The sequence below is a fragment of the Danio rerio genome, chromosome 23, assembly GCF_049306965.1.
Source record: "Danio rerio strain Tuebingen ecotype United States chromosome 23, GRCz12tu, whole genome shotgun sequence".
Lineage (NCBI taxonomy): Eukaryota > Metazoa > Chordata > Actinopteri > Cypriniformes > Danionidae > Danio > Danio rerio.
The window spans coordinates 27,469,576-27,757,933 of NC_133198.1; the positions used below are offsets into that span (position 1 = coordinate 27,469,576).

The 288,358-nt window shown below is 34.9% G+C and overlaps 10 protein-coding genes, 2 long non-coding RNA genes and 2 other non-coding genes across 46 annotated transcripts in view; 7 read left to right on the plus strand and 7 right to left on the minus strand.

The window, feature by feature from the left end:
- The window catches only part of atp13a2 (ATPase cation transporting 13A2), a 31,689-nt gene extending 16,511 nt beyond the window's left edge, over positions 1–15,178 (minus strand). Inside the window, 17 exon segments of one of the 2 annotated variants that reach the window (NM_001080037.1) lie at positions 204–311; positions 568–774; positions 5,664–5,852; positions 6,067–6,113; positions 6,217–6,327; positions 8,350–8,508; positions 8,801–8,932; positions 9,024–9,090; positions 9,175–9,309; positions 10,440–10,509; positions 10,594–10,671; positions 10,761–10,840; positions 10,919–10,988; positions 12,720–12,778; positions 12,902–13,069; positions 13,151–13,251; positions 15,051–15,178. In NM_001080037.1, coding sequence (NP_001073506.1) covers positions 204–311; positions 568–774; positions 5,664–5,852; positions 6,067–6,113; positions 6,217–6,327; positions 8,350–8,508; positions 8,801–8,932; positions 9,024–9,090; positions 9,175–9,309; positions 10,440–10,509; positions 10,594–10,671; positions 10,761–10,840; positions 10,919–10,988; positions 12,720–12,778; positions 12,902–13,069; positions 13,151–13,251; positions 15,051–15,063 — 1,794 coding nt within the window. In that variant the 5' untranslated portion in view covers positions 15,064–15,178. 2 annotated transcript variants of the gene reach the window in all.
- Positions 15,179–28,682: 13,504 nt separating this feature from the next.
- On the plus strand, positions 28,683–33,347 carry si:dkey-31b16.11. 2 transcript variants are annotated; one of them, XR_001797455.4, is made up of 6 exons: positions 28,683–28,746; positions 29,595–29,691; positions 30,213–30,390; positions 30,778–30,917; positions 31,437–31,529; positions 32,798–33,347. It is a non-coding gene; the product is annotated as a si:dkey-31b16.11 (long non-coding RNA). The 2 variants fall into 2 exon arrangements; XR_012398533.1 differs by lacking the exon at positions 32,798–33,347 and having other exon boundaries at positions 31,440–32,074.
- Positions 33,348–40,183: 6,836 nt separating this feature from the next.
- tmem240a (transmembrane protein 240a) lies at positions 40,184–54,872 on the minus strand. 2 transcript variants are annotated; one of them, XM_021473689.3, is made up of 4 exons: positions 54,323–54,872; positions 53,948–54,054; positions 49,450–49,658; positions 40,184–44,213 (listed from the first exon to the last, which is right to left on the minus strand). In XM_021473689.3, the coding sequence occupies exons 1-4, from the start codon at positions 54,377–54,379 to the stop codon at positions 44,059–44,061; spliced, it is 528 nt and encodes a 175-aa protein (XP_021329364.1). In that variant the 5' UTR covers positions 54,380–54,872; the 3' UTR covers positions 40,184–44,058. The 2 variants fall into 2 exon arrangements, with proteins under 2 accessions (XP_021329364.1, XP_073795101.1); XM_073939000.1 differs by having other exon boundaries at positions 53,948–54,138.
- Positions 54,873–61,389: 6,517 nt separating this feature from the next.
- On the plus strand, positions 61,390–71,151 carry mlh3 (mutL homolog 3 (E. coli)). 8 transcript variants are annotated; one of them, XM_005162210.6, is made up of 13 exons: positions 61,390–61,704; positions 61,857–64,237; positions 64,319–64,420; positions 64,502–64,578; positions 65,220–65,324; positions 66,700–66,784; positions 66,858–66,926; positions 67,312–67,420; positions 67,555–67,714; positions 67,793–67,816; positions 67,942–68,020; positions 70,554–70,702; positions 70,887–71,151. In XM_005162210.6, exons 2-13 carry the CDS (start codon positions 61,858–61,860, stop codon positions 70,980–70,982), a joined length of 3,435 nt encoding a protein of 1,144 aa, XP_005162267.3. In that variant the 5' UTR covers positions 61,390–61,704; position 61,857; the 3' UTR covers positions 70,983–71,151. The 8 variants fall into 8 exon arrangements, with proteins under 8 accessions (XP_005162267.3, XP_073795104.1, XP_073795103.1 ...); XM_073939003.1 differs by having other exon boundaries at positions 70,640–70,702; XM_073939002.1 differs by having other exon boundaries at positions 67,555–67,693.
- Positions 71,152–71,254: 103 nt separating this feature from the next.
- kansl2 (KAT8 regulatory NSL complex subunit 2) lies at positions 71,255–81,842 on the plus strand. Of its 6 annotated transcripts, none has more exons than XM_073938320.1 (10): positions 71,255–71,684; positions 71,800–72,970; positions 73,060–73,238; positions 75,978–76,092; positions 76,172–76,335; positions 76,667–76,833; positions 77,565–77,655; positions 78,821–79,074; positions 81,133–81,336; positions 81,426–81,842. In XM_073938320.1, the coding sequence occupies exons 2-10, from the start codon at positions 72,678–72,680 to the stop codon at positions 81,519–81,521; spliced, it is 1,563 nt and encodes a 520-aa protein (XP_073794421.1). In that variant the 5' UTR covers positions 71,255–71,684; positions 71,800–72,677; the 3' UTR covers positions 81,522–81,842.
- Positions 78,585–78,722, plus strand: LOC137489195 (small nucleolar RNA SNORA2/SNORA34 family). Its single transcript, XR_011008548.1, has one exon. It is a non-coding gene; the product is annotated as a small nucleolar RNA SNORA2/SNORA34 family (small nucleolar RNA).
- A 2,210-nt stretch (positions 81,843–84,052) lies between the features above and the next one.
- nckap5l (NCK-associated protein 5-like) lies at positions 84,053–138,330 on the plus strand. 4 transcript variants are annotated; one of them, XM_005162212.6, is made up of 12 exons: positions 84,053–84,257; positions 124,017–124,145; positions 124,233–124,301; positions 124,450–124,488; positions 124,722–124,841; positions 125,190–125,279; positions 125,357–128,451; positions 128,896–129,031; positions 129,115–129,190; positions 132,014–132,313; positions 132,395–132,543; positions 134,173–138,330. In XM_005162212.6, the coding sequence occupies exons 2-12, from the start codon at positions 124,026–124,028 to the stop codon at positions 134,422–134,424; spliced, it is 4,446 nt and encodes a 1,481-aa protein (XP_005162269.1). In that variant the 5' UTR covers positions 84,053–84,257; positions 124,017–124,025; the 3' UTR covers positions 134,425–138,330. The 4 variants fall into 4 exon arrangements, with proteins under 4 accessions (XP_005162269.1, XP_021325639.1, XP_005162270.1 ...); XM_021469964.3 differs by having other exon boundaries at positions 125,193–125,279; XM_005162213.6 differs by lacking the exon at positions 84,053–84,257 and adding an exon at positions 110,299–110,540.
- A 3,178-nt stretch (positions 138,331–141,508) lies between these two features.
- ctdsp2 (CTD (carboxy-terminal domain, RNA polymerase II, polypeptide A) small phosphatase 2) lies at positions 141,509–154,776 on the minus strand. 4 transcript variants are annotated; one of them, XR_012398224.1, is made up of 7 exons: positions 154,378–154,776; positions 149,599–149,750; positions 148,687–148,788; positions 148,451–148,507; positions 144,934–145,026; positions 144,644–144,822; positions 141,509–142,651 (listed from the first exon to the last, which is right to left on the minus strand). XR_012398224.1 is itself a non-coding variant. In NM_199544.1 (7 exons), exons 1-7 carry the CDS (start codon positions 154,436–154,438, stop codon positions 142,526–142,528), a joined length of 777 nt encoding a protein of 258 aa, NP_955838.1. In that variant the 5' UTR covers positions 154,439–154,736; the 3' UTR covers positions 141,513–142,525. The 4 variants fall into 4 exon arrangements, 2 of the variants coding, with proteins under 2 accessions (XP_073794116.1, NP_955838.1); XR_012398226.1 differs by having other exon boundaries at positions 144,644–144,848; NM_199544.1 differs by having other exon boundaries at positions 141,513–142,651; positions 144,644–144,829; positions 154,378–154,736.
- Positions 147,765–147,861, minus strand: dre-mir-26b (microRNA 26b). The gene has a single exon (NR_030031.1). It is a non-coding gene; the product is annotated as a microRNA 26b (primary transcript).
- An 11,380-nt stretch (positions 154,777–166,156) lies between the features above and the next one.
- On the minus strand, positions 166,157–172,024 carry sdf4 (stromal cell derived factor 4). The gene is made up of 7 exons (NM_213087.2): positions 171,692–172,024; positions 170,985–171,329; positions 170,083–170,219; positions 169,805–169,918; positions 169,563–169,721; positions 167,378–167,553; positions 166,157–167,298 (listed from the first exon to the last, which is right to left on the minus strand). The coding sequence occupies exons 2-7, from the start codon at positions 171,290–171,292 to the stop codon at positions 167,122–167,124; spliced, it is 1,071 nt and encodes a 356-aa protein (NP_998252.1). The 5' UTR covers positions 171,293–171,329; positions 171,692–172,024; the 3' UTR covers positions 166,157–167,121.
- A 5,207-nt stretch (positions 172,025–177,231) lies between these two features.
- On the plus strand, positions 177,232–221,626 carry c1qtnf12 (C1q and TNF related 12). Of its 2 annotated transcripts, none has more exons than XM_005162187.6 (8): positions 177,232–178,279; positions 206,734–206,838; positions 207,791–207,902; positions 208,002–208,183; positions 211,842–211,950; positions 214,792–214,885; positions 218,384–218,462; positions 220,647–221,626. In XM_005162187.6, the coding sequence occupies exons 1-8, from the start codon at positions 178,106–178,108 to the stop codon at positions 220,743–220,745; spliced, it is 954 nt and encodes a 317-aa protein (XP_005162244.1). In that variant the 5' UTR covers positions 177,232–178,105; the 3' UTR covers positions 220,746–221,626.
- Positions 186,004–189,575, minus strand: LOC137489126 (uncharacterized). Of its 6 annotated transcripts, none has more exons than XR_012398536.1 (7): positions 189,531–189,575; positions 187,879–187,936; positions 187,696–187,789; positions 187,415–187,572; positions 187,224–187,319; positions 186,932–187,049; positions 186,004–186,157 (listed from the first exon to the last, which is right to left on the minus strand). It is a non-coding gene; the product is annotated as an uncharacterized lncRNA (long non-coding RNA). The 6 variants fall into 6 exon arrangements; XR_012398535.1 differs by having other exon boundaries at positions 186,920–187,049; XR_012398537.1 differs by lacking the exon at positions 189,531–189,575 and adding an exon at positions 188,893–188,978.
- A 40,403-nt stretch (positions 221,627–262,029) lies between the features above and the next one.
- Positions 262,030–270,409, plus strand: olfml3a (olfactomedin-like 3a). Its single transcript, NM_001045857.1, is given in 3 exon segments — positions 262,030–262,269; positions 264,364–264,646; positions 269,442–270,409. Coding segments are annotated over 3 exon segments (1,185 nt in total). The 5' UTR covers positions 262,030–262,158; the 3' UTR covers positions 270,233–270,409.
- A 2,288-nt stretch (positions 270,410–272,697) lies between these two features.
- The window catches only part of syt6a (synaptotagmin VIa), a 126,806-nt gene continuing 111,145 nt past the window's right edge, over positions 272,698–288,358 (minus strand). For all 6 annotated transcript variants that reach the window (XM_017353709.4, XM_073939010.1, XM_073939011.1 and 3 more), the window contains 4 exons: positions 284,359–284,479; positions 281,630–281,801; positions 278,439–278,589; positions 272,698–276,058 (listed from right to left, as the gene is read on the minus strand). In XM_017353709.4, the coding sequence (XP_017209198.1) occupies positions 275,987–276,058; positions 278,439–278,589; positions 281,630–281,801; positions 284,359–284,479 (516 nt within the window). In that variant the 3' untranslated portion in view covers positions 272,698–275,986. The remainder of the gene's footprint in view (positions 276,059–278,438; positions 278,590–281,629; positions 281,802–284,358; positions 284,480–288,358) is intronic.

Genomic DNA, 288,358 nt, shown 5'->3' on the forward strand with positions numbered 1-288,358 from the left:
ATGCTAATTATATGACATAAGTATCATTGGAATATAAGTGAGAGCCATTTTCAGATCATAAGAAACGTGATCTATATTCTGGAAAAATGCTGTGGTTGGATTTACTTTTTCTTTATTAGCCTTTCTCAATGCATCTTCCTCTTAAAGTCTAAGTCATTTCCTTCTGTTGTCACACCCAGTGTTCTGCAGATGCGTGAACTCACGTTTCCTTCTGTCAGGAGCTCAGATGCAGGAGGCCTCATCACTGCAAGCACTCTGTGTCCCCCAAATTCAGAATCATGTCCCATGTCATTCTCCGGCTCAGTCAGTTCCTGTGAATTGCATGCAAGATAACATCAAAACTCCCCTTAAACTGATTAAACACAACAAAGAAATGAGATGCAAATCCCTAAAATCAGCTCACAGCTTTCCATAATATCCAAACCTGTATGACTTGCTTTCTTCTGTCTTATACTTAAAAAAAACAATAACTGAAGAATTTCTCATAATATCCCCAATGTTTGACAGAAGAAAGTTATTCATTCATTTTTGACAACACATGAAGGAGAATACAAAAGCAGTCATTACCCATCCAGTAGATTCGATCATTTTGAGCTCCAGTGGGTCTCCAAGTGCTTGACCGCCTAGTAAAGCCACAGAATGGCAGGAGGCGAGAGCAGACAGCATCAGACCAGGAGGGAGAAACAAAGGGTCAGGGACCAGCTCTCCAAACACTCCGCCAGTCACTTCCATCACACCCCACACATCCAAACCCTCCTCTGTCAGAGTGCCAGTCTAAAAACAAGCATTCAGTAAGGTCTAAATAAGAGTTGCACCAATTTAAAGGCAGATACTATTTAATATTTACAACATTTACATGCATGGGTCTAAAATAAAATATCACAAGGAAATAAGCAATAAAAGGAAATAAAAAGTGAACAACATCTCTTTAAAATATGTATGCATTCTGAAAATGATGTTTGACTGCAACATGTATTGGTCATTTAGTCGTTACTTTCAACAGGATCTTTATATTTAGTAATAGAGCTGCAGAGATCTTATCTGTCATTGCTAACTCTCTTCTGCAAAATGCTGAGTACCACAAGCTAATTCATTTTTTATGTCTGAGAGATGAAAATGAAGGGATGAAACAAGTAAAGAGCTTTAATTTAATCATTTTAAATCTGTAAATTCTGACAATTTCAAGTACACAATATATATAGAAATTTATTTTCTAGGTAATATTTTTAAGAAATTCCTTATAACATGCAGATTATTTCAAATGATTATTTCAAAAACAMMACACACACACACACACACACACACACACACACACACACACACACACACACACACACACACACACACACACACACACACACACACACACACACACACACACACACACACACACACACATATTTTTAAACAATAGTTTTAATAACTCATTTCTAATAACTGATTTATTTTATCTTTGTCACAATGACAGTAAATAATATTTTACTAAATATTTTTCAGGACACTTCTATACAGCTTAAAGTGACATTTAAAGGCTTAACTACATTATTAGGCAAGTTATTGTATAATCATGGTTTGTAGACTATCCAAAAGAATATAGCTTAAAGAGGCTAATAATTTTGTCCTTAAAAATTAAAACTGTTTTTATTCTAGCCAAAATAAAACAAATAAGACTTTCTCCAGGAGAAAAAAATATTATCAGAAAAAAAAATTTGCTTGCTCTGTTAAACAATATTTGGGAAATATTTAAAAAAAAATAAAAAAATGAAGGGGTGCTAATAATTTTGACACAAGCTTAACTAGGTTAATTGGGCAGGTTAGGGTAATTAGGCAAGTTATTGAATAATGATGGTTTGTTCTGTTGACTATCAAAAAAATATATAGCTTAAAGGGTCTAATAATTCCGATTGTCCTAACTATACGAATACAGGAAAAGCAATCAAAATAAAAATTATAGACAAAAGACAAAAAAATTATAATAAAAAACCTACATCACCAATCATTCCCTACCAGACCCATTTACAATAAAATAAAACGTATGATAAAGACTTATTTTACAATGCACAAAAAATGATACATTATCCCATAGTGTTTCCATTAAGACACCAAGAAAGGGTGCCAGATTTTGTTAAATACTTCAATTTTGTGCATCAAACAGCATTTATCTTGTTCCAAGTGTAAAGTATAATTCAACTATCCAAGATATAACTTGACTGTAAAAGCTTACTTTCACTTCAATAAAAACGACTGCAATTAATATGCTAAATTTACATATACTATATTAAAATTCATTAATTCTATTTTCCTTCAGCTTAGTCACTTTATTCATTAGGGGTCACGATTGCAGAATGAACCGCAGACTTATCCAGCATATGTTTTACATAGCGGATGCCCTTTCAGCTGAAACCCAGTACTGGGAAACATCCATAAACAATCATTCACATTCATACACTACGGTCAATTTAGTTTATTCAATTCACCTGTACCGCATGTCTTTGAACTGTGGGGGAAACCAGAGCACCCGGAGGAAACCCACGCGATCACAGGGAGAACATGCAAACTCCACACAGAAATGCCAACTGACTCAGTTAAGACTCAAACCAGCGACCGTCGCGCTGTGAGGTGACAGTGTTAATCACTGAGCCACAGTGTTGCCCTATATTAAAATATATATTTAAAATATAATCTTGTCAATAAATGTATCCACACTAACTAATTTAAGCGTAAATGTCCTACAGCCAGCAGATCTGGCATGGGGAGTGGTCTCAAGCTGGCTATAAAAGAAATATGATCTTTACTGGTGTAACCTGAAGCACTGATGACGTAATCGCTACACAAACAGACACTATGGACTGAGTAATAAAACAAAGTTTATTTTAACATCCTGAAGCCAATTATAAGATTAGGGAAATGTTTAAAACGGCAGTAGCACTTGTTCGTTTTTTAATTTCACAATCTGTCTGTGTCTCTACTGTGTTTTTTAATACGTTTTTCGGGTGTATTAAGACAGGATTGTATTTATTATTTGACAGGAAGAAAAGTAAGAGAAAGAGAGGAGGGTAATGACATCGGAAAAGGTCTACAAGCCAGGACTTGAACTAGGGATTCCCAAAGCACAATGGCCCTGTATGTTGAACAGCTAACAGGCCCAACCAAATCCAGTAAATTCAGGGGTCACTGGCGTGAGAAAAAAAATGGCCTTGATCATTGGAATTAAAGACCTTTGTCATTCCGGAAATCTCAAATCTTCTTCATTATGAACATATATCATTTATTTAATCAAGCACTAAACCTGCTCATTTGAAGCATCACATGCTGTCAAAAGCATCACATACTGTTTGATGTGTATATGGATCATAGTCAGAATATGATTAATATGACTATTATTGCCGTTTTTACTAATGTACTAATGTGCATTTTTAAAAATATACATTTTAGGTTTTTTATTCACCTTATTCTCCATATACCAGAGGACATTCATTTTTAGATGTTAAAAACAGCTCGTTTTGCTGCTTGGTGTTGCAAACTGATATTTTCTTATTATATTATTCTACTTTGTCTGTATAGTCATGCAAACACTTGTTTGTAGAGCAAGTAATTTGACCATTTTCTGACGCTTATTATTCCTAGTCATTTCTCCCATAGGCAGCTGAATCGGAAGTTCTAAAACAATCGCAAAAACGAGCACACTTCCGCATTGAAGAATAAGGTCAATACCCTTAACTTTTGACAGGACAGTAGATAGTGTAGGCGGCAAACAGGGAACAGTATCGGCAAAAGACCTCAAGTCAGCAATTCGCCTCAAGCACCTTAGTCACCATGCTAACCGCAAGGCTCCTAATGGCCACTAATGTGGATTTTTAATATCTGAAACCTAAAATAGGTGTTATGTGAAAAAAAAACACTGATAAGTTTCTCTGGCTCACTACCAGCCTTCACGGGAAAGCAGATTTAAGTTTAGTAGCTGATTAACCACTGCACTGAACATTCAAATCATGCCAATATAATCGTACACTCCAGAGAACAACACTGATCATTTTGGTGTAGTGAACTCATCAAGGGGTAATGAGCAGTCACTGAAAAGGAGGAAATTTTGTAGTAAGTGCCAGTGTTGATCGAAAATGATGTAAGAGTCACATGAATGCTGACAGAACTGTTCACACTTCAGTGGCACTGCAAAACATCAAAAATGTATCAAATTTTATGCCACATATAATAGCGCCACAAATTGGGATTTGAAAAAAATCTGACTGCTTACACTGTCAAGGCAATAAAAAATCAGAGTCACATAAAAAAAGGGCAAAGAAATCTGATTTGGGCCACATGTGCATAAAGTGTGAATGTAGCCTTATGTTAAAAAGTCTGCTGACAAACACAACTATCTTGACTTGTCTGCTTTAAACAACTCCTTTATGTCTATGTTAAGTTTATTAGTAATCAAAAATTTAAACTATTGGTCTGAAAACATTTTCTTTAACTGAAATTGCACAAAAAAAGTAAACTAGGCATGTTTAACTACACATGGCCTACCAAATGGTTGACCATATTTTGACTGTTTTAATAATGGTTTACACACACAGCATTGTTGCTTTAGAAAAATAATAATAATAAATAAAATCAAACAAACATAATCCTTTTGCAATACTACACTTCATTTTGGTTTTATTGTAAAAAAAACAAAAAAAAAACAAGAGAAGGTGTTAAATGAGAATCTAAAATATGTTATAGCATACTTCAAAAAATAAAGATGATTTAGTATTCAAAAATGCTTTATTTTGATTTTGTTTTTAAATACATTTGTCTTGCACATCATTTTTTCAGATTTTTCATAGTATATGTAATAATTACGGTACTTTTACCATGAACCGACATATCTACCATTTGGTAGAGGTTGATATCTTAGAAATGATGGGATGTGTTGAAAAAAATGCATTGATTGTGTAAGTTAAGAAATGCAATCCAAACTTTTTTTTTTCTTTTTGGAGGGGCAGTTAAAGGGTTAACATGAAGTTTGCCTTAAATCTTCATATTATTTTGACTTTCTTACAAAGAGGTTTGCACAAGAGGTAATGTAAGCTGTATAAACATTAAGCTTTGCTTTGGTTGGCTCTAGATGTGTTCTGTTCTGCTCTGCTCAACCAGAATTGGCAAAACTAAAACCAAAACCAAATATATAAAAACAAATTAGAAACGTGTACAAAATAAAAACCTAAACTAACAAAACCATTTAATGAAACTAATTAAAAGTAAACAGAAATTTACACCGATTAAAAAAATAAAACCTAACTCAAAAAAAAAATGCTAAACTGTAGTAACTTTGGTCTCTGTACAGAGCCAGTGTCAAGAGAAGGTTTATTTGTAAGGGCATCCTGGATTGCATCAGAAGACTATGTTTATTTTATTTCCCTCTGAGCATTTGACTGTAGAATGTTTGTTGAAAGAGGAAGCAGTCAGCTGTACAATCCATGAGATCAGCTGAAATGAATAATACTTTTTTCTGTAAATAATGCTTTTATATGGATAATATTTGCTATGTCATGACGTTTGCTAATCAAAACACTGGCTGTTTTCTGGTAAGTCACAGGACCTGTATCTTAAAAACAACAGGAAGGACAGCATTTCTAATGAAGTGATATAGATCATCTTAGCAAATCGCATTGTCTCACCTTATCAAAGCAGAAAAGTGATATCTTGCCACAGATGTTAATGCGAGGCGGGCTAATGCAGAAAACCCCCTGACGCTTCAGCCGATTCTGGGCGTAGATGGTCGCTGTAGTTATAGCAGCAGGAAGAGCAGGTGGGACTATAATTGTCACAATATCCAGAGAGCGGATGATTAGTTCTTTCCAGGGTGTCTGAGAGCAGAAGAAGTGGACACATATAGATATTCAAGAAGATTTTAAGCAGAAATCATTGTAAAGACAGCTGTAGGATTTATTTGGGTAGAATATCATTTTAAACCAAATTAAAGTAGTGCAAGAAACCTTGAGTTGGACGTGGTGTTCCATTCAAGTCATAAACTTATTGGTTGTGTGTACATACCTGTATATATATATATATAAAACTTACATTGCTCTTTGAAAGAATCACAAGGCTGTAAATGGTGCCGATCAGAGCTGAAACACACATTGATATTGATTAAGGCTCACCAATATGAGGATAAAACATGAACTAATGTCCTCATATCACATGTAAAAGAGTACTACTTATACTACTTACCCAGAAGTCCTAGAAAAAGAAGGAACTTCATGGCATCTCGGTAAAAGCGGAAGTCTAAGGGCTGAGGGTAGAGAATAGAGCTAATAAGGTCTCCTTTGGCAGTTAAAAAACCTAAGGAACAGAAATGAAAGTAGTCTTGTGACAAAACAAAAGGACTTTTCTGAAAATTCTGTAGCTCTAACTGTAGAAAACTACAATCAATCAGACATGTTTAAAGTGCATTCAGTCAGTTGAATGTGTAATGCATCTACTATGATTAATAAATTTAGGCAAGTATGATTTATTTATTTTTTTATTAAAGGATCATCTTAGGCTTCAATTAATGATAAAAATACAGAGATAATGTTAAATATTATTACAATTTGTTGGCACCTCCACACTCCCTGGACCGGAAACACTGGCTGTATAAGTTTTTGGACATTGCAAACATGGAACTGTCTGTGGTGAGGATGCATGGCGCTTTGACAAAAACTATTACCTTATGAATATGTGCAATAACTAAGATAAAAGATAGGCCATTATGATTATTTTATTTTATTTAACCTTTGTGTAAAAATACAATGTATCTACTGTACCTTTGTTAAAAGTGTTTTTATAAGAAGTTAAATGCAGAGGTACATTTATTTATTTACATGTATTGTAATGTTTCTCCTTTTTTCTCTTTTATTTATTTCTTTATTATTGTTATTATTATTATTATTATTATTATTATTATTCTCTCTAACTTCTTGTTTTGGTTCTGATTTGTTTCCTTTTTTGTTTAATTATTTATCATTTTCGCCAGGGGTAGGTGGCTTGGCGTGTTAATAAAAAACGCATTTGGTTGCCATTCTTGTCTATAACAATCTATGTCAGTTTATTTCCAACTGTTTAATAAAAATTTGATCGAAAAAAATATTATCACAATTTATAATACCACTATTCAGTTTTCTATTTTTTAAAATGCGATTGCTCATAATGGTAAAAGTAAACTTTAAGCAGCCAAAACTCCAGTCTTCAGTGCCATATGATTATTTTGGTGCCCATGAAACATTTTGTGGAAACCATGACACATTTTGTGCAATTCTTTGACAAAAAAGCAACAACATTTATTTGTAACAGAAATTATATACATACATACAGTTGAAGTCAGAATTATTAGTCCCCCTTTGAATTTTTTTTCTTTGTTTAATTATTTCCCAAATGATGTTTAACAGAGCAAGGAAATTTTATACAATTTTTTAAAACCATTTTAAGGTGGGCGAGGCAGCGGCGCAGTAGGTAGTGCTGTCGCCTCACAGCAAGAAAGTCGCTGGTTCGAACCTCGGCTCAGTTGGCGTTTCTGTGTGGAGTTTGCATGTTCTCCCTGCCTTTGCGTGGGTTTCTTCCGGGTGCTCCGAAGTGTCCAAAGACATGTGGTACAGGTAAATTGGGTAGGCTAAATTGTCCGTAGTGTATGAGTGTGTGTGTGATTGTGTGTGTGGATGTTTCCCAGAGATAGGTTGCGGCTGGAAGGGCATCCACTGCGTAAAAAGTTGGCGGCTCATTCCGCTGTGGCGACCCCAGTTTAATAAAGGGACTAAGCCAACAAGAAAATGAATGAATGACCATTTTAAGGTCAAAATTATTAGCCCCTTTAAGCTATATTTTTTTTCCGATAGTCTACAGAACAAACCATCGTTATACAATATACATCGATATACTTGCCTAATTACCCTCTCCTGCCTAGTTACCCTAATTAACCTAGTTAAGCCTTTAAATGTCACTTTAAGCTGTATAAAAGTGTCTTAAAAAATATCTAGTGAAACATTATTTACTGTCATCATGGAAAAGATCAAATAAATCAGTTATTAGAAATGAGTTATTAACATTATTATGTTTAGAAATGTGTTGAAAAAATCTGCTCTCCGTTAAACAGAAATTGACAGAAAAAATAAATGGGGGCTAATAATTCAGGGGGGCTAATAATTCAGACTTCAACAAAACATCTTCATGAATCCTAACAATCTTCACAACAATAAAATCTTTATTGTCAGTATTAAGTAATGTAATTTGCCGTTGATGAATTGATGAAAGTATTATTACAAGTTCTTTTTTTTAAATCTTAAATGTATTGTTTATTAAAAACACATTGTACTAGCTTATAAAAATCACCTGTGCATGTTACGACAGCAATAGCCCCTTTTCCAGGACCACCTCCTTTAGCCTGGATAATCTGTGTGCCACAAAACAAAGTGTGTCTGCGCTGAGACTCCGGATTATATGTGGCCTCAGAATTAGACAATGGCGTCTTCATCACAGGTATGCTCTCACCTACAAGCAAAGAGCCAAAGAACAAACATATCAAGAAAAAGAACACTTGTTAATTAGTGACATGGACAGTGTTTCTCTGCACTTGTTGCATCCTGATTTACAAAAAACAAAAAAATGTCTGACCATTTGGGATTATGCACAGACGTAAACATTTTCAGTAGTATAACAGCACACCGTGAGTGTATATTAACAATATTTGTTGTTCAATTTTGCCATCTGATATAGCATTTGGACCAAGAAATTGTGACTCAACAAAGATGCACAATTTCACAGACGCTCAGTATTTTCTCACCAGTCAGCATGCTTTCGTTCACCATGCACTCCCCGGCCACCAGGGCAGCATCACAGGGCAAGAGCAAACCCTCAGCTGGAATTACAACACAGTCTCCTGGAACAAGCTCTTCAGAGCTCACACACTCCTCCTCTAGAAAACACACACACACATAAACAGGTTAGCACAAAGAAAAAGCCACTTTGATGGTTGCTTATTTTTGCTGTTTAGTAAGCAACATCACCTCCGGTGTCCCTGCGCACAGTAACGTTCACTATCAAACAGGCCATGCGGCGGAGAGTGGTGCTTTGCTGCAGAGACATAAATAAAACAACTTCTCATTATGTGTAATTAAATTAAGAAGGCTTAAAGGAGCAACCATAATGTTTGCATACCTTACGCGTTTCATAAAGGGACACTCCAATTGAAATTAAAGATATGATGAAGATGCAAGCTGCATAATAGACATATCCATCTGACATCCACAGGATGATACTAAACACTTGAAATATGTAGAACGGATTGAGCACCTAAACAATACAAGGAAAGAAAGAATTTCCAAATATTAAAAAAAAAGAAAAGAAAAAAGTTGCACAATGTTAATTTTTCAGTTGGCAAAAAACAAAACATGGATAAATCACACTTGTGTTCAAGTCGAATTTCATAATTTAACTTAAAAAAATATATAAAATAGGCTGTCAATAGTCCTAAATAAAACATTTATAAACATAACATGTATTTTCATTTGCCTCAATCCACAACAAATCCTTTGAATTAAGGATTCACAATATACTGGCAAAAATATTGGTAAGTGCTTATTTTTACCAATATTGTTTTAGGCTCAATAAGATAATATTCATCTGCTATATTAAAGCTCATAAATAATAGATTTCTGCCAGTTCAGATGCATGCTGCTGGCCATTAGGGCTTTGACTGGTGCCTTCCACATGTCATGACGTGTTGCATGCAGCAAACACATACTTTAGAAATGTTTTAACTAAAGAGAATACAAGATGTTTGCAAGATATGTGTTTGTTATCAGTTTCCAAGAAATAAAACAGTCACAGTGGGGCATTCCGAAATTCAATAGAATTGAGAACAGGACGAAGGAATAAAAATTCTGGTATACATTAAAATGAAATTACAGAGACTTAATATAGAGATTTAATGGCCAAATTTAACAAATTTGAAATAACACTGAAACCAAGTTGTGGAAAGCCTGTTATACAAATACTCTGTTCCTCTCTTATGTAGCACGAACGCAAATGTATGTCACTTTGACATGCATTGCATTATACAATTCACAGCATGTTTAACTGATATAAAAACTATGCTGATACAATAAAAAGTTAAATATTCTGGAAAATGTGGTACTAATATAGGCTCAATTACTATTTAAAGGAATAGTTTAGCCAATTTTGGAAACCTGTAAACATTGACTTAACATTTTTCCCTACTATGGCAGTAAATAGTTAAAGGTTTCTAACATTTTTCTAAATATCTGCTTTTGTGTTTAACAAAAAAAGAAAAATCATAAAGGTATTGAACCACTTGAAGAGTAAATGGTGAGTACATTTTCATTTTTGGGTGAACGATCACTTTTTTATTATATAAGGGCCATTAATGCAAAATAATTTTTTTACAGAAAATAAATATTTACCTCTTCGAAGAGAAGCTGCAGGTAAGACTTGACTGGTACGTCAATGATATTGGCCCCAAAAATCTGTTTCCTAAAAGAAAAAAAAGAGTGCATAAGATTGTGTGTTGCATGAATTATGTTAATATCTCATAAAGACATAGAAAACAGTACAGACCTTGTGCTCTGGTCTGCTCGACTCAGTCCTTGCTGTTGACCATGCAGGTCAGCGCAGGTCCAGCCTTCACTGAGAACACTGGAGACAGATGATCATTTGTCATCACATTATTTCAAACAGCTTTATAACTATGGAGAAAGGAAACTAATAAACACATTAGACAGTACCTTGCTTTGCAAAAGGCTCCTTTCTTGGAGATCCATATGTAGCGTATGCCCTCAAACACATAGTATCTGAGTAGTGTTTTCTAGAAAACAAGTTTGGGTCAAGCTGATGAAGATGTAATGTGTAATGTACAGTCTGTTTTTATTGCACTCTTTTTTACCTTTTCACTGTGTAGCTGCACAGTGTCTCTCCATTCATTCTCATCCGCATCTCCTACTGCAAAGTCCAGACTAAAAAGAGTTCAACATAAGTGTTATACAAGAATAGCTTACAAAATAGCTCCATAAATGTTAGAGTATTATTATTTACCTATTAAAATAATAATACTCTACAGTGTCCATCTGGATTTTCATTTGTTTAACTCAAATTCAATTCAGCTCAACAAATACACATAACATAACATAACAAACATAACACATAAGCGCTTCACCATTTCAATTATATTTTTTCTGAATAAAATCACTAACTAAAAAAATTATATATACATATATATATATATATATATATATATATATATATATATATATATATATATATATATATATATATATATATATATATATATATATATATATATATATATATATATATAATTTTTTTGTTAGGGATTTTATATTTATATATATATATATATATATATATATATATATATATATATATATATATATATATATATATATATATAAAATTTTATAACTTTCATTTTCATATTTTTTGTAATACAAATACAAAAAATGGGTTTTATGTTTTTCAATAAAACAACACCCAACTTTATACAACTTTCAATTTATTTTATTTGCATTTATTAAAATTTTCTTTGACCCATATAAATCTACAAATGTTTATACATCCATAACTTCTCATAAAATCTTGTTTTTAAAACCAAACAATGTATTACAGTTTTTCTCAGTCACTTTGGTCCATTTCACAGATCAGAATTAAAATTCTCAAAACTACCCGTGTAATCTTCAGATCATTGTGTCACTCTCAGCAGTGAATATTAAATCACACTGAACTAAACTGAACTTCGACACTGAAAACTGAACTGACACTGTTTCAATTTACTATAATCTTCTATGTGAAGCTGCTTTGACACAATCTACATTGTAGAAGCGCTATACAAATAAAGATTAATTGAATTGAACTTGTGCAAATCAAAAAAAGCAGTTTTTCAGTCCTTTGAACAAGTTGCAAATGCTTTTGTACATCCATGCAAATGATTATGTGAAATTCTCTGATGCTTCCTGCATTATCAATTGCGTATGTCATGTTGATCAAAATGTATTATTTTGGTCTCTGTTAAATATTCTCACCCCTTCAACATTCAATATCTTGTTCATGGCATAAGTCTTTACATGCAAAATGGCTGAACAGGTTGTCATAATATTTTATCATAATGACTTTTTCTTTACATTTTCATTCAATTGGTACATTTCTCCCAAGTGATTCTTGACTTTTTCTAATGAAGGTGCATCTCAAAGCAGATTTTTTTCATCTTCTTTTTCATTTCTGTATCACAATGACATGATCTGACAACAAATAACAGCACAAACAGCAAAAAAAGACATAGTTTACATCAGAACACCTCTCTAGAACACAGTTATATTGACAACATGACTAAGTGTTTTGACTGTCTTATCCGTACACACTGACAGCAGGACTTGTCATTCTGACAGCACTGACACGTGCATTTAACACAGAAAGGTAGTTTTGAGAGATGAACTAAGGATTTTGAGCAAAAGACTGGCTCTTGCAGGTCATCCATGGTGTCTTTCCATTTGTACACGTTGTTTTGAGAAATGCACTTGCTGTTTTGTAAATTTCAATTCTGATCCGAGAAATATACCAAAGAGACTGAGAAAAACTTTAACACAAGCAGCAGGTTCCTTTCTAAACGACAGGGATAAAACACATGATTACAAAAGGAGAAGCATGAGAACACAATGAACTGTGAGTCTCACCTGCCTTCCTCAACCTCCTCTGTAATCACATCCACCACAAACTGCTGTCCATATCTGTCCTGTTATAATAAAAAAAAAAAAAACATGCTTCCTCATTATGGACAAGCAGTGAGCTCGTTTAAAAAGTTACATCAATACAAATGGATACAAGAATACAAGAAAGTAGCATAAAGACAAAGTACCTTTAATAATAAAACATCTGCCATTGAAATGGGACAGGACTTGCATCGGGCCAGTATGCCAATACGAGGACGCCATTTGAAGAGCACGAGCAGCAGGCCGACAGAAAATACTGCCCCAATTCGGCACAACCACACCTTCCAGCACACCCATCTGTACCCCTGAACGTCCTGAGAAACAAACCACATCACATTATAAAATGAACAGTGCTAAACTAACAATTTATTGTTCACAACATTCCAACACAGTACCATATGTGAGACGAGACTGAGCTCTGGGGGTCTTGGATCCTTTATGAGGGGTTCAGTGTCAGGGGAGGAGGATGCCCCATCCAGCCCCGGGACACAGTTCCCTGAAAGAAAATATCCTGATCAGCTGCGGTCCTTAAAACATTAGTGCAAACACAGTAAATAAACTTTGTAGCGCACACATCACTCCCGTTTGGTAAATACAAGATCGCTCTTCAGTATGTCTTTATGACATCAGTAGGGATCAACATGAGGTTTAATGTTGACGTTTAATAAAATACGTCCACGTTGTGAATAACCAGCTGGCAGATTAAGTTGACGTCTTGTGCTGTATGAAGTTAACAGATGCCATCAGATTTGTTTTGAATGATATGGTTTTATTTGTCAATATTAGCTTAACACATGATACTTAATTAGAAATATTAACAACAACAATAATAATAATAATAATAGTAAAATGCAATTATTTAGTACATATAGCTGGGTACAAATGAAAAATGCTTGTAAATGCATCTTTATTTCAAGTCAAACTTGAGGAACTTGAGATCCTGGAGTTTTTCCAGGTCAAAAAAGACTGTAAAGGAGAAGATCAAAACTGAAAACATCGTATTTCTCTTTTTTTAGATCATGTGCTTACTTTGTGATGTTTAAACATCTAGAAAAACAAAAAACAAGCAAAGCAGAAGAAGAAATGCTGACTTTTACTTTACAGATGCTTTTTAAACCAAAGTGACACTCAGCAAAACAACTGATTTTTATCATTAAGTTAATTAATATTTAAATTACTGTCGAATAGTTGTAGGAAATATTTATATTGAGTAATATAACAGCTTAAACTGACCAATAGATAGGATGGACACAAAATAAAATACACTGCTTGTGCTGTTTAAAGAATCTTCTTACAGTTTTATTACAGTGCTTGAAATACAGGTTTTACCACATCAGAAGAGTGGAGAAGAAGACAACAGACAATGAAAGCCTGTAGCAAATGTGCTGGAAACATAACACCAAAGCCTTAATTCAGAAGTCCAACAAACTTTGATTCAACCTCGAGACAAGTATTTACACAACGTATTAAAGGAATTTTAGTCAATCCAACAATTAACATTGACATTAACACTAGAAACGATGCGTAAATTTCAAAGAAAGATAAAGAGGTAACTTACCGCCCTTCTCTGGTAGAAGTAACGTTACCGAGCTAAACTTCCAAGAGATTTGTCTACGACATTACAGTTTATACTAAGTAAAATACCAACAACATCAATAAACCCAAAAGTGAAACACGAAATGCCCCCGTAACCGCTCAGGTACACCTCCACACGCAAGAACCACCATCTCCGCCTACATTTCACTACAAACCTGTAATGAGAAGACTCTTTTCTGCGACTCGGCTCTTTCAAACCGCGCCTAACAAAGAATTGGCTTGAGTCGATTCATTTCAGGCCCAAACTGCCAAATCAAGCACCGAGAGAAAAAAAGATCCGACTCCAATGAACAATTTCCTCACGACACGAACAGAACAATTCAGTTTTTATTTTAAATCACAGTCTGCACATCACATGCCCTCATATTCGTTTCTGTGGTCTGTATAATTTTACTAGATTACTAAAACAACAAATACACAGTATAAACAGCACGACAGTCTACAATTACAAAGTCAAGAAACTTAAGAAATGTGACAGCCAAGATGTTCTCCTCACTGACTCTCAACAATTACAACAGCACCAAGACAGCATATAAGTTACAGTTTTATTCAAATGTCATGCGAATTACACTTACAGCCTGTAAATACATGAAATTATTATAACTGCAGTCAAAAAGACTTTATGGGCTGCGATTGTTTCCTACGTTCAGCTTTAGTGGCATTTTATTCATTACAGCATGCGCAGGAGAATGCACTTACCTTTAGCATCCATCTGTGAACTAAAGGGTGAATGCTAAAGCTCATAATTTCCCCTCTAGAGTCATTATTATACACACACAACAGCAGAAACTAACAGTTTCTGAATCAGCTGTCAGTTTTAGGAATGTGACGTCATAGCTCTTCTTCCTTTACGTTCTTTTGTCATCTCAGCAACTGAACACCGCCACCTGGAGGACATCATGACACATGACTGTGATCTTAAACATGCAGGTATCTTTATATGTGTTACAAGAAACTACAGCCCACAGAACAAAATAATATTGGTTAATTTTGTGTAAAATTCAATTTTTGTAGGTTTCTGCATTATGATGCTTCTGATTTACATGGACATTAAACACAGGTCTCCGTTCTCAAACAAGATAATCAATATTAGCACAACACTCTTACACATCAGTGTAAATAAACTCAATGTAAACCATTTTTGTATTTTTTAAACAAGAATTGGTACTGTACTTGAAAACCAGAGTTTCATAACAAGAAAGCGGTTAAAACGTCTAAAACATGTGCTTTTTTAATATTCTGCATTCTGCATTCTGCATATGCCCTCTCTTATTTATTTCTTTTGCATTATTATTTTTTATTATTTCTTCTTTTTCTTTCTTTTGCTTCACCATTGTTATATTTCTTTAAAACTGTCACATTTCTCTTGTTGCAAAAAAGTAATATCAGTACTGTTTGTACTATACTTCTGTCTGTTTGTATTTCTATATGTTGTAATTGCATGTTCTTATTGCAATAAAAATAGCACAACACTCCACACTGTTTTATACATTTTTGCACTAATTTAAAGCATTAAGTATGTGAGCTTTCCCCAATGAACATGTCAGATGGCAGCCGATTTCTTTTCTTTGTAAGTGCACCATCATTTTCTCAACTTCTGCTATGCCCCCTAAACAGGAGAAAAGACAATGCAAATTTAAAAACCATTCAAATAGGAGACAGTAAAGATTATTTTAATGAAAATAAAAGTTAAAGGTAGCAATGGAATTTGACACCAAAACGGCCGAGAGGGTCTCCGTATCCTGTATCCATAAACTGTAGTTGTCTGGGTGGATGTGGAAAATTTTCTTAGAAGGAAAACAAATATTGTGTTCAAGTTACAAAATTTGGATATTTGCTTTTATTCTGCCTATACATGCAAAAAAATATCTTTCTTGAACAATTTTTTTTATTATGGGAAAGTTTGATAAACATTAAAAAATGGACTGGATCAAAGCCAAATTTAGTTCATTTTCTTCAAGAGCCTAAGGACTACTGCACAAGTTTGGAGATCATTGTTGATGAAAAAAAAGCAAAGTAGACTTGTAATATTCTTAAGGAATATACGATTTTTTAATTACTGAATGTTTTTATGTACACTCTGGCATTTATTTTTGTATATTATTGTATAATTCTGTATTTGTTGTGAAAAAAAAACAAAAAACGGCTTGTGTAAATGTTGGCCTGTTCATTCCCCTTCCTCTCTCTCTGTTTAATTTACTGGATGTAATCACTTAACTTAATAAAGAACTATCAAAAAAAAAAAAAGAGAGACTGTAAAAGAGTGTATCATGTCTGACATTGCATTACTGAGATATGCAGTGTCAGCTGGCATCAAGTCTGCATTCAGATACTATTTAAATGGCCTACCTTTTGGGACATGTACTTGTACAATTCATAATTGTGTGACATAGAGAAAGAAAGGTTCCTGTAATTTGGACAGGTGCTCTTCCATGAATCAATCATTTACAGTTAAAGTCAGAATTATTAGCCGCCCTAAAAATATTTCTCAAATGATGTCAAACAGAGCAAGGAAATTTTCACAGTATTTCTGATAATATTTTTTCTTCTGGAGAAAGTCTTATTTGTTTTATTTCGGCTAGAACAACAGCTGCTTTTAATTTTTTAAACACCATTTTAGGGATAAAATTATTAGCCACTTTAAGAATTATATATTTTTCAATAGTCTACAGAACAAATCATTATTATACAATAACTTGCCTAATTACCCTAAACAGCCTAGTTAACCTAATTAACCTAGTTAAACCTTTGAATATTACTTTAAGCTGTATAGAAGCATCTTGAAAAATATCTGGTAAAATATTATTTACTGTCATCATGACAAAGATAAAATAAATCAGTTACTAGAGATAAGTTATTAAACTGTTATGTTAATCAATATGTTGAAAAAATCTTCTCACCATTAAACAGAAATTTGGGGGGGGAAATAAACAGGGTGGCTAATAATTCTGACTTCAACTGTAAATACCTGGAAGGAAAGAAAGAAAGAAAGAAAGAAATCCTCTTTTGCTGACCAAACTTGTTGCTTTTAAGGTGATATACAAATGAACTTGACCAAATGCTATTTTTTCTGGCTCACAATGGCAGGTCAATCTGGTTGAAATGGCCTCAAGGAAAGCTGTTAATAAATACCTGCATGAGCACAGCTGAATCAAGATACTTGCCTCCATTCCACCAACTAAGACATATTATTCTGCAGCACACACACAGTATGCATTCATACAGCCTGTCTTGTCAGCATGGGAAAGAGTTGGTTAAAAAAAATCTTTAGCAAAGATTACAATCACCCTTTAGATTGACAAAATCTGCAGAATATTCAAACCAGCTTTTGGCTTTTGGTCATCGACTGTCTGCAGGCTCTTCTTCATGCTTTGACTCATCCTTCTTCTTTAGATAGGGCTTAATAGACTTGTACAGTTTATAGAAGTTGCTTGTATCCTCATATAATGGCAAAAGATAATTCAGAACATTGATTTATTTAATCATATAGGAATACTTGAAAAAATATCAACATATACAGCATGCAAATAAACTAAATAACAGCAACAATGACCATTTAGATTCTATTTGACAAATATTTTTTTGTTGTTGTTTTAAACATGAATATAATGTTGTAGCCCTTTCCATAGCTTCTGTATACAAATGAAAAATAAACAAATACAATCATTTATTAATTGTATTTTTTAAAATTTGTTTCGGACAATCTCCTTTAAAGATAAAATTGTAATGGCACACCTTTTTGTGCACATCCTTGTGTACCACCTTTTGCAATTTCTTTTCCAACAACCAGTATTTGAAAAAAACGCGAGTAAGACCGAATCTTCTTTAAAAAATTGTTTACTAAAGAAATGCAAACAAAAATACAAAGTTACAATAGACTCGATATGGCTCTGTCAAAAAAAACTGTTGCTTCCAACATCCATAACTGCAATCTAACCTAAACGTATGAACTAATGACCTCATGACGTATTACTGTCGGACACTAAAATACCAAAGTAAAGTTTTTAAATTGTATCAATTATTAAACTATGCATTTTAGATAATACAATCACTATGAATTATTATTGTATTTAAATATTAATTTTCCTCATGTTTTAACCTTTTAAAACAAATTATTATCACAAATGAATTATGCATAACTGGCTCATACAAAGATGTATATACAGTTGAAGTCAAAATTATTAGCCCCCTTTTGATTTTTATTTTCTTTTTTAAATATTTCCCAAATGATGTTTAACAGAGCAAGGAAATTTTCACAGTATGTCTGATAATATTTTTTCTTCTGGAGAAAGTCTTATTTGTTTTATTTCAGCTAGAATAAAAACAGTTATTAATTTTTTAAAAACATTTTAAGGACAATATTATTAGCCCTTTTAAGCTTTTTTTTTTCTTGATAATCTACAGAACAAACCATCTGTATACAATAACTTGCCTAATTACCCTAACCTGCCTAGTTAACCTTATTAACCTAGTTAAGCATTTAAATATCACTTTAAACTGTATAGAAGAGTCTTAAAAAATATCAAGTAAAATATTATTTACTGTCATTTTGACAAAGAGAAAATAAATCTGTTATTAGAAATACATTTTTAAAACTATTATGATTAGAAATATGCTGAAACAATTTTCCCTCCATTAAACAGAAATTGAGGGAAAAAATAAACAGGGGCGCTAATAATTCAGGGGGCTAATAATTCTGACTTCAACTGTATATCTTTCACAACATACATGTGAGGCAGGGGGTAAATCTTTGTCACTTTGCTGGTATTTAAATCTATTCTGTTTAAACAGGCTAATGTGCAAATGTTCCAAAGTGGATGTGGAAGACATTTTTAAGAAAGCTGAAAACCTGTTACTATTGACATCCAAAGTGAGTACAAGAAATACTATCAATGGTTACAGGTTTTCAGATTACTTCAAAATGTCTTCCTTTGTGTTGAACAGAAGAAAAAAGTCAAATAGCTTTGGAACAAGTGAGGTCAGTAAATAAATGACAACAGAATTTTCAGGTTTGGTTGAACTACTTCTTAAAGCACTAGAATAAATATTGTTTTTATTCATTTTTGCATTACTTTATTTTCTCTACATGAGGTCCATTTAATTTTTTCATTTTGATGAGGGCATCGAGAACCATTAGACCACATCTGGGATGAGAAAATTATATTTAACTTTTGTGATATTTACATTTTCTTTTTCTAATAAACTTTTGGAAGGCATGAGGGACTTTAAATGATTATAGAATTCATTTATTTATTGACAAACTGCTCCTTTAAGCAAAACTGGCATTTTCTCACAACATTTGTGGTAATGTTGATGCAGTCACGTATTCAAATCAATCTCATATGTTTGCATACGGAGCTTGTCACCAGGTGTGCCAGGGTCCCATCTGTAAATCTGAAATTTCTTTATTTTTGGCTCTGGTGCAGGGGCAGCTGCTGTCTGGCCATATCTCACCAGCTGGGGTAGAGAGACAAAAATAAAAGATGGGTCAACATCAGACAGGTGATGCTAAGTGTTTTGAGTTTACTGACAAATTACATCAACACACTGCATCCCTTTGGCCTAAAATAGATTTGGTAAAAATAAAATGTGATGTCAATGATATTTTTTTTTGCTATGTCAACATATGACAGGTGATAAAGTCCTATGAGTTTACTGACATTATTACAGATATAAAACACTTTGCAGTCATTTAATTTCAATTTATATTTGTTAAAACAAAGATAATATGCAGAGCTTGACTCTGTATTATTATCTATTTTTTATTGTTCTTACATTATCTGATATTATTATTGAAGAGTTATGGTCAGAAAAAACCTTGAAGCCACAGATAGTTAACATGTCAAGTTTAAAAAATAATGAAAAAACTTTTGTCATTGTCTTCCTTTTTGAACTCAAAAAAATATGACCTTTAGAAAACAGCCACAGCGTGTCAGCCAACATTTTTCAGTGTATTCCTTTGTGTTCAACAGAAGAAAGAAACTATTTTGAAACAAGTGAAGAATGAGTAAATGACAGAATTATACCTTTGAGTCCAACTGCACAAAATGTGTTACATCATTAGTCAATATTACCAAACTGACATCAACATGCATTGTACAATGTTTTAAAATGATCAGTCACCTGCTATTAGGCAATTTAATAAGAAAAACAGTTTCATGTACATCCTTAAAAAGCAAACAGAATTGTCATGGAGCTTTAATTTGCAATGTAACATTGATTTAAGTAACAATACTAAACGGGTTAACAGTGCATCTGTTGGCTAACCAATTTACATTATATGTAACACTAATGAGTTACGTCTTATTTGTAAGTTGCTTTTAAATCACAATGGTCTCTCACATCACATCTCCAGTAGGCTACACGAGCGATTAAAATTATAAAAGGTGCAATATATAAGTTTGACACCCAGTGGTTGAACTAGGTATTGAAGACCTGGATCAAAACAAACAGAAGCGCAAGTTGCCAGATTGAGGACCAACACAGCGAGCAATAATGGAATATTTTCCTACTATCTTAAAAACGGCTTCTATTTCTTGCAGCTGAACAACAGAAAACTGACAATGATCACCTCAGGTACACCTCATGTGCATCACTCAGTGTTAAATGCTAACAATGTTAGTTTGAATGCCATTTTACATGACATTTTTTGCCATACTACTGAAAGCAGCAGCAGATAGTTCACCACAGATGTTGATAATTAAATATACTGTTTGAAATTGAACTTTAGACTTAAAACCAACACATAATAATTCAGTAAATTAAATAATGTTAAAAAGTTTTAATATGTATTGATTAGATTATAAACCTTACCATTTCGTCACCTTGGAACTATAAGGTTCTGTGTGCATTCTTAATGATTTTGTAATATTGAGCTTCAAGGTTTTTGCAGTCCATATAGCAAACAGTAACAGTGTAACATTTGTTTTTAAATAAAAAGTCTTCCCATAATATAAAAAAAACATCCCATAATATAAATAAGTTGTGATTTAATAACTTAATTTTGAGAAAAATGTCAGATAGAACCTTATAATTCTAAGGTGACGATTTCATATGTGAGTAAGTGCATATTCTGTGCTTCTGAATGGCTGTATTCAAATTTCTATCATCTGGTGCAAACAGCCAAATTGCTGATCACTGCAGATCTTGTCACATAGCATGTTGTTAGGACATGCGGTTACAATGTAACCTGCTCACCTAATGTTTACATTCATAATATTTATATTATTTGCTTAATAATAACCTCATGTGGAACTCTGAATCTGTGTCTCATTTCAGAGTCTGCTACTGTCCACCAGAGGTCGCATTTCAGTCACCGGTGCATGCTTTGAGAGCTTTTCTGAATAAATGAATGAATGAATTACGCTGTTTTCCAACAAGACAACCTGGGGTTCTGAAAGATAATGGCTAAAGTGGCATTGGCGGGTTAAAATAACTTAAACAAAGACAGCGTTCCGACACGTAGTGCACATTTTTAAAGCAGAATATCTGACTAAAGCATTGTTTTCAGATAAACAAGAAAGTTCACTTAGCATGTTTCCTAAATATCTACAAACATACTATGGAATTTTTATTCTTTTGCAAGAGTCAAAATCTTAAATACAGCATCTTTAAAACAATTAAGACTTTATATTTATCAAGGATGCCAATATTAGGTCATCTTTACTGTCCTAACAGCTAAAGCATGTTGTGGTTATAACAGCAGAAAATCAACCTACTTGGAGTTTCTGGGCTACGATGGACCTTGAGTGAGGATTTCCTGGCTTGTTTGAGAGACATCAAATATTCCGGATGAAGAAGCATTAAAACGTCCCTTCAAGGTAAAACCGGCATGGTGTTCATCGGCCTTGTCTCATTTCTGCCCAGAAATCTGCAGTGACTCCTGGATCAAAAGCAATCTTATTCAGGCCTCAAGTGGAGTAGACCGCGTTTATCTGTCAAGTGAGTCCCACTTCTGCCAGAAGAGCTTTTAACAAATCTCTTTGACCTTATGAGTCGGTGTAGGGTATATTGAAGCAAATTGGAATGGATTTTATTTAAATCTGTCATTTAAATATACGCCAGTATCCTCGATCAAATTGAACAATTCAGATATTTGAACCACATATTTTCTATTTTAATGGTTTGGAAAAGTTGCGATTATTTAAAATGAATATGTTAATCATTAGTCTTTTATTTTAACAAATAGGCTGCTACATTTAGTTAATACAGTGAAAACAGAATTATTTATTGTATTAATTATTTATTATATAATTTAGTTTTTTTTTTGTTTTTGTTTGGATCATTGCAATTTCTTCATGTGTAGCAAAGCTTATTAAACATCATTACTTTAGTCTACTACTTCACTCTCAGAAAACATAAAATCTTGATTTACTGCTTAATTAATACAAATGATTAATAATGCTGGCATATGAATATGGTTCAAATGTTTGAGCATTTTGCTGCTTAACATTTTTTTGACAATGATACATTATTTAATGCAAAAATAGCAATTTAAAAGAAATATTATAAATGCAGGCCTATAGTCATCCTTGTGAAAGAGGTGGTTCTTTTTTTCAAAAAGTGGACCTTTTTGCAGTCATTACTTTGTTTTCTATTTAATTATGATGTGTGAAGACAGCATTTAGTGACATTTTAAGCACAATCTTTAGCTGGATTAAACTGACAGATGGTCATCCTAACCACACTTTTTGATGTGCAAAAAATATTTATATAAGATTTAGAATAAAGAAATATGAAGAAAAAAAAGCTTATTTTTAAAATACAAATTTATTACATATATCATTAGGGGGAAAAATGTATTCTGTCAAGGTTTTAAATTAAAAACTGTAGCCCATGGTTTCATTTATTAGGCAAATAACAAACTGAGCAGCACATTCAATTTTCCTCAGTCACAATTTGGCCATTTGAATATTGAACAATTAAAACATAATAATAATAATAATAGTAATAATAATAATAATAATAATAATAATAATGTTAATAATAATAATAATAATATTAACGTAGAGCTTGATGATATTTCTAGCGTCTCTTGTAAAAAGTACATTTAAAAATTCATGGATAACAAGAATATTCGTATTCAAATTTGGTCATTTGTTGTTTCAAGAATAAGGTCCAAAATTTTAAATAATAGTTCCTTGTAAAATGTTTTCTCTATTTAACACAAATACAGTAGGCCAGTAGTGAAAGAGGACTTCACTTACATAAGATTTCACTTGGTTTTAAAGCCTTTTTTTCAGGTTATTTTCACAATTTATGATGGCTTACTAGTCAAAATAGGACAAATGAGCTCATGTAACGGAAATTTCTGGACCTTTGTCAGTCAGAGGTGGGTCAAACCACCCAAACCTCCTCTTGCTATGGGCCTGAAATGTAACATTATTTCACACGTCTTTATTGTCAATTTTCACAATTTTATCAATTGCTTGCTTGAAAAAAGTATTGATGTCACTCTTTTTTATTTTTAATACCTCAGAGTTGGTAGTTGGTAAAATGGTAGTGTATATTTTACTTGGCGTCACGGTGGCGCTGTGGGTATAGCACGATTGCCTTACAGCAAGAAGGTTGCTGGTTCGAGCCCCGGCTGGGTCAGCTGGCATTTCTGTGTGGAGGTTGCATGTTCTCCCCGTGTTGGCGTGGGTTTCCTCCAAGTGCTCTGGTTTCCCCCACAGTCCAAAGACATGCTGTATAGGTGCATTGAATAAACTAAATTGCTAAATTGGCCGTAGTGTATGTATTTAATAAGTTGTATATAGTTTAATATATTTAGTTATTTACCTGCTGTATTATAGTATATTTTAAGTCTGTTCATGTTTCACAATATTTCTGCTTAACTGTATTTTCATTAAATGCATTTGTGCCTTAAGCACAATGTGCTTAATGACCAATAATGAGCATAATGAACAATGATTGCAGCATTTTTCTAATTATTCCAAACTTTCACATACATTGTTCTTAATTAAAATTATCAACTGATTTTTTTCACCGTGTATTGCATTAGACCTCTAGTTTCATTTATGTTATTATGACTTTTATAATTAATCATTAAAAGCAGAGTTAAAAGGGCACCTATTTACCCCCTTTTCAAGATTTAAGATAAGTCTTGTGCCTGTAAAGTTTCAGCTTAAAATACTCATCAGATTATTTATTATACCTTTCAGAATATTGGATTTTTCGTATATGAACACAATGTAGCTGTTTGTCTATGCCTTTAATGCAAATGAGCTAGTTCTCCCCACCCATCATTCCCACATGCCTGTCAAGAGTGTTTCCATTTTCTGATGTGTCAGATAAACAGCACAGGGACAGACATGACGAAAGCAGATCTCACGTAATGTTTGTGAGATATACTAAGAACTCTCCTGATGATTATTCAATGTAGTTGTTGTGGAGTTTATTCAAGCCTTTCTGCAATGATGAGTCACACATAATGCCATGTACACACACGCAGCGGACACACACACACAGCACGTGAGTTTCATTTTGCACGGCAAATGTGACAGAAAATATGTTAATATCCACTGCTGTATGGATATCCGTTATGTTAATGTACAAAATAAACCTGATTTAACATCCATAAACAGGGATTAAAGCGTCTTCTTTTATAATTGTACTGACATGCGGCTTTGGTGATGAAGTAAATATGATTGTTACAAACCCCTGATGTTAGTCTAGGGTGTGGGGTTTGACATTTATTTAATTAAAATATATTTGTATAAACAGTGAATGAGTGGGAAGACAACCAAAGTAATGCCAAAAAATGTGTGCTTTTATTTACAATCCCAAAGTGAACAACAACAACGAATTAATCAAAAATAAAGAAAAAGTAAGTAAAGCAAAAATATATTATTTACAATATGTACAACACTGAAACAAATAAAGACGGGGAAAACAAGAGAGCTGGCAGAAGGGACGCGGGCGGCGCTAAAGAAATGAAAAGAACAAAACCCAAACTAAATCTAACTTCCCAGAAGCATCTAGCTAACTAACTATGTGAAAAACAGTATAATTAACACACGAAGATCTTCCGAGCCCTAACTATCTACTCTATCTATCTATTCAAAAAGTACAAGGAGTGGCGCTCGCCCCTAACCTAATGTACTAGACAGCAGAGTAGTCCTGAGTGTTGCGAAATGTATGTCACGTGACCTTCTTACCTGTCCGCTTCGTCCAAGCCTCGTAAACAACGATAAACTAAGAACAATGTACGAATAACGGACGGATAACGTGCACACAGAAACAAGCAACAACAAAACACAGTTAGACGGGGTTATTTCTAAACGCACGCGGTAAATACAAACAAGCGACAAACAGCAAAAGAGAAAATGCAAGCAAGAGAGCAAGAAAACAAGAAAGAGCGAGTGGTCTGGCGCGCGCTTTTAAGACGGGTGGTCTTTGCTCATTGGATGTGACGTAAGAGTGACGTAACCGGGGAGGAATGACTGACAGCTGAATGGACCAATGAACAGAACCTGAGAATACATGAGAGCAGATACGGGAGAACAGAGCGAGAGAGAGAGAGAGAGAGAGAGGGAAAAAACACAGAGAAAACAGAGCACAAAAAACACAAATACATAACACTCCCACCCATGAGAACAAACATATAATATTGTTTGTTAAAAAAAAAATTGTGAAATAGTAAGAAAAAAAACTCGCAAAACAAACCATGCGGTTTAATTACGACCAACTACACACACCTGGAAAGAGCATCGGCCACTATATTGTCGGTGCCTTTCTTGTGACGGATTTCCAGGTTGTAATTCTGTACAATCAAAGCCCACCCAGATAGCATACAGTTCTGGCCCACATCTGGGCCAACTAAGGCACATATGGCTCACTTCTGGCAATGGCAGGACACATATGGGCCAGATGTGGCCCGTATGTGTCACACCGGGTGTAGTGTGAGTTGTGGCCTGCTGTATGTGGGCCAGATGTGGCCCGTTTGTGTCACACCGGGTGTAGTGTGAGTTGTGGCCTGCAGTATGTGGGCCAGATGTGGCCCGTATGTGTCACACCGGGTGTAGTGTGAGTTGTGGCCTGCTGTATGTGGGCCAGATGTGGCCCGTATGTGTCACGCCGGGTGTAGTGTGAGTTGTGGCCTGCTGTATGTGGGCGAGATGTGGCCCGTATGTGTCACACCGGGTGTAGTGTGAGTTCTGGGCTGCCGTATGTGGGCCAGATGTGGCCCGTATGTGTCACGCCGGGTGTAGTGTGAGTTGTGGCCTGCCGTATGTGGGCCAGATGTGGCCCGTATGTGTCACGCCGGGTGTAGTGTGAGTTCTGGCCTGCCGTATGTGGGCCAGATGTGGCCCGTATGTGTCACGCCAGGTGTAGTGTGAGTTGTGGCCTGCCGTATGTGGGCCAGATGTGGCCCGTATGTGTCACACCGGGTGTAGTGTGAGTTGTGGCCTGCTGTATGTGGGCCAGATGTGGCCCGTGTGTGACACCCCGGGTGTAGTGTGAGTTGTGGCCTGCCGTATGTGGGCCAGATATGGCCCGTGTGTGACACACCGGTTGAAGTGTGAGTTCTGGCCTACCGTATGTGGGCCAGATATGGCCCGTGTGTGACACACCGGGTGTAGTGTGAGTTGTGGCCTGCTGTATGTGGGCCAGATGTGGCCCGTGTGTGACACATCGGGTGTAGTGCGTGTTGTGTATTTTTAGTTCCGGTTTAACTTTAAATTAACAGGAGCCTTTGAAGTGGTTACAAATGATTAGAAATTGAAAATCAAAGTTATTTGTCTTTCTAAGTCTGTACACTTTCGTTTTATGAAGTAGAAAATAGAAAATAAATATTGTAAATTAAAGTAATGTGATGCAAGGATTTACATTTTTCCGATTGGCTACTTCTGCCTGTGGACTGCATACCTAATGAGTGGGAGGGGCTGGTATGTCTATAAATGTCTATAAATGCAACGAGTTTCATCATTTATTATGCTTTGATCTATTAATGTTTTGTTCAGTTTCTCCATTTGAATGAATTAAGACAGTGTCCTACCGCCACCTACTGGGTGGATTTAATTTGCTATTAGTACTACTTTTTAATGAACAATTTTACAAATGAATTCATAATCTAATAATGCTGAATTAAAGTGCTGTTTTCTTGGTGTTATTTTTTGCAATTCTACATTTTTATAATGATTTTGTTTGATTAAATGCCACATACAACATCGTTCTTTTTTATTTAATTTTAATATTAAATAGACATAAATGTTTTGTTTATGAATAAAATAACTATATAGAAAAAAATGTCAGAGAACTGAGCAGTAGAATGTGAATAACATGAATGTGTTCGTGAATAAGCTGATCTTTGTAAACAACACAAAGTTTTATTTACTTATTCTACAGAACACAAAAAATAATAAAAATAAATCTGACCAATTTTAATGCGCACACCTAACCCCGCTCCTAACCCGACCCCTCACTTTGACGTCACTAGCTCTATTTGAGTGCATTGTTTCTGACATTGCATGTCAAACTGTGTGTCTCAGCTTTCATATGCAAGTCTGCAATCAGATACTAATGCTTCTGCAACACAGCCCTGAGGATACAATCATCAGTGTTGGGAAACACCACACATTATCTTAATCACAAACTACAGCCAATTTAGTTTATCCAAAATTCACTTAAACTGCAAATTTTTGCACTATGGAAGAAACTGGAAACCAACAGAAACAACATGCAAACTCAACATAGAAAGGCCCAAAAGTCTATCCTGGTTCTGTGTGTGTGCACCTGTAACAGTGTCAACAAATTTTATAGACAATATGCTATCAATAAGCATGTTAATTAGCAATTAGTTAATTGTAAATATATCTTAAAGTGTTATAGTTTTTATATAACAAGCTACTGAATATTAAAAATAACAGTAAATATTCTAGAATTACAGCATGTTACATAACAGAGCAAGGACATGTTCACAGTATGTCTGATAATATTTTTTCTTCTGGAGAAAGTCTTCGACTAGAATAAAAGCAGTTTTTTATTTTTTTAAAAGTGTTTTAAGGTCAAAATTATTAACCCCTTTAAGCTATATATTTTTTTCTACAGTTTCAGAACAAGTCATAACATAACTTAAGATAAGATAAAATAACTTGCCTAATTACCCTTACCCTAGTATATATAATATTATTTATATATATATATAGATATATATATATATATATATATATATATATATATATATATATATATATATATATATATATATATATATATATATTTATTTATTTATTTAAAAACATAATCATAAAACTGCCCCCTGGTGGCGAATATGTGTTTCGCTTCATCCTTGCATTACGGTGGAGTGGGCGGAGCCTCGTGAATGACGGTTATTTTTTTCAAACGAGGAAGTGAAGTCAAGTCCGCCATTTCATCTTCTTCTTTATATCGGGTAAGTTATTATTTTAAAATCATATTTGTGAGATATTTGTCGTCAGGCAATGTTTTTATTTGTTAGAAAAGCCCCTGTTTTGAATAGTGATAAAACTGTAACTTATATGTGGATAATATGGCTAAAAACGGCTAAGAATGATGGCAGCCGTCAGTTCAGTAACGTTAATCTGTTAAGTTGATTGTGCTCGGGGTTTTAACAAATTCATTTAAGTTACAATTGTCCTTTTACGCTCGTCATTCCCAATTAAATGATCAATAAGACGTGTTATATGAAGAACAGCGTCGAAACTGGAGCTTGAATGAATGAATCATATGCTGTCCGTTTTATACAGTTGTAATCGGTGCCGAGTTCTGCTTTTGTACTGGTTTTAGCTCAAACACTGAACGAACAGTCTCTTTTTGATAAGTTAACTTTAATCTTAATGATTTTAATTTGCTTGTTAATGTGTGTTTTATCAAGTTTCAGCAAAAGTTTGTAGAGTAACGTTATGTGGTTCATGCTGGCCACTGTTGAGACTGGTCTGCATAAAATTTTTTTTAAAGCCAAAACGTTTGAAAAAAAATCCACAGTTGAAACATGATGTGTTAAATGACTTATAAAGGAAATTAATTAGCTAAAAAAGAAGGCTAAGTGTGTTATGAAATATTAAACCTTGTTAAAAAATAAAATCAATTGTGTTAAATAAGCTTAAAATCCATATCTTATGTTTTATATTACTTTAAAACAGCCTGGAAACTGAACTGCACCATTAATCTTGTACATATGTATCAAGTCCAAACAAATGGCTTTGTGGCAAGAAAAATAATATTTTTATAAATTGATTGTATTTTATTAATTTGTTACAGAAGTGAAAGGAATCATGCAAGGATGCAAGCTGAAGGAAAGGACAACTCTCACATCAGTGCATTACTAATTGTTTGACTTCATCATCAAGCACACCAGGTACAATATTGTACATATTTTGTAACTTATATATGTCAGACTGGTTGTTGGGTACTGAAATAATATATTTTATGTTTCATCTATTATTAAAATATTACAAGGTTTTAGATTACAAGAAAAAAATCTATTATTAAAAAAAATCTAATTTGAAAGAAAGTCTAAATGTTTCCACAAGGTACCTTATTGAATTGTTTTCTGAAAATGTAAAATTTGAAAGTAGTGGTGAGCTGGAAAAACATTTTATTTTATGTCAAAAGTAGATTAATTTACCTTTTATCGCATGTTTAAGTTATAATTTCAGAGTGAAAAATGTAAAAGAAAACCATTAAAAAACAATGGCATAATGATTTTGCTTGTTCACAAGAGGTACTTGATTTATTTTTCCTTTAGTGATACATAAGTTTTTAAGACTAATGCTTGACACTTAAATTTTAAAGGGATAGTTCAACCAAAAATAATGACATCTTTTATCCTCCACTTGTTTCAAAATATTTTTTTTGTTCTGTTGAACATAAACTCAGACGGTGCGGTGGTACAGTGGATAGCTCTGTTGCCTCCCAGCAAAAATGTTTCTGGTTCGAGCCTCGGCTGGGTCAGTTGGCATTTCTGTGTGAAGTTTGTATGTTCTCCACGTGTTGGCGTGGGTCTCCTCCGGGTGCTCCGGTTTCCCCCACAAGACATGCGGTACAGGTGAATTGGGTAAGCTAAATTGTCCTTAGTGAATGTGTGTAAATAAGAGTGTATGGGTTTTTCCCAGTGATGTGTTGCAGCTGGAAGAGTATCTGCTGCATAAAACATATGCTGGATAAGTTGGCTGTTCATTCCACTGTGGTGACCCCAGATTGATAAAGGGATAAAGCTTAAAAGAAAATGAATGAACACAAACCCAGTTTTTCCTACTATGTATATCAATAGTTACAGGTTTCTAACATTCTTCAAGTTAGTGTTGAACAGATTCAAACTGCTTTGAAACAAGTAGAGGATGAATAAATGGTGGCAGAATAGTAAACTATATCTTTAAATGTTTTATTCTGTATGTTATGTGTATTCATATTTGTCTTGTCTTTTGTCATATTGTCCTTCTAGCTCAGATTGTGATGGACCGGGAATGTGACACCAGTTACTCTTAAGTCAAGAACCAAATGAAGCACCAGAGTACAGATTATGGAGGTATCTGAAGTTGAACTAACTGGAAGCAGGGAACCATACTAATAAAGTTCCTTAAGGTAAAAGCACCTGCTTTATTTTGATAGGAAGTATTTTTTTATATAGAGTTCTATTGTTTTATTCCTATTCTAATTTTATTTTATTCATATACTGAATGGAAGTCATTCAAATTTCACAACAAATGATTTGCAGATTGAATATAAAATATAATGACATTTTAATACATTATTTCTTTTGGTTATTCTTTACATCTATAAATGGGCAAGTATTTAATCAATGAAAATAATTTTAAACAACTTAACTAAACAAATTACTCTGTTGGACCCTAATATTTAAAATAGCAAAATCCTCAAACTAACACACACTCTTGTAAATGCATTCTCACATTCATACACTCAAAAACACACATTCATACAACAGTCTGTCTCAGTCTGACTCACACACAACATCCTCTCTCACAGGTTTTTCTAGCAAACCTCCACCACTAGCTTGTCCTGTTACGCTGCTTTTATTTCAAACATTTTAGAGCATGATATAGTCCAGGTTTTTATCACTAAGGATTTTTTTTCTCCATTCAGCAGGTTCCTTGTAAAGATTAACCCAGGGAAGGATCGAAAGTGGAGAAGACCAGATCAAGAAAGACCACATCAAGATCTGCGGTCAGTTCAAAGGTACTTTCACTAATTACCAAGATTTCAGACTATGAATTGATGGAGTAAACTTTGAGTGTCAGATCTTCCTAGCAAAAATTCTTCCCAGTGTCTTGTAGTAGAAGTGATGCAGTCAATCAAGTTTACATTATATCGTAAATTGCTTTCCGATTTAATAAAAATATAATAACCAAACTTGATTAATGTAACAATTTTGATGAAAAGGGCACGTTTTACTAAAGCTTTTAGCACAAAGGCACCCCCATCTTGTAATATTGCTGTGTCTGACATCACGGGGTTGGTATGCTGGAAACGTTTTTGAATGAGGTATTTGTATGATTTATACATAGTCTGTCTTAAAGCGTCACTAAATTGTATAGGCATTACAGGTCAAAGCAATCTGTTATTACATTTATCAAAATAAACAATAAGGCTCTTAAAACACAGCTTTGAAAAATGTAGAAAATGTTAAAAAATGTTTCAAATACCTCAAATGAAATAAAGTCATTTGTTTTGTTATTTTTAAATATATATATTTTTGTAAAGTCATTTGTTTATAATTATGTAAAAGAAATCCAAGTAATATAAAAGTTATTTAAGCAACAAATTTGCCAGATTGTAAAGGCAGACACAGAATGAGCAAACAAGAAAAACCGTGTAAAATGTGTAAATAAACATTTTAAATTTTTACATATTTTCATCATATACGTAAAACCTTCCTAAGCTTGAAAATATATTTCCTTAAATGAAACTTCCTTTGTTAGTGCAAATTCCTTTTTATGTAGTCTTGTAATTAAACAATTAAACCATTCAAACAAGTTTACACTTAAAAAAAGGTCCGTAATGAAAATCCGATTTTTTTTCCAAATGTAACTAACTAAAATAGTACCATGTACTTTTACTCTGTATTAGTATTATTTACTAAAATTTGTTTTATTTTAGCAATGTAATAGTATTTCTAGTCCTTTAATTTAATGTAATTTAATTTTCAGTTCTCTTTCCATCTACGAAAACATAAAAAACAATAATTTCACAAGCACATTTAAAATAGGTTTAATACTATGAAATATTATATTAATATTATTATTTTTTTTTTATAAATCATTAGGTAGTTCCTATGGAATGTTTTTATGTATTGCTGAGAATACATTTCAGGTGTTCAATACGTTGCTTGTCAGTCTTAAAAATAAAAATAGGTGCTTAAAAAAGTGCCTAAAAGTCTAATCGAGTTGTGATTGTATGTACTCTGCAAACAGCACCTTTTAATTGTTGTCTCCTCCGATTTTCAGGATGTTTTGCATTGGACTGTTTTTTTTTTTTTGGCTTTGACCCTTGCTCGACCCTGACCTCACTCTTGGGACTGCCCTGTTGGATTTTTAGTTTATTTAATTTAATTTATTTATTTTTTTGGTTCTGGGTAAATGCTAATAAATATTTAGTTGTAATTATTTAAGTAATATGTTTTTGTTAAATATGCGATTTCTGTGTTTGTTCTGTCTACTCATACTTGTTTATCTTGTTTCTGTAATTATCATTTGTTTATTTGATCTTGTTTTTGGATTGCCCTTTATATATATTTTTAATTATTGGTTCTGGCTATATGATTATAAAATATTTGTTAATTGAATTAATATGCATTTTATAAAAAAATATATATTTTTTTTCTGTGTTTATTCTGAATCTATTTATCTAATTTGTATATACATTTGTGTTTGTATGTTCTTCTTATTCTGTAAATCCACTAACCTAATTTTAACTTTTATATATATTTATTTGCATTTAATTTGTGATAATTCTGTATGCATTTATTTATCTAATTCATATATTTATTTGTATTGCATTGATCCATCTGTTGTTGTTGTTTTTTTTGTATGCATCTATTTATATAATTTATATAAATTATATATTTGTATTTATCAATTTATATGCTTCCTTTAAAGCATTTTTTTAATAAAGCAATTTAAACTAAGCATTCCTTTTAATGTGATTTATATAGCTTCCAAATGTAGATGTGAGCCACATCTAACCCAAAAGTCAGCCGCAACTGAACCAGATCTGGGCCAGATCTGTGAAATTGCATGGGCCGCGTCTGGGCCAGATCTGAGAAACTGCATGGGCTGCATGTGGGCCAGATCTGAGAAAGTGCATGGGCCGCAGCTGGGCCAGATTTGAGAATGTGCATGGGCCGCAGCTGGGCCAGATCTGAGAAAATGTATGGGCCACATCTGGCCCAGATATGGACCATGCTTTTTCTGAGATATGGCCCAGATCTGGTTCAGTTGTGGCTGACTTTTGGATCCTTATGTCAGCCACAATCAGGTTGAGTCATCGCCGTCATTCCGCGCGGTATGTGGGCCAGAAGAAAATGGGGGATGTGGGCCATATCTGGGCCAGATGTAATTTGCTATCTGGGCAGCGCATGAGGCGCTGATTTTGATTGTACATACGGGAGAGAAAAACTAACGGATTGTGATCGGTGTAAACAATGATTGGTAACGAACTGGAACCAAGGTAAACTTCAAAGTATTGTAATGCCAATAGTAATGCAAGTGCTTCTTTTTCGATAGTGGAGTAATTAATTTGGTGTTTGTTGAATTTTCTGGAAAAATAACAGACTGGGTGCTCGATACTATCACGGTCCTCCTGGATAAGTACCGCGCCAGCACCAAAAGCACTCGCGTCTACTTCCAGTTTAAAAGGAGTGGTGAAATCTGGGGCCGCGAGTACAGGAGCGCAGCAGAGCAAAGCTTTTATGCTCTCAAAAGCATGCTGACACTCAGCTGACCAAACAAATTGCTGAGAAGGACTAAGTAAATTCGTTAGGGGTGAAACCACACTGGAAAAGTTTCGGCAGAAACCCCGATAGTACCCCGACATGCCCAAAAACCGGCGCAACTCTCGCCTGGTTTTAGGTACGGGAAATTCGGCTATGGCGGAGACTTTCGCAGCGACTGGCCGAACTTGACCTTGACCAACTTCCTTACCAAGGTATGTGACGGTCGCCCTAGCAAATTCACATTTTGCCAAATTTAATGTTAATGTGGCGTTGGACAGTTTTTCAAAAACAGTGTGCAGCAAAGAAATGTGTTCAGACCATTCAGATGCATAAACCACTAAATCATCCAAATATGCGTTACAATTTGGAACGCCGAATAAAACCGTATTAATTAATCTTTGAAATGTGGCAGGTGCGTTTCGCAATCCGAAGGCCATAACTGAATATTGCATGAAGTGATCTGGTGTAACGAAGGCTGAGATAGCAGAAGCTTGCGGAGTTAATTTAATTTGCCAGTAGCCCTTTAACAAATCAAGTTTAGTGACAAAACTAGCTGAACCAAGGTTGTCAATACAATCTTCCATACGGGGTAAAGGGTAGCAATCTGGCATAGTGACAGCATTAACCTTACGGTAATCTGTGCAGAATCTAAATGTTCCGTCTGGTTTGGGTACCAGAACGCACGGTGAACTCCATGGACTGCAACTAGGAACTGCAAGACCATTTTCCATCAAATATTCAACCTCCTTCCTCATAATAGCACGCTTGTGTGCGTTCACACGGTAAGGATGTTGCTTTATTGGGGAAGAATTTTGAATATTGATGTCATGTTTAATTACGGATGTTTGCGTTGGAGTGTCACTGAAAAGATTGGGGAATTTCTGAATTAAATGAATGATATCTTGCCTTTGAGAATCTGATAAATACGTGAGATGTGAATTCAGATTTTTCAGCATCTCTGAATTAGTTAAACGAGCGCACTGCTGAGGAGCATTGCGTAACACCAGGCCATCATCATCAACTTCAGAATGCGTAACATCGCTCACAACTGCAACAGCAGGAAGAACAGGTGTGGTGATCTGAGTTTTCTCTTTAACATGGTACGTTTTTAACATGTTAACATGACATACGCGCGATTTGCGTTTTCTGTCAGGTGTTTCAATTACGTAATCTGTCTCGCTTAACTTTTTCTGCACCACATAGGGTCCAGAAAAGCGGGCAGAGAGAGCAGAACCAGGCATTGGCAACAGTACGAGCACCTGATCGCCGGGCTGAAAAGAGCGCGCGACTGCTCGGGTGTCATACTGACGCTTCATGACATTTTGCGCAGCTTTAAGTGATTCTTTTGCCAATTTACAAGCATCATGTAAACGTTCTCTGAAACGGCTTACATAACTAAGAACATTCATTTTTGGACTTTCCTTAATTTCCAAAATGTTCTCTTTCAGAAGTTTAAGAGGAGTTCGCAAATCGTGACCGAATACAAGCTGAGCGGGGCTAAACCCGAGAGACTCTTGGATAGTTTCTCTCACCGCTAATAGTACCAATGGAACGCCCTCATCCCAGTCTTTGCAGGTATCCGCACAGTATTTCTTTAACATAGACTTGAGCGTCTGGTGAAATCGCTCGAGAGCACCTTGACTTTGTGGGTGATAAGCACTTGATACTCGGTGGGTGATAGACAATGATTTTAGAACTTGAGCAAACATTTTTGACATAAAATTTGATCCTTGGTCAGTTTGTATGATTTTTGGTAAGCCGAATGTGGAGAAAAATTTAATCAATGATTTGATTATAAGAGGAGCTGTAATTCTGCGGAGCGGTATTGCCTCGGGAAATCGAGTAGCAGTACACATTATTGTTAGTAGAAACTGATTACCTGTTTTGGTTTTAGGTAATGGACCCACACAATCAATAATTACATGTTCAAATGGCTCTCCTATGACTGGGATGGGAAAGAGAGGAGCAGGTGGAATTACCTGGTTTGGCTTCCCCATGCATTGGCACGTATGGCAGGTGCGACAAAACTGCACGACGTCCTTCTTTAAACAAGGCCAAAAGAAATGTTTAAGTATCCGATTGTATGTTTTCGTGATACCTAAATGACCTGACATCACATGATCGTGTGCTAGACATAATACATGTTGGCGGTAAGCGGAGGGAACGACAATTTGATAGACATTATTCCAATCAGCATCAGTCTCAATATTAGAGCACCACTTGCGCATCAACAAGCCATTTTCGACGAAATACGCAATTTGCTTTTTATCAATCTGATCTGAATCAACAACGGAGTCGAAGCACTTTACCAAAGAATCATCATCTTTCTGCGCAGCAATAATCTGCTGACGAGTAACGGGCAAACTCAGAGCATCACCATCAAAATTAAAATATTCTGATTTTTCCTGTTGTTTCTGTGTAGCTGTTTTGTCTGGAGGAGAAACTACATTCTCAGAAAATACTGGCGCAATAAAAGAGTCTGATAAATCAACTGAATCATCTTTCCGTGACATGGCGCGCGTCATTACGCATGCTGGGAAAGTATCTGGGTGATTTACTGATAACTCGTCTGGACAACAGGTAAGATTGGGGTGATCAGTAACTTCTAAAATAGGCATTACTTTACCACCGGCCAAATCATTACCTAGAATAAATGAAACTCCTTTAACAGGAAGAGAAGGACGAATGCCGACTGACACAAACCCAGTGAACAAATCGCACTGTAAATGAACGCGATATAGTGGCACATTTACAAAACCCATCTCAATGCCTTGGACTAAAATATTAGATCCACAAGATGAGTGTTCTGGCAGAGATAATGCATTTTCTACCATGAACGAGTGAGAAGCGCCTGTATCACGCAGCAGTACAATCTCACACTGATCTTCAGGGTTGCCAGATAATGAAATTAGACCCCTGAGCAAGAACGGTGTGTAGCTCGGATCAGTGCTCTCATCATTGCCGTTGGTTAAAATAGATTTTGCAAAACCAACACTTTTAGATGGCTGTTGCGGATTTTTTCGCTTCAGCGTGGAACATTCAGATAATTTGTGCCCTTTCTTGTGGCAGTAGTAACACTCTATTGCCTCTTTAGGTCGGGAAGTAGCAGTCGGAATACGTGGAAAATTCACAGACTGAACAGTAGGATTTTTATCCGATCGGACTGGATAGAACACATTTTTGTGCGTAAGAACAAACTCATCTGCCAACACAGCTGCCTGTGACAACGACACGACTTTTTGTTCGTTAAGGTATACCACCACACGTTCAGGCAATCTATCTTTAAATTCTTCAAGCAAAATTAATTCTCTTAACGAATTAAAGTCAGTTGCCTTACTTGCATTACACCATTTATCAAAAAGAACACCTTTTTCTCGCGCGTACTCAACAAAAGTCTGGCTAGAAAGCTTTTTGTGATTTCTAAATTTCTGTCTGTATGCTTCAGGTACGAGTTCATAAGCACGGAGGATTGCTGATTTAGCAGTATCATAATTAAGGCTGTCCTCTAAGGACAGTGTAGCAAAAACCTCCTGTGCCTTTCCAACCAATTTGCACTGGAGAAGAAGGGACCATGAATCTTTAGGCCAGCGAAAAGAAGCCGCTATGCGCTCGAAAGCGCTAAAATATGTATCGACTTCGGATTCCCTAAATATTGGTACGAGAGATACATATTTGCTTATATCGAAGGTGGTTGAGGTTGGATCGCCCACCGGAGCAACAGAGGTCTCAGCACGGGTGGACTGCGCAGCCACTTTAGGAGGAGTTTTTAAAGCCTCCAACTCCAGCTGACGCAGCTTCACCTCTTTTTCGGCCGTAACTTCAAGCCTGCGGATTTCGAGTCTCAGTTCCATCTCAGCCTGACGCGCTTGTGCCCTTTCCTGTGCCTCAAACTGTAAACGGGCCAGGCGGACTTTTAAACGTCCATCCTCTTTAGACCCAGAATAAACGGGGGAAAACGGATCGAAAGGTGACAGTGTTGGCTTGCCTTCAGTGAGCGCAGCCGCAGCACCGCTTTCATTTCGCCCTTCATCCGGCTCATCTGCACTTGAGCTTTGCGCGCCAGCACCAAGAAACTCGGTTTCTTCCTCTTCCACAACAGGCATTTTGAGAACCTTTAATTCAACCAACCTTTCGTATAAGGCACTCTTAATATTTTTCTTAAGAGCTTGTTTTATCACTGAAATTTTGAAATGGTCCGCTATCTGTAATAATTCATCTTTTCTACAGCGGTCGAATTGTTCTACGGTTGGATTATTAATAAATGTCTGTAAATCAAACAATGCCATCCTGTTTATTTACTTATACCAGAAACAACACAGAGAGAAATGTGTGTGTGTGTGTGCGTTTACCTGAGCAGCGCGTTCCGCGGGTCGGGCCTACAGTGGGCCTTTGTAAATTAGCAGGTTGCTTTCACACTCAAACTATAAATACAAACAATTTTAATTGTTTAAAAATGGGTTAAATGATCCCGGACGAGCCCCCAAAAATGTTACAAACCCCTGATGTTAGTCTAGGGTGTGGGGTTTGACATTTATTTAATTAAAATATATTTGTATAAACAGTGAATGAGTGGGAAGACAACCAAAGTAATGCCAAAAAATGTGTGCTTTTATTTACAATCCCAAAGTGAACAACAACAACGAATTAATCAAAAATAAAGAAAAAGTAAGTAAAGCAAAAATATATTATTTACAATATGTACAACACTGAAACAAATAAAGACGGGGAAAACAAGAGAGCTGGCAGAAGGGACGCGGGCGGCGCTAAAGAAATGAAAAGAACAAAACCCAAACTAAATCTAACTTCCCAGAAGCATCTAGCTAACTAACTATGTGAAAAACAGTATAATTAACACACGAAGATCTTCCGAGCCCTAACTATCTACTCTATCTATCTATTCAAAAAGTACAAGGAGTGGCGCTCGCCCCTAACCTAATGTACTAGACAGCAGAGTAGTCCTGAGTGTTGCGAAATGTATGTCACGTGACCTTCTTACCTGTCCGCTTCGTCCAAGCCTCGTAAACAACGATAAACTAAGAACAATGTACGAATAACGGACGGATAACGTGCACACAGAAACAAGCAACAACAAAACACAGTTAGACGGGGTTATTTCTAAACGCACGCGGTAAATACAAACAAGCGACAAACAGCAAAAGAGAAAATGCAAGCAAGAGAGCAAGAAAACAAGAAAGAGCGAGTGGTCTGGCGCGCGCTTTTAAGACGGGTGGTCTTTGCTCATTGGATGTGACGTAAGAGTGACGTAACCGGGGAGGAATGACTGACAGCTGAATGGACCAATGAACAGAACCTGAGAATACATGAGAGCAGATACGGGAGAACAGAGCGAGAGAGAGAGAGAGAGAGAGAGGGAAAAAACACAGAGAAAACAGAGCACAAAAAACACAAATACATAACAATGATAAAATGCTGTAATTTATTACAAATATGCACTGTTTTAAAAACGTTTTCAATTTGTAAAACTCATTCCTGATCACATTTGATGATGACTGATGATCACAGCGAGCTGAGCAGATCTTTTAAACCCATTGCTTTGCGCACGTCCTGTCTTGTTGATATGATTATACGCATTACTATGGAGACATGTTAATACATGGCTGTCAATCAATTCGGTGGGTGGGAAACCACACTCCCACATCATGTTGGGGTCGGTCTCAAAAGGGGAGGGTTTTGGATCCTAATTTAATGTCAGGAAATTAAAAAAAGAGACTTACTGTGTTTATCCCAGTATGACTGTGGACACATTATACCTACACACAGTCCAAACAGCTTACAAAAGATGATTTTCATCATAGGTGCCCTTTAAAGTAAAGTGTAGAGTGTGAATTGCTCCATCCGTACCTTCAGTAGCAGAAATGACACATTCCGAAACTAGGGGTCACTGTTGTGCTTCAATGGCACTTTTAATAAAACAGACATTTTATCTTCACAACAGCAATGTCTGGACATAAAGAGGAAGAGAAAATTGGGTCAGGGCTCTCTGTGCTGGCAGGCTGGTTGTTCTTGTTTGAGAATGGAGTATAGTTTTAAAAGCACACCTGGAAGGATTATCAGACACAGTGTAGGGAAGACAAGGCAAGTGCTAGTGATTCTCTCACAAATGAAGGATGACGTTCAAAACAACAAAAAGAGCCCTGACTCATTTCAACCTTCCCGCACTCTCCTTTATTTACAGATAAAATTAATACATTCAATTATTTCACGTAGTAACAAAGCTAGTCGATCTCTTTATCATCCATCCAAAAAGTTCACATATCTCATCTGCATTCAATACTCTTTCCTCTTTATGTTTTTTCTCTGTCTTTTTATACTCGTCTTCTCTAAGAACCTCCGCCCCTGTGTTTGCTTAAAAGATTAGTTCAATTCACATTAGAAATCCTGTCACCATTTGTTCACCTTCATGTTCATCTTTAAACACAAATGAAGATACTTTTTTAGGAAAGTCTGTTCGCCCAAACATTTGCAAAGAGATCCAAGAATAAATCCATATGAATCAAGTGGCTTAATTCAAGAGACACGATTGCTTAATATGATGAACAGATTAAACTCGAGCTGGGATTCACAAATAAACATTGATCAATGAACATAAACAGAAGCTCAACCAAGCAACATTTGAAGGAAAGTCTGTTCACTTGGCAGCCATATTTGCAATACTTCTGTGCAGCTGTTTTATACCAAGTCCTATCTTGAATGGGGAAATCTTAAAACACTCTTTGATAAACTGCCATATATTTGAATCTGTGCACACTAAGGGCTAGTATTCTCCACAATACAGTGTGTTGGATGAAGATTCTATTGCAATAACAAGCATGAATAAAAAATAAATAAATAAATAAATATAAAAAGACAGACATGGTGAATAAACGAGACAGAGAAAAGGATTATAATTAATAATTAATTTCTATTCTGATGAGAAATATTGAGTTAATGTCATTGTCAACAACGCTGTGAACTTTTAAAAATAGGTTTTTTGGAACACACCATAAAAGAGAGAGAGAGTTTTGCCCAAACATGAAAATGTCTCACCCTCAAGAAGGTTCCAAACCATTAAGAATTCCTGAAAGCCATTGGCAGCCAAAGTAAACAAATACAATGGAAGTCAATAGCTCTCAGTTTCCAGTATTCTTAAAAATATCTTCTTTTGGTGTTCAAAATCAGGTTTGGAACGAGAGGAGGATCAGTACAATAAATGATGACAGAATTTTAATTTTGGGGCGAACTAAGCAGATTTATCCACATGAAAGACCTTCAAACGTCAGAATAACATTGCACTGCATCTCCAATATGGCAGGAAAATTAAATAAACTAAAATGTGGAAGACGTTAAATGTGACAAGATGATTGTCAGTTTAAAAAGTGACTAAGAAAGAAAGATGAAACAACAAATGCCTGCCCACTTAAAATATGTAATTGATAATTTAAAGTTGGTGAAAAACACAATTGGAAGCTAAATACTTTACTTAATTTTACTTACTTATTTTACTTTAAGAGCAGAACTTATTCCACAATACTCTTCTTTTCAAAGTGGACCATCTGTAGCTGTGTTTTAAAATAATGCACTTTACAATATGAGCTTATACACTCAACCATCCAGCGTATGAATTTTATAAGGTTATTTTGTCATTTAAACCTCAATTATGTAACTAAATCTTTGACAATCGAGTGCATGAAGTGCTCAACATTTCAAACAAAATACTTTTTTTTTTTTTTAATTTTCAATGCAAAATAGTACATAATTATGCGAACTAGTACACAACTATTGTATTATTGTAATCTTTGTCTTAACTATATTTGCTTGATGTGTGTGAACAAACCTCATTGGTTCTTAGAAGTTCAAGCATGCCATGTGACACATGAGAATCATTGGTTCTCACATGTCAAGCAGGCATGTTTATGGTTCTATGACTAAGGGCCCTATCATACACCCGGTACAATAAGGCGTAACACGTGTTTGGCACAATTTGCTGCTATTCAGATCGCCGCAACCCTAATTTTCACGTTTTGCACCACATTGTTTAAATATCACATCCATTTGCACCACTTTGTGGACTCATGAGCATGCTGGTCTAAAATAGAGGTGTGTTAAGGCGCATTGTTGACGTGTTGCTATTTTGAAGAACTGAAATAGACTGCCCCATTGACCATCTAAAAGCAGGTCTAAAGTCCAGCGCAGAGCACTTTGGTTATGCGGGTTAAAATCTTTACACACTGCTTAATACACACAGGATGTACAGCAACAAACAAATATCTTTACATATGAAAAAAAATTAAAGGATTCAAATGTTACAAAAATTATTTTCTACATAATTATAAAAAACACTGCCTTCATGCCACATTTCGAGGGGCTTTTTACATTTATTCATGACAATTTGCATTTGTATAATGTTATTATTATAAGTAGTATTATTTATTATTTGAAAAAAAGTTTGTCCGTTTGTCAAGTTTTGGACATGCATGCATCACCATATGGGGCATAAGAATAGGACAAGTGTTTAGATTAAACTTTTTTGACCACACGTCGTTATTATTGTTCATTTATTCGTTTGCTGGAAATTAGAGCTGAATTTAGAAACAGTTTTGACACAAATCTTTGCGCTTAACAAACAAAATTAAATATGTAGGTTAATGGATGTCTTCAGTGGAGTGAGTTTACACCGATTCCTTATCCACGAAAGTAAAGGAGTAAAGAGTAAAAGTAAAGAGAAAGCGAAAGTAAAGAGGCTGAATGCAGGAGGCTGATTCTTTATCCTTACGCAGATGGTCTATTAATCTCACAGCATAGTTTTCTCACTAATGTTTTTCTACTTACAAACTCCAGTTATAGATAGCAAATGCGCCATGGTGTGAAGCAACTGACTCTTAAAGGGAATGAGAGATGAGACTCTGATTGGTTTAATGTAGATTATACTCAAAAGACCCCAATAACTCATTAAGAGAATAAACACAACCCTGTTAGACCATGCGCCGGGTTTAAAGAGTATTTTGTTCCTCCTCAAAATAGCAAAAGTGGATTCAGACACAGCCTTAATGCTTTTGCGCCATGAGCTTTAGACTTTGCACCCAGATCGTTAAAATAGAGCCCTAAATCTGAATGCTGTAAATGTTGTCCACGTATTAGAAGACTTGGATTCAATGCTAAATTCATATGGATTTCTTTTGATTCTTCACAGTTGTTTTGCATGAACAGTGCAGAAGTCTCTCTTTCTTATGTCGTGTGTTTGGAATGACATCAGAGTGAGTAAACTGACCGAATTTTCATTTTTGAGTTGAACTAACCTTTTAAATCCCGTAAACAATATGTATAACTATTTACATGAGCATTAATCTCTAACTATACCATCACAAAACCATGACCACCCACCTCCCACCCCACCCGCTAATCACCCCCCTCCCAAAAAGTCCTGATGGAAAAGCTAAAAAAGGTGGGTGGGGGGGAAACAAGGGAAAAAAACATGGATTGGCTCAAAATGTCTCACAAAATCATTTCTTGCATCCTCCCCCATTCTAAAAGTGCATGCCTAGATTCAGCAATTGAAAATAAAATGCCTGTACAGAGAAAAACCTTTCTAAATCGCCCGCCAAACATGGCGAACATTGACACGGATCAGCATAATGGCAACAAGAATCTTCTTTCTTCTTTTGGCAAATACTCAAGTGGTTTTCGAAGGTCTAAAAGATGTAGTGGAACAATTAAAGTGGGTCTCTGAGGCAGCAGCTGGTAATGGGAGCAGTTTTGTGGAAACTGCCGGTAAAGTCAGAGGTGACGGGGACTTGGGTGACCATTGTGATAAAGCTTTTGCTTGATGTGCACCATGTTTCCGCTGGAGTCCTCCAGTTGCCGAAGCTGTGCACGTCTACGCAGGTCCCGAAGGTTGCAAAACTGTGGCAACCACGACCAGGAAGGGGTGTCTGTGAGAGAAAAACCCATTAGCAGTGGTCGAACGACGGAGATCCATACATTTCTTAATGACTACGCTAATGAGATGGTTAAGAAAATGTATATCTTACAATGAAGCAGCATGTCTGCTCAATGTGTTAATGGAAACAGCATGTGGGTGCAGACGTGGAGGTATAGCGAAACCACAGAGAGTCCCTCAGACAACTAGCCCTGCTGGAAGTGTGTCAGTGTGTGTGTGTTAAAGGGAGCGGGGGTTATTTATAGCCTTTCATGGGTCTGCCATCCACTAGGACTGTGGTGAAGGGTACACAGAGGAAGACGGTGAATAAGGGTTTTTAAAGCCATATATATGGGCCAAAGGAATAGAAGGAAGAGTACAAAAAAGAGCTGAATATTAAGGTTATTTTTATATATATATATTTTACTTTATTTTTAACTATTCTTACATCATTTTCAGGTTTTTATTGACTGTAAGCGTAATAATAAATAAAACATCTCTAGACAAATTATTATAATAGATATATAGATTATAAAATGTAAAAATATTATATTTAATACAAAATATAATCATATTTTTACTCCAACAAATTAAATAAATGATCAAATGTCACAGCTGAACACATTAATAAACACTGTACAAAAATGTCATGCTAAAATAAGGAACGAGAGCTAAAATTCATGATTGTCTCAATTCACAGTGCGTGTATTGTATGTGTGTGCATGTATGAGTATGACTGCATGCTTACGTCTGGCCAACTTGCCTTCTCTATCCAGCTGCTCTTTGTCTATTTATAGCACTTGCACAGTACAAGGGTGCAAGTCTGTGTGTGTGCGGGTGGGGGCGGGGCATGACAGCATCTCCCTTCCTCCTTCCTTTCCATCAGCCTCACCTTCACTCCCTGTCTTTGTGAGGCTAAATGAGGCTGACCTGCCATCAACGTCACAATTTCACAGCTGTGGTGTGGTTTACAAGAGGGGCATCCCCAGTATTTTTTCAGCAAGTCATATCATATGGAGAAACCATTTTGTGCTGGAACTAGATTCATATAAGGATGTTGTTTTCCTTAATGCTATAATCACAGTTAGAATATATATATTCCCCTTTGGATGCTGAAGGATAGTTCAACCAAAAGATAAAAAATTTCTCTTTATTTTTTCTCTCACTCTTACGTAGTTCCAAAAATGTTGCTTAATCTTAATTTTGAATTAAAAAAAAAAAATTCATTCATTTTCTTGTCAGCTTAGACCCTTTATTAATCCGGCGTCACCACAGTGGAATGAACCGCCAACTTATCCAGCAAGTTTTTACGCAGCGGATGCCCTTCCAGCCGCAACCCATCTCTGGGAAATTGGTTTATATATATATATATATATATATATATATATATATATATATATATATATATATATATATATATATATATATATATATATATATATATATATATATTCACATATAATATGTAATTTACTGGTTCTTGTACATCGAGCTTATGTTATGTGCTGAATGTATGGTCGTGTTTAGTCATATTTGAAGTTATACTAAGAGGTGCAAAAGAGCACATATTTTCAGTCACTTTTTTAGATACATGAAGCACAGTATTTTCCAGATGTCGGCAAAAGGGACGATTCTTTCAGCAATTACAAAAAAGCTGGCCTTTATTATTGATTTCTAGAATATTGCATCTTTACAATGTTGCTATATCATTCAAGTGAACCCCAAAAAGCTGGTCGTCCACAAAAGATGGAAAGACTCATGTGGAGAATCAATGATCTATCGGTTCAACGATGAAGCTGGAATTGTTCACCAATTCAGCAATGAACATGATAAGGCTCTGTATCCCAGCATGCATTTAAAAGGATTTGGTTTGAAAGCACAGTGTTGTAGCAGGGATCAAACCTCTCATTAACAGAAAAAAACAAAAGACAAGACTAACCTTTGCTGAGCATGTTGTGTGGATAGAGAACTGCTAAATCATTTTAATTTAAAAGTTTTAATTTTCTTGGGTTCAATGGGAAACTGTGGAAAACTGAATTCATGTGTATGTAGAGAAGTGTTTGCAGAAACACTTCTGCAGCAAGGGTTTGGCCTCTTAATCACTCAAAAGCCAGGGATTTTATGCAGGTTAATGAGATTCTGACATAAAGCAAACTGGGGAAATCAGTTCCTTGAAATTGAAAACATTGTGACCATAATGAAATGGCCACCCCAGAGCCCTCATCTAAACTTGATTGAAAACTCTAGAAAATTCTTGGTGACCAAATAATGTCTAAAAAACACTAAAGTCAGTGAAATGTAGAAGAGGCTGTAAGAAGAAGGGATTAAGATCAACCAGAACAGTGGAAGAGACAAATGATGTAGTGTATTTTTTCTTTGTGTTCAAAGTGTTTTGGTTATTTTGGAAAACCCTATTCTACACTCATGGCATAGCCTCAACAAAAATTCCTTCAAAGTTTGAACAATGAATCATATATTAATTCTGAAAAAAGTTTTATAAATCCATATTTACTGTATTAACCTTTATTATCCATATAAAAGTTATAAAAACCCCTTGATTCTTATGGATTAATTTTACTACAACTACACAGACCTTTTTGGATCTTCTAATTATTGATTAACAGATTCTTTGTTAGAGGGCCAGAAAAAAAAATAGTTATTTAAAAACTAAATTTATGTTTTGAAGATTACCCAAAGTCTTGAAATGAAATGACATGACATGAAGTTGAGTGAATGATGACAGAGTTTGGCAAAATATACCTTTAAAATGTATATTAATACATGGTATTCTGGAATATGAGATACTGATTGGTCAATCAATAAATTTTTTCATTCAGTGAACTCCTTTGCAACTGAAAACTGCTGTCATGTCTCTCACACCACTACAATAAAAAAAATTATTTCATACAAAGTCAAAGCAACACCGTCTTTCTCTTGGTTTTCGATTGTTGTAACCTTTTTAGTTTCAATATTATTGTATTATAAATGCAACTTATTGTTTCTGCACACTGTAACAGAGCTTTTCTTTTCTTAGTGCAAGCTTCAAGATAGGACAGTCAAGATATAACAATAATTGTAAAATCAAATATCCTACGGATTCATGTGTTTATGTGGTAAGAAGCAGGATAATTTACAGTCATTGACTATCACAGAATAAGCTCTAACAAGCTAATCAGCAGCTGATGAGGAGAGCTTAATTACTAAATTACATGTTGGTGGCACTTTATAATCTATTTTGTTTAATGTATTTTTGTTCTTCCAAGTTTCGTTTTTTTTTCTTTTTTAAAAATATTTTAGTCTCCTTGACCAGTCCATTTGATGAACACAATAATCACAAGCATCCCCTTTTAAAGTGCTATTTACATATTCCGCCACAGCTCATGTACCTCTTTGCCCTTAAAAGACCACAAACTGTTATGAACAACTGCTGCATTGCCTGTGATTCCGTTACATTGACTGAAAACCTGCTGTTAATTCCTGCAGCCACAGTCTCCATCTTAATGCATTCATTACCAGGGTGATAATAACAGGGCAGAAGGGGAGCGCCGACAGCTGATGAAAATGAAAAATGTTGATGTGTAAATGTTTGGGGAAAGAAAATTGAATTTTGGAAAAAAAGTTTGGGAAAAAATATGTTTATTAACATAAAAGCCAATACAGTGGGACACATTTTTAAAGACGTTTTTAGAAACGTATAAGAATTTAATCCTATACAAATGCAGGTAAATGATCACTTTACGACACCAACTGTTTACTTAATGAAATGATCTGCTCTAGCATGGCATACTTTTAAACACCACTTTCATGATTACTAAAATATTCAAATTTAGTTTTAGTTTTTAATATTTAGTTTTAATATTGAGACAAAGCTAACTAACATATTTTAAACTAGGTTCAAAATGTCACTAAGGCACTTGCTCATCACAGTAAAATATTTAACGTAAATTCTTTTAAGATACAGTAACCAGGTTTAGTACCCATTTAAATCTTGCACATAAAACATGCCTTTTTTTAGCAATAACACTTAATCATGTTCAATATCAAAATTGTCACGTAAAAAAAAAAAATTATATATATATATATATATATGTGTGGTGTGTGACCCTGGAGGACCACAAAACCTATCATTGCCTTATATAACCTTAAACTTAATGCAACATTTTGTATTGCATGGGTATATTTTTGACAATAGTCAAAAACACACTGAATGGGTCAACATTATACATTTTTATGCTAAAAATCATTTGAATATTAAGTAAAAATCAAGTTCCACAAAGGTATTTTGTAACCTACAGTAAATGTATCAAACCCTAATTTCTGATAATGCGCATTACTAAGCACTTCATTTAGAAAACTTTAAAGGTGATTTCCATTTCCATTTCATTTACAATTTAAACCCTTCAGATTCAAGATTTATTCAAGAGTATATACAGGAATCAGAGAGTGAAATTCAATAGCATTTAAGACCTTTTTTAAAACTCTTTTCATACATTTTAAGACCTTATAACCACTTTTCAACCAGAAACACTGGCAAGATTTTAACTTACAGTATATTTACTAAATAAATATAATAATGTAAACTAATCCAAAACTAAAAAAAAATATTTATATACTGAATACAAATCTATTAAATCTATTTAATTCAGCAGGTTAGCACCTACAGAAATGCAGAAAAAATGGTTTTGCCTTGATTACTGCAGTAAACAAAACAGCATGATGCCAAATCTAGTATTGAATTCATGAACTACACAGCATCCTGATATTTGCAGGTTTAATTCAGGCAAACTTTAGTATACAAGCATACATTGCATAATCAAAAATGATATAAAATTTAATACCTTGCAAAATAGCATTTAAGACTTTTAAAATATTTTTTAGGGCCTTAAATTTCTCTAAATTGATTCATCATCTTATAATACTTTTTAAAACCCTGCGGACACCCTGTTACAAAGTATGAATCAATAGAAAACTTTCAGGTGATGTATAAAACTTCAAAAAAAAAAAAAAAAATTATGACTGGTTTTGTGGTCCTGGGTCAGATATATAATGGCAACAAATAAACAAAAAGCACTTTTGTCCATAACTTAAACTCACATGAAGGAAGAAAGCTTGATTCATGCATAAAAATCAATCCGTAAACACTAATAATTGTCAGTAGCCGCATAGCAGTTCCTACAAGCAAATGCGCTGTCCTCTATCCACATATATGCTCTCCATATACTCTTGGTTACAATGTTCTTCCCACTCACCATAATAGCGACTGGCTCTCCAGGCCCTCACAGCACAGTGCAAAGCTCCATCCAGCCACAACAACAGCCAGCTGATACAGAAGCCCAGCAACAGCCCCAGCATGAGGTCCATCTCCTGTTTGGTCACACTGTCACTCACAAAGTAATTCTCGGATGAGTCCACGAGCGAATGGTCTCCATCGTATGGAATTACGTAGTGAACATGATGCCTAAGGCAAAAAGAGGAAAACAGTTTAGAGGTTTGCAATTAGCTGAGACATGAACATTTCACATGGAAGTGTAGGAAAGTTTACAATAAATGTGGAGAGAGAGACAATGAGGATCTATTATGTCAATTACACCAACATTTGCTTTAATAACACTCTCAGCAGGACATTTCTATACTGATACTTGGTTCCAACTGAGCTAAGTCAAGCTGGGGTTGTTGTCTTGGAGCATGTAAACGCAGTGAACATATGGTTTGGAACAAGGCTGTTGCAGATTATGCCCTATTAACTTTTTCTTTGCACTGTGGATGTTTAATGGGCAAATACTTAATATTGAACTGAATTATGTACAGATGCACACCTTTCTTTGGTTTTTATGTAAAAAAATATGATGTATATAATTGTTAATTGATTGTTTACTAACTCACCTAACACAATCTCAATCCTCAGATTTGAAGGTTTGAAGGTTAGGACTGCACAATATATCGTTTTAGCATTGATGTCGCAACGTGTGCATCTGAAATAATCACATTGCAGGATCGGCAATGTTAAATTGGGATAATATTTGACCAGGTAATGCAGTTCAGAACATGAAGTCATAGGAGCTTTTACTATAATAGAGCAAAAATGTATTATTTGCATATGTTTTAATGGCCTGTGACGTTAATAAAAAATATTTAATTGAATTATTTATACAACGAAGACATATGCAGTGCAAGTTTACCTTTGAATATTCGATTTCTGTACCTGAATTCTTACCAAACAGAGCTAATTAAGTCAACTGGTGAAATTGTATTCATACGGCAATACATATTGCAGAAAAGCAAAACATCGCAATGTCAGATTTTTCCAATATCGTGCAGCCCTAATACAGATACATAATCCAAATACACCTATTTGAAAATCTGGATTCGGAGTTTACAAAGAAAAATCTAGATACTGACAAAATCACCATTAAAGTTTTCTAAATTAAGTGTTTACTAATAACTAGGCCCACATGGAATCTGGGCCATTGAGTCTGTTTATGTGTGTACATTTATATTTATTCAGTTTTAAAATTAATTTCAGTAATAATATTGACTAATATAAAAGTGTTCAGGGGGTTCAATCCACTGTGGTGACCCCTGATTAATAAAGGGACTAAACCGGAAAAAAAAATGAATGAATGAACGAATGAATGAATGAAAGTGTTCATTTGATTTATTTATAATAGTTTTTTAGAAGTTATATTATATGAGTGACTTTCTTTGTTTACCAAATAAGTGGATCTAGATGGATTTGCATTGAAAACATTGAATAAAAGTTAAAAAGCTATTACTTTTTAAATACATATAGTTTATAGTTATGATACTCCCAAAATAATTTTGCTCGAATCTACAAAATTCTCTACAGAAATAGCAAAATATGTCTGCAGATTCTGTCTGGCCCTACTAATTACTAATCAAAAATTAAGTTTTGATATATTTACAGTAGGAAATGTACAAATTTTTTACGTAATATTCTAATGATTTTTTGCCAAAAAAAATAAAAAATCTACCATCTTGACCCGTTCAGAGTATGTTTTAGCTATTGTCAAAAATACACCTGTCTTGTGGTCCAGGGTCACGTTATAAACGTAATGAACAACTGCTACTTTTTTTTTTTTTAAAGCAGGAAGTAAAGGTCAATTCACACCAAGAATGATGACTATGTATAAAATTTTTTTTACTTTATTAGTGTGCACACCAGTGGATGATATAGGTCTGGAGTGCTGAAGTTTTGTCTTCTGGCACTTTTATTGCTCAAGCTAGTCGAAGCAGGATGGATTCTGATTGGCTGGTAATGTTTTGTCATTTATTAGCTCAGAAAAAAAAATCTAAAAGTGAATTAACAATAACATTGTTGTCCCTCTGTGTTGCTTATCATTATAGTTGTGTTGATACAGTTATAGTATCTTCTTTTCTATTTTACTTTTAGTATAACATTGTTATTGTCAGTTTAAAATCTGTTGTGCTAATGGACTTTACATCAGCATAAGTATTTGTATTCAATCAAAGTTTGTTATTTAAAATACACATGTAGATGTTAAGCGAACACATTAACACTTTGATCATACATTTATATACCACAAACACACTTGAAGAATTCAAATAAAATGATGGTTAATAGAAATCATAATAGTGTTTCATGGATGAAAGAAATGATTTACATTAGAGTTTTGTTCCTTGTTTTATCAAATATCAGGCCACTGAGAAACTTTTTACTGACCATGACCCATTTATAATGCTCTTGGTCCTGATTTATGACACAGAATATACTCTATGTTTGGAAACAAAAGATCGAGTTACACTGTAACAGATTACCCTAAATAATAATTTAATAAATGAAATCTTACTTTAATGTGAACTAATGATGAGTATTAACGCAAACACTAATCAAGAACTTAGATTTAAATATTAATTCATTAGTGGAAACTTACCCCCAAAGTGCTAATTAATACATTAACTGACACAAGCATATGGTCAAGGTGGTCCTTATTCACACACGAGTCATGACTCATGTGTTAGTAAAATTAGATTTTATGCCTTAACTTAATTTGCATAACATGTAGTGTTATTAGTTATATATTTTGATCAGTTCTCCAGCAACCATACAGTCTCAAATCACATCAGCTTTCACTGACCAAAAGGCTGTCTGACTGACATGTAAAGCAACCAGGGATAATCTTCTGTTGCATTGTGTTTAGGGGCATGAAAAAGTATATGCCAGAAAGCCAATGCCAGAAAGTACAAATACTTGTGTAACCCATCATTTAGTTGATCATGATAAAGGCTGTTGTGTCGTAATGGTTAGTTTAGGTGGACCATTAGAAAAGATTACACATGGCCAATCAGCCAATCAAATGATGACTTAAAAAATGTCCTATTATCAGTTACAAATTATAATCAGTTCTCCAGCAACAGTATAGTCTCCTGTAGCCAAATCACATTAGATTTCACTGACCAATAGGCTGTCTGACTGACATGTAAAGCAAGCAAATACAGTTAATTGTCTGAAGCGTTGTGTTTAGGGGCATGAAAAAAGTATATGCCATAAAGACAATGCCAGAATGTACAAATTCTTCTTTAACCCAGCATTTAGCTGATGATAAAAGCTGTTGTGTCGTAATGGTTAGTTTCTAGGTGAACCATTAGAAAAGGTGACACATGGCCAATCAGCCAATCAAATGATGACTTATAAAAATGTCCTAATATCAGTTACAAATTATGATCAGTTCTCTAGCAACAATAGTCTCCTGTAGCCAAATCACATCAGATTTCACTGACCAAATGGCTGTCTGACTGACATGTAAAACAACCTAAAGAAGCAACCTGGCTCTTCTAAAGAAGAGTTCATCTTCTGTAGCGTCGTGTTTGAAAAAAGTCAATGCCAGAAAGTACTAATACTTTTTTAACCCAGCAGTTGGTTGATCATGATAAAGGCTTTTGTTCATTTCTAGGTGGACCATTAAAAAAAGACAATCAGCCAATCAAATGATGATTTTAAAACTCCTGAAGCGTTTCCATTTTTGTCTGCCATGTGAAGCAGACCTTCAGTTTATGTGGCGGAGACTATCAAGAGTAGGGTGTTAAAACATGCACTTCTAACTGAGAGCAATTAAGATCTGACCCAATTCACCACCCTCAGCAACTTGTTATCAACAGTTTAATCTTAAACTGCTCAAAAGTCAGGCTCCAATAGGCCTACTATTCAATATAAAAGGAAAAACTGTCAATGTTAACATTTGTATAATATACAAAATAAGCTATCTGTATTAAATAAAGAGAAAGTGTTTATATTTTGTCCAACCAATTTTTGGTTCCAGGTTAAACATGACAGAACTGTTCTTATGGATTAACTTTACTGTATTGAAATCACATTTTATTTCACTAATATCAAGGATCACTAAAAAGAGCTACATCTTCAGTTGTGTTTTGAGAAAAATCACACCTTGATACGCAGAAAGAAAAAACACGCCGAAAAATCAAGAAGAATTCTTCTACTCAAACACCGACGCAAAGCAACAGTAGCTGCTCAGTAGCTGTGATCAACCACACGAATTACGCCCAAATTATGACATAAACCCCACGAAAACACAAATAAGGCCTGTAATGTGACAATCTCCGATTGAAAAAAATGAGATGAGAAGAAAAACAGTGTTTCGCAAGGGCTGGAGAATGGCTCAGGCCTAAGAAGCTGTTAGTAAGAGCTGTCAATTTCTGGCTCTCGAGCTAGAATTCAATTCATTATTAACGTTTGGCTTGTTGTTTTACCTTCCACAGTTGCAATGACAGACGCGGTCCTCTCCTCGTAAATGCGGTAAGATGTAGTTGTGAAAGCGGTCCAGGAGTGCGTTCATGTCCATTAAACACGCTATCGCCTGCAAAGAACCATTCGAGTCAACCGGGACATGACAAGCAGTATTGGAACACAGCAACCGCTACATGACCTGGTACTGTGACCACTGCAGGGGAAAATACACATTACATTTCCACATCAGCCACTAATACACACAAAGTACGGTTGTGCTGGTCTTAATGAGATTTTTAAATGGACTTTCAGCGGTCCGCACACTCGTTAAGCCCCGATTTCACTTTGAAAAAAAAAATGACTGAAATGCTCAATTGTGAAGTGCTTGGAGGACTTACCATGACGACTGAAGCACCGAGGATCATAAAAATCATGGTGGTTGTGATCATATGCATCAAAACTTCCGAACTCGCCTTTCCTCTTCCCCGATCCGGTTAAACTAAAAACATGCCGTCCCGGGAGAAGACGCTCATGGATGCGCCCTCACCGCTGCACCTGCCTCAGCCCTGAACCCGCCAGATTGGGAAGTGTTTATAAGGCGCATAGGGTTAGAATGAGCAGCTCTCTCTTATCCCAGCACTCGGTCTTCAGCCACATCCAGCGATATACGTCCCCCCAGTGCTGCAGTTGAATCCGCCTCAGCCGTGCGGTTGGGAGGGAGCGCGTCCTAGTCTGATTACTGATGCTGATGCTTCTCTCCTCCTTCGCGCTCCGACGCCGTTAGAAATATCTTGCGGAAGCGAGCAGTGCCCGGGTCAGCTACTTATCTGATATATCTGTCTTGAAGTTGACGTCTAGTAGACCTTCTATTCGTCGTCGAGGATTTATTTGAAGAAATGTGTAGTCGGCTTTACATATCTGCCGTAGTCGTCACAGTGTAGCCTATGTGGCAAGCCGGTTTAACATTTAGGCTACATACTTACATTTTTTAACTCACAGGTTTGAGTTGGTAGGCAAATATAAAAAAACGTTTTAAGGACTTATATGTTTAAAATGTTGTTTATACATTTGTTTAAAAACATTGCTGAGCTAATAAGGGAAAGGGGGGCACAAAGTAACACTTTTTGGTTTTGGCCAAAAAATGAGTAATGAGGAGTAAAATATTACTATTTACACACCAAGTTTTTTCAAAATGGTTCCATCTTTTAGCACAGAAGACGGTAGTCACAACAAAATAAGATTTCATTAACGCACTTTCACAGATTTATTTAAAATAAAAAAACTGTAATAAAAATACTTTTATGCTGCAAAAATGGTTTCTCCTGTGTTTCTCATCCAAATTTCACCAAACTTTTTCAATAATTGTCAAGAAGACATCTACTGACACTGGTAAAAACCTTGGAGACATGCCATGGTTAACACTGAGCAAATACCTTAAAACTCAGTGTTACATTTTACCACGCATTACTTTGTGCCCTGCGCTCCCTTATATTTTTATTAAAATAAAAAAATAGCCTAATGTTTTTTATTAAACAATTAGTGTTATTTTATTTGATTATATTTTAAGATGTAATTTATACTTTTGATGAAGTAGGTTGAATGAATTTGTGTCATATTATCATTCTGGAGCTGGTGATTTGGTCTGTTCTGCTTCTTTCATTTATATAATCACTTATTAATTATGCTAATATTGGTCAATTTATATTACTGCCTGTTCTATTCACATTTAGCTTTCAATATTAACCTACTCACTCATTATCCTTCAGCTTATTGCCTGCATTATCAGGGGTCTACGTAGTGGAATGAAATGCCAATTATGCTGGCATATGGTTCACACAGCAGATGCCTTAGATTACAAGCACTCAGTGCTGGGGAAACACCCACATACTTTCCCGTTCAGACATTATGGCCAATTTAAGTTGATCCAATTAACCTATACTGGACTTTGGACTGTGAGGGAAACAGAAGCAACTGAAAATCTGAGCAGACATAGGGAGAACATGCAAACTCCTCAAAAATAGGTTTTTCCAAGACTTCAACCAGTGACCTTCTTGTTGTGAGGCAACCATGCTAAACTGCTTATAGGGGTAAAGTGTTTAGTGGCAGTGGAAGCTGTCACTCAGCCACCAAATATTCTTTTATCAGTTTGATTAATAATGTCTCATTTACATCATACAAAATCTTAGCTTTTTGGTCTTATTTTTCTTGTTAGAACTCATGAGAATTTCATTTAAGGAGCAAATGTAAATATGGCTTCATTCCAGCCACCCTTCGCCCAGCCTTCCTTCTACTGCCGGTCCTGAATTTGTTGGTACAGTTGTCAACATTTCTTGTTTATATAATTCAAAGCAACATTTGATAAATGTATAGGTCATAGACATTTATTGACCATGTCAAATTAAACTGAGAACAGTGATTATATATTGCCACAGGACATAAAAGTCCCATTAAATGCAAATAAAGAGTCTTTAACTATAGGGCACAATAAAATACAAATTTGATATTAGTCATTGTCGATGAAGCTACTATTCTTCACCCAAAATAGGTTAATGTTTCAAAAATGTTTTGTGGAAATAAAATATCAAAATATGGTTTACATAATGGCTATAATAATTATTATCAATTAAATTAATGGGGCGGCACAGTGGGTAGCGCTGTCACTGCAAAGTAAGAGGGTGGCTAATTCGAGGCTCAGCTTGGTCAATTAGCATTTCTGTGTGGAGTTTGCATGTTCTTACCGTGTTGGCATGGGTTTGCAGGTGCTCTGGTTTCCCCAACATTCCAAAGACATGCGGTACAGGTAAATTGGTGAAGTTAAATTTTCTGTAGTGTATGTGTGAAAATGAGTGTATGTGGATGTTTCCCAGTGATGGGTTGCAGCTGGAAGGACATCCACTGCGTAAAACATATGCTGGATAAGTTGGCGGTTCATTCTGCTGTGGCGACCCCAGATTAATAAAGGGACTAAGTCGAAAAGAAAATGAATGAATGAATGAATGAACAAATCAATGAATTAGAATGAGCTGTGCCCTAATCCTTAAAATGTTACTTTTAATATTTCATCTGGAAATATTTATTTTTTGCTGTAAACACTAAATGATATTATGTGGATGTCTTATGACATCCGTATGTATGTAAGATTTGCATTTGGTAAAAGTTGGTAAAAATGTGCAAACTAATTAAAGACCCATCACTTCTCTTCTTTTCTCTGTATTTAAAACAACATGTTTCGGCTATTTTACAACTCAACCTAACCATATTACCTAAAACTGTTTGCAAATGTTATTTTATTAACAAGATATTGTTAAATAGTGATGCCTAAATTGGTACAAGTGTCAAATATTCAGCTATAAGCAGCAAAGCAATAAATAAAAAGTACTAAATATCTAAAGTTGCAAATTTTATGACAATAAAATATCAGTTTTACTTTTGTTTGATAAAACGATTCTAAGCATTTTCGAAAGTAAAAAAGATTCTACACATCTCTTTTCTTGTGTTGCCTGCTCAGACTGGAAATATCAGAATAGTGAAGCAAAATCGAAATCACAGATAGTTTTAATGAATAAAAGTAAAATTGGCTTGCCACACACTGTAGGTTTTTGTTGATAAAGTAGGCTTCTTTAAGCCACCATACGAGCAGTTCCTTCTTTCTTAAAATCCATTTAGGTTTATGCAGAATCTTCCATCAGTTTTATTCCTCGCTCTTTAATCCACAGCAGTTTCTTTCCTCCGTTTCTCGTGACCGTGCGCGCGCGTGTATGTGAGAGGGGTGGAGGGAGTCACGGAGAGGGGGTTTGGGTGGGGAGAGGTAGAAGACTCTTGACTAATTCACTTTTCCCGTAAAAGCACGGGTTGATCTTCTTCAATTAATGAAATGCACTACATTATATAGGACAGCCATCCCCCAAGGAGCGTGTAGTTTATCCCAGCCTATCCTCGCGCCCCCTCGCGCGCTCTGCAGTTCATGTTGCGCCATTTCTTTCAGCCCGTATACGATTCTCCAGCTTCTGTATCTCACCTCCTGTTCCCGGTGTACGTAACTAACACATGTGAAAGGACCTTGACTGAAGAAGATACAAAGCACTGACAGACTTGGCAGGAATTCAGGCTTTAAGTCTTAACTCAATTTCCTACTTGATGCACTTCAGTTTCTTTCCAGCGCGCGCAGTAACGCAGAGTGATGAACACCAAAACGCAAACAAATCCATTCTGTTCTAGTGCTAAACAATGTGCGGCTGTGACAAGTGAAAATGCATCGCTGAGGATTTTTTTCTCTCTCTCCATGCAATAACTGCAATTTTCATTTTCACTGTGAAACACTAGTTCATTATAGGTAGTAATATATTGATGACACGCATCTTTGTCTGTGAAGGTCACTGTGAACATGCCATGATGTCCCTCACATTCAGCAGCAGCATTTCAGCACCCTGGAGAGCAGCACAGTGAAGATTTACTGCTGACCACCATCAAACTCTCTCTCTCTCTCTCTCTCTCTCTCTCTCTCTTTCTCTCTCTCTCTCTCTGTTGGATTGTCTGCCTACCTCAATAAGCTGACACAATGTAGAATGAAATGGAGAAAGAGCAAGACTGTTAAATAATGTTGTGACTGCTTTTCCTTTGCAAACCTCATAACAAATATAAAATTCAACTTGACATTCAGATCAAACAGAATATTGACTTCATATATAGGCCTGTGTTTTTTAGCAGAATTTTTAATTGCATTGTTTTTCTTTGCACATTTATAAAAAATATTTCAATATAACAAAATCTGTAAGAGTATTGCTATTACAGATTTTGTTATATCGCAATATTTTGTTGAATTAAAACTTTTTCTTCAGATAAAAAAAATCTCTTTTATATCTTGCGTATTAATATTTCATATTGTTTTATTGATATTGTTTTGAGAGCTTTTTAAAATGTTTTATTTATACATTGTAAAACATGTCGGTTCATTCCGCTTTGGCGACCCCAGACTAATAAAGGGACTAAGCCGAAAAGAAAATGAATGAATGAATGAAAAACACATTATAAAAAGGTAAAAAACAAAGGACAACAAAAACATGTAACAATAATCAAATACACTGAAGAGTATGTAAAAAACACTACTGCAATCTTATATACAGAAAATACAGGTCTGGCGTGCTAACCAAAACAAGTATCCAGTACCTAGCTGGAAGTTGGGGTCAAGCTAAAAAGTTTGGACATGTTCATGAAGAGGTTTCCACAGTTTATTGAAAACAGTGTTAGATCGGTGAAGAGAGTTTTTCTCTAATTTCTTAAAATTAAGAACATTTCTTATCCAGCAAGTGTGGGAAGGAGGGTAAGGGCTCTTCCAGTTCAGAACAATTAAATGCCTAGCCAGAAGGGTTAAGAAGGCTACAAAGTCTGCAAAGTAAGAGGGTAAAGAGTGGCCAGGTGCAGAACCCCATATAAACTAATAAATGGACAAGGTGGAATTTCAACAGTTGTAATAACAGAAAACGAGATAAATGTTCTCCTCCAAAAAGAAAGCAGGGAAGGACAGGACCAAAACATATGAATTAGAGTTGCTGAACCTGTTGCACTCGAGGTCATTAGATGGGTTGATGCGAGCTATTTTAGAGCTTTTTAAAAATAAAATGACATAGTGTTTTCAATTGTTGTGACTGAGAATTAAGCTTGTTCCACCAAATATTTTTTTAATTCTTCTGGATTGAAACTACTTGTATTGTTTTGTGTAAAGAGGAATATAAATATGCCTGAAAATATGGCATGTTTTTATTATTTTATGTAACAACAACAACAACAAGAGAAAAATGCTCTAAACAACATTAAAGTCATGTGTTTGAGTAAAACTTATGTTTTGTTAATGAAAACCGCTGCAAACTACATTTATTCATAATTTTAAACATAAGTTTATGTAATTTTTTTGTATAAAATGTAATGTTGCAATCCTTTTAGACTTTTCAATCTTTAATTAAATAAAAAACTTGAAAACCTTTTTAATTATTAGTTTTGGGTAAAAATAATCAAATTCATATTAGAATTTTTGTAATAAAAAGGGATTTGTTTAATTTATAAATTAAAATAAAACGTTAACATTTGACATATATATAGAGATTGTTTTGATTAATCTAATGTAATCAAATTGCTAAAATAAAATGAAAATAACAATACTGTTATTATATTTTAACTGATGGAAGCTTATATTTATGATTTGGTAGGCGTTAGTATAGCATTAGTTTACGTACAACTAATATCATCAAAGCTATCCCACAATCTTTATTGCAGATGTCTTGTAATCTCAAAATAATATAACACCTTGTCTTCCTCAGCCTTTGGTGAATGGAGTGTATGGATATGAATATCCACTTATCCAATACCATAATCCGGAATATTTTTTAATAAAGAACTATATCCCTTTCATTCAAATACAAATGTTTTATTTTATTATTTCTTTAAGGAAAAACTAAATGCTTAGAAGTAAATATTTAAAGTTCCCAGTGGCACTAAAAGTAAAGGAAGTCCATTTTTAAATTCCAAATGGAATCTATCCTTCTAAAGATTTTTGCGATTTGGTTTTGATGAAAGCAATTGTTCCTTTTGTGATGATCAAATTGAGACTACAGAGCATCTTTTCTATGACTGTTAATTTGCTTGTGCCTTTTGGGAAGATTTACATTATTGGTTATTTTCTAAGTTTGAAGATTTTCATGCTTCAACAAAAGAAAATGTACTGTTTGGTAATTTAGCAATTAACACAATTATTATTTTTGGGAAATTCTTTTTTACATTTTTTTTTACATTAGAATAGGTTCTTAAGAGTTTCTCCCAAATCTTATGTATTTCACAAGGTATTATGTCTTTATTTTCTATAGCTTAAGCAAATTGAAGAAAAAGAATGCTGCAATTCTATGTGATTTAATAGAACAACTTGAACTTGCTGAAAAACCCTATATTTTTTCATTCATTCATTTTCTTTTCGGCTTAGTCCGTTTAATAATCTGGGGTCGCCACAGCGGAATATACATATATATATATATATATATATATATATATATATATATATATATATATATATATATATATATATATATATATATATTTTTTTTTTTTTTTTTCTCTATTACATTTTGTTTATTAAGCTTGTCTGTTGTCTGATTAAGGAGGTTTGTATTTTGCACCAGGCCATTTAAAGTAGTATTGTTTACTTTATTCAGTAAAGTTCAAAAAAAAAAAAAAGAAAAAAGAAAAAAGAAAAAAATGTTTACGTGCAACTTGCTTTTAATATCTTTATAGGTTTATTTAATATTTTTCCATTTCTATTGAAATGGCCATTGCTTTGCAAGAAAAACATAAAAACATAGGTTTATATATTTTTTATAAATTACATTTAAAATATTAACAAAAGATTAAAATTTATCGGCGTTATAAAGTCTTTTATTTGTGACGTTCTCCAGTCGCTTGCTTCACGCCGCTTCTCCTCATTCGACGTCACTTCCGGTGCAATTCACGTTGTTTTGGGTGAAAGTAGTTTGTAAACGCAACACAAATAATGGTTGTACTGCTTAAATGAATTACCGAATCAAATGTAGGACGGACGTTGTTTATATCACATTACAGAAGTGCCCTGTTACACTGAGCTGTAGAGGAAACCGGCGTTTTAAAAGGACCGAGTTGTAGTAACGTTACGACAATAACAGCAAATTCGCCGGTGTTGTTACATGGCAACTGTCAAAGCTCACAGGCGACTATTTTCTGCTTTTTTGTCACAAATTACATCATAAAACCGACCAAAAAGGTATTGACGCTTCTTAAGTTAAATTAATAATGCAAATAATGCCAATTCTTTACTTAACGAGCGTCGTTCTTTTCATTTAATAGTTTATTATTATTATTATTTACTTTTTTTCTCACTGTGCATTAAATTGTTTTAACACTTTTGTCTTTCAGAATGATCAAGAGTTTACCCATAAATGTTCAAGCACAGCTGCGCTCTGGTGTTGCTATTTTCTCATTGCAGCAGTGTGTGGAGGAGCTCATATTAAACAGCATTGATGCTGGAGCAACATGTGTGGCTGTCAAAATAGACATAGAGGCCTGCAAGCTTCAGGTCATTGACAATGGCTCAGGAATGTGCCTGGAGGACATGGAGAAAGTTGGACTGCGCTACAACACAAGCAAATGCAGCTCCCTGGAGGATTTGGATAATCTTCATTTTTATGGTTTCAGAGGAGAAGCCATTTCCAGTATAGTTTCCCTTGCAGAAATGGTGGAAATATCATCTAGGACTAAGCAGTCTGTGAAAACGTATGTTAAATCCTTTAATGAAACAAATGCATTGGAGGTTTTCGAAGCTCAAACTGTTCGCCCTTCTGCAGGGACGACCGTCTCAGTCTACAATCTCTTCCACAACATGCCAGTCCGTAGAAAGCGAATGGATCCTGTTTTAGAAACCGAACGAATCCGTCAGAGAGTGGAGGCCATATCTTTAATGCATCCATCTGTGTCATTCACAGTGAAAAAAGAAAATTCAGCACACATGATGGTGCAGCTCTCTAAAACAAGCAGTACCTATTATAGGTTTGTCCAAATTCATGGCTTAAATCGAGCCCAAAAGCTTGGAGAAGTCAATTATGAGCACGAGCAGTTCCAAATAACCGGTCATATAGGCCGTGAGGGCCATTACAACAACAGTTTGCAATTTTTATTTGTAAATGAGAGGCTTCTTTTAAAGACACGCATTCATAAAACACTAAACTGCCTTTTAAAGAGAGTAAGCGGTGCTGCAAGGCAAAACAACAGCCCAACCTCATATCCGGTAACATCCAGCCCCAAACAGAAGGGAGGATATGATCTCCATGGCATTTATGTGATAAATATCAAATGTCATTACTCAGAGTATGACATATGCCTCGAACCAGCCAAGTCTCTGATAGAGTTCAAAGACTGGGATAATGTGCTCATCTGCATTGAAGAAGGGGTAAAGGCATTCCTTACTAAAGAAAACCTGGTGTCGGAGTTAAACACGATCAGTAATGATGGTCTACCATGTAGTCCAGTAAGAAATGCAGAAAGCTCAGAAAAACAAAAGCGCAGTTCTGAGGAAACAAATGAAGCATGTGAAACGATGATTGAGAAAAATGATTCAAGTGTTGTGGACGTCGCTGATGGTGTGCAAATGTTAGAGCAGGAATCAATATACACTGAATCTGATGAAGGAAAAGCACTTCAGAGTGAAGATTTGCCTTTTCAGACCACACTTGTTGGTGCTGCTGAAATTAATAACAACCACGAAGAAGATGAAAATGCAGTTTGTTCAAATATAAGCCATACTGATTCACCGCTTGCTGTAAACAAAAATGTGATGGGAAGCAAATCGCACAAGATTTCACTTCCAGAAGCACAAGATAGTTTGCAGAAATTCTACACCCCAAATAAAACCTCTCCAAAAAAGAGAAGGATGCCGTTAAATGACACCGAAGAAGAAAAACATGTTTTTTATGGTGGTCCCTCAAAGACATTTAAAGCTACACCACCTCGTAAATTAACCCTGTCTTTTGAAACGGGATCTCTTGACAAGTTCAAAAGGTTGTTTGGGAAAGAGGCTGAGAAAAAACAACCAAGCACAGAAAAAACAAGCCTTCTAAATCCAAATCCCAATGACCGCTTTGTAGGATCTACATCGTGTTTGGATGATCTACACCATCCAGTATTGAGGAACAGTTCAGGTCATCCTACTACACACAGATCTACTGAATCTTCATCGCTGAACAAGAAAAACAAAATATCATTAGCTGCCAAATGTTCCTATTTAAAACAGGACAAAGAGCTCTGCAGAGATTCAAACTTCCTTAAACGGGACCTTTCATCTTTCCCACCCTCACAAGACTCATGCTTTAAAGAATTAGAAAAAACCCTCTTAGATGAAGATGTTTTATTTGGATCATCTGGAATTGTTGATTCTGTTGACTTTCCTCTTATTGAACAGGACACAGCATTACCATCTGTTGCAGAAGAATCGCACCTCTTCAACAACAATGTGACTTTCTTTATTGGAAATGAGAGCAGTGTTGATGAAGCCAGCGTTGCCTCTCAGCGTGATCCTCAACACAGCATTGCAGGAAATGAAGGTCAGACTACAAACGAAAGTGTTGAATCAATCCCAGTGTCCAACAGCTGGTTGGCTCATTACGATAGCTGGTTAGGAAAGCTGGTTTATATCAATCAAGTAACAGGGCTCAGCAAGTACAACTCTCCCCCTATGGAGGAGACTCAAGTGCCATGTACCACAGATGTCACTAACATGGCGGTCAGTGTTATTTCAAAAGCAGGTGCGGGAAATGCAGTGAGACGTTTTTGGATCAGTAATGTGCAGATGTCTTTTATTATAAACAGCTTCTCTTTGCTCTTAGGCTTTGAGTACAGGTGTTATCCATTTCAATCAGACATTGTACTTCCCTTTCTGCCCAAGCCCAGAGCAGAAAGAGCCTTTAACTCAGGGACAGACAGCAGAGGTACAGCTCTAGACTGACATAAGGCCTGAAATCAGCTTTTCGGTGCACTTTAACTAATTGTTTTTTTTGTTACTCTTTAAGAGGATGCCCAAGCTCCCGATTCACTGTCGACTTTATTCTCAGAATGGCACAACCCTGTGTTTATACGACCACCAGAGGTAAAAAGTACTGAGTAAAATAGTGTGTGTATTAGGGTTGTCATGATACCATCAATTCAGACCAAGACACTATACCAGCTAAAGTATGACAATATCAAGTAGTACTGTAGTATCGATACTGCAGTAATTCATTACTCAAATCAGTTAGAAATACTATATTTTACAGTATATGTCATAACGCTTAAATTCAATTCAGAATTCCCTTATTATTGAAAATGTATTATTTGTACACACTTTCTCTGTTTATTTTTGTATACACTGTCACTCTTTTGTTGATATTACAATAATAATAATAATTAAATATATAAATCATTGATCACGCCGTATGATCTGTCATGACAGCACCAAACTACGACTCGTATGCAGACAGTTCAAGTAAAAGTAAAATAAAGTGGTCTATTAATTATTTTTGGCACAAATGTAATTACCAAAGTATTGTTTACATACTTCAGCGGCACCGCCAGTATTTTGGAGCCATAGTATCGCGGTGCTACCAAAGTACCAGTAAACCGTACAACCCTAGTGTGTTTATAAATAGTTTCACTATTATTTATTTACTAACAAGACCTTTTGGTAAAGTGTTACCTTACAAATTATTCTAAGCAACCTTACTCATGTGTTCTGTTGTTTATTTTGATAAGGTTGCTGTTGATGTAACCAGCGGCCAAGCAGAGGGTCTTGCTGTAAAAATCCACAATATTCTTTTCCCCTACCGTTTTACCAAGAATATGATCCACACAATGAGAGTAAGTATTGCCTATTGAAAGATTACACATTTCTTTAAATATATAAACTATGTTTTCACATTTTAAGATGCATTTTGACAGTATAATTGATCCTAAGTAAAGCATACAGCATTATGTCTCCATAGTGATGCATATTGTCAGTTCCAGGCCCAGCTGTGTCTTTTGTCTAACAAATGGCTGGGTGATACTTTCAGGCAAGGCCCTGAAAGCAAGATTTCTTTACTAAACCTGTAATGGCAGTTTCTTTTTTTACTAATAAGCACTGCCCACTAAATTGTGTATTTAACTGCGCGTAAGCTGCAGTAGTTAAGAGTTTTTTTTTCGATTAACGCCAAAGGATTCTGCTTTGAAGAGACCCGAAAATCACAACACTATCTTCTCTTTTTAGAACTTGTGAATCTGACACTTACTGACCATAGCCAGGTATTCATCCTAATGTGGTAAAATTATTCAAACAATTGGTCGAATCAAATAATGTTTTCATTTAAAGCCTGACTCTTCTGTAGTTGCGTCGTGTATTAAGTCTGACTATTCAACTCTACGGTTTAACTTTAGGGGAGCTGTACACTAAGCATTTAGTTTTTAAAAAAAAATGTGAAGTATGCCTTTAAGTCGTTAGAGTGGCTGACTGTAGTATTGGTAACCTAGTAACCAACTGTAAACAAGGCATGCATGTTTAAAGACTATAGAATACACAAGACATGGCACTCGTATCTTTTTAAATGCGGAAAAGTGTAACGATCAATATTGCAAATAAAGCCCGCCCTTCTAGTACAGGAATCAATCATTGATCGCTATAGACTGATGATACTCCGGGGGAGGGGCTTAGACCAGACGCGAGTTTCTGCAGATTTTGTGTGATTTGAACGCTTAGAAGTGAAACTAAAGACACAGGTGTTGTTTAATTTCATTGGTGATTCCTATTATGAAATTCAACCGTAAGCTTGGCAAATAGCTTTTGGAGAAATAAATGTTTCCCTATTCAGACAGACTGCCCGAGCATGCTGCCTGAGAGGTGTTTCAAAGATGGCAGCTTAGTGAAATGACTTGCCTTAAAGGGACTTTAGCATAATGGAGACAGGTGATTGGTCATGTGAGTGTGATGTCTGCTATGCTAGAGATTATTCAGCAAATTAATTTCCATTTCGCATTATTCACATACTTTTTTTTGCACCACCTCTAATGAGCAGAAAAGCTTTTGTGAATTTACTGAGTTTAAAATTATTTATTTATTGTATTTTGAAAGGATCCATCACTTGTTTCTTCTGTAATTCTTTAAAATGGACATTAAATCAGGATGATTTAACCCAGCTACTGTCACAAATAGGACTTTCCTTTAAAATGAATGTAAAATTGCTTTCTGTTTTACCCTTAGGTCATCAATCAAGTAGACAAGAAGTTTCTTGCTTGTTTGATAAATACAGCAGGGCAGAACACCTCTGAAAGCAGTACGGATGAAGGTATTGTGGGCTGAAAATCACAATGTTAAATGATTATATAAATCTAAACTTTTGTCATTGCTTCTCCTGGCAGGGAATCTTCTAGTGCTGGTTGATCAACATGCTGCCCATGAAAGAGTTCGACTAGAGGGTTTAATAGCAGGTAAATGATAGTGATAGAAGTAGATAAAAAGTACTACATAAAAAGACATTTTATATATTAGATAATAGTTAATAGCACCAAATAATCATATTAAATTGTTTTCAGAAGGAGTTGAAACTTTTGCTTAACAGTCCTCGAATCAAATGACATTAAATGTATTAAATACAGTTATTTAAAAAAATACTGTTTTACTGTAGATGCTTTTATTAGCATAAGAGATTTTTTCAAAAACATTAATAACCTTTAGACCCCAAACTTAGCTTATAAGAATATAAAAACAAAATGAAGTTCATATAAAAGCATTAAAAAGTCTAATACACATCAGGTGAGATACATCAAAGTATTCAATATATTTTTACAAACACTGCTTGTTTTTTTTTAATAGACTCTTACGAGGATGACCCAGACACACCTGGAAAAAAGAGGCTGTGTTCCTCACGTGTAACCCCACCTTTGGAGATTAATGTAACCGAGGAGGAATTGAGACTTTTGAGGTCAGTGCAGCTGTTTGAGTCAGCATTCCTGAATCCACCGTCGTCTCCTTTTTGAAATGTACATGTGTGCTCAATTAGTTCTGCACCCTCGCCCAAACAAAATGGTGTCATAAATCTTTCTTTTGTTCTTCAAGGTCTTGTCAGGGTTTCTTGAGAGGTCTTGCGTTAGATGTGAGGTTTCCGAAAAGTGAGTCACTGAGTGTGTTTTTGGAGAGTCTGCCCGCATGTTTCATAGAGAAAGAAAGCACAGAGCTCCGCCGTGGAAGGCGCTCGGTAATTAAAACCATTGCAGAGGTCAGGCTCAGTTCTTATTAGTTTTTTAACTGATTTAAGTTCAGTTTAGAGTCATATACTGTGTGTTTTATCCCGCAGGACTATCTGCGAGAACACATTGAGGTGAGCTGCCATGTAGAGATGTGATTTTTATATCTTTCTTTGAACAAAATACTATAAATTGTATGGTTTTGGAGCTTGAAGTATATATTTATGACCAATTTTGTTCTTTTGACTTGTGTTTGCAGCTTCTTCGCTCAACAGGAAGAGTGAGAGGAATTCTGCCTCTGACAGTACATAATGTGCTTGCCTCTCAGGCTTGTCATGGTTGGTTGGTGACATCAACTTAAAAATGTTTTGTTTATAAACTTTCATAGGCAGTTTTACTAATTTTAAGTATGATAACATTTCAGTGTGCACTTTTTTATTAGACCTTAAGTACATATAGATAAGCTCTAATTAAGCTGTTTTTTGCAGTGTGGTGTATAACAGTTATGAACATAAAAAGTTGCAAGTAGCTACAATAGATTAAGTTGTCAACTCTCCAAAGAAAGAAGGGGTTGAGATGAGGCCGAGTTTTTGCACTGTAGGCTAATCCACTTTAGATATTAACAGTGCTTGTATTGGTATGGTAAAATCAACACTAGTTGCACTATTTATGCCTTCTGGGAGTTAAAATTCAGATAATGAATTTTTATGCTGTAAGTCAGGGGTGTCCAAACTCTGTCCTGGAAGGCATGCATAGTTTAGCTCCAACATTCTCCAAGACACCTGCCTGGAAGTTTTAAGTATACCTAGAAATAGCTTGATTAGCTGGTTCAGCTGTGTTTAATTGGGGTTGGAACTAAAATATTCAGGACACCGGCCTTCCAGGACCGAGTTTGGACACTCCTGCTGGAAGTGGTTGATCAATCCCAACAACCGGGGCAATCTGACCGATTAGAGGAGTGTGGTGTCTGAATTTAGGGGTTTAGCCAGACCAAATCTTTAAATGAACCATTTAAGACACTGAGAGATAAAAGTTGAGCCTGTATCAATGTAAATAATTAGAAACTGAATTGTTTTAAATGAAAGATGTTACAAACAACACTAGTGCTATTTATATAATCTGAGAGTTACAATTTAGATGTATTTTTTTTTTCTATGCTGTAAGCGATAGACCAATCCCAACAACCAAGGCAATGTAACCAATCACATGAGTGTGGGATCTGAATATAGGGGTTTAGCCAGACCAAATCTTTAAATCATGGGTCTCAAACTCAATTCCAGGAGGGCCACAGCTCTGCACAGTTTTGGCTCCAACTCTAATCAAACACAGCTGATGTGACTAATCAATATGTTCAAGACTCTTTAGAACACCTTGATTAGCTGGATCAGCTGTGTTTGATTAGGGTTGGAGCAAAACTGTGCAGAGCTGTGGCCCTCCAGGAACCGAGTTTGAGACCCATGCTTTAAATGAACTATTTCAGACACATAAAGGTTGAACCTGCATCAATGTATATAATTAGAAACTGAAGTGTTTTGAATGAACACTAGTTGAACTATTTATATCATCTAGGAGTTAAAATTCAGATATGAGATATTTCTATGGTGTTAGCGGCAGACTAATCCCAACAATCAAGACAATGTGATAGTAAAATCAACACTAATTGAACTATTTATATCATCTGGGAGTTAAAATTTAGATGTGAAATATTTCTATGCTGTAAGCGGTAGACCAATCCGAGCAACCAAGGCAATATGACCAATCAGGGGTTTAGCCAGACCAAATGTTTAAATGAGCCATTTCAGACACCGAGAGATAAAGGTTGAGCCTGTATCAATGTATATAATTAGAAACAAGTGTTTTAAATGAAAGATGGTAAAATCAACACTAGTTGCACTTTTTATATCATCTAGAAGTTAAAATTCAGATATGCAAATTTTCTATGCTATAACCGGTAGACCAATCCCAATAACCAAGGCAATGTGACCAATCAGATGAGTGTAGGACCTGAAAATCCGCTTGTTAAGTCGTGACACCGGTGACATTTAGAAATCTGTTTCCAGGTCCAAGCTGCTACTCATTTGAATTGAGAAAACATTTCTTTATGGACACTTTTTAGTCCTAACACATATTAAATTGAATTTTACATAAAATCATGGGTCTCTGGGCTTGCTGCATCACAAATACCAAATAATTTAATAATTTATTTTAAAAAATTATAATTTTTTGGCCATCGGATATTAGGCATGCATTTATTGCGATCGGGATTTTTCAAAAGTATCACACCGCTTTGTAAATGTTTATTATTTCTGTTTGATAAGTCTCTCCATGCAGTTTGATAGAGCGCTTGGACCTGGAAGCCGCTTTGCTTGACGTCACACTTAACAAGCAGATATGTGTTTAACTAGACCAAATGCTTAAATTAACCATTTCAGACACTGAGAGATGAAGGTTGAGTCTCTATCAAAGTATATATTGAGAAAGTGAAGCGTTGTAAATGAAAGATGATCTACAGGACATGCCTTCATCAAAATGTTAAATATTTAATAGCATAATAGGTGCACTTTAATAATTAATATATTGTTAAAGTATTTTAAATGCAATGAATGTAAGCTTGCGGTTAATTAATGAGAAGTGAGGCTTAAATTCACTAAATGATTGGAGAATTCCTGCAAACGGCATTTATTTTGAAGATCTGATTATACATTTTTATTAAACAGTGCAGTGTCAAAATGTAGGATAAGTTGCAACATGAACATAACATGAATTTATAAACTAGATAAGGTGAATTTTCAGAGTTTAACAGCATATAGGTCTAGTCATTTGGTATTATTAAGATTTTTTTTATTTTAATTTTATTCCCCCCCCCAACAGGAGCAATTAAATTCAATGACGTTTTGAATAAAGAGGAGTGCTGTAGTCTGGTGAGCTCGCTTTCCTCTTGTCGGCTTCCTTTTCAGTGTGCTCATGGAAGACCCTCCATCGTCCCTCTGGCAGATCTGCACCACTTGGAAGAACAGCAGGTGAGTTTCAAGCAAATCTGATCTTATGTCTGCCCACTTTTGTCTATTATGAACATAATGATGGTTATAATAAATATCATGACAAATTACTGACAAGCATATCACGATCACCCAACACTCATTAATCCAGATTTGTTTTGCTCATGTCATTTTTTTTTTTGGTTTAATTTTTATATCCCCACAGGATATTCCCAAACCAAATCTGAAGAAACTAAGAAGAATGTACAAGTCATGGCAGCTGTATGGACAAAATCAATATTTTGCACAGAACAAAGCATAAATCTATAAGCAGAAACCTCTTTTGTATTAAATAATTTATTTTAATAGAGATATTCTGGTGCTTTTATTGCTGGGTGGCTTTTATTTTGTTACACCCTTCGGCGCACATAGTTGTTGGCAAAAACAACTCTTGTGGGAGAGAAAAGCCAATAATAAAGGACTATACTCGAGCATCAAGTATTTTCCTCCAATCATATTGTGCCTTGGAACGTTGTGGTCCAATCAACGCAAACGTAGGAGGGCGCTAAAATGGATGACGTTCCTCTCCAGCTCATTGTTGGTGCATTTCGTTGGTCGGTGGAAGCTGCGGCAGGAAGAACTGAGGTATATCTAAACAACAAATATTACTTTAAAGGCGAGTTTGCGCGCAGAAGTGAAATGTAGTAACGCACAGAAACAGTCTTATAATGAATATACAACGTATATTGTTTAATCAAGGGTCTCGGTGTGTTAAAACAAGGGGTCTCTCATCCTCCCAATTCAAAGATGGCCGAACAGCAGCATTGACGTATGAATTTTGGCGCTTTCTCCACGAGATTAAAACGCCCTAAAATCGTATAACATCAGATAAAATGTGAGAACTCGCCGGTGTTGTTATGTTAACATAAGGTATTTGTTTATTTTGCGAATGCGGAAGTTAAAGTATTAACACGATTGTTTGAAACCTCTCGCAGATTACATGGCACATGCTTGAATCTGCAGTGTAAGTTACAGTAAAAACTAACATTGACGCACAAACGTTGTTAAATTTTAAAATGTAAGCGAATTCTTGTTCATCTTCAGTTAATGTGCATCATTTTGTTGTTCTTTTGCTGTAGTTTGGACATTTTGACCTTTTAATACAGACGTGGCATAGAAGAGCATCATTCATATGACATTTGGACTGAAGGGACTAAGTTAATGTAACCTTGTAATTGTAGAATCATATAAATTGTGATGCTTGCTGATACAATTATTTACAAATCAATAATGAAATGTTTTATGTCCTTTTGTGTTTTAATCCATGCATCTTATATTTAGATTAATTCTTTAATCTAAAATAATTTTATTAACTTTTATTCCGGCGTTTATATCTATTTTGCAGTTAGTCTTAATGAGGTCAGAAAGTCTAAAATGTAACAAGTCATGACACTAAATGTTGAAATGCATTAACTGAAGTTTTTCTAGAATACAGCAGTTTAAATGTACTTAAATTAAGATACATTTAGGTAATAAACAATGATGAAGTACAGACGACCAACTTTAGATCTCTTATCAATCAAGATTCTTTTAAATTCTTTGAAAATAAAACAGAAATACTAGCGAAAAAACATTGTTTATCTGTAAAAAAAAAAGTGAAGATTTTTTTTCTTGTTGTTGAAATTTTAACGAATATGAATTCTTTTTATTTACTAATTTAAAAAAAACATTTGTTATTTGTTATAGAAATCATAAACTCGATTTTCACATGACTAGACATATGAATTCTTTAAAATTTTGCACTGGAAAATAAAACAAATACTATGAAGAATCACTTTTTTTACAGTGTGTTCAGACGATGCAGTAGAAGTTATTTCCATATCATAATATTTAGGAGCGTGATCATGTTTTATTTACTTAAACCATCCTTCATAAAACCTGCAAACCTTGTTTATGAAGAATATTTTTGCAATAATACTCATTTCCTGGTATAAGCCTATGAGAAGGCATGATTTAGATGTTAGTATTTGATTATATTGATTTTCTCGTCACATTAGTGATGAACAGGATCCGGATCCATGTCCTGCCATCCAGCAGAGGTCGAGTGACTCAGGCTGCTCGTGCTCAAGAACCTCAGACCTGCTCGTACACCCAAAGACCGTGTTCACAGCCACGTCTGGAAGGCCTGGAGTTCTGCATCAAACACGTGCTTGAAGACAAAAACGCTCCATACAGGCAATGCAGCTACATGTCCAACAAGAATGGCAAGCGATGTCCCAATGCAGCCCCTAAACCTGAGAAAAAGGAGTCGTGGGTTTTTTTGGTTGCTCATGCTCACTTAAAATAATTATAATGTCCTCTTATGGATAATTGACCATTGTTTTTTTTTCCCCTTTTAGGGTTTCATTCTGTGCTGAGCATGCACGCAGAAATGCATTGGTTCAGCAGGCTCAAATGCGGAAAGCATCCGCTTCGGGACCGTCCCCTGAAGTCCTGCTCTCGCAGCTGAGTGGCTACAGTCGGCCTGAACCTGGAGCTCACAGTCAAGAAGGTCATAGTGAAGCTAGCCGAATACTAGGTGAGATTTAATTAGCTTTTTATGGCCCTTCTCCATTGAGTGGTACGGTATGGTACAGTACGGGTCACTTTTATCCACTGCTAAAAGGGTACCAATGGTACTCTTTTGGTATGTGTGGTGTACAACAGAAAGTTTCAGTTAACATCATTCTTACTTGAGAAAATATCAAAGTAAAGCAGTGCGGGTCATTCACATATCATATAAGAAGCACTTCTCACAAAACAGATGCTGTTACTTGTGTATAAATACTTGTGTATAAATTTCATTACTAACCTTTCTATGAACATGATTTGATTGTAACTGCAGATCAATGACAGTGCGAAATAGCCTACTGTAACATCTACAATTATATAAAATAAATAAATGCAACATGTATAAACATTTGCAGACCCTTACATTCTTCAATATGTTACCAATAATAAAAAAAACTACACGCAGCATACATTTAGTCCTTATTTGGGTTCAAAAACAACACGCAACATATAGCTCGCAGTCAGAGCAAACCTCTCATCTGTATCTTTAATATTCGGCAGCACATGGAAGCTCTGTTAGAGAGTAATTTTATCATTCAGAGTTCATAATAGTCCAAAAAGTGAGGATAATGGGTAAACATGGCAGTTTGTTCATCTTTTAGGTTGCTAAAAGAATCATTGACTTTTTTGTTTTTTTATGGCTTCTCCTTTGTTTTTTCTCGCGTTTGTGCGTTTCTGACAGGATCGGATGTCAGAAGCACTTCAATACACGCACTTTATTATCTTCAGCTCAAGAAGTTTGTTATTTCAAATATAGATGTGCGGCGAGTACAATCGAGAAAACGAAACCACTTGCACTTTAGACAGCCTTGTAAAAAGCATATGGGGCACAGGGTAAAATCTGCTCTTCTTGGCATTATGGCTGTTCAGCAAGAAGCTGACAAGGTTTGTTTGAGCTCGGGTCGACCATGGCTCATTATTATTTGTGTATATTCTTACTGTGAAATGTCTCGGCTGTGTATTTAAAACATGGCATTTCTTTTCGTTGTGGCTTGCTGCACGAGCAAGTGTCATATCTCTGTAAACAAATAGCATTCAGTTACGGATCTAGCTTCGTCTTTTGGTACCCTTGTTGTTTTGCGTATTAACCAAGCATTACGTTGGAATGTTAAGTTGGGTCACGTGGCTCATACAATAGAGATTGTGCCAAAGCAGCTTTAAGCAAATAATCATAGAAGTCGGGTTTGAATTTACAACTAGAGTCTGTTTGGTGATAATTCAGTATGTAATGCACATAAACTGTGTGTGTGTCACCTGATAATTTTAGCCAACTTAAATTTGTAAAGTGTCTTTAGGTTTGTTGCTGCTGCAGAAAAGATGATGTGATGTAAAAAAAAAAAAGAAAAAAAAACAGCCACTAAAACTGAAAATGCTGCCTTGAAAAATATAACATTTAAACTGTTAATTAAACGATAATATAATAAAATTCTAAAAGTATTAACATTATATACTACTAATATTGGTTTGTGTTATTTTTGTCATTTAATAATTTGATTATATTGTTTATTTTCTTAGGATAAGATAGAAGAAAAATATATTTACTACAATAAAATTAGAGGTGTGAACCTATACTGGTCTCACGGTTCGGTTACGATTATCATGCCTTCGGTTCAATTCGATATTTCGGTGCATCACGGTGTATTGACAATGCTTTCCATATACAGTGTTATATTTTAGAGGAGAGGCTATATCAAGCTGTCTGTAAACACACAGAGACACAGCACCACACTGTCTCTCATTCAAACACAAACATAGACAGCACCAAAGAAACTAACACACACGCACACACACTTAAGCCCTCGCAACAGGGAGAGCTCGCGAAGAGCGGAGCAGAAAAACGGAAAAAAAAAATGAATAAAATAAGCACTTTTCCGACGGTCCCTTGCTGTGAGCTCCTCTCAGTGCGAGCTATCCTGGCTAAACACATATTGCGAGGGCTTAAATGGAGCAGTGCCCATAGTGTGGAGCAAAAAAGAAAGAAAGACGGCTGTGAAACATAACCAGCTTTGTAGGAAACACACTTTAGATCTTTTTAGGGTAAAAGGTTTTTGAGTTATTGCCGTCTGTAACTGAATGTGTGTCAAGAATATCGAAAACAAAACCAACTGAACCGCGCTCCTTTCTGGCGCCCTCCTGGATATACAGCGCCCTTAGCATTTCCCTATGGTGCCTATGCCACGGACCGGCCCCGAGTTGGCTGAGTGTTGTAAATACTCGCGCTCACCTCCCTCGCGACAGAGTGCATAGGAGATAAATGACGTCAGTAAATAATAACCGGTTATGATAATTACTGAACCGATACTGAATTGTCCGCGTCTGCATCGCGGTGCACCAAAAAAACAATTAATTTTGACACCCCTAAATAAAATGTACATTTTTTTTTACTATTTGGAAAAAAGTTTGATTGATCGAAATCCATATTATTGTCATTCATGTATATATTTAGTTATTAGTATAAATGTATTATAATAAATTCATTCACAATTCATTAATATGGTAGTGATTCTCATGTTTTGATTTAAATGCAAATTATTATTATTAAAACCAATAATAACCAAAAAAAACTTTTTTTTTTGGCTGTTTTGCTTTACTATTATACAAGATGTCAAATAAAAACAGAGCATAACAATTTAATTTGTATATGACATTGTCTATCTCATTTTCTTTTTTGTGATACAATTCTGTCTTTCTGATTTTCCTTGTTTAGATGATGAGAGTTGGAGTGAAGAAGAGCAGGATCCAGTTGTTTTGGATCAGACCTGGAGAGGAGACCCTGACAGTGAAGCTGAAAGTCTCGACAGTGACCACGAAGACCCTTTGAAGTGAGGAACTTTACAGTTTTTCAGTTTCGATAAATGTCAACTGAATCATCAATTTATTTAGTGTGGTTTGATTCTATAGGCATGCAGGGGTTTACACAGCAGAGGAAGTGGCACTCATCACACGTGAAAAGCTTATCAGACTTCAGTCCCTCTACATAGACCAATTTAAACGTCTGCAACACTTACTAAAAGAAAAGAAACGCCGTTACCTGCACAGCCGCAAGATTGAACATGAGACTATCGGTGAGACTGCTGTTGTTTGTGTGTATATATATATATGTGTGTGTGTGTGTGTGTTTATATATATATATATATATATATATATATATATATATATATATATAAACATATACATATATATAAACATATACATATATACATATATACATAAATATATATTTATATATATATATATATATATATATATATATATATATATATATATATATATATATATATATATATATATATATATGTGTGTGTGTTTATATTTATTTATTTATGTTTTTAGCCTACTACATATACATGCATGTATAAACACACAAACACACTCAGGTCTGTTTTTGTGATTCAGGGAGCAGCCTGTTAACTGGTCCAGAAGGGCTATCTATGAAGGAAAGGGAGAACTTAAAGAAGTTAAAGGCTTTGCGGCGTTATCGGCGTCGTTATGGTGTGGAGGCTTTGCTGCACCGTCAGCTCAGAGAACGAAGACAAGCAATCACTGAAGGAGGACCGACACAGGTATGGATGGACTTTAAACCATAATGCATCAATCTGATGTCAAAAATTAGAAGGGACTAAAGCAAATGTTGTGTCTTTGTTTTGCCTCTATTTGGGCCAAAAAGCTTTTCTTGAACACAACAGTAGCACTGCAGGTGATGATCACAGGTGCATCCTGTGTGAAAGGAAAAAAAAAAAACTTTCTTTGTCTGTATCAACGGATATCAATGAATAAAAAAAAAAGTGAAAGCAAAACAATGACTGCATATATAAAAAAGTAAACAAAGCAGTGTTCGTTTACCATTTTGAACATAGTCATCAGTTTTTTTCATTTCATGTGCTCATGCTATGATACTGATATATTGGAATGCATGGGGGGATAATGTAACATTAAAAGGGCCTTTTATCATTGGCATCTTATGTTTTGCTTGCATTACGTTTTATTGTTTTGTTCTAAAAAGCCATTCAGAGCGATCTGTGTCACCAATGGCCTTGAGGCTTATTCAACACGCCCAATGTTCAGCAACCTGAGCCTAACTAAAGCAGATTTGTAGACCACAGTGCAAAAACTAACTCAACAGATGGTCACTGACAGCTTAATGTGTCATGGCCATTGTGAATTTGAATGTTTAAAATAACCAATTTAAAGCTCCGCAATCTCATTTGAAAGACAACTGAATTCAATTGAATCGTCCTCACTTTTTATTGTTATTTTTAATGTCTTTAATGTCGTCATTTTTTTTTCTTCACAGGCAATGCGTTTAGGCCAGAGGTGCATTTCCTTTGTGGAAGGGACACGCTGTTCAAATCAGTGTCTGCCAATGACAAGACATTGTGTCTCTCGTATCCTTTATGTCTTGTGTTTCTCTGACTCTTATGTTCAGTTTTTTTTTCTGTTAAGTAGTAAAGTCTTTTCTGTTTAATTTTTGGGGTTGGTAACATTTCTTTGATGTTTAAGAAAAATCAAATGATAGCAAGGCTGTATTTATTTGCTTGAGAATAACAGCAATATATTTATCATGTAAATATGTATGCATCATTTTATAATATATTATGAAATGATGCATGCAAGTTTACATAATATTTTTTTCTAATATAATACACTTTAAAATATAATTTATTTCATAGACTGCATTATATATATATATAAGTATATATATATTATATATATAAGTATATATATATATATAGGGCCGTGTGATCAGCTGATGCTTTTACATTAGGCTCAATTACCTAATTACAGCAAAGTTCATTTGATTCCCTCCCTACCTGCCTCTCAAATTTGTACTCAGAAAAGTAGTTTATCAGCATGCTAAGACTGAGCAGCACACGTGTCTGTTCATAACGAGTTCAAATGAACTGTAATTTTTTCCACTTTTTTAGTTGTGCAGTAATTAGATAAACAGCACATCAGTTATTTGTGTCAGTAAGCAATTAAACTCACAAATACTAACCAATTTGACCATTTTGTACGTAATTAATAGCTTCTCACTTCCATGGTTTGGTGCTATATTAACTGTCCCAGAGATCTGTGAACTTTTCACCAGACCACCCTTTTCAGGTGGTCCTGCGCACACCAAGACCAGCTTATTTTACATTTTCACCAAACCACAAGCATTGCAAATTTGCACGATCCTGTGTTCTACACTATTTGAATTGCATCCAAGTGAATTAAATCTTGCATGCAAAAGTGCTTTTCTAGTACCATATCAGATCTGCATTTTTTATTTTTATCGCCAATGTGCACCTGTGCACCAGTTAGGTAGTATTTTGTAGCCCTGAATCAAGGCCCGCAGCTTGCTGTAGCTGTTGGTTTCAAACAGCGGCTGACACAAAACACTTCTTAAGGTCTGTTGACTTTCCCAAAATGATCTGATGGGTTAAGTCGATTTCATTTTGAAGGAACATTTTAAGTTCTCCACCTCTTCCCACCTTCCATATCTTTGACATTAAGACACTTTTTTTCCCCAGTGCTAGTTCTCCAAATCTCCTTAACACCCCACCACAGACATTTACCAAGACAGCAGCCAAGTTTTATTCAAGCTGTGCCCTGGTCTTAAGGACGTCCCATGCGATCGTCCTGTCCACATGGGACAGTCGGAGGAGCCCCGCTGTCCTCTACACCTGTCCCTGCCTCCACCCATGTACCAGCCCGAGCAGGAGTCTCTCGCCCCGGAGCAGCTGGCGTCTGCGCCCACAGACATGTACCTCAGTGCCGCCGAGCTCCAGCCAACAGAAAATCTACCTCTGGAATTCAGTGATGTATGATTTGTGTTGCTTTTTCTCATTAAAACAAGTCAATGTGTGCAGTCACTCTCCTCATGTGTTTTTGGCACATCCCTTCATAAGTTGGGTATCATCAGAATAATTAAATCGGCATCTGCACTAAATTTGTTCTCCAGAACACCTTGCTTCGCTGAGGTATCCATCATGTATCTACATGCCTGCAAACAGTGCTGCTCAAACACGTCCCCCGCTGTGTAAATCATATCCCATACTCTTACATGAATGAACAACAAATTAATCTGAATGTTCAACTGTCATCTTCCTCTAATTTTGTGTCTGACATTTTGTGTGTGCCCACAGTAAAAACCTCATTTAATCTCATTTTTGGAAACGTTTAATTTGCCTGTTATGCTGCATTGCATAATTTATTTATGTATTTTCCCCGATGCCTGTTTGCAAAACCAATTTTGATGTTTTACTGATTAATTGGGCTGGTTGTTAGACCAGTGTACTCAGTCAGTGAGTACGTATACATGGACGCTAATAATCAGATTTTAATATGATTAAGACAATACTCTGATTAAAAGTCTAACATGGAAAAAAGCAATTTTTGATCAACCTGATTAAGGTCATAATTGAGCTAAAGAAAAATCAGATTAAGACATGTTAAGTATGCCAATTTTAGTCGCATTATTGAAGTACAGTACAGACATGTAAAGACCTTAAACTTATCATGTAGGACTTTTCGTTAATCAAATTATGTGCTATAACATGTAAAACCAGATCATGAAAGGAACATGCAAAAAGCAACATGTGTAAACGCCTTAATCATATTATTGTCTTATTCAGATTAGGGCACTGTTAGAATACAATTTAGTAGCCTTTTTGAAAATATAAGCTGTTGCAAAAACTATATATTATAGCTAATATAATAAATGAATAAAAAAGTGCACAATATATGGATATTAAGATCATTTTAGTCATCAATCTATATTGTTATTTTTAATCAGTTCATAGAAACATTTTACACATGGTTCACCTTTTTGGAGTCTTTATAATAAGAATTTATTAATACTGTAAATATAATATTTAGCAATTTCTTAATACCATACATTATACGTTAATCTTAGCATTAATGCTATTTGATTCTATTTTTTATTTATTAATAAAATATTTAATTTGAAGCATTTTTTTATAAAATTGTTATTATTAATTATAGATTGCTGCATTTGTGATGTCAAAATTTGCAAGTCTAATTCACTGCTGGTGCACTCTAACCCTTTAATACTTTTACAATTTCTTACAAGTAAAATCAAGTTTTGTTATGTAGCTTGAAAGATAAACACACCCCAAACCTTCTTATCTAATTTCTTATAAGAAGCATGTTTAATAAAACATGGTTTTCATACACTGTAAAACCCAAAATGTTAAGATAACTCAAACCATTTGAGGAAACCAATTGCAACAAACCATTTAACTTTAAAAACTATTCCTAATAAGTTCCGTGAACTTACTCCATTTGAGTAAACGAAGCAATTTGAGCACAGTAAACCTAGTAAATGAAGAGAACTCAAACCAACTGAGTACTGTAAAACCCAATAAACGAAGGCAACTTAAACCATTTGAGGAAACCGATTGCAACAAACCACAAGTTCAAAAACTAATCCTAATGAGTATTGTAAACTTACTCCATTTAAGTTAAAGCAATGAGGTATTTAACTCATTACCTTCAACACTGACTTCAAAACTCTTTTCAAATGAGTAGAAATAACATTCAGTCAATTTTGAGTTAACTACACTCATTTGATAAAGTTGACTGTTGGGTTTTACAGTGTTTTTGTATGTACGTTGTAGAACAAAACATTGAACAAAAACAAGTGGTGTGTACCACAAGTCATATTTTACATTAGAATTTTTTAATAATCAGAAATGTAAATCAAATTAGTCTTCCTGATGTTGACGTCACCATTGCAGCACTCTGTAACCAGTAGTAATGGCCAAACGTCGTTTAAAATCACAACATAAAACAATGAACAGAATCAAAATGTAGTATTAATCATGAGTGGATAATTATTCAAATTTCTTGGCGTGCAGGATCTTGATGTTGAAGATGAGGGTTTGCAGTGTCCGCCGTCCCCCTTGCTCTTTGACACAGCGCTCGCATTAGAAGACCAAACCATCAGAGAGATCGCCGAAGCCCCCATGGACATCCTGACCGGGGCTGAGCAGGGCGATCTGGACGCCTCTGCCCAAGACGCTGAACTCTCAGAGAGAGATGAGGTGTCTGTTGAAGACTCGGTAATCATTATTGTTGCTTGTTAAAATGAGAAATTCTGTTTTCTATTTCTTGGGCATTTAAGCCCTTTAACTCATGTCTTGTTTTACAGGTTGACACTGAAATACTTGAAGCAGTTGAACAAGCAATCCCCATGCAGAATTCATCAAAAGACTCTGACACCAAAACAACAGATGCCTTATCCTGAGCACCTTATGACCTGATTTTCTCAGCTGCTGTGCTGTTTATAATTCCAAACAGTTCATATATCTATTTAAAAGCCATAATTCTGGATTTCTTGTGAAATATTTTAGCCTAACATTCTCATTACTTAAAATAACACATAATCTGATTTAGATTATGCTTCGTGAAACTAAAAGGACAGCAGTTACAATATACAGTATGTGACGCATGTGTTTCACTACAGAAAGTCTACCGTTTTCACTTTTTATCCTGTACATTTCTGGTTCCATATCATATTCACGACTCATACTGGGATTTGTTCACTAAAATAAACCTTTACATCTCATCTCGCTCTTGTTAATTATAATTTTGCACTCATGAAAGCAGCTCCTCTGGGATAGTCTGGGTTCCCACGGTCTTGGAAAACCTAGAAACATCAGGGTAATTTTCAGCCTCGGAGATTTCTATAGTGCATAAACCTGATTCAGTAATGTGTGAGTTGCTTGCGAACGTGAGCTATTTGATTTGTGAGTGAAATGTTCTGGGTCAGATAATTTTCATAATTCATATTGAAATGTTTTATTATGAAGCGGTCTTACTGGATTTTTATAAATATTGATAAAGTAAAGAAATGACTGGAGAGGTCATGCAAACTAGTCAAGAAGAACAAGAACCCTATAGAGAAACAATAGTGTTTAGAATGTTTAGTTGTTGATAAAATATTTTAATCACCAAATATCTTTAGAAATGGAAAGATAATACATTTAAAATAACACAAAGTATTGCCAAAATAAATTGCAACGTACAAAAGTTCATCTAACATTTTTCTTTTTTTTTCTTAATTTTTGCTAATTTTGAAATTTTTATTTAATATTTTTCCTTAACATGAATTTGGGCTACTAATTTTTTTTTACCATTATTGTAAGTTATTTTGTTAGATGAGCTCCAGTTTAGCTTGATTGTTGACTAAACTAATGTATATGCACAAATATAATACTGTAAAGCATCTTATAGAAAATTAAATAATTTAATTGAGAGATTTGTGAGAGTGTACTCGTATATGCTGAGCACTGTATATGCTAGCTGGTAAATAAATACAAAAGATTAGTACAAAAACAGTGAACACTTTGAAGGTCAGAAACGACTGCATTTGGGAACATAAATACATCTAGCAGAAACTTTGTTTAATTTTTGATTGTATATTTGAAGCAGAACATGTTTCGGAAAGGTTTACAGGCAATAATCTGTCACGTGTCTTTAAACGTCCAATATTATTTCTGTTCTGTAAAGCAACTAGTTTTTAAGAAATTTAAGTGACTAGTTTATTAACTAATATACCAATAATTAAGTACAATTTAAGACTTAAAAAGTACACTGGTAATAAATTAATTGTAAATATTGCATTAATATAATTTATTATTAGGGCCAGCATGGTGGCTCAGTGGTTAGCACTGTTGCCTCACTGCAAGAAGGTCGCTGGTTCAAGCCCTGACTGAGTCAGTTGACAATTCTGTGTGGAGTTTGCATATTCTCCCTGTGTTGGCATGGGTTTTCTCTGGGTGCTCAAGTTTCCCCCACAAGTCCAAAGACATGCGCTAGATATATTGAAAGAACTGAATTGGCCTTAGTATATGTGTGTAAAGGTGAGGGTGTTTTACAGTACTATGTTGCAGATGGAAGGGCATCTGCTGTGTAAAACATGTGCTGGATAAGTTGGCAGTTCATTCCGCTGTGGCGACCCCTGATTAATAAAGGGACTAAGCCAAAAAGAAAATGAATGAATGATTAAGGAAATTGGCACCAGTATATGTGTGTGAATCTGAAGATGTGGGTGTTTTCCAGTATTGGGTTGCAGCTGGAAGGACACTCACTGCATAAAACATATGCTGGATAAGTTAGTGGTTCAGTTCGTTTTGGCGACCCCAGATTAATGAAGGTACTAAGCCAAAAATAAAATAAATGAAATTGGCCCTAGTGTATGTGTGTTTCCAGGGATGCAGCTGAAAGGGCGTCCGCTGTGTAAAACATAAGCTGGATAAATTGGCGATTCATTCCGCTGTGGTGACCCCTGATAAATAAAGGTTCTAAGCCAAAGGAAAATGAATGATTAATTATTAATGTAAAAATACAAAGTTAGACAAACATTTTAAAAATAAAACATAAATGAAAAATAAATAAATAAAATGAGACTGTGATTTTAACAGCGCAAGGGTTGAACTAATAAATGAAATATTATTAAACAATGAAACTTACAGTTGGTAGCAAGACATGCTAAATGTTGTCACAAGACCATTGATTTACTGCTTAATCCTGACAGACCTAAATAAAGCCGAGCCGCTGTTTGTTTAGTCACGAGTCATGATTAAATCACTGCAGATGCGTAGCAAAATCAAATAAAACGCGTTAATAAATTAAACAAAAACTCCATCTAAATAAAATAAACATACAAGTCAAAGATATAAATGAAAACATGCGTCTGAAAACGCTACGTGGAGCACAACACAGGCCCTTTTACTAAAAGTGGGGCGGGCATCACAATTTCAAGCCCATGACATCACTTTTCCTGCGAGTGCTTTAACCTAAACACGGGAAGAGAGCGACGGATGGGAAGAGACGACGATAAAACCTCTAATCAGCGGCTGGGAAGACAGATAAACATGTCCACAAGCTGTGAATTCAATAGTACAGTGCAAGGTATTTCTTAGCGATACTCATCGGGGATATTTTCACACCTTCTGAAGAAACGCAAGGATCGCGCGAGGTAAAGAGATGCAATTTTTCTAGCTTATCGCGCGCTCGGTTTGACGTTTACATGTCGGTGTTATGCTTATTTTGCAAAATGTAATGTACTATGGGGGTAATTTGTGTTTGTTATGGTGTTATATGTTGATGTAAGACTGGAATGGGGAATGTGGGGCATTAGCCATCCGGCTATCTGGGACACCGGTGGGCTTGAAGTCTGTGAGGATGCTTGCTGGCTTGTGATATCCTGCTTTGCTCGGAAATGCATTACGCTTGTTTTGTTAAATCATTCATTTTACCACAATCCGAGTTGGCTTTATATATGTGGACCTCGCATTTTTCCATGCCAGTGCATAAAAAAACAATAATCCGTTCTTATCCTAAGCCTGTGCATCAGTTTGGATCCCTGTGTTTTATGTGGTTCAATCTATAGCCCTTCCTCTTTCTACAGCACAGGCTGTTTATAGTTACACACTTTGGCAACCCACAACTTTTGTGTTTACTTGTGTGTGATGAGAACGCAGGCTGCATTGTAAAATTGCTAATTTTGGCAGTTCATTCCGCTTGAGACCCTAAAAACAGCAACTAATTCAAGAGTAATTGAGGGTAAAAGCATGCCCCCGGCCCCTCCCCTTTAATATTTTACAGATGTTTTTCACATTTGCAAGTCCCATGTTCAAAACCATGTCAAGAGTACTTTTACAACCTACAGCTCTCTTACATTGAATATTCGCTTTACAAGTAGATGTGTTTGGAAGATTTTTCAGTTTTTTAGTCTCTTAGGTGGAGTTTATAGATTTTTGTTAGACAATCAATACTGTTTTAAAGGGTCATCTTTTGTGGAATCTCTTTAATTGCGTTTTCCTAATTTGTAATGCGATTACATTTTCCTAACTGTTCCCTACCATATTAATTTTAACTTATTTGTTTTATAAATATGCACATATATCTGGTTTTCAGATCTATATTTGATAATGGTGTATTCATTTTATTGTTATTTTTATTGTGTTTTACAAATTGTCATTATTAAAGATGTCATTTTTAGGAATTTTATTTCCATAGCAGTTCATTTCTTTTTAAGTTATCTGTCTGCCAGCTAAATTATATTAAAGAGAATTAGTTTTAGAAAAATTAATTCTACCATCCACACTTGACCTAATCCGGACCAATTTCTTTCCTGTTGAATGCAAAAGAAGATATTTTAAAGAATGTTGTATACCTTTAACTACTGACATCAATAGTAGGAAAAAAGAACTGTAAAAAAAATTGTTGTTTTACCCCAGCTACCGGGAAAAAATCGTACAGTAAAGTAACAGATATTAAAATTACAGAAATTTCCTTACATTTCTGTAATTTAGGGAATGTTATTTTATAGTAAATTTCAGTAATTTAACGTCTGTTATTTTATGGTATATCAGTAATTTAATGTCTGTTATTTTATAGTAAATTTCAGTAATTTAGCGTCTGTTATTTTATGGTAAATCAGTAATTTAACGTCTGTTATTTTATGGTAAGTTTCAGTAATTAAACATCTGTTATTTTATAGTAAATTTCAGTAATTTAACATCTGTTATTTTATGGTTCTCAGTAATTTAGTGCCTGTTATTTTATAGTAAATTTCTGTAATTTAACGTCTGTATTTTATGGTATATCAGTAATTTAACGTCTGTTATTTTATAGTAAATTTCTGTAATTTAATAGCTCATATTTTATGGTAAATTTCTGTAATTTAACGTCTGTTATTTTACGGTAAATTTCAATAATTTAATCCCTGTTATTTTATAGTAAATTTCAGTAATTTAACATCTGTTATTTTATGGTTTATCAGTAATTTAGCGTCTGTTATTTTATAGTAAATTTCAGTAATTTAACATCTGTTATTTTATGGTTTATCAGTAATTTAGCGTCTGTTATTTTATAGTAAATTTCTGTAATTTAACGTCTGTTATTTTATGGTAAATTTCAATAATTTAATCCCTGTTATTTTATAGTAAATTTCAGTAATTTAACATCTGTTATTTTATGGTTTATCAGTAATTTAGCGTCTGTTATTTTATAGTAAATTTCTGTAATTTAACGTCTGTTATTTTATAGTAAATTTCTGTAATTTAATAGCTGATATTTTATGGTAAATTTCTGTAATTTAACGTCTGTTATTTTACGGTAAATTTCAATAATTTAATACTTGTTATTTTAAGATACATTTCTGTAATTTAACAGCTGATATTTTATGGTAAATTTCTGTAAATTAGCAGCTGTTATTGTTTTTATTCAACTGGGGTAAAATAACTGCATTTTTTACAGTGTACTATGAAAGTCAATAGTTACAGGTTTTCAACATTTTTCAGTATATCTTATTTTGTGTTCAACTGAACAAAACAAATAAATAATTATAAATTGATAAGTCTTTTATTCTTCTAATTGATTAGAATGGAACGGGTCAAAAAACACCAAAACACATTTTTTGAGATGTTGACAATCATTTATATTTCCCGCATTGCTAGAAACACTGTTAGGACTCATATTTTTAGCAAAAAAATGAAAATGGATTGTTTTTGCATTGTTTAGAGCAAATTCGTTCTTTCAGTTTGAAAAAAACATTTTGAAGCTATGTCACAGCGATGAGATCTTTGTGCAAGATCCAGCGTGAATATTGGCTGTTTATACCGGCCGTGACAAAGTGATATCATTGATTCAGCATTAATTCATGAGAAAGACTTGGTTCAAACCAATCAGCGAACTCTATTGTGAACGAGGTGCAACTTCATTAATTTGCATGATATAGCTTCAAAGACTCCTTTTACCAGTTACGATGTTCAGAGAGATGCCACGCTGTGTTGCCAACCAGAATTCGTAGAATAATAAGTAGTAGAATAATTATTTGGAGAAATGGGTCGTCAGTGTTACATTTAAGTGGAATGTTTCAAAGTGTCGATCAGCTGGTTTTGATTATAAGCTGACATACGAGTGATCCGCTGATGAATCACGGCTTTAAAACGCTCCGGTTTCCCTGTGTCTGTGGTTACACTGGGTATCTGGTTAAACAGTAGTGAGTTTGTTTAAGAATGTCAGCGGGAAATGGACGTTTTTAAAATTTTAGTATCGAATTCCAATATTGAGCAACCCTACTAACACGTGACAAAAATATGTTATATTCATTCATTTTCTTTTCGGCTTAGTCCCTTTATTAATCTGGGGTCACCACAGCGGAATGAACCGCTAACTTATCCAGCACATGTTTTTGCTCAGCAGATGCCCTTCCAGCTGCAACCCATCTCTGGGAAACATCCATAAACACTCATTCACACTATACACTATGGACAATTTAGCCTACCCAATTCACCTGTACCGCATGTCTTTGGACTGTGGGAGAAACTAGAGCACCTGGAGGAATTCCATGCGAACGCAGGGAGAACATGCAAACTCCACACAGAAGTGCAAACTGACCCAGCCGAGGCTCGAACTAGCGACCTTCTTGCTGTGAGGCGACAGCACTACCTACTGCGCCACTGCGTCGTCAAAAATATGTTTGTAAGGAACATTTTTTCTATACAAGAGTTTTTTCGAATCTGGAAATAGTCAAATTAGAATTTGCCACTCGGCTTCTTTTTGAAAAGACGCGGTTCCAGTTAATTTTGATAGTCCTGTCTCTATGGATTTGGTAAGTATGTGATCAATGTTCGTTGTTTATGTTTCTCCAGATGGCAAAGTTAGTTAGCAGCGTCAACAGTACTCTTTCAGTTAGTAAAATGACTGAAGTTACTAAGTAGTTTTCATTGTTATTACAATATTATGGACTGAAAATGCTTTGTTCTGTGTCTTTTTAAACGGTTTGATTGACCGTAGTCAGATCCTTATGTTATAAATGCTTAGCACACATCGGACAGCATTTTATGAGTTTCACATATAGCCCAAAGTGCCTCCAAGTGAAGAATCGCCCATGTATTCTTACGTAGTGCCCTTGGAATTTTGATGCCCAGACAGACCATTGCACAGCCGGTGAAGTAAATAATGTCCCCAAAATAGCTGACAGCAATCGAAGGCGAGATAAACTCCAAATTGCTCAGTAAACCAAATGGCCACAGAGGACATTAGAGGCAGCAGGGGGGCCTTGCTCCCAGTTTGCTGATAGTCACGGTTGTGTGGTAATTTTGCGAACTACTCCCAGTGATCACAACATTATCTTGTTGTGGCTTTTGATCTTTTCGCATGCCCGGCAGACATGCATTGTCTCTAATGGGAGTCAGATGACATAGGCAAGATCACATTATTAAAGATTCCAAGACACTTAGTGAGGAATTCAGAATGTGTTTTCCTGTGTGAATTCACTTAAATGATGTGCGAAAATATGGAAATGTTTCCATAGCTTCAGTTTATCTGGTTGTCTAACTGTTTACACAGTCTGTGTTGTGTTTCAGTGTTTTTTTGGTATGTTTTTAGGACATGCCAATGCGATTTATCCTTGCTTATAGAACACACATGCTAGCTTGCCCTAGGCATTTTGTGTGAAGCAGATTTTCTAGTTGGACGTCTTCACTCTGCAATGCAATTACAGGCCCATTTCTATCAGCAAAGCAATTTTGGGTGCAAATGATTTTTTTTTCCAAAAAACTCTGTTTGAATTTCAAGCATTATATAAAACCTAAGTAAATCCCAATTACACTACTTTTGCTAAAAATATATATATATATATATATATATATATATATATATATATATATATATATATGCCTCTATCAACACTTTTACAAAACTCCAGAAAAACATATCTTTAGCTAATAAAACAAACAAAAGAGGACTTCATGTTATAATTACGTTGCTTATTATCATTTCATTATTCAAAAATATTACATTTGGTTGCTAGCAGAATATGGTTAACATCTCAAAACACTTCCTATAGCACATGGCTTCTGAATTATTATTTAAGAAGGTTTCAGTCACTTGAGTTTTTTATATTGCATTTGTTTTTCACTGTTGTAAGCTTGCTTAGTAGCTCACCTGGTAAAGCTTTGCACTTTTTTATCACATACGTAAAGCTTAGGCCTGGCTGTCACAATAATTAATTTTTGTTGTGCAATATATTGTTATTAGCATTATCAGCACTTGTAGAATTAAAGCTGCAAAGCTTTAGCATTCTTTTTTATTGTTCATTTGATAAATGCATGAGTCAGTGTGCTGTGTTCACATCTTGTCATAATTACCATAATTTTATTTTCGTGTTTTGGACTAAATTAGTCTTAAATTAGTGACTTTCACATCAGGCAGGGAAAGCCCTGTACTGTAAAACCCATGAATTTAACTGTACCACGCAAATGCTGGTTTGTTGCTGTGTTGACTAAATTGCAAGTTCAACAGGCGGATAAAGTTCAAAATAGCTCAGTATCGTCCTTTATGGATATTTAGCTCGTGTTCTTGTATACTTTGCATTAACTGCGCTTGTTCACCAGACAAACAGATTCTTCTCGAATAATAGGCTGGCAGGACATTTCTTTGTAGAATGCTTGTAGTATCTTGCTGCTTGTAATAGTGCTACTGTGCTGTCATGGCAATGCTGCAACTTGTCACTGTCGATATGATGTAAGTATTTTATTGGCTTGTTTTTTTTTAAAACAGAGTTCAAAAGCAAAATGTTACAAAATTATATAACTTAATAAAGTAATAAATGATTTTTACAAAGCATTTTATTTTCAGTGTTTATTATATCCAAGGGTATCCAGAATTTTTATTTCGGTGCATCACTAATAATTTAATATTAAATGCTTTTACAGGTTGGAATATTTTATTATGACATGTGAATGCACCGTGAATGTTGCCACAAATACATTTACAATCAGAAATGCTTATTTGCACCTCTCGTTGGACATTTCACTTGAATTGAATTTTTGTAAAAATAAAAATGTCATTAGCCTCGGTTGCACGTTCACTTGCATGAAATTTTTTATCATACATTATTTTACGGGTGCACAATCAGTATCAGAATATAAATGCTTGTTTTTAATGGTAGAGACTTGATAAGCAAATTAATTATCGGCTGATAAGTAAGGAATTCTTTTTGATGGTTGATCCATTCCAGATCCGTGCTGCTGGCCGTGAGGGTTTTGATTGGTGCTTTTGACGTGATGTGACATGCTGCATTCATCAGACACATGTTTTAGAAGAGTTTTGCTAGAGGGAAGATGAGATGTTGGCAGTGTGGGAGTTTGCCACTAAGAAAAGAGGACATCAGAATTGTAATTTTTAAATGTTTAAAAAAAAAAAAAGATCTTTTTGTTTTCTCTGTTTTCTTGTTCTCTAGAGTTAAGGTTTTAAAATATGAATGCTCTAATTAGGATTTTTGCAGCCGATAACGAGTACCAATTCCTTATCTTGGTGATCGGCCAATCGAGTACCAATTCTGATGCTTCAAGCTTTACAATGCATAAAGCACATTTTCAGTCCAAGTATGATACTTAAGCTTAATATACTCAAGATACTTAATCATTTAGTGTGGACATGTCATCACCTTTACAGAAAAAATAGATAAAAACAGATTTTAAAAATTGGCAAGAAATATCACTAATAAAGCAATTTGGAAAAATTGCAAATCATGGAAGATTTCAACATGAAGTTTGAAGCGCTAAGGATGCATAAGGAGTTAAAATGCACACATTTGAATCCATTACTTCTTTACTGAAAGGAAATAGGTACATAAACTACTGCTTAGTACAATGCCTATATTACAGCAAGTTACATTATTAAATATTCAAGTTTTAAAAAATATTTAAGTTTTTTTATTTCCCTAATATTTCCAGCTGGAGTATAATGAACTTGAATGAAAACACAGAGCATTCAGTTTTGATATGTTAAAAGTTTTCAGTTCTTATGTGTCCTCTGCTTGTAAACTCATAAACAAACAGTGAACAGTTCATGAAATCAGCCAGATCAGCGAGTATACCGTTCGTTCAAGTCATGACATGGGATTATTGGCTGATGCCGATCGATCAGAGCATCCCTATTTTAAACAATATCTGTTGTCCACTATTTGTTTCCAATGGACCCTTTTGTAAGCCTGTTACGACGTGTTTAACGGTAATCAGCATCTTAAGTCCTTTAAAGTTATATATAAAGTTTATATATATATATATAAACATATAAACATATAAACATATGAACATTTATTTGGATTTAATTAAGATTGTAAAAAAATATTTGTTGTATTCTCCAAGTCACTGCACTTTAAGTTTTCCCAACTATTAGGGCTTCCACTACTGAGAAACCGGAAAGTGTGAAAAAGGTCTATTGTTATTGTTATCTGTCTTAATTATTGGTCCCATATTGGTGCATCTCTGCTTCTGCAAAAAAATCTTTTTGTTTTGTTTTTGTAATCAGGCACAGGACAATTATGTAATTATTTATATTTATGCATGTATATTGGTTATCAGCCACAGTTTTCATATGAGTGCATCCCTGCCTTATTTGCTTGTGCAATTACTGACTCAGTACTAATAAATATAATGATTTCTGTAGAATCCTTCTGACTCCCGTTAAACCAGTTAAGTTTGCATTCCTGTGTGAAATCTCTGTCACGCAGCTATTGTTCCCATAGCTACATATTTAAGTAAGATGCTATCAGTCACAGCACAGCAATGCATTTCAACACATTACAACTCCCACATGGCCTGAAGTTGTTACTCTGCTATGTTGTAGCTTGCGAACAGTGCGCTTCGTTGTTTTTCCAGGTTGTGGCTCATGATGTTATTCCATGGACTGAAGCCCAGAATGGTTTGGGGTGGGGGGGAGAGATTGTGCTTGGCCACCTGATCCTGGTGCACGGCAGAGACGCTGATCAGCTGCTATCACAAAGCAGAGCCACATGAGGCACGTACAAACAAAACCCCTGTGAAACATCTGATAAAGGAATGAAATCACACAGAGGACTGTGGGAAAATTTAGAAGTGATATCTTGCAGATTTGGCCCCCCAGCTTTAATGTGTGTCGTTGAAAGGTTTATGTCTCTTGATTTGCTATTCAGTGCAGCTTTAGGGCAAGACATCATAGGAGAATAGGCTAAAAAAAAAGCCAGCAAATAAATTTTCCCAGTTGATTGATTGCATTAGAATTTTTCGGATTGCAAGATTTCTGAAATGTTATGCGTTGATGCAAATGAGGGATTATATAATTAAATATGCACTAATTTGCATACATTTCAAAAACAGAAATCTGAGCTTTGAACAAAGAGGTTCAACATTTTTGTTTCGTTTCGTTGGAGAAATGATTACGTACATGGCATTTTTAATAAATAAATATTTATTTTCAGAATTAAATTAGCAAATAATAGAAATATGACAACAATAGAAATCAGTGCATAAAAAAAGTCCTTTCATGATTTGTATTTTATTTGAAATCTAAAAATGTCAACAGATTAAGTACAATAAAATAAATAATTACAATTGTATTGTGGATTTTTTCTTTCCCCACTACTCTGAGGGCATGTTTATACAGTAACAATGTAGATAAAAATGAAATGCTTTCAAATATTCCAAGTTCACACAGATCTAAGACCAGTACAAGAACAAAAAAATGCATGCCAGGCCAGTAGCTGGCAATATCAGTTTGTAAAGAACACTGCTGTAGTTAGCAGTTTTTTTTTTAATTTTCAATTAGCCAGTTTGCCTTTAAACTGAATATGTAATACGTGTGTGCATTACATTTTAATGAAATGGTTATTTGTAGCTTACAGAATGGCAATGACTGCTCTTTGAAACTCTTTTTTTTTTTTTTTTTTTTTTTTTTTAAGGGGATTATGCAAAAATCACTTTTATAAAGGGTTTAGACACAGTTGTGTGCCAACAGTGTGTAAATATACCCAGCCTCTAGTGGTAAAATAACAATTGATTAAAACATTCTGCACAAGTATTTTGATTGATATTCTACGTGTCATTGGGGGGTGGGGGATGGGGGTGGTAAAGTCTCGGGGGTGGGGGGAAGTCCCGCCTATTAGTGACGATCTCACTAGCTAAGTTTCCATTAAAAAATGCAAATTAAATTTATGTGCAGAACTGGAATATTGCATAAAAGATGTGCGAATAAAGCAGCGTTTCCATCCAATGAGTCAAAGAGAACAAAATCGACACTTCCTGATTATCTGGCACCAAATATTAACAGTACAAACAGAATTTACTGCGGTAGGAGAAGCTTCGTCAAATCTTTTCTTCATTCATAAATTACTTGCGCAACGCTGACACGCACTGAATGCGTAGTAGCGTTTGAAGGCGTGAGACATGGAGTACAGATGCTTTTGACAGTTCTGGAGGTCATTAATAATATAAAAACTAATTACAGACCAAAACAACATTTTAGATGTTTTACAAAGTGCTCAGCCTGTTTGCATGTCCATTCACACACATTATCATCACATGATCTCTTATAACAAAATTACCTAACTTTTTTTAATGCGCATACTGGAATTTGTTCATTAAAAGTGTTTCCATCATAGTTTATGCGCATCTTTTCTTAACGAATAAAAAGCTTATCCCACTTAGTTGTGCGCATAGGTTTTTTTGAGCATTTTTAAAATGTATGCGCATCTTGGCATTTACATCAACTAGAATGCGCATAAAATAAGGTGGATGAAAACATAGCTACTGAGACACAGGGATTTGGAGCTCCACCCTCTGGCTGGGAGCACGATCTTATTTGAATTTAAAGAGAACAGAATGGCAAAATTCTGATCAATGTCTATAACGGACAGTTCGAAAGAGATATAAAAAGACATCTGTTCAGTATTTTAAGCTGAAACTTCACACACAAACACACACACACTGTAGGGATCTCAGACCTATTTCACATCTTATGAAAAGAGGCATAATAGGGCACCTTTAAAGTTTTCATTTTCAGGAATTCAGTTGTTTTGAAAATGAACAACCAAAACATATAGACCAGGGGTCACCAATCTCGGTCCAGGAGGGCCAGTGTCCCTTGGTTTAGCTCCAACTTGCCTCAACACACCTGCCTATGTTTCAAGTATACCAAGTAAGACCATGATTAGCTTGTTCAGGTGTGTTTGATTAGGGTTGGAGCTAAAATCTGCAGGACACCGGCCATCCAGAAAAAAGTTTGGTGACCCCTAATATAGACACTTCGTCACCTTAGAATTATAACTTTCTATCTGACATTTTTTGTCAAAATTGAGTTATTGACATATTCATATTAAATGATTAGTGTTGGAGCTAAACTATGCAGGACACCGGCCCTCCAGGACAGTTTGCCCACCCCTGGTCTAAAGGGACTGTCTTGTGAAAATCACTGTGAAAATAAGAGGATTTCAGAAGTTTGCTTTTTGCAGTTAAGCTAAGATTTGATTTTGTAATATGGTATTATATTTATATATTATATTATATGGTATAATATTTAGAAATCCACTTCAAAATTTTTATTTAAGTGTCTGTTAATTTCCACAAAAAAGTCACATCAAGTTCTTTATTTATGGATCAATATATTAGTCAGATCCTTCCAAATAAAAAGAGTTATTGATTATCATTAGCATTAGCCACACTTTCAAAGCAGCAGATCTTTAATTATAGTTAAGCAGAAAGTGTTTATGCTTGTGTTTGTCCTTGTTGCATGAGGAACCACCTTAGAAATGTAGGGAAGCGATCTGTTCCTTAATTTAATTTTAAATGTGAAACCGGAGTCTCTAGCTTGCACAGTTCTTCTTCATGCTGTGTTCGGTCATCTAAACAAGCCTCTTTGGACAATTAAGGCTGAGGCATGAAATTGGACCTTTGGCAGTGGCTCTTTGGCAGTAAGAGCCTCTATAACCGGATGGCCTGATTGGGGCCCAATAGTCCTGCATTAGTGTGAGAAAATAAAGAGCGTCATTACAGCAGCATCTTTCTTGTCAACATAAAAGGCTAAAACGTGTACTGATGGGCCAGCTTTGGCACAAAGTATCTTTAAAGTCCCTCCAGACATGCAGGCTCTGGGTTTACCCATGCTGAGTCGGGACGGCCATGTCTGTTATCAGTTTCCCCTGCTGGCGCGTTTCCCCTCACCGGCTCCCCGGCGAAACAGTTACCATGGTTATGGATTGGGGGATCATATAAATGCAGAAAACTCATCAATTACTCTGGGATGCTGGAAAGATATGCCGTATACGCAGCAGGGGAGTGGGCTGACATCTCCTCAAGACATTACTACTGTTTTCACAAACACTGCAGAAATTTGGATGAGAGCAATTACTCTTGCAGTTTTCTCCTCCTCCAGTCTTTGTTGTGTTTTTGGAGGTGCACAGTAAGGATTTCCTGCACATCCATATCTGTATTTTACACATTGATGTATATGGAGAGAGACCACTTGTTTTTTTTCATTTTGTATTCGTTAAAGTATGAAATTCTTGTAAAAGTATCAAATAATTAGACTTTTTTTCATAACAAAATTTAGGTTGTGAAATGTGTGTTGGAAATCTAGAAAATATAGTGATTAGGGCTTCAAGATTTGGAGAAAAAAAAATCGAATTGCTATTTATTTATGCTATTCAACCGGTGGACTGCGGCGATCCTGCAGGTGGGCCGTGAGATAGCTTTAAATTAACTCTCAATATTATGCTATAATTTTTGGATCTCATCATTAATATGCTATATTAAAAGGATCAATGTACTGCATTGCTGTTCTCTGATTGCTTCAAACTCGGTGCAAAAAGCCTCATGATCACGTCTGCAACTAGTACACGTAAATCTGTTTGTTTACATACTATGCATCGTTTACATACTATGCTATGAAGTGAAAGTGAAAGTGTATTTTTGTGTGAACTATTTAATATATCATATAGTAGCATAGTAGTCCAAATTGATGTCTTGTGAGTGTTTTATAATGGACGTGTACTTTGTACTTTATTTTATATTGTTTGTTTATTCATAGTTTATCTATCTACACTCAAAAAATGACTTTTTTGAGACCATTTATTTGTTTTATCTTTAATCCACTTAAATTTGTAAAAACGATTACGTTAACTTTTGTCTTGGATTGTGTTGGATTTGTGTTGGGACAACATAAAGGAATAGTGTGGAACCAAGCATCTTTGTTTACATTTCTTATGTAGTATAATATTTTTTTATTTGGTTTTTATTTCACTGTCTTCATTTTTACTTTTAAGTTAGTCAATTTGTTATTTTTCTGTTTAGATCTTTAGTTTTCGTAACTTTAACTTATTTAGTTATTGAGGCAACTTCTATTTTGACATTAAAATTTGAGCATCTGAAAAAATCATGTAATATTTACATATTTAATTGAAGCTTTATTTCAATTAAGAACAAAGATATTCATTAAACACTATATGTATTGTACACTAACCCATATGTAGTAGACACCCTTACATGTCACTGACCCGTACACACTAGTGTATATATTATTATAGTGGGTTTGTCACGCTTGCATTCCTCTTTCTTTCCTGTGTACTTAGCCAGTAACAGAATCTTTTGGAGTAAACAGTGCTGCTTAGAGAACCTATCAGCGGTGACCTAGTGAAAGTAACGCACCATTGCAAAAATATATGGATTTATTTTGCTTCGCGTTCACACTGCAGAAAAAAAAGCGAAGCAAACATTTGCTTTGGTTTCTCACAGTATGCCAGTCTTCAGCTGCAACAAACATTCGATTCATAGCTTTACTCAGCGGAAATATGCTTTGGAATGTGGCCTTAATCAATTCAAGCAAACCAGGTCAATGGCACATCCTGTTTGGGGAGAGAGGGGATAAATGTCCACAACTTTGGTGGGGCAGCAGAGAGAGTCAAACAGACTTCGTGGTCAATGGCGTAGAGTGGGGCATTTGTACAGCGCCATACACTTGATATGGCAGAGCTCGCTTTTCTCTGGCACAAAGAGGCTACAGTCACCAACCTCCTTTGAAAAGCCACACCACCACCCTGTTTGAAAGCCGGGAAAAATGGCCTCACGTGCTTTCATTTCCCTTCTTTTTTTCTCTCGAAATGAAAGCGGTGGTGGTTTAGGGTCCTGTGACCTTTAGCCAGTTAATTACGCCAACTATTCCCTTGAGAGGCTTACCAAAGCTGATGTATGTTATGTTTATGTTAAATACGCATCCTGCCCTGAGATGGGGTCACTTTTTTTTTTTAAAACACCCACACACATTATCAATCTGTCCCATAAGAGTGGTCTTTTATCTTTGCAACCTTTTTTTGTCCTACAAAATTCACGAATTTGTGTAGCACAGAGGATTAATGGCAGGACAAAAGTACACAGTGAACACATTAATACGGATTAAATATGCGTTCTTGTGTTTCGAAAGTGGACTGTGGTCACTCAGGGGCCAAACAAATGAGGTTATCTGTGTTTCATAACAAATAATTTGATTTATACACATTTTTAAAAATCCTTCATTTAGGTTTGTGTCATTGTCAGATCAATCTGACTCCTAATTTTGGCCAATAAGTGTTAATTTAGGCATTACAGTATTATTGGTCGACAGAATGTATGTATTTATGTAGCATAGAGGATTAATGGCAGAGTAAAAGTATGTGCAGAACACTTTAAAATGGCCTAAACAATCATGACAAATGACGTTTGTCATGTCATAAGGTAAATGAAACAAGACATGACTTAAATCAACAAAATGAATTCTTTAATGAAATTATTTTCCCATCACAATGGTTCTTGGATGGCAGAATTGCTGTATGTATGTCGTGTACATTAATAGTAGTATGAAAATAGGCCCAGAACACATTGCTAAGCTTACATTTGTTTTCTTGCATTTCGGTGTAAACTATGGGAACAAGCAGAGGAATTAAAATTTGATCTAATTCTTATTAATGAAAATAAAAAAACCTTCACTGTTTATTTAAACATATAAATACAAATTTAGTAAAGTCATTAATAGCAGTTTCAAACCAATGTGATAGTTTAATTTAGACTCCATAACTAATTTTGTCTATTGACGATTAATGCCTGTATAAAACTACACACCAAACACATTATTAAGGCTTTTTTTTTGTGAGTTTCATAATGTAAACAAACAAAAAACATTGTTTATTATTAAAAATCTATGGAAAAAAACCTTAATAAGAGTAAGGATGATCTGATCAAGTGTTTTATGCCCCAATCCAGTCTGAATCACGTAATTGTGAAGGATCTAAATTCTTAGTGTCAGATTATTATTAAATCTATTTGATGTGTGTGCTGAAGAGTTCATAGATCAGTTGTGTAAAGAAAGAAAGTGCAAAATAAACAAACTAACATATTTTTTTCGTATTATACTGGCAACGTTGGATTATAGTTGACAGTTGCTGTGTTGAGATTTGTCAGTATTACATTTAAACATTACTTAAATCAAACATAGTTCTATCTAATTGATGTAATTAAGCTCATTATCATGTAAACTGCACTCGCATTAAAATATTTAGCATAGGCTAATTGTATTGGTAAACCAGGCATGTAAATGCATACCTTAATCGCATTATTACGGCTCTGACCAAAGTGCATGTGTGCTTCAACATACTGTGTGCTCACACAACTTCATGAATGAACTCCATGACATTATTCAAAGTTTTCCCAATACTTGGAAACTCTGTCAACATAGTTTAGTGCCTAGTTCATGTCAGAGAAAGCAATACAGCGAAGGCACAAGACGCTTGTGTTTCATCACCAATTTTGCGTAAGTTACCTCAATGAACTTGATGCATTCTGTTAAATATTTTAACGTTAGGTAGCCATGTATTAAGTAAAACTTGATATTGAATGAACATTGCTGTATTAAAATTGCAGTATAATAGTTGTAAATCATTTTTCTTCTTTTTTGTGTGATGCTTAACAGGACTTTTTACACAGATATTTTTTTTACATTTTTATGGACAGTTTTATTGTAATTGTTTTTAGTTTTACTGTAATAAAAGCAGTTTTAAAATAATAAAATAATAAAATATATTTTAAGGTCAATATTATTAGCCTTTTTAACAAATTGTATTTTTCCACCGATTGGCTACAGATAATATAATGTTACTGTCATTAGGCAAAAACAAAACAAATTCATTATTAAATCTATTATTTTTACATTTCTTTTTTTTAATCTTTTTTTTTTCTCTATTTAAACAGCTCTTGGCAATTAATTTTTTTATCAAAGCTAATAGCTTTGCCTTCAGCTGTATCTCTACATTTTTGTTTTATAATTGGATTTAAAATTTGATTTGATTGATTTATTTCGAACAGAAAAATCATACACAAAACAACTCTTTAAACAAAATACATTTCAACATGGTTGAAATGGAGCGGGATAAAGCACAAGCTTATTATTTTCGCCCCATTACCACACACATCATTCGTCTATTAATTCAACTTATTTTTTCTTTTACTTATCTCTTCTTTTTACATTAGACATATGAGCTTTACAAGAGGTATATTTTATCCTTTTGGCATCTTTGACATATTATTTGTTTGATTCCATTTGTACATTTACTTTTTATAACATAGTAGGCATGGGGCGATAACCGGTTTCAAGGTTTTTCGCAGTTTGGAAATTCAAGGTTTTAAAACAACTAAAATTTTAAGTTATACCATTCCTGAGGTATAGGTAATTTTTTTTTTCATGTGTTGAAGAGAAATCTGTGCTTTTGAAACTAATGAAACTAGCAGATAATAACTTATTTTAATTAATTAGCCTGACACGTTTACCGTTCCAAAATATTATAAATGTTTCCTAAAATGAAATCTATTGTGTTAAATGAGAGAAGTTTTTTTTTCCAGACATTTAAAAAGAACTTTTAAAGCATTGATCACAATACCGTGATATTTTTATCCAAGGTTATCATACAATCAAAAACTTATACCGGCCCATACCTACAACATAGACCCAAAAAATACATAGTATTTCAAACAGCCATTAATTGAAATTTCATCATACCTTTCTCATTTTATTCTTTTTCAATCACCTTTATTCATCATTATAATCTTATAATAATTTATATTTATACAGCTTTTTAAATTGATTAATATCCTGACATTGTTTGAGAATCTAATTTATTCCTAGCTTTAAACATAAATTGTGCTGGTTTAAATTAAACCAAATGATTGAACTTAAGTATCCTTCAATAAAAAATAAATAAATAAATGATTAGGAACAAATATCTGTATTTGAAACTAAAATCTGTATTTGTTTTACTATATTTTCTTTTCTTTTTTTAATTCTGCCCAATGTTGTCCAATGAAACAATGCTAATTGTAAAGGTTATGAAAGCAGCGTGACCATTATATAAAAAAAGGTTTAAATCACATATTGCAACAACCTAAATACACAAAATCTTGATTACAATAGTCCCTTTACAAAAAAAATAAAAAATCTACATATAACATATAATTATTTTAAGAAAATGTATTTTTCAGTCAGAATACAGTCAGTTTATCTGTGTTATTGCTCTCCCGCCTACTCAATTCACTTAAGTTGAAGTTGAGCTAAAACTCTCATGCAGAAGGCTCATGTACCCGACAGAAGAATGTAAATATTTTTCATGTGTTTCTAACATTTACAGATGGAGATCATACCTGTGAAAATGTAAGTTACAAGCTATGGAAAGCAAATCTAAAGTATTAAATTACACAAGTAACTCATCTGATCTGAAAACCGCCTAAAACAATACACGTTAGCTGTATCTCACATGTTAAGCCCTTAATATACAGCATGACTAATGTTTAGGACAAATCGGATTATGCACTTTCCCCACAGCAGCTCACTCTATGTCTTATCTTTCGATCTAACAAGCACTCATCAAATTGTTTTATATAGATGACATATTACCTGATATATAGGTGTTTATAAAATGAAATCAAAACGTTCTATAAAACCAGTATAACATCCAACATTATTGCCCTTATTCTTCACGGCAGCCAGTGGAATAATTTTGGCTCTAGACTTCCGGTCTCGTTCACTTCCATTTATTTTTAGATGTTAAAAACTGCTTGTTGTGCTGCTTGATATTGCAAACTGATATTTTCGTATTATATTATACTTTTTGACTAAAGTTATGAACAAACTTGATTGCAGCGCAAGTAGTTTGACCATTTTGTGCCGATTTGTAGCCATTTCTCCCATAGCCAACTGAATTGGGAGTTCTGAAACAATCGCAAAAATGAGCGCACTTCTAAATTACAGAATATAAGGTCAATACAGACTTTTAGTGTGTATATATATATATATATATATATATATATATATATATATATATATATATATATATATATATATATATATATATGTATGTATGTATGTATGTATGTATGTATATATATATGTGTGTGTGTATATATATATATATATATATATATATATATATATATATATATATATATATGTATATGTGTATATGTGTGTGTGTGGTGTGTGTGTGTGTGTGTGTGTGTGTGTGTATATATATATATATATATATATTTATATTTATATTTTATTTATATAGCACAGACGATTAATAACAGCGCAAGTGCACATGCAGAACACATTAATACAGCTTAAATATGCATTCTTGCGTTTCTAAGTGGACTTGTGGTCACATGCGGCTGAACAAAAGAGGTATAGGGAGCTGAAATGCTGGGTCGGCCCAGCTGGAAGGTGCCGAAGGGCATTCGCTCTAAGCCCCTACGCCTGGTGTCCAGATGTTTAGTGGCTGTGTCCATGTTCACTGGCTCTGCAGTCTGCTGAAAGCCAGGCTTCGCTGCACTTTACTGCAATGCCGGCACGGGGACACTGGCCCGGCTTGCACAACTCACATGCCAGCCTTTAAACTAAGCGTACAGCCCACTGTTTTATTATGCTGAGTTGTTTATTTTACAATGGAAGAGCGTTTCTCCAGGACTGATACATGTGTGTCTTTTTTTCTTTGTTTATCAATGGAACTCAATCCCTTTTCCCCCTCCCTCTTCTTTGTTTTGTGAGCGTAGCCAATACAGTAGCCGGCGTGACATTTAGTCAAGGTGGTTACCATGACTGCAAGATTATTCTGCTTTGGCTTTACCAGATGTCCTTGTCCAGTAGATGCAGCGTTTGCTCTTGCGTTTGTGACCTCCGAGTCAGATTTGCTTTGTCAGGAGGGTTATTTTGTCTCGGTGTGTTTTTTAGCTGCATGATTCTGGATAAACTGAAAATCACAATTTTTATTCATTTGGTTTCAAATAGACACCAAGAGTCTTCGGTGATACTGCATAGACAGCTAAAGAAAATAGCAAGTCATTTACTAGAGGCTCAGCATTTCAACGACAAAAATTAGTTAAAAGTGTATTAAAATGTATATAATTGTAATTTTTTAACAGCACTGTTCATGTAAGACTGTAGCAAATTGAACTTTTGTTTTCATCTTTACATTTTGAAGCTTCTATTGAGAGTTAAGCTTAGTCTGTCATCATTAGTCTTTACTACTAGTTCATAGTTTTTTGTTCCGTTGTATTAGAGTTACGTATATTTGTTACTGTGAAATAATAATTCTAGTATTCATTCTAGTATTCATTTTAAAATTAATTACAAAGGAACAGTAAGCAAAGGTTTAAACAAACTTAAGTTTTGATGTAGTTGATATAGTTTGATGACGTTACGTTCACTAGTTTTAATAAATGTTATGGATCATACTATTAAATCAATTATATCATTAAAAAATTATGGAAAATGATGACTAAAAATACTCCAATTACTGCTGATCTATTATATAACATGAATCCATATCCGTACTCCCAATTTTTTTGTCTGTATCTGTGCAATCTAAAACGGTTATCAGGAAATTTCAGTGTCATTCCCCTCTCATCGACTCCAACACAGAATCCATGATTCCCTAATAAGCGCTATCGAATCACAATGTTGTTGTAGTCAAGCAACTTAAATGTCTGTCACCTTTTTTTGTAAAGTCTTTACCCTAAAATAGGATCTATTTTGTAATATATTTTATAATTTGTATGAGTTATAGAATTATGTATGAGTTTATAGAGGCTTCACCACAGTAAAAATGTTGTTTTGAAAGACATGAGGTAAAGTTATGTTTTTGCCGTAAAAAAAAAAGCAATTTTGCTTGCAGGAAGTTGCTAGGCAACAGAGGCACACTTATTCAGAGGCTAGGGAAACAGTACTGGACGGCGAAATGCAACTTGATCTTTATGGCCATTCACAGTATGAAAATTCAGCTTTAGGGTTAGGTGGATAGACGATCCACGTCCACACTAGCGTTTCATCTAGCATTTCTGAATTGATCTTCATCCACACTGCAGCTGAAAATGCACATCATGTTGGTTGTGCACCTTTTTTCACCTTTTTTTGTCGACGCTATTATAATGACAAAGATTCATATTCATGTCAGAGTCCTGTGGAAAAAGTGATTGACGTGGTAATTTGTGTGTGAATTATCTTTATTTATTTATGATTTGGTTATGAGTAAAACAAAGACCATGCGGGTCAGGTAGTGGAAACGGTAGGCTACAATTAATTAGTTTTGAATGAATTATTTTTTCATAAATAATTTATACATGCTGCCTACGACGATGATGCCATCGTCCATCACAAAGTCTTACAATAGACATTGTACGATGCCAAATTGGTCGACATCGCCCAACGCTAGCCAGAGTATATATAGATATATTTCCCTTAGTTTAGCAATGTTTAACATGGTCAGAATGTTTGCTTTGGTATTTCTAGTGTTAATGCAGATAAAAAAAACGTTATATTACTGTATAATTCAAATTGATAGTCATTTGAATAAGGATTCAGTAACTGACTCATACAGACCTCATGTTTCACAGATGAATCAGCATTTTTTTTTAAATCTCTTGAACTAATTATTTGGCAACAAACACATTTTTTGATTGGTGTAACTCTGTAAGTGATGCAACCTTCATATAAAGCATAAAGTTGCTTTCACACAGCGATTTTAATCTGAACCATAAACATCAGTGTTTATATGCACACTATAACCTGTCACCCCATACTTCTGTGACAGTTTAATTGTTGTAACAAGAAAGAATAACACTGAAAGAAGAATAAAACTGAAGATGTTTCATGGCGATGCAAATGTAAAAAAAAAAACTGATCATGAAAGGCATAAAAAACATGCAAATTGCAGCCATTTATAATTAAGTTTGCACTGGTGTTTGAATGTTGTTTGTACTTGAATGGTATATTTAGATTTAAGTGTTCACACAGATTCTCAAACTGATCTGCTTTCCATCTTTGAGAATAAATAATGTGTGCTAAAGTCAATGTTTAATAAATAAAGTCGGGTCAGTTTAGCATGGTGTCGTTCTGCCCCTCCTTCTCTCCCCCAGACCAGTGTCACATTTCAAAAAGGTGGATCAGCGCCTCCACCTCACATGGAGTTCAGCACATTACCGCCCATTAAGCTGTCTCACTCTCAATGGGGGCTTTTTTGCCATGAGCCTGATTTATTCCTTTAATCCTGAGCTGCCCAAATGCTTTGTCATTGACCAACTGCTGGCAAATGGAAGTGGACCAAACACTGGCAAAGGTCTATCATGAGGATTCTGTTATTAGGGATGTGGCGATTATTAAAATTCAGCGCAGTAACAATAAGCTGATTTGTTTTTGATAAATTAGGATGTGTTATGTTATAGTTTGTAGCAATTTTTATTATTATTAAGATAAAATAGACAACAATTTACAATAAGGTTCTTTTAGTTATATGGCTGCACGATATTAGAAAAATATTACATTGTGATATTTTGTCTAGCTCTGATATTGCGACATGAATTCAATTTTACCAGATGATTTGAATAGCTCTATTTGGAAAGATTTCATCAATTTAAATCAACTGGGATGATCAAGTCTTGTTCTATGCAGTGCATCTGCATAAATGATAATACATAACAATCAAAAGTTAATAAATAAACAGTTTTTTATAGTTTTCTGCAGAGTCCAACAGTATTTAAATACAGAAAGTCAACAATCAAATGTAAAATAGCATGGTCATCATCATTGTATACATAATTGAAAATAATATCTTTATCTTTTAATCTTTAATAAATGATCTAATCCTGCGATGTGACTATGGCAAGAACATGCATTGCGATATCGATGCTAAAATGATGTATTGTTCAACCCATACAGGAACAAACAATAAACGCTACGTTTATTAAGTATTAGTCTTTGTTATCATTCGTTAATGAAAATAAAGTTGTTCATAGTTAGTTCATGGTAACTCGCAGTGCATTAACAATGTTAACAAACACAACTTTAGAATTTAATCATGCAATAGTAAATATTGATGAACTATGATTATGTACAAGTATTGTTTATTTTTGTTCTTGTTAATAAATGAAACGTGTGACCATAAATTCTTAAATATATGATTTTGATAGTATTTGGTTTTATTTGCATAATGAAATATGAATAACTTTAATCTGAGATAAAAAAAATTAATAATAATAGTAATAACAGCAAGACTACTAAGACTACTTTTTACTACAGATATTGTGGTTTCAATTTGATTTGTGATTTAATTTTGTATTCAAACTTCAGCTCAATATTCTGTATCGTAGCTTTTTACTGCTAAAATGCAGTGAGTGTTAGTTAAAAAATAAACTGAAAAGACATTAACTGCAACTTTTATTCAAATTTGTTTATACATATTCAGAAATGAAACACTAATTTTTCTCTAGAGCAAACAGTCATGAGATGTGGCGTTAGTTGTCTCTGGGTGGCTTTGTGATGTTTTTTCATATGGTGCAGTAGCTGCAAACAACTCGGGAATTGTACTCTGCTGTTGCTAGCTACTGTATTGAGTGTCACTGGCAATACTTTCAGTTGATTTTTTTTTAGCAAGACACTCCTCTTATAGCTGCCTGTGGTGCTTTTTTAGGTGCTGGTTGTTGTATTTCCTCATACTGTGGCAACAATTCTGCGAAGGCTATGACACATTACCTGCTTTTGTTTGGTGACTGTGACTTTGGAAGCAAAATACTCCTATAATACTCCTATAATACTGATGTGCTGTTTATCTGAAGCAGCAGATGTCATCATCCCACTTGTCCGTGCTTTCCTGTTAGTTTGTTTGTTTTATTGTGGGCATTTTGCTTAGTTCAGTTGCACAATTTTGATTGGGCAGAATGAAAGTGTGCACACTCAATTGGCTAGTAAGACTATCACACACAGACGGCAGTCACACATTTGATTTGGATGGGGGAAATGATATACTCCATATATATTTCAGCCTCTTGTGATTAGCTATCGCAACGTTTCAAATCGCGATTGTGATTCGATTTTAATTAATCGCACAGCCCTAACTACTAACTTCTACTGCTAGTTCAGAATCTTTTGTTGTATTACCGTAACAAATATTTGTAACTATTTCTGAAATAATAATTCTAGTGTTCATCTCAAAATGAACTGCAAAGAAACAGCAAGCAAAAGTTTAAACAAACTTAAGTTTTAAAGTAGAAAGACAGAAGTTGCCTTTAATTAGTTATAATATCTTACAGTAAATATGATAGATTATACTATTAAATCAATTATAGTATTAAAAAATGCTAAAAAATGATGACTAAAAAACTCCAATTACTGCTGGTCTATAATATAACATGAATCCATATCTGCACTCCCAATATTTTTTCTGCATCTGTGCAATCTAATTCAGTTATCAGAAAATTTCAGTATCATCCCTCTCTCATCGACTCCCACACAGAATCCACGATTCCCTAATCAGCTCTATTGAATCACAATGTTGTTGTAGTTATGCAATACTCCAGATATATTGCTCAGTCAGGCTCAATCAACAGTCCTGAACTGTAATTGCCTGCATTACTTCCTTTGAGATTTTCTAATTGGGCCAAACGTCCAGCTGTGTTTAAGGAGATGTAGTTCGGCAGAACTGTTACAAGCATGTTAATGTCACTTGGCACCTGGGGCCTACAGACGCTTTCAAGTGTGCTCCACTTTGCATGTCACTGCTGACTAGTGAATTGGTAACACATTGGAAAGCAGAGACGACCTCCCAATAAGAGCAGATTCCTGACATTTAAGACCCATCGTGTCACAATGCACCTCATTATAGATCGGGACGGTTGTATGTAATGCCGTAAGTCTATCCCTCATGGGTGTTTCGAGACGTGAAAGTGGAGTTTAAAGGATCACAATGGGCCTTTGTCCAGGAAGATCTCACCCTTTTACTGTCGACTCCAAGACAACATGTGACCCCATTGCATGTGGGTCATTTCATCCAATTTGGTCATCTCGTGTGAAGATACTGACACCGGTCAGTTTCTTCACATGAGATTCCTCCTGCAGGCGTGCACATATGAGTTGGTGTTTGCCGAGGGCATGATCTGACGTTCATTCATGGTCAGGGACGAGCTTTTTCAGCACTTCGGCCTTGTAGATCAGCCCTGGAGCCATAATAACACTCCGATATGTAGATAAGGCTTTAGTGTCTGCGAGAGTTTAGTTATTCTGATTGCTTAGGGGTTTCTTTATTAGCTGAAGATTTATGAAAGTCTTCTTCTGTTTTGTGTTTACCGGTAAATATGTACCTGGAATGAAGGTAAAGTTAAGTCACAATATACATAATACAGTCATTTGTAATTGGGCTGTATTCATTTTCTTTTTATAAAATGCCTTGTTTGAATTCTAAAAACAAAAAACAAAGCAAAAAACAGACTAACCTATCCATAACCTTAACTCAGATCCAATTTCAGTTATTTGTGAAATTAATTCTTTAATCTGGATGTATTAAAACTTTAATTTTAATTTTTAAAGTCTTAATTTTTAGATATGTGTGATTTGATTTTATTATAATTTTTTATATACATATGTATATATGTGTCCATATTTGTATGTTATTTATGAATATAATATAATATTTTTTTCTAATTTTGTTTTTATTTATGTTTTTATATTTTATTGTAATAGTAATTTAATTTTGTTTAGGTTTTAGTAGTAGAGACACATGTCATTTGCTTTCCGTTTATACAAAAATATTACTGCAAAAACCATTGGTTTTAACAAACATAACTTAAAACCTGTAATAAAAATAAAAATCAATAAAGAACTAGCTGAAAAAAAGGAAAATATTCAATATGAATATTTTCCTTTTTTTCAGCTGCTTCTTTATTGAAACCAGCTGAAAAAAGGATTAACTTGTAGGTTAATCCAACATTTATAACTGCAGATAGATCGCCTCCTGCGTCATTTAAATCAAGCCAAAATGCTTTGATACACTTGACTTGAATGACGCAGGAGGCGATCTACCTTCAGTTGATATAAATATTGGATTAACCTACAAGTTCAAAAAAACTATTATTTCTCATTTCCCGTGTGTTACAAACTGAGGTTTGTGATCTGAACGGTTGATCCGTGATCCGTTACACCCCTAGTATGTATTTGTGTGTATACATGTATGGTTTGTTAATATTTTGTCTAATTTGTTTTGTTTACTATGTAACAGTAATTTAATTTTGTTTAAGTTTTAGTCATTTTGTCTTTAATGTGTTTTATGTGTATATATATGTATTTGCATGTATTTTATTAGAAATGTTTCTATGCACTTTTATTTAGAATACAGTTTCAGGAATCGCCTTTTAAATTTTAATTATAGTATTTGTATTTTATTTGATTTAAAAAAATAGATTTATTTGAATTTTATGTCGCAATAGTTGCACTGCAATAACAATGTGTATTCGAAATATGATATTTCACCAAAAAATGAGACAACTTTTTTTTTCATGTTATATTTATAAATGTTTTGGCCTGTCACAATAATCAGTATATTGAATTATCGCACAACACATGGACATGATCTCAATCATTTCTGGTGATGCAATATATATATACATATCGCCCATACAGAAAAACCAATGGGGTATATGCACACAGACTTTTAATTTCAGTCAGCCAGCCCCAGGGCTTCTAGTTAATTGGCCTCCAATACAGAATCTCCACATTTAAGATCTGATTTCTTTTAAAAAACAGCGATACGATATAAAGTGTGTATCCGACCAAACAAGAAACACTGTATTAAATTAGATTTTTCCACGGCATGTCTTTAAAATATGGAACTTAATTTTACCCCAGTATTTTCAATGGAATTTGCCTGCTACTAATGACTGCACCTTTTTAAGCGTTTTTTCATCTCTTCTTACGCTTTAACAACCAAATGAATGCTTAAGCGTATTTAACTGATTATATTTGAATTACATTACAACATCGACGCTGCAAAAGGAACCGTATGAAATCGAAAGTAGTCACAAAGCTTTCACCGGAAGTTCATCATTGCCTGAAAAACACTAGAAGCTGTGCCTATAACCCATTCTAGCAACATTTTAGCTGACTGCACAACCTCTGTCTCTATTGGAGGTGTCAGTATGGTTAAAAAACACCATAGTATTTACTATAAATTGCTTCAGTATATTTTCATGTGGGTGTCTGACAACTGAAAGCAGATCTGGTAACATATCGCAGCCTCTGTTATATTTTCACTTGCACTTTTTTTGTTCGTTTACTGCAATATATTTTAATGCAATATATTGTACAACAACAACAACAAAATATTGTTACAGGACTATACATTTTTTTTTTGCAGTATAAAAATATGAAAGCTAAAATAAAGTCAAACTCACTCCCCATGTATTGGACAACTTGTCAACTATCAAAATGTACACTAGAAAAATATTGTGTAATGTTTTAATTTTCCCTGACACTAGCATCTTTTTATTTCAGTTGTGCTATTTGTCCAGGTCAGTTTTTGGTCATGCAGCTCTACATTTGACAACACTATCTGCAGTTGCAATCCAATCAGTGCAAGTCTTATAAACCAGTCTCAATCCTCTTAGAAAAGAAGCTCAGGATGCCGAGTTGGCCCCGGAAACTCCATTTTTCGTCCCCGCGCTCATTCGGATATCCGTCCCCATCGTCATCTTTGTTCTTGGTGCCTTTTTGAAATATAACCCCTGTCTTTTTATGGCCTCTCCAGCAGTCGCAGGGTTAATGTTTAGCTGCAGCCGTTGGAGGAGGGAGAGAGAGACACTCAGAGGAGAGGTGGGGGTCTGGCCCACAGCTGTTGTAGTAGGCTGGGTCTATTGGGGTAGGATGCCTGCCTCACACTCCCTTGAACAATGGGAGGACATGGAGGCCACTGCAGACGGCAGAGACAGTTTCCTCGCACTTGCCTAAGGACAGGCACTGTACTTCCACAGTAATGCAAGGAGGATTTCCAAGGAGGGACGCTCAAAAATCACTAAGGCTTTCTTTGTGGCATTTGCGGATTCTGCTCCGCTGTGTCTCGCATTTGCCTTGCACGGGCTGCTCTGAAACGTCTGGGATGCTCTGACTGGAATTAAAGGTAATTTTGTGCATTGGGGTTTGCAGGATTGGCTTTTAGGCATGGTTGAATCCCTTCTCCATGGCTCTCTGTGTATTTCAGTTACTTGTGCTAGCAGCTGCTGTGTCGGCAGTGGGTTTTGTGAGCTGATTAGTATGCAATAACTATGCATTTATTCCTTTGGTAAACAGCAGATTTGACCAGATTACCCTGCTACGTTAATGTTTCCAAAAGCTATGGGAGGTTGTAGATGGATCACAGTCATTTACGTATGCTAATCAATCAAATCGGCTTGCTAAAGCTGGGTGAAACGGGATGAAACAACCCGTACAAGTTTTTCTTGTCATTAAAAACAGCTGATGCCATTTTTAAATGGACTATTAAAAGTCGACATTGTGGTCGGACATTGAGTTGTGTGCTAAAATGTTAATAAACAAAAGTCTGTTTGCCTTGGATCAGGGACAGCATGGCTTACATGATTTTTAAGTGTGATTTCTTAAGGACTCATTGTTTGGGTGTTAGCGATCACCTTGTTTAACTCAAAGCCAAGTGTAAGTAATTGAGAATTAGGTGGGAGTTCATTCACGGTTAGTCTACCACTCCAAACAGACTTTGAGCAAGCTGAAGCGTTTGCTTAGTCCTCTGTTTAGGAAGCTCATGCTGCAGTCAAGGCCATGCAGACAGAGGTGATGTACTTGGTTTAGCTTTAAAGGTGCACTGCCGCAAAGAAACAACAATAGTGCATGAGTCTGCAGAAGCCTGCATGGTAACTTTGCTGAAAGCTACCGAGTAACATGGCTCACCTTTCATGTTTGGAGCAAAATGGAGGACTAGAGAGTCCATAAACATTTTCGGGGGGTGGCTTTGCTGTCACTGATGCGACAGCCCGAGCGTGTAGATGAAATGAAAATCTTTAAAGGAGCACACACACACACAAACACAAAATTGCAGTGGAAATCTTAACCCCAGCTGCATAAACTTGCATTATTAAAGATTTTATATATTTAATGCCACATTCAGGAATAGAAGCAGCCTCGCAATACTTCAGAGACTCTTTATCCCCGGAATAATTTACATCAAAGAGAAAAAATAATGCCCTTAGGGACTTGACAGACTGCTTATATGTTTATTTGCCTTTCCACACAATGCTTTTATTAGTTGTGTCTCTATCTGATGCGTTTGCAGACCGTCTGTTGCATCTCCTGCCTTGATTGATCATTTTATCAGCTCGTAAATCATGCGAACTGATCAATAATTGGGTTATGAAGGTGTCTGAGGGCTCAGTGCCCATTGTGTGGGGTGTGAATAATCAAGAGATCGCCTCTGTGGATGCCGATTGGCTGCTTCTTAATAACTCCTGGAGTGTGGGGGATGGAGGCGGAGCTCCCTGCACATTTTGGGATCCCAGAGAGCCCTACTTCTGTTTGATTGCCTTCACACTGGCTTTATTCCACCCCTCCGAGCCTTCCAGGTCCTCCCCCAACATCCACTTTCCCTTTTTTATCGACTCTCTTTTAAATCCTAATTTGCATTATTCGAGATATAGTTCCTGATTCCCCTCCCGAATAATGCAAAATGACAAGCGGATCTGTTGGAGAAATTCATTGATTCATTCAGTCATTCATTCATTCATGGGTTATAAAAAAAGATTTTTTTTTTGCACACTGACACAAAGGATGAGGTTAAACAGGCTTGTAATAAATTTCTCTGAAGAATAAGAATTTGCTGAAACTGTAATTACCAGATTAAAATGTTTTAATCTTTCTGCCACCCATTTAGTTTTTATAATTGCTGAAATTACATTTATTAGAAGACATGCTGTTTTCATTTTCTCCAGACGCCCGGTTTCTAGTGCATTGCCTTTAAATAGGATGCCTGTGGTTCAATGCACCGTGGTAAAAATAAAATTGACATTGCACACAATCTAAAACTCCTTCGTCCTTCTCCCTGATTGAGTAGTCCTTCATTCTCCTTCATCTGATCTGCCAAGCTCTCCAGAAGCTGTGTCCTCTACATTGTCAGATAAGAGTGGCTCTCTGTATCCAGCAAAAGAGACAGTGGCCTCTGGTGTCTGTCTCCGCCATGTTTTGTTGGAGTCTCGTCTCAGCCGGAGCTTTGATTTCTTGTCCTAGTCACATTCACTAGACTTCTCCTCTGGGCATCATACCAAGCCGGTGACTCAGAAGTATGGGAGAATATAAGTCCTACCAACATTAACAGTAGTCTCTTAGAAGCTTAGCCTCAATAAATGTACTGCTGTACAGACAAATGAGTTTGGGGCCCTGTTTTGGGTATACCACAGTGCTTTATTGCTATGTTTGCTATACGGCATATCAGTGGATTAAGGGGCTTGCATTGTGCTTGAGCGTTGCCAAGAATCCTGTTGGCATGGGTGCTTGTTTGCCTCTGTTTTCGCTTGTCGCTAAAACCAAGTCCACTAAACTGTGGGATATTCTGTAGGGCTATAACAATTTTCGAGGTCGTATATATCCACCTTGGGTATTTAGAATAGGTGATAAGGCTGTACAATACATTGTTTCAGAATCAGTATTGGAAAGTGCTCACCTGCAATAGTTACATCGCAAGGTATACAATGTTGAGTAGACATGGGCCGGTATAAGATTCTGCTGGTATGATAACCTTGGGTAAAAATATCACGTTTTTACGGTATTACAGTATTGTAAATACTGCTCTAAAATATATTCCCCATTGAACATATTTCTTTTTACATTAAAAATATCTTGAAACAATAAACATGTCAGGCTAAATAATTAAAATAAGTCATTGACTTCTTCTGTCTTTATTAGTTTCAAATACACAGATTTCTCTGAAATGGCTTCTTTGGATATCCTTCTTTTCTTTGGATATAAAGTCACTGCACTGTTCAGGTCTATAGCATGCTGGATGTTGGTTTATAAGCCATTGTGTGCCATGTAGTTGTATTTAATAACTGTATTTATACAAATATATACAATTGCTGCAAAAAAAAAATTCTACTTACAATTTTCATCTTGTTTCTAGTCCAAATATCTTTATTTGAAAGCAAAAACAAGATTATTTTACTCACCCCACTGGCAGATCACTTGTTTTAAGGAAAAACTCTTAATTTTGACTTATTTCTTCTCAAGTTGAAAACAAAACAATATTTTTACTTGACCTAAGAATTTTTAGATATTTGGACTATAAATTAGACAAAGTAAGAAAAGCATTTATTGCGTTGTGATTATTTCATTTCAGAATACTGGCAGGCTCCCAAGAAAACCTTCAAACAGTGCTATTCAAACTATCATGTGAAATTGTATTCATACTACAATATTTATTGCAGAAAAATAAAATATTGTAATATCAGGTTTTCCAATATCGTGCAGTCCTAGTTGATCAATGTGGATGTTTCAATTCAGAGGAAATATCAATTAACCCCTAAAGAAATGTTATTATTTACTTACCAGGATTATTTAGGTGTACAATTATAAACGTGCATCTTCAAATGAAGTAGTATAATGTATTTAACAGAGCATGCTTTCTAGAAAGGTACATTTTTGCTATTTCTCTCCAGAATTTATGAGCGATAAAATGCCTTTAAACTCATTTACACTAGAGTTGTATATTAATATCTTCAAAATCTCTTCATTTTTCATCTCTTGTTTCTTTTTGTAGTAGCTAAAAACTATTAAGTCTGCATTTACACTAGTGTTTTTTCATTTTAAAATAACTTTTTATAATGAAAACGCTCCTCGTCTAGACTGCTGTTTTTATTGCATCTTCAGAAAAATGGTCTACATCTTTATACAGCTTACAATACATGATACAAGACCATTCTTTCCATTCAGTGTAAATGTGTCCTAAAAGTTCATGTGCAAGTTGAATGTACAGTATACATTTTAGGATTTTAGGACAAAAATTAGGATTAAAAAATAGCTTTACATACTAACATATACTTTTGCTTATGATTAAAATTGACGTATACTTTGGTGATCATGTTAATCAATATTTGTATTTTTTGTGGAGCTAAAAAGATAAGGCTTTTTAAAAATGATGCTTTATGAGGCACATCCTGGCCACATTTTTCATTATTTAGAGATGTGAGTGTTGCTAATCTGTCAGTCGTGTCATGCCCCAAAATAATGTTGTCTATTTTGACATGTAGATTTGACATATTATTTTAATGCTTTTACAAGATTCATATTAAGGTAATAAGCAGGAAAGACTATAATGATAAAAACATTAATGGCACACACAAATGATAGTCAGATAGTTATTGATTTTCTTTCCAGCTGATGAATGACAAAAACATTGGCAGCCATTCAGAATCCATTTATTCTTTAAAGAGGTTGAGTATGTGAAGCTGTTGCGCAAAACTTATAATGATCATAATAGTGTCATCCACTGGTGGTCCAGTGATATTATAGGTATTGTTATGATTTTTGTATAGTTAACTCTTGGTGTAAATAAACAAAATTCAGCAATTATGAAATGGCTTTATTGAAGATAATACGGACAATATTTAGCTGGATTTCATTTAAGCTCGTTGTTGTTTCAGTTTAGTTTTATATCTGAATATTGAAAAGAAAAACACCATAAAAGTCCATTTTGTGATTAAAAAAAAATAAAAATAATATTAATATTATTATTTTTATATGTTGATCTAAGTGCATAAGAATCTCAAAAAATCTCCTCATGGTTTGGACTAACCTGTTTAATTTACTGATTCAGAGATTTGTTTACCATGTTTAACGGTTCACTGTTGGGGATACTATTGGCCTGTTTGTGGTCCAGTGGTATTGGCACTGAGTGGTTACGGTACAGTACGGTACTTTTTGGGTACCCTTTGTAAAGGTTACCTAACATGACAAAAGGGTACCAAAAGGCGGAGCTAGACGCGCAGCTGAACGCTGCAGTTTTACATAGATACATCACTCGCTCGTGCACAAGCAGGAAAATGAAAACAAATCAAGCGCCATTTTTAAAAACAGAGCCGAGACATTACACCATAAAAATATATACATATAATAACAAGCCATGGTCGACCCGAGCTCAAACAAATCTTGTCGTTGTCTTGATAAACAAAGCCAAGAAGAACAAAATCTGCTGTGTCCTGTTGTTGATTTACAAAGCCGTGTAAAATGCGAATGGGGTCACTTTCTCGAGAGAGCTTGATTGCACTCACCGCGCATCTCTATTTGAATGAATGGACTTCTAGAGCTACTGATAATGACGTGCGTGCGATTATTGAAGTGTTTCTGACATCCGATCCTTTCAGAAAAAGACAAGCGCGAGAGTGAAGTGCAAAAAAACGAGGAGAAGGAGAAGCCCGAAAAACAAAGAAGAAAATTAATCTTTCAGTAACCTAAAAGCTGAACAAACTGCCACAGTTAACTATTATCATCACCCTTTGGACTATTATGAACTCGGGAATGACCGAATTACTCTCTAACAGAGCTTACATGTGCTGGTGAAAATTAAAGATACAGATGAGAGGTTTGCACTGACTCGGCTATATTTCGTGTTGTTTTTAAACCCAAATAATGACTAAATGTAGTTTTTTGGAGTAACATTTTGGAGACTGTTTAGGTCTGTATGTGTTCATATATGTTGCATTTATTTATTTCATATAATTGCAGACGTTACAGTAGACTATTTTGCACTATAATTAATCTGCAGTTATAATCAAATCATGTTCATAGAAAGGTAAATCATGAACATTTAAACACAAGTATTTATGTGTATAAAGTATCTGTTTTGTGAGAAGTGCTTCTCATATGATATGTGAACGACCCGTAGGCTTTACCTTGACATTTCTTTGAGCGAGAATGACGTCGTCTGAAACTTTCTGTCATACACCAAATGCAAGCCTGATAAAGGTGATCGTACCGACCCATACTGTACCACTCAGTAGAAATGGGCCATATGAAATAATGTTTGTTTGACATTCAGTGTAACAGATAGATTTAAATAAAAATAAAACCTCACATTTATTCAGACTTATATTGATTAAAATATTTAAAAGAATAAGTTATGCTAAATTTAGTATTATTTTATGTGATTAGAATCTTTTTTGCTGCCAGTTCATGTGGCATAAAGGATATTGGTGATGTATAATGATCTAAAATGACAATTAATTAATATTTTGGGTCCGCAAACCTTAAATATGTCATCAAATTATTGTTGTTTTTATTATGTCTGATATAAAACTGTTGTTACACTGAATAACATTCTAGTATATCTTCTGTAAATAATGGCAAAAATGTTTGATAAAGAAAATATAATTAAAATTTTTAAAAATATTTTAATATATACTTCACTCTAAAATCTGCCAGGTTATTTCAACCCAATTTAGAATGTAACATGGAATAAACCATTGGTTATTTTTTGTATTAATTCATAGACTAAATGCAACCTAATGTTTGGGTTAGTCCGTATCTTCCCAAAGGGGGTTTAAATAAGCCACCATTTGTATTGGAAAAACTCTGTCATCTTTGACCCATATATTAAAAGTGTGGACAAGACCTTAAAAATTCCCCTTGTTTATTCTTGAAGAAATAAAGTGAAGGGTTGGAACAGCATAAGGGCAAGTAAATAATGACACAATTTTCCTTTCCCCTATTTAATCAACAAAGGGTCACGTTACAGATCTGAGCTGGTTGTCACACTTGTCCAACAAAGATATTAGTCTGTATGCAGCAAACTTAAGTTTAGGGTCAAATGCAAACTGATGCTAATCTGCTTAGATCCTTACAAGAGCACAGAGGATTAGCCTTGTTCCACTGAACAGTGCTTCAGTTGTGTTTAAGAAGTGATTGTACTTTAGGTGAGACCTTTAGCTCTTAGTACATTAGCTCAGCACTGTTCAACAATAATGCAAAAGCATATCAGTCATTATTTGAATTCCTATATCTGTCATCTCAGAAGCAGGTCATGTTTCTGAAAACAATTTGACTAAACTATTTTTGAAACAGATAAGCTATAGATGATTCCACATAATGCATAATAATTTTAATTTTAATCCCAATTAGCCCCAGATAAGCGGCATACAATGAATGACAAATAATAGAATTAATTAAAAATCACCTTTTATTTTATATGTTCAATTAATTTTATTTTATATGTTTTTTGTTTAATTTAATTTAATTTAATTTGTTTAATTTATTTTATTATTTGTTTTATTTTATTTGTTCAATCCAATTAAAAACAGATTTTCATTTCTTTTCATTTAATTATATTATTTTAATTGTTTCATTGAATTAAATTATTTTATTTTAATATTTTTATTTTATTTTATTTGTTTAATTTAATTTATTTTTATTAGAATTTTCATTTGTTTAATTTAATTATTTAGCAAATAGTTTAATTATTTTAATTTTAATTTATTTGTTTAAATAAATTTATTTTAATTAGAATTTAATTTTGATTTGTTAATTTGTTTTATTTGTTTAATGTAATAAATTATTTTTATTTTATTTGTTTATTTTATTTTAATATTTTTATTTTATTTTATTTGTTTAATTAAATTAAAATATTTTAAGTAGAATTTTCATTATTTCATTTGATTTAATTATTTTAATTATTATATTTTTATTTTGTTTTATTTTTTTTTATTAAATTATTTTTGTTTTATTTTATTTGTTTATTTAGATTTTAGTTTATTTTGTTAATTTAGTTTATTTTAATTTTTACTTGTTTTATTTAATTTAGTTTGATGTATTTATGTTATTTTATTTTACTATATTTTATCCATCTTTAATAATGGCTTTATAGTCCAAACATCTCTTAAGGAAATGTTGGTTGAATATTGTTTCTCAAGATTTATTCTTTGGCAATTTTATCAATTCTTCTTTACTCCAAGTCAGAATCAGCTTACTCACTCATACATATTTCATTGCTTGTCGGTAATTCACGGTGAAAGGGAAAGATGATCGAGGTTGGTAGTGATCTCTTGAGATTCTGCCCAGCCCTGGCCTCCAGCAATCAGAAAACGGTCAAGCATTAACAACACAGGATGAAAATGGAGCAGAGATATGACACAGTTCCAGCTAATCCAGTATTGCAAATGTTGTGAAACCCACATGTCACCACTAAAGCAGAATATGCAGATTTGACTTCCCTGTTGCTCAAGATCAACATCACACATCTCTTTCAGACACTCATGAGGACCTGAGCGTGACACAGTGAAATCAGAAACAAGAGCACACACTTGGAATAGTAGTTTTACTCTAGCTATATTCTCTCTACAGAAGGCTATCATATAATCCTGCTTTATGGGATATAACATTTCATTTAGGATTTTTGCTTAAGGCTTTGGATTGTTACTTTATTCTATGGTGAGTTTTTTATTTATTATTATTATTTTTTTATTTGTTTTAGGTTATGTTTTATTTAATTTGGTCCCACTTTATATTAAGTGTCCTTAACTACTGTGTACTTACATCAAAAAAAAATAAATACAATGTACTTACTGTGTTTATCATGTATTTGAGAACAATTGTGATGCTTTTGAGTTGGGATAGAGGTTGGGTTATGGACAGGTTTGGTGGTATGGGAAGGTTTAAGGGTGGGTTGAGGTGTAAGGGATGGTCAACAGTGTATTTACAAATGTAATTACAAAAGTTAATTACAGATGTAATTACTTACATGTATTTAATCAAGCATAAGTACACAGTAAATACATGTATTTACACAATAAGTACATTGTAACAAACTATTAATTACTATGTAAGTACATATTAGTTAAGGCCACTTAATATAAAGTGGGACCTTTAATTTTATTTGATTATATTTTGTTTTCTTTAAATTTACTAAAATATATGTAGACTTTTTACCTGAATCTTTGTTTTGAGTGTATTGTTACACTCAAATAACACTCAAGTAACATTCTTGGTTGTATAAACTCAATCTTGAGTCATATGGACAAAAACCCCACCATCATATTATATTATGAATATAGAATGAATATTTTTATAGTATCCTTTACTGTTAAATAAAAATATACATTAAATAAAAAACCCACGTAAATATCACAGTTTAAAAATTAGTACACACCAATTAATATGTTGGAAAAAAAAAGCAGAGAGAGAGTGGAAGAATCAGCAACGGACCTAGAGCAAGGAATCTAACTTGCTTCGCTGTGAGCACCTGTATATAGCAGTGCTATATGTCGGCATACTTTACCACTAGGATATTGGCGCCAACAAAGGGTATAAATGTTAAACAATAAGTAATAAACAGGAAAAATGAAGAGAAACTAGGACTGGGCAATAAAATCAATACCAGTATTTATTGACGGAACACCATTGTCAATTTAGATTTAAAAAAGTTTTGGTATGAAGCGTTATAGTTATATTTAAATGTAAGCTTAAAATAAGCTTAGGGTGTTAGTTTGTCATTTCTTATGGAGGCGCTCGCCACATGGGTACGAAGTGCACATGGTATGCAAGTGATCATTTTCTAGGTACACCAAGTTGAAAAACATCTGAACTTTTCCAAATACCCCAAGCGCTACAACTAACCAATCTACTTCACACTTTGTATGGAATATACACATTTCAATAATAACGGCAGACTAATTACCTCAGACAAACACAAAGCACGAGCTCTCGCTTGTCACCTAGGGTCAGAATAACACCACACATGAAAATGACTGTCATAAAGCAGCAGTGAGGAGATTGTAAATAAAAAAAGGATGTCACCTGAGTGGGTTTTTGGTTTCTTTCCTTGTGCATCCCAGCCACTAGCACCCCATGTGAAATATTTTTTAGCACCGGGGTAATGTAGTCATTCATCTTCGCAATTTGTAATGTTGCAATATGTATTTGTTAAATTATGGTTAGTTCCTTGACTTGAAAGCTCAGATCTGATTATCATAATTTGTTTTGTTTACAGAGTTTGAGGTTTACTGTATCGTTATTATTCACACCTTACAGATGTGAATCTATGTTTACCATTGCACACACTTTGTAACATTTTATTAACCAAGAGTCTCTTAAACACTTAAGTTTATTTTATTAAAAAGAGACAAGCTTTTTTGTTTAAACATTTTGGTTTTGGACTATTATAACTATTTGCCTTAGTAATGTTGGTCACTTAAAATAAGGTGGTTAAATAAAAATCCTTATATTCCTTAATGGATTGTTAAAAAATTCAATAATTATCGATATCGAATGATATGAAACCTGATATCAAAATAATTGTTTTTGCAGTATCGGCCAGCCCTAGGAGTAACATAAAATAATATACAATTTTATTGAAAGTTTGTAGTTTGTCTTTTTTTTTTTGGCAATAACTCATTTAAATTCAAATGATCTTTTTATTCCTTAAGATGTTCAGTGAGAACTCCTATTTTAATGGATATAACTGGATATGGATATAACTGGATAAAATGGTAGAATACACCAAAATATATTAGCTCTATTTACTGAAAAATGGATCAAATATTCATTTTCAAAAGGGAGTGTACTCATTTATGTGGAGGACTGTATATATTATGTAAAACATCTGTTTTGTTAGCAATAAAATACTTTAGGCTATCAAACATTAGTTTGATTTGTAGATTCAAAAATGGATTCAGATGTACATATCTTGAGTATATGTCTTTTCATTTTATTCTGAAGTTTCTTCTAGATGAATAATATAAATGATTTCGTTTTGCAAGACTTAATGTGTCCCGTTATGCTACAAATACATCTTCCTCTATATGGGAAGTCTTGTGTGTTCGTGAATAGAGTCTGTCATGTGAAAGGATCCTCCTGGCACCACAGGAACTACCAGCTCTATAGTGTCGCCTAGAGCCAGTCATAGTGCCGTCCTTTTCTGTTCAAACAGAGCAATGTTTTCTGACCCACTGCGCCCTGCCAACCCTCTGACCCCTATAGCCTTTGTATTCATTTACTCCCAGATATGGAGTTTCCATTTAAGCAATTCACGTCGTCTATAGATAAGCTCGCCACATAAATGAGCTCACAAAATGCTTAGAGGATCAATTATGAATGAGTCCCATGGACATATTGATTTTCGGATTCAATTTTGTAATGATAGTCCATCCGCTGACATCCGGTGTTCGTATTGAAGGTCAAATTAATGGTATAGTGCAGTGGTGGGAATGGGTGGATGAAGGTGACTGGAGGCTACCGCTGTGGTGAAGTTAAAGTCAGTGTGTTTACGTCAACAAAACCCTGAATGCAGTGACGATCTGCCTGTTTGCATATGTAAAACACGTTTAAATGAGAATTTAATATAATTTTAAGTGGTAAATGTTTAATTGAGGCTTTGCGATAAATGGTCGATTTTGGCCACTAAGGTTCTACCTGCACCTGGTATTAAGATGCATTTTTTGAAAATCTCACTCAGTGTCCAATATATACATAAAAGGAGATAATGGAAAGCTATATTGAAAACAACAGCTTTCACTGCTTCTCTATAGATGCAAAACCACATTGAATGCTGTGCGTTTGTCTTACATTCAGAACTGAAGGGAAGATGGTGCTTTTATGTTTAGAGATACGTGAAAATTTGGAAATTTCACTGAATATACATGCTACATCTTTGTGAAACTGCAAAAAAAAAAAAAAAACACTTAAACATACATTTGACTGCAGTTTATTGGTAAAATATTGGCAGGGACTGTTATCGATTAATACAAGTTTATTCTAGTGCAGTTGTTCTGCTTTAAAAGCATCACAAAAGGTTTGGCTAAAGGCTAAAGGTTTGGTAAAGCATCGTTCCACGTTCCATGCGTAAGATATAAAAACAATGTAAAAAACAAGTTAAAAATACGTGGTCACATTGCACTTTTCTCTTACATTTGCTTTTTTTTAAATTAGTTTGGTTTAGTGAATGATTTAGATCAGTGTTCCACTAGTTGATCTGTATGACATGCCCTACCTTCTTGTGGAAGTGTACGAGAAAAATGTGCACCTAAATTGTACAAAACACACGCTTGAGGCTGATTTATATTTCTGCGTCGAGTGATCACCATGACCCACATCACTGTTGGGCGTTGTCGTGCATTTATACTTCTGTGTGCTATTTGTGGTGCACCTCCGAAATGCTAGTTGGCAGTAGGTTTTTATGTTCCTCTATGTCGAGTTTCTTTGTGAGTGTTAGATGTAGCTAAAACTTGCTCATTTAGCGGCAGAAACTGGCGGACGTGCAACAACTTTAATCATAAGTTAAACACAAAACAAACGTTTCCATCTAGAGCTCCTTCACTGGAGTCGACACTTGTAAACACTTGTAAACACTCCATCTGGTTTGCGCGCCCCTCGGTCCCGCCCACACTTGTCAGCGCTACCAAGCCAACCAATCACAGAGCTTGTGCTATGCGTCATTGCGATGTTTAGTTAAATTTTTTGAGATGTGCATATCAGCATTGGCATCAGCCACGGTGAAGGCTATGTGCTGGAGCATACGTGTGCGCTTGACGCAGAAGTATAAATCAGACTTGAGTTTTGTGGCCAATTATTTTTCTAATGAGCCAGGGCTGATTATTTGACACCCCATTGTACCTGTATTGTCCGCTATCACGTCTTCAGAAATACATGAACTTTACCAGCTCTAAATGTGACCTTTTAACGTAATTGGTATTAATCCAGAAAATGAAATTATAAATCAATAAATAAAAATGCTAAAAATAAGGGTATTGAATTGGGGTAGTAGACTAGGTTTTGTATAAAATATATATAATATTTCAGAATCCCTATGCAGACTAAAGAATTATACATTTTTATAGACACTGGAATAGGTGTCTTTCAACAACACTGTTTTTTGTAATCGAAGTTTAAAAGCGGGCCACGGGGATCCATTGCTTTGCCCCACTCAGTAAGTCAGTAGGTCAAGAAACGGCATGATGGCTGGAATCCTCTAGTGTTTTCATTCCTCTTGTGTCTAATCCCTTCTGATGACACTATTAAAGTGAAGATGCGTCTTGCCAGGGACTCAAGTCCTGCTTACTCACTCCCAGCTGTCTCAAAGACTTGATAATCACGCTAACTCTTTTACACCGAGATTTAAAGGCACACCGGTAGTTTGTTTGTTCTGTAACAACTCAGAAAGCATGCAATAATGTTTGGAAAGTAGGTTTACAAGCTGTTCGACCAGTTGCTTTCAGTATGCAAATAAAGGGTTTAAAAGAAAGAATGTCAAATATTTGAAGAAAAGCGTGTCGTTTTTTACTCATTATCACATCAAAGGGAATTCCATAAATAACACTAGTCTTAAGACAAGTTTTGTTATAGTCTCCCAATAGTTGGTTATATACATTATGTAGTAACTTGCTGTTTCAGGCTGTTTAAACACAAGGATCAGTGTTTTATGAGTTTTCACATTTGACTTATAGTTTTCTCTTTATGTTGGGACAGAATCATCTGTATTGAAGACAAGAACATTTGCCACTAATAATCAAAATAGTTTTATTTATAATATTTACCGCACTTTCCTTTCAGTATGGGGTGGGGGAACTATAAAAGAATGCCACACTAAAAATTCTAATCTCTTTGTTCTTGTTAGGTTGAGACAATGTCGGAAGAGGCTCAAAATAGAGTAGATGAGGACTTTGAGTCTGAGGAGGGTGATTTGGAGTCCTATCTAGAGGAAGAGAGTAGCAGTGAGCTTCTGGAGCGAGTGAGAGAACTTCAAGTAAGTGCCATATACTTTCACCAAGAATGCAGTTTTGTTTACTTTTCTTCCTTGACTTGCTGTTTAAACTGGACTATTTTTGTATAGGCAGAGAACTCTGCCCTTTCATTAGCAAACGAGAGTCAGAGAGAAGCATATGAACGATGCTTGGATGAGGTGAGTTGAATGTTGTTCCTTACCAATCTATGCATTTGACTTTTTTAGATATCGGATCGTTTTTCCTAATGCAGACAGTCAATTAGTCAGATAAATAAATAAAATATCCCTGAAAGTACACAATGTTAACATCATGTCTTTGATGTAGGTGGCCAACCATGTTGTCCAGGCTTTACTCAATCAAAAGGTACAAAAATTGTGTTTTTTCTTCAGCAACATGTTTGTAAGGTTTATTTAAACGGCAAAGATAAAAGGTTCTTTTTTATTTAATATGTTTATTAATTTATTATTATTTGTTATAAATAATCGATAATGATGATTTTTTTTTAAATTTGTGGTTGTATATTTTATAACTGCCATGCATATTTTAGCCATATGTTTTTCAGATGATTTATTTAATATTATGAATTATTCTTTTAGGATCTCAGAGAGGAATGCATCAAACTGAAAATGCGTGTTTTTGATTTGGAGAGGCAGAACAGAACACTGTGTGAGCTTCTGCAGGAGAAACTGCACAGTCAGTCTTGTGTACATCAGCAGGTAAATGATTAAAACTTGCAATGGAAAATGCACAGTGCATGCCTTCTAAGTTGATGTTTTTCACAAAACATTCTTCAAACTCCACTGGGATGACCTATTAGGTTTGTTTGCAAATTGGAGAAAATGGCTCAATTAACGTCTTCCTGTTTAATTTCCCTGTGCTCCTCAGGCAGCATTTTTTTTCCCTGTAATTACAAGAAATTTGTTTGTAAATGGGCAAATACCCTTGTTTTACATGCATTCCTGTGATACCCTTGTTGTGCATGAATACTTGGGATGTTCTGCATAATCCAATAATTGATTCATATAATAAGAAGCTTAAGGCTTACCTGATGTTTCTTATCAAAGCAGCCAGGACCCTGTCTGGAGCACATTGGTGAGCTACAGCAGAGTGAATCTACCAAACTGATTGAGGCTCAAAGGAATGCACAGGCCAAGGTAGGAGCCATACACAAAATCTTTGTTGAATCAATCTGAGATGACAAATTCCTTATTCTTAGGATTTGTTTTCACAGGGTAACAGCGAATGTGCACAAAATTCCGTACCCGAGACTCAAGGCTCGTCCACATCCATGGAGGCCATGTCCCCATTCTTGAAGAAGAAAGCACACATTTTGGAGGTTCTCCGCAAACTTGAAGAAACAGATCCACTTCGGTACCATCGTTCCTCTGGCATTCCCTCCATCTGTGACTACAGTCAGGCTCTTGCCTCTAAGGAGGCTGTATTAGCCTGCAGAGACAATACATCCAGGTGCAATGCACCCAAAGCACATTGTTCCCATTCCTGTCCAGATGTTTGCACACATCAGCATTTGAATGGAGGAGAGCACAGCAATGTAAAGTGTGGTAGTTGTAGCACATGTTTGATGCTGTCCAATAAAGATTCCGTCAGCTTAGCCAAGAGTAGCCACAACTGTTGCACTTCAACCCCCATTACCATTGATAACCTCAATTTGGCTCGGCCCGATTTCCAAGAGAATGTGGAAATGCAGAGCCTTGTGAAACCTGCCACAGGTACAAGTGAACTGTTTGTAAACAGGACTTCTGGAGATATGTCGATTCTTTCAGCAGAGCAAGGTCTTATACCGTCAGTTGATCCTCACTCATTAGAAGCCCCTGAATCATACTCAAGATTGACTATTTCAGAAAGAGATCAGCCAAGGGGAGTCTCTGACCATGTGTTGGTAGATACAAGAGAAAAGAATAGGTTGTCTGATCTTCTCCTTGAGTGTCAATCCAACAGGTCAAGCAGCAGCACCTGTAATGAGACTATTTGTGACGATGGCACAATTGATGTGGTGCTGCTAGACTCAGATTTAAAGCACTTAAATGCTATAGCACCTCAAAGGCTTGATAAAGAAGAGTTTGCGACAAAGGATGACTCTGACTGTGTCTATCGAGCCAACATAGCCTCCTCAAAGCTGCCTACTCTTGGACTAAAAGACACACACTGTGAGATTGACAGCAGCGAACAGGTCCACAAAGGTCTGTTATTTTCTCCCAATGAGAATCATACTGCCTCAAAAGTACTGGATGACATCTCTGTACCTGTAAAAGATACCCCATCTGACCCTCAGTCCATTAGATCGAAAGTTGCAGTCAGCCCGAGTCAAGTTTCCTGCCTTAGAGAGGTCAAGGCCTCACCCTCCAAACTGCTCAAGTTCCTTAAGATCCCCACTATTGGAGAACGTACTGCAGTACCTCCACCTCGTCTCAGTCCTCAGTTGACAAGAAGCTCAAAGATTCCTTGCCGGAGCAACAACTATGAGGTGCACAGTTCACCTGTAGCCACACGAAAAGCCACCACGACTGAGAGGCAAAGACAGGTGACCCCTCCAAAATCAGAGTCACACTCTGCTCCAACTTCTCCACCCCAACCTGATGATGTCCCCACACCTTTGCCAAAGGATCTTGGTTGTGGTATCCCTAAAACAAGTCGTGTAGCTAAGCCTACACAAAGTACTCACAATCAGAAAACCCCTCAGAAAATTCCACACTACGAAAATGTCTCAGATATCTCCAAAACGAGCAACACTGATGTATCCCAGCTGCTTGGAGAAGTGAGCTCATCTCTTCAAAATTCCAGCCCTGCTAATGAAGGTGCAAAAGGAAAGCAGACAAAGTTTGGTGTAGAGAGACCAACGAGTCTTAAGCATAAGGAGATCTCACCAGAGTCAGATTCTTCAGACCAAGAGGACAGCTCGGAGAGCCCAGTGTGGCATAAGCAAGTCAATCATCGCAGTCTGCCCAGTCAGTCATCATCCCAGAAGGCTCAGACTGGGATTAGCACTAGATCAAGGAGCCAAGAGAAAAATGAAATGGCAGACAATGATTCACAGAGCTCAGAATCACCTTTTAAAAGGAGCGATCCACCGCCTGTTCCTAAGAAATCAGGGATTGGAAGACATTCAGGTGAGTCAAGTCATTCCTTTAAAGAACGACTGGCTGCACTTGGCAAGTTGAGGAACCCAGATGAGTCTGCAGCATGTCCTCCACTTGCAGAGAAGAAAGAAATCCAGTCTGCTGCAAGCATACCAACAAGAACCACAGATAAAAGCAAAACTGCTGACAGAAACTCTGATTGCAAGTCAGGGGAGTATAGACTTCCTAAAAACACAGATTCAATTGAGGACAAATCATACCATTCAGGTCATTATGATGGTGCTGTTTCAAAACAACCGGGAGCCTTCCAGCATGTTGAGCAAACTGTCAGGTCTCTTCCGTCCAACACGTTAATCTCCAAACTTGAACACGAATCCCCTAGAACATTCATAGCCAAGCAAGAGAGCCCGAAATCTAAGATGCACCAACCGTCTGCTAACCTAGAAGCAGCACAGGCTTTGCGTAGCTATGCTAAGAGTACAACTCCCCATAGCCTTTCATATAACGGAAAAAATGTTGCTAGTCCCCATAGTAGCAGCCCCAATAAAATCCCTCTCAAGTCACCAACTAAAACTGTGCCACCCTCTATGAACCGAGAAGGGAAACCTACTCCAGAGTTTCAAAGGTACATGTCCAAATCTGAAGACAGGAGCCATCTCAGGGCCAATAAAAAGAAGAATTCTTCCTATGGAGAGAGTCTTCCTCCGCCGCCACCAAGGCCGGTAGAGGCCGTTGAAGAAAAGAGGCACTCGGCCCCCAGTCCTCAGTCTTCTATTGAGCAAAAGGTCATGAAGGGCATTGAGGAAAATGTGCTGAAGCTGCAAGAGCAAGACAAAGGTCAGGTGGTCGAGGTCAAGCAAAAGGCTTCCAATGGAATCGCCAACTGGTTTGGTCTCAGAAAAAGCAAGCTTCCAGCTCTTAGCCGTAAACCAGAAACCTCGAAAGTGAAAGATGACAAGAGAGAATGGAAACTCAATATATCCAAGGATTCCAAGGGGGCTGCGAAGAAACCTGAGAGTGAGAGCCTAAACATTTCAATGCTGATTGAGAAGGCAGAGGGCTTGCATAAAGCTCTTGAAGAAGAACGGGCTTATGTGAATGGAGTGGCGTTGGACCGTCAAGGAAAGGGACATTCATGTGAGGTAGTGATGGACCAAGCCCAAGGTCAGCTGTCTGTGATGTATAGAGGAGTGCCATCTGACAACTTCATGCAGCAACTTCTGAACCGGTCAGTACAAAACAACTTAGTGTCTTGTTGTTTTGACATTTAAAGATGGCCAATAACTTTTTTATTTTTTTTGCATTAGTCAGAAAAGCAACCCACAAATTAAAGGCCAAATTAGTTCATTCATAGTTGTAGTTCAGGTTTGTAAGTGATGAAAGGTATTTGAAATAACTTCTGAGTGAGTAAGGTGAGAAAATATGCTTCGAGACATAATTTGTATATGATTTGTAAGTCATCTGTTTGAGTTACTGGGAATTTGCGTCATTGTAAAGGCTGGGCTTTTTGGATTGGCTTAATAAATTTAAATGCATGAATTTGATTACAACCAAAATGTAAAATTTACTTTTATTTAAAAGTTTCTTTTTAAATTTTTTAATTTTTTTTTTTTTTACCAAACAACAACTAAGGGTGTATTGACATTCATTTTTTTTTTACTTTTTCCACAAGGGTTGATGGGAAGGATACTAGTGGCATCAGTATGGCACATAGACGTCTCTCATTTGACTGTAAATCCAGACCTGTTTTTAGTCACCAGAGTGCTGCCATTGCTAGTCAGACACGAAGCAGTGATGACATGGAAAAGGTAAGTTCAATTCTTTATTGTAGTACGTGTTGTTTTTGCACTTGGCAATACTTTTAATGTTACCTCGGCTATTTTTTTCACAGGTCTCTGCATTACTAAGTAAAGACGTCACGTCGGACGACAACCTGGCTGAGACAATTCATCATGAACACTTTGCAGGTCAGGCACTAGTACAATGCATGACATCATGGCTTTCAGTGTTCCCAGAGGCAGGAATTTTGACCGATTAGCATGTAGCAGCAAAAACGGGTTTTAACCTGTCATTGATGATGAGTAATCTAGGTGCGTCTGAATTTTCTCTGGCTTCCATATGCAAGTAATCCGGTAACATCTGTGTAGCACACATTTTATTGCTTATATACTTAGAGTGTGATGGTTTGTTACCTGGTTACATTGCCTTATAAATAAACATTTTTAATACATTTTTAGTTATATATTTTATATATAAATGCAGTTATATAATAATCAGAGGTGGAAAGAGTAATAAAATATGCTACTCAAGTAAAAGTGCTGTTACTTCCAAAAAATTCCAGTAAAAAATCACTCATTAAAAATGTACTCATGAGTAAAGAGTAACTACATTGTCCGTAGTGTATGTGTGTGAATGAGTGTGTATGGATGTTTCCCAGAGATGGGTTGCAGTTGGAAGGGCATCCGCTGCGTAAAACATATGCTGGATAAGTTGGCGGTTTATTCCTCTGTGGCGACCCCAGATTGATAAAGGGACTAAGTTGAAAATGAATGAATGAATGAAAAATTAAAGACCAATAACAAAAAATAAATAATTATTTTAAATATTTTACAGATTATCCTATGTAACAATTTAAACAAATTCACTAGTTCTAATGCAACATTTGCTATGTTACCTAAATTGTGCACAAAAAACGTTGCTCCAAGTCTCTATTAATATCTAATCCTGGTGCAAACAAACCATAGCAATGTTACGAACACAGTTGGGCAAGTTACTTCCAAATTGTAATACATTATATTTTCCTAGTTACTGTCTTTTTTTTTACAATATTAATAATATTACAATATTAATCTCTCAAAAATGTGTTACACTCCTTTTGTATTACTTTTAGGTTACTTTAACCAAAATTACCACAGAAGTATGACTATTTTCAGCCAGTGCTTCACACAGAGATCTGATCATTTCACATCTTTTGTTTAAACTGTATGTAATAATCAATATTGTTTGTTAATTGCAATCATATTCACATACATATATATACTTGTGTGTGTGTTTGCAATTGATACATTGCAAACTATAAATAATGATAATAAAAGTGAAATTTCCCTTTTATTTATTTAATATATTTATATTTTGCTTTTGCTTTTAATGCGGATACATCAATTATTTGTTATTTACATTTGAATAATTTTTTGTTGTATATTATTTTATGTTTTATTACAATTAATAGTTATCAATAAATATATATTATTATAGTATATCTAATAGTCAAATTCCTCCTTTAGTTACAGAGATTTATTTTTTGTCTGTATTAAATGTTTATTTTTTTATCATTTATATTATTAAGATTGACATTACTACTAAGATAAAATATACAGTTGAAGTCAGAATTATTAGCCCCCTGTTTATTTTTTCCCCTAATTTCTATTTAACGGAGAGAAGATTCATTCATTAGTTTTCTTGTCGGCTTAGTCCCTTTATTAATCCGGGGTAGCCACAGCGGAATGAACCGCCAACTTATCCAGCAAGTTTTTAAACAGCGGATGCCCTTCCAGCCGCAACCCATCTCTGGGAAACATCCACACACACATTCACACTCACACACTCATGCACTACGGACAATTTAGCCTACCCAATTCACCTGTACCACATGTCTTTGGACTGGGGGGGGGAAACCGGAGCACCCAGAGGAAACCCACGCGAAAGCGGGGAGAACATGCAAACTCCACATAGAAACGCCAACTGAGCCGAGGTTCGAACCAGCAACGTTCTTGCTGTTAGGCGACAGCACTACCTACTGCGCCAATATATTTCTAAACAATAGTTTTAATATCATTAAGGCCAAATGTAATGATAACATTTCTAATAACTGATTTATCTTTGCCATGATGACAGTAAATAATATTTGACTAGATATTTTTTCAAGACACTTCTATACAGTTTAAAGTGACCTTTAAAGACTTAACCAGGCAGGTAACTAGGCAGGTTAAGGGTAATTAGGCAAGTTATTGTATAACGATGGTTTGTTCTGTAGACTATCGAAAAAAAAATTAGCTTAAAGGGGCTGATAATTTTGTCTTAATAATTAAGACAAGTTATTAATTATTTATTAATTATTTTTCTTTTTTAAATATTTCTCAAATGATGTTTAACAGAGCAAGGAAATTTTCACAGTATGTCTGATAATATTTTTCCTTCTGGAGAAAGTCTTATTTGGTTTATTTCAGCTAGAATAAAAGCAGGTTTCAGTTATTTAAAAAAAACATTTTAAAGTCAAAATTATTAGCCCCTTTAAGCTATGTTTTTTTTTTTAACGATAGTCTACAGAACAAACCATCATTATACAATAACTTGCCTAATTACCCTAACCTGCCTAGTTAACCTAGTTAAGCCTGTCACTTTAAATGTCACTTTAAGCTGTATAGTGTAAGTGTCTTGAAAAATATCTAGTAAAATATTATTTACTGTCATCATGGCAAAGATAAAATATATCAGTTAATTGAAATAAATGTGTTAAAGAAATCTTTTCTCCGTTAAACAGAAATTGGGGAAAAAATAAACAGGGGGGCTAATAATTCAGGGGGTGTAATAGTTCTGACTTCAACTGTATATATGTGTACAGTATATATATTTCACCTACAGATTTATTTACTTAAAACAAAATAATACTTTAATGTAATTCATATTATTATTTGTGTGCACAGTAATCATCATATATAAATAATCTTCATATATTATAAATTAAATCAATGTATAAAAATGGATATAATATTGAAGCTCCTCTCTTTCAGGATCTGGAATCTCCACACACACTCTTGACAGCGGCATCGGCACCTTCCCTCTTCCAGACTACAGTGCAAACGCTGGTTGTAAAAGCATCCCAAAAGGAAAGGCCCACGGGGAGAGTGACCCTTCTCATCTCCAGCCCAAACACGCATCAGGGATGAAGATGTCCCACAAAGCCTGGAGCCTGGAGAGAGAGTTGTCATCATTAGAGGAGGATTATATGGGCGGTCAGGACATGGACCACCACACCAGCACTATAGAAAACAAGATTCCCTCCAGCCAGATTGCAAACATAGTTCATGATGGTATTTATCAGTTATCGGAGAAAAAAATTAAATCTACACAGAGTTTCTAGTGCCTCCATTTCTCAAGTTGTTTTTTTTCAGGCACTGATATCTGTGGAGCCCCTATGAAATTAGGCCCCACAAAGAACTGGACTTTCCCAAACCTCAAAGCATCTGCGGAGTCAACTGAGGTTTATCTGGGTGTTGGAGACGCAGTGGAGCCGGTGACTCACAAGAGTTCATTTAAGAGGGTGAGCGTCACTTTATAGCATGAAAGAACAACCACAACAACGTAATTCACTTATCTGCTTTATTCAAAATGTTTGAAATTGTCTGCGCCAAGAGCCTAGAGGTTAAGTGCGTCAATACAAAGCACTGTGGTGCTCACAGCGACCTGAGAATGATTCCTGGCTCCAGGTCCTTCGACGATCTGTCTCCTCTCTCTCTGCTCCCCACACATTCGTGTCTTCACTCCACTGCATACCTGTCAACATTGGGATGATAAAATATGGGATTACAGTGAAACACAAATTAGTTGTACTAAAAATAGAACACGCCAAGATGGACATGTTTACATATTACAAATTATTACGTATTACATACAATTGTATTTGTCTGTTTAAAGACACACCCAAATGCCAAAGTGTCCACTTTCACTCCTCTTCAAATCACATATAATTCATGAAATTCATGAATTCATGAGGTTAAATTGGATCGATGCAGAGCTTTAATAGAAAAGAATTGAATGTGGCTGTTTTTTATATCAATTTCAACGGACTTTCAAGCCAAAATAAAGCGAAAACATTCGTTTGGGTAGCTCTTGTAATTGAATCACATTTTGGATCGACTCTGTGTGGATTCTACTTGAAAAATATGTAAGAAATATAGGGAAATACTTAAACGGTATGATAGTGGTATATAAGAGTAAAATATGGGAAAACCCTGGCAAAAACAGGAGGGTTTAGAGGTATGATCCACTGTCCTGGCTGTTAAAGGTGACAATTTTTTTTTTTTTTTTTTTGAAAGTTTGGGGTCGGTTATTTCTTTTAAAATGTTGAAATTTCTCCTATTCTCACTAAAGCTCTGTGTATTTGATCAGAATTATAATAAAAACAGTATTATTCTGAATTATTATTATAATTTAAAACAACTTTCTTGTGAAAGTGACATGTATTCCTGTAATTTTTAAAAGCTGAATTTTCAGTAGGCTTCAGTATCACATAGTTATTCAGAAATCAATGTTTAGATGAATGTGATGGAATAAAAATGGACTTTTCATTTGCTTACACAAAGACAATTGTTTTAATTTTGTATAGTGTGAAAACATTAATATTATTATTATTTTTTTACTTATTTTTATTAGAGAATTGCATGGAGTACAATGCTCTCACACAAACACACACACACACACACACACACACACACACACACACACACACATATATAAAATATTTTAGATGAAATCTGAGAGCTCTCTGACCCTTAATAGACAGCAAGGGTCAGGAGATGTTTAAAGTCCAGAAAAGGAAACAAAAACATTCAACGTGACATTCAGTGGTTCAACTGTTACTGTGCAAAGCTCGAACAACACATTTGTGTGCAAACAAAAACTCTAAAAACATCGTCGCCTATGTCTTCTCTTCAGCCACGTCAGGTCATGGTTCACATTTCCTGTGATGCTTGTGTGCTGTGCTTCTAAATCTGATGGCAATATGTTTTATCATATTTGTAACTCAAGAAATATGCTTAAAAAAAGCTTTTTAGGATCACTTCAAATATAGGACCTTGCAGTGACCTCAGAATTTCAGAAAATGATCTCTAATTTACTGCATTATGGCATACATTTCAGTGTTACTCATAGCATATTTTTATATTCGTAGCGCAACAAGACTAGTGATTCAGTGGCCAGTCGTGAGGGAGATCCAAGAAGTCTTCCTCAGCCCAGTCAGACACGCAGAGTCAAGAGCCGCATTCCTGGAAACCCTGAGCTGGTGCGGGACACTGGTCTGGAGCTGGTAAGAGAGCGACCCGACGACGGCCTGTCCCCAAACCACCCGCAGGTCCTAGAGACGCCCGAGTCTCTGAGCGATTCCCTCTACGACAGCCTGTCCTCGTGTGGCAGTCAAGGCTGAGCGAATGATAACCAGGTACCATCCCTTTTTTTCTAACCCCCACCCCTGGATTCTTGTGACGCTTCAGATATTTTCCGAAGGTGGACGCTTACAGGATAACCCATTTTTTTTGACCGTGAAACCCCCCTGCTTACACAAAATACCCACGTTTCTATCCTGATGGTCGGAAGAAGGACTTCTTTTTTTTTTTTTTGTTCCAGTGTGTTTGTGGTGGTGTCATTTAAGCCCATTATACTGACTTTTCATCATCTCATTCGTGCTCTCTGTTTCAAGTGGTAGCAAAAGTAGTGATGTTCCGCTCATGTTGTCGTTCGGTTACATTTTCGAGAACGAAATCCAAGCTCAGTCTTCCAGTTTTTAATCTCACAGAATGTTCTGGTTCTCATCAGTGCACACATCTTTGGTAACATTTGTGTAAAGTTATTGGAAAGTGAATGTTAATATATGTGATTTTTTTTATTTTTATTATTGTTAATTTAATATGCATATTTCATGAAAAAAAAAAAAAACGCATTTGTGTAAAATTCGCATCAGCCGTAGATTTTGATTCATTGTGATTAAAAGAAGAAAAAAGCGAGTAGCAGCAACACACAGTAAGTGCGATCCATATAAGACAGAGCTACAGTGTTCCATGGTGAATTCTATTTATTTATTTTCTTTGAATAGTGTGGTAAGACAAGACCACCCTTTATTGGTTACTCCTATTCAAACGTACTGTGCCTGATATCTCTTTTGTTTGTTTGTTTTACTGTTTGTGTACTTGTCTTGATGTGTGTTTATAGGTTAGTTTGTTCTCCAGATCTGCCCGTGACGTTTTGTTTGTTACATTTTGATTTTAGGGTGTGTTCACACTTAATTTGAACAAATGTAAGTTTATTTGAACAAGTCTGAACGCTGCCTGCTGAACCTTGGAGCACACCAAATGAGCTGACTCTGCTCCGCTTTGACTGAAATGTGAATGCAACACCAACCAAAGACATCTAAACAAACCAAAAACAGAACATGATGTCACACAGAAAGGACAGACTGCTCAATAAGGATAATTTTTTACACCATAGTCACACAATGTTGGCTGTTAGTATATAAGACTGTTTCCGCCACAAACATAAAATGACAAAAAAAGTAATTTGTCTGACTTTTTTTCTGAGAATTGCATTTCGATTTTACATTTGCTAGTTAAGACGGCTGCACGATTTGGAGAAAAAAGTCAAATTGCGATTTATCTGATCAAAATTTCGATTTGCGATTTAAAATGTGATTTACAACCATTACATAAAAGAGCTACAGGTTTTAAAACCGCTTAAACATTGTTGTCATTTTTGTCAAATAAAGTTGTTAGGTCAGTTTTTATGACTAATTGAGAATGAAACTATTATTTTAAACTTTTACATTTAGATTGTGTTACATTTTTTACATTGATTGAGATAATGTGCTTACGAACTTTCAGAACTTTCAAAAACAATATGCTTTACAATATTTAATTAAATGAATATCGCAGATTTTATGTTTTGATTTTGCGATTTCGGTTTAAAAAGGATTAATCATGCTGGCCTACTGCAAGATATATATTTTTAAGGCATTGAGTTATGAAATAAATATTGAGAATTGGCTACATTTCTGATCTCTTTCCTCATAACTATAATTTCTAAACTCATAATTGCGAATTATTGAAATCTATGCACTAGGACTCGGAACTTGGGATGCTCGAAACGCAGTGGCAATATATATTGGCTCACTGCCCACAAGGCTATCGGCAGTGTTGGGGAACGTTACTTTAGACAGTAATGCATTACAATATTGAGTTACTTCCCAAAAAAGCAACTAGTTGGATTACTTAGTTACTTTTTATGGTGAGTAATGCGTTTTGTTACTTTTGAGTTACTTTTGCATTTTTCAGACCTGGCTGAGGCTTGATCTCCTTCAAAACTTGAAGGTTTTTTTCTGCTTTTTTTTTTTTTTTAAAGAGGAGCTCTGCAATTCACAACGCACTGTATAATCTTCATTTACCTTTAAAAAGCTAATTAAAAAAATGAATGTAGGATAATGTTATCTTTGGAGAACTTCCTGACCCTATACAAGCCATATTTACAGAATAACGAATAAAACTTAAGCAATGCATTTGCTACTTTTCTACTTTTTGTCTTATAAAAAGATAAAATCACTGCCATTCAGATAATCCTCTTTTCCTTTTCTTCCATGTGTTCAAAATAATGAGACTATTTCCTAATTTCCTATTTCCTGACTACATTCACTTTAATTCAGCAATTTATTTTTTAAAAAGCGAATTAACTAACTTAAAAAGTAACTCGCATTACATTTTATAAAGTAACTCAAATTTCATTATTTAGTTTTTAAAAGTAATGCCTTACTTTACTCGTTACTTAGAAAAGTAGTATTATCACCTAACCCAAGTTACTAGTAATGCGTTCCCCCAACACGAGCTATCAGCGCAGACATAAAGTCCATTTCTAAGGGAATTAAAAAAAGACAAATACAAGTCTGTTTCTTACTATTCTGACTTACAACACAATTGTGAGAAAAAAGTGACGATTATCTGTTTTATGCAGTGGCGGAAACAAGATTCCTCACATCATAGTTTAATCCAGGCATCGTAATCATGTCTCCATTGCTCAGATCTACATTTCTGTGTTCAGTTGAGGAATTCCTGCCCCTCTTTTCACTCCTTTAAACCTTTATAAGCTACTTTGAGTTCTCAACTGATCAAAATGGCATCATCTGTATGTTTATCCCAACACACAACATTGTTTGGATGTCTGATGAGTACTTTCACCAAAAAAAAAAGTCATTGAAGCCGTTGTTTTGGTTTTGTTTCTTACGGTTCAGTCTTAAAAATGACAGTATATATTTAATGTTTTTTGGTCCGGACCAAAGTGTGAACGCACCCTTAAAGAAACTTGAGCTCATGACCTGATTCTGAACTGTTTTGTTGGGTCACTCAGCGAAATTTAACAAAGCTTGTCTCTGGTTGACCAGACATGAAAGAAAAACCAACCAATTCGGAAAAAGGTGGCTGATGATTTCTGTCGACATAACGCTGACTCTGCCTTACGCATCTTTCCACAGCTGTTAGAAATGAACCTTCAGCCGGCCGGCTTTCATGTTGGGAACTCAGCATTTCTTTGGGAAATGGTTGTGATTTTATTCATTTTTCCCCCCACAAATCCATTGGATTTCTTCAGGCTAAAGCATTTTGGCACGATTCAAGTCAAGGTGCGTTGCATGCGTTTGACGATGCTAATCCTGCAAAATGGATTACAGGCAAAAATAAATCAATAACTAAACTTTCCATTTTTCAAGTGGTTGCTCAAAAAGCCATAGATTAGTAGTACAGTCTGAATCCTTTCTAATCTGTGCTGACCTCAATAGCTGTTTTTATGAAACCACCACAACAAAAGACTTAATTAGAAACATTCCCTGACATATATGCTTATAAATACACACACACACACACACACACACACACACACACACACACACTTTGTCATCCAACAGCCTGTGCAAGATTTTTTGTAGAGGTAAATGAATTTTATAGTCAATCTTATACGCATGTCACTCTCTTGATTTGTCACAAAATTATTTTTATTTTTACATGTTTTTTTGTTTTTTTATAAGTAGTTTGTGTTCTTATCGTAGTTCCCTGATTTGCCTGCCGTTATAACCTTTGTTATTTACTTTGTTGTAATTGTCAGGAATATTTCATATTAGTTTGGTATGTTTACAAAAGAATTTATGATGAAGTTGTTAATATATCTGTAAAATGTTTATATAAGGTGCTATCTGATTTTTGTTTTCACTCTGTCCTGCAAAAGCCATAAATGTGTTTTCATAATCTCCTTTCTAAGCAATCGCCATCACTCATGCAACTCAATAAAAAACCTTTTTAAGTATGCTTTGTGTGTAAGCTTTCGTTTTTGTGAAGGGATATTTATTGGAAATAAAGAGTTTTGTGATGTATAAGGGTCAAAGATGACACATTTTGGTGTTTACAGCTGTCTACTGTTTCAAATACACGGCTTAAAAATCAGGTAACACTTTAAAACAGGGGTCATCAATCTCGATCCTGGAGGGCCGGTGTCCCTGCATTGTTTAGCTCCAACTTGCCTCAACACACCTGCCTGGGTGTTTCAAGTATACCTAGTAAGACCTTGATTAGCTTGTTCAGGTGTGTTTGATTAGGGTTGGAGCTAAAATCTGCAGGACACCGGCCCTCCAGGAACAAGTTTGGTGACCCCTGCTTTGGAATAATGCTCCATTAATTAATAATTATAGATATTTACATTAGATGTTGCCTACAATATTGGTGTCTATTGGAAGGAATGGGTCAATAGAGCCGCCATTTTAGGACAGGGTAGTGCTCATTTTGAAAATGAACGTGGGGCCTAGGTGCAGTGGAGGACTGGCCAGCCAGAGATATATACACATGTATACATATATCTATGATCAGGAGTTTCCCAGTGGTCAGTATGCAAATATTTATTTAAATAACAAAAATTATAATTTTACATCACTTTTCTACAGTGATGGATAAGTGAGCGCATTGGTATTGCCGACAATTAAAGAGCACGTGTTTATGTGCATGGAAATGTATTATCCTCCCTCCCTGTTAAATTTGATCTAATATGAAGATGAGACAAAAAAAAATAAATGAATAAATAAATTGATCAAATATGGTTTCTGAAACACAACCCTCTCCTGCTTTTACTTCTCATTCTAATGGAGGGAGCGATTCATTTGTGAATGAATCTCCGTTATGAACGACTCGTTCCTAAAAGTTTCTGGCACCGCAGTGTCTTGTCATATTTAATTTATATTGTTTGCTGATTTTGTTCCACAAAACTAGGTTAAGTCTAGTATTTAGTGCCAGTTGGTGCTTCTTTGCCTTTTGGTCAGTGCATTAAGAGACTGTTATCATCAATAACCTTACTTGTTTACCACAAAAGTTTGAAACGTATAAAAACATAAAAACCGAAATCTTACCTATGAAGTGTTCTGCCTTTATGTTTTGTTTTCTTTGTTTGCTCGTTACTACACCCATACACAGCATCTTCACATTGGATTTAGTCTTGACTAGTGCGGTTGAATGGCATTTGTCATAGGAGCACTGTACAAATGTGGCGGCACTGTTGACACATGCTCAGGGCCTGTATGTGATATTTACAGTATACATCTATGGTTAATGGGATGTATTTACTAACATAAGCAAACAATACACTTATTACAGTATTATTATTTCTTTGTTAATGGTAGTTAATGTAAATAAAGTTGCTCAATGTTAGTATATGTAACTGTGATTAAAAATACTGTGCTGTATTGATTATACTTGATGTGTTAACTAACATTAACTAATGGATCATTTTTTTAAGTCCTAATTCAAAAATATGTGAAATGATTTTCCACCATCATTCAGTATAACAGATATTCTTATGTAAAAAATGATCAACGTTTTCGGACTAGTACTTATTAAGATATTTAAAGGACTAAACTAACCAAAATGTGTCATTTTAAATGATTTATTAAATGTCAAATGGGTAAAATCTAGCTGTTTGAAGGATAGTAGCAAAGTATAAAGATTTATCTTGACATTTACCTACAGTAATATTTTTGGGCTGAATTGTGATCTTTTAATGAGAGAGGGAGAGCTACTTAATGTTTTGATGCTTGTAAACCTTTTTTATATGTTGACCCATATTTATAATGACAGAATACGTCTTTATTTACTAAGATTGATTCTGGTGCCCCCAGTGGCCAAAAGAAGGATGTCCAAGCTACTTGTTTAATGATTAAAACGATTGTGAATAAAAAATATTACATTATTTCAGGATTGTTTGAGGGCAAAGCATAGTAATGTTTGCTTTTTAGGGTTTCATCGTTCAAAATTGGTTACATGGAATTATTTGAATGCCTTTTACATGCTGTTTGAATAATTCCTGCAGCTGTTTATTAAAGGGATAATTCACCCAACAATGATCATTCTGCCATAATTTACTCAACCTTCCCTTGTTCAAAACTTATTCGAGTTTCTTCACAAATATTTTTATTTTTTAATGTTCGTTGCTTGGACCCATTCACTTCCATAGTAATTAAGAGACTCACTTCCATAGTCAATCGCAAAAATCCTTAAAATGCTCCCTTTTTACCTTTATTCATTTATTTGTTTCTGTTTTTTTTCCTTATATGACTCTGTCTTCTTTTCTATGTTTAATCTTAATGCAATCTCTACATCTTTATGTATTTGTTTTCCTAAAATGAATGTACAACTATACAAATAATAAACCGTTGTAAAACTAAATCTGGACTGCTTCATTATTAGGGTGTAGGGGCCACATTTACACAGATATAACTGTTAATATTCCATTAGGTAGATACATATATATTACATTTATAGGTATAATTATACTTCTAGGTATTAACTTTGGGGCCCCCAGATTTCGCTTGCCTTGCTTGTTGGATAAATCCACACGTGCCCGCATCCAGCATTTTTTAAAAGTGTTTTCTTTTGTGTTCAACAGAAGAAACTCCTAAAGGTTTAAAACCACATGAGCAAGAATAAATAAGTTTTTTGTTTTTTTTTTTGAGTGAATTATCCCTATAAGAATAATAGCTTATAATAGCTCAAGACATGACACAAAGAGGAACATGCATGATGTTGAGACAAATTTAGTCATCAACACAAAAGTCAAAAATATGATAACACAGGCCTTGTTCAGGGCACATTTTAGAACCGAAAGGCGACTTTACAAAAATCATGGCCATCTTTTGAATGTTTTTGCTACAGTTGAAACTCATAAAATAAACATGATGGTGATTAAATAATACAAGATGGAGAATCTGAATTTACAGTATAGGTGTTATTTTTTCATCTAGGCATGTATTTTGGAGGCACCAGATTTTCTCTTACCTTGCTTATTAAACAAATACACCTCTGTCATCACCAAACATTCTTCAAAATGTCTTCTTTTGTTTATAACCACATGAGCAAGAATACATGAGGTAGTTTTATATTTTTAAGTGAACTATACCTTTAAAAATAATAGCTAAAGAGACGATACAAAGAGGAGAAATGCATGTTGCACAGAGAAAAATTTATTGTCATCAATACAAAAGTCAAAAATATGATAACACAGGCCTTATCAGGGCACATTTTAGAACAGAAAGGCAACACTTTGTTGTGTCTATAAAAATCATGGCCATTTTTAAAATGCTTGTGCTACAGTAAAAACAACTCATAATAAAAACATGATGGTCTTTAAATAATACACGATGGAGAATCTGATCTGCATCAGAGATGGACATTTCAAGTTCAATTCAAGTTCGACCAAATATACAAATAAGATGAGAAAACACACAAGTAAATTGTCTGCAGAAATACAGCAGAGAGACTGAACTAGATAAATCTCTTTGGTTCATTCCGTGGTGTTAATTCTGCTTCCCATCAAGTACACTTGAAGCAGAGATAAGGCCACTTTAAGATGAATACAGGAAGTGTCAAGGTATGTATGTAGTCATAATTCACATATAACAGTGTTTTTAAAAAACGATAGTCACCTCAGTGACCGTAGAAAAGTAAACAAGGCCTTGCTTAAATGAATAAGACTCAAGGATGAACGGGTGCTTGGTGTCACATTTGCATTTATGGAAAAAAAAAAATGCATAGCATGACGTGTGATCCAGTTCTCATTTTCTCTGGCCTTTGCTAGAATTGGGAATACACTAAGAAGATGATTATAAATGCTGATAAAAGTGAGGTTGAGTTCAGGTAGATCTTGCATAGAGAGAGCGAGAGACTGGCCTCAAGTCAGTTGTGCGGAGCTGAGTAACAAAATACAGCGGCTTCAGCTTCACTGTTGCGCATTCTGGACTTGATTAGACCCTGTCAAGTGTTTTAATCTCCCAACACATGTCCTTATAAACTTAAAAAATGAATAGAAAAGTAAAAAAGGAATATAAAAATCGTAAATCGTTATTGCAAAAGGCAAGCTCTGGCCTCTGTTTCTTTTTTTCCTCTTGGCTTACCGTTTGCGTTGCTGTTTGAGTCTGATTGGCAGTCAGTGCTACTCAACATGGAGGTTTAGCGTATGGATTATGGAGCCCTGAGTTGTTGGAGTCTGCTGTAGACGTCTTCAGCTTGGCTTAACTCTTCAAATACTGGGATGAGGTGAAGCAGCTCGGTGTCCTCCGAATCGTCAAACCACGACAGTACTGGAACCTGCCGGACAAACACTGGTTATTATAAGCCACCGCTTTAATGGCTAATCATTGTGAGATTATGTAAATCTGCAGGGTTTATGTGTTTTAAAAGCAGGAGGATCATTATATTAGTGCATTTGGTCAATTAAACTGGTGTGTTTAAGATGGAAGTGCAGCAAAATGGTTACATATACAGTGGGAGTGCAAGGTCTGAAATCACTGAAAATGTGGGATTCAAAATTTTAGTTTTTATATATTTAAAAAAAATTGCAATTTGTTTAATAGAGATTTGAACACATTTTTTAAACAAAATAGTTTTAATAACTCTTTCTCATTCTCTTTGTCATGATGCCACTACATAATGTTTGTAGTTATTTTGTTAAATGCCTGTATTCATCTTCAAGTTCAATTAAAAGGCATAACTAGGCTAATAGGGTAAGTCATTGGACAAGTGGTTTATTCTGTAGCCAATAAAACATTATTCTAAATCTAATAAGGGATGAATAATATTGACCTTAACAATTTTTTATTGTAAATATATTTTTCCATTCAGCCAAAATAAAGAGGGTTTTCTCCATTTTAATACTGAAACAAATGTTATTGCTCAGTTAAACTGCACATATGAATTATAAAAAAAAAATGAATATTTCATAGGAGGGTTCATATGTTTGTTTTCACTTTAGATACACATGAATAAAACAAAACTGCTTCTGTTACATGCACTGTAAAAATAGTTGCTGCCCTAAAGTATTTTAGTTGAATCAAATGAACTTTTCTCTAAACTCTAAACATAAATCAAACTGACTTAACAGAATAAGTTACACTTTGTATAACGTAAAAATGCAGATGGAACCTGATTAACTTATTAAAATTAAGTTTAATATAAGTATAACATTTAATATTTAGAATAATAATAATACCTTCTTTTAATACCTGCTTAGCTTCAGTGGGCAACAATGTAAGACTTGCAGAGAGCTAGCTGATTTGTTGTCATGACTTTTGGTCATGTCATTGTTTTTAGAGTGTACATAATGCATATACATAATAATATGCATGTACACCAATGTCTCAACTACTTTGATTAAAAATGATCTCATGATTGTAAAAATACTGTTCATTTAAGTAGTTTTCTTCTCTTGATGATGATGATGATGATTTACCATTTTAGTAGGCATTACAAAATCTAAAGTCTTAAGAATAAAATTCTATTGAGCATTGATTAATCGCATCCAAAATAAAGGTTTGTTTTTACAAAATATCTGTGTGTGAGATGTATGTTTATCATGTATATAAATACACACATTAACATGAAAACAAAACAAAAATATCAACATGGAAACCTAAATGTAAATATAATCTGTTATATGCATATATATTTGATCTAAATATACTTTTTTCAAATATATGCAGGCATGTGTGTAATTATATATACATAATAAATATATACCTCATCCCACCCCCCAAACACATACATACATATATGAATACAAACTTTTATTTTAGACGCGACTAATCATTGCCAAGCACAACGCTTTTTTAAACAAAAATTGATAACACTTTAGTTTAGGTCACAATCCATGCTATTTACTACTGGCTTATTGCCTGCCTGTTATTAAGTTATTAACTGTTCATTAGTAGTTATAAAGTATAATCTTATTTTACATCCCTAATTCTACCCAAAACCTAAACCCAAGTTCTACCTTACTAACTATTAATATGCAGCTAATTAGTAGTTCATTAAGCTAGTAGTGTTGGCTATTGGTCTGTTAATAACAAAACTAAAGTGATACCTAAAAATCTTTCAAGAAAATGTATTACTATGGTTTACGATCTATTAATGAATCCCTGCTAAATAATATTATGAATTACTCAACAAAAAAAAACAAAAAAAATCAATTAATCAATAAAAATAACATTTAGGTAGCAGATGGACCCCACTGTATATGTATGTCAAACACATAAGGGTGAATCTACAGGGCAGATAAATAGCAGGAGAGCGAGGGCGACCCACAGCGTTCTCAGGGTGGAAGATGTAGGAGGCAGGAGAGTTGTCCAGGATCAGGGTTTTGTGGAGCTCACGGCCAAGGCGACTCAGGTCTTTCACATAACAGCCTTGATAGAAGACACAAGATTCACGGAAGAGGCGCGTCCGAAACACACCGCACTGATCCAGCAGGTCTGTCACAGGGTCTGCATACTAGCACAGCCGTGGGTTACTACACAACTCTAGAATGCTAGCCAACAAGCATCTAATGAGGGCTTTCTACTCTTATTTTCTACAGGAATGTTATGTTTCCATACCTTAGCAAGGCTAGCAGTGAACAGAACACATTCAAACAGTTCCCCCATCCGCTGGAGAAACTCATCCACGTACGGCCTCTTCAACACATACACCTAAAACACACATGTGCTTGTTGATGTTACTATTCAGATGAAATACACCATTTAGAGCTGCATGATTCTGGATAAACTGACAATTGCATTTTTCTTCCTACATAGAAAAGTATATATATATATATATCAGGGTTCAATGCTAAGGATTTTTTCGACTGGTCCGAGTGGGCCAGTGGTTCAGATTTTTACTTGCCCTACCAAATTTTCACTGGCCCCACCAAAAAAAAAGGGAAGTTAATAGCTATTTTTGCCACATATTTTAAATAATGTGTCAAAAATAAAGTTTATCTAGAATTTCAATACTTAAAAAACATGTTAATAAAAGTGTTTTATAAACAAAAAGAGCAGGGGAAAATGTGGAGGTATTTTATTGTGGTTCGAAATTATTTAACAAAAGGTGGCTGACTTGTCAAACTGATGGCAAACTGTGCAAAACATCACTTTTTTCATTTTATTATCAATTTTTATCACTTTTGTTTGTCGCATTGTTCACGCGTAAATGTCTGCTTCCAAGATGTTAGAAACAGACATTTTCTTTTAGCCTTACAATTTGATCATGCCGCCATGTTGCCGTTTCTTCGCTGTACTGGCTGTTACCAGGTTACGGAAAAAAATTGCATGCTCAAAACATCAAATCAGACAAGAGGAACCAAAAAGCAATATGTTGTTTACGACATCACAGAGAAGGTAGTGTTTAAAGACTAAACTTAAAATGCACGCAATTGACAAATAGTCGCAGACCAATTAAATGTTAGTGTTAAGGCAGCTCTGTCCCAATCGGGCCAGTAATTATCCTGTCTACTGTCCCAAGTCTCTCATGCTGGCCCTGGGCCACCGAGCAGTCCTTATTGTTGTGCCCTGTGTGTTTGTGTGTGTGTGTGTGTGTGTGTATGTATATATATATATATATATATATATATATATATATATATATATATATATATATATATATATATATATATATATATATATATATATGTATATATATATATATATATATATATGTATATATATATAAACTATGTATGTTCATATATAGCCATACATGAATACACATATAATATTAGAGCTATTATATATATATGAACATACATGTACATACTTGTAATTCCAATGGTTGCAAAATATATTGAAAGCAGCCATTTTTGCAATATTTCAAACTATATGTTGCCTGTATGAAATATTTAATATTAATTATTTAATATATGTGAAATCCAAACATGAACTTGTCATATTATATATGACAATATATAATTTATATATAAAATATATATAAAGTATATATTATATATTTATATGTGAGTTGTTTAATTGATTAAAATAGAGGCATTGATGCTGACAAGACAATTAAACTTATCTAGAGATTTATGACAAATAAAAAAATATATTTAATTTATTTGAATAATTCATAGGGGCAATGCTGTGGCGCAGTAGGTAGTGCTGTCGCCTCACAGTAAGAAGGTCGCTGGCTCGAGCCTCGGCTGGGTCAGTTGGCGTTTCTGTGTGGAGTTTGCATATTCTCCCCACGTTCGCATGGGTTTCCTCTGGGTGCTGTGGGTAGGCTAAATAAACCTCTGGGTGAATTGGGTAGGCTAAATTGTCCGTAGTGTATGAGTGTGTATGGATGTTTCCCAGAGATGGGTTGCAGCTGGAAGGGCATCCGCTGCGTAAATATGTGCTGGATAAGTTGCCGGTTTATTCTGCTGTGGCGACCCCAGATTAATTAAGGGACTAAGCCGAAAAGAAAATGAATGAATAAATGAATGATTTATTTTTAAAAATAAGTTTGACGATATGATTCTACTGAACTGCTTTGTTAACATCAGATGATTCATTACTGATGAATCAGCGCTACTGAACAAACATCTTAAATGATTCAATGGCAAATACATTTTTTTAAAAGTCACTTGTCGCCATCTACTGTTGTGAATACAGAACTGATATAGTCATCATTTGATGCATCTAGAACATTTGTATTTATTTCATTTGGTCCAAATCATAAATGAAAATTATATATTTAATCGTGGTTCACTTTGCATTCGCAGCAGTCATTTTAAAGTCCAAACCTAGATTTATAATTTGTGACTGAAAATACTGTGAACATCTAAAACAATGTTGTGCGTCGGGCTGCATGTGAATATTTTATGTGCCTACAGAAGATGTTTTTTTATCAGCTCAACTCATTAATATAAATGTGTTGAGGAGTCAAAACAGCATCAATTAATCATTAATCAGCCACAGAAATCTGCTGCAAGTAGATGTGTTTTATGCATGTATTGAACTGAAATGTGCAACTATAAAAAAACACTGATATGCTTGAGGATTTCTGTCCATTTTGTTGTCACATTTTGTGGTATCGTGACATTTTAGATGTGTTTTGCATATTTTTAATGAACCACATGTTTTAATTTAGCCTAAGCTTAAAAGTGTGAATAAACACATGTGATTTATTCTATTTTGATAGCTACCATAGAAATTAGTGTTTAATCAAACTAATCAAAATAATAACATGCTGACTTTTTCAGAACGATATATATAAACTGCTCTCTGTGTCAGTGTATCAACACAGCACTGAATGACTTTGTCAAAAGTTTAACATATTTACATGAATCATTTAAACAGGGATAATCTTTGATATGTTCATCTTTTAATCATGCAGCTCTAAAACCATTTAAATTCAGTTGTAAATCAGTTGAGGGTACACATTTAAAGTTTTGTTAATGTCCTGTAGTGCTGTTGCTCGTAGCCTCCTCCTGAAACAAGTAACCAAGAATAGGCCGTACTAGTGGGAACTAACCTATCCTGGATTACTTGAACCAGGCAAAGGCCAAATGCAGATTTCCTGTAAAAAACTGATGAGAATGGCAAAATCTTATGGAATATTTACATGCAATATTTAAATCTCCAGTATTTTAGGGCAAGACACTGAGTAAAAAATAAACTAATATTTATCACTGCACTTCTGCACTTGAAACGCACTTTTTAAAAGTACCTTTCAGAAAACAAAATGTACAATGAAAAAGGGAATTTTGTGGAATAACACTTAAAAAAAATAATTTTGTATGAATATATCCTTTGATAAAAGCCTTAAATATGCCTATATAATTTAAAATAATGTTTTGTTGGTGTTTTTTGTGTTAAGTGAAGATAAATTAATTGAAATGTGACAAAACATTTTGTTTTACGATATAGTTTTGATATTTGTGACCAAAATTGGCACATGCATGAAAAAACATGTTTTGCATCTTGTAACTGACTCATGACGTCACTGCACTGCTGAAGTGTCGTTCTCACATCAGTCCAGCAGATGGCGGTCAACATTCACGTTTGAATATGGAACAACATCCCCGCTCTACCCTCTTTTCACACACTGGCAGAGGATTACTGCTGCTTCTCACATACACAAACATTTGTCAGATCTCACCTGGTGTGTGGTCCCCTCAATCTCCACAGGCACAATGAAATCTGCATTGCTTATTGGCTACAAAAACACAATGTGGATATGATTAAAACATTAGTGAGTTGGCGAACTGTTATTAACGTGCAAATGTTACAGTTATTTTACATGTAAAATGTTATATATGCATCTGTTTTGAACTGATCTCTTATGCAGCATGAAACTCTTTAAAATGCCTGATGTGCATGCTCGTGAGTGGTTACCTTAAAGGAGCTGTGCACCAGTGTTTCATCCAGATCTATGACCACACAGATCTTCCCCTGGTCGTGAGAGGTCACTGCTGGCAGCAGACTCTCGCCTGGTATCTGTAGATAACATGCCATTTTTTTTCCACTATTAAAAACATTTGATAGAGAAACTATTTTTTACACTAAAGTTGCTTGTAAATGTCACCAGCAGTTACAAAGAAACAGTAGCATTTTAAATTAAAGTTTTACTGCACAATATTATATAAATTACCAATGTATACATTATATAAAATATCAATATGCTACATATTAATACTATGTAATTCTATGTATGATTAAATATTATTAGTAATAGACAGAAATAGGTAACAGTGTTGTAATTTACAATGTTGTTTTTTGAGGGAATGACGTAAGCAAGTGATCAATTATTAGTACTTGTCACTGATCTAAAATAAACTGAATACACACACACACACACACACACACACACACACACACACACACACACACACACACACACACACACACATATATATATATATATATATATATATATATATATATATATATATATATATATATATATATAAATAATTGTACACATCATAATTAATATAAACATTATATATATAATTTTATATCTATTAATCTGTCTTTGTATATTACTTTAATATTGTTAAATATTATTTTTACTCTTATTTAATATTAATGTGCATTATATGTAAAATTGTAATACATTAAATATTTCTGAATATTATTATTTATTAATCAAACAAATAGAATTAAGTGATACAGTGCTAATTAACAGTGACTGTCAACCAATCCTTGCCACTGATTGTTACTAAACTATATATGTGTAATGTATATTTAAATGTATACAAATTTCAAAAATAAAATGCCAATGCAGATTAATGATTACTATCATACTTTGGCAAAGGTCCCATTGTCCTCAGGCTCTAGCAAGGCATCATGGGTAGGTGAAGTTGGCAGCTGGGCATCTTGAGCTCGAAGGCAACAGATGAGCTTTTTGAAGATATTCCGACTCCCAGGTTTCTGAGGCGAACTTTTATTCACCTGATCTGTTAGAAAACAATACAATTGCTTAATTTGCATCTATTAGTCCCGCTGATAATTGCATTGCATAAACAGGGCATAAAAAAGGCTCATGTTGCATGCTTTATCAACAATTCCACTTGAACCTCACTAAACATCACTGTCAAAACCCCACTCAGAGCACATTATTAATTACTAATATATATTGACAATCAACCACTTGAGTTTGGTAAAACAGACATTCACCCATCAGCTTGATACATTAACATCAACTGTATAAAGCTGGATGGATCTTTTAAATAATTTAGAGAACTGCAATAAAATGTATGTTTTTCGCCAGTAAATGTGGCATCTATCAACTTCAAAATGACCAAATGCTCAGCCGCCCCTTTCCAGAGATGGCACACGTTGCACAGAAAACAGAAAATCTGTTTTAAATAAGACTGCTGGCCACGGCTGGTATATGTTATATAATCTCAGAAGGCGGGAAAGCCCACACATTTCAGCTGTACCTTTGGAGCAAAACATACACACACACACACACACACACGCATGCTGCTCCTGCCATTTCATCACAGGAGAGTCTGGCAAAAACGTACAAACGACACAGACAAAACTGGCAGCCACAGAAATAAGAGCTATGTTTTGTAACACTACCACATCTGTAACCAGATTTGTTGTGCATTACAGAGGGGCTCCTTGCATATTTAGGGGGCTTCTACATACTTGTGCTTGCAAATATTTGCATGTAAGTGAAACATGATTTTGTTCAGACATGCCTGTCGAGATTCCCAAGCAGCAAAATTGGACAAAAGCTATTGCAACATGAAAGTACACCATGCAATGATTAGAGTGTTTTTTATTCTTTTGGTGATGTAACTTTACTGCTAGTAATCATCCCTTTTTCCCCCCTCTCTCTCCCTCAGTTTGACCGTAATGATGAGCAGCGGCTGATCCCAGGCACCTTTTCTCCCTTTGGTTCCCTATGGAGGCTTATATAGCCATAGGAATGATCTTATGTAACATACGAGCAGCATGTACAGCAGAGGGAGGATGAGAGAAAATGGCCTCCTTCGTCATCATTTACTCTGTGCTGTATTTGCCCATCTGTACACTCGCTGATAACGCCCTGCTTAACAAAAGGGACTCAGGAAATGGAGTACAAGGAAAATGTATCCATGAATTCAAATGCACTTTCTTGAAAACATTTGTCACATGTAGATAAAGCAATAATTTCCACCTTTGGTGAGTGGAGTGTAAAGAGTGTTTTGTTAGGGACCGTCAAAGGTTCTGCTGGACGCTGTTAAGTGGTCAGGCTTTCTAGCACTCCTGCTCACATTTAACCAAATGAGTTTTTTTTTTTTTTCCACAAAAGAAGTTTAACTGATGAATAAAAGAAAGGCACCAATTCAAAACCCATCTATTTTTCAAAATAATTAAGATCTCCAAGGCGAATTAAATGGCAAGAATGGATTTGAGTTTCAGGGGATGGTGTGTAACTGGAGTCCAAGGAATCTGTTAGGAAAACAAAAACATGTTCTTGATATTTGTAATCAAACTAGTGGGCAGAATGACTGAGAAATGTTTTTTTTTTTTTTGGATGCATCTGATAATGCACCATAAGCATAGTTTTTGTTGATGCAACGACTTAAGATTTCACCTAAAACAAGTTTTATTGACAACACAATAACTATATGGAGCTTATTTTTAAGCAGTCTGATAGCAAAACATTTCCTAAGCACTAAGGATTATCTAAAACTGCACAAAGTAAATTAAAAAACTTTTATTGTACATTAAAGTTACAAAGTGCTTTTTTGAACCAAACTGATAGATCAAACAATATTTGGTCATTCTGAAATGGTTTACCATAATGTATTGCACATTTTCTGTGCAAACAATTTCACAAATTTCATTGTCTAATTTGACATCAAAGTATAATATTTCATCATTATATTACCCAAACATGCATATTGATTTTTCTTTGTTATGTCTCTTCATTTATTACATTTTTAGACCACACATACGCAGGTACTCAGGCAATGACAAGACATAATAATAGGCATGAGACAATAATTGTTTTAAAGGTATATCGCGGTTTAGAAAAGTCAAGGTTTTAAAACCTTCAAATTTTTCTGTTATACCGTTCCTATGGTATATGTAAGACTTTTTCATTTACATTTTTTTTAGGACAACAGTATCTCCATCTGAAAAGAAGTCCAAAGATTGTGTTTTCAATTGTAAGGAAATATGTGTTTTAGAAACTAATGAAGGCAGTATAAGTTAATAGTATTATTTGAATTATCTAGCCTGACATGTTAACTGTTAAAATATTTTGGAATTGTTTCTCAAAATAACATATATTGTGTTCAAAGGGGAAATAAAGTTTTGTTTTTTACCCAAACAATTAAAAAGAATATATTTGAGAGCGTTAATTACAATACCGCCAAACTGTGATACTTTTATCCAAGGTTATCATACCATCAGAATCTTATACCGGCTTAAGCCGCAGTCATAACAGTCATTACAGTTTTTAACATGTTTCCTTGATTAATTTGAACAGCATCAATCCAGCATATTCAGTTAGATTAATTATTTTAATTACATAAAGTTATATAGGCTTTACATAAAAAAACTTTTCAAAGAATACTGCAAACCTTCTCATCTGGTTAAGGATCAATGGTGTGACATGCCCTTGCGCAGTTATGCAAAATACTTTAGAAAATGCAATTCAAACAGCATGAATACATGGCTTCTGCAATGCTGAATGTTTTCAATTTGTGAACTTTTTTTGTATGTCTTAATGAAAAATCTGTGAGTGGTAAAGCTGTCAGAAGAGTGACAAGAATTTTTTTTAAATAAAAAAGTTTTCTATAGGATGTGCCATAAATAATTATGTATAAACATATTTCTTAAAAATAATATTAATTAAAAAAAAAAAACTTAAGTCAGTGTGGCGCAACATGAAGCAGGAAGCCATTTTGTTGTCCTGTCATAAAACACAAGACCCTTTACACCTGATGACTGTAAATCACAGCCATTTAGTTTGCTAAAAATACTAGATATCTTTTAATTTTAAGCACCTTTGATATTTGTAACTAAAAAAATACATCACATTCTCAAATTGGGAAAACAAGAAAATATTGTTAAATACACTCACGTATGTGAGGTGAAAATAAACAATTTGATGCTTTGACTTGGTTACACCATCTGTTTTACTGAATAATAAAAAAAAATGATTTTCACTCATCATAAGACAAATATTCTCTTACACAGTCTACTGTATGATTTGCACATATATTTTAACACATATACACAAATCAAATTGATTGAACAATATTACACATAACTACTGCACCAATTCACATCCTCATTTCTGAGACTGTCACAAATACAAAAAGTCACACATTGCACTGCATGCCAGCAAATATGAAGCGAGTTCAAGGGGTCTTCAAGGAATTTGTGCACACTCGACTTGGCTGTTTTCCCAACATTATGGCTGCTCGTAAGTCACGAATACAGAGATCGTAAACATCTGTAATAATAGCCTAATTGACACCAGTGCTGTAGAGTCACACTAGAAGGACCGGTGTTTACAAGGCGTTTGCGTCAGCTCTATAATAAGCGCGCAGCTCTGCGCATATTTACAACACACGATAAACACCAGTCCCAACTGCACACCAAAACACCATGAGGACACACACTGGCCCATCAGGTAGTAAGTAAAGGGTTACAACATAGTTACTATGCAATTTTCTGCGTAACAGCGCGACATTTTACTCGTTAAACGTCTAGAAAAGGCCTTCGTGAACCGTTGAGGTTTAAACGTGAGCTCGTCGCGGCAGATGGAGGGCGTGTGCCGAGGGGTGTGTTGTGCATTCCAGCGCGGCACCTTGCGCTCTCCATTAGGCCCGTGTTTTTCCACATTTTAGCTCGATATTTCACCTAGTTTCTCTTCGGTTAGAGTGTGACATTCGCGAGTGTAAGTAAGTTAAGTCAATTAAAAAGGAAATGTTTTACATCACAATCTGCATAACGTTAAAACAAGATGTCGCTTAAATTATACATTAACCAAGACGCTCACAAATGAGGAAACAACACCAAATATATTCGCAGCATTGCTTACAGTATGTTTTCAAGTGCCAAATTGTATTCATTGTGTAAAGGAGCTAGAGTATATAATTAAACATATATAATTATTTAAATTAATAAATACATAATTAATTACACATTACACAATGTTCCCAAATTAATAGAAAAACACAATTTTAACAGAGAGAAAAGCAGTGTCGTCTTTTAGAAATCCTTTTAAAACTGATCACATTACGTAAACATTCAGCAATGCTTGACTGCAACGGAAAAGCGTGTAAATAATACAAATTAAGTTAGGCACAGATTTAAGCCACAAACAAAAGAAAGCGCGTATTTCGTCATACGAAGCGAAATTCTTCGTTAAGTTCCAACGGTCGGAACTTAACGAATTCCGCTCAGAACTGACATGTCAGTCAGCACGATATGACAAATAACTGTCACCGCGAGAGCATCGAACGAGTTCGAATCGCACATCGAAGAGAGTGACGCGAAAATGGCAGACAGAAAATGCGCGATCAGAAAGAGTTGACAGCGCCGTTTAGCAAGTGACAGAGCTTTGCCTACCTGTTTTCGAAGACAACCGAGTATCCTCTCTCTGCACTTGAGTGATGATAGAACTTTCCATCTAACAAACGCACAGCCCTCAACGTCCAACCAACCTTTTCCAGCGACAAACAGTCGGTCCGCATTTAGTGGCATTAAAAGCTAGCGAGGCTTGAAATGAATAATTTCCGTTGGCGCAAACAATCTCAAACCTACAGCGACAAATTATTTTGATATTTATTTATTCCCGCCTTCTATTCTCTTCCACATGGGAGGGGCATGACACTTTGTTGTGTTTTTTCTTATCTGCTATTTTCTAGGCTTCGCGTCTCGGTTTACTTTATCGCTTGTATATTTATCCATAGCCCCCTCTAGTCTAGGTAAAGCCCTCACTTTTTCTCCAACAACATGGAGAATCCAGGCGAAAGAAGAAAAACAACCGAGGACATGGGGCAGGGACGGTTTCAAGTTCCCCTTACTACAGATAAACAACCCCGTAGCTGGGCTATTTCCAAAACAGTATTTCGGGAAAAGACACCACCAATACGATCAGATGTGCCGTTTAAGAAGATAAAACGCTAAAATAGGCGAACATCGACGATTTTTATGTTTTTCCGTGTATTGTTTTGCTTTGGACGGACTCTGAGGGGCGCCTTGAAACAGCTGGTCGTTTCGGATTGGATCTCCTAGAAGTGGGAGTAGCTGAAGCATTCTTCTGTTCTGCACACTCCATACCGAAAACATTCCAGTGCTGGATTTGTCGCAAATCAGTAGTCAGAAGCTGGAGTCGTGTTAAATCTAAATTACACTGTCGGAATGCTAATTTAATAAGGAGGAAATTGTGAAGGAAACGCGTGATGGGCTTGAATTGATAGCATCAGAAAGATACGGTTTAATGGTTTTTCTATTGATCTTCGTCTTCATCATCAATGCGGCATTGATGATGATGATGGTGAGGATTAATTGAGGTTATACATTGAACAGTATCTGTCCGAAATAACTGAATAGCCCAGAAATGATTTGCATTTTTTATCCTAAGAAATATACAAACAAAGTAGGTCTTACATAAGACAAGCATAAAGTAATCAAATCAAATATAGGTGTGAAAAAACAATGTATGGTAAGGACAATTGTACTCTACATAAAAAAATAAATAAGTTAATAAAAAATAAATGATAGAATAACAATTTTTTTTGCAAAAAATACAATTGCAAAATTAAAATGTAAAAAAAGCTAGAATAATAATAAAAAACAATGTTAATCTAAAATTCATTAAAGGGATACTTTACTGTTTGTTTATACCTAAATAACCCAGAGCACAATCAAGCTATTAATAAAATTATTATTCAAAGAGAAATACTAAATCATTGAGTGCAAAATGTTGTATTTCTGCAAAAAATGATGCAAATGTAAATTTTGATTGAAGAATGTAAAATTTTTCAATGTCTCTGTCATTAAACTAAACAAAAAACAAATAAATAAATTCATGAATTAATTAATAATCAACAAAATAATATAAACTGTTTCCATAAATGTAATGCTTTGGTAAGAATATTGAGTCATTCTGCAAATAATTGAATCTTTTGCATCAATTACAGCCTAAAGTAATTTGTTTGTTTCATCTAAAGCTAAAATGAATTAAAGACATGTTCGTGTGTACATTTATAAAATAAATAAACTTTTGCACAATAAAGTTATTAAATTATCATTTTAAGTTCTTTTGAATAAACAAATAAACATATTTTAACTACTGAAAAAAATGAATGCAAATAAAAATGTTGTCTGATGAATGTTTAATGTTTCAGTGTTTGAAGTTCAAAATAATAATTAAAAAGAACAAAACATGCTGACGATGTTATCATTTGCAACTTGAATGCTTTTATAAGAATATTTCATGTCACAATATAAAATATAGTCATTAAAAACGGCAAAAACTCTGCAGTGGTGTAAAGAAGTTTTGACCAAGAATTGAATCCTTGAAGGATTTTAATATTTAAAAAACATAAATGCTCAATACGTAAACGATACATATTTTATATATAAATTGAAAAATGTATGAAGATTTATATGCATTTATTTATGTATTATATATCATCTTTGTATCAAATTACAAAAAACGAATTACTACTTATGTGAGACGATTGTAATGCAGCATCTATCGGGCTGAGAGTAAATTTGTTTGTTGTCATCAGTCTCACACTATTTTCCCCCTTTCTCTGAAAGTCTTTATAACACCATCGTGGTGTTTTTCTTTTATTATATCAGCAAATGGGATTGCAAAAAAAATACTTATGCTGCTGAGAAACCCAGAAATGTGAAATGTGATTTACATGTAATCATTTAGGAATTTTGTACATTTATTTGGTAGTTATGGTGGCTTCAATTTTTTTTTGGAATGAAAATGTAATCCATTGTGTTATGTCTATATTTTTGTAATCTTTAAGTTAAATGAACAGAGGTAGAGGATAGTAAATGTAAGTGATAAAAGAGCAACAGTTTTTATGAGTCTAAGCGCTGCCCAGAACTCCTGTGTTGGAAATCTATTCCTGAATATTCCCAAATGGGACCAATTCTATACCACAAAACCAAGACATAAACAAGAATGGTACCACTGTTTACATTTTCGAAATGTGGAAGTTGGGCAGATGTCAGATATGTGACTAAAATAAATGTAAGCTAGAGTTCCAAAACATGTTCTGCTTTTGAAAAAAAGTGTTCAGTTTTTGCAACTCTGCAACAAAAGACAGGGAATGTTAAATATTGCTTGGGCTCATAATATCAAACTGTTATTTTAAACAAATATAATTAAAAGGAAACATATAAAAATAACACTACACATTTGAATGTGTATTTAAGCTAAAAGGTGTGTTATAAACGTTGCTGACTTAATAGTAACATAATTACTTTATCTCTAGCTACATACTTACCAAATATGGATATAAACAAATTAAACAAATTAGGGTTTAACAATAGCAGAACCAATAATCTATATAATGTATCAGTAATCAGAAACCTTTTTGTTCCTAATAGTACCTTTCTTTTACTTAAATTTTTTTTATGTGTTTTTAGTAAACATGGTTATCAACAATGGTGCAGAATTCGTTAACACTGACTTGGTTCAATGCATGGTTGATAACAATATGTAACAAAATTAAAAAAATACAAATTTATGTATTCACACATAAACAAACACACATATATGAATATATATGCATATAGAAACCTGTAAATAAGTATAAAAAAGAAAAAAACTATATACATAATATCAGAGACGTACATAAATGGACAAAAGTGCCTAATAAAGTTAGTGTAAAACATATCAAACCGAAAGAAAAGATGTTTGTTGTCACCTATATCTGAAAAGGCATCTTAATCTATTCTCCTATGTTGTTAAATTAAATCACTTAAGTTTTAATAATGGAGATCAAATTGTTATGTATTTGTTTCCAATGAAGAATTGTTGAACTCTTTGCTCTGTTAATTAAGGCAGTGGATTGTTCTAGTTGAACAATGTTTATAAAAGAGTATAAAGGTATCATGAAGATGCTGACAAGACCTTATCAGCGTAAAATATAACCTTATTAATAATGGTTTATTTCTTTTCATTATTAATAGTATAGTATTAACTATCACACAGCACGCTGTTAGGTACTATTATTTTTTATTTAAGATATTGTCGCAAAAATTACAGTTCTGTAACCACAATTTTTGACTGAATACACTTATTTAGGGGTTTTTCATCTTTAATAGTCGGGACAGTGAAGTGGGGACAAGAATGATCGACAATGAACCTCGATCCAGTCATCAAACTTGGTTTGCCAAGCTAATAGGCTATTGACTCCGATAGCATTTATTTATTTATTTTTTTTTTGTACTTTTGATCAAATACATGCTGTGTTTCGGATATCACAACATTCAAAATACACATTTCATTTTAGAATTAAAGATGTCTCTTGGTTATTTAGTTGTCAAAAGTAGCAAATTGAACATAGCGTATGGACCCTTCGCTGTGTTAAAACGAAAAAGTGGTAAGTAAATAACAGCTCTAATGTTTTGTTTTTTACTGAGTATGTTGCTCAAATCTATCTGGTAATCTCACATTCCATCCTTCCTTCATTCACCAACAAGACCCCAGGATACTTGAACTCCTCCACCTGAGGAAAAACATCATCTGCAAATATAGAGATGAAATCCTGTGGTCCTAGAAAGGATATAGATCTGGTCCAGTGTTCCAAGACCCAGACAAAAAATAATTGAATCTGAGGTTTTACCTTGAGCAAGATTCCCCCCTCCAGTTCCCTGGCAGAGATTTTCCCAGGTGAGCCTAAAGAGTGTGATCCATCTATAGTTGCAAAACACCCTCTGGTGCTTTTTCTTAGAAAGGGGGACCACCATCCCAGATGCACAGATGTTCAGCACCAATGCAGCCAATGTACTGGTCTGTTGTGATGAAGGTCAATTGAAATTGCTACTCTCCCCTGTGGTCAATTGGCTTTGGTTCTTGTAGGACAAGGTCTTCAATACAAGCAGCAATACTTTGCAGGGTGCACGCTTAGGTGCGGAGCTCTGTCACCCGGAAGGAGCTTGTAGTAGATCCACTCTTTCCCATTGAGGGGAGCCAGATAAAGTGGCCTTGACATCAGTTTCCGATGCCTTATGGATGCCTACCTAGGGCAGTGTTAAGGGCTTGCCCTACCACAACAAAGTTTCCAGGGAAGACCCAGGACATCCTTGAAGGTCTGTGTCTCCTGGCTTGCCTGGGAACGCCTTAGGATACCCCGTAGGAGCTGGAGGAAGTGTCTGGGGAGAAGGAAGTTTGGAGCTTCTTGATGAAACTGCTGCAACTTTAACCCGGTCTCAGATAAGTGGTTGATAAGGGATAAATGAGTGTGTTTATACATACATGAAAGTAATAATTACAAAAAAAAGCCTTTACAAAAATGCCTTTATTTTTATTTTTATTTCTTTTTCTTAATTTTATTTTGATTTATTTTCTTACAATTAATTTATTATTTACAATTTTACTAGTGGAGAAAAGGTTCTTTAACCAAATAGTTCTTGTAACACTTTAAAAAGTAAAAAAGACATGACTTGTAAATCAGTTAAAATTTGTTAAATTAAAATGTATAAACGTTTTACAAAAAAGTAAATTACCTGTTGAGAGAGTATTGACAGCCTTTGTTGTTGAAAATTGAGCTCCAAAATCCATGTAAACTCTTTTCACAAGACTGTGAGGATGTTTCAGTGGTCATTAGTCTTGTTAATAATCATCCAAGGTGTTTCTAATGCAGTGTATAAGGGTGGGACAGTAGATTTGATATTGTTCTCTCTTCTGTTATCAGTCTCACATTCTTTTTCCTTTTTTGCAAGTTGAAAAAAAAACACTACTGTGAATTTTTTCGTTTGTCATTTGAGCAAAGTGCAAAGCAATAGAATACTGTGAATGTGAAAAAGAGCTATTAGGTGCTTTGACCGTTTACAGATTATAAAAAAAGGTGGGAAAAAGAACCCTAAACTCTAACCTGAATAACCATTTCAGCAGTCCTCAGGATAATACAGTTCTAAATTGAACTTCTACTATCATGTTATGAACCTTTTTATTTATTTATTTAGTTATTTTTTAGAATGTAAGGTCCATTGTTAACTGAAAGGGTTTTTGTATTAAACCTGTATGCCTCTTCTTCCCTGTAGAAAATGCCCTTTGTTTTTCCTGTCTACATAGTAGCATTCCACTGAGGTCAAAGCTAAAGATAAAAAGACAGTTAATGAAGCTCCATCTTGATATAATGTGAGCTGTGAGCGCTCTCTACAATGACTAAATATACAGAAAAGCAGCTGTTCAGAAAGCAATCATTCATTCATTAATTTTCTTGTCGGCTTAGTCCCTTTATTAATCCGGGGTCACCACAGCAGAATGAACTGCCAACTTATCCAGCAAGTTTTTACGCAGCGGACGCCCTTCCAGCCACAACCCATCTCTGGGAAACATCCACAGACACATTCACACACTTACACTCATGGACAATTTAGCTTACCCAATTCACCTGTACCGCATGTCTTTGGACTGTGGGGGAAACCGGAGCACCCGGAGGAAACCCACGTGAAGGGAGGGAGAACATGGAAACTCCTCAATGAAACGCCAACTGAGCCAAGGTTCGAACCAGCAACTCAGCAACCTTCTTGCTGTGAGGCAACAGCACTACCTACTGCGCCACTGCCTCGCCAGAAAGCGATCAGTTAGTCAAAATAATTTGAAGTATAGAAAGCATTTCCACAAGCAAATTAAAATGATTGATTTGTATAATGTGTTTTCACAGTAAAAATCATAATATTTCCTTACAGCTCACTCTGTTTGTATATTTAAAGAGCAACAATGTTGTGACTTTTGTAGATCCATTATTAGGCTTTTGACTGATCTTCCTCAGCCCTTTGTAAAACCTTAAAGTACCATCTTTGACCTGCCTCCAAAAAGCTCATTAAGCCAATAAGGTAACCCTAGAACCTGCCCTACCCCAAAAGGACAACTTAATTGTTGTGTTTTTTATAAGGTTACAATTCTGGATTGGTGCCTTGAACAAGAACGGGGCGTAATTAGAACCTGCTCCTTAAAACTGGAGCAACTTTGGTGTACATTTCAAGACAAGAAAACAAACATGAAAACTGATCAGACTTGAACATGATCAATAAACAGATTGTCAGTTTCCATGTTTATGTTTATTACATAATATAAATTATATATTTTACATATTTATTATGTCATATTATAGTGTGTAGCCTTCATGTGGTTTGAGTGGTAGAGCACAGACAAACAATGCCAAGTCTATGGGTTGGATTTCCATGATCAATGTGTGCATTTAATGCAATTTAAGTGCCAAACATGGGTTTGGTATGAAATATAAGGCCAAAGCTCCAAAAGTATCAAAATGTTTATAAGGAGCATGTGACGGTTTGAGGACACAGGCACTTGAGACTTCAGACAGCTATGAGATAGAGTTGTATTAGTTGCATTTTTGTGCTGGTGTTGCCGCCTTTATATTTCCCTTTTTAAGTCTACAAGCTTTTAAGGTATGCTCACCAAAGCTGCACTTGTTTGATAAAAACAGCAATATTGTTAATATTATTTTAATTTATTTTCAAATGTGATTTATTTTAGTGATTTAAAAGTGATTACTTCTGTGTCACAAGATCTTTCACAAACCCTTTTAAAATGCTGATATCAAATGATTCTTATTCTAAATTTAGAAAATAAATAGGTAGTGGTTAAAGCATCAAGTTCAGGTCACTGATGATTGCATACAGAACAGCCACAGGCTCTGCTACCTCCACTACTTTCTACAAGTCCGCACCCCCTCCAGCAGCTTGGCTGTGGTCAGTAAGTGAGCATTACCTAATGGTGCCAACACAGAGAGGATATAGATTACTTTCCAGGACCTTTTCATTCACTGGTGCATGATCTTCCCAATCCTATGCAGATGGATAAATCCCTGGCAATGATGATAAATAAAAACTCATCTCTTCCATGAGCACTTCATAATAATTTTGCTTCTCACCACTTCCCTACTCCCTCCATGTCTAGCAAGATTTTTCAAACAATGTCAGAAACTTTGTAGTAGTTGCTTTTTTTGTAAGCATTGCCTCTTTATGATGGGTTGCTTGATGCCCTCCTTGTGTGTAAGCATCTGCTGTTAATGTTATTGTTTTATGCTTAATAAGCCAATTACCTCCTTGATCCATATACACATCTAAAGTACAAACTGAACCACTGGGAAAAGAAAAAAAAAACTTTAGAAGTTATTATTAATTCTAGTGATGACGAGTTGAATTTTTAGCATCAGCATCATTTCAGCATCTTAAATGTCATATGATTCATCAGAAAAAGCTGATTTACTCTACAAAAAAACAACTTTATTTTAAATTATAATATAACATATATAATATAACATAATATAATATAATATATGTTGTGATTTTTTTTATTAGTTTCAAATTCATAAATTAGAAATACTAAACCAGAATAATTGTTATTTAAAAAAGCTGAGGTGCTTAATATATATATTTTTTGTGGAAACCATTATCTATATTTTGAATTTATTAATAAAAAGAAAGCTCAAAATAGAACATTGGTCACATTTGATCTATTTACATATGTCTTACTTAAAAAAAAAAATTACATAAAACAAATTTGTAAAACACTCATACAGAAAAAAATTAGGTTCGGTGTTTGCTCATATGACTTATTTAAAATGAGCTGCAAATGACCCAGTTCTTGAGTTTTTTGGGGGGCAACTTAATTGTTTCATGTTCACTCAACTTAAATTTTTGAAAAACTATCAAGTTAACTTAATTTCTACATGTTGTGTTAACACAATTCGATTGTGTGGAGCCTATAGCATCTTTTACAGTCTTTTACACACAAAAGAATTTCAAGTGGCGCGCTGGTTCAAGCCTCCACTGGGTCAGTTGGCATTTCTTTGTGGAGTTAACATGTTCTCCCTGTGTTTGCGTGGGTTTCCTCAGGGTGCTCCGGTTTCCCCCACAGTCCAATAACATGCACTAAAGGTGAATTGGCTAAATTGGCCATAGTATATATGTGTGAATGAGAGTGTATGGGTGTTTCCCAGTGAAGGGTTGTGGCTGGAAGGGCAACTGCTGTGTTAAACTGTGTTAAAATTTGCTGGACAAGTTGGCGGTTCATTCCCCAGATTAATAGGGATTATAGGGATAATAGGGAAAAGGGATTTAGCCGAAAAGAAAATTAATGAATAACACAAGAATTTCAATCCCACAAACTTCAGAACTCACTTTATCTCCTTTATACATATCAATAACCAGTGAACAGGACATAAGCTAAAGTTAATCCTGCTTGCAGCCCCCCATCCTCAATGACTTGAAGTCCGTGGACTCAGTGACCCAAATGCCTGTACTCAACAAGAGCAGTGCCCAGATTGACCAAATCTGAGGTTTTTGTAAGCTTGAACTCAAGTCTGGAGCCATGTGATTTGCAGGAAGGGGAAAGAGACCCCCTCCCACAATCACTCTCTCTCTCTCTCCCCCGACCAAAAACCTGCCCCTGAGTGGCCCCTGCCAGGCTCTGTTTCCAGGAAAGGGGCCTAGTGGACAGGCGCAGGGGCCTGCGTCAGGGAGAGCCTGGCTCATTGAGAAAAACAAAAACAGAGAGGGGCGGTGGGAAGACTCTCCCTCCTTACATAACAGTCTCTAGCAGAAAAAAGCTGCTCGTTTTACCACCACCAGTACCATACTAGAAACCCGTCTGTCTGCTCTGTGCTCAACGCCACACCCTGTAGTACGACTCTGCTTGGATTTTCATCATTTGGAATGGTTTTGTTTGTTGGACAGAAAGGAGTCTCTTAGTGCTTTTAATAATGAATGATGCTCATTATACACATCAGAGTGTGCAAGTGATATGTATGTGTAATGCGTGCTTACATTTTTAATGCGCTGCACCCGTTTTAGGATGATAGCAAGTAGTAGCTGGAGGATAAAATGAACGTATTTTGCAAGGCATATGTGCAAAGAACATGTAGTAACATTCAGCAGGGTCTTCGAGTTCGCTTATGATGCTCATACCAACAGTGTATGAATTTTGACGCCGTTCTGCCTCCTTGTGGTTACACGAAAAACTTCAGGAAATGGAAAATAATAGATCAATTATTGTGTGAAAGTGCTTTTACTTTATAAACTATGAACTACACTGTTTCAATTTACTGTGATCCTACATGTGAAGCTGCTTTGACACAATCTACATTGTAAAAGCGCTATACAAATAAAGGTGAATTGAATTGAATAAAGGACGAAATCTGCAGAAACAATAGGCTAAACAAATAAATACGCAAATATATAACTAAATGAGCAAATAAATCAAATAAATAAATAAACATCTATACAAAATCTACAAATTCCAGCATAAATAAATATTCATTCATTCATTTTCCCTTCGGCTTAGTCCATTTACTAATCTGGGGTCACCACAGCGAAATGAACCGTGAACTAATCCAGCATATGTTTTACGCAGCGGATGCCCTTCTAGATGCAAGCCATATAACTAAATATAAAAACACATACATAAATATATAATATATATTTAATCCAGGGTCACCACAGCAGAATGAACCACCAACTTATCCAGCTTATCCATGCAAACTCCACACAGAAACACCAGCTGAGCCAAGGATCAAACCAGTGACCCAGCAACCTTTTTGCTTTGAGGCAACAGCACTACCTACTGCACCACTGCGTCGCCTGAATATATATATATATATATATATATATATATATATATATATATATATATATATATATATATATATATATATATATATATATATATATATATATATATATATATATAGAGAGAGAGAGAGAGAGAGAGATATATATATAGAGATATATAGATATATAGATATAGAGATAGAGGTGAGGCAGTGGCGCAGTAGGTAGTGCTGCTGCCTCACAGCAAGAAGGTTATATATATATAACTCTGGATTCATTTACTCATTTTATTTTAATATATTTGTATATTGATTAATTTATTGTTTTTGTAGGTTTTGCCCTCCATATTTAATGTTTTGCAAATGAAGAACACAGCAAGCAAGAGCCTGTAATGTGCATAACACACAATACTCAGTGTAAGTTAATACAATAAACAGGATAAAGCAACGGAAACTTCCATTGACCACACCAGCGCATGATTACATTTTATTAAAAACTGCAGTGCACTGTTTTGTTGTATGTCATGTTATATGCTTGAGTTCATTAAAACTAAATGTAAAATATTTTAATAATAACGATTATATAGTTATTATCTATGGTGTCTATCCTTAAGGTCTTCATTTTATATGACCTTAATGTATCGTTCATTTCTGTAATGTGTATGTCTTTTTTTTAGTAGAAAAACAGTTCCAGCCAAAACAAAAGTTGAGAATTATTGAAGTAAAAAGCTAACTTTGGCGGGGGGTGACCTGTCTCTTTTGTAGTATAAAAATGCAAACATTACAATTGTTATTGTTGAAGAGGATGTGATGTGTTTTGTCTCATTCCAAACAGGAACTGAAGCAGACACATATAGCCTATCAGCAAGAACTACAACAATATAAGAATAAATAGTCATTGGCAATTTAGTCAGTCATTGAGAATACACGAAGAGAGATACGGATGATTATATTAAAATTGAATTACTCTAATTTGCAAACATTAATCGGAAACTTGTGTAATTTGCAGAAGTGCAATTTAATCATTTCTTCAGCATATACATGAATTTGTCCCATCCCAAGCTCATTTGTCCTATTTTGATTGCTATGCCACAATAAATTGTGAAAATAACCATTAAACAGGCTTTAAAACGAAGTGGAATCCTCTTTTGGCTGTTGTTTCAGCGTTACTGAAGAAAGTTGAATTTGCTGGCCAGTTTGTTTGCCTACTAAATGACAATAGGCTAGTTTAATTTTAAACATGAACAGAACCCTTTTTTCCTGATGATATATGATGTAATACATTTGTATTTGAAAAAGAAGTATTATTTTCACATTTTTTTCTTCAAAATCTTTAGGAAATGTTTTTGGTACATCAAAAGGTGTGGTTGATGACCATCTGACTAGCTAATCCAGCAAATAATAGTGCCTAAAAAGTATTTAAACCTCATAATTAGATAGAAAATGAGGCTAATAACTGCAAAAGAACAAAAAGGAACCACCCTTTCACCAGGCTGGCAACGGGCCTGACATAAAACCAAAACTAGAGCTCAAATATATATACAGACAGTCAGTAGCACACATTAGCCTTATTTCTTGAAGCAGTTGTGTATTTTAATAAAACTTTATTCTCATATCCAGAAAATACATATAGCGGTCGTTTCATTTTTCATTGTCATTCACAAAAAAAAAAAACTATTTTAATTGAAAACAAGTAGAATCCTCTTAATCTATTTCTCGTTTAAATAAAATTATTTTTAAGCATTTTTTTTTTACAAGAACTCAAACAGTTGATAATGGAGAAATATCTGTGCCTGAAAGAGACTTCTGAGGTAACAGCAAACTGCATGTTTAAAAGCAAAAAACAAACAAATACGAAAGAAAACATTCATGCTATATACAATTATGACCTCAACAAACTGTGAGTAATGGGCTTCTTAAAATGCTTCAATGTGCAAATAGGTCACATCTGGACGGAGTAATTATCCCTCTCAAAGAATAGACTTTTGACGACTTTGCGTTTAAAGTTTTAATGCAATCTCAATTAGAAGTGCTAAATATGTTTAACACCAAATTACCAGCCCAAATCATTTGACTGTATTGCAATCTTTGGAAATAACACATTTTAAGCTCAAAGCCTAATCTCAAAAATCAACCCACCCAACATGAGAATGCATCAATATATTATGGCACTCAAAATAACTACATTATTTACATTAATTCATTTTTTTAATCAATTCCACGATAACACACCCTTACCAATTCCTCATATACAGACATTTCTCTTAATTATAAACACTCCAAAACTAATGAAAGTGACAGTGTCTAAAATTAATTATACTGGGGTCATATGGAAATCACAACGTCTTAATAGTCTCATACCTGTGCACAGCAATATTACAGAAGTTTTTGTGGCTTGCGGGATTTTACATTTGCAAATATTTCCATATGCACCTGTTGATCCCATTTCGGGAAGCAAGCAAAGGCCAACATTGTCACTTGCGACACTTCAGTGAAATATACATGCATTTCTTATTTATAAAGACTTGAGGAACTCCTAAAACTCCTCATGTACGTTACGAGCGTAGTCCATGAGTTTGCTGCCTGTAAAATACTCGCTGTATTTTAGGATCTCTTCTAGTTCCAGGTTGTGGTTCTGGTTTTCATCGGCCACAGCGATCATCTGCTTGGCCTCATTAAGAGCGTTGTGCTCATTCATAGGGTCCATGTATTCCTGTGGAGCCGAGCAGAGACAATATCAGATATCCATTCAAATGGGATGTGATAAAAGTGTGGTTAATGGTTAAACCAACCTCCAGCTCTTCCATGGTTACAATCGTATCATGGTTTGCGTCAATAACTTCTTCAAACTCTTTCTTCCTTTCACGAACCCAGTCGTCATCGATGTCCTGGGCCTGCTGATTCTCCACAGTTCCCATGGGGAGGGAGATGAATTCAGCAAGAGTCAACTTTCCATCTCCATCTTGATCTGTTTAGGAAATTAAAACAGAGTTTAGTCAAGTCGAGTCACCTTTCTTTAATTGTACTTTATGGCCAAAGTATACTTTGGGTTTTTATGCATGTGCTAGAGTATTGGTGTGCTCCACTTGATGCAGATTTCATTATCAGCACAGTACATGTACAGCCTAATTTTTCTAACTGCACTTTGAATAGTTTTTCTATTACTTAAAGTCTGGAACCAGAATTCGCTGGAGACTTTTATTTTAGTCTGATGACAAGGGTTCCCACTTTAAGCCAAATATCAAATTCCCTGACTTTCACAGATAAAAAGCAGAATTTCCATGACATACAATGAAAAAAAAAGGTGCTTATATATTAATAATAACATTTAAAAAATAATACAAATATTAGCTTGAATATCATTTAGTATATTTGCAAGCAGTGGGTATTAGTTACCTGTAAGGTAAATACATTTAAATAAATGTTTACGTTAATGTCTTTTCAGTTTCTTTTTTTAACCAACACGCACTGAATTTTAGCAGCAAGAAGTTACGATATAGATTACTGAGCTGAAGCTTGACTACAAAATTAAATCGCAAATCAAAATCACAATATTTGTAAAAAAAAACAAACAAACAAACAAAAAAACCCAAACATCACAATTAGATATTTTCCGCAAGTCGCACAGACTTCCTTGCAACAATGTGAACTTTTTTCAATTTCTGAGGTATGTACTGTTTGCGTGGCTGTGAAGTGCTCCTCTTCCATATTTGATAGGTCAGTTTTACAAAGTTTACATTTAGCTTTTCTGTCATCAACTTCTTACCCAGTCTTTGAAGTAATCATTTTAAAGTCAAAGCTCTAAAATACAAGGTATATTGACCTGTGGAAATCCTGGATGATGCATTTCCAACTGAACTGGGGTGGGGTTTTATAACTTGCATGGATTAATTGTTCACATTAAGACTAACAAAAAAGGTAAAAATCTCAAAATCACTCAAAATACAAATAGAACCTTATTTTAAAATGGCGAAGTGAATTCAGCTTCGGGTAGTTTAGTGTAGGTTCAGTTCAGTTTAATAATAGTGTAAAGTTCATCAATTATTAACCACTCAATTCAGCTATGAGCAGCTCTATAAAAAGAAAATAGTGTCATTATTCAGCTTGAGCTAGTTCAATGTTAATTCAATTCAGTGTTGCAAAATTCTATGCATTCCAATTTGAAATAATTTTGCTATAAGCGGCTGTTGACATATCGCAGCTTTTGTGCGCACAACTTTGTTAATTCCAAGAGGCACACGGTTTGGAATATTGGGCACAAGCGGCCTAACACACTCACGTATTCCAGGTGCACCTAGTTGAAAACATCTCAACTTTTCAGAATGCCGCAAGCGCACCGCATGTCACACGTCAAGAACTGACTAATACATTTAGCTAGACTAATTACTTCAGACAAACAAAGAACACCAAAACACTGCAGTGCTTTTTAATTTTTTTTCCCCAGAAATAAAACTTGTATCAGAGCTGCAGAAATGATTTGTCAGCTCTGAGAAAACGCTTAATGGTTACCTAGCAACAACAGACAACAATGGAGCTCAAAAAATGGTGAAGAACGCAACACATACTTTCTACACACTTTTAGATGTGATACGTTAACAGCCATTAAAGCTGCTCCACAGAATATTACTGTATGCAAAAAAATAAAAAATACATACATAGAGTAGCAACTACAAATGATTTGAAATTGGCATTGCAACAAAGTCTATGTGGTATGGCATTAGACTTGTCACTTCACTGCGTTTGTCAAAAATGGCAAAAACAGTAATGTGTCCATTGTATGTGTGTGCACTTCAAAATGAAGAATTTTGGTAGTAGGAAAAGAAATACAATGAAAGCCAATGGGTACCATCAACAGTCTGGAAAATAGACAATGCAAATCAATTGGTACCATGAGTAAATGGGTGAGTAAATCACTTTAGGAATCACAAGACATGTGAGGGCATTTCTTGGGTAGGAAGTTCATATTCCCATGCTTACCAAGATCTCGGACAATCTCCTTGACCATGTATCTGAGCATGCCTCTGCTGTGCTCCGGGTGCAGAAACGAGAGGAACTCCTCTTCATTCAGCAGCTGGTCAGCAGGAGGATTATCAGCTTGAAACCAGCGGTCTTTCAAGCTCTCTAAAACCTCCTGAGCTGAAGTGAGGCCAGACATGTTATTCATTAGAAAAAACTACAACTAGTACTACATCATATCATACATATACATCATGACGTACTTTCTTCATCCACTTTCAGTTCTTCATTATTTTTGATCTTTTCAGCCACTTCCTTTTCATTGAGACCTTTGCTGGCCAAAAACTTCACACGGTATTCGTCCCATGTAACAAGTCCTGAGAGCAGATTCAGTTAAAACTTCCCCGTCATTTCACCAAAAGCAGTCAAGATTATTTATAATAAAAAAAACAACAACAACATTGCAGAAATCCAATATAGCATCCTTTAAAAACATATATATAATTATAATTTTTATAAATATATATAACCACCCACTTACCATCCCCATCAGGGTCTACAGCACGGAAACTAAGCTTGTTTTCTCTAACAGCTTCTTGAAAATGTTCTTCTGTTTTCTCCATGATCCAGCGCTGCATTTCCTTAGCACTGACACTTCTGTCTTTATTTATATCCACCCTATAAAACAGAAAGTGAAGATCTGATGATGGCCCTACAGGTACAACGAACAACTAAACTTTCAAATTCCTGCAATAAGTTAAGAAAATAACTTACAAAAATGGTTCAAAAATTAGTAGTCCAAATTTATGTGTTAGGGAACAATATTAAATAAAAATTTCAAAAACATCAAAAATCATGAGAAAGAATTTTTTTTTTTTAAATATTCTTATATTTTGTTGAAAAATTGTAGGTTGTATTTTTTATTTGCAATATTTTGCATGAATTTAATTGTATTATCTTTACATTTCTAAAGATGTTCTGTGACTAAAATTTTATTTATAAAAATATAAATATTAATAAATATATCTGTTTAATAAATCTGTTTTGTTCAAATGTAACAATATATATTACCCATAACCACTGAGAAATAGATAAAAATAACAATTTTCAAAATGGGGTGTACTCATTTATGCTGAGCACTGTAGATGTTACAATTAACTTAAGCATTTCATTTCTTAAGCAACTTCCCTAGTCTTCTGTCTGAATGAAGACTGAGAATGAGACACCTCTCAGGCATTTTGGACTTTACTAATCGTAAAACCTGCCAATCAACATCGTGCCTTGCATATTTTTCTGATATGGCAAGCTGTTTTACCTGAATGTACATAATCAAAAAAGTATTTCAGAACTTCTTTTACCTCAGAAAATACTTCATTGCTAGAAATGACTGACATCCAAGCACGTCATAAACATATCTAATTGTTTCCAGAACTTTGTACGTACTTGGTGAAGATTTCAATGAGCTTTTTCCTGTTCCTTCTTGGCTCTGAATCCTCCTCGAACTCCTCCATCTCCTTCCCTAGAAACACCTCCTGATGAAAGTCTTTATTGAGGTGACCGTCCATCTCCATCTTCACACCGTTCAGGTGATCAGGTGGAAGGATCTCATTGTCCTCCTTACTGTTAGGCTGTTTGCCTTTTAATGCTGATATATTTGCTGGCCTGCCCTGAACATTTAACGCCAGCATCACAAATACTGCCAAAGTTGATGCACATAAGCAACTAAGCTGGGATCTTCTCCAGTTAAACATGGTTTTACAGCTTGGATGTCAGAATTCGATGTAGAAACTACAAAAAAAAAAAGAAAAAAAAAGAAAGAAAAGGTTACCCAGAAGCATGAGTAGACTTTACAATGTTCAATGAGATTGTGGATGAAATAAATCGTACCCAAGACTAATCTGTTCACTAATTTCAAAGGGACTTTGTGATTAAGAAACCAGCTTGACTAGCTAAAACCAGTAAATCAGTTATGTTAGAGGGAATGAGTCTATAACGTTACTACTTAATAAATTGACACAACTGTAGTCTTTACCATTTAGGTCATCCAGAGTCAACTACTACTGAATATGAATCAGCATATGTTTGACAACACCTGTCCGAAGGAAAAAAGATGACACTTATGAATGAAAAATAATTAACAATTTACCTACCCGTTTGTTTAAAAGGTCTCTCCCACAAATGAACTGTCAGATGAATGAACAGCAGTTAATGGCCTGTTGTATATGAAGCAGTAAGTGACTGTTTATGTGCGGCTCAACGCGCAGTTCCTGGACACGTCGCCACTCGAGACCACTAGAGAGCTTTATGGCCCTGAAAGTAACGTCCTCCCTATGTGGACTCAGATAACACACATAAACTCACGCTGGACAGACCGATAACCGCAAGAATCTCCACAGACTGACAGCAGACGGGCGTTCAGGAAAGAAACATTGCTACGTTGTCAGATGGCGCGTCTTCTTCCTTTGTTATATGAGGTGAGTTCGACACATACAGCTCATATCGCCATCTACTGCACCAGAAGATGAATGCTTATGAAGTGTACAGTGTAACAAATATCTTTTCATCTTTTATATCATGTTTTTTTTTAATCTTGTCTCTGATCATCAGTGGTTCCTTTTTTGCACAATGTTTTCACAAATGCAGGCTCGTTGAAATGTAATGGCTAGAGAAGCTTGTATAACACAGACATATTTATAACACTGTAAAACCCAACCGTCAACTTCATCAAATTAAATGAGTGTAGTTAACTCAAAATTTACTGAAAGTTAATTCTACTCATTTAAAAATTACTTCAGCTTAAATGGAGTAAGTTCACAGTACTCATATAATATATTTTTTAACTCGTTTGTTGCATTCGGTTTTCTCAAATGGTTTGAGTTACCATAACTTTTCGGGTTTTACAGTGTAAAACCCAAAAAGTTAAGGTAACTCAAACCATTTGAGAAAACTGATTGCAACAAACCATTTAAGTTCAAAAACTGTACCTAATGAGTGCTGTGATTGTAATCCATTTGATTAAATGAAGCAATTTGAGCACAGTAAAACCTGATAAATGAAGAGAAATCAAACCAACTGAGTACTGTAAAACCTAATATATTAAGGCAACTCAAACCATTTTATTTAAAAACTAATCTATGAGTAGTGTGAACTTCTTCCATTTAAGTTGAAGTAATGAGGAATTTAATTAGCTCATTACCTTCAACAACGATTCAACAAAACTCTTTTCAAATGAGTAAAAATAACCTTTCACAAAATTTTGAGTTATTTACACTCATTTCATTTGATAAAGTTGACCATTTGGTTTTACAGTGTAGCGTAAGAAGCAAGGCATTTTTTAATCAAACAGGTTTATAGGGGGGAAACATGCAGTCTCTAATTTAAAAGAAAAAAAAAACAATAGAAATAATCACAGAAGTTTGTAATGTTTCATAAAAATTCAGTTAAAGTCATTACAAACCAACAGGTTTAAAACGTAAACAAATACATATTAATGTTTTTTTGTTTTGGGACTTTTTCAAATAGGATTAATTGGTTTTGACATAACACCAATAGAAGGCAAAAAAAGACTAAAAAATAAATGTTTTAATACATAGAGACCCACTGGAACTATACAGTTACCTTTAAAAACAATATAATATTCACTTTATTAAATCAATAAATTATGTGATGGTAACTTAAAACATATGTGATTGTTACTATTGTTGTAAAACCCCAAAAACCTACAGAATTTTATTAGTATATTCATTCATTTTCCTTCGGCTCAGTCCCTTTATTAATCTGGGGTCACCACAGCAGAATGAACCGCCAATTTATCTAATAACATCAATACACATTAATTCACTCTCATTCACTTTGGCCAATTTAGTTTATTCAATTCACCTATGTCTTTGGACTGTGGGAAAATTGAAATTTTGGGAATTTTGGGAATCTGGATCACCTGGAGGAAACCCATGCAAACACAGGGAGAGTCACTGTATTGCCTTATTGGTATATTATATATTATGATATCACTATATTATTATATTAATAGTATAGTATGTTGGTTAATATGCCATTTCCCCATGTGCTTTAGGTAATGTTCATCAAATGCACACGTCAGAATGCTGCTAGAATTAGTAGGCTGTTTGGGTACTTATTGGGTACTAATTTTTATTTATTTATTTTTTCAGATAGGCTACTGTTGATTCAGACAATATTCAGATGACACATTTAACATATTATTAATTGGGGAAGTATGTTTGAGGCAGCACGGTGGCGCAGTGGGTGGCACAATCTCCTCACAGAAAGAAGGTTGCTGGTTTGAGCACCGGCCGGGTCAGCTGGCATTTCTGTGTGGAGTTTGCATGTTCTCCCTGTGTTCACATGGGTTTCCTCCGGGTGTTCCGGTTTCCCCCACAAGTATAAAAACATGTGGTATAGGTGAGCTGGGTAAGCTAAATGGATGTTTCCCAGTAAAGGGTTGCAGCTGGAAGGGCATCCGCCGCATAAAATATATGCTGGATGAGATGCCGATTCATTCCGCTGTGGCAACCCCAGATTAAAAAAGGGACCAAGCCGAAGAGAATATTAAGCCGAAGAGAATGAATGAATAAATGTTTGGACATCAATACAGACAACTCATTTAGCACTAGCACTTATCTTTATGTCATCTAAATCCTACAGTTTGCTTAACCCTTTGAGTTCTACTTGGTTTACTCCAAATTTTCATTTCTGGCATGGGAGGCTAGTACACTAACAAGGATGTCCATTCAACTGTGTTCCTCAACATCAGGAGATTGAAATTTATCTTCTTAGCTTCTACTAGTTAGCTTACGTTAATATCAAACCTATAATTGATTCAGACTCAAGTTCTACAACCAGAAAATTGCCCAAAGCATCTAACTCTTTCCACAATCTTGTCTTCTCACAATAAAGTGAATTTGGCCATCACTTACCAAAGTTAAAGACACACATGTACATTGCCATACATATATAATAACACATGTACATTGTCATATAAATCAACATATAACAATACTTATCAGACCCAGTGATTTTCCTTTGGTGCAAGTCACTTTCCAATGCTTGCTTGCATGTCCTTTATATAGCATGCCCTTTGTAGAAGTGCTTTTTTACTGTAGATGACTCTTGTTCACCAGGCTGTATGATTGCTGGTCTGCTGCTTGCAGAGGAATGCACTTTTTGTTGTGTCTATCCATAATCATCATTAAACCTTTCAGTGGCTTATGGCATAGCAGACCTTCTGCTGGCTTGGACCAGATGCAGAACACTCTTTGAAGCACATGCATCAATAAGCTTTTATCACACTGTAGGCAGCTTGTAGATTGTCCTCCTTGGACCACTGTAGTAATTTTTACCACTGCTGCCTGTAAGCAACCCACAAGCCATCAGATGATTTGACTCAGTTGTCTTGCCATAGCAAGTTGTCAGTTGAGACAAGGTTAGTCAGACCTTTTTATAACTGCACATGTGAATTGATTGTATATTTTACCATCTAATCTATCAAGACCTTAATATGTGCCTCGTTAGGAGATGTCAAAAATACCACATTCAAAAGCAAAGCATACACAAGTATTGGCAAAAATACATTGAAATGTATTAAATACCTCAATTTTACATGTATCAAAATAAACTCAAAATACAGCAGCCACAAATGTATCAAAATAAAATACTGTATTTTGCATTTTGAAAATGCTGCAAAATACTTTTACCTGGGAGCATGACATTTCTTCGCAAACCTTCCATATTCAATCAGTCCCTTTACCTTTAAAGTGAAGTACACAATAATTGACAGCAGCAACGTTTCTCTGAGCAAGTTTAAGTCAGCTTGTCCGCACCTCGTTGACCTCTCCTATGAGACAAAAACACCTGAATAGGTATTCATAAACCTTTGTTTCTGTTTGAACACGAAAGTCACTGGTTTGTGTCCCGGCTGGGTCAGTTGCCAATATTTTTAGCATACATTTTGTACAAATTTTATACAGAAAGTCCTGTCTTGAAGATGATGTCTTTAATCACTGTAAAACACCATATAATGCAGATTATGAGCTGGAACATAGTATCTCTTTATTGTGTTTCCATCATTTGCGTGGCCATTAAAATTGACACCATCTCTTAACAGCCTTATATTTTAAATGGGTGATATATGAAGAGGTTATTTACATTTTTTGTACACATAATTCTTTTAAATTAATTTAAACTTTGACATCTTTAGTCAGACATGTCCTCTTCATTTGAGCACCAGCAGATTAACTAGTGGCATTTAAAACTGCCAATGAAGTATCGCAGAAATCGCCACTGTGGGATTTATTTTAATATTGTTAATGTCTTATTTTCTTGGCATCTACATTAGCAATCCACCGTAAACTACTATTATATGTGCAGTATACTCTTTCTCCCAAGAGTTTTTCAGTTCTTATGGAAGAGTGTCAAGTTACCTCCTTAGTGAACACCAGTACAGCCTTTTGGAGGTTTTGTTAGTGCATAATATTTTATTCATACTCCAAGCATTGACGCCCTTCTTCAATATTAATAAATTTTCTGTTCTGATGTCAATCCTAGGCAAATAACTGAGAAAGCATGAATTTGAGGCTGCATTTTTACAAAGTCATCATGTAGACTTCTTACAAAGTATTTTACAGTACTTTAAAAATACAAAAATAGAAGACACTAAAGTATTTTTACTACAAAATATTAACCAGTTTTCATAAACCCTATCAAATACAAATGACAAAATACTATTTTGTATTTGAAATACATTTGAAATACTTATATCGCCTATCCCTGAGCATACACAATTTTTTTTTGTGTGTGTGTTTAAAATAGTTTTATGGTAAGTTAAATCTAAATTCAAAATAAGTGTGAGAAACATTTTTTAATTTGCGACTTGCATTTTGGTTTTATAGTAAAGTTTAATAATATACAGATTAATAATACACACTGAAAAATATGAAGTCCTGCAACTTTATTTCCAGCCACCAGAGGGAGGAAGAAGATCAGAGGATCTAGAATGTTACCAGTATTAAACAGCACTGTCTATTAGCATTGCAAAACTTAACCACAAAGTTAAAAAATGTGCATAATTGTCAATGAATCACAGTGAGTAAAATAATAAATTAATAACATGAACATATTGTGATTTATGTTGTAGTAATACTAGGATCACTATACACTAATGTTTAACAGCATGTTTTGCAAGTTATTACATTTAGCAATGAGAAATTAATAGTACTATGGATTATGTTTCTGATGCAGTACTAGTAGGCTGTGCGTACATGCAGATTTTAAGTTTGTTATGGAGTGACTCCATAACAGGGCTGTCCAGTCCTTTCCAGACATCTAGTCTAGTCAGTTGGTCAATCACTTTTAGTCCCTAAAAGCAGTTCTTTCTGAGTCTAAATGTCACATGTACTGCAAAGTAGGACACAACACACACTCACTCAGACACATACACGCACAGATTTACACCTACACACATGAACACGCATTCCCTAGAGTCTGCCTGCCAAAGAGCTCTCCCTCAAGACTTGAGTATTTCATTAGTGAGATAAAACAGGGCTGAGCCTACTGAGGTTGCCAGTTTCACTGATGAGGAAAAGAGTAGCAAGGGAATCAGAAAGAGAGAGAGAGAGAAAGAGCAAGAGACAGAGAGGGGGCTGTGATAAACTCTGCTGCGAGCCCTCCTGTAAGCAGAGTGAGAGAGTGCAGGAGCAACAGCATAAGATTTGGACAGAACTGTGAGCAGGACCTACCACAGATTTTGCTCTTTGGGGAGAGCGTGCATTTGTTTTTGTCACCCAAGGCTGATGTATTTGGGTGTGATCGTCCCATCAAGTGCTTTAAAGTTGCTCCGAGGGAGACTGATTTTTCCCTGCAAGGAAAAAAAGGCAAAGGAAGGCCAAAGGCTAAGAAAACTGGATCATTTCCAACTTCCAATTCCCTCAGGACTTTTTTTTCCCACCTCGGCTTCAAGAAGGAACCACATGTGAAGACTGATGGGGCAAGAGCTTAGCGTTGCTTACCAGAGAATCTTCTCAGCTGCATCACCACACAGACTCCACATCCCAGGAGCGAGACGGAGGTGAAGAATCAGAGAGAAAGTGAGAGGGAATCTGAGTAATTTCCATCCAGTTCCCCCTTTCCCAGTTTGGGACCTTCTTTAGTTGCCCTCTGCTACCCCCCATGGGGCAGGAAGCGTGAAAAATCTCACTAATGGGTTTATTTGCTGTCAGCTCAGCGACGACCTGTCATTTCCCAGGATTGCTCCGCACTTGACACATTTCATAGTCGAGTAAGCTTTGCTTTGTTTTTGCCAAAGGGGCTTGAGCCTCACACTGGTAGCTGCTGAGAAGATCAAGAGCAGGCTGAGGTATCAGGTGGAGTGGACAAGTTCCTTAATCACTTTGCCTGCCTCTTACAGTATTTATCTCCCTGTGAGGTCAAGCGTGCGGGACGTCTCGCTGTTCCTTTGTATTTCTTGAAGTCGAGAACTTCCCACAGAGAGAAGGACTGTGATAGAGTCTGCTTTCTGACCCAACAACGGTCTCCTGGCTGGTGGGCTGAAGATGCGTTGCTGGGTACTAGCTGTGGTGACGGCTGTGCTCTGGAGCCAGTGCATCCCTCTAGGGTGGGCCGAGGGCAGGAAGGTGCCTAAGAGGCTGAAGGAAGGCGCTCCACAGCACACCGAAGCATTCAACACCACTCTTTCCAACAGCGAGGAGCTGGATGGCAGCCCAAAGGTAGATATCACATGAGCCTTTCTCAATGCATTGCTGTTCATTATCCAGCGCTGCGCATTAACACCACTTCACATCAGAGTGTTCAGTAATAGTTTTACACAAGCTCTTGTTTAGAAGCAGTGTTCAGGTGTGCAGTCTTTTTAGGGCTATACAGCAGCTCGATGCAGCATTCTCAAATATGTCTAAAAGATGATTATTATTCAAGTAAAGGTGTTTTGAAGTGCTAATACAGTCAACATTGTGCTTTTAAAGGTATGGGCTCTGAAAAAGGCTGATTTTACAATTTTGCTTTGACCTTTTTATGTAGCTTTGTCAGATATTGTATATTTGATAATGGTTGTTATAATTAGCTTGTTTCTGTGTGACTTCATTTTACTGACATTGAAGGTAATCAGCAAGGCTGTGAAACACAGATGGCTGACGCCACTGTTACAAGTGTTTTAAATATCTTGGGGCTATGTTTTATCGAGAGTCTTACCCTAATGGCTGTTCTACTGTATAAGTAAAATTACTTGAGAATGATGAAAGGTGTTTACATGATTTAATACACCTTAAATTATATATATATATATATATATATATATATATATATATATATATATATATATATATATATATATATATATATATATATATATATATATATATATATATATATATATATATATATAAAAATTATATATATATATATATATATATATATATATATATATATATATATATATATATATATATATATATATATATATATATATATATTTAAATTGATGGTGTATTAATGAAGAGTTCAGATGAAAAAAAAACTTGAAGTGCCGTCTGAAATTTCCATAGAAAATGAGCATTATTCTCAGCCTCCCTTGTTTATGCTGAGTTATTTTACTTTGAAAATCATAAAAGGAACTTATTCTTTGCCATAAAAGTGAAATTACTGAACCTAAGCATTGTATATATATATATATTTATAAATATGTTTATTAATATTTTTTATATATACAGTTGAAGTCAGATTTATTAGCCTTCTGAATTATTAGCCCCCCTGTTTATTTTTCCCCCTAATTTCTGTTCCCCCTAATTTTTTCAACACATTTCTAATCATAATAGTTTTAATAACTCCTTTCTAATAACTGGTTTATTTTATCTTTGCCATGATGACAGTAAATACTATTTTACTAAATATTTTTCAAGACACTTCTATACAGCTTAAAATGTCATTTAAAGGCTTAACTAGATTATATAGGTTAACTAGGCAGGTTAGGGTAATTAGGCAAGTTATTGTATAATGATGGTTTGTTCTGTAGACTATCGGAAAAAATATAGCTTAAATGGGCTAATAATGTTGACATTAAAATGGCTTTTAAAAAATTTAAAACCAAATCAAATCAAATAAGACTTTCTCCAAAAGAAAAATATTATCAGACAAGCTTTGAAAATTTCCTTGCTCGGTTTAACATAATTTGGAAAATATTTAAAAAAGGGGGGCTAATAATTCTGACTTCAACTGTATAAATATATATATTTGCATTGAATGGATCAACAAGTAATAGTAATAGCCCTTTTAACTGTACAAAATGTTTTGTTTTAAATAAATCCTAAAACTTTTGATAGAAAATTATTTAAAAATGTTTTCATAAAATGATTTTACAGAAATCCTTAAAATGTTTTGTGGTTTCCAAAACTGTTTATGCAAAAATAAATAAATAAATAAATAAATTACATAAATAGAAAAATAAATAAAGAAAACTTAAATAAAGTCTTGGGGCCCTATCATACACCCGGCGCAATGAGGCACAAGGCCTATGATAGGGCTCAATACTTGTTTGCTAGTTTCAGCTTGGCGCAAGAGTCGTTTTGAGGCGCCACGCTCTTTAAATAGCAAATGCATTTGCGCTCATATGTGCGCCCATAGGCGTTCTGGTCTAAAAAGGAAGGCGTTCTGAGGTGCACTGCTTGTGCGTTGCTATTTTGAAAAACTATAATATATTTTTCATTAGACCAAAACAAACCCGGTCTAAACTCCAGCGCAGAGCCTTCTTAATATCGGGAGGCTTTTTCAGTTCATTCATAGCAATTTGCTTTTGTATAATGTTATTATTATTAGCAGTATTATTTATTAAATCCATATTTATATTTCGTTATTATCGTTCATTCATTCGTTTGCTGGAAATTAAAACTGAATTTAGAAATAGTTTTGAAACAAATATTTGTGCTTAACAAACTAAATTAATTATTTATAGGCTAATTGATGTCTGTGCATAAAGGTTTCCCTATCCAAGAGTGAAGTGAAAGTAGATCGTTTATCTCTCATTCTTGCGCGGTAGATGCTCTGTTTAACTGTTTTCTGTTAAAAAAACTGTTAACTGTTTGCTAGTGAAATGCTCAGTTTTTCCACTTCCAAATGCGCTTATGGTGCGACGCAGCTGGCTCTTAAAGGGAATGAGAGATGAGACTCTGATTGGTTTATTCTCAAAACACACCTATAACTCATTAAGAAAATAAACTCAACCCTTTTAGACCATGCGCCACGGCGCAAAGCGGATTTTACTGTCTTTAAATTAGCGAAAATTAATTCTGAAAGCGTTTGCGCCCTGCGCTTTGCGCATGGACCGTCAAAATAGAGCCCTTGGAGTTTAAAAAAACTAAAATATTACACAGATATATGATGTTTATTAATTTATGTATAACGTGTAGTCTTATGATAGATCAATAGGACTCACAGGATGCACAGTGATAAAAAAAGTCAATATACAATAAATTCACTTTGAGTAAGTTGGCTAAAACATCTGCCAAATGTGTAAATGTAATGCGTTTTATCGAGCGATCATTCCTCACAATGTAAAACCCCTTTTAACAGCTAGGCAGATATAATACCTCAGAATGATGTGTTTTAAATGCTCTGTTAAATATGTCAGCACACTCATCAGCGAGCAAAGCTGACTGAATTTGGCAGTCACAGTTGTCTCTCATCATGTTTCGTATATGTGCCCGAGCAGAAGTCGCCGGCTGCTTTGCAAACTTTGGCTATTTGAACAAGCTTAGAGCCAGCTCATCCAAAGCCCTTGATGGAGATGCTACAACCGCTTCTAATTAGCTTGGCACAGACTCAAACATGTACTGTATGTTTCTGGAGAGTTAGAGCTCTTGACAGGTTTAATTCTCTTGAACAGCTCAACAAAATGAGTCTCAGTATGATAAATAGAGCACTTTGCAGGTGTGTGGCCTTTAGAGGGCCAAGAACAGGCTCTAATGTGTGAAATGGGTGATTGAGGATTGAGTTATGTGAAGAATGCACATTCAAAGGGGCTGATCAGAGCATCAATTAGTCTGCTTTGTAGCGGTTCACCAGCAGAACGTTAAGGAAAACTTATTTGTTATTTGAGACTTATGGTGCCAGTATGGCTTCAGATGATGATAATGGTAGAGCAGGGTTGTTTTTACATTTGCATTTGGGGCTCAGCGTGCACATTAATGTCAAAACAACATCAAAAACAAGTAGAAAATGCTTAATATTAATAATAATAATAATCCTTACATTTATATGGTGCTTTTCTAGACACTCAATGTACTTTGCACATTGCCACCACATCCACCACCATACACTATACTGGGGTGTTGTGACCCACACAGACCACAGATTGAGCACCCCCTGCTGGCCTCACAAACACCACTTCCGGCCTAGCTTATCCATGTGGCCTCCCATCCAGCCCTGCTTAGCATCAGTGGGTGACCATGTGAGAGTTGCAGAAAACTAATTGCTTGTAAATGGTTTGAATATAGGACTGTTCTATGATTGATTTTTGATGTGTTTTTGAGACCGGTGTTATAGATGTCAATTTTTTGTTCCCTTGACAGTAATTTGAGGTTCTTTACATGCATTGCAATACATAAACTAGTTTAAATTTGCAAATGAAGCTTTCAGATGAATAAAACGTTTCTTATATTGTATGGATGTCAAATAGACGTCAAAGTTTTGATATGAAATTGATTTGTGTTTTAGCATGTTTTTTAGCATCTATGTTAATTTGACGCCATTTTGGGTATAAAATAAAGAATTAAGTTACGTTTAACCCAAGAAAGATTGATATAATGATAACTATTTTGATATGCCACTGTGTTTGTGACCACACCAGTGCATAATTTTTTGTTTATAATAAAGCAATTATATACCAATTACCTGTGGTTTTGTACTGTGCCACTTTATATGATTGTGCTCTTGAAAGGTAGGCAGATTCATTCATTTTCCTTCGGCTTAGTCCCTTTATTTATCAGGGGTCACTACAGCGAAATGAAGCACCAACTTATCTAGCTTGTTTTTTACACAACAAGCAGATGTCCTTCGAGCTGCAACCCAGTACTGGGAAACCATACTCTTTCATTTACACACATACACTATATGGGGGAAACCGGAGCACCCAGAGGAAACCCACGCCAACACGGGGAGAACATGCAAACTCCACACAGAAATGCTTACTTATCCAGCCAGGACTTGAAGCAGTGACCTTCTTGCTGTGAGGCATCAGTGCTAACCACTGAGCCACAGAGTCGCCTAAAGGCAGGTAGATTCAATTTGTAATTGATTCCATCAATATTGTAACTTTGTCATTATATTTACAATGTACTTACAACTATCTTTGGGTAACTCCTGTGTGCACACACTTTGTTTTCTGGCTCCATCATGGCCAACGTATAGCTATTCCAGCCCTGTATTTGTTTATTGCTCCTGTATTGTTTAGAGATTAGGGTTTCCATTGGAAAATTAGCTCCTGTCTCAGCCCACCCATAGAGCTGGCATTCTCAAATAACTCCCATCTATCCCTGTGCCAACCACGCTCAGTATAACATTTGTGCCTCAGTGATCTTGTTGACGAGAATTATTGTTTTGAGTTTTTACACATTTAGTAAAGTGCGGCCTGGTTGTGTTTATTTTGACCTTTTTATTAATGTATTTTCAAAAAGGGATTGTAAAATGTAAAAAAACAACAACTTCACATTAACTAGATGCACCTCCCTTTTGCAAGATCACAAGGTGCATTATCTTATAAAACTCATTTATTCATTTACTTTTCTGCTTAGTCTCTTTATTAATCTGGGGTCGCCACAGCGGAAACAACTTATCCAGCATATGTATTACACCACGGATGCCCTTCCACTTGCAACCCATCACTGGGAAACACCCATCCACACTCATTCACACACATACACTATATCTTACCCAATTTAGCTATACCACATGTTTTTGGAGCACCCCGAGGAAACCCACGTCAACACCAGAGAACATGCAAACTCCACACAGAAATGTCAACTGACCCAGCTGAAGCCCAAACCAACGAATTTCTTGCTGTGAGGCAATCGTTCTACCCCCTGAGTCACCGTGAATCCCCTATCTAATAAAATCTGTTATTTTATTTGGAAATTCAAACAATAAATGTTATTTTGTAATGCAGAACACAAGGGAATCGGTTCATTCAGCTCAATCTCAAAATTCTAAAGTAAAAATAGTTGTGAATTCATACAGAATCTTACAATGACATGCGTACAAAATATAAACAAACAAACAAACAAACAAAAATATATGAGATTGTATATATTTCTACAAAATATTTCTCAAACTTGTTCTGCAAACTTTTACAGCTTGTTAGTTCTCTAGAGAAGAACATTTCCACACTGTAAAACCCCAAAATTTAGGGTAACTCAAACCATTTGAGGAAACCGATTGCAACAATCTATTTAAGTTCAAAAACTGATCCCAATGAGTACTGTGAACTTAATCCATTTGATTAAACGAATCAATTTCAGTACAGTAAAACCCAATAAATGAAGAGAACTCAAACCAACTAAGTACTGTAAAACCCATTAAGGCAACTCAAACAGTTTGAGGAAACCAATTGCTACAAACCATTTAAGTTAAAAAACTAATCTATGAGTAGTGTGAACTTCCTCCATTTAAGTTGAAGTAATGAGGTATTTAACTAACTCATTACCTTCAACACTAAGTTCAAAACTCTTTTCAAACGAGTAGAATTAACTTTCAGTAAATTTTGAGTTATTTACACACGTTTCATTAGATAAAGTTGACTGTTGGGGTTTACAGTGCATTAACATTGTGCACTACATTAGCACATGTGATTTATATTTTACTTAACATCCTTGTAGTCTTGAACATTTAATGTATATGTTTAGACAAATCTGTCATGAAAACAAGCAATGAAATCCACTTTGTAAATGATTATATTTCGCAATGAATTGGAGTAGAAGCTGACTTTTATAATCAGATTTAAACAATAGTGAAAACTTATGTGCAGTTTACATGATTACATACAGCTTTTTACATTTTGATAATCAAATCTTATAATAAATAGCACTTGGATGCGATACTTTTGAATCTGTTGTTAACTGTAGCATTTAATATTATAGTAATGTGAAGTTAATATTATAGTAATGTGAAGTAATAGGGCTCGCTAGATACATTGTGTTTTTTTAATGTACCAAAAACATGACTTCAAATCTTACGTACAAACACACTCAGAAATGTACTAAATCTGTCACTGGGGTGGTACTTTTTTAAAAGGTAACATACAGGTAGACATTAGTACCTTTAGTGTACACTTTTGTACCTTTAAGGTTCCCTTTTGTACCTTTAAGGTACTCAGAGGTGAGCATGTGTACTTTTTAGGTATTAATATGTACCACAAATTGCCCTACACTGTAATCCCGAATAAGTTGACAAAACTCAAAAAATTTGAGGTAATCAGTTACGTCAAATTTTTTAAGTTATGAAATTATCTATTTTAAGTAAACAGAAACATTATGTTTTGAGTTTGTTGTACTCATGCAAGACACTTCACCTAACTTAAAATACCCAAGTTACTCAGCTTATACGTTTTAATTGCAATTAACTTAATTGTTTTAATTTTTCCAAACTTTAAATACTTAGTCACCCAGCTCATACATTTTAATACCAATTAACTTAATTGCTTTAATTTCTTTCAACTTTAAATACTTAAATCACCCAGCTCATACATTTTAATAGCAATTAACTTATTTTTAATTATTTATCTCACCTTTACATACTTTGTCACCCAGCTCATACATTTTGATAGCAATTTTTAAAATTAACTTCTCCATCGTCAGTTTCACAAATAAAATTAGCCATTATTTTAATCTTTAAACCCCATAAATCTGTCAAAATAAATCTGTAATTTAAAACACACAGACAATACCATTTTAGACATTTATTGTTAAAGAAAAAATGTCCAACAGTACTTTCAAATTTGTCTCCTATGCAATTACAAATGTCTTAAAACGATAAAAACTATTAGACATAAAGAGATTGAAAATGAACACTATTCTGAAATTAATAAAAAATTACCCACAATGTAAATATGATATCAGACATAAGAGCCTCAAGAAAAAACAACTATAAGTTTGATAAAATTTAATAATACATTAATAAGTGTAAAACTTACTCTTAACGCATTCGTTAAAAAAAATAATAATAAGTGCACATTCTGTGAAGTGACTCGTTTAGTGTAAACTACACAGAAACTGTATATATATATATATATATATATATATATATATATCGTTGAAGTCAGAATTATTCGCCCCCATTTATTTTTCCCCCAATTTCTGTTTAACGGAGAGCAGATTATATATATATATATATATATATATATATATATATATATATTGTAGCGAAGCAGAGGGAAAACAGCGACACAGTTGGATAAGTTTACAGACAAGTCCCCGGAGGGTGCTTTATTTACAACGTGAATGGGGTGTAAACGGTGCTCTTCTTCAAGGTGAGGTGCTCTGGTGCTCCGGGAAGTAAGTGAAGGACAGTGAGTAGTCGGATGTGGGATCGTCACGAGCTGGAGTCTGCTGTGGAGAGACAGAGAGACAAGCGTTAGCGCATGGAGTCATTGGGTGAATGAAGCTCATCTTCTCCTTGCGTGGGCTTGGTTTATATGCCTCTCCACTTGATGACGTCCAGCTGTGAACGATCCTGTGTTGATGATGGTCCAGCTGGGTTGAATTAGCGACCAGGGCGACGTGGCATGTGTGCGCTCGTTACAATATATATATATATATATATATATATATATATATATATATATATATATATATATATATATATATATATATATATATATTCAGTCTTGGTTGAACTATGATTCTGTCATTTACTTATTCCAAACCTGTTTGAGTTTCTTTCTTCTGTTGAAAAAAAAAAAAAAAGCTGAGACCTGTAACCACCGATTTCCACAGTATTTGTTTTCCTATTAGAAAGTCAGTGGTTACAGGTTGTCAGCTTTACTTAACTTTTGTGTTCAACAAAAGCAAGAAATTCAAGCAGGTTTGGGACAAGTGAAGAGTTAGTAAATGACAGAATTTTACATTTGGACAAACTATCCCTATATATAATAAAATGCATACTTACCAATTAAAGGTAAATAAATGTTTTGAAGTTACTACCCCAGAGACAGTCTTTATTAAGTTAAAAAAAAAAAAAAAAAGCTCTACATCAACTCATTCTTTAAGGTTTCCATGCTACAAGACTTTTCTCGTACCCATCATCCATGCCAAGCAAAACTTTTTGCACAAGTTCAAAGTCCTTTACTATATATTATGTGAAGAGCATACATTAATCCATACAAGACAAGAAAGGTCTGGAAGTGTGCTGTGGGTGGTGTCCAATTCATTCTTCAGGACAACAGAGACCCTCAGTGAATGCAGGGCCAATAAAGCATCTTCAGTCAGCAGGATTATCAATCTAAAAACATAATTCAAGGATATTAATGTAAGGACAGTATCAAAATGACTGAGCCAATATTATATGATTCATCAACTATTCTTGATTACAAATATGTTATTAAGTAAAAGTTTTCAAAACTTTCATCTTTTCATTAAACATGCCTAATTGTGAAAAGAATGAATGAAGTCTTACCATGGTGTTCCTAAAGAATCTTAAGTCACGCTCACGCAGCAAGACCAAAAGACCTCTGATAACAGTAGTCCGTCATGAACTGACATCATTCAGTTCCTGGAAATCAAGAATCTATTTTTTAAAAATTAAAAAAATAATAATAATTCAAATTATATTTTAATGTATACTTTAACACGTGACCCCAAACATACCTGCTCATCATAAACCTTTAAAAGATTAGCCAGGGTATCTGCTCTCTTGCCAGTTTTGGATGCTGTTTGCCTTAAAATTGTCATCAAATGAAATAGGTGGTGGTCCAGTTTTGCAAAGAATTTGTGGGGAAAATTCTCATTTGTAACATGTTGGTACTCTGCAAACAGCAAAAAGAAACAAGAGAGAATTTCATAAAACAAACCCACACCACAAAATATACAATTCTAGAAAAAATTTATTAATATTATTATTATGTTTCATTTACTTATCTATTTTTTACCTCAGATGAAAATCAGGTGTTGATCAGATGTTGAAAGCAGGATCTTCATGTTGTAAACTGAACTCAAGGTCTAGCTGAAGTTTCACTTTCCTTGCTGCAAAAGTATCATTGATAAATACACTGTAATATTTATTTTATCTGGATATGCCAGGCATAGTAGTACAAAATAAATATTTTACCCACCTTTCACATGCCTCCATTTAAGAACCTTTCTGTAGTCAGCAACACCTGACCTTCAATTCTGTATGTACACAAAGTCACAGTGTCATTTAGCTGAGAGTGGAAGTAGTACAATTGCCTGATGTCTAACGTTAACCTCCAAAACGGTTAGCAATAGAGCTGATTATCATGTTAGTTGCTTTAATTCGATGAACACAGATTTAATTTAAACAGTATTGAAATTTCTAAAACTGAATAGGACGACAAAGAAATTTAAGGCCTGATTTTAAAAGCTAGAAATAACAAAACTTACCTTATTGTCTAATGATGTAAAAATATATAGACTAAAATATTTATATTTTTAAGATATAAATATATTTTAAGCTACAAAATTTGCACAACAGAAAACTGTCTTCTTTACCACGTCTTGAATATTTTGTTTTGTTATTATTTTATTTAATAACATAATTTTGTATTAATGTGTTATAGATATGCATACTTTGTTTTTTAGGCTGTTTATATTCTCTCCAGAGTAAACATTTTAAAAAATAGATTGAAAAAAAAAAAAACTTTTATCATACCTTTAAAATACATTTGACCTAAATGACATTTAAACTCACTTAACTGATCGCATTAATCAGGTAATCATTGATATGCAGAGATGTCGTCTTAAGCGCGAGGAAATATTAAGTGTTGATCAGTGCTGGTGATTGAGGTAAAGTTAGTTTTATATTTACACATTCAGACTTTCTCCCTAATAATATAATTTCAGAAAGGTAATTTTTGCATATTCTTAATGGTGAAATCATATTAGCAGCCAATGACTTTCAAAGTACAACATTGTTCAGTCATAAAAAATAGTGCATTTAGTGTAATGTTGTTTTCATGTCATACTTGCATGTGATTTCAGAACGAATAGACAAAGAACCATGGTAAACAATTTATGGAGCGAGTCACAAGTTGTTACTAAATGAATGTATGAATATAAAACCAACTTTACCTCAATGTGGTAGTGTAAAATGAAGCTCTGCTCTGTACCTGCTCAGGTGAGGAGCGCAGCTTAAATGTTCTCCGTCAGGCTATCCTCATAACTACATGGATCAGCAAGCAACAAGCTGCGTGTGACAGAGTTAAGTTTTGAGACTACGTTTTTGCGCGTCATCAGAAAATACCGTTAAGTGTTTAGGCGGAGATCATTTGAGTTATGATTAACGTTACGTTTCTTGCGCCTTTCGTTTCCGAAGTGCCTACAGATCGCGAAGATGATACCACATTCACAGACTGGATGGAGTTCAGCGCAGCGCCATGACATGCGGTTGTGAGAGCGCGCGTCTCCATGACAACTTCAGCACAGGCTGAGAAAAGGCATACTCGCGCCAAGATTTAAATTTTTTTGAAAAATGTAATCTGCCGATTTTAAATATTTTTGTCTTTATCACACTCTGTTAAAATTCAGAGTTAACACATTACAACTAACGCTAACATTGCACTGATTCTAACTTTTTAAACAGTAATGTTAACGTTAGTTAGCAACAAGTGAGGCTAAACATGTTTTCTGTAATGTACGACATGTAAACGCACCCTGATTAACTCTACATTACATTGAACTGTTACTGTGATTATATTAATTAAAACATACATTTAATATTTCTTGGATTTGTAAATATTTTACTTACTGTAGTGTGAAGCGAGGCCGATCGGCCATCTTGAAAAAAACGAATGAAGCATGAGCACGTACGTGAACCTGGATGACGTCAGACGCAAAATCACTAGGCTGACAGAATTTGAGTTAATGAAACTTTAAAGAGACATTTTGTATAGATTAAACCCAGCAGAATTGTTCACCTTACTTGAAAGATTAAATTTTTACAAACTCAAAAATAAGAAAAAGTTCTAAATACTCATCAAGGTTAATTAAGATAAACGAATTTTAATGTTTTAAGTTAATAGAACTCAACTCAATTAATTAGTTACAGCATTAGGGTTTACAGTGTAGTGACACATTTTGTAACTTTATTTCTGAGAGTTTATTGATCACTTATGAATACACATTTTCAAGTTTCTATAATCAAGTTTCTCCCTTTTGGAAGGTTTGTTTTTTATATCTTAGTTTGCCTAGTCTTGAACATATCATGGATCTATTTGAAACTATTTGTAACATGAAAACAATGACGCCACTTTGTAAGCTATTATATTTCACAAAGAATTTGAGAAGAAACCACATTTTATAATCAGATTTAGATATTAATTTGAAAACTTATTTTAAATTTAATTTGGGGATGGGGTCACTAAATCTAAATAGCACTTGATTGTAATTATTTTGACTTATTTTTGTGCAGTTGCTTAAATATAGCTTCCGTTAAAAAGTTTTGGCATTACATTGATCAAGTATGTCAGTAAAGACATTTATAATGTTACAAAACATTAATGTCAAACAATTATTTGAAGTGAAGTGCCCTGTAAATGAGGTCTGTTGACCTTGAGTCAACCTCCCAATGCTATACTTTCATCTTGGCCCAGATGTCTCTTCTTTACCTCTTCTTCTTCTTCTTCTTCCTCTCTTCATAGCCAGCACAGGCAGGGTGCCATGATGTAATTCCTGGGAAGGTTAGGTGGGGAGATATTTAAAGACCCTTGGCAGAGCTCTTTCCCAGCCCATTGATTCTGTCATTCACAGGCCAGGCTGACTCCGCTGTGTCTGGGACATCCGATAGGGGCGGTGCGGCCCCCTGAAAAAACTGGGGCAGCAGGCCGCATAAGCCCCTCACAAAGCCTCACAGAAAGGGTCCTGAAAGAGGACACCTCGAGAAGGATTAGTCACTCTCCCTCCCCTTGCTCACATTCTTTTCATCTTGTCTGGTACAATCACAGACTAATGACATAATCACTGTAAAACCCTGTGTTTGGCCAGATTTGTCACTGCCAGAAAGCGTCACCCAGGCTGGGGACTAAGGGTGACATTCGTAGGAGGTCATCTTTAGAAGGTATATGTGGGGGATCTGTTCTTTATCAATCTAAGCCATATGTCTTGATAAAATCACCAAAATCCAAAAGAGATCTTCATTTGAGCATTCTCAATATTGTTTAAATATGAATCTTTTATGTATAGTGTTAAAATGCAGTCTCAACATCTAACATAGTTTGTGTTGTTATTTTTTAAAGATTTTTGCAATGTACCAGGTTCAAATCTTTTCAGTGCCAGTGTTTATTGTACTATTTTTCATTCAATTAATTCATTTAGTAGGTTCAACAGAGGTTATATGCAAAATGAATGTAACCCATGTAACTTGTTTCACAAGCAAATAACTCTTTCGAGCCAGTTCTTTTTTAGTGAATCAAAACATACTGTGCGGCCAGTATAATTCACTACACAAACAAATGATTCAGAAGCCGTTTTATTTTGCGTGAATTAAAACATACAGCATAACCATTGTAGTTCCACTCACCAAAAAAAGAAAAAAAAAATGTAGTAGTTTTTTAAAATGATCATTATCAGTCTAAATAAGGACTAGCACCACTCTAAATAAACCATTATTATGTAATAAACCAAAATAAGACTGAATAATTCATCAAAGAATGTCAGAAAAAAAACAGAAAGCACATACACTGAAAAAAAATGATGTCTGCGAAATTGTTGCAATCAAGTTATATGGGTTGGATGTAAACAAACAAATTAATTTTAGTAGTGTTCAACTTAATTTGTTTAAATTCAGCCCAAATAAATTGCTTACAACCACTTAACTTTAGTAAATTTAAAGAAATATTTTCTTTTCAGTGTAGATGCTTATTTACATGGCAACATCTCAGCACTCCTAATGTGTTGTACTATCAAATATACAAGACACTTGTGTTTTACATGGTCGATTCAAATGTCAATACTCGATTGAATGGGTGTTATCAGTAGTTATCAGCTGATAGATATGGAGAGGGTAGGGGGTTTCTGCGCCTACTAGTAGGCTCAGAAGTCTGTTATTATCGATCCACATGGTAAATCAGCTATAGATCAGATACAGCTGCGGACGGAAGTTACCAAGAATTATTTATACTATTTATTAAATTTCCCATTAATTGTATTTTATTACCATCTACTCCTACCAAATCCTAAACTCAACCGTCACAGTGATGTAAATTCAGATCTGGATCTGGAGTCTCCTCTATTAGTATAGCTGACTTACCTTGTAGATGGATGATACCAGCCTTTTGAACCTACTAGTAGGCGCAGAAGGCCCCCACTGGTCCATACCTAACAGCTGATGATGACTGATAATGGCCATTTAATCGAGTGATAACATAAGAAGCAGGTGGTTTTACACCTGCATTAAGCATCATCCACTTGTGACTATCAACAAAAATGCATCTAAATACCATCAGGTGTAAACAAGGCCAAAGAATCAAAAATAGACTCAAATCAAAAGCTTGTGAATCTCAGTCAAAACCAATTGGGAATCTGTATACCCTGTCAATACTATGAGGGTGACTTGTCTCTGTTTTGGCTTCAGTAGTTAAAACTTAAAGAAGACAAGAAAACATCATGTTCCTTTATAAATCTGATGTTGTTTAACATTTAACATTAACAACATTGTTATTAACTACAGAGAATAGACATATTAGAAGAATTTCACCCTGATATTTAAGCCTTTTTTGGCCATTGGGACGTTCGCATTAGGACACTGAGTACAGGGAACTAAAGAACAGCATGTACAGACATTAAATGGGGTACAAATAACTCAAATCAATAACCTGCCCTAAACTAAAATGCACATTTTTGACTCTCTTAGAAACACAACATTGCCAGTAACATCTCAAACAAACTGGAACTTGAAATGTGATGTGCTAAACAGCTATGTGCGTGACATATTATCTTAAAATGATGCCGTTTTATCTCTTTTTAGATTAACCTAACACGCAATCATTAAACCTCAGTAGTTATTTGCTGTGCATGCATAATACATTGATGTAGGTGTTTACTCGGAGCATTTCTCATGCTGTCCATTTGACCTACCACAGATAATAAGGGAAATGAGCTCTAGCGCAAACTAGCTCAACGTTATAATTTGCACACAAAGCAGGTGTGATGCTGCAATCAGACTCTCTTCAACTCTTTGACTTTTTTATGGCGAGAGGAGGGCAGGATAATTCCTCGGCAGATCTCATAATAAGTCTTGTGGCTCTCTCTCCTCTCGCATGTCTTCACTAGCCAGGAATGCACACTTGATATACATATAAATATCTAAACAATGTTTACCCTGCTAGGATGGCACGAGTTATTAAAGCAACACAAAAAACCTCATTACCTAACTTACGAGTTGGTTTTTTGTTGTGCTTGGTAAGAGTGAAGATAGGGAGTAAATTGGATTCAGACGTGTTTGATGTCACGGTTTAACGACCTGTGGGCTTATAATGGGCGCATTTCCAGCTTTCCCCCCTGACTAATAACAAAGCGGTTAACTGCCTGTTTCACTGCTCACGTAAGAATGTGATGAAAGAAGCTTTATGGTGACTGCCAAACAAATATTCGACATACATGCGAAAGAAAAACTCTATCTGTCCACCATTTGGAGTGTATTAGTTATCAGGCCTTGTCCACAGGGAAGGAATTACAGAATAATGAGGCCTCGGTAATGAAATATACAGTGGTGCCGGGTCTGTTACCTGTTAAATGATGCCCTTTGAAGCTTTCTGCTGCTTGATATCCGGCCAAATAATCATTTCTCCTTCGTATCTGTGAGTTCTGAGCTCCAGAGCAGTAATGACTTGGGACCAAAAGAAACTGTAATTGCAGGTAAGAATCTGAGGTGTGGTGTGAATGCGTCCATATAATCAAACCCATAAAGCTGTGCGTTTGGGAACATACCGTCATCACATTTTGTTTTCTTGCACACCTATTGTGTTTATGGGAAGCGCTTACAAAAAGGGTACATCACGAACAGGCAGTAACTGATAATATTGGAATGATGTAATTGGATTACTTGTAATTGGATTTCAAAATTCTCTAATACTAATCAGATTACAACCTAGGCTTATTTTGATTACGTACCCCTACGTACTTTCTGGAGAGAGCAAAACTCGTCCTAGGAGCGTTTTTTTTTTTTTTTGCAGTTTTGTTTTCTTAAATCCGCTGATATGTATGCTTTTCAGAACTCAAATTTCTCTCATGAGTGCCATTTGTGCCGGCTGTTCTATGTAAATCCACCAGAAGCCACTGTTGACTAACTGACTGACTGACCAATCAACCGATGCCCCCTCCCTCATATTTCCCTAAACCCAACCAATAGTATTTTAAAAAGCACCTATTGAACCGCCCCTTCCTTCCTTAAACCAAACCGCAATGTTTTGAAAAGCAATTCAGAAAAACAAAAGCACTCGCCTGATTTTTACCCAGTTTTTTAGATTTTACCACAATCTCACCCTGTTATTTACTTGCTTATTTTATTTTTTTTGGCTTTTGTAATTGTCTTACCTACTTACTGGAACTGTTCTTCACCTGACTCGAACTCTGTTGTCGCGGTCAACTCCACTCTGCATCTCAAGTCCGCCGATATGTCAAGCTACCGGACAAACTATTAACAATGGAAAAGCCATCCACATGCAGGTAAGCCTTCAGCTGGTAAGCAAGAAAAGGAACAGCGTCATACCGCCCCGTAACGTTCGTTTTAAAGAAGAAATGACGCCATATGTAGCTCTAGCTACACAATTTGCAATCTCCAGAAACATATAGGGCTATGTTTTGAAAATGAGCCTATGTTGTCAGATTAGAGTTGGATTAGAGTAGTTTTTGGATGACTTAATTTTAATAATAATTATTATTTATACATTTATTTAAAGATGGTATTAATAAAAACTAGAAAAGCTTTATGTAATAAATGGATAATCTAAAATGATAAGTAATCAAAATAATGTCAGAAGGCATAATCTAAAATTTTTAATGTTTTAAATGGAGCTCTTCTTCTTCCGTTTCACGGAGAGTCACAGACTAATAAGTGCTTTACTGCCTTCTATCTCTCAAATGGACCATTGACACTATACACACTAAATTCCCTATTGATCTACCTACACACACACACAATCACCCTTGATTATTCTAAATAGTTTCATTGGCTGTGTCTGAAATCGCATTCTTCCATACTATAAAGTGTGCTAAAAACATTGCCGAGTAGTATGTCAGAATTCATTGATTTCACAAAAACAGTATGCAAGAAAGACAATGATGACCTACTTCCGGTGAGATTGTGAAGTCTTATGCACTCTGCGCTATCCCATGATGCACTGCGAGAGAATTCATAAATGGGAGTGAAGCGACGCAACTGATGCGGGTAGGTCACGTGATCATGACAAAATGGCGGATGTTCTACATCTGAGAGTCTAGATAGGATTCAGCTGCAATGCGTAAATCAATATAGCATCATTTTTGTAACACTGTAATGATAATTAATATTTGTACATTACTGTGACGGGTGGATTTAGGGTTGGGGTGGGGGTAGACGTTAATAAAATACAATTAATGGGAAATTTAATAAATAATATAAACAATTCTCATTAACTTCCGGACGCAACCGTATATGATACAGCAACAACCGTGTACCAGTCATACTTTTTACATTCATACTGTACAGAACGTACTTTTCTAACGGCCGAGTAGTACATTAAGAATCAAATGCAGTACCTACTGAACAGTAGGCGATTTCAGACACAGCTATTAAATGAAGTTTTCTAAACAAATTTCAAAAGGATCACGTGCCTATGATTGACCACGGCAGGTCTTGCATCATTAATCACAAACCAACCAATCAGATGCATTCATATGCATATAAATAGTCCACCTTACTTACATTAGTCATCCTCGTTTTTCAACGAAACCCTCTCAATGGGTCCCTCATGGGAGAGAATGCCAAATAAGTTTTTACTTAATCAAGCATCAACTAAGTGTGAACTCTATTACTTTGATATGAACACAGCACATTGGACTGTATGTTTATTTATTGGCAGTGGAATGAACCGCCAACTTATCCAGCATATATTTTACACAGCGGATGTGTATATTTTGTACGATATTTTTTATTGTGTTATCTTCTATTGTGTCAGTTATATCATATCTGGGGTATTAATAAGAAATGTAGAGTGATTTAGGATATAATGGGTGCGTGACATTGAAGTAAGGGGGATCCTTCACTAAAGGCATGGAATGGGTAAAATCAATGAGCCATGCATGGATGAATGCACAGACAGTGAAGATACACCCTTTTAGAAACAACAATGATTTTGGGAAAGCCCTCTGTCACTGTTTCTCACTATGAAGCACCTGTATACTGTTTTTGCCAACTATTTCTGAGGTGTTTGTATAGCATGCTGGAATTTGTTTTGCAATGTCAACAAGTGTTCTTTTCAGAGGAACAACTATTGCATATTTGGAGATTCGGAGATTTAATGTAACTATTTTTATTTGTCAGACATTATTTTTATTTCAAATGACATTTGAATTAGTGTCTGGCAAGAAAACTTTACATCATGACAGAAATAAACTTAATGTTTGGGTATTTTTAACTTCATACTTGTCAGTGTGTTAATGTAATGTCTGGACCTGAGGTACTAAGATCAACAAACAGAAGCAGTTTTTTTTCTACATAAAATGTCACTAAACCTCAAGGCTGTCTTAGAATACAGCTAATTTTTAAAGTCTGGACTATATACTTGTCACCGAGTTAATGTGAAGTAAAACATTTTGTGTAATTTCGTACCTCCATACTGTGCAATCAAATGGATATACAGTCTAGATGAGGTTACACGTTTTTTTTTTTTTTTTTTTTTTACAATCAAACACTGCTGCATAATTGTTGATTGTGGCCTCAAGACAGATTTTTATGGCCGTGTTTATGTTTGCTGTGGCGCGCTGCCATAAAAATCTCTCTGACGTTTCTCTCTGAAAATAAACCAATTTTATTTATTTATTTTTTCTCTCTTTTAAATGTTAAATAAATAGTGAGCAAGCGGAGAAATGTTGCATTGTTAATCAAGCCAATTCTCAGAACATAGTTTAAATCTAAAAATAATTCTGTCTGTGTTGGAAGATTAATATTTTGAAATTAGGTTATAACCTAAATAATATTTAAAGACTATTAAATTAATCATTGAGATTAATTACTCAGGGTATATGCAGGGATCCTAAAGATACTTTTAATACCTTTTAAAGACTTTTTAAGGACCTTCTCAGAATATTTTAAGACCTTACCGCCACTTCAAGTTCTAATCACTATCAAACCTTTAACTTAAGAAACAGTTGTTAATAAACAGTTGTAATTAATTAAATAAATGGAGCACAACCATGCAACAGAACTCAGATAAGCTTGGAAGAAACAAAACTTGAAGGAACAAATTACACAGTGTTTTCAGCGACAGGCTTCAGCCACTGTTTAAACTCACATTTTCCCATTTTGCCGTCTGTTTCACTCTGTGGTTTCGCTAGATATAGAGAGCAACACATCACCTTTCTGCGTTTGTAGCAAGTTACGTGATATCACCCAGACGGAGGAGCTTGCCGAACGCGCCCCAGCGCAAACTAAATGCGTAGATCGAGCTTGCCTTTGTTAATATTAGGAGGAAAATAAAATATATTTATACTTTTTTTTAGGTCAAACACGTTTGGACTACGCTTGAACAAAAATTAAGACCCCGTAAAACATTATTATGGCGAAATGACTTACAACCACTCCTGGCTTGCTTAGAGGAGCTTAAACTTTGGCTCTCAAACAAATTTTTTAATTTAAATGAAAAAAAACTGAAGTAATTGTTTTTGGGCACAAAGAAAGTTATCTGTTAGATGTCAATGTGGGATCCTTGGCCCTGCATATTACCCAGTGTGTAAGATATCTAGGTGTTATGTTTAATGAAAACTTAAAATTTGACAAAAAGATCAGTACTGTTGTCAAATCCTGTCTTTACCACCTCAGACAACTGGCTGAAGTCAAGCCATTTTTATCTTAGAAAATTTTTCAAATGGTGATTCATGCCTTCATAACAACACGTCTAGAATTCTGTAATGCTCTTTATTTTAGTATTTCTCAGACTTCTCTCTCTCATCTGCAGCTGATTCAAAATGGAGCAGCTTGACTATTCTCTGGCACCCACAAGAAAGAGTCTGTAACTCCAATCTTAGCTGCACTTCACTGGTTACCCATTAAATACAGAATTGATTTTAAAATTTCATTATTCGTTTACAAAGCTGTCAATAATCTTGCTCCGCAGTACCTTACTGACTTGCTTTGTCCGTATACCCCCTCTCGATCATTGAGATCTTACGATCGCAATTTACTCACCGTGCACACCTTAAAATATGAGGTGATCGAGCGTTTGCTGTTGCTGGTCCTAAACTCTGGAACAGTCTACCAATTCACATTAGACTTTCTTCCTCCATTTCTTTGTTTAAGTCTGTTTTAAAGACCTATCTATTTGCTCTTGCTTTTAATACTCCTTGAACACCGTTTTATTGCTTTTATTTGTTAAAAGTTTATTTTATATTCTGCTTCTCTGTTTTTAGCACACCTATGTACAGCACTTTGGTCAACCTTGGTTGTTTTTAAATATGCTTTAAAAATAAATATTGTATTGTATTGTATTGTGTTGTATTGTAAAAACACGATTAAGACTTTTTAATACCTTTAATAACCTTTTAATTTTCTAATAATTGATTGATCAACTTTTAATACTTTTTAAGACCCCGCGGACAGCCTGTTACTGCATGGTTCATCCATCATCGGAAAGCACTCTAACAAGTATATAACTGATTAAACTGAACTGCCCAGGCACTTTGTTCTGGTAAACCCAAGAAAAAAAATTTAATTGTAGATTGGCAAACCACCAACTGTAATTAAACAGAAGTTTGACACGTTACATAAATAAATGACTTTGTAATTACAGGTTCCTGTTTGCACTTGTAAGAGTTTGCAGATACCTTTTGTGGATGCAGATTTTCATGGTAAACCTTGAAGATAATTTAAATTCAGTCATCTTCTACTTTAATAGGGTGCAATGTTGATACTTTCATAGACTAAAACAGATTATGCTAAATATTATATGAGGATCAGGCCTGTAGTCAGGGGGTTCAGGTGGTTTGAAAGACACACCCCTCACTCAGGTTCAGAATTTGTTCAAGAGCTCATTCCAATTTTCATTGCTATGCCATAATAAATTGTGAAATCAACCATTAAAGAAGGCTTTAAGACCAAGTGGAATCCTCTTTTGGCTGTTGCTTCAGTGTGAATGCGTAAAGTTGAATGTGCTGGTCAGTTTGTGTTGCCTAATAAATGACAGCAGGCTAGTTTTTAATTTAAAACATGAACAGCATCCTTTTTTCTAATGATATATGATGTAATATATTTGATTTGTTAAATAAGTATTAGGGGTGAGGCAGTAGCGCAGTAGATAGTATTGTCGCCTCAAAGCAAGAAAATCACTGGTTCAAGCCTCAGCTGGGTCAGTTGGCATTTCTGTGTGGAGTTTGCATGTTCTCCCTGCGTTCATATGGGTTTCCTCTGGGTGCTCCGGTTTCCCTGACAGTCAAAAGACATGCCGTACAGGTGAATTGGGTATAGACTAAATTGTCTGTAGTGTATGAGTGTGTATGGATGTTTTCCAGAGATGGGTTGCTGCTGAAAGGGAATCCGCTGCGTAAAACATATGCTGGATAAGTTGGCGGTTCCTTCCGCTGTAGCGCTCCTGGATAATTAAAAGGGACTAAGTTGAAAAGAAAATAAATAAATGAATGAAAATAAGTATTATTTTTATTTCTTTTCTTTTAAATCTTTAGGAAATGTTTTTGATACATCAAAAATGTGGTTGCTGACCATCTGACAAGCTAATACAGCACAAAATAGTGCTTAAAACTTCACTAATTAAATAGAAAATGAGGCTTATAACTGCACAAAGGTCCATCTTTTAAGAAAAAAAGAACCACTCCTTTAACCAGGCTGGCTACGGGCCTGAGAATAAACAAAGGGCACACTTTTAATGTGGCTTAAAAGTTTCCAGATTGTCTTTAATATTAAAATTCAGAGTTTTGTGTTTGCTAAGTGGGTCATTTTAAAGTCTCATACAGCTTTTCTCAGCTTTCTTCAGACACTCATCGAAACTCTGTTTGATTTTTTTTCTTTTTTTACCCAAGTCTCCATTAATGGAGCATTTGGCAGCTTTGCTCCACAAAGCTCTGCTGTTTTAACAGCCCCAAAACAAACTCATCAGAGAAAAATCCACCTCAATGGTATGCTGAGATAATAACAGCTTGCCATGATCTGTCATGATCTGAAATACTTCAGCATATAGGGCTTTTCATACAAGCCATACTACTGCTGTCAAGCGAATCGACTGTGTACACAGCGTCCTGAAATATTGAAGAGTTTATCGCACTGAGCAAACCACTGCACATTCCGTATCTGCCTGGAGTCTCTGAGAAACTCTGTTCTTAAATCCACAAAAAGCACCGCGGAATCTATTAGGAGTGCTGGTCATGTTAGAAAATCCATGTTTTCTGACAGTCCGACAACTGTTTATGCTTTCTGGTGTCAAGAACATGAAGGAACATGATCAAATTAGATTGCGTGGATATAGATGTGTCTCCACAGACTTCTACGACATTTCCAAGCAGCAACTTCAGGCAAGTTAATCCTTGTCTTGACAGAATTATGGATCCTCCCCGTGCACCATCTGATCCGACTCTGATCACTCTAAGTGTTAATGGAAGTGTCTCATATATTTTTGAAGGTGTTGACTTGTTCACCTTGCAAATCTTGGGTCCTGTTTACATTAGGATGTATTTCGGTTGTCTGAATCATAGGAAAAAGACGTTCCCAGTTACATCTGGTGTTTTAATGTCACTATTGTTTGACTATTCTGTTTGGTTATGGGTTTTTGCTGAACATTTAGTCGAATACTGTAAATAAACTTTCACACCTAAAACACATGAACCTGAAACAGGTAACAGAAAGGGATGAAAGGACCTGTTTGCAACTGGTAGATGGGATTATTGCTAAAACATTGTTTACACATGATTTTTACATCTGTTTCTTTTTTTCCACTTTAAACTGGCGGTTGAATGTATAGGCATTTTCTGATCTCTCCAACTAATGTCGCAAAACACGCTGGCACTGGTGTTTTGTTTTTACACATAAAATGCATTTTCATCATGTGATCATACAACAATCGACAAAAACACAAATGAAAGGTTTGTTCATCCAGAAGGTAAACTTCTGTCATTTACCCTGATCTGATTCAAATGACACTGACAAAAAAAAAATGTTTTTACAGTTTTTTGATGCACAGACGTGTTCTTAGAGCTTTGTGTAATTACAGTAGAACCACCAAAGTCACATGGAATATTTTGATAGATTTCAGCTAAAATATCTTAATTTGTCTTAAAGTTCTCAGGGGATTGGAATGACATGAGGGTGAATAATTGATTACAGAATTTTCATTTTTGGGTGAACAACTATTAAAACTAAACAGGACCATTCTGAGGTGCTTTTCCCAAACAACGACATAAGTCATGGCTGAACTATCATAGTACGATGCAATGATTGGAAAAAGAACGATGTAGTGACGAGTGTTTCCCAAAAGCATAGTTTCTCTGTCACAGATCCATCATTTGAACCACATTAGTTATAACTTAAAACCTCCACATTGATGCTCTAAACAGCGCGAAGTAACAACTTCTTTAGAGAAAATGACGATCATTTTTTTTTGTATAAAATGATATTGTTTTACACATACATGCACTTAAAAAAAATCCAATATTAGTTTTAGTAAAAACATGCACTCGCTTTCTATATTAACTGAAATATATTTAAGCGACACGCATAGCCAATGTCTTCTTTACAAATATTATTGAGAATATTCCATATTCTATGTAAAACATAAAACGAGCTAACACTTATTCTAATCTCATATATGAATCATATAAATTTTTTATGGTTGTAATTTACAGTAGGCTATTTATTAAAGAAAGTAAGTAAGTAATAATAATAATAATAATAATAAAAACTGCTTAATAATATTAATAATTATTACCATCATCAGTATTATTATGTTATTATTATTATTAAGTAGGATATTGTTTATTTATTTTTTATTTTTTGAAAAGTCAATTTTTACAACTGTGACAAATTAAAACCACTGCAGAAATGTTCTAACCACTAGGCCCATGTCATATACGGTAAGCCTAGGCTACAGACACATTTCTTAATAAATGACCTACTCTAAATTAAAAAGCATTAACGTATGCTATATATTTTTGTTTTCACAAGCTTTGGAGACGTAACATGAATCCTGCTTTAAATAATAAATCCCTGCTGTCATCATGAGCCACAGCTGTGTTCAAAATGTCATTAATGTTTTCAAAGTGCACTACAAAGGTTGCTAAAGCTAAACTGTAAAAATACTTTGAAAGCAAATTACACCTAAGAGATGACCTTAATGTTTTTTTTTTTATCATTCTGAGTTTCAATGCTGGAATGTTCTAAATGAATAGGTCATAATGCGGATGATTGAGAATAGTACACAGCCAGGAACTATATAACAGCTCTAGAGGTGTAGTTACAAGTGTACAAGTTTGCGACACCGTTTGAGAATGTTCGTTGGAACAATGGATTTGGAAAACACTAAACAAACTATGTTTGTAATGACGGAACTTGCGACCTTAGTTGGCTAATGATGTCTTTCGGAGACACCCTTAGTTGAAAGTGAGCTAGCTCAAAGTTCCTTTTTACACTTGTATGTCATCTACTAGTGATCAGATCAACTAGAAAATAACTTAGTAACAGTTGAAAACAGGGTTGAAGTGATTGGAAGTGGAGAAGCTCAAAATGTTGTAGACCCCGTTAACACCTGTATTTAGTGCCATCCACATGTGACTGAATTGGCAAAAAACATATCTGCATACCAGTCTTTGTTCATTCCCTTGAAGCTTTAAAGGTTTAGTTAACGTTGAAACAGAAATTCTGTCATAATTTACTCAACCTCAAGTAATTCCAAACCCTTTTGCTCTTTAAATGACCAATTGTTTAACTAAATCTGAAAGATTTGTGTCCCTCCATTGAGCATCTATTCACCCAAAGTTCTAGACACCTCATAAAAAGAAATATGTTACAAAAATAAACAGATTTGTCATTGCTTTAGAACAAATGCTGACAGAATTTTCATTCTAATGTGATCTAAACTTTAATGGAAGTTCTTTATATATTTTAAAATAAATCTGAAGGTGCTGACTTGTCCACCTTGCAAATCTTGTGGAAACTGGTTGTAACTCTCTTTAAGAGGCACCTCGATTCCCCTGAAGCTCTAAAGTTAGCTTCTGTTCATCCATCTGTGGCTTATACCGCTATTTGGCACAGGAAATTAAACAACCCAATGGACCCGCCAAAGTTGATATTGATCCTTAATAGAACCGTGTTGAATCAACAGCTTTTGGGGGACTTGGTGACCGGAGCGTTTGTTCTTTTTGGTAACATTAGAATCCTACGGATCAGTTTTTGGCTCAGCTGGTTCACCCTGCGCTGCTTTGACATACTGATGATACAGTGTGTATTTATAAAGCATTCCAGAAAAGACAATGGAAAAGCAACAAATCATGTCTTCTCGCGGTGTTTTGGGAAGATCTGAGGGATTGCCTTCTGCCGTAACAATATCTGTACAAATCTGTCTGTCTTTTGGCTGTCTCCGGGCTCCTAATTCACAACAATAACAATCAGACATCCAACAAGCGAGAGGCTTGTGTGCTAGTTAAATTGTTTGTTTTGTCTCCTGTCACCAGAAAAGGAGAGGGAAAAAAGATATTACATCCAGGCTAAAATATGAGCTCCTCTCATTCCAGTTTGTTTAAGAAAACAAGGGGTTACTTTGTTACTGCTTAATGTGAGGCAAGTCTTTTTGTGAAGAGATGCAGCGTGTTAGTTTAACAGATAAGTGATCCAGGTCTCAGTGCCAAACCTAAACAAATTCCATTTCAGACAGCTCACCTCTACAACTTGTCTCTATCTCTGTTTTTATCTCCACCGCAGTCACTTGAAGTTTAGGGAAGGGCTCAAGGAGATTCAGTTCATATTTGTGGTTACTGGGATTTATAAGCGAAAACATCATCAGCTTTTCAGCATTGTTGGCCATAAAGGAACAATTATGCTAATATTTACTTTTATTTAGTTTGGCCTTCCGGTGAATTGTTGGTACTGTTTGAAGATGTTATTTAATTAGACATGTTTTAAAGAAGTTTTCCAATTTAAGCAAACTTTTTTTTCTTTTAATGCACAAACTTTTAAACTGTGATAAAAATATCTCTCAAATTTTTGCCAAAAAATAGCAGCTGTGCTTGCCAGTGTTTAATGGTTAATAATGCAATAGAAACAGTAAAAATATTTTACACTTTTTAAAATACTTTATTGTTAAGGTTCTTTTTTATATACATTTGCACAAGACAGAAAAAGACAAACAGTCAACAACAACAAAACAAAATATATAAACAAATATCCCTACACTACTTCCCCTTTTGTGGCTTTAACAGAAAATATACATAGCTAACAGTCTGTAAACATAAAGTCCTCGAGCGTCACACAAATGCACAGCAAATGTACATATAGAGTGCACACACAAAAATATTTTATATTTTACAGTAAACTACCATACATTCATTTGTACAATGTAAAGTTTGTTATAAACTAATTCGAGAGGATCACGATTGCTTGAGGCTGGTCCCGCATTATTCAATTTATGATTCACAAATCAGACAATTCCAAAGCCACTATGAATTCCCTAAGTTCCATATAACAGCCATCTTTGTTTTGAAGAATCAATTTCTCGGTGGAGTTTGCATGTTTGCATGCATCTGCTGTGTAAAACATATATGCCATACAAATTCATTCCACTGTGGTGACCCCTGATGATCAGGGATTAAGCCAAAAGAAAATTAATGAACGAATTATTTAGTTAAATTTAAAACACTAATGCTTTTAAGTTCTAACACATTGTATCTTTGTTACACAGACAAAAACACAACCAAAAACATGTGGTGATAAGAAAGTCATATGATAAACTAATGCTTATCACAAACAGCTAACCCACAAGCAGACACACATATATAGAATGAGTGCAGTGTCCTTCACACAACTTATAAACACCATCATGGTAACAGACATGACACTGACGTAAAGGAACAAACGGTATTTATCAAAATTAGATGCAACATAAAACTCTGAAGTACATTTAACTAATAGGAAAAAAAACTAAACTAAAGAGCAATGTTAATGTCAACAACAACAATAACACATTATAAGTGAAGTGTCATGCTGGTGAAGTCAATTTATGGGAAAAGTCAATTTACGGTTATTCATCATATATAATTTTTCAACTACTGTTGCACTTTACTATTGAAAATCAAAGCCGTTTTTATAGGGCTGCTACACTCTCAGAAATAAAGGTACAGGAGCTGTCACTGGGGCAGTACCTTTTCAAAAGGTACATATTTGTACCGGAAGGGTTTATAATGGTACCTTAAAGGTACTTTTTAGGTAAATTTAGGCACTAAAATGCACCATTGAGACACCACTGAAATATGTATCATTTGAAAAGGTACTGCCACTGTGACAGCTAATGTACCTTTATTTCTGAAAGTCTAATAGGCAGTAATTTATGTTTTTATAAATTTGTTAATCATTTTTGGTTTATATTCTTTCATTTCATTAAATAAATAAATGCATGTCATGTTTAGGAATTATGAAATGTAAACTTGAATAGTTTAAACGATATTGTAAGTTTCACAGTACAATCTGAAAATCCTTGGTTGTTTCAGCCTAAATATGGAGATCCAAACGAGTGTATATAATTGTTGTAAAGTAAATATATGTTTCAAATTATTACTTTACTATATATCAGAGGTAATAAAAATACTTTCATCCCTGCTAACAGTGTTTCTTTCTACTAGAGAACCGTTTCTACATTAACTTTTGAATGCTGCTATTGAGAAAGTGTAGCTCATATTGTAGAAACCTCCAGAATGGAGGAGATGTCATCGGCTTGGCTGATGTCTGCTGAAGTCATTCCAGTGTGGGATTTAGAGAGTTCAAACTGTTGCCAAATAGAATGAGTTATATCAGAGATTGCATATTTGATAACCTCCTCAGCTAGCTAAACGTCAGGCTCAGAGAGCTTAGCGAAAAGAAGCAGCCAGTAATATGTCCATTGAAAGCCACCGTATGTGTTCAAACAGATGCAAGCCACAGTATAAAGTCTCAGACCTCTTATTTTTAGATGCATAGTAATGATGCACTCATGGAAACTTGTCGGGAGAGATCACTTTAGAAAGCCTGGTGATTTTTTAAAAAATTGACATAGTACCTGAGAGAAACACTGAGAAGGAGTAATGGCGTAAAGGGTAAAGTCCTCAAGAGAAAGTCTGACAGTATGTGTTTGGCATGAGTGAGTGCTGCGTGCCACACAAAAGATCCATTCCTTTACTCCAGTGGTGTAACCTGCCCTGATTTCTGGCACTGTTTACTAGCATCTTTAGGTGCAATTTTCCTTTGAGTATTTGTAAGCAGAAATTATGAGTCACTGGATTTTGTTGCGCAGCTGTGATGCTCTGCGCTCAATGCCAACTAGGAAATGATTTTGTGCTTAAATATATGGTAAATAACACACAGTTAGTACTTCTTCTAGTGACTCATCAAATATAAAAAGGGAGTAGCACAGCTTTTTATGCTTCTGCTCTGGCATGCATGTTAACCAAACCTCATATGATAAGGATTTATTATTGTGCAACATACCCATGTACGTAATATTCTTATATAGAAATATGCAATACAACAGGATGTGATGTAACTGGATCTTTATGTGTGTTTTGTTTAGCAGGTTGGTGAGAATCAGAGAGTGGACCCTCTTGGGTCATGGATGGACTTTGTGAAGAGACCTGTGGGCAACTTTCCTGGAAAATGCCGAAAACGGAAACGACCACTGGTGCGGTAATCTTGATAATTACATAATATAAAATGTCAAAAACATAATCAACAGTAACACATAAGACTAAGCTGAAATTGTGGAAAGGAGAGGTTGTCTATTCACCCAGAATGTACAGTACAATTCTTGTGAAAAAAGGAACCCGTGGAATACCTTAACAAGTTAAGCATATTTTAATTTTGCAGTCTGCTTTTTTCATAGAAAGTGTTACAAAAAAGTGTTACTTAGAGGATGTGTATACTTATTTTCTACCGACTAATCTACCAACATTATAGCAAAAACATCAACAAAATTAGAGTTTCCATCAAATATATCTAAATTTTTCTGAAGTTTCTCATGTAGTAAACGTGATCAGTAGCTCATCTGGTATAGTGTTGTATTATAAGCCTCAATGAAAACAGGGTAGAAAAGTTAACACTGTTGGTTAAATTTAATGTACAGTAAGGATAATCAATAAAGCAATAGCCTTTTAACATCACTCATTTGATTTGTAGTGTAATAAATCATTGCTACAGTCACATCTATTTTATTCTGACATTTTTGATGGCAAAAAAGACATTCTCTTTGAATACAGCCTCAGAATGTACAAGAAGAAATATGATTTTAGCAAAATAGTTTTTTTTTTTTATCAGTTTGGTACTCAAGTACACTTGCTGGCCAGCTCTTCCTTTACAAAATTACTTAATATATTTTAAATAATATATTTTATTATGCTCAGTACATATTACACTCCAGAAACGCTGAGAGAGTCAGACTGAACTTTTAATGAATAATTTATTTCTACCTGGAAATTTGTAAAGTATTGCAAAATACATTCCTTAAGTTTCAAGTTGTAACAGGTCATTGCACGAAGTTAGATGCTCATTTTAGATGCTCATTCAGACATCTTTGTGTGTCAATGAGTTTAATTTTGAAATTATATAAAAAAATTTATTTCCTTTATTTCACTTAGCCTGGTCCCCCAGGCCCTCCAGGTCCTCCAGGGCCTCAGGGACCCCCAGGAGCCCCCGGGGCAGAGGTCACTCAGGAGGTCCTGCTGCGAGAGTTCAAAGAAATGATCAAAGGTGAGAACCCACAGCACATGCAAAACCCAGCATTTGTGATGGACATTGTCTATTCCTCAATGAAGATTAACTGGACATCACTTTCCTTTGCTTGAACAGAGGCCACGGAGAGGAGAGCAGCAGTGGACCGGCCCAGTGAACCTAGTCAGCTGCCCACGGCTCTGATTACACTGGAGGGCATGACCTCCTACAGGAGAATCGAGGAAGCGTTCCATTGCAAACTCAAAGGCCCTGTGGTCGTGGACAAAAAGACTCTGGCAGAGCTGCAGAACTTTCAGACAGTGAGTGCTATAGAAATGTATCTGTCTGTCCCATTTTGTCTTGTAACAAGTGCCATAAATATGAATGACTTTATGTATTACACAGCACTTCTACATACAGTAAGCAATAACATATTTAACTTATGTATTGTTTCTGAAATATTTAATTAAATACTGGTGTATGCTTTTTATATTGATATTTTTAATCAACTGAGGTGATTTTTATCACCTCAATTGAAAAATTGACTGAAATTAGAATCTGTTTGATTCAGTTATTATAACTGGCTCAGTCATTATGTTGGATGTGCTGGATTCCCTTGAAAAAAACAATTCAAAAGAGTTCATCTGGAAATAGATCAGGAATCAGACTACACTGGTCATGCTGTTTGCTTCTTACTATAGATTCAGAAGTAATGTCAAGATTACTTAAGTAATCAAGGAAAAGCTTTATAATACTTTAGTAGTATTGTATCTTCATGCACATTCAAGAACTGTTAATGAAGCTAAAAGTCATTCTGAACATTTTCAAAGTCATTTGGTTCTTTAAAAAAAAAATTAAAAAAAATTATGGATTATTTACAAACAACAAAGGGGAAAATATCTTTATTATGAGTAGCTTTTTCCAGTATTTACTTTCTTCTTGATTTCCTCAGTCCTCAGATTTCCTCTTGATTTCAACATTTTATACAATCATTATTTATTTTATTAAGCTATTGTTTTGAAAAAGGCGTTGTGTTTATAACTAAGGCTTTTTGTCTCACTACAAATGATAAAAATCTGTCAAAATTAGTCTCATATCTACATCAAATCAACCCTCCCCCTCAACTCTCAAAAAAGTACCACTTTGTTGCATGTTGAGCACAGTATTGTTGACAGCAAACTACAAAAAGAGATTAAAACATTGCCAACTGGGGAGCAGCAAATTCCCATAAATGCCAAAAAATGAGCATTTCAGCATTTTAGAGACAGTCATTTATAATAAATGCTACAAAGTTCACATGTGACAGTCTCTTCGTCGCAGTAGATTCAACTTTTGCCAAACTAAAAAAAAAAAAAAAATCCACTATGTTAAAAATAACATCAAATTGGCTTATTTTGTTTGCTTTCCATTTGGCTTCTTCACAGTGAGTTTTACAGAATACTAAACACCATTTCCAAACACTCCCAGCTTGTGTGTGTCATTAAATAAAATGACAAAAACTAAGGCCATTGGTCATAAAACAGTACTACATCCAATTGCCTTTAAAGATGTTTTGACTCTTCTAAATCATAAAAATACAATAATATGTTATTTAAGATGTTATTTATATAAGATATTTAAGAAATATGTTAAGAGAACATGCTTGTTTATATGATAAACAATGCCAGTTATTCTCCTTAAAAAAGTATCATTTCGTCTGTTTTTGTTTTGGTCTCTATAACCTGCCCACTGCAAGTTTACCCAATTATAATTTGGCACCCCAGGTTGCCTTGACAAAAAACACACTGTATTTAATATCCGTTACCAAGGCTGTCTCAGTATATGCTGGTGTGGCTGAAAATGCAACCTCTGGAGGACAGCAGCAGCCTTTGAAATCAGATGCAGATTAAGAGTTCTAAAAATACAATTCAAAATTTAAAAAAAAAACAATTCAAATATTACAAAGGTAAACATTAGCTGATCAGCTTAAAGTGTAAGGCTTGATCTTCAGGCAGAAAATTGGAGATGGAAGATGGGTGTCATCAATGGCAAACTCCATGTGCATTGAGTCAAGGGCTGGGTGAAAAAAAGTCTCTCTCTTTGAAATACATACTGCACCTTTAAATACACAACTAAATTAAGGCCACCTGTGATAGTCCTGATTAGTGGTGTAACAGATCACAAATCTCACGGTTTAGATCACACTACGTTTTTTTGTGTCACAGATCGGACTTTTTCAGATTTCAAATTTATTTTCAAATAATAATTAAACAATTCACTCATAAAACTTTGTTTTATTAAAGGTGGATCTTTTTTGAAAACCTATTCAGTGACATAATTTTAATGGTTACACAGTGTAATTGCTACAACATTCACCAGCGTCAAATTCCACAGTGATTAAACAATGATTTTAATCTTTACCATACACATCAGTGTTTATAGCTGAACTATAAACTGTTCTCCCAGTACTTCTGTGTTATTTGTTTGTAACAAACTAAAAAAAGTGTAAAAACTGAATCTCTCTTGATCAAATGCAGATTTGAATGCAGCGCTTTGAAGGATTAATAAACATGCAATTCAACATCATTTATCATTCATGTTGCGCGGGTTTGAAGTGAGATCACAATGTTTTAAAGTTTAATTGTGCAGCTTTACACTGAATACAGGCTAAACAAACAGTGACAGAAAACGCCTTTAATTAATAACCCAAGAAAGCATTTAGGTCCCACCACATCTTTTTCAGTCACCATTATATTTTACAGTGAGGCCAAAATGCTTTCATACAGATGATTTGAATGAGGTGGGAGGCGTATCTGCAGTTGTTATAAATGTTGGATTAAACTTCAAGCTTAGAAAATGTATTAATCTGCGAGTCACGTACATTCCGACCTGCGGGTTGTGATCCCTACGGATCACGGATCAACCGTGATTTGTTACACCTCTAGTCCTGATTAGCTCCTGTCATAGGAACACTGGCGACGAGACACTGGATTGGCCGAACAAAACTCAACCAATCAAGCAAGGCCTCAACCAACCTCCTCCCGAAAAATTATCCTTATTCAAAATGTGCTTCATTGCTTTCTTGGTGGTGTACAAAAGGTACTCTGTCTGAGGCTTTGGACCAGTGAGTGGTGTGTATAAAAATAGACACCATTTAAAAACAGCAGACTGTTTCAAGGAAGAACTTTACCCAGTGGCATTCTGATCATCCAGATACAAACATCGAAAATCCATGCTACGGAAAAAATTTGCATTGGTTAATGTGGACAAGATTCACTCTAGGCCCCAATGAGCATTAAAATCTGCTGATCGCTGAAGATGGATAACTCTTACTTTCCGTATTACAGAAATTATGATCACAGAGTCTTTCAGATCTGTCAAATAAAAAAAAACAGCTGTTGTAAATGTCAGTGCAACGTTTTATTCAACGCAGAAATACACGTCAAATAGAGTTAAGGTTATCCTGCATATCTGTTAGGATCTGACATGTATATGAAAGGCATTCATTGTACAGTATGTACTCAAAGCTGACGGCACGAAAAATGGCAGAAGCGAACAGTGTTTAGCACACTAATCGGAGGACTCATTATAAAAGCGTCTGAGTCTGGAAGTCTTGGTGGGTTCTGGAGGCGTAATGCAGAATAATGTGGTCTGGCATGGCTGCAGCGTGCAGTTATGATCAAAAACAGAATCGGAGGATTCTTGGCAGATGCCTACATATTTCTAGCCATTTAATGGTTATGTGCTCCAAAACTGAGCCCTAAAACTGTTATATTTTCTAACGCTGTTTGCGGGATGCTTCGATTTGCATGTGAGTTTATTAGAGTGTGGAGAGCAGGAATTCGGCTGAACAACATATTCTTGAGACACTTAGTCTGCAGTTTATGGAGTATGCTGTTATATGTATGGACAGAATGTGTGGTGTTGATGTGTGATCAACAGTTATAAGGTATGTTTATTGTAAGCCTTCTGTAATTCTCATGTGTTTCATACCCTCAGCCTCCTGCCAAAGGTGCCTTCCTCAGAGGGACGGGGATGGATCAGTCCACTGGCCGATTTACAGCTCCTGTAACTGGAATTTATCAGTTCTCTGCCAATGTTCATATTGGTAAGGAAAGGTTGAGCGTTTTGCTTCACCAGTAACAAACATTCTGGCTTTCATAATCTTTTATAATCATCATAATCTTTTAGTGTCCTGCGGTTTTTAAAGAATTATTATCATGCATTATTTGTTTTTAGAACTTAAACTGTAAAACCATGAATTAATTAGATGCTGTAAATATTTGTTTATTGAATGTCTTGTGGTTGCATTTATTTGATATAAAATACATTAAATATTAGTTGTTTTTGTTTTAAAATATAATTGAATCCTGTATCATGTCTAACTGAATCTTTTATGCCCATTAAGGTTGTTGAGAAATGTATTTTGTTATGTAGATTTCCTTTCTTTTTTTTGTATTTAAAATATTATATAATCCTATTAAAATGGGACTTTGTGAATTACAAAATGTAGATATTTTCTGTATTATTATGTTTTAAAATATAATTTAGTCCTATAAAAAGTCATTTAATCATTTAATCTCCAGTACTCGACAAGATTTATTTGAATAAATATACAGTAAAACAGTAACATTGTGAAATATTATAAAAACTATGATATACTTTGAACTATATTCATGTATTTTACAATATAATTTAATCCTGTAAATTTAATGTAATATATGCTCTGTTAGACTGCATTTGTTTGATTAAACTCAGTAAATGTGATTTTGAAATTATTATTAAAAATAGTTAAACATATAATTTAATAATAATCTCTGTTCTCCTAAAGGCCACATTTAAACAGAAATACAGTAAAACAGAAATTTTGGGAAAGATTACAAGTCACATTTTTTATAAATGTAAATTTTTAACACATTTTAAAATTTAGCTTAATCCTAAAATGTACTTTAATGTTTTATGCTCACATACAGTTGAAGTCAAAATTATTAACCCCCTATATATTTTATTACAATTTCTGTTGAATGAAAATTTGTCAACACATTTCTAAACATAATAGTTTTAATAACTCATTTCTAATAACTGATTTATTTTTTCTCTGCTATGATGATAGTACATAATATTTTACTAGATATTTTTCAAGACACTTCTATACAGCTTAAAGTGACATTTAAAGGCTTAACTAGGTTAACTAGGTTAGTTAGAATAATTAATCATTGTTTAACGATGGTTTGTTCTGTAGACTATCGAAAAACAATATTGCTTAAGGGGCTAATAATATTGATCTTTAATAAATTAAAAAATATTTTTTTTCTAGCCAAAATAAAACAAATGAGACTTTCTTTAAAAAAATATTATAGGAAATACTGTGAAATTTTTCTTGCTCTGTTTATGATAGAAATAAAGAAATAAAATAAAGAAATAAAAATTCACAGGAGGGCTAATGATTGTGACTTCAACTGTACATGTGTGCATTTATTTGACAAAAAAAAAAAAAAACACAATACAAAAAGTAAGATGGTTCAAATATTATACATATATTGTTAAACATTATTATGATTTTCTTTTTTCCCCATTTAAATTAAGTTTCACAAACTACTTTTGAAAGGAGCATGTGATATGACTGATTGCGGCTGGTCTCTCAACTGTAAACATAATTAAACCAATCAGATTATTTCAAACTCCCTATAAATTTTTCAGTCTAGCCTTACTTCCTTATCTTCATTTTTTTGAAGAATACCCCATCCACCCCATTTCTTCCTTTACTATAGGGAGTTCTTAAGAAGTACCTGATCTTGTACCCTTAAATGCTCATTTACCAGGAGGGAGCCCTGGGCTCAATTATCTCCAAGCTCAGGGTTCTCTCCTGGGACAGCATGCCAAATCTGTTATTAATATCAAGCAATGTCTAAGTGAAATAGTTTTCAGCAGCCATTACTCCAGTATTCAGTGTCACACAATCAGTTTTGTGGAAGAGTAGAATAAAAATTCAAATCTATTCTGAATTAAACGATAATGATTATTATTTTTAATTTATTAATAATATTATTATTATTTAATATTATTATTATTATTATTATTATTATTGTTATAATAATAATAATAATAATTATTATTATTATTATTATTATTATCAATATTATAAAGATTATTATTTTAAATTCTTACAGACTCTAATCCTCTGAACAATATGATGGATATGGAATTTTTTTTAAAGTATACTCTGAAATTGCTTGGGATAAAATTCTCCACCAAATGCAGAGAGAAGATTAATGGAAAATTCAGTTTCTCTGCTATAAACACAAAAGCACAAAGTATGATTTAATCTCTCAATGTCATCTCTATTCGAAGGTGCCATCGTGTAATGTATTGGATGTGTTTCATACTTGGCACTTTCTCAACAGATGGATTGCATTCCCCTGTAACTTACATTCCAACCGCGCTGCATTTGTTTGCAAAGATTGAGGGTGTCTTGCACAATCTTGCATGTTTAAAAAGCTAAAGACAAAAAAAAAAACTGTGATGTTCCTGAAAACGCCCAAGCGTATTTAGTTTTTTTGCTGGTTGATACTTTAAAAAGGGGGTCTGGACGATCCTGTTGACTTCATTCATCGCTGCTTATGTGGAGTTGCAGTGAAATAACCCCCGGGGACTGTGAATGCAAAACTGTGGCGCCGCCATGCAGGAATTGGCTCTCTGCAGTAGACTGTGGCAGAAAATCAACATCCCCAAACAAATTCACAAATCCACTGCAGACTTTTAGAAGCGACCAATGTTTAGACGCGACTGGAGGTCAAACATGACTGGCTCAGGCATCATGTGGTCCAGATACACAGCTCTGTCAAACAATATTCCAGCAGCATTTACTCTTCATACAACAGTTTGCAACGTATGTCTGTGGCCTATTCTTAGGAAAGATGTTTATTTCTTTGTGTGTATTTTCCTGCAGACCACACTGAGGTGAAGAGAAGTAAGAGCCAGCTGAGAGCCAGAGACAACGTCCGAGTTTTGATCTGCATCGAATCGCTCTGTCACAGATATACGTGAGTACTGTTACACCATCAGCTTCCTTTAGTGTGTATTGCTGTGTTTGTGCATGATAGAGATCTGCAAAGTTACAATGTCTATATACCAAAGCTAGCTATTCTCAGTGTTTCTGAACTCCCTCAGACGACTCGATTGTGGATGTAATTTTTAATCCAGGAATATATATACATTATCATGATATCTTGAATTTAAACTGGTCGTACAGACTTCAAACAAAGTTCTGTCCTGTTCTTTGAGAGCAAAAAAAGGTTAGAAAAGGCTGAGTGACGGTATTTTGTTTTCAAACAGTCCCAACAACCCTCAATGCAGTAGGTGGGGTTGTTTCATTCATTCATTCATTCATTATCCTTTATTTATCAGGGGTGGCCACAGCAGAATGAATCACTAATTAGTCTATGCCCTTCCAGCCGCAACCCAGCACAGGGAAACACCCATATACTCTTGCATTCTCACACACACATACGCTCGTACTAAAGCCAATTTTTTTTAGTTTGGGACTCGAACCCATGACTTTCTTGCTGTGAGTCGATGTTGCTAACCACTGATCCACCGTGCCGCCCCATATGTACTTTTATTTAGCTGAAATATTACTTATTTGTTATTTAATTTGGTTGTGAGCATCATAAATGCATGGTAAATGGAACAGCAGTACACCGGAAGAACAGATATAGATTCATTCATTCATTCATTTTTTTTCGGCTTAGTCCCTTTATTAATCTGGGGTCGCCACAGCGGAATGAACCAGCGAAAGGGGGTTAGTATAACTGAAAAAATAGTTGCAAACTGATTAGCTTATTAAAATCAACATTAAATATTTGTTAAATACTTGACTTCCTGTTATTAAAGTTCTTACAGTACAATCGTCACAGCCCAGTGGTAGCTTAAAAGTGTTCAGGAGCCAAAACAAACTCCATTTTAACTGCTAAAACAAACTCAAAAGAACTTATTTTCAGGTGGATTTTCTTTCTTCAATTTTGTTTGAAGTACACTGGGGCCTTTAATTGTGTAAGGGGAAAACATGCAAACTTTACACAGAAATGCCAGCAAGAACCCGAACCAGCGACCTTCTTGCTGTAAGTACTAACCACTGAGTACCGTGTCGGCCTCATAATTTGTCTTACATTATTTTAACTATAGTAATACAGCTATATCTGTTTTTCATACAATCACAATAAATGGGTGACTATGGAAATTTTGAAAGCTTAAAAAAATTTCAAAACTACTATAAACTATTACACTACAAGTCATACAAAAGATTTGTGTGACTAATAAACTAAAATGTTGTCATTATTTACTAAAAGGCTTGGGGTTTGAAGTGATACAGCCAATTCGTGAATATATCATTCAAACTGTTTCCAAATAATGATGCAGAATTGTAGTTTCTGTCAGTTCTGTGAGCAAAAGCATGCAGGAGAAAATCTGACACCAGCAATTTCGCTAGGCAAGTTGTTTTGATTACATTATGTGTAATTTACCTTCAAGTAGTCTTATTTATTAGCATTCGATTTTGTCCACAGACCGCATCCACATCAATATAAATTCATGACTCAGACGCAAAGAAATACATCGCTTGTGATGAAAATGAGTATTTTTCTTGAGCTCCTTCTTACATTCAGAGCATGTGGTTTTTATTTCGATGGCTTAAGCGTGTGAGTGCATGTCATAAAATCCTCTTTCACAAATCAAACCAAAAATGAATTTGTGTTAAAAAAAAAAAATTAAAAAGCTGCGAGGGGGCGTCAAATCTGTCTTGCAGTGTTTTCTGTTGTGGTTGTTAGCGCTCTTTGTGAAACGCATGGGCTGTAAAGCATGTTGTCTGTTGTAGCTTGTGCGGAACCAGCAAGGCATTTCCTGTGTTAAAGTGGAGCAGGCTTTTAAAAAATGTCCTCTCACCTTCAGTCTGGTCTCTGTCACCCTGCTAACCTTTACGGCCACCTTTGACTCGCAGACTCCCCGTTGGTATTAGCGGCAGGGTCATTCCGAAAATTTATTGCTGGAAAAAATCTGATAGAGATCTGAAAGTCAAATTGGGATTCTTTCTTTCAAAATTTAAAAATGCATTTCTTTATATATTGTTTTGTGTTAATGCACTGTAAAAAGTGAATAGTTGAGTCAGGCTCGGCGCCTGAGGGGGCATTTTATTCCTAGACCTGCTGATTTTGGTCCCTCTTGTTCCTTTCGTATTTATTCACTTATTTCTTACTTTATATTACTGCCTAAGTTACTGACTTAAGGCAGTAATATACTTTTTATAGTAATAATTATAATAATAATATGTACAGTTTCACTATTATTGATTTTTTTCATTCATTCATTCATTCATTCATTCATTCATATTCTTGTCGGCTTGGTTCCTTTGTTAATCCATGGTCCCCACAGCGGAATAAACCGCTGACATATCCAGCAATGTTACCCAATTCACCTGTACCACATGTCTTTGGACTGTGGGGAAAACCGGAGCACCCGGAGGCAACCCACACGAAGGCAGGTAGAACATGCAAACTCCACTCAGAAACGCCAACTGAGCCGAGGTTCGAACCAGCGACCCAGCAACCTTCTTGCTGTAAGGTGACAGCACTAATTACGGTGCCAATGCCTCGAGTATATAATAAATATATTATATAGTGCTAAATTACATTTAATAATTAAAAGGACAAATTCTGGACCTTGTGGTTGTGGGGGGTTCGTAAAGGCATGTTCGTAAAGGCATGTAAAGTCAATTCAATTCAAGTTTATTTCTAATGCGCTTATACAATGTAAATTGTCAAAGCAGCTTAACATAGAAGTTCTAGCAAATTGAAAATGTGTCAGTTCAGTTTCAGAGTTGAAGCTCAGTTTAGTTCAGTTCAGTGTGGTTTAAATTTCACTGCTGAAAGTCCAAACACTAAAGAGCAAATCCATCGATGGGCAGCTCCACAAGGCCCAAACCAAGCAAGCCAGTGGCGACAGTGGTGAGGAACAAACCTTACTAAAGTCACTGAATGAGGCATAATACTGTGCCATGACACTAACAAAAATCATATGCGTGTAAAAAAGTAATTCTAATAGAGATGTTAATAGTAAAACTGGGATTTTTTTATTTAGGATTTTATTTTTAATTATGAATAAATAAATACATTTAAAACAACCAAAAAAAACTGCACTCAGAAGCTCTTTGTAAATTTGACAATTACAATTAACAAGAAACCAAAATTCATATATTTAATCATATATACTCAATCTAAACCATTTTATCATGTATTAAAGTTGACGCTTTTAAACAATTGCTATGATAATCCATTTTAAAACTTATATATATATATATATATATATATATATATATATATATATATATATATATATATATATATATATATATATATATATATATATATATATTGTATGTTACTGTGTAAACAAACTAATACAGACCTTTTATTGTTTTTTTTGTGCTGATTTTATTGATTTGTAAAGTTTACAAACTAATAATTAGTTCAATTTTTTCTGTTGTTTAGATCCTTGGAAATGATTGTTGGCCTTGAGAGTAACAGCAAGATATTCACAGTATCTGTTCATGGACTGCTGGAACTTCAGGTAAGGAATAGTTCAACATACTCCACTCAGTTTAATACAGTTTTAATTACAGTGTAATTAATGTACTAATTGGTTATATCCTCATCATATAGTGGTATCCTTTAAAATGTTTCACCTTTGTAACTTATTTAGCCCTAAAGAAAGCATAATGGTGCCTTAAGGGTAAATACTTACATCTCAAGTGTATAATAATAACTGAAGCAAACTGTAAGTTGTTGCCTCTATGAAAGCCTTTGTACCTTTTTTTCTGAGTGTTTCCTAATATGTTGTTTTGACAGTTGTTTACTTATTTCTAGCACCGAAAAGAACCGAAGTAGTTAAGAATAAAAGAGGGTTTCTTAATACACATTAACATGTCTTCATTGAAGTGATTTATAAGTACATATTATTCCGAAGAATAAATAGATAATAAAAAACTGTTCTCTTATTCCATGCCAGAATTGTTATAGTTGGCTAAAAACCAAAGGCTAAAACTAAAATCCATAAAACAAATTGCTTGAAATAAACAAATCAAAATATTTACTGTTACCAGTATTTAAAAATAATTGCCATTAACTGAAACATGTGTATATATGGTCTCTTACATTTTTTCAATACCTATTCATTTAACTATATTTTAACTACTTTTATCGGTAACACTATTGTGATGGTCCATTTGAGTATTGTTAGACTGTCTGCTTAATATCTGCTGATACGGTTCCTTCAACAGACATTTAACTGACTATAAGAAACTTTGCAAGCACATGTCAACTTACACTAACCGTAACCCCAACCTAACAGTCTACTTATAATATAATGAGAATTAGTTGGCATGTAGATACAGTGTAACTTAAATTCAACAAACGAACCATCAAAATGAAGTGTGACCCTTTTATTTGTTTATACTAATTTAATTTCAGTTTTTACTTATATAAGTTGTACTAAAATTAGGATACAATAAATAAAACATGTTCCCAAATGTATAAATGTTATTTATAATGAATAAATGTATATTTTATAAAGACAAATAACAATAATAATAAGCTAATAATAATAAAAATGACAAAAACACACCAAAATGACAAAAAAAAAAGATATTACCTAAAACTACAATAGTTTCTCAGTAATACTTTAATAATATTAGTATACATTAGGCATTGGATAATGTTCATATGATCTAAATAGCTTATAATTTCTCTTATGAATATTTTTTATTTTTTTAATATTTTACAAGTGATGTTTAACTGGGGCATCACAAGGACACAGTGAGTGGCAAGGTAGCCTCACGGCAAGAAGGTCACTGGTTTAACCCTCGACTGGGTCAGTTGGCATTTCTGTGTGGAGTTTCCCCCACAGTCCAAAGACATGACCATAGGTAAATTGAATAAGCTAAATTGGCCGTAGTGTATGTGTAAGAATGCAAGAGTTTATGGGTATTTCCTAGTGTTGGGTTGCGGCTGGAAGGCCATCTGCAGCATAAAACATATGCTGGAAACCCCTGATTAATAAAGGGACTAAGCCGAAAAGAATATAAATGAATGTTTAACAGATCAACAAAATTTTTACAGTATTTCCTATAACATTTTTTCTTCTGTAGAATGTCATGTTTGTTTTAGTTTGGCTGGAAAAAAGCACTTTTTACACTTGTTTAAAAAAAACTTTTTTAGGTCAATCTTTTTTTTTTTTTTTTCAATTGTCTACAGAACAATCTACTGTAATCCAGTCATTTGTCCTATTATTTTAACTTGCTTAGTTAATGTAATATCCAAGTTAGGTCTTTAAGCTAAATACTACACTAGTATCTTGCTAAATGTGTAAAAAATGTATATGCTCTGTCACCATGGTAAGACAGAAGAAAATAATTATTAGAAATTGGTTATTAAAATGATTGTCTAAAATTGTGTTGTAAAATATTTTAAACAAATTTTTATATAATAAAAATTTCTAATTTCTATCTTTTTATTTTATATAATAAAAATTTCACAGGATTTCACATGAATAATTTAAAGTTAACTTTAAGCTATGTTTCAAGCAGTACATTCTGGTACATAACGCTTAGTTTTTTCACTATCTAATGAAATCTTTAAAGAGGAAAATTAAAAATCTCGTCTTTTTTTAATTTCATGAAAGCACAGAAGTAAAATGTGTGTTAAAATATATCTGTTTACCTTGACAGGGAGTAATGTGATTTTTTATTTCTACCAGGCTGGCCAGTACACCTCTATATTTGTGGACAATGCAGCTGGAGCGTCGATCACAATACAGAACGGTTCCGATTTCATGGGCATGTTGTTGGGTGTATAGCTGTGTTTTACAGCCAGAGATTGTATATCTGGCGGGCCACGTAAGACTGCACAGCTCCTCTACGGACAATCAACAAGCACCATAAATCCTCATGAGACAATATCTGACCGCCACAAAGCTTTTGGCTTGTTTTTGGAAGAGACACAGACACATTAAACCCACACAGCAGAGACAGTTGGACACGAAACTGAAAGACTTTAATGAGGACAGTAGATCTGCCTTTCTCATGCGCCGTGAGGTTGTTACCTCATCAGAAAGATCTTTTTTTAAAATATCAAGTCTGATTTTGTTATATATAGATGTATACGAAGAGATTTTTGTACTTTGATGTGTTGTTATGTATGTCTTTTTTTCCTCTTAATTAATAGTTTATATACAGAGTGTTTATTTACACAATTTATTTTATACGGTGAGAGGTTTTCTACAATACAGGAGATTATCTTTTGGATTTATCTTAAAGGGAAAGTTCACCCAGAAAATTAGTTTGCTCATTTATTCTCCTTCAGGTCAACCAAGGTGTGCAGTAGGTGAATTTGTATGTCAGTAGTAGATTAAAGGTTTTTAGCTGATCCATATTGTGAAATTTAATGCAAGTCGATGAATACTGGCACTGTGAGAAGTAGGAAACAGTATATACACACAAAAAAAGTGCATGTTTCTCATGACAATAATGATGTTGTAATTAATGTTCAGTTTATTGCACAAATTGATCATTTCGGTTCATTAAACCTCAATGTATCAGCACTCAACTAGAGTAAAAGAGATGTTGAAGAAGGTTTAGAAGATTGATAAATGTGAGCCATCATCATATTAATAAAAATAAATACCAAATTTCTTAAAAATGTTAGCAATAGGTAAAAGATAAATGGGAAACAGGAAAAAGTCCCAAAACTGATCCCTGTGGTACACCACCAACAACATGAGAGGGCTAAAACTGTTTGAGCTGGACACATTTAGTCAATGTTAATAATAAATAAATAAATAAACAAATAAATAATTAATTTAATATAAATAAAAAATATAAATGAATAAATAAATAATCAATTAAATAAATAAATAAATGTATTTTTATTTGATATAAAAATATTTTTTTTTTTTATCCTAAGTGCCAATTGACTTGTGGTTTGTCAGTCAAAAAACAAACAAGCAGACAATCAAAACATATACAGGTAAATCGAAATTAAAACCTGTGGCTCCTGACTATACTGATGGTCAGCCTGTCAAAGCCAACAATTTTTAGTTATTACTTACCTGCAGTGCTTAATTTGAGCCAGATCTTGCCAGATCTTGTTCCAGGAAATGTCAGATATTCGTGTTTTATGTTATAGTATTTATTTTAATTGATACGGCATTAACTTTTGCATGGTGAATACCTGCATTTGTGTGTGTGTGTGTGTGTGTGTGAGAGAGAGAGAGAGAAAGAGAGAGAGAGAGAGAGAGAGAGAGAGAGAATGTGAATGAGTCAAAGTGAAAAACAGTGAGCAAAGCTGTGTTGATTGTGTGTGCACCAATCAGCTTTCGTATGTTTACAATCACTCTCATTGGTGGGGATTATTGTTTCGCGTACAGTGAGCAGTGAAAATAAATAATGGCATAGTGGCCTACCTAAATAATATTTGCATTTTCAAAATGCCAGAGGCAGTCGAGCATATATTATTTAAAAAAACAAAAAAACAAAAAAAAAAAACATGAGGAAATCTGATACCGAGCCTGATCAAGAGAAGATGAAACTGCACCCCTGGATCAGGGTAGCGGGAGACAAAAGCAAAACAATCAAGTCAGACACAAAACATGACAGAAGAGAAAACCGTAGGGTCTTCCTGAAGTTTAGACAGAGTGAATCATTTTTGATTGGCACATAATAGTGAAGTGAACTGAATGTCAGGGGTATTAGTAAATTGAATAGTGATGTTTCATTTGACATGTTATGTTTTTTTAATCCATGATTGACCAATAACGTTATATTGCACAAAAAAACTAAAGACGGTACAGAAATGTGATGCTTTTTTCACTACAAGCGCTTAGTATCATCATGTTCTGGCAAAACTGAAATTGTGTGGTTGACGTTGGTCACGATAATTTTTATTTTCTGGTTTTGTTCCAGTAATTATTCATTTACAAATTAAGCACTGCTTATCTGTATATTGTTTTTTGACTCTCAAAGTATTGGTAAAGGCATTGACTTGCATTTTATAAATCAGCAGAAGCTCGGTCTCAGATTAAAAAAAAAGCCATCTAAATACAGTATACATCAGGTCTGGCAAAAATGACAATTTTTGGGTGAACTATCCCTTTAAAAGTGTTACGATTTAATGAAGATGTTACCCAGAATGCACACCTATGCAAACTCTTATGCATACCATGTCTGTATTTTTAAAAAAATATGACAAGCTAGACAGTTTTATTTACTATGCAGCTCCAAAAAGCATGTTGTAGAGACTTGATTATTGATAAAAGAACAGATTTTCCATTACACTCGGCCAAAAGAAGGAAACAGCCAAATACAAGAAAAGAAACAAGACGGATGACTCAGTCTATTTTTACGTCCAATAGCTAACAGTCCCAAACAATAGCATTTATCCAGCAGTGTGTGTGTGTGTGTATGTATGTATGTGTGAGTGAGTGTGTGTTTGGAAAGCTACCGCCATGATCGATTAGACATGTTAGAGTCCTGCTGAGTTTTCCTTTTGTTTACTGAAATGCCAAATACGTCATCTTTAAATGCTCTGTTTTTCACATCTCCATGCTAACTGTTAAAAGTGTTGTTCTTTCTTTTTTTTATTATTATTTACTTAAAGAAATTAAGATACATATATATTAGCATATTTGCCATACAGATTATTTATGTTTAAATGTATCTGCCAATTAAAATAGATTTATTTTTTTTAATTGGCTTTCAGCCTTCCAGTAGATCTCAATACAAGTGAAAATGATGTGCTGCAGTATTTGCTTGTATTGTGGTGTAATGGAAATATAACTGTATTCAATAAATGTAAAATATATCTATTCACCTGGGCATGCTTGCGGTTGACTGGAAATGACTTTTATGAGTTTTGAAATCTTGCTAACGTTGGTAATTCTCTGCTCGATAAAGCGGGCAGGTCGCACTCCTCGTGGAAAATATTCTTTGGTGCTGTAGTGTGGAAAATGCTTCTTTGCATCATTTGCATTGCAAATAATCCAGGATACCTCAAATACTTTGGCAGACAGGAGCAAGTCTGACAGACTGATGGTGGCAGGGCACACCAGAGTCATCTGTGAATACAAACTTATTTAATCTTGTCCCCAAGTGTCATTTAGAATGGCACAAAAAAGACAGTCTCAGAAATTTTTTTTTTTTAACAGAAGAACTGTTTTTCATGGGTCGTTGTGCCTTTAGGCCTCATCTTTCAGTAAATAAAGTTAACAAAATAAACAGATTTTTGATCAATATTTGGAATTTACATAAAAACATAAAAAAGCTCCCTTTTAATTTTTTTTTCTTTTTAAATATTTCCTAAATGATGTTAAACAGAGCAAAGAAATTTTCACAGTATGTCTGATAATATTTTTTCTTCCGAGGAAAGTCTTATTTGTTTTATTTCGGCTAGAATAAAAGCAGTTTTTGATTTTTAAAAAAATAAATTTTTCCGTCAAAATTATCAGCCCCTTTAAGCTAATTTGTTTTCAATAGTCTACCGAACAAACAATCATACAATAACTTGTTTAATTACCCTAACCTGCCTAGTTAACCTAATTATCCTAGTTAAGGTTTTAAATGTCACTTTAAGCTGTATAGAAGTGTCTTGACAAATATCTAGTCAAATATTATTCACTGTCATCATGGCAAAGATCAAATAAATCAGTTATTAGAAATGAGTTATTGAAACTGTTATGTTTATAAATGTGTTGAAAAAATCTGCTCTCTGTTAAACAGAAATTGGAGAAAAAATAAAGAGGGGTGCTAATAATTTAGGGGGGCTAATAATTCTGACTTCAACTGTGTATATAATAAATATTAGTTTTATTATTTTTTGTAATATTATTTCAGTATGTTCATTTCAAATTCTCTATTAATTTTAGTAATTTTTTTCGCAATTTTAAGTAGTGGTTTTGATATTTTTATTATTATTATTTTATATTTCTAAAATTTTTCCTTTGTTTTATTTTATAAATAATTTTTTATAACTTTTAAATAACTTTGCCAAGGCTACTTTTTATTTAATTACATTTAATGCAGTTTTTTTATATATGGAGGCCGATAACCGATATATTAGCCGATAAATATAAAAATTTTTTAAATGTTATATTTTTATACAGTAAACAATTGATTTTATTTTTAAAAAATCATTAACATTTAAACTGATTTTATAAATCTAATACTCAAAGCAAAAAAGCAATAATTTAAAAATTGCAAGGAGATTATATAGACCTATATTCACGATTTTACATCAATTAGCATGCCAAAAAATTAACTGTCCGCATAGCAAATTAACATGCAACTTGACTGTTGCATAAAATAATTAAATAAGTTAATTAATAAAATGAGATTTAATTGACAAACAAGTTAAATAAATATATTTTTTTAAATCTAATGCACCGTACAACTGGCTAATTCGTATAAATTCGTGGCTAATTCATATAAATTTGTACAATCTAATTCCTACAATTTAGTACAATTTGCTCATCACCCAATGACGGTTGGGGTTAGGGGTGGGGTTAGGTGCCAAGCCTCCTTTTTAAAACTGTACATTTTCGTACGACTGAACTCGTACGAATTTATCCCACATATGCACAAAGCAGGCAGTTCTGTACAATTATGTAATCTATCAGCTAAAAGATATCAGCCTAATTTTGACATCGAACTGATAACGATAACAATAATAATAATGAATATCTGCCCATAACGATATGGCCGCTGATATATCGTGCACCCTTAAGTTAAACATGTTTACATTTTTAAAAGTTACACAAGATTCAATTAGATATTTTTTAGGTTTATTGTAGTACAAATGAAAATTATCTTTAAAATTAATTTAATTTTTGCTTTTAAAAAATTATGCATAAGCTACTTTTATATGCAAATGATAAAAACATCGGCCTGTTGTAACAGAATAACAACACCATTAACTTTCTATTGTGAAAAAGCATACAATTTAACAAGGTTTTGTTGGAGACTTCATCCAAAAATGCACCTCTCCTTATGTTCTCATAGTTTACTGTGCAGCTTCAAAAAGCATGTTTTAGTATCTTGGTAATTGATAAACAACAGATTTTCCATGATGCCTTGCCAACGGAAAAGAAAAAAACCAAAACAACAGCATGTAAGTGATGATGATTCAGTCTATTTCTGATTCCAGGTCTGTAACAGTTTTGCAACAGCTTGACTAGATTAAACACTTATTATGTGAAAAAAAATTTACACATAAAAGCCTTCCAACACTTGTGACAATTTTGCACCACTTTTCTTTGCACTTAGAGCTAATAATTGAAAGCTGAATGCTAGTTACACAGTGTCTGCAGGTAATCTTTTTCAGCTGTTATCATTTTCAGCATGTACTCGCACAGTAGCTGCGGCACAACTCAATCGGCCCACATTCACTTTAACAGACTTACTAAACGCAAACAGATTTAGCTCAATTATTAGTATTTGGAGAGGAGAAATATACCTGCTATGATTCATCTCTTCACATCTGAACGCAAAATTGGTTTTGATGGTTTTCACAAATACCAGGAATCCTCCAAAAAAAGATGAAATATCAGAGTATGTTCATGTGTACAGGACATCAAAAAGCACATCAAAATGCAAATGCCAATTGTCTACCTTGATGTTAAAATGAAATCAACTGACATATAACATTGGCATCAGAAAGACACATGAAAAAAAGTCAATGTTAGATGTCAATTTGATGTTTTGACATCAATGTAATTTAAATGCATTTTGGGAAAACTAAATTCCAGTGTACATTTGAAATTGAAGCTTTAAGATGAATACAACTTTTCATATAATACTTTTACTTTAATATTTGTGCCATAGTTTTGGTGGTCAAAAGGACATCAATTTTTTTTATTTATTAATTTTTTTTTGCAACAATTCGCAATCTTGACATCAATTTGATGTAGTTTTGACATCAAGGTGCCTGCTTAGTAAGGTGGTGGGGTGGGGGTGAATTATGTTTATTTTAACCAATAGTATCTGCATGCTGAGACACAAGCCATTCAAAAATGCTAATTAAATTTATGCGCAAACTGGAATATTGCATAGAAGATGTGCAAATAAAGCAGCATTACCATCCAATGAGTCAAGGAGAATAAAATTGTCACTTCTTGAATTAACTGGCGCCCAATATCAACAGTAAAAACTGAATTTGCAGCGGCAGAAGAAGCTGCGTGAATCTTTTACTTATTTAATAAATGACTTTTACTTAAGAAGACGATGCCGACATGCACTAAATGCTAGGTGGCATTTGAAGCCATGAGACATGGAGCACAGATGCTCTCAACAGTTCTGAAGGTCATTAATAATATAATAATATTAATATTAAAATGGTTAAAGCATTTTAAAATGACCAAAACAACATTTTAGATGTTTTTAAAGTGTGCTCAGCCACTGCTGGTTTGTCCATACACACACATTTTTATCATCACATGATCTCTGACAACAAAATCACATGACCTTTTTTAATGCGCATACTGGAATTTGTTCGGTAAAATTGTTTCCATTGTAGTTTATGAGCATCTTTTTTTATCGAATTAAAAAGTTTATCCTGCTAAGTAATGCGCATAAATTTATGTAGTGCAAGTTGATGCTATTTTGTCTTATGGTCAGTGCAGTATGTGACTGTATTACTGTATTGTAAGTTCACAACAACAACTAAATCTTACCTATGAAATCTTCTGCCTTTGTGCTTTTTTTTTTTTTTTGCTTGTTACCGTACACAGTGCTAAAGTCCAGAATCTTTAGATTGGCTTTAGTTTCGACTAGTGCGGTTGAATGACATTTGTCCTGGGAGCACTGTACAAACATGGCGGCGCTATTGACACTTGCTCGGGGTCCGTATGCAATATCTAGTGTATCTATGAGTGACCCCTGCTGGAGTTATGTGTACATCATTTATCTGTACTTGTAAAACTACACCCTTTTCCAGTCAAAGAAACACTTCTTGGTTGAGAGAAATTTGGATGTCTGAACACCACCTTTTCTTTAAAACATTGTGTAAAAGTACCTGACTTTTTCAGGGATTGCATATGTTCATCTACTTAAACTGTTTTAACACATCTTATTGGCAAATGTAAGTTGACATTGTGTTGTGCCTAACAACACTCTTTAGGCGTGACTGTATTGAAAATATCACAAAACAAAATGAGGTAAAGATGAGTCAGATATGTAGATGTCTGAAAAGGCGCTCAATGTGTGCTGTTTGGGTGGTCCATGCTGTATATAAAGATAAAGTGTGAAGATTCTTGAAAGTTGTTTGCTGTATTTAAGGTGTTGCTGTACAAAGTTGCACAATGTGTTATGTGCAAATATTACTCTAAAAACCCTTCATGTTTGTGAAAGATTGTAGCTTTTCATTTTTGAGCAAGTCTGTTTAATATGTGAAAGTGATTTATGTTCTAGACAAGATTTCTAGACATTACTTTTTTCAGTCAAATGTTTAAAAACATAGACAGCTAAACTCCCTCACAATTTAGTTGTAGATTTATACTGCGGTTATTGGAACATGTGGTTTTAAAAACTAACTATGCTTTGCCTGGCAAAAAAACTCTGGCTGAAAGGCTGTGTGGTCATTTTCTAAGAATAACATTAATTGGAGCACTGAAGCGTGTGGTTAAGGACACTAATGTTGTTGTGCTCTTTTAAAGAGAACTAATCAACTCTTTTATTAGCTGTTAGGATTGGCTAAGATGAAAGCGCGGAAATTACTGTGAAAATGACTATTAACAATAGATGAAGACTTCATCTTCGAAAGCAGATGGTTTGTTTTTCTATTTAATCAAACATATTTAAGCTTTGTTATATGAAAGTTCCTTTTTAAATTTGATGATTTTAAAATGTAATAATTTGTATATTTGTATATAATATTTTTGTGTAGCATATGTTTTATTAAATTAAACTATGACAATTATATTTAATAAAACTATCTATAATCCAGAATAATTTTACATATTTATTATTATGTGTTAAGACTATATTCTTCTAAATAAAATCGAAAATAAAATATTCCCTCTTTCTGTCAGTGAAGATTGTGAGATGAAATTTGAATCAAGACAATTTGAGGTAAATGCCATATATTTTTATCATGCATTATTTGCAAACAAGCTGTACATTTTTTTAAAGCAAAAATGTGAAAATATAAAATACGAAGAATTTGCAGCATGCATTTACTGTATTGGTATTTCTATTGTTTTTATCTTTCATATTTGCATTCAGCAACACTACAATATGCATGTGGAATTTAGCAGCACATCATAGACGCATTTTAAAAGAATGTATTCCAGAAGATTCTAAATTTAAAAGAAATTATGAAAATGGCTTCCTTCTACAGACTTTGTTGTGCTTTACACTTTTTTCCATAGTGAATTGTGAGAATAAAATCTGGAAAGAAAGCCCTCTTAAAATATGCTGTGTGCTTTGAATGAATTACTAAGAGAGGCAGATCTAGAAAGTTATTTATTGGGTGGCAAAAGGGTGACATAAATATTATGACGCTACATGTTTCATGAAAATAGCAGTTCACAGCATTTGTTTGTTCAGAATAAGCTTTAATAGATGAGATTTATTGTCTTTAATTACAGCTAAAAGTTATTTTTATTCTTATAATGATGCATACGCCCCTGTTTTAAATCGCTCGAGGAAACATTTATATTTACGCTGGGTTACCAGTGCCACCTAGATAATTCTGCCACAACCATACAAAAGAGTTTTGCATTCAATGGAAATGCGTTAAAACAGTGATCAGTAACACCTACGATTTGTCCATCATTTGTGCTGTAAGGTGAGGCATATCAATAATGGCGGTAAGAAAAATAACCACAATTCTTAGGGAATAATATGAATAATGAAGTTTGCATGTAAATGAGTTTTGCTCATGACATATAAATATTGTGTAAATATATTGTGATTAATTCCTTAATCCGCAAAGCACTCACTCACTCACTTTCCTTCAGCTAATTCTCGGCTTTATCAGGGGTCGCCACAGCGTAATAAACCGACAATTACTGCGGCATACGTTTTACCGGCAGATGCTCTTTCAGCCACAACCCAGCACTGTATAACCCACACACTCTCCCGTTCACACACTATGGCCAATTTAGTTCATCCAATTAACCTATGCCCAGGGGCAGACGGAATCTGCAGACGTTTTTTGCTATTTCTGCAGAGAATTTTGGTAAAAATCTGCGAATATTTTGGGAGTATCCAGCGGAGTATCATAACTAAAACCTTAATATATTAAATAAAAAGTAATAAATTACTGAATAAAAACTGAATAAATTCTGATTTACACATTTACTCAAGTAAATAAACAGAATTAATAATGGGCTAAAAATCTGCAGAAAATCTGTGGAATTCTGTGCGCGCATATTCCGTGTGGGCCTACCTATACCACATGTCTTTGGACTGTGGGGGAAACCAGAGCACCCAGAGAAACACACTGTTACAAATGTTACAGTACACCTCAGTACGTTATAATCACACAGGGTTAACTATTTAAACTGCAAAAAGCCCTAAAATCTCTAGAGCAGGGATTCATAACCCAGGGTATAAAGTGGCGTTTACCCAGGCTTAAATGCAGTGTTTATAACTACGACAACCCAGGGTTAAGTAAAGTGCGAACAGCCCTGAATAGTATAAAGACAATCACAGCAAAGCGCTTTGTCTTTTCTGCTGTTATGCCGTTGTTTTAAATATGTTTAATGACAGCTATGCGAACATGCTTCAACTCATATGCCGTCCCAGTGCTGAGTGCTCTCCCGTCTGCCAAGGCAGTTGCGAAACCACCTTGCACCACAAACTCTCTGACAGGAATTTCCCATTGCCCCATTATCAGCATCAGACAAGCTGAGTGATCCCAATTACCTCTTGCCCAAATGCTAAGAGCAACTCTTTTTTTTTTCAGAGAGGAGAGTGAACGTTTATGAATGGTTCCATTGTGAATGTGAAGTTTCCTTGTTCGCTGAGCACTGTATAAACAATCACAGCATATGCCTGTAGCCTATAGGTTTTAATTAATAGATTCCTCATTCTCAGCGAGAGGACAGGTAGAAGATAACCACACAGACTCCAGAGATAACATGAGGCTCTGCTAGATGCATAACTGACTTCCTCTATAACATCTATGCCTTCATTGTTGGACTTTAAAAAGCCAAAAAAAATGTTCCCTGATAAGATAATAACAGCATGTTTTTCAGGTCCACTTAGAAAATGTTAAGGGCAGGCTTTTCCAAAAAATGTGCTTTCTTATTAAATTAATTAATTTGCTATAATATTTTTTTTTTGGGGGGCAGCACGTTGGCGCAGTAAGTAGCACAATCGCCACACAGCAAGAAGGTCACTGGTTTGAGCCCTGGCTGGGTCAGTTGGCATTTCTGTGTGGAGTTGGCATGTTCTCCCCACCTGTGTGCGTGGGTTTCCTCCGGGTGCTCAGGTTTCCCCGACAGTTCAAAAACATGCGCTAGGTGAATTGGGTAAGCTAAATTGTCCGTAGTGTATGTGTGTGAATAAGTGTGTATGGGTGTTTCCCTGTGATGTGATAGAAAAAAACACAACATAGAGAGGAAATTTGATTAAAAAACATTATTATGTTCAAGCTTAAATAAACGTTTTAAAGCAAAAAAAAAAAAAAAAAAAAAAAAAAACATTATGCACCCATATTAATACAGCAGTTCTGTGTCAGTTAAATCAGTTGACTGTTTAAATTCAAAATTTTTAACCCAACTGGTTGGAATATTAAATAAGTAACCCAATAAAGTTTTAAAATAACCCAACAAAGCACCAAATGTTTTAAACTCAACCATTGGGTTAAACAAATAACTCCATACTTTTTAGAGTGTAATTATTAATTAATTTATCATTTATTAATAATACATTTATCATTAATAATATTTTAAAGCTAACAGAAATGCATATACAGTATAAACCTGAATTAATTATATCCTGTGAAGGAATATTATTACTTTATGCTTCATTTAGTCAATTCAAAACAATTTATAGTGAAGTGGTCCAAAGTTTTTTCCAGTGTCAGCTTATGAAAAGTACCCTTTTTCTAAGAACACAAATTTCAGTAAAATCATCTGTCGTAATATAGCTGAACCACCATGAAACTGCCATTTCCCAGTGTGGTGTTTACTGTACTTGTTTTCCCAGCAGCTCTTACAAATATGTTTTTTTCTATAATTTTTGGAGGATTGAATTCTCAAAACATATTCAGGATAGTTTAGAAACTAACTCCTCAGAGAAAACAAGCATGTCAGCTTGGACTGACTCCAAAACCATCCACAATATTTTCTAAGATATGCTGCAAACCATGTGACAACTAGCCACGCCGTCTCTTACCAGGCACACGAGCTGATTTTGCTTAATAATATGCATCTCATATATTATTGATCCTGCAACCTCATTCACTGGTTAATAAAAAATCCAAACATCATCTACCACTAAATGTGACTACCCAGTGTTGGGTAAAGATACTTTTAAAAGTAATATATTTAAATCTTAAAAATAAAAAAAAATAATGTGTTACTTATTTAATTTTAAGGAAGGCGATATAAAAGCATTTGTTTTAATATTTTTTAATTGTTTTTAACTACACTCACCAGCCACTTTATTAGGTACACAATTCTAGTACCGGATTGGACCCCCTTTTGCCTTCAGAACTGCCTTAATTCTTTGTGCTGTAGCCCATCCGCCTCAAGGTTGGACGTGTTGTGTGTTCAGAGATGCTCTTCTGCATACCTCAGTTGTTATGAGTGGTTATTTAAGTTACTGTTGCCTTTCTATCAGCTCGAACAAGTTTGGCCATTCTCCTCTGACCTCTGGCAAAGGCAAGACATTGCGGCCACAGAACTGCTGCTCTCTGGATGTTTTCTCTTTATCTTTTTCTCTGTAAACCCTAGAGATGGTTGTGCGTGAAAATCCCAGTACATCAGCAGTTTCTGAAATACTCAGACTAGTCTGTCTGGCACCAATTATCATACCACATTCAAAACCACTTAAATCACCTTTCTTACCCATTCTGATGCTCAGTTTGAACTGCAGCAGATAATTTTGTCTTGACCATGTATACACGGCATGCCTAAATGCATTGAGTTGCTGCCATGTGAAATTTGCTTTAACAAGGAGTTGGACAGGTGTACCTAATAAAGTGGCCAGTAAGAGTATAGTTTAAGAGTAAGATCATATTTTAGTGTATTACTTCGAATAAAACCTTTACCCAACACCGACTCTACCTTTAAGTTACTTGTCAAAGAGGGAAACAATCGAAGCACCATAATTTGAGTGTTAAATCTGATTGGTTAATTGCAATGTGTTTTTGGAATCATCAAAGACACTGCAAACTGTCATTCATTCATTCATTCATTTTCTTGTCGGCTTAGTCCCTTTATTAATCTGAGGTCGCCACAGTGGAATAAACCGCCAACTTATCCAGCAGGTTTTTATTCAGCGGATGCCCTTCCAGCCGCAACCCATCTCTTGGAAATATTCACACAGACACTCATACACTACGGACAATTTAGCCTACCCAAGTCACTTGTACCGCATGTCTTTGGACTGTGGGGGAAACCGGAGTACCCGGAGGAAACCCACGTGAACGCAGGGAGAACATGCAAACTCCACACAGAAACGCCAACTGAGCCGACTGACACCGACCCAGCGACCTTCTTGCTGTGAGGCGAAAGTGCTACCCACTGCGGCACTGCGTCGCCCTACTGCAAACTGTTCATCTGAGAATCCATTTGACCAATCCTTATAAACTAGGACATTTTAAGAGACCTGGACGTTACACAAGAGCATCACAGTGGACGTTTGGAATGAGCCATAGTTCTGTACTATTGCTCCAAATTTCCTATTTGTCAGCATTTCCAAACAAGGCCACCTGTAGAGAGCGGAGCAGACAGAGAGACTCTCTCCCTGGGCGACGCTGAGTCCCTGTATATTATGTTTTGTGCATGCTTCAGATTTTTTCATGGCAACCCGAGTTACTCTAAACAGCTCTGCACAGCCCAAGCCCCACTGATACCAGTCGCCACCAAACACAACGGTTGCCATGGCAGCAGCTCAGTTCTGTCTCGTTTTGCCCTGATGCTTGATAGATCAGATGAGGTCTAAATAAAATGTCCCAGTCATGTTTTGTGGGATATTTCAAGCAGCGCATTGTGACTAAGAAGTGCACTTTTTGTTTATTATTGTTACCATTAGCATTATAATTTGACAGCCCCGCCAGGCAATTTTTTTCTATTCTTTTATCCCTCTCTCTTTTTAACCCCGCTTGTATTTGTGGTGTTCTGGATTATAAATGAGCCTGACAAGTCTCTCCAAGCTTATGTTACAATGTGCAGCGCTGTAAAGCTTTGGAATGAGCAAAGTACACAGACAGTGAGCAACGGCTGATTTTCCTATAAATTGTGAGCGGGAGCTGTTGCTCAGACAAGGAGGCTCCGGTAAGACACAGAAGGCCTTGCCAGGAATGAGAACGATGCTCCTGTCTCTGTCTATTTCTCCATTTCATTCTGCACACAAATAGAGAGAGAGAGAGAGAGAGTATAAAAAGGTGTGCCTGCCATTATGGGCTGTGAAAATGTCTCGCCTTATTTGTCTCAGATTATTAAAAGCAGATGCTACTGTTTGTTAACATTGTGACATGGTCTAATCTGAAGAACTTGATTCCGAATCTGCTTTTTTTTTTTTTTTAGAAAATGAAGCAAAATTTGCACCACAATGTATCAGGAATAAAATATATTATAGAGAAATTCTGTCATAATTTACTGTTAAACACAAAAGAAGATGTTTTGAACAAAGATGGAAACCTGCAAACATTGACTTACACTACCTGACAAAAGTCTTGTCGTCAATTTCAGTTGTAATAGCAACAAATTAACTTGACCTTTAGTTGATAATTTTTCTGATAATCATCTGTTGTCTCAATTATCACAAATACTCCAGAAGACCTATTGGAATCTGCCTGTCACGTTTGGTGAAGGAAAAACCATGGTTTGGGGTTACATTCAGTATAGCGGCACGCGAGAGAGCTGCAGGGTGGATGGCAATTGTGACAATAAGACAATTGTGCTGCCCATTACATTACAAACCACAGGAGAGGGCAAAATTCTTCAGCAGGATAGTGCTTCTCATACTTCAGCCTCTACATCAAAGTTCCTAAAAGCAAAGGAGATCATGGGGCTCCAGGATTGGCCAACCCAGACACCAGAAATAAACATTATTGAGCATGTCTGGGGTAATATGAAGGAGGCACTAAAGATGAATCCGAAGAATCTTGATGAACTCCTCCATGAGTCCTGCAACATCGCTTTCTTTGCCATTCCAGATGACTTTATTCAAAAGTTAGTTATTTGAGTTATTGCAGAGATGTATGCATGCAGTCACCCAAGCTCATGGGAGTCAAACAAAACATAATTTTTTTTCCCACTGCACCATGATTCTATACTGTACATTATGTCTGTTAAGTAAAAAGACCTTTGTCTGAGAAAAGTAATAAATTCAAAAAAAGAGCATAAAAGAGCATAAGATCATTTTTTCTCTCTCAATTAATTTTTACTATTATTACGCTGATATTATTTATCACAATACCTCTAATAATAATTTAAAAACTTTAAATACTGTCTTCAATTCTCGATGTAGGTTTGTTTTAAGATGTCCATATAGAACCCATCACTGCATATAATATGAAACTCTTGGTTTGATTCAACCTAAGTCCATCAGACAGTATCATTTGTATTTGTGTCTTTTAAAGTGTATTTATTTTAGTTTTCTCTCTTATTTAAAGCAGTTTATGTTCCATTTACCTCCTCATATTCTCTACGTCATATGCAACAGAAGTATTTTTTTGTTCCAAGAATTAAAACAGAAAGTGGCTGTGGGTCCTTTCAATACAAAGCTCCTTGTATGGAACAATCTCCGTCCCTTTTTTAGGCCAATTAAGTCATTTAGGTTGTGTCCGAAACCTCCTACTACTCAGTAGGTACTGCATTTGAATTTTAGACTACTCGCCGTTAGAAAAATACGTTCTATTAACTATGAATGTGAAAAGTTTTGAATGGAATTCGGACGTACTACATCCGCCATTTTGTCATGGTCACTAGACCTGCCTGCGTCAATTGCGTCGCTTTACTCCCATTCATGAATTCGCTCGCGGTGCATCATGGGATAGCGCAGCATGCATGGGATGCGCACTCTAGAATCTTGCCGGAAGTAGTAAGTCATCCGGGTACTTCTCGCATACTGTATTTCGAATTCTATGAATTTGGACATACTACTTGGCTCAGTATGCGGTTTCAGACGCAGCCTTAGTCTTTTCAGGGCAAATTTATTTATTTTTTTAGAAACAACTTGTACGTGTTATTAATATTACGTTAGTTCCAATTAAAATGTTTATTATTTATTTGTATGTCAAATTGTTTGTACTTTTGATTATATATTTTTGTTTACTTAGGGTTTAGACTCTGGGAAGTGTTTCAGGTGAAGTGTGCTTCTTGCTTGTTTGTTGTTAGTTGTATGTTTGTTATCATGTGAAGTGCTCTCTTTGATTTATGAACTTCTTAGGGAACCCCTCGAAAATGAAAGGGTTCATCTCAATGGGCTATCCCATTCAATAAATAAATTCAAATTCATGTTAGGCACTTCTGATAGAAGTCAAGTTATTATTTGTTTTTCCTAAAACTTGGATAGGCGCCAAGACTTTTGTCAAATAGTGTATATAGTATTTGTTTTTTTCTTTTTTCTTCTTCTTTTGTGTTTAACAGAAGAAACTCATAAAGGTTTGGAGTAAGTAGTGAGTAAACTACCTCTTTTAGGCTGCATTTACACCTTGTAGGTTTAGTTCAGTTAAAACAAACTCAACAAACTGGTATAGATACAACAACCAAACAAACTGGTATAATTGTGTGATATAAACTATTGCTTATAGCTTTAGTGTATAAATCAAGTACTTTAGTGGTGTAACAAATGTGTTACTCATTGTTTTTTAGCAATTTGTAACATACTTGTTTTGTAATCCTTGTAATTATAAATAAACATGACATTACATTATATTACATTATATAAATAAATCATACAATATAAACATTATGCACTTTTTCCATAAACCTTTACACTCCATTTCATCTCTGACCCAAAAACAAATCACCCAAATACTTATGTGATCATATTTACAGTCATCATAGTTATACAACCGCTGACATTCTCCTCCATTTTCATAATCTCTCTGCCTCCAAAAACTGCAGAGCAACACCCTGAGGAAAGACTTCGGCATTAAGAAGATACATTATGAATCACATCGCCGCATCATTAGGTTAATTATCCCACAAACGCCGAGCGGCTGGGCATGTTCACTTCAGAACGGCGACTGCTAGACGTGATGACACAGGCTGTCTTTGAGAGCGTCCTCATAATTGGCCTGCTTCTGACATGCATCTGTCAGTGACACACCGCTCACGTTAATGCCCTTCTGTCCACAGAAACCTAGGGGGAAGGGGGTATTTTGGTGCTTCGGGGTTGGACAGGTTGCCCCTCAGAGACCGTGGGAGGCCCGAACTGGAGCCATTGGTTTAGATTGGTATCGTGTTAATGGTTCCCTAGACTCCGAGAGCCACAGTGGAAAAGCATAAGAGGCTAAAGAATGCAGATCTCCCTGAATCAGTGTCACAATTAGAGACAATTGCGTGTACAGATTTGAGTCAGGCATCCAGACGCAATGTGTCTGTTGGAACAGGGCCCTTTTCATACGGTCTCATCTCCCCTTAGTCAGGGTCTCATATGTGCAGTATTGCTGTTTAAGGGGATAATTCAACCACAAATAAATAAATAAAAACGCCTGAGATACCTGATGATTCTTAAAATGTAAATTAATGGTTGCCAACAATTTGAAAGTAAAAGACAAAAAAAGCATCATATAACATTTATACAACAGTTCTGTCTGATTCTCGAATGTGATTGGCTGATAGCCGTGCAATATTCTGCAATATCAGCACTTGTAAAACCTTCTCACACTTCTGTACTACTCAGCCCACATAGACTGACAGCAGATCAATAAACACATTACAGTTTGACAAATATTGCAGATGTTGGACAACATAATGTACTTTTGAGGTTTTTAACAATTCAGTTGTAACTATGCCGTTCATTTATAAGCCCTTAGAGGAGAAAAACAGAGTAATTTTAAATTATAGCTGATCAAATCATTATAAAACTGGTAAGTGACTTTCTAAGTCGATCTCTCTCTTTTGTATATTGTAGCGTTGTATTTATACCATAGTCTGGTAGTGTTAATGGTAGTGTTTGCTTTGCTTTGGCTTTTTCGGGGTTAATTATTGTGATATCTGATTCTAACCGGAAAATCTCAGTAGACTGATGGCGTTTCATACTCTTCAGCCTTATAATCTTAAAATGTGAGCAAAATTGTCATCACTTAAGACATTTCGTTAGAGAACCATTCAAATACTAACTCTAAAGTGATGTTTGTGAGGCAGCAACGGTTTCTGCTGTTCTGACCTAAGCTGCAGATGTGAATGAATGGTGGAAGAAAACAGTTACTCGTACAAGAGGGTTTTTAGACTCTTGCATTTGATTTTCTTTTTTTATACACACAATTATGCTGTTGAATAGTTGTATAAACACAATATCACATGAGTAGCAGTGGGATATGGCTTTATATTGTCACTGGTGGGAAACTAGGCACTCTGCCTGTGGTCTCACATCAACGAATGCCTCCTAAGCTGATATACAGCCATATCGCACTACTACTCCTGTAATATTGCTCATATAACATCTAAGGAAACACACACACACACACGCACGCACGCACGCACGCACGCACACACACACACACACACACATATATATATATAAACATAACTTCTTTGGAGCTTATTTCGCAAAAGGAAAGGGATTGTTTAAAAGAGATTGAGTTTAAAAACTGCACTGAAACATACGTTGTGAAATCCAGAATGGTAAAAATGTTGCAAATTTTACTTATTTATGAGCTCCTTTTTGTTCTAAACTGCTTGCTGTTCTTCAGAAAAAAATTCTCCTTGTCCTACAGATTCTTTAGTTTTTCTGCATATTCTCCAGATTTGAACCATTACCACAGTCACTTTATACTGTATGATTGTGAGATCCTACTTTTCACACTGAGCCCAATTGAGGGACTCAAACACTAGAAAAGGTTTAAACACTCACTGTAATGCTCCAGAAGGAAACACAAGGCATTAAGATCATGGGAGTCAAAACTTTTGAACAATTTGAGGAAGTCCACATTTTTCTTATTTTGTTGAAATTCTATATTCTATGTAGTACTTGTCGGAAAAAATAGTTTTTTTTAAACATATTTTTGTCTCTTTTTCTTTTCTTTAAACAAGTTTATTTGTATTGCTTAAAAGTCATATATCAACTTCTGTATGAGTGTGATATGCTTTGCATACTAATGAAGCATATTTGCAGAAGAAGATATATGTTTGTTTAAAATTAACTTGAGCTCAAAACTTCCTGTGAGCACAGAATTGGCAAGTCTTATGCTTTTAATGTTGTGCAGAGAATTCGTAGAAAAAGATAATGTACGGATGGGTGCGGCCAATGGAGGAATGGAGAATGATTGAAAAGTGATGAATTTCACTAAACTCCACCTGTTAATATCAGCTGGCTATATTAGTTGAAGTCAGGAAATGAAAATTGTGCATAATGACATAATGGCAATGTAAAAAAAAAAAGAATAAAAAAATAAAAATCACATGTACATACGTTTTCACAGCCTTTTTTGCCTATTTCTCGTTGCAGTACCTCTAAAGCTCTAACAGGTTGGATGGGAAATAAAGGTGTACAGCCATTGTCAGATCTCTCCAGAGATGTTCAGTAGGATTTAGGTCTGGGCTTTTGCTGGGCCACTCTAGGATATTCATCGAGTTGTTGTGAGGCCACTCCATTGTTATTTTGGCAATGTGCTTTGGGTCATTGTCCTGCTGGAAGATGAACCGTCACCCCAGTCTGAGGTCAAGAGCACTCTGAAGCAGGTTTTCACTGCTGCTGCTGAAAAACATCGCCACAGCATAATGCTGCCACCACCATGCTTCACTGTAGTGATGGTATTCTGGTAATGAGCGGTGCCTGGTTTTTTCCAAACGTAACGCCTGGCATTCACTCCAAAGAGTTCAATTTTAGTCTCATCAGACCAGAAAATTGTGTTTCAGATGCATTTTCAACCCTGGGACCTTATATAGACAGATGTATGCCTTTTCAAATCATGTCCAATCAACTAAGTTTACCACAAGTGAACTCCAATTAAGCTGCTGAAACATTTCAAGAATGATCAGTGGAAACAGAATGTACCTGAGCTCAATTTAGAGCTTCATGGCAAAGACTGTGAATACTTATACACATGTGATTTTTCAGGTTTTTTATTTTTTTAATAAATTTGCAACAATTTCAAAAAAAAATTTCACATTGTCATTATGGGGTATTGTGTGTAGAATTTTGAGGAAATCAATTTTGGAATAGGGCTGTAACATGAAAAAATGTGGAGAAAGTAAAGCGCTATAAATACTTTCCGAAAGCACTGTAAATAAATAAATAAATAATAATTTCAAGAGGTTACTAACGACACATCATTTGTATAATTTTATGTCAGGTAAAAAATTGCTAATGTTCTTCTGAAGAAAATCTTGGACAGCCTCGTCATGAGTAATTTATCAAAATTTTCCTTTTTGTCTGAACTATCACTATTAAACTAACAGAGTCATTGCACTTATTCAGTAACATGTACATTCTCTATAATGGCCACAGACCTCCAGTGTCCAGCAGGCAGTCACTCAAGCTCTCTGCTCAGCGCCACTGTGCTGGGCCGTTATGAGAAACATGTCAAGCATCTGTGATGAGGAGACAGGGAGAAAACTAATAGCACTAATCAGAGTAAATCTGCCCCTATTATCTCAGCTCTGAGTGATAAGGCAAGTGGAGGGGCTGTGGTACCAAGACAGACTGATGGGAAAACTCGCCTGGATGATGGAGTAAACAAATCCAGCCTTTTGCTCAAAAATCATCACTTTGTCAATATAAGACACTTTAGTGGCTTCTGAATATTAAAAAAAGTTACTTGCAATAGTTACCATGGCAAGCTTTTTCTACCTAATCTACCACTAGTTGTAAAAAGCTCTTATTTTACTCCTTTCACAAGGTGTCTTTGCTCCCCAGAAGGTGTAAACCTTAAGCTCAAACCCATCAGATCATTTATTATACCCTGCTGAAAATATACATTTCTGCTTTCCGCAGCTTTACTGTACATCATACAAACAGCAAAGGGACAAAAACAGACACAAATGAAGGAGAGATACAGCTTCTCAAATAAAATAGTAAGACTGAACCAGAATGTTTTCCAAACCTCTGCTGATTCCAGCGATATGATAAGATATTGATTTTACGGTCTTGTATTTATTACAAACATGGACTGTTTTAAAAATTATTTAAACTTGTGGAACTCATTTTTGATGTGCAGCTTATTACAGATGGTTGGAACAGATATTTTAATTCTGATTTCTTTGCAAATCCTGTCTTGTGGATGTGATTATATGTATTACTATGGAGAGATGTTAATACAAGCCAATCAACTAGGTGGGCTGAAAAAACTGCATTGATACTTGATGTTGTGGTGGGCCTCAAAATGGCTACACTGTAAAACCCAACAGTCAACTTTATCAAATGAAACGAGAGTAGTTAACTCAACATTTACTGAAAGTTACTGAAAGTTTTGAACTCAGTGTTGAAAGTAATGAGTTAATCAAATATCTCATTACTTTAACTTAAATTGAGTAAGTTACACATATAGTTTAGTTTTTTAACTCAAATGGTTTGTAACAATTGTTTTCCTCAAACGGTTTAAGTTGTCTGAACTTATTGGGTTTTACAGTACTCAGTTGGTTTGAGTTCTCTTTATTTGTCTGGTTTTACTGTGCTTAAATTGCTTCGTTTACTCAAACGCATTAAGTTCACAGTACTCATTAACATTAGTTTTGAACTCAAATGGTTTGAGTTACCTTAACTTTTTGGGTTTTACACTGTTCGATTTGGATCCTATTTTAACTGGAAATGTAAAAAAAGAGACTTGTGTTTATATCACTTCAGTATGACTGTGGACACCCTACACCTACATACGGTTCTGTCCAAAGTTAATTTGCATGATAGGTGCCCTTTAACATATTTAGATGTGCGATTTTGCAAAAATTGAATATATTTGTCTTTTTTTAATTAATATAATAGTCATTGTTTTGACTTTCATTTACATAAAATCATTAATGTATGTTAAGTGTTGACTGTTACTGAATGAATAAATGAATAAAAAAAATGTTGTTTTATGTTTATTGTTATATTTTTATTTGACTTTATGCCAAATGATTTTGTGAAAAAAATTATTCATTTTTGAAAAATTTAAAGCATGTCTAGAGTTTTTATAAAATTGTATACAAGTTAATTCAAGTTTAAATTATTTTAGTGAAATTATATGAAGTTAATCATATACACACAAACACAATAATAGAATATTCAAAAATGTTTCTCAAAAGACTCTGTCTCACTAAACCCACATTTATTTAAAAAAAAAAAAACCAAATAAAAAAAACACAAATACTGTAATAATCTTTTACATTTTATACTTTGGTTTTTACTTCTATAACTTTTAATATATGTCGTTTATTTTTGTGATTCATAGCTGGGACTTTAAGCAGCCACGACTCCAGTCTTCAATAAAAGAACTATTTAAAATCTATATTTTAAAGGCATTTGTGTCCCTTAATATATATTAGCACACCCTTTTTGAGGGGGAGAACTTTTTTTCCCAGGGTTTTCAATGACTTAAAAGAGCATTTCCCAAATGCCCTTCTTGTCATCATGATAATACCATCAGCAAGCAGTATTTTTCAAGATACTGTCAGCTTTAATATTCACCACCAGCGATCGGCTTCAGACATTAACTCAGCTTTTCCTTTGAAATGGAGGATTATGAGTTCCAGGTTACTCCAGAGAAAAGTAGGAGTAACACAGGAGTGAGATGGAGACAGCCAGAAGGAGAAAAATCTGAAATATTGCCTTGTCTGGTTCATAAAGTTCAATGTCAACAATCCAAATGGATTTCTCATTCTCCCGTTGGTGATGGTATGTGGTGTGGTTTGACACGGCTTTGTGCAGACCCCGTACACACAAACTCCCCCTCCTTCGGCCTCTCAGCCAGCCATCACTCAATCCTCTCCTTGTTATAGAGCTCATAAATGTCAAAAATATCAGAGCCATTACAGCAGTGCCTCCGTTTATGCGCATTTTAGGAAAGCGATCTTCTGCAGGGCGATGATGGGGTGTCTGCCGGGTCATTTGGACTCTGTCGAAGCCTCTCGGGTTCTGCTTCGTGACAGATAAAGAGATGAAAATGAAGTATATTGAGCCACATAACTGTCAAGCTGATTTGCACAGCCGTTGTTGCCTTACTGTTCCGTCCTGAGATTTTTCAGTCGCCGGGTTGAATGCGAGAACGCAGGTGAGAATATATTGAGGATATGGCTGATATTAATGGTCTGGCTTAGCTCTCCATTTGTACCAGCTTTGCAGCTCATAATGGGGCCTTCCTCTCCACATGGTTGCAATAATTGGAGGGCTTTCTTCAAAATCCAGTGTAAGGTGTTGTGTGAAGTGGCTGTAAAAATTCTATTAATGGGACAGTTTGAACAGACACGGACATTTGATCATTTAGTCGCTCCAAGGCCAGATGAACTGGATGTGATTTTTTTTTTCTTTAGTGCAACTTACTACGCTGGCATTTTGAGTACACAAATATATACAGGAAAAATAGTAAAAAAAAAAATCTCATTGGAAAAACTCAAATTAATTGAGAAAAAAAAGAAATCAAGGCAATTTATGTAATGAAATGCAACTTGACTAAAACCTTTATTTATTAATTACAGTACAATTAAATGTTTTTATTCAGGGAACATTTTTACTCACACTCAATCATTTAATCTGACTGAACATTATTAAGTTGAAAATCCTCGTTCTAAAAAATATTGGTAAATGGTCTTCTGCATTTTGTGATTAATGGATGTTTTTCATTTATTTTTGCTGTTGAATTGCATTATGGGACCTTGATCTTTCCTCCAACAACTTTTAATGATGAATAGTTGAAAAAAAATTTAGGACACTTTTTAATAGTTTGAAGTAATATATTGGTAATCGGTGATAGATTTCAATACAACAACCTGCTGATAAACTGCCAGTATAAGATTGTATTTAATCTGGTTTGTGGCTCCATGCTGCTGAACAGGCTCCACTAATTTGAGCAAAATATAATACATTTTTACTCAATCCATACTTGTTGAATTGAATTAATAATACTGCTTGTAAACTGTTATCTTTATTTTATTGTGTAGATTTAGGGTATTATTTTTTTAGATCTGATGAACAGGCTCCACAAATTTAATGTTAGATCAAAAATAAAAACATTGAGTAGTTTTCATTAACATTCTGTTGGTTTTTATGTGCAATTAAATTTATATTTTTGTTTAAGGTTTGACGCAGTAGGTAGTGCTGTCACCTCACAGCAAGAAGGTTGCTAGTTCAAGCCTCGGCGGGGTCAGTTGGCGTTTCTCTGTGGAGTTTGCATGTTCTCGCTGCGTTCGCATGGGTTTCCTCCAGTTGCTCCGATTTCCCCCACAGTCCAAAGACATGCGGTACAGGTGAATTGGGTAAGCTAAATTGTCCGTATGTATGAGTGTGAATGAGTGTGTATGGATGCTGCCCAGAGATGGGTTACAACTGGAAGGGCATCCGCTGTGTAAAACATATGCTGGATAAGTTGGCGGTTTATTCCGCTGTGGGGACCCCAGATTAATAAAGGGGCTAAGCCGAAAAGAAAATGAATGAATGAAAAAATTTATGTTTAAGGTTTGCTAATTTTGTAAGTACTGTTTGCAGTTACTGATTTTAAATGACTTATTTTAAATAAGCTAATTTAATTAAATTTTACTTAATGCATATTTGTTTTCATTAATTTTATAATTTTGCCTGTAATCTGTTACCTCAATTTTATTGAGTAGATATAGGGTATGATTTTTTACAGCGTACTTGCCGGCACTGCAATAGACTTGATTCTTTATATGTTATTCCTTTTGCAAAATATCAAATTCCTAAAATGACAACTTAAATAGTCTCTTTGTTAAACTGCAGAGTTGAATAAAAGTCAACAGAGCAGAGATAAAAGTCCCATAATAATGAAATAAATATATATATATAAAATTAAATAATTAAGATAAGTCCAATGATAAAATAAATATATAAAAATAAATGAAATAAATATACAAAAAACATGTAAATTATAAAATACAGAACCTGTTTATATATATATATGTGTGTGTGTGTGTGTGTGTGCGATATAACGCCTTTGGCACCTAGTGATACACTAAGGTCCTTAGTGCATTTATGACAAGTACAAGCTTCCTGTCACATAATAAAGCATATGGGCATATATAATCTCAATTGGGAAAATAGATTTTTTTACAGATTTACGATCGTCTAATACATATGATTATACATGATTAAGTTGTGAAGCTAATAATATTGTAAATACTCAATGTAATATGTATATACAATGTTTCATCAGGAACCACAGATTCACCAATAACCATGATAATGGCTTTTGCATAGTTTCAGCTAAAAATCCTCTTTAATGTTCTTCAAAAGAAAAAAAGTCACCTACATCTTATATTACCCGAGACTAAATCAAAATTAGATAATCAAACACACGGGTAAAACAGGGGCCATCAAGCCACACATATAATAATATATATTTTTGAAATAATTATTTTTATGTTTTTTGCTTATTTTTCCAACTGCATAAATGTTTCTGAAGCATAAAAGCCCTGCAGATACTCAAGCTGCTAAATAATACCATTTGGGGAGAAAAAAAAGAACATTTGTGCACATAATTTTCCCAATGTGGGACAGGTTTACAATCTCATGCTGGCAGAATATATTCCTGAAGTAAACTTTCCAGTCTCTGGGAGTGAAAACAACTCCTTTTCTTTAGTGAGTGCTACTGGCCTCAGCCTGATATTCATCAGCGGGGATAACCTCTGACCCCTGGAATCATGTGATGCTGAGTGCTGGGGATCCTGCTGTAGCCAGACAGTCTGACTGTGTGGCAGCATCTCTTCCTCGCTTACGTGCCCTCATCTTTCTCTTTTCCCCCTCCACCCTCTTCCTCCCCCATTCTGCGGTCAGGCTCAACAATATCACTGTGTGTTTGCTTTGTAAATATTCGTTCACACCACCCTCTGTTCTCTTAAACGACTTCAGCACAAAAAGAAAACCCTGAGTCTTTGCAATTTGCTGGACTTTGTTACAGTGTAAAACACTTTACTGATTATTTGTGAATACATCAGTCTTGCTCATCTGATATTGTAATATTTTAAACTGAAATCTGTTCAATTGACCGCCGTAAAGAGACAATTCATTCAAAATTAAAAGGTACTGGTCATTTACTCGGGCGGCATGGTGGCTCAGTGGTTAGCACTGTCACCTCACAGCAAGAAGATTACTGGTTCGAGTCCTAGCTGGGCCATGAGGTGTTTGCATGTTCTCCCCATGTTTGCATGGTTTTCCTTCGGGTTTGCTCTGGTTTCCCCCACAGTCCAAAGACATGCACTATAGATGAATTGAATAAGCTAAATTGGTCGCAGTGTATGAATGTGTATGTGAATGAAAGAGTGTATGGGTGTTGCTGGGTTGAAGCTGGAAGGACATCCGCTGCGTAAAACATATGCTGGATAAGTTAGTGGTTTGTTCCACTGTGGCGACCTCTGATGAATAAAGGGACTAAGGTGATAAGAAAATGAATGAATGAAGGTTTACAGTGGTCCCTCGTCTCTAGTTACATTCTAAAAATAACACGCAATAGGCGAAATCTGCAAAGTAGTCAGCTTTATTTTTTATAATAATTATAGATGTTTAAAGGTTGTAAAACACCCCCCTACACTCTTTAGATAATTTTCTCAGATAGCATTAACATTTTCACACTTTTTCTCTGTTTAAACACTCTCAAAGTTTAGTATTATAGAAAGAAACCAAAGTTCAAAACCTGTTGTCAGGCGCAAACATCCATCGCTGTCCTGTTCATAAAGCTTTTTTAGCTTTTGTGTGGATAATGTTGTCATCCAGCGTAATGTTTTCTTTTCCTGCAATCCCTGATCCATGAAGCTAAAGCAGACGCAGATGCAGTGACACACAGTCAAGTATTTCGCCTTACAGATCAGCCACTTTTGACGCTCCTAAATAATCACAAAAGTCCTGGTGCTGCAGGTAATAGAAGGTTTGCTAAAGGTGCAGCTGTCAGACAGTGAGAAGTTTGTGTCTTTAATAATCTACAACAGTTTGCGTTCATTGAACAGTAAGAATAATTACTCAATTCATATGAAACAGCCCCTTTAAAGTGACGCCTACAGTTTCAAGCTCAGGCGAGCTTTGCACTTACACTACAAGCATAGTGCGTCAAAGCCCAAAGGAACCACGCTCTGGCACACCTCTTCCAACCAGGCCAGTGAGTGCGCCCATATTTAAAATGAAATTATTCAGATGGCACTCTGTGGTGCGGCAGAAATATGAACAGTGTCCTGAGTCATAGCTGGGCACTACAGACAGCTGCAGACTTTTTACAACTCTATAATGCATGGTACTACGTGGAGCGGCACATCTGGTGTGCCACCCCCCTTACAATAGTCTTGCTGTGGACAGTTACAACCCTTTTTGCATCCTTGTTGGAACTCACACTGCTAGCGATTTATATTAATTTGGCACGCTGAATGCTGAAATGACAATTTCTGGAAAAAAAAACTACTGGATTACAATAATTTGAGTATTTGTAATTTGTTACTTTACACCACTAGAAGTAACACACACTGGATGCGCTCATTCGCATCTTACTTCCTGCGAACAGTTACAACCTTTTTTGCATCCTTGTTGGAACACTTCTAGCGATCACTGATTTATGTTAACTTGGCAAGCTGAACGCATTCTGTACTGTACAGAAGACACGTAAGAGATTGATTGAAAATGGTCTACAGCCAATCAGGACACAGAACACGATGCGCTTTAAAAAAAAAAAAAAAAACATAAATTACACTTTTTTTTTGCGAAGCTGTGAAAGGTGAACCGCGTTATAGGGAGGGACCACTTGTACCCAACTTTTAAGTAAGACCAGCTTGTCAACACCAACGTACACTCAAAAAATATTTTTGAAGCTTTTTCAAACTACCTATTTAAAATAAGCTGTATCAACACAATTTTTGAGTTTTTTTTGGCACAATTTATTATTTAATGTTCAGTCAACTTACTAAGTTCAGTCAATTTACTTACTAAGATTGTAGCATGGCAGACTGCAAGGACATGGCTCCCATGTCATACTGTAAGATCTCAGCTGTCATAAAGTCAGACTGAACGACAATGAAACATGAAGGAAAATGCCCCCGGAGTTTGACGTCATTCACCTGTGACTCTTCCACTACCCTGCATTCTGAAATGATTCCTCAAAGCAAACATAAACAATCTGTAGCGGCAATTTTATGCACACAGCGTGTCTCAATAATAAAACAAGAAAGAAAAAACTGTTTTGACATTTCCCTGGAGTCATTTGAATTGTCATATGGATTGCGTCATTAAATTCGGAGCTCCTATAGCAGGGGTGTCAAACTCAATTCCTGGAGGGCCGAAGCCCTGCACAGTTTAGTTCCAACCCTGCTCCAACACACTTACCTGTAGGTTTCAAACAAGCCTGAAGGACTCAATTAGTTTGATCAGGTGTGTTTAATTAGGGTTGGAACTAAACTGTGCAGAGCTGCGGCCCTTTTGGAACTGAGTTTGACACCTGTGTCCTATAGGTTCTTGGATTGATGCTCATCACAGCTGTTGTCAAACTGCAGGAAAACGTCGGAAAACTTCTAACACTGCCAGAACTTTATCGGAGGAAAAATCTGATCACAACAGGCATTAAGCAGTTGTCTGTGAACATGTCACACCAACTATCAAAGATCACAGATTTTAGCCCTGGATTTCAGGATCTTTTAGGATTTCACATATTTGTCTCAGATGACAAAATCGTGGCTGAAATCTCACAGTGTGAGCAAGGCTTAAGTTAATTTTTAAAGATTTGTGTTGAGACAATATGAAGGAACTGTGTGGAACGCAGCATTTTTTTTTTTACAGTGAATCATTTTAAAAGCAAAGAGTTCACTCAATTTTTAAAGTAAAGTCAACTAATCGCTTCAGTACAGTATATTGCTCAAAAGACATGCAAATTAAGTTTATTGACTCAGTAGTACTCCCACACAAGTGATGTAGAGCGTGATGAGACGAGTCAGAGGGTCTCGATGACATCTGAACACAAGTGGACACTTCTGAATGCATGCTAATAGCAGACAGAAACATGGCCACCGTATCTCTGACATGGCTTCAACAAAATCTGCTTTTTTGTGCCACTTTTGTTGCGCCAGATCATCATCATATCCATTTTCCAGAACATCTGCGGCTGCAATACTGTTAATTGTATTAAGCAGCACGCACTGAACAAACTCTGAAGCATTCCACATATATTAGTCATATTACAGTACTAGCAGTGGGAGCTGGGATGTTTGGAGTAGAGCGTGAGACAACATGTTTGGCTGTCGAGCCCTGTTGTGGATAGGAGTGCTGGTGTAATTAGCGCTCTGTGATATAATAGTGCGCAGTCACACCCCCCTGGTTCCTCACAAAGCCTTTCAGAGCAAGAACAAGCAAGGCATTGGCAATATGGCATTGAGGTCTCAGTCTGGCCAAAGAGCCTGGACGCCCCGTGACGGCTGGCCGTTCACCAGCGGCCCATATGAACCCACAAGTGGCTCCCAGCTGTAGCGGGGCCTTAAAGAGACGTGCTATGCTTAACTTGCTCCAGCCCACTTGCTTGTCGGAGAACATGTGTGAGGTACGAGGGAACAGGTTTGTCTTTGATGAGAGAGTTTGTTTTTGGTTCTCAGTGAGGAGAGAGAGGTGGCGTAGTCTGGCCGCTGACGTAGCCGGGACCGCGTGGGGGGTACAGCTCCTGTGCCGGGACGACTGCCCTGTGGATTTAGCTCTCTGTGGACATGTCTAGATACTGTGTCTTTATTTCCAATGGCTAGCCCGCTGGACAAGAGGCCTGTACTGTGTGTGCTCTGCCTGAAATGAATGCTGCTCTGTTAGGACTTTTCCAAACCGTGCCAACTGTCCTCTGCCTGTCTGATGTCTGCAAAGCTGACCTAACACACATAGCTTAACGTACCAATTAGGGGGCGTGATGACATTTCTAAAATGGATTTTGGTTAAAGAGATGCAACAGTTTTGACTCGGTGTGCTGCGTAAACATCCCATAATTCAGTTGGGTTTATATAAATGTTCCTTCAGTATGACCCATGTGGAGGCGGCATCAGTCATGGACATGCTTCATCAAGTCACTGTCTTTCCAATAAAGAGAACCTACATTTTTCAAAACTTTTGTGTTTCTGTGATAATTAGAATTTGTTTCACACCAACAGAAAGATCAATACATTTTTACATGATTAAATATAATTTAAACATCACATAACGTCTTGATTTCTATAACTCAGTGTTTGGGGGGCTACCAACAAGCTCTCTTAGACATTTACAGTATAATAAAGAGTTTGCTGCACGGGTTTTCGCACCACCATATCACCCCTGTACTTCAGCAACTTGACTGGCTTCCTGTTAAGTCACATATTGATTTTAAGACCTTGATTTTATCATGTAAAGCAGTGCATGGGCTAGCACTTGACTACATTTGTGACATAGTAACTCTTACCACTCCCACCTGCAGTCTTCGTTCTGCATCTGGACTTACCCTGTATCAGCCATGCTGTAAACTTAAGATCATGGGTGGTAAAGCTTTTTCGTACAGTCAGGGCCGGAGCAAGCTGAACTGCTGCTCTAGGCAGAGGACGATCTCGCCGCCCTCAACCCCCAATGTGAAAATGAAAGTGACCTGTTATGAAAATGAAGTGAGGTTTTGCGGACCTCTATTCTGCCACCCTATGCGCGGAAACAACTGAGGATGCGCGGGTGATGAGGGAGGGAGGGAGGGAGGTGGGTGTCGCGGACATCGCGCTCTCTATTTTACCGCTCTATGCGCGGATATAACTGAGGACACGCGGGTGCTGATGGAGGTGTCGCTGACGCCGCCCTCTCTATTCTTGCGTCTATGCGCGAATATATCTGAGGACGTGGGTGGTGAGGGAGGTGTCGCGGACATAACTGAGGACGTGGGTGGTAAGGGAGGTGTCGCGGATGCCGCCCTCTCTATACTGCCGCCCTAGGCCTCTATGGACGCTCCGGCCCTGCATACAGTGCAACTAAGCTATGGAATGGTCTACCCATCAGCATCAGGAATGCCGCTCCTTTGGAGAAACTTCTCAAGACTCAATTTTTAAATTTAAGTTGATTATTTTTGTGAATTTAATCATTCAATTTTATTGTTGTTATTTTTTGTCTTATTGTGGTGTTTTTACTTGTATTTTATTGTTCAGCTTTTTCTTACCGTTTGCCTTGTAGCGCTTTGGGTCTGAGAAAAGCGCACTATAAATAAAAAAATAAAAAAAACTCATCTTTAGAGTCATTTGATTGAGAGACTTGACTTTCTGGTCACACTGAATGTTTTTGATTCACCAAAAAGAAATGACTCATACGAGTCATTAGATTTGGGAATTGGTCTACTCTTGTCATGTGTTGATTGATTATCATGACTGATGTGAAAGAACTGATTTATGAGAATCATTTGGAAATTGCACTACTTGGTAAAATTGTATGTTATTGATTTACTAAGTATGACTGGCCCATGAGAATTATTTGATTCAGGAATTGTTCGGTCAAGTTCTATGTTTAAGATTCACCAAATAGAAATGATCCATGATATTTGTTCGATTTAAAAACAGGCTACTTGGGTGACACTGTACGTTTTGATTTATCAAAGAGAACAGACTCTTAAAAACCATTTAATTCAGGAATTGGTATACTACTCTGGTTAATTGTTAAACATTTGTTTTTAAAATTGTACAACACTGGACAACACTAAAAAAATCATGTAAAGAATTTAGAAATAAACCTACACTGTTAACAATTTCCTGTAGAGTCAACATTTACTTACTAGCAGCAGTTCACCAGTAAATCAAGTACAGTATTTACAGTACATCTACAGCACCATTTCTTGCTTTATTTGTGTTTACAGTATTGTATGTCTTACATTAAACAATATGCAAATATACAGTAATTTTCACAGTGCAACTTTAAAATACAATAACACTGCATACTCTTGTCATGACTGATGTGAAAGAACTGATTCATAAAAATCATTTGGAAAATGCACTACTTTGATAAAATCCTATGTTTTTGATTTACTAAGTACGACTGGCCCATGAGAAATGTTTGATTCAGGAATTGCCTGGTCAAGATCTACGTTTTAGTTTCACCAAATAAAAATGATCCATGAGATTCTTTTGATTTGCAAGAATAGGCTACTTGGGTGAAACTGTATGTTTAGATTTACCAAAGCGAATAGACTCTTACGAACCCTTTGATTCAGGAATCGGTGTACTACTCTGGTTGCTAGTTGAACATTTGTTATTGAAATTGTGCAACACTGGTTAAGGTGTATGTTTTTCATTCCCCAAAACATCAACTTGCATCAAGAGTAATTTGTTTTGGGAATCAGCCAACACTTGCGCTGTTTGCGTATGTTTGTTTTGGCTTGCAACCCATATATGACTCACAGAGAAATACATTTTTTCCATTATTTTGTGCTACATGGTGATATCAAGTACATCACACCATGAAATTAAATTTGTAAGCAAGATGAAATATTGATTACTTTGGTGCAGTGTTCATTTTGAAAGCAAATTTTGATTTAGTTTTATTCTTAGTCGTTTGAATAAAATTGCATTTTAGTTTTAGTCATATTTTGGTCCTCTGAATCATTTTAGTTTCAGTCTAGTTTTAGTCACCTAAATTTGATAAGATTTTAGTCGACTAAATCTACTTGACATTAAGTTGTCTAATATATATTTGGTTTAATTTAAGTGTAATTTAATTAAATAATGTATACATTTATTTATACAAAATATTCTAACATAAAATTCAATAAAACAGTCTAATTAAATTATGTAATATAGCTTTTTCATTGAAGACCAAAAATGAGATATGATATAAATAAACAATGCATAAGTAATATGTAAAATAATGTATTGGCAACCAAGCCACATGTTAGAACAGTAGCCATCTAAAAAGGCAGGAGTGTGCAATTATTTAGCAAACCGTTTATTTTAACATAAACTAATAGTCTTTTTAACCAGTCTGTTAAACAGATTCAAGCCATTAAATCTTTGAAAGGACTTAAAATAGTTTAAGTCCACTTTGCAATGTCGGTGTATACTGTAGCAGTAGTGTACTGTATAGCTTTACTGTTGTTCTTGGTGTTACATAATATGGTGCTCAGCTGTAGCACTGATTAAATAAGTAATGACCAATTACTGGCATATGATGAGTTATTGTAAGAAATAACCACTTTACTGGATGACGTCCTGAATAACTTGTTTTGTAGTAGAGGTTCAAGGTAAATGACTGTAAATTACAATCGAGGTAGACGGAGAGCGCGTGAGCCGAGCGCGAGTTAGCGAATTAGCTAAACTGCAGCCACAGCTAAAATTAAAACAAGTGAGGAAACAACTCCTCACGAAAATGAATGCCATGATCATATGAATTTAAAACTTGCCGAATTAACAACTTTTAATGTACAATCTAATGGTGTCAAATCTCTAAAGGTCAGCAAGAGGCTACGGTTAAGTTAAGCAAAAGCACTCACACGGGTAAATAAAAAAGATCCGAGTTTAACTTACCTTTGCTGAATTTCGGGATTATTTCCCGAAAGGTTGCTTTGTATGTTGTTTGTTAAAAACTATGTCCTCCCCATACGGTTTACGTTCTTTTTTTTTTTTTTTTACATCAAACGTGAATCTTATTTTTCTCTCAGCTGTTGCCACTTCATTATAGTTTAATCTGACAGACAGACGCCCCTATCGAAGACGATGTAATCGCATCCAGCGTCTATGTGGACCAGTTACTTTTCAAATGTGTGTGTGTGCGTCATGGATTCCACACCAAGATTAATTCTGATTGGATATTTTCTAAAAATGTCCTTCAGTCACATTCTTGACACGTTTTTGTCAGTCATTGAAAATGTCAGTATATTTTTAGTTGTCATCATCCTCACTTAATTTTTTATTTAGTGTTCATCTAATTTTCGTCTGTAGAAACGTTTCATCAGCGAAAATAACATTGCTTTGGTGCAGGGCTGAAATTAAACAGTGTCAACACAGAAAAGCAGCACAAAAAAACAACCAACTACAAAATGCAGTTGCTTTTAAAGAATTGGGAACAAACCTACACTGTCAACAGCTTCCTGTAATCTACAGTAACCTACTGTAAATCAATTTCAGCAGGAATACTGTATTTACATCTACAGCACCATTTCTTGCTCTATTTGTATTTACAGTATTGTATATCTTACAGAATATGCAAATACACAGTAATTTCCACAGTGTAACTTTAAAACCCAATAACATACTAACTGTCCTGCAGTAAAATACAGTTCATAATTCAGTTAAAAACTGTCACTTAAAAAAAATCGTTAACAGTGTACAAGAAGCTACATACTGTAAATAATTGCTCCCAACAATGAATAACTACACAAATATAGGCAGTTAACATAAACGAAAACCCATCTTGGCGCCTTCACCATCTGCAGTGAATATGGCAGTGGAGAAGAAGGCCTGCGCTGTTCAGGCCCACAACCTGATTAAGTCCACAAAGTAGGCCCGAGGTTGGAGTCAGACAAAATAAGTGTCAAGTGAGCGTGCTGCTAATTATGCCTTGACTATTACCTGGACTGACAGCAAGAGAATGGGAGGAGAGGGGGTGGGTCCGGAACATTCAGTCAAGCAGAAAGTTCCCAAACGCTGAGGCTAACACAGGTCAAGTGATTTGGCGCCTCGGGTGTATTAAAGCTATTTACAAGAGGCAGAGGGATTTATGGTGCTTTTGCACAGTCTGTTCTTTTATATGACCTGGCACTAGGTGGTCATGCTTTCTGACCCACTCAATCATTATTTCGACCCAATAAAAATCGTTCTTTTCATATGCATTTAGGTTGTTTTAAAGGAGCTAGAAGTGTTCTGCGAGAGAATTGCTTCTCTGGGGGCAACATAATCTCAGTCAGACTGTCTTTTTTCATAATGACTCTATAAATAACATGTAAGCACAAACATGTTTTCGTGTGGAGTTTCATAGATATACAGTGGAGTCCACAAGATCTGAAAATCAAAGCGTTATTTCATAATTGATTGTTATGATACTGATTGTCATGCTTAGATAAGAACAGAAGGTGCTTTTTAAAGACTTTGCACAACTCAAATCATTTTTGACATTGATCCTCTGAATGGGACATTGGGTTTGAAGCTCAAGATGAATTGCTTCACAAAAAAACACTGAACAAATTGCAGAAATCATGCAGCCTATGAAACCCAAAGAACTAAGCAAACAGTTATTCTGAAACTATTTAGTCAATTTTATTTAGTTCAAATGTATGAATTATCCCTAAATAGCTTTTGGACATCAATACTTTTTGTTATACAGTACATATTTTACACATTTAAAAGCAAACAAGTCAAAGACAATGCTTTTATATTGCCAAATAATTCAATGTAAATGTAGAGCTTTTATCCAGAGTGACTTATAACTTAGGAAAATGTAAGTAACCTAAGCAACAAACTAACAATAATATGCAAATAGCATGACAATTTGATAAAAGTGATTTTGTTTACATTTATAAATTATAAAAGAATACATTTTTAAGAAAATATTATTTTTTAAAGAATAAAATAATATTTGAGAAAAAAGTGAAAAAATATAGTAAAATGTTGTGTTTATGTTAAAATTAAACAGCATACTTATTCAGAATTGTACTTATTAAAACATTAAAAAATATCACCAAAACATCTTACTGTCAATAGTGGTTTAAGGGAACAGTTTAAAGATTTAAAATGACAGTTAGCATTTGGGGCTGCACTGATCCTTAACTTTTTATTTTATTAAATGGTTCGTTGTAAATATTCCTTACAAGATTTTTGTACATAACTAGTATTATATTGAACGACATTTTAGTGTGTCTCTTTTGTAAATCCTAATAAAATATATAAAGTTAATGTATTTGAAAAAAAAAAGACATGGAGGAAAAACTGGAACCACAGAGTGAAAAGTCAGAACAATCCATGAGCTCATTTTTTTGCAGCTTGGTTATGCTTCCATCTAGTGAACATAAATGATCATTACAGAAACAATCTAACAATGGTAATACTTTTAGAGAAAGATTTTGTTAGTTTTTTCTTTTAACTAATATTAGTATATTTGACTAAATATTATTTCCAACATGTTCTCAATATCTATAGCAGTGGATACTGTAAATACACACAATCACACACACACACACACACACACACACACACACACACACACACACACACACACACACACACACACACACACACACACACACACACACACACACACATGTTGTACATACACTGAAAAAAGTGGTTCATTGCAAATTGCTGCTAACAATTTATATTGAACATTACTAAATTCATTTTTTTAAATTCAGCCCATATAAATTGTTTACAACCGCCTTTTAAATGTAGTAAATCCAATGAATCATTTTCAGAGTACACATTATATATTTACATATAAATTATATACCTCAGATATATATATTTAATCAATATAATAATTAATAAATTAATTATTAATAAATTAATAATAATTAATAAATTAAATTATTATAATTAATATAATAATTAATAAATTATTATCTCATATATATATATATTTCATAGTCCTATTTGCAAGAGTTTTATATATGTAAGCTCCTAAATCCTATTGCATTGTTCTGGCTATATAAATAAAATTAAATTAAAAATAAAAACAAATCTGCAGGCTGAACTGAAAATCAATCAGATCATACGAATATTTATTCATATTATTCATGTTTATTCTATCATATTAATTTTTTCATTGAAACAAGCAACTTTTATAAAACTCTTCATCACAAAATCAAAATTTGGTCATCTTTTACTCATCCCACTTGTTCCAAACCTCTTTGAATTTTGTTCTTCACAAAGTAAGATATTCTGAAGAATGTTGGAAAACAGCCATTGATTTCCACAGTATTTTTGTTCATAGAATGGATGTCAATGGCTTCTTTTTTCCAACATTCATCAGAATATCTTGTTTTGTGTTCAACAGAGGAAAGAGACACATAAAAGTTTAGTATGATTTAAGTGTGAGTAAATGAAGGATCCCTTTAACTTATTTGATTGTTTTTTTTTTTTTTGCTGCATTATTTAAGTAGATTGAACATAATATAAATAAATGGTCAACATCAAACAAAAATCTGCCTCTCTGTTCATGTTCTTGCACTTTGTTTTAGATTTCCTCAGTGACAGATAATATAGATTGTAATGACCACAGTGTTGAATTCTGACATTTTGTTTCCGGATATTTGGTATTGAGCTCAGGCTGCGTGAATCTTAGATAGAGCTCATCTGTCTGTCAAAACCAAAGGTCAGTTTCTTCAGTCACTTAACCCGAAGAGCTGATCGACAAGCACAGAGACGAAAGGTTAAACTGCAGGGAATGAAGAAAATAAAAAAACACAACATGCAGTAACAAACATTAAAAAATACATTAAAGTGTTAACCTTGCAAATCACACATTTTCCGGTTCTCAGATCTTCTCTTGTGAGAATTGGGGAAAATTGAATTTGTTTTTCATGCAGAGAGATTTAATCAAAATAATCATAAACCGCAATATGAGAAGGATTTTCTCTTTGCATAATTCAGTTTGGCGTTCAAGGGATCTTCAATTGCATTTTGCTTGAAATGAACCGAGTGCCATTTCAGTGGCATTTGCATAACCAGGATGATATGATTTTCACATTCTTGTTTTATAAGTTTCGGATTATGCTAAGGTGATAGAGCTCTTTCTGTGACAGTTAGAATCAGGTTTGCTGTTTGATTCAGAATAAACTACTTTAAAGCTGCACAATATCTTTAATATATGTCTATTTTTAAACTGTCTTTCCTTCTTACAATTACTCTACAGAAAGCATGTGATATGTGTTTATATATTAGACTAGTTGGGATTGATTTGATGGGAAATTGAGTACTCTGTATTATGTCACAAGGACAAATTAATGTGGCTATTAAAGACTTATCTAGGGTGTGGGATTTGTGAATTTAATGAGTTTTTAGTTTAATTAATTAGCAATTAGTAATTAATTAATTAATTAATTAATTACTTTTAATTTAATTAATTAAATAAAAATAAATAAATTGCTGAATCAAAATTAAAGTTGTCACAATGAATCATGCATTCAATGAGAGAATGTGTTCATTATTTTGAAAGCATTGAAGAAAAGGAAAAGAGGATTGTCTCAATGCACAGTGATTTTACTTAAGACAACTACTAGTCACTTCTCACAAATAGTAACTGAGTTAGTTTTTTACATAATTATAAAAGTAGCTAATTGCCAGGGAAAGTCAATATTGCGTTAAAGTCTAATTATTCAAATGACTATAAAATAAATGTAAAACATTGTACACTGTCACCCATGCAAAGAGATAAGTTGCACGGTACATAAACATTCGATGAGGAAAATGAGGGAAAATTAGTTATATATTTCCAGTTGCAAAAGCAACCTTTGAACTTGTTGGATTTGCCCTCATTATGATGCCTGGTTGTTGGTGTGTGCAACATAATTGCGTGTGCTTGTGTGCGAACACCTGCACTACACTGCCTCTAATTGGCAAACAATAGAAATGTACTTTATATAAGCCAATCATTCTCAGTTAAACCACGTTCACAGACACACCAATCATCATCATCACTGGTTGTCTCACCCCAGCTCTGAACACACACACCCACTGCAGAGAAAGAGAGGTCCTGTAGCTGAGGCCCCGTTTACACTAGTGCGTTTTAGTTTGAAAACGCATAAGTTTTGCTTCGGTTACGCCATCCGTCCACACTACGCCGGAGTTCTCGAGCGCCGAAAACGGAGCTTTTTGAAAACGCTGGAGAGGCCGTTTTCATTCTAAAACGCTGCTGCTCCGTCTCAGTGTGGATGGGGAAAGACGGAGACATCTGAAAACGAAGGCGGGGCTGCAAACGTTCGCCTATCTGATTGGGGCTTTTCCTCAATATTAAGTAGCCTAACACACAGTTCAGTCTCGCAACCTCTTCTTGTAAGTTAAGACTTCGCAAGTTTGATCAAGGCTGCAGTCTCCCCCTTCTCAGTTTGATATGGAAAACAGACTATACCGAGGACACGGGTAAATCTTCAAAGGGAACAGTGTACTTTATAACTTCATTCACATCACCTTGGCTACGTTGTTTCACTTTCTCAACAATAAAATGTAAACATGATTTAAGGAACTGCCTATTTTCTTTTTAATATTAGCAACTTAACAGACAGCAGAAATGTTGAGGCGTTGTGCTGCATATATGAGCGTCATCTTCACTGTGTGCATATTTATAACAAAACGGAGCCGATAACAACTGCCTCCTTTCAATTTCAGTGAAAATACGAAACGCACCCTCTCTTTTGCTGAATATCAGTTTTAATAATCGATAATTATAAAGTATAACATACAATAAGTTTATACATTGTAGGAAATAAAGACGAGCGATCAGTCAATGTACCTGGATTAATCATTAACTTATCTTTGCGCTTAACCAAAACATGTTACCCGTGAACAAGTAACTTAATAGATGTCAATGACCAAAGTCAGGGAATTGGCCTATGTCGTTATATAAAGACAACAACATGAATGAAATATCACGTTTAGCAAATATAGTGAGATTAGATCCAGCGGGAGATGCGTGATGAGCAGTCCGACAAGCAGAGCTCTCATCTGGGTAGAAATGCTGGAGCGCTTGCCCGAGAGTGTGTGTGTGGTCACGTGATGTGCGTTTTCAGCGTTTTGGTGTGGACGGAGAGCTGTTTAGAAACGGTGGGTAAAACGCGAGTGTGGACGCGGATCGTTTTCATTCTACAATGCCGTTTTAAAACTAAAACGCACTAGTGTAAACGGGGCCTGAGATGGTCACTGCTTGCATCTAAACTGCTGCTGTGTTCGCAATGATAATAACACGCATTTTATTGTCAGTATTTTCAGTAATGGCATTATAACGAGGGATACAGTAATTCATTTGATTAGTTACTGAAAAATAACGCTGTTAGTAACGCAGTTTATTTATAGCGCTTTTATTACCATCAATTTAGTTAAAAAACATAAGAATTGTGTTTTTTTGACTCATTTTAAATAAGTAGCTTCAACAAGTAGCAAAATTAACTTTTTTGAGTGCATGAACCATGAAAAATGTAAAATCACTTGTTGCAAAAACAACTAAACAAACAGAGAAAAAAAATGAATGATGCTACAAAGCCTAAATAGCAGTCAACATTTAAAGTAGATCACATACATTTTTTTCCCCAAAATTGTCTTAGATCAACTTTGTTTTAGATCAACAGTTTTAGATCAACTTTGATGAAAGACTTTAAACCATGTCCAATGTTGACATTCCCTAGGGGAATGAATTCTGAGCTAAACTGAACTGAACTGAACTTAAACACTAAAACCTGAACCACACTGTTCCAGTTACTGAACCACACTGTTCCAGTTACTATGACCATTTATGTGAAGCTGCTTTGACACAATCTACATTGTAAAAGCGCTATACAAATAAAGCTGAATTGAATTGAATTGAATTCTTTCGGGCTTGACTGTATAAATAATTTATAGCATTTGAAGACATATAGTATTTTGTATATGCATTGCATGTGGTGGCACGTGGCGGCGTGGTTAGCACTGTCGCCTCACAGGAAGAAGGTCGCTGTTTCCAGTCAAGTGTGGGCCAGTTGGCATTTCTGTGTGGAGTTTTCTCCCCGTGTTCGCATAGGTTTCCTCCAGGTGCTCCGGTGTCCCCCACAGTCCAAAGACATGCTGTATAGGTGAATAAAACTAACTAAATTGGTTGTAGTGAATGAGTATGCAAAAGTGTATGGGTGTTTCCCAGTACTTGGTTGTGGCTGGAAGGGCAACCGCTGCGCAAAACATTTACTGAAATAGTTGGCGGTTCATTCCCCTGTGGCGACCCCTATGAGGCTGAAGGAAAATGAATGAATGATGTATAGGATGTATGTACACTCTATATTTTCAGAAAATAAATTATAAATAATATTAAATTGTAATATTCTTCTTATTTGAAGTATAAAATATAACAGTTGAATGTTTTGTTCAAAATGCAATTCCAGAGAACTAATGACTTTGAGGTTGATCATTTATTCCAGGGTAATACTGTATATCATTATAAGTTTCAGTTGTGCTGTTTTAGAAGGTCAAATGTTGCATGGTGTACTTTCTAACCACCAATTTATGAATTTGTTAAAAAAGGTTGTCTGTATTAGATAACGTGTGTTTATGTGGCCTAGCTTCTAACAGGCTCTTAATTTGGTTGTTTACTGCCATCGTTTTTCATGAGGAAACTTTGACATCCATGGAACATTGGGAGGTTTTTTTAATAATGGAAAGAAAATGTTTCTTTTAAGACATGTTTACTTAAATCTTTTTAACATTCTTAAGGAGGATTTTTCATTTGCATTGCTATGAAAACTACCTAACCTTTATTTTAAAGCGTCTACTTTTGGCACAAAACTACAGAAACAAACATATGCAGTATCCTATTATACATCAGCATGTTTTTTTTCTGCATTTTAGTGATCTTTTAAGCTTCTCTTTGGAGGACGGAGAGAGGCCGGAGACACGTGGCTCCTCCCTCAGTGTTAGTAAAAACATTCCAGCCTAGTGAGAGAGCCAGCGAATTTGAAACCGTTAAAGTTCCCGTTTCTGGTCCCTTCTCCTCACAAGCTCTCATATGCTCATAAGAGGACAAGGACATCCCAAAAAACGCTGCAGAACAGCAGCCCCGCTAAGTTTTGAGCACTATTTCATTTTCTGGAGTACTTGAAAGCCTTCATTTTCCAAATCCACCATGAAAGCCACCATATTCTTCCTTCTCTTGACCATTTTAGCTCATTCGAGAAGCCAGTACCACTATCAGGGCCTGATGAACTACTTGGAAAACAGGATGCTGGCGATGGAGGTAGGAGAAATTTAGTTTCTGGCCACATTTCAATATACTATCCAAATAGTTTCAGACATTTTACTGAGATGTTTACTTTTCTAATACACAAAAACTCAAAGATAAACAATGGTAATGTAGATCATTACATTTACAGTTCATTACAACTATTGTTAATACCTGTCACAGAGTTTAAATATTAAGATAAATCAGCCAAACATGAAAACAATAGCTTAGATCAACTGTTAAATCAGAAAGAGCCACTGCTGACTCCAGTCTTTTATAATAGTCTTTCTTTTTGTATACTTTGTTAAGAAAAGTTGTTTCTCAGAGCAGAGAGTCAGACCCCTGACTGACAGAATAGCCGCGCTCAGCAGTTTCATTCTCAGTGAGGCTGAGCTGAAAAATGATAAGACTGACTCAATAACCTAAATAATTACTCATGATTAAGCAGACACTTCATTAGAATAATGAATTCATTCAATTTACATCTTTCATAATGTAGACAGGCCAGCCTTGATTGCCTGAATCAGCAGGAGTCCATTCAGCTATAAAATATTGAGTTTGAGGTACACATGACTTTTTTTTTTTTATAAACATTTGTCACAAAATTTGATTTATGCAAAAGAAAGTTTGTTTTGAATCAAAATCATGCAATATTGAAGTCAGCAACAGCAGCTAGCCTAAAGCACTAGGCTCCTGGGTTGATACGCCAGATATATTCTGTACATATTTAATGTCAAAAATAAAAATCTGGCACAATATTTACTTTTCTATAGTAGCACATTTTCGGGGAGCATCTGAGCATACTTCTTGTGTAGCTCCTGCAGCGTATTCAAAAGTCAGTGAAGAGAATGTAATATACTGCAAAGAAAATTGAAAACATTTTAATTCGATTTTTTTGAGAGAACTTTTTTTTTCGCATGGATGCATTAAATTAATCAAAAGTGAGTCTTCCTGACAATGAAAACTTTAATAAATAATAAGAAACTAAATAAATAAAGGAGGCGACACATTAGCTGAGTGGTTAGCACTGTCACCTCGGCTGGGTCAGTTGCTATTTCTGTGTGAATTGGATGTGATCCCCGTGTTCGTGTGGGTTTCCCCTGTGTGCTCCAGTTTCCCCCGGTCCAAAGACATGTGGTATAGATGAATTAACTATTGAATAAACTAAATTGACCCTAGTGTATGTGTGTGAAAGACTGTGTATGGGTGTTTTACAGTGTTGAGTTGCAGCTTGGAAGGGCATCCGCTGCGTAAAACATATGCTGGATAAGTTGGCGATTCATTCTGCTATGGTGACCCTTGAATAATAGGAGGACTAAGCCAAAGGAAAATGAATGAATGAATGAATAAAAAAGTACCAATTTTAAATTGTTTAAAGTGTATCTCAAAATATTACTGTTTTTATCAGTAAATCCAGTCTACAGTAGGTGATCAGAATGGTCTTTCAAAAATACTTTAAATTTTACAGAGCCTTGAGTTTTTCAATAGTTCTCTCTCTCTCTGTGTGTGTTAAATCATAAAGACCTTATGGTTTAAAAACTTTTTGTTGAATATTGAATAAGAAATGCCCAAGAGCTTCACTAAATATATAATTCAAGGTTGTTTTAGTATTAGAGCTTAAATCAATTTTCCTGGTTAGCATGGTGTTAACAATCCCCAAGCCAGTGGTCAAATTACATTATGCATGGACATGTATACTTTCAACAAGTAAGTCAATGGAAGCTGTAGCACAAGAAAATAAAGATGTTCTCCCACTACAAGTAATATATTTAATTGAAGAGTCTTCAATATTTCTGACTCCTTTTCTACTCCAACTGTAAAGGAATTTGTTCCCTCAAGTCCTTACTAATACCCTCAGACATCACTCCATCCCTGAATCCAGATAACAATTTAGGTAAACTTGTTAAATAATGAACAAACTTTCTTTTTCAGTAGCCTGAACACATCGTGAGGAATTACAAAACAATTCTGCACCATTACCGCCAGCAGGCCTTTAATACTGCACAGAAAACTCTAGTCATCAAATTTAGTTTAACATTGGAAAGAATTTGCATGCAGTGCAATGATCTGATCATCCTAACCAATTACGAGCATTTGTCATCGTTACAGGAACGCATCGCACTCTGGCATGAGCAGAACAACCGCTACAACTCTGACCTGAAGGAGTTCAGACAGCAGGCCGCAGATCTGTTGGAGAAACTTAGCAAAGACCACAGCAAACTGCGGTCCGACTTGGAGGGTGCAGGTGCAAGAGTGGATCGAGTGGAACGTGAGATGGACTACATCGAAACCAAGAATCCCCCAAAGCCTTGTGTGAAAGCAGCGGACAAAATGGTGGAGCAGGATGCTGTCATCAAAGAGAAGAAGAAGGAAGAGTTCTTTGAGCTGTCAGGTGAGTCGTGGGAATCGACTTTTGACAGCTCAGGCTCTACTTTTGATGGTGTACTTTCAGTTTTAGCCTCGATATAGTCTTGGATCAGGGAGACTGGCTATATTTAGCATGTCGCCGTCTGGTAGATGAATTTGGCTGAAAGGATTGGAGCTTTTACTGGAAAATCGTAACACTTGAAACTTAGTTGGAAGAAATGTATAGCTGTATGCAACAAACTACTTTTTAAAGCAACTAAAAAAATCTACAGTTACAACTTTAGCAATTTGAAATATATAATTAGGCAACACTTTAGTTTAAGGATGAATTCTCACAATTAATTTTTGGCTTATTAGCTTCCATTAGTCATATTTTGACTGTTAATTTGTACTTATAAAGTACATATTCTACATGGTCTTATTCTACCTGCCTAATCCTACCCAAAACCTAAACCCAACTACTACAGTAATGACTATTAATAAGAAGAGAATTTGGAGTTTATTGAGGCAAAAGTCATAGTTAATGGCTTGTTAATAGCAAGAACATTGTATGAGCTATACTTCTGCATCCTTGTTCAAATAATTGCATTAAAACAACTTTAAAGCAAGTTTACAGTAGCAGTCGCAGAAGAATCATCCATGCAAAAATTGTAACACAATCAGTCTCAATTTGTGAGAATCAAAAGCTACAAAACATTGTTTTAAACATTAAAGAATGGAACAGTTTTACAATAATAATGTTTTTGAAGTATATAAAAACTCATTTCATAAGCACTTTAAATTTGACTAAGCATTAACATTTAAATGTGTGTGTACTGGTTTGGTGGTTTACAAGGACAAATTGTTCTGTAATTACATAGGTATGACATAGTTGTAGCTTATTATGGGAGTTTACGATGACATGCCTGATGTCCTTGTAATTAAAAACTCTTTAAAATAATACCTAACTGTGTCATTTCACATTTAAATTATGCCACAAAATTACTGTGAGGGTTGGGTTTAGATGTGGGATGGCTTAAGGTCATATAATAATATAAAGATTTAGGGATAATGGAGGTGAGGATCCATGTGCAGCTTTATTAAACAGAATAGTCAGGCAGGCAATGGTCAAAACAGGAGCAAAATGGAACATACAGGTAATCCAAAGCCAACATAGGCTCATTCTGAAAATGTAGTCCTCTGGAGATCGGAAATTATCTGGCCAGACATATGTATGGCTGAATTTCATCTTTAAAATGAATGCTACGGGTGGTATTACGCTTTTCTTTTTTAAGCTTACTAGCTGACCGCTTACCTTCATATAGACAGCTTTCCCGCTGTTACCAGTTTGTCCAGTTAGCTCACAATGTATTTCTGCAGACTTGAGATGCAGAGAGAAGTTGATTACGATGACAGGGTTTGAGTCTGAGGAATAACGGTTCCAGAAAGCGATTAAGACAAAAACAGAAGCCCAAAAATAAAAATAAAAATAAAATAAACGAAGTCAATCTGTGCTTTTGAAAACATTATTTGTTTGGTTTAGGGAAGGAGAAGGGTGGGTCAGTCAATCGGTCAGTCAGTCATTCAGTCAGTGAAACAGTCATCTGACAACTGCCTCTGGTGGATTCGCAAAAACAAAAACTGAAAAAAAAAGAAAAAAAAGTGTAGCTTCTGGGATGTATATGATGTCCCAGAAATGTATATAGAGGTACATTTTAGAATGAGCCTAGGTTGTCCAAAGCAAAGTGAAAAATGCAGGCGAATGGTCGTGACAGGTGGCAAAACAGCATAAAACAGTGTGCAAAGCGAAGGTCAAAATCAAGGTAGGCAAGACAAGGAAGGCAGACAAGCAAGTTCAGCAATGATGTGTGTGTGTGTGTGTGTGTGTGTGTGTGTGTGTGTGTGTGTGTGTGTGTGTGTGTGTGTGTGTGTGCTGTTGTTATATTTCGTATGATTAGTCCATCATGAGCTTTCAATTGTGTGTATGTGTGTAATCAAGGGGATTCAAGAACTGGTGTGTGTGTGAGGTGCATGCCAAGAATTGTAGTTTATTAAATTGGCAGATGTGTAGTTTTCCAGCAATCTGCACAGGCTGGTGATCTTGACAAATAAGCATTTTTACAGCATAAAATGCATTATGCCTATGGAGAGTCCCTGTAAACCACCAATACCAATATGCATGTGTGTTTATGTGTAAGTGATAAACAATACAAAGAGCAATAAAAACAACTATAACAAATAAATTTAAAAAATGTTTATAGGATAATTTGCTTTAAGCTCTACTTTTGATCATGTTTTTTTTTTCATTTATAGTCTTGATATAGTCCTGGATCAAGAAGACTGGCTAAATTGAACCTACTGTTGCGTGGCAGACGGGCTTGGGCAAATTGTTTAGACATTTCTTTGGAAAATTGTAATGCTGGAAGAATTAATAGCTGTGGTTCGAGACAGAATGATACACTGTGCTTTAAAACTTTTTTATGTTTTGAGAACAAGCAGCCCAATTACCTATACTGAGATTGAGCTATAAGGCCATGAGATCAGTCTTTGCTTTAATGCTAGAGACCTTGGCTTATAATGAGTTTTTATTTATTTAGAGAAAACAAATGCTGTGTCCTGTTAATTAGGAAACAAGGAACAAAGAATCAAGGCAATCAATTCACTGGATTAGCTAAAGGGCTTTAGGGGTTTAGATGTTACAAAATTGTTTGTAGTCACTTTTGTCATTCAGAATGTTGAAATCAAAGCATGTAAGTGTAGATGTGTTTTTTTTTTGGCTTTCTGACATTGATCAATTTAATCTGTTCATCCATGTCAAACTATCCATCCACCCACATAACCATCCACCCACATAACCATCCACCCATCCACCCATCCATCCATCCATCCATTCATTACAAAGGTAAGATTTTTTTTTTCCTGAATTTATTTGATCAAATGCAGTAAAAGAGGAGTGGAATATCATTAGGATTAAAAATAACTTTTCCTTATGTACTGAAATTGTCACATAACCAGCGATCGCTCTCCAGAGATCGCTGGTTCTCACACGAACTCTATGGACTACACTTCAGCCTTCTTCTGGACTACATATCCATACATGCACTTCTCCCAGACACTCACGCCTGCTAATTCATCTAGCTTGATTACACTCACCAGCTGTACCTTGTCAGAGACTGATTACACACCATTCATAAGCCACTCATTCACCCATCCAGTTTGCAGAGTCTTGTTTGCTTTATTGTGACATTACAACGCGTTTCCCTGTCTTGTTTTCTCTGTGTTAGACCTTAGCCCTGTATTCCCTGTTCTCCTGTTTAGCCGCCTATCTTGTGACCTGTTGCCTGTTAATACGACTACGATTTTGGATTTGCCTGCACATACCTGTTGTACCTGATTTGACCATTGCTTGCCTGACGCTGAATAAATCTGCATATTGGATGTTACCTCAGTTGTATCTGTCACTCCACCTTGTCGTTACAGAAATATTGCGATGTCACATGATCATAATATACTGATATGCTGAAGAAGATGATTTTTGTCATGATTACTATTATAAATGTAGAATTTTGTTGAATTTTTTTTACATTATTTCATTATTAAAAAATCATTATTAAATGTCATCATATTACATATTTTTTTTACTTTATTTTTATTAGCTTTATTTTTATTTTTAAATGATTTTATTATTCCAAAGTTTTGAACATGATCTATATTACGAAAATATTTCATTAGCAAAAGTAAGCACTGGCAAGTGAATGCACAGACTAAAAGTGAACAGCATTATATATTTGCATATATTTGCATATTCTTTATTATAATCACTGCAATTAAAAAATGACTTAATTTGTTTTTAATTTGTTTTAGTTTTTCAGTAGATGTCACAAGGGGAATCTTTTAAAGCCCAAAATGTCTCAATAAAATGTCTCTTATGAAATGATGTATATTAAAAAACGTTCCCGACAGCCTGTGAATTATAATGAAGGATGAGTATTAACAATCCTCCTTGTTAAATTTCACACAATCCTCCCTAGTCTGCACATTTATAATAGCATACATGACATTCAAGAGAGGATCTTTCATTTCTGTGGAGGCTTACAAGGCAATGTCAGCTCTTTGCTACTTCTATTTTAACTCGTTTTTGAAAATGTCCTTATTATGAGCTTTCAAATACTACCTTTCATGCAATGTGTAATGTGAATGGCTGTGACTGCAAAGTTTAATACATTAAAGTGTATATTAAAATTAGTGTCTTTTAAGGCAAGGACGCCACAAGTAAATATGGTAAATATTGATTGATTACAGTAATAACTGAAAACATTTTATGTATTACAAGTTTTCCAAAAATGCTATAATAAGGTGAAGTGGACAAGGAAGTGAGCATCCAAATGCAGGGTTAACTATACAGACATGGTCAGGCAAGCAACGGTCAACACGAGGGCAAACAGATGTACAGAGGCAAATCCAGAGATGTAGTCAAGCAACAAGCAGATGGTCAAAAGGCAGGCAGCAGACAACATAAACAAACAAAACAAAGCTATGTCAAACACAGAAAGGCAAGGGACATGCGTCCTAATGTTTAGGTATTAGGTAGGATTAGGGATGTAAAACAAGATCATACTTTATAAGTACTAATAAACTGTAATAATATCTTATTAAATAAGCTAGTAGTAAATGATATGAATTGTTACCTAAACTAATGTGTTACCATGCACAAACACTCGAGGAAAAGCCAAAAAGGGTGTTTTTTGCATGCAGTGTCTCATCTTCAATTAAACATTTTTTTTTTCTGAATTGTTTTGGTATTAAACCTATTTTATTTCTATGTTTCTTTCCATTGACAGTGTGTGTGAACATCATATCCAGTCTCAAAGCAATGAAGATCCTTAAGAGGTTAGGAAGCCCTAAAGGTCTTTGGACCAAAGATGCCAGGTCTGCAAAAATCTACGTCTTCAATGGAACGTCTGACAACACGCTGTATGAGTTCAGCTCCATGCGAGAGCTTTCTTCATCGTCAGGCGTATCCAAAGGCAAGCAGATCACTGTCCCCACTGCCTGGAACGGCACAGGTCATGCAGTCTACGATGGCTTCCTATATTATATCAGTGAAAGCTCAGAGCTCCAAGTGGTTAAATATGACCTGACGAACAGTTCGGTTGCAGACACAGCGGTTCTTCCAATGGAGGAGCGTAGCCCAGTTTATCAGCTTAATCCAGAGACTCTTGTGGATCTGGTGGCGGATGAGGATGGGTTATGGGCACTGTATCCAGCCGGAGACACGATTAATCTCGCCAAGATGGACTCAAACTCTCTGGATATTGAGCAGATGTGGGACACGGCTTGTCCGAGGAGCAATGCTGAAGCTGCTTTTATAGTCTGCGGCACAGTTTATGTGGTATATAACACCAAGCCTCCGAGCCGCTCGCGTGTGCAGTGCGTGTTTGATGTGAATGATATGGTGAGCAACGGAGAGGCTCCTCTGATTTATTTCCCCAGGCGTTATGGGGCCCATTCCAGCCTCAAATACAACCCTGAGGAACGTCAGCTCTACGCTTGGGATGATGGGTATCAGATTCTCTATAAACTAGAACTCAAGAAGAAGCTATGGGCGGTTATGCCACCGCCTGAGGAATAGTGGTGGTTTTTAGCTCTTTAAGGGGCTGCTTACTCAAAATGGAAAATTCTGTCATGATATATTCACTCTCGAATTAAATTAATTGATAAATGACTAACATAACAGAAAATATTTAGAAGAATGTGAATTACCAAACAGATGTTCTTTATTGACTTTCTCACAATAAAAAAAAAAAAATTATTTAGCTTCTTGTTCAAACTACTTATTTAAAATTAGACGAATCAACACAATTGTTTAAAGTTTTTTGGGCAACAACTTAATTGCTTTATGTTCAATACACTTAAATTTCTAAAAGAAATGAAGTTAACGTAATCAATTTGTGTTGGGACAACAAGAAGGATTGCAAATATTAAGCAGACAGTCTAATAATACTAAAATGAGAAGTATTTGGCATGTAGTTCAATGCAAATTTTAGTCAACAAAATGCAAAAGGGACCATCAAAAGAAAGTGATACCAAACTCTCTTTAAATAAGTAGTTTGAACAAACAGCAAACATATTTTTCTAGTGTGCTATATATCATATGAACAATAGAATACTATTAGGTTAGTCACATTGTCAGATTTTTCACCACTTGATGATTATCAGATTGTAGCCAAAATGATGAAATATTGATATTTTGTATCAACAGAAATACTGAAATAATAATAACAACAGCGGTAATAATGCTATAAGTCTACTGTATCAATCTTTTCATGTGTTTGGCCAATTAAAGCATTAGTTCACTTAATTTGTTCTTATTACTCACCCTCAAATCATTTTAATCCCTTGGGACCGTTCATTATCGAAACACAAAATAAGATATTTTCAATGAAATCTAAGAGCTCTCTGACCCTCCGTAGACAGCAAGGGTAAGCATATAATTGTACTGTAATCTATACCTCTTATCATATGAAGCGCCATGAACAGTTTTGTGTGCCAAAATAAATGTGTAGTAAATGTGCACCCTGATGAGGAATAGAAAATATAGGTAAACATTCATTCCTTTTCCTTCAGCTTAGTCTCTTTATTCATCAGGGGTCGCCACAGAAAAACCCAGACGAACATGGGGGAGAACCTGCAAACTCCACACAGAAATACCAACTGACCCAGCCAGGGCTTGAATCAGCAACCTTCTTGCTGTAAGGCGAAAGTGCTAACCACTGCGTCACCATGTCAACCATAGGTGAACATCATAGGGTTTTTTTTGGCACACAAAAATATTATTTGAGCTTTGCAAGATTACAGTTGTACCACCGATGACACATGGAATGTTATTATTATTTTTTTTACTTTGAAAGTCTTTTGCCTTTTGCAGTCTACGGAAGAAGAAAGAGAGCTCCATTTAATCTAAAATGTTTTAATTTGTGTTCCAAAGATTATCAAAAGTCTCAGGGGGTTGGAACAAAATGAAGGTGAGTAAATAATAACAGTGTTATCATTTTTGAGTAAACTAACCTTTTTCCTCCAAACATTGTTTTGTTACAGCCAGTCAAGTGCTTGAAATAATGCTCTTCTGTGAACTATTGTGGTATTCTAAATAATGACATTGATTGGCATCACATTATAACTATATGTTTTACAGTACTTATGAAAATAGCCAGCAGGGCTATCTTTTTAAATACATATATATATAAGTAAATTTTCAATTTGAGGGTGTGTAAATGATGACAGAATTGACTTTTTTTTTAATCAGCTATCCCTTTAAAGGGTTTCATATCCTTGGCTATGAAGGTTTGTGTTCTTCCTAAAGGGGCGGTTGCTAAAAATGAAAAGACTGTCATTATTACTCTCATGTTGTCAAGTCCGTATGACTATTTCTTTCATGAGACACATTTTGAACAACATTATTCCACATTGTGTGGGGACTGAGGTATTCAAGCTTCAAAAATGAAAACAAGCAAACTAAAAAAAAACAATTGTAACAAAGAAAAACAATCACTATAAAAGTCTCTTAATATAATTTTCTGACCATTTTTAAATTGATTTGTTGATTTGCTTTGTAACAACCAATTGAATTAACTACGAGTCTATACTTTTATGCTGTTTTTGAGTCTTAAAAGCATAACACTAAAATATTTTTCTCACATATGTAAAAGGATCATAATGGTATTTTTCCTAGCAATTGTTTTCCTAGTAAATTATATAAACACCCTCAATTTGTGTTTTTTTAATACACTTTTTAATCATTATATAGTAGTTTTCTGTTCTTAAAGCTTGAATGTTTCAGTGCCTGTCAATTGTATTGGCATGGATAGCAGCATTCAGCAATTTTTTTTAAATCAGACAGCTTTAGAACAACCCAACCCATAAATAATGACAAAATGTGGATTTTTGAGAGTGACTCCATGACCTTTATGGGCACACAGATGTATTGCTTTTGTTGCACATTTTATTAAAATTTAATAATTCTGAATAATAACCTACTATCTGTGATTCAATAATAAGAGACCAGAAGACTAAAAGAGAGGCAACTTTATCCTCGAAATGACTCAACCAACAATTTATTTTGGCATTTTTGAAGTACAAGAACCTTTTCAAACATTACAAGTTAGATTGCAAGTACAAATGATTGATACAAAATTAGAAAGTTGTTCAGATTCACAAGGGGGCATAAACAATTTATTAAAACACCAGCACACAGAAGTTAGTGATGAGGTAAAGAACCAGATCGAAACCGCATTAACTTCACATTCACCTACAGATAACACACTCTATATTATAGGAGTATTACAACATCGGCGAGATTGTAAAAACAGGACCAAAAATTCGTACTTAGTCACAACCATTTCTTGACTTGGAATTTTGAAAGATTCTGTTAAAATATTAAATCTGCTTTGCTATGTAGAAATATTTAAAGCTTAACTACCCTATGTGACGATGGAAGGACATTATGTAAAATAGTGCCGTGTGTATTTCAAGATATTTCAACAACTGGAGATGAATGTAAAGTCGTTGCTTGGGTATCCAGAGTTTTGTTCAGTTTTTCCTGCATAGTATATTAAGTTTTGTTAAGGATTTTATACATTTTTGACAGATGCCTTTTCTTAACACATTTGAAATATCATTCAGTGTTTGAAGTTTTGAAGTAAATGTCATTTATGTGCATTTATGCTAATCATTTCCACCATACAGTTAAAAACAAAACAATTAGCCCTCCTGTGAAATTTGAATTCATTTTCAAATATTTCCTAAGTGGTGTTTTACTACGCAAGGACACTTCATACTATTTTCCTATTATGTTTTTCTCAGGAGAAAAAGTGGTCTACTTTAATTTTATTTTTTAGATTCTCTCCATTAAACAGCATTTGGAGAATATTTGAAAAAGTATAATAATTTCACAGGATGGCTATAAATTTGGTCTTGAACTGTATGTAGCTAGCATGGTTCGATTTTTTTTATGAATATTTGACTAACTACAATGATTAAAATATATAATTTAGCAGGGGTTTGCCTAAGCATGTGTGTCATTTACATTTCAATTCCAGGTTAATCTGTGTCATTATGAAAGAAAATCCAATGCAATCTCACCACAATTCGTAACTTTTTGATTCAGGAGCGATTTTGATGAATTTGTACAATCTAATTTGTGCAATTTAGTACGATTTGCTCATCACCCAAGGACAGTTAGGTTTAAGGGCATGGTTGGGTGCCACGCCTCCTTTTTAAAATCATACATTTTTATCCGACTGAACTCTGTATAAATTCATACAAGTTAGCCACTAAACTGGCAAAGCGTAAAATACTTAAGTTTTCTCATAAAATCAGGCTGGAAAATTCATTTAAAATAAAAACACAGAAACTGCAGGAATAATTGAATAAAGTATCTGCAGCAATAGATGTTTTTTTAAAGAATATAAATAGTAACAATATTGTTTAATTACCTGTTTAGCTCTGCTGAACTTTTTTTTTTTCTGAGAAACTGTTCAGGTGACAGTTACAGTATATATGGGTCAAAGACGAAAGTTTTTTTTCAAGCATTACAACAATTAGTATAATACAGCTTTAAAATGTTTTTTTTTTCCACATTAGAATGTGTCCTGACTAAATTTAATACGTTTTTCTGAGTAAATGTTCTTGACTTCTAAACAATTTTACCATGATTTACTAAAGACACATACTATAATGTCATTCAGTATAACAGTTTAGGTCCCAAAAATCTTTTTCAGCCCCAAAATACTAATTCATTTACCTTTTGTGTCTTCAACCACTGCCACTATCCCTCAAACAATAGGTTTTACCCATTTAATCATTAACATTGTTTATATTGTGTATGCTGGCATATTGTTTGATAGATTTTAATAAGTAAAAATAATTATGTTGCCTATTGCTTACTTAAAATGTAAGTTACACTAAATGACAACAAAGTATTATTTCAAAGATATTTGAACATTTTTTTTACAAACATCCAAGTAGACCCTTTCATTTAATAGATTTTTTTTCCGTTTTGTACTTTTAATTCGATCTAAAATCGTCCATCTCGTCTTTGACCCATACAGTATAATAGAATATTAGTTTATATATATATATTTTCCATGCTTTACAGTACTGCTGGATCCAGACTGTACCATTTGCCTACTTTTATCCTACACATAACCATTACGGTGTATTTTTTTATCATTAAATAAAACAAAACAAATGTGTGATTCTGAAGACGAATGTTAGTTAATTACCTCTAAATCTATATTTATTGTAATATCAACCCTGATCTTATACAGTACACAATATGAAGCATACATTATATATGCAAGACATTTTCCAAGACAACAGGTCAAATATGGTAAACCTTGACAGTTTGATACGCAATAAAATGACATGTCAAAAGATGGAGATGTCAGCGGGTACTTGAAGCAGCGGGATAGCTTCAAACAGGAACTGAATTGCTATTAACAGCAGAGCTACTAAGAAGCAGAAACACATCTGCACCTCTTTAAATGCCATTACACCAGTGAAAAAAAAAAACATAAATCAAGACGCATTTCTATGAATACTTCAGCACTTTTATCCTTAAATGCTCACTTTTGTACTCTAGTTTGAATATTAACGCAAATATATTCAGCTACATGTGGAGCGTCGAACTGAACTTTCTTCACATGTAAACCGTCTTTCTTTTGGCAAGAAATAAATAGATAGGAAAAAGTTTGTTGTGCTCTGATCCTTTTAGAGAGTCTCTTTTCACACATAACATTTACACGACATCTATAAACTGATAAATATATGAATATTCTTCATAAAACGTTTACCTCCACACAGGTTTCACACGAGGATTCCACAAAGAAAACGTTTTGTTGGTAGTACACAGCACAAGACCCATCCATTTTCCTCTTTTCTCCTACAAAACATCAAGCTTTTACATGCCAGTCCTCATTTTTAGAATTTCCAGCAGTTCTAAAGTTTTAAGATCTTGCAACATTGTGTGGAAACTCTCGTCTCCACACTTTCAGTACGCAGCATCAGATTTCAAACGCTTGAGGAAAATTCATATGGAAAGAAACATCTCCGCTGACGATATCAAGCTATTCTAGGTACACAACGTTGCCATTGTAGGTGCAGAGGTTTGTACGAAACCTCTGATTATCGACTGAGAGCAGCTTGAACGTGAGGAACATCGGTGGGGCAAAGACAGCCAGGTCTGGTCTTAGATCAGTGTTTGGGAACCATCTAAAACAACCCATATATGGGGAGGTGGAAATAGCTCTCGCTTTCATCGGACGGACAGACGGACGGACAACTGCGAGGATGCCGAGCCTGGAGTTTATTTAACATATGGCTCTGATCAAGGGCTGGCAGGAGGTTTGGGGGAAGGACAAGACCCCTGACTGTCAAAACTAGCTGTTCTGGCTTTCCACTGCAAGAGAAGACACATGGAAAACACAACAGTCATTACAGTGTTAGAGAAACAAGCAGAAGAGACGCATTATGTAGACTGCCCTTATTGCTCAGAAGAGACCGATTGCCTGAAACCGATGTATCTAAAGTTACATTATAAACTGAATGTAAAACATGTACAGATAATTATAGTTTTTATATATGAAGACAAGATTAATAGCCCTCCTGTGGAATTCAGTTTGTGAAGTGTTATTAAACAGAGCAAGGAATTCTTTTACAGTATTTTTCTCCTGGAGAAAGTCTTAGTTCTTTTAATTTGGCTGGGATAAAATCAAATTAAACACTGCTAAGGTCAATATTACAAGACCCTTAAAGGGCACCTATAATGCAAAATCAACTCTTGGATGCTATTAGATAGGAAAGTGTGTCCACAGTCATATCAGATCAAAATTCAGATTTTCAGAAATGTATAATAAATAATCTGATTTATTTTGAGCTAAAACTTTACAGACACATTCTGGAGACACCAAAGACTTATCTAAAATCTTGAAAAAGTGGTAAAATAGGTGACCTCGAATATATCATTTTTAATTGGATGCTAAATAAACCACTGTTGTCCAATGACTTGCCTAATTAACCCAGCTTGCCTAGTTAGGCCCTTAAATAACACTTTAAGCTGAATACTACTTGTGCAAAATAACTAGTAGAATATTATATAGTGCCGTCATGGCAAATAAAATATTTATTAGAAATATGTCATTCAAACTATTATGTATCAAAATGTATATATATATATATATATATATATATATATATATATATATATATATATATATATATATATATATATATATATATAAATCTTTCTGCTAAACAGGGCTAAGGAAATATTTGAAAAGACTAAATAATTCACAGGAGGGCAAATTTTTTTTAATTCAGTATATATCCCTTACTCAAGCAAACTGCATACATGAGGCTTTAAAAGTTTGCATTTTGTGTTCAACAGAACTAATATGTAGTATGTCCATCAACATTAATAATTGTTCTTATAATAATCAACAATAACGGTACCAACAATGTTGATATAATTTACTGACAAACATTTTCTAGATTTCTTAATAAAGTAATTTAAATTGTTCACTTTATGTACTTGAAATAAAAGTGCATAAGGTAATAATAAAAGCCCTTGCAAAGGTAAAAAAAAAAAAAGAAAAAGCCCCTTGAAATCAATACCTTGCGCAAACAATGCCCCTTAATGAAAAAGTTCATTTCTGACCCGAGTACACACCATCATTTAAGGTCAAGGCCATTTTATTTATAGAGGGGATTAGAAACAGCCACACGACTATGAAGTGTTGAATACATATATCAGCGTAGTCAGCCACAATTTACCAGGGAATAATGCCATAAATAAAAGACAATTGTCGAAAAATGTTGAATAGAAATACAACATTGAGCACAATAAAAGTCATCATCATTATTTTAATGCATTTGTTCTTGTCATCTCTAACATGTATCTTTTGTAAAGATATCTCTTCTCTCATGACTGGCATGAGGGCAGAACAACCTGTCACTCATATCAGACTAACCACAAGGATCCAATCAAATCCAAATGGATGAAATCAAGCCCTGCCCCTTTTCATTTTTCTTTTTTGATGTAAGGTTAAGTTCATATTTCATAAAAAGGATTAGAAAAAGATCATCATAACCGCATATTAATCACCAACCTGACTTTTATCATGCTTCTAAGGAATTATTTGCATTTCAAAATGAAAAATGCTTTAGTACACCAATTTATTCAGCTTAAAAGGCTAACACTGCGAGCAATGCTTGACTTAATTAGAACACACATTTAATTTATAGTGGTTTTTAACATGATAACAATAGCAGAACTGAAAGCACAAATATATATCATTTAGATGCCCAGGTTTATTTCTTCTAATTAATAGTAAATAATTGATGTAAGCTTGTTCAAAATAGAGAGACAGTATATTAAAACAACATATTATTATTTTAAATCAGAACAAAAACATAATAATAATCAACAAAGAGAGCAAAATGTGACCTAACATTCGCAATAGGCCAAATTTATTATTTCCGCCTCATGATTAACTCTTGACCACCGGTCAGAAAAGAGGACAGAATTTCAGTATGTGAATTAAAATCAGCGTTGACATATTCCGCTCATGCATTATTCATCAGCACAAGTTTGAGGCTGTGACTGGAGGGATCTGAATATTTACCAAAAGAGATTGGCAACTGGTCAGAAATGAATTCTGGCAAACCAATTTGCATATGGAAATCTAGTTCTTAGTAATATAGAAACACTAATTCAGAGAGATATTCTATCCTCCACCCATTACATTTGTGTTTGCATTTGCTGGAGGGAGCTTACTCACCTCTTTTTCTGTTTTCTTGGACTCCAGCAGGGGGTGCCAGTGTGCAATGGGCTTACGGGGGTACGCAAGCATCTCATTCCAGTGGTCTCGGCCCAAACCTTCAGCACCACAGCCCAAACGACACACACCGATTATCTCATTATGGCCCACACTGAAATAAAATCAACAACGGTTTGCTGTGGAATACGATAAAAGTTATTTTTGATTTTCAGATATACTGTTCACCATTAGTCTATGTGCGAGTCTGCATAAGCTGAAAGCATTTCTCTAAAAGATAATATTATGGTTTTGCAGCATTGTTTGAGAGTGTAAATATATGTATATTTAGTATGAGAATAGCTGAAGGGCCACAGGATACAGAAATCAACATGCATTTACCTCAGTGGTTTTGAACTTTACGTGAGTCCTTTTGTGAACCTAGTTTAGAAAAAGCAGTCCCTGACATATAATAAGTGTGTGTGTCCTTGACTAGACGCTCTCTGTATCACAAACAAACAGACTGTTTGAGATGACTAAAATGTATCCCTGTTTTTTTTTTGTTTTTTTTTTGGACAAGTTACCCATCTGTAAAAAGGTGAGTGCTGAATGCTTTGACACATGACCTTTTTCCTCTTCCTTCTCATTGTAAGTCCATGTACTGTGTGATCATTCTGACATCTGCTGTTCCTGATATTCTGATACATCTTGTACAGGTTGTTAAATTCACAATATATTATTATCTCCTAGTCTGGGTTGCATGCATTGAGTCTCATGTACAGGTAGATTTTAGCACAATAATTGTGCTAATTGTTAACATTGTTAAGTTTTGTTATTAATTTTTCTCTCTCTTTTTTAAATGTTTTCCTGCATGAAATTAAAAGATTGAGGCATAAAGCATTAACATTTAAAGAAAACTTTAAACTCTTAGCCACACTTCATAATGAGGTCTGAAAAGTTAGCTTAATTTTCAGTGAATTCATTAACTAAGAAATATATCTATTGCACTATGCAGTAGCTGTGTCTCGACCAAATATTTTCCTGTCTTGACAAACAATGCATCTATTTATATTTTCAAGAAATTTAGTTTTTTTACAAAAACTGTTTTTTTTTTTACATTGGCTGCGTCAAAAATCACATACTTCCATACTATATACAGTGGGGAAAAGAAGTATTTAACACATCACCATTTTCCACAGAAAACATATTTCTAAAGGTGCTGTTGACTTGGAGTTTTCACCAGATGTTGGTAACAGCCAAAGAAATCCATATATGCAACAAAACAAAACAAAAAGTTAGTTTATATATTTCGTTATGTGTAATAAAATGAAATGATGCAGGAAAAAAGTATTGAACACATGAAAAAAAGGAAGGTGTAGAAAGGCAATGAAAGCCCAGACAGCAGCTGAAATGTCTCAGTAGTGGCAATCCTCTGCCCTTCATCATTGTAATTTAGCATTAACTGCTTCAGTCTAACACCCACATTATCAAGATGATGATTATGAAACCAGGGTGGACATTTCAGCAAAACAATGATCCAAAACACAGCCAAGGAAACTCTCAAATGGTTTCAGAGAAAGAAAATTAAGCTGTATGAATGGCCCAGCCAATCACCTGACTTGAATACAACAGAAAATACAAATTTAAGATCAGATTTGACAGACAAGACCCGCAGGACCATCAAGATTTTTACACTCTGTTGAAGTCTATTTTGGCGAGGCAGTGGCGCAGTAGGTAGTGCTGTCGCCTTACAGCAAGAAGGTCGCTGGATCGCTGGTTCGAACCTTGGCTCAGTTGGCGTTTCTGTGTGGAGTTTGCATGTTCTCCCTGCCTTCGCGTGGGTTTCCTCCAGGTGCTCCGGTTTCCCCCACAGTCCAAAGACATGCGGTACAGGTGAATTGGGTAGGCTAAATTGTCCGTAGTGTATGAGTGTGAATGTGTGTGTGGATGTTTCCCAGAGATGGATTACGGCTGGGAGGGCATCCGAAGCGTAAAAACTTGCTGGATAAGTTGGCGGTTAATTCCGCTGTGGCGACCCCGGATTAATAAAGGGACTAAGCTGACAAGTGAATGAATGTATGAATGAATGAAGTCTATTTTCCATATTAGAGGTGTCTTTAAGCTACTTTCAGCTTAAAAAAAGCTTTATTATAAAGAATTAGTTTTCAGAAGTTCAGTACTTTCTCCTTGTATCTTTTCATTGTTATTACACATAAAAAAATTTTCAGATTTTTTTTTTTTATTAATTTTATTTTTATGTTTGTATTGTTTGGGTTTTTACCAAAATCTGGTTCAATTCCATGTCACCAGCTACTTTAGTAATATTATTCCCTGGACCAAACATAGAATATTTAATACTTATTTTCCCCACTGGGGTATGTTAAAAACAACATGCAAGCCGAATATGTCCGAATTCATAGTATTCAAAAACGGTATGCGAGACGTACCCAGATGACCTACTACTTCCAGTAAGATTCTGAAGTATGCATCTGATGGATGCTACGATATCCCAAGATGTCACGTGAGAGAATTCATAAAGGGGAGTGAAGCAACACAACTGACACAGGTAGGTCACATAATGGCAAATAGCGGATGTACGTTGGAGTTCCATTTACTCACCGTGAAAAATGCTGGGTTCCACACAATTCTTTCATGTTTCCCAACACAAATTGATTAAGTTAACTTAATTGTTTCTACAATTCAAGTGGATTGAAGTCAAAACAATTAAGTTGTCCAAAAAAACTTGAACAAGCAGCAAAAGTAATTTTTTGAGTGTACTACTCACATTCATACTATGTAGAACATACTTTTCTAACAGTCATGTAGTAAATTCTAAAGCAAATGTAGTGCATACTTAAGAAGTGTGCAATTTGAGATGCAGCCATTGTCATTTTTTGGCTCTTTCTGAGAGGATTATACAAATTATACAAAGATGATTATTTGGATTTACTAAATGTTTTTAGGGTAAGTGTTTGCAAACAACTTATTTGGGCTGAAATTAAACAAACAAATTAAGTCGAACATCTGTTTAACCCTAATCAAATAATAAATTCGACTTGAGTATGTTCAGACCTCAGCACTGCTATTCTCATAAACAATGTGTAAATTGTTATTCACAGTACAAAATGCTGTGATACCAGCAATACTGGATTTAAACTATCCCTTTATATTTGAATGTAAAAGCGAGAAATGGCTGTTATTTTTGTGCAACTTACAGGTCATAATCCATGACTGAGATGTGCAAGCTGACTTGGTCCATACTCTCAGGAGGGATGTCGAAGATAATGGCCTCATTATACGTTGGATTCAGGGTGTTTTTCTTTGTTGTGGTCTTCTTCTTTTTCAGACGTCTGCCGTCACAAATGAGGGATACTTTCACATAGGGATCTGCTCAGAGAAAAACAATGGCATCAGCTCAGCTCATTTACCACTTATTCATTTCACAGTTGCGGTCTGAACTTTAAACATATTGTGTAGTCCACTGTTTTTAATTAATCAGTCCTCTAACAATACATTGAAGTTGATGAGTGCCAGAGGAGAAGATTAGAAATTAATGCTGGGGATCTTCATTGAGGCACCTTAATATTCACGGTGAATGAGGGGCCGTGGAGATTTTGAGCTTTAATGAAATGACTTGAGCGCTGATTCTGACATCAGAGCTGCATACTGATTTCATCCCTCTCCATCATTGCACCATTTGTCTGATCTATTATGCTTGTGCATTAGTAAGCCATAAACTACTTCCAGCTCGGGTGGAACAAATCAGATGAGAAGTACTTCTTCTGACACCAAATTTGCTCGGGGCACTTCTTAATAGATATCATCCAGTGTGTGTGCGAATTCAATTTTACTGCAAATGAAAAACGTTTACTCTTCAGTGGATTATAGTAAATGTCTGGTGTGCAACCCACTGTATCATTATAAAAAAAAAAAACATGGTGGTGTGAGTAAATTGTGTTACTAGAGCCCATTCTTCAGATGCTCTGGCTTAGCTCGCTATGTGATGCCACTGTTTACCTCTGGGAAATTTTTGTTTACATGCACAGATCGAACAGAAGCCAATTTGTAACACGAAACAATGATTAGAACATGAAGGAAGCTGGCATTAACCATATATGAGAAAACAGAAGAGCTGTAGAATCAAATGAAGCAATTATAGGGGACAGCGATGCCAGTTTTCACTCTTGTTGTCCTCTAGGCAAGGAGAAATGAGACTGATGTAAAACTAATACGTATAATTATATTTCAGGACATGTCATGGGGTATGATTTACTGAGGAATGCCTGACCATTGTATATGTCAAATATCATATGGACATTACATAAGAAATGATATAAGATTTAATGGCCATAATTAATATTTAGATTAAAAATTTTGTATTTGTTTTATTCTGTGGTCTGATAATATTTCTTCCGAATTTCAAAAGGAGAAAAGGATAATGATAATTGGACAAATTAGCAAATGGTTTATTTTGTTGTAAAAATCCTCCTGGACCTCTATGTTGAAGATAGATTTGCATTATTCAGTCAGTTGAGGGAAAAGTTTAATCTACCCCATTCACATTTTTTGTTACTTGCAAGTAAGGCATTTTGTGAAATCTAAAGTTTTTATTTTTGAATATATCCCTGATAAACGTGTTTTTTGATGTCTTGCTGAACCCTACTCAGTCCACTCATCTTATTTCAAATTTTGCTGGGTTGTTTGAAACTTTTGTCTCAGTTTCTAATGAGAAATTTAAACTGGCTTGGGAGGATGAACTTGGAACTTAAATATTAGAGGAACTATGGGATAAGAGCCTGACTACAGTTTGGCCCTGTTTGGTAAATAGTAGGCACCGGTTAATACAGTTTAAAGTTATTCATCTCCTGCACTATACCAAAACCACATTACACCAAATTTTTAAAATTTATTTCACATATGCAAGACAAGTGTAACATTACAGAGAACAGCACAGCTCTTGCGTTTTGGTTTTGCCCCTCTTTGTTGAATTTTTGGGAAAACATTTTTGATTCATACTCCAATGTCTATAACATTTCCCTTCCAACCAGACACAGATCTTGCTATTTGGTTCAGAACACTCCTTCACCCTTTCAAAACATCTCCAACAAGCCAAGCGGCTAATACTAAAACACTGGAAATCTCTTTAACCTCCTACCTTTCAAATCTGGTTAATGGATATGGCCTCCCTTATCCACTTGGAAAAGCTCAGATTTATGAGGTCCAATTCTAACGGAAAGTTATTTGCTACCTGAGAATCCTTTCTTGGGTACTTAGACCTGAAACGTGCTCAATCCAAATCCAGCACCCCTCATGAAAACTGACATGCACACTACCTTATAGGACTTTTTGATGACTACATACTCTGCAACACTACATTTTGTATCTCCAACAGCTGAATCCACATGTACGACAATTCATTCTATATTTACCTGCAAAGTGAGTAATTAATTTATTAATTTATTAATTATTTAATTAATTAATTAATTAATTATTAAATAAATTAATGTAAAAAATCCAGAGTTTTTACAAATATATAAAATGTATAAAAATACATGTAAAAATATATAAAAACATTGATGGACTGATTTGATTGAATTGAATGATTGAACTTGCTTTCAATATGTGAAGAATCTTTCATTGTGTTATTTAATATTTAAGACAAATAATTTACTTGATTTCATACAATGCAATTTATTAACATGCATGTTTAAACCCAAATAGATTTGCTTTACATAAATCTGACATGTTAACTAAATATTATTAGCTAGTCTAAATTAACTATGCACAATTAACCAAAAAGAAGCACTTTACTATTCTAAAAAGGCATTCACTTCTCTACTTTTACAGAGTGCTTATGACACATTTTACAACATCCTTTCCTTCTAATCTCCCATCTGTATTTAGGTGTTCAAAAGCAGTGAAGCTCTGAAATGTGAAATACTACCTGAATATCCTGTAATATCCATGGCCTTCAGGTTCCTGCACTTGATGACTGTGAGTGTTAATCTGCCTGCAGTAGGTAGATAGCAGAGTGAAAACATGATCTCCCCAAGGTCCACACTCTCCTGTAAAACATACAGACACACACACAAATCAATGTAGCATGATGTATTGACATGTTTTCATATAAAGGTCATCTTTTCAATTCAGTAGTTCCAGATAATGGAGATAAAAACAGTAATTGAGCAATAATGTACCAGTGACAGATGCTATTAGAGCTGACAGTGCCTCATAAGTATCATTTGCAGTCAAGATCATTAGGAGAGCATTTTCAACATACACACTCACTTGCACACACACAACATAACTATTTGTTAAATACGAATTGTAATAAAAATTCTAAATTACGAGATAAAGAAATTAATCTAGAAAATAAAAAGTAATGATTGGAATTGTTTGGAATGTCATAATTATGTAATTTAAAAAAGTACTGTATGGTATGCTGGTAAATCATTAATATTGACATTGATATTGACATATTTAGCCATGATAATTACATGATTATTGGAAATTATGATTTACAATTAAATTATGAAATTCACAATTAAGACACTAAGTTAGTTATGAGATGCAGTTATAATTTTGACACAAAGGCAGTTATCAATGAGTAAAAATTGCTACAATTACAAAATAATTGAATATAATGAAAAAAATTTAACACTATCTTTAAAGTCAATAAAATTTAAATTTAAAGCCATTAAATATTTTAGATTCTCATTCTTTTTACAATAAAACCAAAAAATCTAGTGTAGTAGTGCAACAGGATTATGTTTGTACAATTTACAATGTACAATTTTTATTATTTTTTTTTTTGTAAACCAACAATGCGGTGACTGTAAACCATTAATTAAAGCAGTCATTAGGGGTTAGGGTTGGTGTTAGGACCCGGACCCTAACCCTGTAATTCAAACTGATTTTAATATGCTAGATCAGGGGTCTCCAACCCTGTTTCTGGAGAGCTACCTTCCTGCAGAATTCAGTCCCAACCCTGATCAAACACACCTGAACCAATTAATAGTACCTAAAGCAGAACTTGATAATTACAAACATGTGTGTTTGGTCAGGGTTGCAACTAAAATCTGCAGGAAGGTAGCTCTCCAGGAACAGGGTTGGAGAACCCTTAGGTAGATGACTGTGTCACCATGCTATTCAAATTTCCTCCAGACTTTCATGTAATTTTGGGTGTTTCATTTTTAATTTGTTGACTTTAACTGAAGTTTGGCACTTTTACTTTTATTCAAGAACATGCGTGCCCCCGTGACAAACTAGATATTGGTTGCGAGTATGACCTGCTGGAAGAGTGTTGTTTTTATGGAATTTGATGCTGCACTCCATATATTGGGGAAAAAAACCTGGGCATTTGGCGATGCAGGCGTCTGTGGTCCATCACTAACTCAGTAGGTGCAGAGAATAGTGTCAAACTGTTGCAAAATGTGTTGAAAATCCTACACGAATATAATAGTTTGATTAATGTGTTTACATGTCTGTACTGCACTTGAATAATGTAACTAAAATCAACATACTGTCTTTAATTGATTTGGTTAAGTTCGATTATGATCTTAGTCGGATTAGGGTAATTAAAAATCGCTGTTTACAGGGTAGACTCTTAATAAGAGTATTGTCTTAATCATATTATTCATTATCAAAATTGCTACATTTAAACATTTAACTTTAATCTTCATAACATAATAGCCTTTTATGTCAAAATAGATTTAAAACACTCCAATAAAGACTAATCATTGCAGTAGTGTTGATTATGCATCATTATTAACCTTTTTATCTTCACATCCAAACATCTTGCTTAATCATCTTAGTCATTTTGCTATAGTTTCCCAGACATGGGAAAGGCTAGACATCACTGTTAGAAGTTATTTATTGGTATTTGAGGATGCGGTTTGGCATTTTGACTATGAAGGTTGGGTTTAATAAGTCTGTGACTCCGTATCGAAGTCTAAAGGAGTACTGTGTGGACAGATATAGCCACAGCGACCAATTAACTGTTGTGACCCTTCAAGCCACAAGCACTACTCTCCTGTGCATCACTCCCGCAAACCATTAATTAAACGTCAACACCACAAAACAATCCAGCCTTTCCCCAGAGAACAAGCTCCTTCATTTTCTTCACAATTGATCCAAGCATGTCTGGATTCTTTTAGATCTATTAAGACAAAACAATTGTGTACAGCAAATTGTTGAAACGCAATTCTTTGGGAAAGTGCCATTTTTAGACTTGAACACAGTCCAGTTTCCCTGAAAAGTAAGCGTGTGCAACACTAAGGCGAAGTTAGCCATCCTACAGTGCTGGAGTTAGCATGTTAGCGTCATCCTCTGAGCTCTGATAAGACTGGTGTAAATATTAATCACTTTAAATGAGCTCAGTAAGCCTCTCTCTGACGGATATATCCCCTGACTCCCCTACTTGTGGCTTAATGTCTCTCTAGCCCTCTAAGGTGATTATTTGCAGGTTGTGGTTAAGCATCATGTAGGGACTTTTTAAAGTGGTTTGATGGATGGGCAAAATGCAAGTTTGACATATTTTTTTTTGTAAAATTCCTCAGGAAAATATTTGTAAAGTAAGAAGACTTGAGTAAACAGATACATTACTGTAAAACCCAACAGTCAACTTTATCAAATGAAATGAGTGTAGTTAACTTAAAATGGACTAAAAGTTAATTGTACTCATTTGAAAAGAGTTTTGAACTCAGTGTTGAAGGTAATGAGTTAATTAAATACCTCATTATCTCAATTTAAATGGAGGAAGTTCACAGTACTCATATAGATTAGATTTTTAACTCAAATGGTTTGTTGTAATAGCTTTCCTCAAACGGTTTGAGTTGCCTTAACTTATTGGGTTTTACAGTACTCAGGTGGTTTGAGTTCTCTTCATTTATTGGGTTTTACTGTGCTAAAATTGATTAATTTACTCAAATGGATTAGGTTCACATTACTCATTAGGTACAGTTTTTGAACTTAAATGGTTTGTTGCAATCGGTTTAGTCAAATGAAGTAAGTTACCTGAACTTTTTGGGTTTTACAATGCAAATATTAGTATACAGTGTGAACATTGCCATTAAATAAACATAATAAAATGCTACTTTTAAATGAAGTTTAACTGTTTTACTCAGAAAAGTCAGATAATATGGATTTAGTAACAAACATTTACTATGGTTTTATTACAGTGTATTTGAAGTGTGTAAGGATGTTTAGCAAAATAGTGTAAGCATGTTTTTAAGATGGCATAAATTTTAGCATAAATTAGCATGTTGCTAGTCGTTTTTTCTAAACAAAAACAATGCTTCTAACGTAAATTCACATGTTGCTAACATTCTGTTATTAATTAACATGTCATTAGCATGTCTCTAGCATAGTTATCATCATTTTAACATAATTTAGCATGTTGCTAGCATGTATAAAACATGAAAAATGTTTCTAAGATAAGTAAGCATGTAGTTTGCATGTTTCTAACATTAATTTCTACATTGGTGGAGTGTTATCATTCTATTAGCACAATAACATGTTTTGAAAATTATGGTAATTTCTCAGAACTCATTGGCTACTTGGTCATTTCTCAACCAGGATTTGAACGGGTGATTCTGATCTTTTAGAGCAGTGGTTCTCAAAGGGGGGGTCGGGTCGCAAGACTATAACGGGGGGTTGGTACGTGCATTATAAAAGAAATCAATTTTATGAAACTATTAAAATTACCATATTTTAACCATAACCCACATAAGTAAAAGTAAAAAAGTAAAAAACAACAACATGCTCATGAAAAGCCATCAGCCTTTAAATGACCATTTCTCATAGGATTGGTGTGTTTACGTTAGATTAATAGATAAATTAAATAGACTTGTGCTGAAAAGACTATGTCTACCAGCCTTTGGGGTAATATTAAATTTAACAAATTAATAAATGACTATAAAAATGAAATGGTTGTTAAACTGTTG

What these genes read in the sequence shown, in the direction of transcription:
- ctdsp2 (NM_199544.1), bottom strand. Translation starts at nt 154,438, where the DNA reads ATGGAAAGTTCTATCATCACTCAAGTGCAGAGAGAGGATACTCGGTTG. An exon ending in TCGGTTGTCTTCGAAAACAG is followed by an intron (nt 149,751 to 154,377) that starts GTAGGCAAAGCT and finishes GTTTTCTAACAG; the next exon opens with ATCAGGTGAATAAAAGTTCG. An exon ending in ACAATGGGACCTTTGCCAAA is followed by an intron (nt 148,789 to 149,598) that starts GTATGATAGTAA and finishes TGTTATCTACAG; the next exon opens with ATACCAGGCGAGAGTCTGCT.
- tmem240a (XM_021473689.3), bottom strand. Translation starts at nt 54,379, where the DNA reads ATGCATATGATCACAACCACCATGATTTTTATGATCCTCGGTGCTTCA. An exon ending in TGTCATTGCAACTGTGGAAG is followed by an intron (nt 49,659 to 53,947) that starts GTAAAACAACAA and finishes TTTTTGCCTTAG; the next exon opens with GCATCATGTTCACTACGTAA. An exon ending in GAGAGCCAGTCGCTATTATG is followed by an intron (nt 44,214 to 49,449) that starts GTGAGTGGGAAG and finishes TTTCTCTCACAG; the next exon opens with ACACCCCTTCCTGGTCGTGG.
- nckap5l (XM_005162212.6), top strand. Translation starts at nt 124,026, where the DNA reads ATGTCGGAAGAGGCTCAAAATAGAGTAGATGAGGACTTTGAGTCTGAG. An exon ending in ATGCAGCAACTTCTGAACCG is followed by an intron (nt 128,452 to 128,895) that starts GTCAGTACAAAA and finishes TTTTTCCACAAG; the next exon opens with GGTTGATGGGAAGGATACTA. An exon ending in TCATCATGAACACTTTGCAG is followed by an intron (nt 129,191 to 132,013) that starts GTCAGGCACTAG and finishes CCTCTCTTTCAG; the next exon opens with GATCTGGAATCTCCACACAC.
- mlh3 (XM_005162210.6), top strand. Translation starts at nt 61,858, where the DNA reads ATGATCAAGAGTTTACCCATAAATGTTCAAGCACAGCTGCGCTCTGGT. An exon ending in CTCAGGGACAGACAGCAGAG is followed by an intron (nt 64,421 to 64,501) that starts GTACAGCTCTAG and finishes TTACTCTTTAAG; the next exon opens with AGGATGCCCAAGCTCCCGAT. An exon ending in ACCACTTGGAAGAACAGCAG is followed by an intron (nt 70,703 to 70,886) that starts GTGAGTTTCAAG and finishes ATATCCCCACAG; the next exon opens with GATATTCCCAAACCAAATCT.
- c1qtnf12 (XM_005162187.6), top strand. Translation starts at nt 178,106, where the DNA reads ATGCGTTGCTGGGTACTAGCTGTGGTGACGGCTGTGCTCTGGAGCCAG. An exon ending in GAAAACGGAAACGACCACTG is followed by an intron (nt 206,839 to 207,790) that starts GTGCGGTAATCT and finishes TATTTCACTTAG; the next exon opens with CCTGGTCCCCCAGGCCCTCC. An exon ending in ATGGACTGCTGGAACTTCAG is followed by an intron (nt 218,463 to 220,646) that starts GTAAGGAATAGT and finishes TATTTCTACCAG; the next exon opens with GCTGGCCAGTACACCTCTAT.
- sdf4 (NM_213087.2), bottom strand. Translation starts at nt 171,292, where the DNA reads ATGTTTAACTGGAGAAGATCCCAGCTTAGTTGCTTATGTGCATCAACT. An exon ending in CTCATTGAAATCTTCACCAA is followed by an intron (nt 170,220 to 170,984) that starts GTACGTACAAAG and finishes TCTGTTTTATAG; the next exon opens with GGTGGATATAAATAAAGACA. An exon ending in GGAGATTGTCCGAGATCTTG is followed by an intron (nt 167,554 to 169,562) that starts GTAAGCATGGGA and finishes TTTCCTAAACAG; the next exon opens with ATCAAGATGGAGATGGAAAG.
- kansl2 (XM_073938320.1), top strand. Translation starts at nt 72,678, where the DNA reads ATGTTAGTATTTGATTATATTGATTTTCTCGTCACATTAGTGATGAAC. An exon ending in AAACCTGAGAAAAAGGAGTC is followed by an intron (nt 72,971 to 73,059) that starts GTGGGTTTTTTT and finishes TTCCCCTTTTAG; the next exon opens with GGTTTCATTCTGTGCTGAGC. An exon ending in GACCACGAAGACCCTTTGAA is followed by an intron (nt 76,093 to 76,171) that starts GTGAGGAACTTT and finishes TTGATTCTATAG; the next exon opens with GCATGCAGGGGTTTACACAG.